The 243793-nt window shown below is 31.8% G+C and overlaps 12 protein-coding genes, 1 long non-coding RNA gene and 2 pseudogenes across 22 annotated transcripts; 3 read left to right on the top strand and 12 right to left on the bottom strand.

Moving 5' to 3' along the window:
* Nucleotides 1-361: 361 nt before the first annotated feature.
* LOC132949598 (uncharacterized) lies at nucleotides 362-10388 on the bottom strand. Its single transcript, XM_061020580.1, has 4 exons — nucleotides 10140-10388; nucleotides 5470-5950; nucleotides 3170-3291; nucleotides 362-866 (listed from the first exon to the last, which is right to left on the bottom strand). The coding sequence occupies exons 2-4, from the start codon at nucleotides 5795-5797 to the stop codon at nucleotides 660-662; spliced, it is 657 nt and encodes a 218-aa protein (XP_060876563.1). The 5' UTR covers nucleotides 5798-5950; nucleotides 10140-10388; the 3' UTR covers nucleotides 362-659.
* Nucleotides 6050-8948, bottom strand: LOC132949597 (uncharacterized). The gene is made up of 2 exons (XM_061020579.1): nucleotides 8838-8948; nucleotides 6050-8633 (listed from the first exon to the last, which is right to left on the bottom strand). The coding sequence occupies exon 2, from the start codon at nucleotides 8621-8623 to the stop codon at nucleotides 6740-6742; it is 1884 nt and encodes a 627-aa protein (XP_060876562.1). The 5' UTR covers nucleotides 8624-8633; nucleotides 8838-8948; the 3' UTR covers nucleotides 6050-6739.
* A 3969-nt stretch (nucleotides 10389-14357) lies between the features above and the next one.
* On the bottom strand, nucleotides 14358-53426 carry LOC132948239 (uncharacterized). Its single transcript, XM_061018629.1, has 11 exons — nucleotides 52951-53426; nucleotides 29055-30671; nucleotides 27452-27625; nucleotides 26075-26252; nucleotides 23998-24266; nucleotides 23059-23186; nucleotides 22481-22748; nucleotides 21588-21804; nucleotides 18220-18520; nucleotides 17254-17466; nucleotides 14358-15951 (listed from the first exon to the last, which is right to left on the bottom strand). Exons 1-11 carry the CDS (start codon nucleotides 53006-53008, stop codon nucleotides 15829-15831), a joined length of 3546 nt encoding a protein of 1181 aa, XP_060874612.1. The 5' UTR covers nucleotides 53009-53426; the 3' UTR covers nucleotides 14358-15828.
* An 827-nt stretch (nucleotides 53427-54253) lies between these two features.
* Nucleotides 54254-55057, bottom strand: LOC132948305 (uncharacterized; annotated as a pseudogene).
* Nucleotides 55058-62896: 7839 nt separating this feature from the next.
* On the bottom strand, nucleotides 62897-104124 carry LOC132949738 (C-Maf-inducing protein-like). Of its 6 annotated transcripts, none has more exons than XM_061020778.1 (15): nucleotides 103298-104124; nucleotides 78714-79386; nucleotides 69539-69667; nucleotides 69348-69398; nucleotides 69202-69273; nucleotides 69016-69105; nucleotides 68717-68908; nucleotides 68499-68602; nucleotides 68113-68289; nucleotides 67802-67894; nucleotides 66048-66204; nucleotides 65215-65475; nucleotides 64591-64785; nucleotides 64407-64512; nucleotides 62897-64331 (listed from the first exon to the last, which is right to left on the bottom strand). In XM_061020778.1, the coding sequence occupies exons 2-15, from the start codon at nucleotides 79338-79340 to the stop codon at nucleotides 64207-64209; spliced, it is 2379 nt and encodes a 792-aa protein (XP_060876761.1). In that variant the 5' UTR covers nucleotides 79341-79386; nucleotides 103298-104124; the 3' UTR covers nucleotides 62897-64206. The 6 variants fall into 6 exon arrangements, with proteins under 6 accessions (XP_060876761.1, XP_060876759.1, XP_060876762.1 ...); XM_061020776.1 differs by lacking the exon at nucleotides 103298-104124 and adding an exon at nucleotides 84505-84677 and having other exon boundaries at nucleotides 78714-79413; XM_061020779.1 differs by lacking the exon at nucleotides 103298-104124 and adding an exon at nucleotides 84505-84676.
* LOC132949201 (uncharacterized) lies at nucleotides 71407-72765 on the bottom strand (annotated as a pseudogene).
* LOC132949740 (UDP-glucosyltransferase 2-like) lies at nucleotides 74469-112469 on the top strand. 4 transcript variants are annotated; one of them, XM_061020781.1, is made up of 6 exons: nucleotides 74469-74869; nucleotides 107415-107546; nucleotides 108996-109877; nucleotides 110210-110423; nucleotides 110970-111189; nucleotides 111862-112469. In XM_061020781.1, the coding sequence occupies exons 2-6, from the start codon at nucleotides 107451-107453 to the stop codon at nucleotides 112100-112102; spliced, it is 1653 nt and encodes a 550-aa protein (XP_060876764.1). In that variant the 5' UTR covers nucleotides 74469-74869; nucleotides 107415-107450; the 3' UTR covers nucleotides 112103-112469. The 4 variants fall into 4 exon arrangements, with proteins under 4 accessions (XP_060876764.1, XP_060876765.1, XP_060876767.1 ...); XM_061020782.1 differs by having other exon boundaries at nucleotides 107343-107546; XM_061020784.1 differs by lacking the exon at nucleotides 107415-107546 and having other exon boundaries at nucleotides 74470-74869.
* LOC132949742 (xaa-Pro dipeptidase) lies at nucleotides 112355-141302 on the bottom strand. Its single transcript, XM_061020789.1, has 11 exons — nucleotides 141074-141302; nucleotides 140803-140986; nucleotides 134168-134359; nucleotides 130862-130909; nucleotides 126668-126729; nucleotides 126324-126368; nucleotides 119569-119838; nucleotides 115631-115779; nucleotides 114863-115158; nucleotides 113508-113659; nucleotides 112355-112525 (listed from the first exon to the last, which is right to left on the bottom strand). Exons 1-11 carry the CDS (start codon nucleotides 141085-141087, stop codon nucleotides 112477-112479), a joined length of 1461 nt encoding a protein of 486 aa, XP_060876772.1. The 5' UTR covers nucleotides 141088-141302; the 3' UTR covers nucleotides 112355-112476.
* Nucleotides 141303-160096: 18794 nt separating this feature from the next.
* On the bottom strand, nucleotides 160097-163155 carry LOC132948864 (heterogeneous nuclear ribonucleoprotein L-like). The gene is made up of 2 exons (XM_061019541.1): nucleotides 160975-163155; nucleotides 160097-160660 (listed from the first exon to the last, which is right to left on the bottom strand). Exons 1-2 carry the CDS (start codon nucleotides 161910-161912, stop codon nucleotides 160312-160314), a joined length of 1287 nt encoding a protein of 428 aa, XP_060875524.1. The 5' UTR covers nucleotides 161913-163155; the 3' UTR covers nucleotides 160097-160311.
* A 17698-nt stretch (nucleotides 163156-180853) lies between these two features.
* LOC132949289 (PAT complex subunit CCDC47) lies at nucleotides 180854-184794 on the top strand. The gene is made up of 7 exons (XM_061020102.1): nucleotides 180854-181116; nucleotides 181181-181460; nucleotides 181524-181648; nucleotides 181720-181878; nucleotides 181937-182127; nucleotides 183561-183870; nucleotides 183931-184794. The coding sequence occupies exons 1-7, from the start codon at nucleotides 180934-180936 to the stop codon at nucleotides 184030-184032; spliced, it is 1350 nt and encodes a 449-aa protein (XP_060876085.1). The 5' UTR covers nucleotides 180854-180933; the 3' UTR covers nucleotides 184033-184794.
* Nucleotides 184795-185916: 1122 nt separating this feature from the next.
* On the bottom strand, nucleotides 185917-193850 carry LOC132948509 (putative uncharacterized protein DDB_G0282133). Its single transcript, XM_061019008.1, has 12 exons — nucleotides 193384-193850; nucleotides 192513-192600; nucleotides 192291-192446; nucleotides 192070-192219; nucleotides 191849-191992; nucleotides 191549-191722; nucleotides 191389-191484; nucleotides 191121-191302; nucleotides 187106-191055; nucleotides 186939-187018; nucleotides 186689-186817; nucleotides 185917-186629 (listed from the first exon to the last, which is right to left on the bottom strand). The coding sequence occupies exons 2-12, from the start codon at nucleotides 192576-192578 to the stop codon at nucleotides 186510-186512; spliced, it is 5247 nt and encodes a 1748-aa protein (XP_060874991.1). The 5' UTR covers nucleotides 192579-192600; nucleotides 193384-193850; the 3' UTR covers nucleotides 185917-186509.
* A 935-nt stretch (nucleotides 193851-194785) lies between these two features.
* Nucleotides 194786-199188, top strand: LOC132949359 (ATP-dependent RNA helicase DDX47). Of its 2 annotated transcripts, none has more exons than XM_061020219.1 (9): nucleotides 194786-194926; nucleotides 195015-195143; nucleotides 195241-195499; nucleotides 195558-195724; nucleotides 195786-196022; nucleotides 196103-196326; nucleotides 196401-196533; nucleotides 198731-198859; nucleotides 198925-199188. In XM_061020219.1, exons 2-9 carry the CDS (start codon nucleotides 195072-195074, stop codon nucleotides 199054-199056), a joined length of 1353 nt encoding a protein of 450 aa, XP_060876202.1. In that variant the 5' UTR covers nucleotides 194786-194926; nucleotides 195015-195071; the 3' UTR covers nucleotides 199057-199188. The 2 variants fall into 2 exon arrangements, with proteins under 2 accessions (XP_060876202.1, XP_060876201.1); XM_061020218.1 differs by having other exon boundaries at nucleotides 194834-194942.
* Nucleotides 199189-201226: 2038 nt separating this feature from the next.
* On the bottom strand, nucleotides 201227-203998 carry LOC132949268 (mitochondrial-processing peptidase subunit beta). Its single transcript, XM_061020064.1, has 8 exons — nucleotides 203841-203998; nucleotides 203555-203773; nucleotides 203322-203493; nucleotides 202596-202752; nucleotides 202346-202533; nucleotides 201974-202257; nucleotides 201665-201868; nucleotides 201227-201592 (listed from the first exon to the last, which is right to left on the bottom strand). The coding sequence occupies exons 1-8, from the start codon at nucleotides 203907-203909 to the stop codon at nucleotides 201452-201454; spliced, it is 1434 nt and encodes a 477-aa protein (XP_060876047.1). The 5' UTR covers nucleotides 203910-203998; the 3' UTR covers nucleotides 201227-201451.
* A 1444-nt stretch (nucleotides 203999-205442) lies between these two features.
* On the bottom strand, nucleotides 205443-210323 carry LOC132949531 (centromere/kinetochore protein zw10 homolog). Its single transcript, XM_061020471.1, has 10 exons — nucleotides 210066-210323; nucleotides 209729-209931; nucleotides 208803-209607; nucleotides 208582-208727; nucleotides 208412-208497; nucleotides 206721-206896; nucleotides 206472-206648; nucleotides 206198-206335; nucleotides 205973-206106; nucleotides 205443-205907 (listed from the first exon to the last, which is right to left on the bottom strand). The coding sequence occupies exons 1-10, from the start codon at nucleotides 210097-210099 to the stop codon at nucleotides 205677-205679; spliced, it is 2130 nt and encodes a 709-aa protein (XP_060876454.1). The 5' UTR covers nucleotides 210100-210323; the 3' UTR covers nucleotides 205443-205676.
* A 15074-nt stretch (nucleotides 210324-225397) lies between these two features.
* LOC132949355 (uncharacterized) lies at nucleotides 225398-228125 on the bottom strand. The gene is made up of 2 exons (XR_009665090.1): nucleotides 227189-228125; nucleotides 225398-226288 (listed from the first exon to the last, which is right to left on the bottom strand). It is a non-coding gene; the product is annotated as an uncharacterized LOC132949355 (long non-coding RNA).
* Nucleotides 228126-243793: the final 15668 nt, after the last annotated feature.

Here is a 243793-nt window from a genome sequence, read left to right as displayed (position 1 = left end):
CCGCATCACTCCTCCTCCCATAATCATTACTGAGCTATAATGGAAACAAATTTAAGAGAGTTAGACATTACATTTATAAAAAAAAGTTACTCGGTATTTAATTTGTTAAAAGTAATAGTAGGTAACTTTAACTTTTTAATTTGTTATTGCTCAGCTTTGTATAATTTGCTGTATAACAGTACTTACCTTAGAACATATACAATTGTATAGGATCAAAGGTTTAAAGCAGGTATTTATAGGGTAATGTTGCGTAGAAGGAAGTATAATCCTAATACAGTTTCCCATCCCCTCAATGTTAACAGTATATAAGCAAAAAAAAAAAGGAACTTATATAATACTATTATATAGATAGGTAATGATATTATTGAAACATCAAATAATAAACGTCATATATGTCTATGGTCTACAATGGTCATATTATTAATTATTATAATACATTTTTACTATAGTTATAGTTTACAGCAGTGTTATAGTGGACAGTTAAACCAGGTACCAATTTATTTCTATGAACTATACATATAATTTATATTGTATTTGAAAATATGTAATGAATTATGTATCTTGGAAAATAAAATATAAATCTTCGGGTTTCAACTTATGAAAATCAAACTATGGGATCAGTTACCCAACTGCATGGACTTATAAAATAAGTTTAAAGGTTAGGTGTACCTATACAGAAGTACCAGACTTTTCAATATTCTAAAATACGATTTAAACGTTGTGTTTGTGTCACTAGAAAAAAGTGATCCGAAACGTAACTTTTTAAACATTATTTGATTACAATACAGTTGTAATTCGAGTTGAATTAAAGCGGGTACAAAACAACTAAATTTCTTTAAACAATAATGGAAATCGGACAAATCATTCTGCAACAAAAAATAAAAACATGAATAATTAAAATTACATTATACCCCATAGGAGCAACTAGACCTCTAAAACGTGGGGTGCTATAATATTTCATATCTTAAAAACATAAATTTGATGGTATTCCACTATAATAATCATAGTTAAACCTAAAAAAACAAGGAGTGCTAATGACCCTTTTGCACCCCACTGCATATACCTACCACTATAATATTAGGTAGGTGACTATAATATTACATACCGAAAACGTTTTAAATCCATAAGTATTGTTTTGAATAAAATAATATAGGAGCACAGCCGCACAGGCAATTGATCGTATAAAATTAGGGGCGGGTCCGCATTTTCCTCCAAAAATGTGATACCGTTTTTTCTACTGTCCATTTTACTCCAAGTATCAAAATATTTAGCCGGCACTAGTGTTGTAGTGCTGTCACTGCTGTGTACCGTATTATATAAAGTATAAGTCGATAACAATCTGGTTTTATTAAGCCTACACACACACACACACACACACACACAAACACACACATACATACATACATACATACATACATACATACATACATACATACATACAGACATACATACATACATACATACATACATACATACATACATACATACATACATACATACATACATACATACATACATACATACAGACATACATACATACATACATACATACATACATACATACATACATACATACATACATACATACATACATACATACATACATACATACATACATACATACATACATATATACATACATACATACGAATATACAGAGTGTAACAGCGGAAGACAAAAAAAAAAAATGCTATTTAACGCTTGACAAAATTTGTTAAAATGATATTATGATTAATAAATAATTTCAGAAATATACTCATGTTAGCAAATTCCCAAAAATAATATTTTGAAAAAAGTGATTACGTTCCAAATTAATTTAATCAAAAAAAAAAAAAAAAATTAAAATTAACACTAAATCCAAAAACAATTACGATCGATTTCTAGCAAGCTATTTCTATAGTATGGCCAAATACACCATATTGTATTCCGCTGTAGTATTCCGCCGGTTATAAGTGTCTGTTAACTTTAACCGGCAATTGTATAAGAACAGCTCTTATAGTGGGCTGTAGATTTCACCTTACACAATTATGGTTTCGAAAAATTCAAAGCCTTGGTTTAATTCAAGATTACAAAGATAAAAATTCTGAAATTGGCTCTTGGATTAGAAACACGTTTGTGCTTACAACTTACGAGTTACATTTCTGACTCCAAAAGAAGTATCTTTATGTTTTCTTGGAAATTGTATGCCCATTATGCCTAAAGATAATAGAGTGATTAAGACGTATAGTGACTATTTATTAGATACGTACATTTCAGAAAACGCTACATTTCAACCAGCTATTTGGGCAGAATCTTCGTTATTAGTTATTACGAACTACCAATGCATGTGAGTCGTTTCATTCACATTTTAAAGAAAAACCAAAATATATGTATGTGGATAAATATCGCGAAACAAGTTCGAAACTGATATTTATTGTAAAATAAGAAGCATACATGTTATAAAAAAATCTAAAGATTACCGAGCAAACAATCGGCGTGTAACAATCGACAATGCAATTAGTAAATTATTGCAAAACGAAGAAATTTCTAGATAATACAAAAAGTAAAATAATCATTAATTTGTGTAATATTTATTTTCTTTAAACAGGTACATTCTTGCGGAAACGTCATATAATTATAAAATTATAGATTCCTAGGTATTCAGTAATTGTTAATAATTCAATTCAATTTTCATTTGCAGTAATAACTAATAATACTAGGTACTTAAAAGTTAAAACATAATATGATATATGACTTATAAATAATTATTTATTTGTATTTTTTTTTTTTTATTAATCTTAATTTCTTATTGGAGGGAAACATAATATAATATGACTTAAAAATAAATGTTTATATTTATTTTATTTGTGTTAAACATAAACGTTATTTTTATTCATAATTCCTTATTGGAGTAAAATGGTCAAGATTTTTTTTCAGAGGAAAATGGACAGTGGAGGAAAACGCCATCTCATTTTTGGAGAAAAATGGCTACGGCCAAAATTAGTCGTTCGGTAAATTTAATCGTCTGCGAGTAGGTAAATTCATTAATCGATGACACCTTTATCATTTGAGCATTTGTCCGTGTCTGTATCGTTTTGTTTAATTTAACTCACTAAATATATTAATATATTATAACTAATATCTACTCGTAATATACCTGTATATATATATATATATATTATTATATTACCAATGCAACGCACGATTCTAGTGACATATTGTTGATGATCAAGATGTTTAAATGCAAAAGTTTAATATATGGCAAACATTGGTGTGTCAAATTTGCGTTGAATATCTTTAGAGAAACCAATCCTAAAAATGTAATAAAGACAAGTTTTTACAAGTCGAATAATATGTAATAAAATAATAAAATTATGAAGTTTCAACCATACAAAATACTTTTTAAATGTATTTAAAATAGGTACCCATTTGAATGAAAAAGTATTGTTCACCCACTTTTAAAATATTTAAAATAATATTAAACATTACTTAAGTAACTTAAGACTTACTTAAGTTCTTTTTTGGAATATAAGTATTATTTTCATTGAGTGGGGACAAAGTTAACTATTATAATAATTTAGCATGACAGTACTCCTGCAGTCCTGTTTATTTTTTATGGTTTTTACTATCAAACATAAATTGATAAATAAATTCCCATTTCAAATATAATATTTATTTAGCAATAAATACACTCTAGTTCACAACCTACGCCTACTAGGCACCAAGTCCGAATTAAACCACTCCAATATTATATGCAAGTGCCAAGCACACGGACATATAGGTACTTATAGGTTTAAAAATGTTTAATAATATGTTCTAATAGGAAAAATATAAGACAATATATACTCACACGTCTGTGTTATATTTTTTACTGTAATTTATTTTTTTTGTACAACTGTTGTATCCAGTTTATAAGACCTAATAATATTACTAATATAAGGTTTAAAAAATATTAAAATTTTTTATTGCTTATTAGCTTAAGAGATTATCAATTCTTCATAATATTTGTTGTATTAGTATATTAGTATATTATTTGTGTATTAGTCTATTATATATAGTAATAACTAGATAATGAATAGGTATAGTGTTTTGACTTTTGATAACCAAAAGAAAGTCTGTTGGTAATCAAATGGTAGTAAAAAGTTAAGCTATTCGCATTAGGTTGGACATAAATATGGAAATAAAGGATTTACCGCGTAGGTAGGAAAGTCTGGTTTCGTATAGTCTCGTTAAGGTTGTTGAGAGTTCGTCGTTTTTCGTGCATTTAGACCAATTAGCGGAAGAAAAAAATTTACTTTCAGAAATCCTGTTTTAATTTTGAAAAATATTTGAATTTCTTATTCTCTTTTCTATGTAATGTAAGAACTAATGGATTTAAATTTTGGTGAATTTTGAAAAAAAAAGAAAATTAATTTGTTACTATATACCTACCTACTAATTAAACAATACAATAAATCGAAAATCCATTTACTACATGTCCTACATAACCTTGAAAAGAGAATAATAAATACGAATAGGTTTTCATAATTAAAATCGGGCTTTTGGTACTGGGTGAATTTTTCTTCCGCTTTTTGGGACTATCGTGTTGAAACTCTTTTGATCGCAAAATGTAGTGACGTGTGACTGCGCGTAAGTGCGTTACTGATTTCCAAGAATCTTAGCCGAAGTTTATCTTTAATTACATAAAACGTTTGGGGAACTCACGCACACGGCACACTATATTATAATGATCAGTCATTACACTCACAGTCACACCCCACTCACGGTGGATATAAAAAGTTGCTTAAATCCGACCCTTCGAAAATGGTTTGCTTTCAACAGCCTTAATTCGCGTGCTGATCTCGGGAAGTCGGGACGCTGATATAAGGGTATCCGTCGGATGTCCTTCATAGGTACAGCCACTTTATCTTATTGTTTGCCCCTACTTTCTCAGCATAGGCGCAATTTGGGGCGTGCTTGGGAGTGCTTAGCACCCCCAAAATTCATATTAGCACCACCAAATTTTTGATAGCACCATACAATTTTCATTGACTATAATACTATGTCATAGGTATTTGGATACATTTATGTCTAAGACCTCATCATTTTCATACTAATAATAATACATGGGCGTATTACCTATATGCACACCACCTATCAGAATAATAATATAGAAAAAAGTATATTATGTTTCAGGTAATTGTTTATATTAAGATTAATGCGAAGGTGTAAAAAATTAAGTTGTACGAATGGAGGGGGGTGTCGGGGACAGAGCCCCCCCCCCCCACTGACCATTTTAGTCCACATAAATCTAGCACCCCTATAAATTCAACCCAAATTGCGCCTATGTTTCTCAGGACATCTCACAGTGGCGGTCCGTTTGTTGACTATTAGCGCTGTTACAGGGATGCGACCGCACGGTGTACCTACGTTTAGTGCCTATAATAATAATGTGCTCAATCCGACCTTGCTCAGAAGTATAATCGTTGTATAGTAGTATAGGTTTATTACCTCTGAGGTTAGACACCGGCAAGCCGGACATGATGTCGTCGTCAAGGCAGAAGCAGTTGTCGATCCACAGATGCCTCAGACCGATGAGGTTTTCGAACAACAGTCGCAATCCACCGGCCGACAGGATGTCGCCGTTCCGGATGCGCAAGCTGGACAACCGTTTGCCGGCGCGCAACACGCACAGGCTGCCGTCCAACGAACAGTCCAACGATGTTAGCGATTCGTATGCGCACTCCGGTATCGCGAACGTCTGAAGTACCACGTCGAGTCCGACGTCCGTCGATGTCGCGACCGCTCGGTTTACGGCCAACGTCCTGAGGCGCGTCATGTCACGCAACGATTCCGCGAACTCCCGCAGACATTCCACATCGTCGTGACTAATCGTCAAGTTCAGCGTCAAGTGCCGGAGATCGTGCAGCCTGGACACGGCCCCGAGCAGACGTGCCGGGAGGTGATTGATCTCCAACCACTGCAGCGACACCTGCACGATTGATTTTAATATGTCGTTTACACATCAAAATATAAAAAATATTCTTAACATTTTAATAATTTTTAAAAACATCTAGATAATTTTTAAATTATACGTTTAGTAGGGGAGACCGGGTCTAGTTGTAACACTTTTAATATTTGTGGATGTATCTTAGAAAATAATATTCACAATCAGTTTTTTCTTATACCAATAGATAGAGAATGTTGTCTTGTTTAATAATATGCTTTGCAGGCGCTTAGTAATAAATACATAAATTAATATAAAGTTGAATATCATGATTTTTTTTTGTTACATTTTACCCCGGTAGTGGGGTAAGTTGTAACATGGTGTGGGGTAAGTTGTAACACACACAAAAATATTGTTTAATTTCTATATTTATTCAAAAAAACAAAAACAAATAAAAAAATTCTGTTAAAATAATAATAATAATAATAATAATAGTCATATAAATTATTTAAAATAAAATAATTCTTAGTCATGTGTAATAGTTTTTACACAAAAGTAAGTTGTATTAATAACACTAATAAAAATAAACATATTAAAAATAATGAACAAAATTATTTAAAATAAAATATCTCTTTGTGTCATTTGTAATAGTTTTTATGCATAAGTATAATTAATAACAGCAGTAAAAATAATAATAATAAACAAATTAAAAAATTAATAAACAAACAATTAATTATAATAAAATCACTTTTCAGTATTAAGTTAGAGGAACCTTCATTACTTAATAATAATAAAAAAAACATAGGTAATTAGGTATTTAAATTCTTCAGTCTTTTAGTAGCAGTTATCACACATATAAAACGGACTCTTACATTCCCTTGCACAGTTTACATGAGTCCAGAACTTACACTTACTACACTCAATCCACTGTTCGTTTGCTTTACTTGAACTGAAAGTTTCCATGCACACTAAACAAAATGTCTCACCCTCATCTGAACTATAATTATTTTCCTTAGACATTTTAGCTTTTTTTGGTTTTGTAGTTTTGGCTTTCTGTTTTTTTTTTGATTCAAAAATGTTTCTTTTAACAGCTTTTGCTTTAAATTTTTTTTCTATTTCGTTCTTTTCTGGTGTATCAGTCAACACAGCACTTTTTCCTTTTTGTCTACCTTTTTTATTTAATTTTTGTTCTCTTACTGCCTTGGGATATGGGCGAATACTTTCTGGTGAAATCACATTGGAACTTGTTGAAGGTATTGGATTATCAGCCATTAAAGCTGATGTTGAAGTTGAAGGTATTGGATTATCATTTGACACTTGAATAGCAACATTTGAACTTACATTAATTTGATCAGGACTGATGTGTAATTCTGGTTCAAGAATACTGTGTTCAGGACTGTTCAGGACTTGTTCAAGACTGTTGAATAATTCTTGTTCAGGATGAGTATCTTGATTTATTTGATTTGATTCCAATGCATCTATATCAGTCACTATGGATGGTGCAAATTCGTCTTCTCGAAAAATATTTCTATCAAATGGCCAAATACCAGAAACTTTAAAACCACTCATTATATTTCGAGGTGATACTGCATCAGGCAATGCACCAGCCACAATTTGAGGAATATCATAGATTGTCATTCTAGACCCTGGGTGCATGGTCATCCACTGATCCATTTCCCTATTAACAAATTTTTTAAAAGGACCATACACACTACGGTCAAGTGGTTGGAGCTTATGTGAGCAGTGTGGTGGAAATGATAATAAAACAATGCCATTATCTTTGCAAAAATCAATCACAGGCAGATATAAGTGCGACTCATGATTATCTAAAAGCACCAACACTTTTTTTTCAAGGCTTGGTCGAACATGATTTACAAAATGCTCCATAAATGTTAAGAACTCTGGACCTTGCATCCACCCAGATTTGTTGGCTGTACCAACACATCCAGCAGGTCCTCCCCTTATAAAATGTTGATGATATTTGACTCTTGGAAAAACAAACATTGGTGGTATAGCACAACCAGTTCCATTAACTGCTATACACATAGTAACTAAAACACCCCGTTCAGCTGATGTTATAGCACCTATTTGCTTTTTCCCCTTAGTAGCAACAATTTTGGATGGTGTTTGAACTGTTGTTACACCTGTTTCATCAATGTTGTATATGTGTTGAGCTTCAAATTTATATTTTAATAACACTTGTTGAAACTTATCCATAAATAAATTTACATTAGCTTTATTGAAATTCATGGCCCTGGATAAACTGGTTGCTTCTGGTTGCCTGAGAGAAAGACTAGAATTTCTTTTTAAAAATTTTGTAAACCAATCAGGCCCAGCCATAAGGTTTTTTCCCCATACTTCAGGATACTTCAAGCCCAATTTATGTGCAAATTGGTATGCTAGTTGTTTAATGTCACGGGGGGTGAGTCCAAAATACATATCTGCCGAATTTTTAATATATTGAGATAGTATTTGTTCTTGGTCTACACTGAATACTTGTTTAGGCCCCTTATATCCTACATTTAGTGTACTAACATCACCATTATTCTTACTTGTTTTAAATTTTGCAACATACCGCGACAGACTGACATGACACAAATCATATTTTTTTGCAGTACTTCTAACTGATTTATTCTCAATGATAACTTCATCTGCAGCAGCTTTAATCAACTCTGATGTGAATCCTCTATTAGTTTTCCTTATATAGTGTCTAGGCATATTGAATGTTCTATAAAAGTATAAATGTATAATAACAAATTAATATGTTAATTAAATACTATTCATGTGTGACATAATTACATGTTGAATTTGTTTAAAATAAATACTATGATAAAAAATGTGTTACAACTAGCCCCAAACAGTTTGTTACATTGTACCCCAACATGACTTTTTTTAATATTTATTATAAATAAAAAGGTAATATAATACTTACATTAATGCGTGTTGTTGCAATTAAATCTGCACAACATTTGGATTTAAGTATGACTAAAACTTGTGATTAAGTTTAAAAACTGTGATAACAAACTGAATAGTAAGATATCAAAATATTTTCACTATTTACTGATAAAATCAGTTTTATAATTGTTATCGCTTCAATAATTACAACATGATTCTGATAACAACAAAACATATGATAATATTTATTTATGAATCTAACGCTATCTATTAGAATTCTATAGAAGCAGTCTACAAATACTTTACGCCTATGTTACATCTTACCCCATGTTACAACTAGACCCGGTCTCCCCTACCTACACAATAAATGAGTTAAGAGGGACGGAGTGGCCGACCCGAGTTCGATACCTTGGCCGCGGGTGGTATTTTTCTTCGGGCAAGTCACGGTGTCCGGAGAACAAGTGCCGCCATCCCCCCAGGGCACCACCCAGGGCACGGCAGAAACCTACGGGTGCCCCATTAGAAATTCTGCCAAAACACAACACACACGTGTACTAACCTACCCAATTTAAAAACCTACAGTGCCCTCCCCCACACCCAATGGCCTATGTGGCCGCGGGTTACCCAATAAAAAAAAAAATAAATAAATAAATGAGTTAAAACTTATAACGTAAACAAGTGATTTAATTTAATATAAAATGTTTTTATTTAAATTTTAATGGAATTGTTATTACATAAACATAATTTAATATTGTGATTTTCCTTAATTTGTATATTATCGATACTATTTATATAAATTGTTGTGTAACAGTATATATATTATTTTATACCTAAATATAGTTAAAGAGAATGACGATAAATGATGATTATTTTATTTGAATTATTATCTATATTATTTATTGTATATTATAGACAGGTACCCACCTATATTATGACTAAGGCCTGGATTTAAATGTTGTAAAAAACATCGTAAATTTCTCTAAAAAATTAGGGAGTTGTTATTTTAAACACACTACGCATAAATAATAACGAAGTTTTTAAAAATCAAGTTAAAATTATCTAGATGAAAATATCAAATGACGGTGTTATGATATGTTATAATTACTCGATTGTCGATAGAAATAACATATTAATATTATTGATGGTCAGGGGCGTATTTACAGGGGCAGATATGAGGACACATCCGCCCCCGTGGCCCTTTAAATAAATGTGCATTATTATTTTATAATCATTACGTCGTAATCTGTAAGCTTAAGTTCTTGACATCCGCCCCCTACGAAAAATACTAAGTACGCCACTGTTGCGATGTTCACTGCGCGGCTCGTGCGCAAAACCTCACCTGTAGGGCCAACGCCGATTCAAGTTTTTCGTAATCGATCGTCCGGCGCGTGTTCAGGTATGGTTTGTCGTGGCTCAGCAGCAGGGACTTGAGCCGAAGGGCCTGGGGCCGTATCTCGCCAAACACGTGACAGCACTGATTCAACCGCAGGCTGTCCACTGTGCCGGCCGCGGTGCTCTGTAGGTAGCCGACAATGTTTGCGTCCGACAGCCCGGCGTTGGAAATTCCGGCCACAGCCGCGTCCACAGGATCCAGCCAATCGTACGTCTGGCAGTTGTCGATGCCGACGTCTGTCACGTTCGGGGCGCACGCCATGAGCACGTTGAAACAAGCGTCCGACACGCCCACCCGGTCGAAGCGCACGCTGCGCAACGCTAGCATCGGCCGCCGGGGCTTGTCATCGACGCACAGCCGGCCGATGTTCTCGAGTCGCAGCTCCTCTAGGCTGACGCAGCAACCGGTGATCGCGTCCAGGAACGAGTCGCTCACCCAGCACAGGCTGTCCAGGTGCAGCGACACGATGGACGGCGGCCAACCGCCGCAGTCGCCGAACGCCCTGCCGATGTCCGCGCGGTTCGTGCCGCGGAATTTCAGGCACAACCGTTTTCTCCGGGGCTCGCGCAACGCCCTTTTGAAGTCCTGGAACCGCCGCCGACGGTCGTCCACCCGCAACCGCTGCACCGGTGCGGTGTACACGAACAGCTCTCGTCGCGACAGCGCAGGGTGCAGCGACGCGTCCCGGAACGTCCTGTTGACCAAGGCCATCCGCCGCCGGTCGTCAAACGACAGGTATTCCAGGATTTCCGTGATTATCTGCAAAAGTCACGAGAACTGAAGTACCTAAATTGCTACACCGGGTTCGATCGTATATAATAACGATCAATATATAATACTAATTATCTATTATCAATGATAATAATAGTATATTTAAGTATAATATATAATATTAATCCGTATTTGGACCGATACCCGGGAGGTTTATCGTCCGAGTTATAGATATAGGAACCGGACTAAGACAAATTATAATAAGGAAAATATTAATTTTTTTTTCTGTTAATCACAAGTGTGTGGTATGGAGATCATGTGATCTGTGTACATAATATCATACTATATGCATGACACTAACCCCTTCTACAAGAGGAGACATGTGCGGTCTTCACTCCCAGTGGAGTGGGATCTAGTTGGAAACCGGATGACGCAATCGGACGACATCACGGAAAATTGGTGATCGCGTAGAACCACACAATTTTTTTCACGTCGCTATGAACCGAACCGATGACTGTCACTGCATGACCACTGCGCCACCACTCCGACCCCGAAAATATTAATATTTATCTTTTCTCAATCCTAGCGCTAAAAAAATCGTACCTTCGAAAATAATGTGGCTGCTTACAAGGCTTTATGACTGAAGAATTAATCTATAACTACATATTTATAATTAGGGCTCGGAAGTTGTTTCATTTGCCTGTTTTTCGTTTGTTGTTGGGCTATTATAGATTTATTGTTAAGTAAACTTGAAATTAATTTCGTGACTCTACGAAGAAAACAATTAAAAGTTATACGTTATACCTACTAATTTATATGGCGCATATATTTGCATATTTAATGATTTTATAGTTTTAATAGCATATTTTTCAATTGTATGTTCTTTTAGATGATATTTGATGATAATGTGTTTAATATAATTTAAGAATTATATTCATGATGGTAAAAAAAAAATCTTTATAATGTACCTATATTTATTTTGAGAGTTTTCGCTATAGGTATTATTGTATTGTGTTTTTTAAATGCCTGGTTTTTTTAAATTTTATTTTTACAAGCAATATACAATCTGTGCCTATCATTTGATACAATAAGAATAATATATATCTATGCTAAAAGTAACAAATATGATAGGTTAACATTATTTTGATGAAAGGAGCCACTCATGACACTACTATTCCTATAGTTAGTTAGTTATTATAATATATTTTATACTATTTAAAAAAAAATTTTTTTTATAACAAATCTCAGCAACAACTTGCGCTTTTGACGTCTTGGGGGATTACCAGGAATGGTAGTGGAGGCTACATTTTTGATAAGAGGATTCGAATGAGCACTGAGGTGGTTGTGGAATACTGGAATCTTTTATTGAAAATATATTTAGATTCATCACTTATTGTTTTTAGTTTTTGGTCTGAATGTAGAAAACCAATTGAGACGTAGGGAGGTGCATTTCTTAACTTTCGTAGAGCAATGTTTTGAAGTGCTTGAATTTTGTTAATGTTTGATTTTTCCCCATTACCTCATGGCTCCATCTCGTACGTCTTTAAATGCTTAGTCGACATACAGTTTTCCGTTTTTACTAATAAATATTTATTAGATATAAATTTAAAAATATCAAAATAGTTTTTAGTAAAATATTTGTGTCTATGAAAATTACGAGTAAACAAAAAAAATTAAGTGCGTGTTTGTACTATTTTAAGCGCATCATAATTCATAAGTGCATGCACAATTAGTACTTTTCAAGTGCATTGTGTTCCCCGCCTATATAGCATACCTATTGATGTATTTTATATAATACGATTAATACTACATACCTCGGGCGGTAGCGTTTCCATTGGATAATAATATTGCAGATGTCGTTTCGAACGTAGGTACTATAAATTATAACAATACAATGGTGTTTCGATGCATCGATCTTGTATCGTCGAATGGTTTTCGACTGCCGCTAGTCCTACTGTATGACGCATCAATATGACAGACCATAAAGCACTAAACCACCGAAATCGGATGGCCCGCACGAGTATATTATGGTACTCGGCTGTTTCGACGAAAAGTCGCAAGTTATTATATTATAATAAAAATAGCATACGGTACGGTTTTCTATTCCAACGTATAATATACGACCGAATACAAATAATTATGGAATACCTAAATAGTAATTTTTATTGAATTGTGCCATAGACCGTATACTATAATAATGTTATCATCCATGGAATATTAGAAAAATACATAGACGCGTACGGGGCCTGGTTTAAGGCCATAGGCAAAATAAAAAACGTGGCCGCTTGTCAACAGTGTAGCGTGCCCAGTGCCCACTATGCCCACCCTGCACACACGAGTTGTACAAAACATATTAATAATAAGAATTTACTTCTAAATTTTCACAAACAAAATTACAATGTCATACATTTTTTATCCCTTAAACACCAAACAACTATTGTATTTTATTTATTTGTGATTTACAACAGAAACCCTTTCTCAATTTCTTATTATTTTTATGTTGATATAGGCAGTATAATATTATAACATAAGAATTATATAAATGTATCGTCGTATTGATATAGTGTTATAGATATCCTTCATTTTTAAAAACCAAAAACGTCATTTTAAAAACTAATTTCAATCCTTTTCCTAGTTAGAACGATCATTTTTGAACATTTTTTTTTGGAAAAATTGTTACTCGCCGGTGCCGTAAACTGTCTAGCTTAGTTTTGAAGCTCGTTCGGAAATCCTTCCGCTACCAAATTCACTAAATGTTAAATTAGTATCAAAAAAGGCCATCAACAGGTTTGTTGCCGACGCCTATGTTGGAAAAAATTTAACATTTTCCAAATTTTTTCCTGTCAACGTATAATGTCGCCATTTAAATAAAAAGTGTAGCACAGTTTGAGGCGCAAAATAAGCTCCTTCATTTTCTAAAATCGTATATTAAATGATATCGCTTCAACTGCACATGATTGAATGAATATTGGTAATTTGCATTTTCTAATAAATGTTTTTAGGTGGGTGGGTTCAGGATTTTTCTCAGCATTCAGCAATACATATTTATTTGAGGATAGCCGCCACTGATCCTTATGTTTAGTATCAATGCACTCCAACAATATATTATATAATAATATATGATATAATGACACATAAAAGATTTTTGATTTATTACAAAGTGCTCCTGTTGTAGGGCGAGTGTCTTGTGTTTGACACAGACTTCATTTTTATTTAATTCATAAGACAATGATGACAAATGGTTAAGGATAACCCATTTATTGAGTAAACATAATATATTAATATCTTAGTATTTGATCATTATTCATTGTATAGTCCGGGAGGTTTATGGGCCATTTAGCCTCCCTCTCACCCTTAGTCAACACTCATCGTTTGCATTTTATGAATAGGTAAACCGTGTTTTACATTATAGAATATACAAATATATTTTTTTATTAAACTAAGCAACACGCATAAAATTTATAATAGTTTTATTATAATCTTCCAGTACATAAATAACTATAATCACCTATACAGTTATAAGGTAATAATACAACTTATATGACTCAAGTTGATATTTAGAGCCTTAAACAATAATAATAATAATAATAAAAAAAAAAAATTATACTAAATAATATAGTATGTACACGCGTATAAAGAATGTTGAAAATGTTTATGTTTTAACCCTCGGTCTTATAATATACAGGTACAGTACACGCTGGATTGTGTGCGGTGAAAATAAAAAAACAAACAATTATAAGAGAAGGAAATCCAAAAGTCGAAATTTTCGGTACAATATAGTCGTTAATCGTGTTCATATAGGTACCCATCTGGTACCTACACCTAATCATATAGAGAGGGATATTGTATACTATTATAATAAAATATCATATCATGTTGTCATTTCGAATGCGCGCAAACGTTTATATGGCACAAGTCTATTGATAAACGTTAATGCGTTAATATGACATATTATGTATATTGAGACGGACGATACTATAGGTAGTATATAATATTACTACGTTGAATATCACGATTAAGCTCAAATATTATACAAGTATATGACCGTATACCTGGGCGTATACAATATATGACATTAAATAGATTGGAAGTGTTTACATATTATAATGTTGTACATTACACAGTTTTATAGATGTATCCGACACTTTTCCGCGTTTATTATTTCATATACACACACATCAATAATCTTATATACAGGAATACTATATTTAAAATATTTTACGCGCACACAATTAATATATTACAATATATTATCTATCGTGTAATATGTCGTTGATATCGGTTTGAAGGTAAACATGATAATATCAAAATGATAACGTCTTCGGCCGCTCTCGGGGTGACATCACCAAGTCAACCGGTCAGTGACGTCACGCCAAAAGCACGAAGTGCGACAAGTCCAAAATATAGTATTGCTTTACAATTAACTATTATTATTATATATAGGTACTATATTATATCGTCGTATTTGTTACAAAAACATAATTTTATATTTTATTAAAATATCATAATATACGGCTCGGACGCGCTTATTTTTATGCTAGTCCACGTACAAATATTTAACGCGATATAATGATATAATAATTATACTTAACACGAATATTATTATTACACGATTAGGGGGTTTTTTTTTTTTCATCAATGGCATATATAAATATAATATAATGTTACGTAGGGTGTACAACAATAACAGTGTACAGGTATATTATTATTATTTTATTGGGTTACGCGCAAACGCGTTTTGTGTCCTCAGTCTGTGTCGCTTAAAGTTTAAACGATGATAATAATAATAATAATAATAATAATAATAATAATAATAATAATAATATATAATTTATAGTACACTGGCGATGATCGTCATCGGCCATACAACTGTATCGTGAGATTTTCGTCGTCGTCGTCGGCATAATCTTCGTCATCGTCATCATCATCTGTAGTAGTTTGAGCGGCTGCCAATGGTGTACGTGCTCAGCGGAATGCAACCGGGCGAGAACGTCATTTCGCCCTGCTGTTGTTCGTAATCCACGTCGTAGTAAATTCCGCTCTGATTCTGCGCGTTAAAGGACAAAAAAAAAATTATAATAATATAATAAATAACGATTATGACGATGTAATGCGAGAGAGGACTCGAGACGGGTCGCACACATAATATATGACTTGGGATAAAAGCAAAGTCCGGTGAGAAAAAATTGCAGATTGTACAATGACTGAGTGTATGTCATCTGCAGCCGTGTCTCGCCAAATGTATGGTCGTCCGATATACTCATATATTGAGTGGGAAGAAAAGAAATCGAAACGCGTGAAAGTTCTTACCAATATCGTAATAATATATAATTCGGTTAGGTTAGGTTTTATTTTAAAATTATTTCTATTTAATTTTACCGTATGATACCATTAATGAACGGGGTTAACTTCTTTCAGACTTTTTATTCTTATTTTATCCGTTTTTTTTCCCTTCGTGTTTTCTAACCATTTTCGTACGCGTATAATATAGTAGTATATTATATTATAATATGCAGACCATAGACGGAGGATCTTTTGAATCCCGACTGTAAATCCGGAAGGGTTTTAAGATCTGTGACAGATATTTGGGGAGGGTAGACTCAGTCTCCTAAATTTGTTTTTATTTATTTTATTTCATCAACTGGGGAAATAATTGGGGAAACGTGTATTAATTCATTATTGTTGTTTTAGCCCGACAAAATAAATCACAATAATGTCTGATATTTAATTTACATTTTTTGAAAACTAAGACTTTATAATTTGTCGTTTTTGGTTAGATTTTAAATAAACAAAACTGGGGTTTCCTACAGATTATATTGTCTTGAGTTCTTTCATTTCAATACTATTATCATTATTTCCTAAACGTGTTAAAATCTTCAAAAATCTCCTCGAAACTCTTCAAATTTCAGCTCATGGTTCGGTGACCCTGTCTAAAGACGGCAGGCGGCAGCATATGACGTATATTATGCTATGATTCCGCCCGTCATCTTTCCGGTGGGTAATCTTATGGTCACAAATTACTTTTTTAATACTGTAACAGGGCATCATTAAAGCAACGGGTGGGTGTTTTATAAATCTGTTCCCCGCGACTTTGCTACGGAAAAACTCTTCAATCCCTCATGCCATCAACCGATTAAAATACTCCGCGCCGCGGATGCTCACGATTGCATTCGTCATTATATTGTACAGTGAAACTTCTAAATACCGGACACTCTCGGTCGCCGAAATGTCGACCGTTATTCGGAGATGTCCGTTACGGGAGGGTTGGTTTACACGGGCCGCGCAAATCATACTATTCATATAATTTATAGGTTATTACAACAAACTGCAAAGTACAGTATATACTCACGGCCAACGAAGACCTGCTTTTTGGTCTGGAGGAAGTCTGGAAGTTGCGGCCCAGCAGGTCGGTCCGGTCCTCTTCTTCGCTGGTGCTCGACTCCGGCGTGCGGAATGCGTGCGAAATCGTGCTCGTGCCCGGGGGCCGGAGCCGGGGCAGAGGCATCGGTGCGCCGGCGTACCCGAACATGTTCGACCGCATGGTGCCGTTTACCGGTTCGGGCTGAAAACCAATCAACGGATTATATACGGGCATGAGAATTATTATCGTAATTATTATTCTATAGAAAGAGGACGAGGAACGTATAGTTGCGATATTCACGTCTCTATGTGCGCATCATAAGACAGACGACCGATAAACGATTTATCCTTCGAAGCAATCGCCTGTACAATAATTATAATAATATCCGGTTCTATTACCGATGATAAAGTACGATACATTGCAACTGGAATGTATTTTTGTTTTATTATACGCTGTACGCAACAAAAAGTTTTTAATCCTAACGAAATATAATATTACATAGATTATAGGTCACTAAAAATGGTTAAAAATGGTTCTATTATAGGTATATTGGATATTGAATGGTTATAGTTTTTTTTTTATTATTTATAAACATTTTAAGTCTATAGACAAATGTGAGTGGATTTTATCACAATCATCATTTTCGTTGTCTAAAAATTGGACGGTTATATTGTTTTAATATGGTGCGGGTTAGGATTAGGGGTAGAATGTAAAATTTGAATAATGAATTATGACAAATTATAACTCTTAATTTAGACATTACATGTCAAATCATAAATCCGGTGTTAATTGTTAAGAGTGTATGACATTATATTTTCATTGCAATATTTTTGAATTTTTTGGCATTTTCAACTATAAATGCATTTTGTTTTTTAACAATATTTATTTATAAACGAACACCAATATTGGCAATTACCAACAGATAATGTGGGTAGAGGTAGATATTGTACTCACGGCGTAATGGTTGGCGTGCGCCATGGCGTCGGCGATCTGGGCCCACCTCATGCGGTCCTCGATGGACACCTGGTACGGTGGGCCGCCGATCACGGGCGTTTTCACAGTGCTGCCGCCGGTCGGCATGTACCCGAACACGGGTGAGCCGACTTTCTGCTCCTTGTTCCAGCGGCGGCTCCACGCGCACAGGCACACAAGCGTCAGCACGATGATGGATATGGCGGCCACGGACGAGCCGACCGCCACGCTCAGCACTTCGCCGTCGATCTCGCACTGCGACCCGTAAAACGATCCTGAACACCTGCGACGGAAGAAAAACATTAGCGGTATAAAGATAAAAAAATGTCATCACCATGTTGCATTCGCTTCTGGTTAACGACGCAATGCATTTATTTGTTTACGTAATTTTTTTTTTTAGTAAACATCTGTGTTATTGTTTACCGCGGTGGAATACTGAAATATGATATAGTTTAGCCGCAAAGGTGGGCAAGTTAATAATTAACTTAAGTAGGTAGTAGTTAAGTTATGAGAACACAAAATTGACAAATCATAAATGTAACTCGATAAGTTAAAAATTAATATGGAAAAAAATATTAACTTAAAGAGTTAATCTACTTTTTTAATTAATATTATGTAGATCACATAAGGAGTGACTGCGTTCTTTCTAGTTAAGTACCTAAATTGTAATTAATAATTTTATTTAACTTTTATCATATAATGTACAATGTCTCAAATACAAAAACTATCGTTTGAACGCCATCACACTTTGGTTTTTTATATCTCGACATTTTTAATCACTCGAATTTTTTTTCCTTTTGAATTTTGATTTACTGAGATTCGACTATATTTAATATACTGCACAGTATATTTGGGATTTGAAATATAGTATTTCACATATTTAACCGATTTTATTGACCTAATTTTATTTAGCTGGGTATTTCATATTGGTTTGTTCATATTATATTATTTGAAGGGTTATCACTAATTATACATAAAATGTACTCTAGTTGATAGCGATGCATGGTGTATAATTCAAAATATATTATACTAGGTACTTATAAATGAGTAAATATAATAATAATTGCAATATTTTATATCCGTATTATATTTTAATTTATCCAGTCTTCGGTTACAAATTAATATTTTTTTTTTGTTTATTAAAAACGCAATGTTCGTACATTATTGAAACAAATGTCTACACATTTTATGAACATGTGTCAGGCACTCGTATGTTATTATGTTTGTTAAACTGAGGTTTTTGTTAACGCATAGTTTAATGGTTACAGGGACACGAATACCTACCATTGAAGTATATTATTGCGTACTTGTCTATAATATAATATATAAGTGGGATTAAATTAAACAATAGAACTATACTTCTACATAATATACAGCTTTCGCGGTGCAATTGTGTAGTGTAGTGCAATATATAATGCAGTCGAAAACCATAACAATACAATCATTTGGAACATTTCTATATTCTATCAATCCATCTCGATAGATATAGGTACGGTCCGTATGTTAGAAATGAGATTTCGAACAAATCGTATCTTAAACTGTCCTTAATTCACGAACGTACAACGTACTGTATTATATACAATAGTGTTTAGTCATGTACGCCACTCGTGTCGCTGTTCGGCGGATTGTCGTCGATATTATTATCGATCAAATGGTATTGAATTCAGTGTAAAGTCATGAAAAAATCGATCCAAAAATGTGAGCACACAGAGCTCAGTGAAAACAATACTAAAACAGCGAATTTTCTGCAACCGATAAATTTGATTAATATTTAGATGATAATCATAATAATATATAGGTATTATACAGACGTATCATAAGTATATTGGTATTGTTTACCTACACTCAATATTAGTTTGCAGTGAAATCAAATATATCAAGTATAGATACCTGGCCAAAAAAAACATACATTTTTTGAAAATTTAATACGGCATTGTGATACATCTAATGTACCGTTAACCACACTCACACACACACACACACACACACACACACGTTGTGCCTGCGCGACTGACCGGCTGTCGTAAAGATAATAATAATATTATATCTATGGGTTTTCGTGGGCGTCTGTATAATAATTGACGTCGGCGCGCGGTTTGCATGTGAACAGAAAGGGAAACGCAATGTAATATAATATGTAGATATATGTATAATATGTGCGTGCATTATCATACATCGTCGGCCACGGTCATAACGATGACTAGTGCACGCTGACCTACAAATTTTTTTCCCGTCCTATGCCACGGCCGCCACACGACAGTCTTTATAAATATTATTGTCGTGACGACGATTTGCCGGTGACCCGTGCCCTGCGCCTTATCGTTAGGTACGCTAACCTATTGTATGAACTACGACCGCGCAAAACGGTAGCTTATATAGTTCCGATTTACGAGTGGTGCCTACACTGCCTACGATTATGCGCCGGGCGATACTCTGATATTGTATTGCGAACAATCGTCATTTCGAAAAGTATAAATGTTTTCGAGAAAAAATTTACACGGTAACTTATATTGTATTATGGTCGTTAAAAATCAAAATTTTTCTAAAACGTTTATAGTTCTTAAAAAAAAAAAAACGAGTGTTCAATAATTATTATGATGAAATAATCATCCGGTATACGACGCGTATTATACTCCACGCGTACAAAATGCGTATACAACCATGCGAGTACAATATGTGCCCATCGTATATTGTTGTGCAGACGGCGATCGTATTCATTATTATAGTATTATTTTTTTTATTTTTTTTTATTGATCATTGAGCCCGGCAACTATGGCCATTAGCTGTTTGTTTTTTGTCTGTAGGGGAGGGAACTGTAGGTGTAACACGTGTGTGTAGTTTTTGACAGATTTTCAAGTGGGCACCCGTGGGTATCTGCCATGCCCGGGCGGGGGATGGTGGCACTTGTTCTCCGGACACCGTGACTTGTCCGAAGAAAAATGCCACCCATGGCCGAGGAATCGAACTCGGGTCGGCCGCGTCGCAACCGACGCCTTAGTCCGCTCGGCCACTCCGTCCCCTATAGTATTATTATGTATTGTAGCTGCGAGCATTAACAGCGCTGCAGTATTTTTACATTTTTCGACACGCGCTATAGTCTGGAGTTGTCGGTTTTTTTTTTTTTTTTGGAGGGGAGTAAGGGGCTGTGTGAGAATTTTCGAGGGCTCAGAGAGCGTCTGATCTTATAATGTCATATCACTGGTCATAAATACTAGTATTTATTATCAATGGTCATACCTAAATACCTATTATACTTTTCAGTAATATTGTTCGATGATGAAACACGATCTCCGAAAATCTTTGCGGGGAAGGCGTGTTATGCGCATAGGTACGGTAATAATGGTACTCACTTGCACACCGGCTGTCCGGCCTGGAAGAAGCATTCGCCCCGGAGATTGCACTGGCCCGGGTCGCACGTCTCGCAAGTCCGGCCGCTGCGCTGAGCGTTTCCGATCCACGGGTCCCTGTAACCGTCCGGGCATGCGCACTGGAACGTGCCGAACAAGTTCGTGCACTTGCCCAACGGATGGCAGTCGTTCAGTTCCGGACCGCTGCACTCGTCGAGATCTGTACACGGACAGAACACGTCATTATAATGCTTGGGTCCAAGATAAGGAAAATTATAAGTGTTAAAAATAAACATTTTTGTAATAATATAAGTAGGTACATTTTTGCTGCGACTCCGATATTTCGAAACATAAGTTCATCTTTTTTTTACAGATAATCGTGATTTATTTTACTCGTCCAAACAACAATCTGTATAAGTATGATGTGCATAATATACTTGAAATTCTTGGAAAAATAAAATTATAATATTTGTACCGACTCACTAAATTATCTTTTATAATATTGTTATAGGTACGACGGACTATACTTTTTAAATGAAAAAATTACAGTAATACTAGCTGGAGCGCACAAGTGTATGAATTCTTAAGACGTGATGGAATACTTGTTCATATCATATCAATTATTTTTAGATTTTAAAAATTGAACAATAATTGTTCACAACAAAATACATTTAATTGTGTAAATATCTGTTTGATTTTAAATGCTCATAATAAAACATCTATCTTCGAACACTTTGGTTTCGTTTTCTTACTGTGACCGGTAAAAACGTATAAAGTCCTACTTCGTCCGCAACTCCCCGCTACATTAGTGTTATACAATATATTATATAATGCCCATACACACAGTGCGCGATGTAAGCTCAAGTAAGTATGTGTAAATAATAGCAAGTAAGTACCATGAAGTTGCGATATGGCTCCGGCCGGCGAATCCACCCACAGGCCGCTGGTGCCCACGTTGTTGTTGCGCCTCTGCAGCGCGCCCGTCAGCTGCTTTTGCACGTCCTGCTTGACGGATGACCGCAAGTGTTCCGCGTTCTCCGTCAGCTGCACCGTGGCGTTAACCATGACCGGCATGCCGGGCGTCGTTTTGGACATGTAAACGTTGTTGATCTTGACGCCGACGAACGTGTCCGAAAACGGTGTCATTGAAAACGCCGAATCGATCTGCGAGAAAAACGTTAGGTATAGATTTATGTTGTTGGACAGGCGCTATCAGATATGCGATAATATTATAATATAGCCACGAGGCAGTGGCGTGTTTACGGGGGAGGGGGGGGAATCACGGGGATCAATCCCCAATAGGCTGTATAAAGTCTATGTAATATGCGCAAAAGTTTTCGGAGTTCTAACTCTTAAGACCACTAACTTTAAAAGCGGGGCTACCGAATAAAATCATAATTCCCCCCCCCCCCCATCTGAAAAACCTAAATACACCACTGCCACGAATCACGATAGGTATCTGCTGCACCCTTACCGCTCTAACTGCTTCGTGTTCAAGTTGTTGATATTCTTGGGTCTCGGAATCTTTGTACTTGTCCGACCACGTGATCTTGTTGTCGTACAACCGATCAACGCGTAGCGAAAAAACAATGGACACGATCCCTGAAAAAAATCATTGAATTAATAATTACAAAAGCACACACGGGTAGAATACACGATGACAAAATTAAAACAAACATATTTAGGTGTAACGGGTTTTTTTCTTCGCACTAACTTACAATGACCGTTTTGTTTTACACGAAAAATAAAGTCCAAAAATTGTTCGACACTATATTTTAAAGATATTTTGGAAATAAAAGCCCGCGATTGCTATAATTATTGGTGTGTGCTGTCTGAAATGGTGACGGTCGTGCCATATTATTACGCACTATAGGTACAATATGTAGAAATGTATCGCGTTAATTACTGACAGTATTACAAAAATGTAAAAAATATCGTGTTTATTGGTTTGAGCACAAGACGTATTTTGTTTACGCAAATATTTTACGGAAATGACGGGATTTAAACGCGACAATATTACGTTGTAAAAAGTCGGGACGAACGGAAAATGATGCTTGAAAAAAGGATAATCTCGTTTAAAACGAATATATAATATATATATATACATGTATGTAATAGATATAATATACGTTTTTAGGCACTTATCGCGATACAGTTGTTGTTCGAAAATCTCTGGCACAATTCATAGAGCAACGGATCGTCAAACATTCTGATCCTCGCGTATACAGTGTTTATAATATTCGAAAATGTCGTCGTCTGAATTCGTTTCACACCAGGGACGGATATCGATGTGATAATATGATATTACGGTACACGCGTCAATGTTTCGTATGGAAACAAATTCGAACGTACAAAGTTCGTTCTGTATATTATATACTCGGACAATAACTGGATATTAAAAGCAAATACTCACTGTGACACGGGTCCCGGTGCTTTCGCCTGCTATACCCGGGCCTGCAGAGGCACGAGGACACGCCGAGCTCGGTGCGGCACCTTTCGTGCTGCGCCGCATCGCACGTCGTGTCGTCGCCCACAATGCAAGTGTCGATTCTCACTGGCGGGTGCGTGGGCCGTTTCCAGGCCGGCGCCGACGGTTTGCCTCCGCTCGACGGCGACGGTGGCGGTGGTCCCGGCGGGCTGGACGCGCCGTGCGGCTGCAGCACTTGGCTGACCGAATACGATCTGAAACCAAGAACGCGACCGACCGCAAGCATTAAAATATTTCAATTATTAAATGTACCGTAGCACATTATTAGTGTCTAATATTGAAATGTAACCTAACCGGTAGGAACGTAACGCGGACAAAAAAACGTTTGCTTAAAATTGGAAAAGGTGTTGAATAGAAATGTGGGTAAATGTGCTAAATGACGATGTAGATCAAAAAAATTCTCAGCGGAGAACAAATTTATGTATAGACCTGGATGCCAATGGACCAGTGATACCTAACCTGATACTTTAAAAGTAATACGTTCCTAACCAAGATTTTTTTTTTTTCATTAATATTATTACCTACTTATATTATTTCGGCTTGTTTTGATGATATTTTTGTCGTATGTTTTGCCGATAATGATAGTCTTTGACTGTAAGTTATACTAACTTAACTAAAAGTTTCAACTTGTTTTTAATGTATATTAGATCACATTTTTAAATGTATTTGCAGTACATATCTAAGTGCATATAAAATTGTCTTTTTAGTGCACAAAGTCCCATGCCCTAATTATAACTGCAATGAGGGAATTATATGCTGGAAGTTATAGACCGAACAGGTAATATGCATAATGTACATTTGGGCGATGTATACCTAACAGAATTATGACGGATATCCGAAGTTGTTATATATAATATATTATAATATTATAATATATAGTTATAGGTACCTACTATATCAATATATTGAATATAAATTAAACATTAATACATATAGCAGCGGATATTGTTATTTATTATTTAATAATTTAAATTCATAAAATAATAAGAGGCGATCAAAAGAATCATAGGGATTAAATTGGATAAGTCGTGCGAGGAGTTAGGAGTTTAAGTCCCATCTTCTGCTCTATTTACGTGTATGAACAGTAATTATATACGCAATTATTATAAAGCACTTATATTATATTATTCATTCGATATATATCAATCGTTAATAATAATAATAATAATAATAATAATAATATGTTATTATATCAATTATATGTGGTATTTTATGGCGCCAACGCAATGCGATATTTGGTACGGTCGACTACAAGTTTTGGTCGGAATACTTTTTAAGGACCTCGGAGATTATTTTCAGACCGTCTCGAGAGAAAGTATCCCAACGATCATTATACCGGAAAATAAATTAAAAACAACCGTCGCATCCGTACACGCGCGCGTTAATATACCTAAACGATGTAGGTATAGCACGTTACCTATTCATTTAGTGCGGTCCATATACATTACACATAGTAAAAACTGTATTGTTTATGTGATATTTATGCAGTAATTATTAATTAATTTGCTAATTAGTCGATGATTCGCATTCCGTTATAAGCTTTGCGCGTTTAATTTAGGACTAATGAACAATTCATTTTACAGCCTGTTTACTAGTGAGGCCGATATAGGTATACGTATACAGCGGATTATTTACAATAACCGGGTCAGCGGGGTTCGGGACTTTACGTCCCAAAAAAACTTAAATATATTATATGCACTGTGAAAAAGTTGAAAAATATGATTTTTAATTATTTTCTAGTTATACTCGATTCAATAATATTTGAGAATAGAGAAACTATTTAGGCGTATGGTTTAAAATGTCTAATATGTTACGGAATGTTTTTTATAGTGCGTACTCTGCAGCGGCAGCGACGATTCAGCGCAGATTCAATGGATGGTGCACAACGACGAACAATAATAATTGTATATATAATATTATATATATATTGTTATTAACTTATGAGTTATATATATACTATATGCATATGAGTTATGACTAATATAGAAATTATTACACTCACCCGGAAGCAGCGCTGGTCGGTTTTATGGACTGAGGCGCCACCGCGGTTGGTTCCGCCGATCCGAACAAGTTGATGTACGTTCGTTTACCGTCGATGGACACGAACTGCTGGTTCGGTTCTGCCGACGTTATCACGGACACTTCTCCTTTTCCAACGCCCGACGGAGATATTTCGTCGGCTGAAAAAAATCCGGAAAGCATGTCGATATAAATAATAATAATAATAATAATAATAATGATAATAATGATAATAATATTATTACGATATTATAATTAGAGCGCGGATTTCTATGCAATTGCATATTTGTTTCCTTTTAATATTTTTGGATTTTTGTCAGTATTCTCTACGAATCATCATAATTTGAAGCAAATGATGAAATTTTTTTTTGCATATTTCTGCATATTTCAATGTTATTGCATAATTTTGCATATTTAGGCAAAATTCAAAATGTATTGCATATTTATTGCATATTGAAGCATGTTAACTGATAAACGTCATAGCTTCACTGAAGAAAAACTTGAAATGCATATGATCATTCATTTTAATAGTAAATAAAATTTAAAAAATTTAAAGAGAAATTTGTATAAGTATTTAATATTTTAGTATTTAAGTAATTAATTGTTTTAAGAAGTTTAATTTGTAAAATTTTAAATAAATAAAAAAAATGAATTTCATGATTTTTACTGCATATTTTTGCATATTTTCATGATTTTTACTGCATATTTTTTGCATATTTTCATGATTTTCACTGCATATTATATGGCATATTTTGATACTTTTTAGTGCATAAAAATCCGCGCTCTAATTATAATGTATCCGATTAAATCTACGGAATTGATTGCAAGAGATGACTGAGCTGTCAACTAATCAATGGTCGAAAAAAATACCAAAATCAAAATATGAATCCCAACATATTATGCGGCCACGTGACTATATCATACTACACTATAGCGTTGATATAATAGGCGTCGATCGAAAACAGTGACTACCCGTCTATTTTGTAATTCCGTCGCGAATACTTTGTAGGAATAAACCAATAGTTCGATCAACATTTAATTAACATTGCAGTATTAGTCCGAGTGCACATTTCTAAGGCTTGCATAATTTTTGTGACTTTTACACGTCGGGATGCATAAAAAAATTAGCCAATCCAATGGTTCGTTAAAATATATGAAATGGACCATAACCATAAGCGGCTAAATCGTGTTTAGGCGGGGGACCATTTTAGCTCACTATCAACTCATTAAAATTATACAACCCGGCATTGGACTGCAGTGCGTCGAATTCACAGCTCTGGCAATTAGGTCGTCCGGTTGCATAATAATATAATATAGTTTCATTGCAATAAAAATATTATATTACGAATATTGCGCTTACGACTGAGCAGTGCTGGCTTGTCGCCCGGCCCTTGTATGGCGGACACCATTATGTCGAACACGTCACCTTTGCTGGGCACCTGAACTTGGATGGGACGCCTTTGGCCTCCGATGTGCGGTTTGAATTCCGGATCATCCAGCACGATCCCTGGACGTGAATAGTACGGGAACCCTTCTGCAAAAACATTATTTTCTGATTACAGTCGACGAAGTATACATATTACAATATTATAATGCACCTAATAAAATAACTATATCGGTACGTTTTACGTTATGGATCGTATGAAATGACGAAAAGCGTGTATCTACTCGTGTATTAAGGAGTAAATTTATTTTTTATTAATTTATATTGCTGTAATTAATATTTTGATTAATCGAAGAAACGTCACACACACAATAATATATTATAATGTCGTCTTTAAATAGTTACCATATTTCAATAATATTATTTATGCACAATGTGCGGCCAATGTCTGATTACCTATTGGACAGTATGCGTATCCAATAGTTATATATTGTTAAGAATTTCATAAAATATATTAATAATGTATTCATTTTTCGTCAAAACGCTTTGGATATTTCGAAATTTTGAAAAATAAAATTATATTGAAAATTGGGCGGACCCGATACAGGGTTAATGTAGTCTATATGTACAAAGTACTCCATTTCAGGTGCACATGACATTGTGAGCAAACTTATATTTTGCATATTATATGAATTTTCGACACTTCGCACTGCCGTGCGAACATAGAATTTATCCGTTACATGAATTGAAAAAAAATGATTAACGACATAATATTACACACGAGAAGAAAATTGTATTCTCACGAAAATACTTATATGAAAACAACGATTTTACTAAATAAGAGGCGAATAAGATGTGTATATTTCACGTTGTCACGATGACAAAATAGTTAGAATATTTTATTCTATATGAACTATGAAGGTGTCTTGATTGTTGTATACATATTCTATAATAGGTACATAATATAATGTATATAATATTTTATAATATAATTAGTAATATTAGATTAATTATACATTTATACCGGATGTCATTCAGTAAAGGTATTAGGTATACTACTAATGAGCATAAATATGATATTAATTATAATATAATTACGTTACCTATATATATACCTACAAAAATAACTAACCTTTTCAATAATTTGGATGAAAGTATTTAATATTTAACGTCTATAATTTTTATTCATATTATAACGTATTGTTCAAATTGTAAATATTTTTAATTAGTAAAAAACCATTTACACTCATAAACATATTATTTTATAAAAGTAGGACGTAGGTATACCTATTTGATCGTAAAATTCATATTATTACCACTTAGTTACACACACACACACACAGTAATAAAATGAAAAAACAAAAATTAGCTCTATACACCCATCATATAAAAATTTTATTTTATTCTTCAATGACGATCCGGTACCGGTATTTTATGACAATTTTATGGCTATAGCGTGATCGCTATATTTAGAACAAAATCCGAGCTTAGGCCCAAGGGCGGGAAAGTGACTGCCCTCGCCACATGACTTAAACCCACTCCTTGTGTTAACTTATAAAAGCTGCAGTGTGATAGTTACCGGACTGTTGTGGGGTCTTCTTAACGGGTGCCGTGGGCTTGCTGGGAAGTTTGTTGTCGGTAGGCTTGTGCGCGTCGTCACGATGCGGTTCCTCCGAAGTGGACGGCTCAAGCACCACGACAGCCGAACCGACGCCGGTCACGTGTTCACCGGCTGACGTGGTTTCCGGTCGCGTGGCCGTCGTTGCGGACGTTGATTCAGCGGCAGTGCTGGCGCTAGTGCTAGCGGTGCTGGTTGTCACCGTCGTCGTCGTCGTCGTCGTCGTGGGTGCGGCAGAGGAGGCGGCTGCGGTGGGATCGCTTACCCCGATAGGCGAGGAGGGTACCACCGGTGAGGTCAAGTGGTCGACGAGTTTCGACACTTGGATTCCGATCACACGGGTCGCGTTGATATCGATCGCTGACCATGGTTTGTCTGTCGTGGTCGGTCTCTCGGAGACAGTGACCGCGGCCGGTCTGTCAGAGGGCGGCGGTGACTGAGACGAAGGCACGTCTATCGTGAACTTTTCCGTCGCGTTTTCGACCGGTCTGGGAGCGGCTGGGACCGCGTGGCCGGCGCCGTGCGCGTGGCCGTCCGCAAACAAGTCGTACTCCTGTTGTGGCCTGGCAGTCTGCAGGTGCTGCACCGGTCGTCTGGACGACGACGGCGGATGCGACACGTCGTCTTCGTACTGCAGAGATGGTGGGCCCAGCTCATCTTCGTCATCGTCGCCACCATTAGTGGGCACCAGCTGTTCGGGCAGTGGCACGCCGGTCAAGAACGGCTTGATAAGGTTGGGTGGTTGGGGTGGCAGTGGCCGGACGGGCTGCGGTACGTCGAACGGATACGGCGGCGGGTCCTTCGGCTTGTTCTGGGATGGTGGCTGTTGCTGGTGCTGTTGCTGTTGTTGGTGCTGTTGCTGTTGTTGGTGCTGGTGTTGCGGCATTGGCACGAACGCCGGCGGTTCCAGAACAACCGAGGCGTCCGATATGCGGGGAGGTCCGCGGTTGTTGATGCGCGTCTTGATCGGCTGCCGGTAACCGGCTTGACCGGGCTGACCGTTCAGCAGCTTGACGAACCCGTCCAGTATGTCTTCCATGTCGCTGTTGCCGGCTTTACGGATCTGCTGATGACGGTCCGCCACCGCCGCCGCCACATCCATCTGCTGCTGCTGCTGTCGTGTCTGCGGCGGCTGTTGCGCTGCAGTATCGGGCTCCGTCGGTACGAGTGATCTGCCACGCGACGAAGCCCTCTTGGCTTCCCCCGAACCGATCTTTGTCGGTCCCACGTACTCGTAATAGTATTGCGACTGGGACGTCTGTTCGTCTGCCGTGGACGGCGGGACGGCCGACGAAGGGACGGCAGACGACGCGATCAGTTGAGAGTCGTCGTCGGGCGCCGCCGCCGCCGCAGCCGATTCCGTTTTTGGCATTTCGCCGCACGGACCGCCGCCGCACGACGCCGCGGTCGACTTGAATTCTTCGGCCCGGGTCAGTGACATGTCGGCCCGCCGATGGTGATCGTCGTCGATCTCGTTCGATTCTTGACCCGTCTTGGTCGCCTCGTCCAGATGCCGCCTGCGCACAACTCGCACTACTCCATCCGAACGTCCGCTGTCGTTTTCGCCGCACGCCACGCCTGAAACACAAACCGTACGATAAGTACATAAATATGACGTCATTGACGACTGCAAGGATAGTAATAATCTTGTTGGTAGTAGTGAGGACGGGGATTATATATATTTCTTTTTTTTTTCTATTTTTATTAAAAGAATAATTACAATCTATACAAACATTTTATACGATAAGTAATTTTTTTTTGATGGAGAATAGCGTTGATATAACAGAGAGGGAAGGTACTCGGTATAGTACCACCCGACAGATCAAGCAAGGAAGTCTCTAGGCCAAGATCGTTTGTATATTATACTATAAATTATAATATTATATACATTTATGTATTGATATGCTGTGAGATGTCTCGTTAGAAATAATTATGTTACACTTCACGTCATATTATGATTTTTTCCCCAAACAATTATGCGTTTGTTCATAGACGACTGCACACGTAACATACAATACGTTAATAATAATATTTTGCGATCGTTTAAACTTATACCTATTGGCTATTAGTAAATCGAAAAATCGTTCTTTTACGCGTTAAAGGTACTCAGACCGGATAAGGACCGCAATAACGCGCATTGTATATACTGTACACTTGTTAAACTAACGTTTGGGGAGCTTAGCAATAATTAAATATTATTATGGTACGTTTATAATAAATGTAATACGGTGTTATAATTCGAACAGTATCGAAGTTTATATTATGAATTCATTAAGACGTTGAATTTTTTTACCTGTCTGTACTCTATATCTTTATCACAAGCTGCCCTTAAATAGGAGCTAGATAAATCGACAGTGTTATGTATCGTTGATTGAATTGTGTATTTATTTGTCGATATGAAAAAAAAAATATGAGTAGGTGCAATCTACAAATCTTTAGTGCACTGACGATCTACGTTTTACCGCTCTCTATATATTGTAATGTTATATATCGTAGCTACGATTCGCAGTGCATCTCATAACGATATGCGCGTAAACGAAAATTCCGAACGCAGAAATCGCACGAAACGATGAGTGTTGCAAAATAATAATATACGACGAGAAACCGGCAACAAGTGAGTATATTATTGTGTCATCCACTAGCTCGTCCACCCGCGGTGTGTCATATTATAATATGGGTATGTAATCCACTGCAGTCGTTTTATATGGTAGTTAACATAATAGTGCGCGGCCGTCGATTTCAGATTGCTCTCACGTCCGACTGTCGGAATTGCACAATCAAAATGTACATGTATTATTATACCTATGCACGCGAATTATTATTAATCCGACTTGCGTACTTTGTATTTTGTATGCATATAGTGGGCGTCTCGGAGCGCTTTCACCGTTTTGGAGTGTTTACTCTTTATCTTAAGACATTTTCCCGCCATACATTTCTCGGCACCTACGAACGACACGTACTTTCACATACTGCAGCACGCGACGTCACCGCGACTAAAAAGCGTCATTGTCGTCCGCCGATTGCAGCAACAGGAGGGGCACCTGCGGGATCTCTCTAAATGTATATTATATTATATTATATATTTTTAAATACACAGCGCGATTCACAAACCACGGTCACCCCCTCCCCTATCATTCAATTATGGGTTAATTCGAATTTTGGTTTTTGGAATTTTCGTATAGGTTCTATTAATAAAACCCATATTTTAAAATATTTAGCTTTTCTAGCGGTTTAGAGGTTATACCGTAGTGAAACAATATAATTTTTCAAAATGTCTATACGTAAATCTAAAATAAAATCAACAGTTAGTTTCTGAGTTATAAATCTTTGATATTATTGTCATTTGTAATGGATTTACATATAAGGTATACAATATATGTAATATTTATTCTAGTACTTTTTATATAGGTACTATAGGACAATGTTTACAAAACATACAATATTTTAATTTAGTTCATATTAATAACTAGGGCTAGGGATTTTTCAGCATTTGCATTTTTTCATAGCACTCCAGGTCATAGCTCATCAAATACAAAATCCGATTCATACACCACAGAGTTCAAAGAGTTGAATTGAGTAGTTAAAAAAAAAAGATCTCCTAAATAATTTACAGTCAAAAAATGGCAATTCGCATTGGAAAACAATACGTTTGTATTGCCACGGAACACCATCACTACATGAAAAACATGAAACTATTTGAAAACGTCGTCCTCGCGAGTGTACTTAAAAGTTCAAAAAATCAGAATACCAATAAAGGCACTATCGGAGAAAAATGGTGGGGGGGGGGGGCACCTCGGCGATACCCTGTATATCATTGTGGTATTAATATATACCCACACCGTATGTATACACACGACGTACACGACCGTACGATATATATAAAATATAATCGTGTGTTTAGCGCTTACGTATCCCGGATCTAGATGTTTACACACACGCATAATATATAAACTATTGCCACATAATGGGTGATGTTACACGCTATATAGACGTGTGTATGGAGGCGCGCGCGTTCAATTCACTTTCTCCCGGCCGAGCAATATTATTATAATGTAAATATTATAAATATTATTATTTATTTTTATTTCACTCGGCGGTTTACGCTTTCTTGCTGCGGCGGTACACGGGAAATGCAAATTTAATTATCATAACAATATTTTGAACATAACTTTACACCACGTTAATCCGTTCCGCGGCAAAACTGCGTAATACATCACCGCAGAAATCGGAAGGTATAATATTATAATATGCGATATGCGTATAGTACGAACCACATTACCTACGGTTACTATACATTGATGTGGGATTTTCTACAAGCGCCGTTGAGTTTTCGACAATATTGCAGATCAGCCCTGCTTTTATACGAATAATAGTTTAATGTTAAACGTTTAACTATAATGAATAGATCGTGCAAATACTGAAGGGACTTCAAATGAATAAAGTTACTTGATTTGTCCATAACAAACATAATAATAGTATGTCCACGAAATAATTTATAATTGTAAAATAATATACCTAATATATTACTATGATGATCACTCTATTAGAGTATTACAAACCACTTTTATATACAGAAACTGTTGTAAATTGGTTACCACGGGATTGAAATAGAAAACAGTAAGGTTTTGACAAATTATTAGATACTATTCGAATACAAATGGTAATTGTATTTCATTTTTGAGATTTTTGCATTATTGTATTTATTATATTTAATGCATTTTAATTAGTTTAAATATGAGTTTAATGGTTTTTAAAACCTATATACATATAGGCTTAGGCACTTTAAAATTATTATACTATTAAAATATAAACCAAACGGCTACCTACTTTCCGAGTGGTCAGTAATTGCAATAATGATGATTGCCTAGCAATTTTAGATTTTTCATTTTTATTAACGATTCGTCATATTAATAGTTATGGCATTGGACAAATTTCGAACTCACGGATTTCCAATGTGAAATTATTGCACTAGGCGTAAAGCCGTAATTGCTATATATTTCGTAATTAGCTTAAGTAGAAGGTAAATACTACATTACTACCGTTTATCTTAAATAAAAGTTTATCGTCGATGACTTCACTTTCTCGATATACCAATACCTGGCTATATCACACGATACGGTCTCTATAGTTAGGTACATAATTAACTTTTAGACGAAAAGAAAAAAAAACCAATTGTTTGCGGAACCCCGGAACAAAAGCTTATAGGTACAATAAACACGTAACTGCGACGTCTAAGACATTAAAACAACAACAACAATATAGTCCGTTATGTGGTATCACGAATGCGTTTGTGGTAAACGAAATAGACCCATATTTTTGACCCACTGACAATCTAACTGTCTGTCTACAGGCTATTGGTTGAAAAAAATATGTTTAATAATATTATAACAAAAATATTGTTGTTTTTTTTTTTCAAATAAATTTTGCAACCACGGGTGTCGGATACCCATCGGCCCATCTTTGCGAACAGTCGATTACAATCGTTTTTTTTTTTTTTTGTCTGCGGTAGTACGGATCGTCAGTCATGGCTGTGCTATTATAATATATATAGGTACTGCGCAGGCGCCGCCGGTACCCGCGAAATAATAATAATATTATGTAGTCGTACAATACACTGCACGGGTACGGGAAATGGGTTTTTATTTTTTTTTTAGCAATATTATAATATGATTGTACACATATTATAGAATATTGATATCGTCGCGATGGCGAGACCGCGACGTCATGTACCTATTATTACAATGTATATAATATATTCTCGCCACGAGTACAATAATTTTAAACGCTCCGAACGAACGAAATCGCTCGCGTATAATATAATCATTAACAATCGGTCGGAATATAATTACATCCCGCGTTGACGACGACAACAATGATTAAAGACAAAAGGGATGACGATCGTTTTGTCGGTCTAGACGCCGGCGGCGGTCGATCCGCACGTGCGTAAAGTGTTTTTTTTTTTCCCCTGCGCGGTTCGTTATCGCACGTCGGTTGGCAGTTGATCTCGCACGAGCAGGGTACGGCGAAACACAATTCATTACGCACGGCCGCTGCATTATTCTCAGTACACGTCTCATATGCATTACACGCGACTCCCCCGAGTGTTAATCGACGGCAACTATTATTAATAACGATGCAACGATAAGTTTACGACGAGGATTTCCGGTGATAATATTATATGCACGTCGCGAATAAGTCTTGTGGGAAAATCAAAGTTTCCGACGACGAGTTTTCGTACACGGTCGGATATCCCGCGGTCGGAAACCTAACCTAACCGTTCGCGGCCGCTGCGGAACGTTTCGAAAACGTTCGTTGTATAATCCACGAAGCTCGACGAATGTCTTTTGCAACGGAGACGACGACGGATGACCGACGAGCGCGTACACAATGTGATAATATTATTGTACATAATATATATAATATTACTGTACGGCCAAAACCCGTCAATGACGACCGCGGCGGCCTCGCATACCTACCGAACCGTTACGTTAACCCGTTACACACTGAACTATGCGACGTTGCCGGATGACCCGCAGTCATGCCGGGCACAGCGATCGTGTGGGGGGGGGGGGGGGAGGGAATGCTTCCAAAACCATCATCACTCGTTGTTATTATTTTTTTTCTCCCTCGGGGGCGATTCGTGTCGGTTCGTGTTGTACCTGCATCACAATATACGCGCGCCGTATATAATGTATAATAACTGCCCGGTATCGTGTTATTATTAATAATACGATATATCACGACGGCCGAGTGGGGGCATACATAGGTGCGACGATAAACGATCGCGATTACGGACAAAAACAAAAGGAGAATAACAATATTATTGTAATATTACGAGAAGAATGCCGCGCCGCAGCAGACTACCGCGCGGAGACTCGCAGCCGGTGGTACAAGCGTCGCGGGAGTCGTACAATAAATATTATAATAACCTACACATGCGCTAAAAGGCGCTAAAAGTAGATTTTTCTTATTCTTGCGAGAAATTTTTTTTTATTTCACGCGCTTTCCGCCGGACGTGTTTCTCGGTCTCTTTTTTTTCTCGCACCACTCTACCAATTATTACTGATGCTGCTTCCCTTGGACCGTCTTATCCGCAGGTTTATTGACCGCTAATGTTATAGCTGCTGTCCTCCTCCCGGTTCCGATCTTTTATATATTTCGACGAAATCTATTTCATAGTCCCGGCTTGTCGTTTTCGACGATAATCAATACTATTGTTACCGAGACGACTATTGAGATATGTTTTTGTTGTTTATTTTTTTTTTTATCGCTTCCGTATCACTTATATCATATCAGTCAACGTAATTAATTATTATCTGTACTGCAGATCAAAAGCAGTGCACAATATAATATGTATAACTATATTATGAACTATATTATTATGATACACCTATATAACGGTGAATCGATAAACAAACCAACTCAATTCGTTTTTATCCCGAGTGCAAAAATTTATTGAAAATTACCTCTTGGATTAATTCAATCACAATATGCTGTATAGGTACGCCAATCAAGCGAGCCTACATTATTGTACGATACGTTTATTTTTATCGATTTATATATTATATAATACTATAATTACAATGTTCATTAAACTTACGCATACACATATACATAATATAAGCCGTATTGTCATATTATTATATATTTACAAACATAATGTATAAGTGCCTACGTATCTATACAAGATATTATGTGCGTGCGTGCGTTCGAGTACGCTAATCGCTACACGTATTCGTGTAAAATAATAATATTATCATTGCCGCCAGGCTTCGAGGACCGGTTCCACACCGCAGTTTCCCCGCAGCGAACATGAAAATAATATAATACATCATAATAATATATATATATATATATTATAATGGTACAATATAATAATACACATGGGACGCGCACTCGCATATACGCAGATTTAAAAATTGTATTTCGTGTAAGTACCCACTACCAACGGGATAATGGTGTTAAAGACGTCCAAAAGTCTCGGGTTTCGATTAGCATTCAGCGCGCGCGCTTCGAGTTAAACGCGTCCGCAGACATAACGGAATTTTATGATGCCTGTTGTAGTTACACCGCAGGAGTGAGTTAAGACGGACGATACGTATACACGGTTTTAACTAGGAAACTTGTAGGACGTACGATGTCAATCGTTGGTCAGGTCAGGTTATTTAATATATTGTGTAAATCAATGGTTTTTTTTTTTTTTTTTAATCCAATCGATCGCCAAAACAGTATAATATTTCGTCATAGTATTATTGTTAAGTATGCGCTCGGGAGCCACAATAAGAGAATATTCCGAGCCATTCACTATAAATTAATAATATTGTGCTTGCTGTAATTTAATATCACGTGCCTATTGATATGATATCGACTATCGACTTAAATAAGTTGTAACGAGTGTATAATATATTTTAATATTAAGTTTTAGTTTTAATTTTTTTTACGACTTGGATTATCACAATATCTTCTCGTAATGTATGGTGTATCCTATTTCGATTCAAAATCGAAATGTCTATTAAAATAATGTGATCGGTCTACTTTATGAATTAAATTACTCTGGTTAAAAGTGAATAAATAATGTGTTTTTTTTATTCAATTTTTGACCACGACTTTAAGGGATATTCACCTTTTCCGACAAATTGCGATGGTTTCGGGTCAAGGACTAATAATATATATATTATATGTATTAGGTACTGCAGGTTTAGCGATTTACATAACGATGAGCAAAACAAATTTCCCAGCTAGGTGCCAACATGGCGAGATAAATAACGAGTTTATAAATAGTAGGTACATAACGTGTCTTTACACTGGTTACTGGTATCGCGATTAACCATTTGGTCAGTACAAACACGCAATTATGTACATCTCAGTCACCCGATGAACAATGATTTACAGAGTTAAATGTTGTAACAGCCTACATAAGAGGTCCACCGTCCACGGATTTTACGTGTACCCTAATTAATACATAGCTAAATAGGTTCATCATTTGGAATTCAAATCCTAATTTTTAATTTTAAACATTTTTCTCGTAAGAAAATTAATAAACCACTTGTTTTTAATAACGTGTGATTTAAATTATTACGCTTTATTTGAAATAAAAATTAATTAATGAATGTTTAAAATTGGGTTACATTATACAATAATAATTATTCCTATATTTACTTTATAATGTTAATTTCGAATATAATACTACTATATACTAACTACTAATTACTATACTAATTTTACTAAACTAACCTTATCAAATGGTCCATCATTAGTTAAAATAATAAACAGAAGTAGAGTAAGTAACTAATAGCTTAACTCGTAAGTAGGTAGGTATCTATCTACAAAGCGCGTACTACACAATGTAGACGGTCTGTTCGTTTAACGCGTGGGAGCTGAAAATTTCCGCGATTGTGTATTTTTATTTTTTATGCTAATTAAATTGTCACCTGAACGTACATTATTTGTTGTTAAAACTGTGTCATGAGATAGTGATTATGCTTATCGTTATGAAATAATTTAAACTTCATCAAACATCTGTGTCGATTTTTAACGGGAGATCAATATTTAGACAGACAATAATCAAAATTATTCGTCATCGTCACCGGTGCACCTGCCAGCAACACCGAAAATAGTTTATACATAAAATATAAATAACCTACAAAGTACAACTGTATTATTGTCTAAGATACCGAACAGACTATTAGTATGCAAAATAAACTTTCACATAAACAAAACAAAAAAAAAAAATTGGCTATTATAACGCTCTGAACCCTCTCACCAAATAATATAACATCATTATGTATAAAAACATATATTGTCGAACAATGAAAACATTCGATAAATCTTTGTCACAAACAATAGCAAGAACAATTAATTAATATCCCACGACTACAGCTAATCAAACCGAATAGTGTATTATAGTTTTCCAACAGTCGAATATTAAATAGCTAGACGATTCACAATAATAGCATTACTTATTTTAAACGGTTGGTAAAAAATAAAACTATGAATGAATTCTAGCACATTTGACGTTTGCATAGTTGCATACAAATTTACAGGAAATACGAGAGAAACTTAGGTATAATTATATGTTATGTGTAACAGAGGCTGATAGGTAGAGGTTATCTTAATATGCCATACCATATAGATAAACGAGAACAAATAATTAAACTGTAAAAAAAAATAACATTATTCAATAAACGTTATAATTATGATTACAATCAGATGCGTTCAACGAAATGTACCCACGGCCTAACTACGCCTTGTGAAAAATGGCTTTGTTATTTTGGACAAAAATAAAAAAAGTATATTATCATAAATTATAAAACAAAATAAATTAAAATGTTGATATTGCATTGGAATCAAAATATTATAGTAAAATAGATCTCTGTAAAAAATATAGCTCAGTGCAATACTATTATTTATCAAAATTTAGGTACGTCCTATTCCGCAAATAACCAAAAAAAGTGTATGCACATAATATATGCATATAAGAGACGAAAAGAAGGCATCCTTTTATTTTTCCGAAACAGAACTATATAAAATTATATAAATTATGTATTATTATTTATGAAGATTTTGAGCTGTGACAAATTCTCGTAAAATATCTGATGGATGGACTTAATATTTTATGAGAAACGTATAATTCACGGTAATCATAATTTTGATATAATTTTTATCGCGCGTACGTAACTGTTTAATAATTAATGTTCGGTACGGAAAAAATTGTTAAAAAAACCGTGTCATCACGGTGATGTATTACAAATGATTGTGTTTCGCGGTGTTAAGCCGATCGAACGTCGCAGCGCTACACGTCGTCGTTTTGAATTTCACTGTGTGAATAACGACGCATTATGAGAGGACAATTTTTCACGGCAAATCCGAAAAAATATTCCGATTCATATACAATCCGAAAATATTACAGTTAAACACGCCCGGTGCGGTCATTTCGTATTGTGGATATATTGTAAAACGCCGAAACGAGGACGTAATAAATAGGTACCTACACAAATAGCCATCTATCATCTAATACGTTATTTCTTTTTTCTAGTGTACATTGTTCTGTAAACTATGATCGGCGGCATAACCGAAACGATGGGCCCAAACGTCGGAAGTTCTATAATTCTGAATAATCCGCAGAGAAGTTATAAAGCTGTAGGTACATTCACACACAACAGACGCACGACACATTATTTATCCCTAACATAAAAAAAAAAAAAAAACAATTTCCTATAGCATTTATCTATATATCCGTTATATCAGCTGTGTGGACAGTAAAAATAATAAACTACATAATATTATTATCAATAATACAACAGTTATTTTAACCGATTGAAAAATAACGTTTAAAATTTAAAAATATTTATCTATCTAATCGATGTTTGTATTTATGTTACAGGGTTGTTATGTTTAAATCAAAATGTTTTAAACGTTCTGTTAATTGGTTAAAAACAGTGTAAAATTCAAGTGATTATTGTGTTTTTTTTTTTCAAAAATAAAAAAATTACACCAACTCTGATTATGTACAACAGTACCTACTGATTTTGAACTCTGTGGGGCCATCATATATCTATGCCCTTAACTATACATTATTGAAACAACAAACAATCAGCACGTCGATATATGCCCTAAAAGCCAAATAAATATGGCCATATTATGGGTTATCAATAATTGCACCAACTATCGCGGGTAAAATCAATTATGGGGCACAAAAAGGTTACACATCAACTGCGTTACCACATATAATATAGGTACGTGTCCTGTCTATATGATATTCTATGACAAATTAGTCATTTATGAAAATGGAATAACCACAAACAAAAATCAGATAAGAAGCGAGAAGTCTGAATATAAAACGAAGTTAAACAAATTTGTTTACATTTTTACAAATGATTAGTATGTAGCACAATAACATAAAAAAATATTTTACATATCTGTGGTATGTAGTAATGTTTTGTCGTAAGAATAAGTCTATAAAAACAAAGAATCGAAAAAAATTGGTACCTACCTATTTCTAATATCTTATAGACAGTAAGTATGGGTAATAATATGTAAATTATAGTATATATATATATAATGTGTAAATTAGATTTAACCGGAGCAAAAGATCTATACAATTCTAAAAAACTTGGCGCAATTGACAAACATTGTTAAATATATAGCCATATAGGTAATAATAATTATATTTAATATTACCTAACAATGATTACCAAAATATGCTCTAAACAAACCGCAAAACTACTAAAAATCTAGTTGAAATTATGTTATTTTAATTAGTCCGTGTAGAGTAATACACTAATACCTATAAAATTTGAATCTTTAAAATAAATAATTACAAATATTATGTACCTACATAATTTCAACAAAATATAAATTGTAATAGTGTATATATATTTTTTGATGATGTCAAGTCTTACTTTTCTTTAATCTAAAAATCAAATACACGGTTTGTTATTTTTTAAAATATAAAATCTTCGAAATAGTCTAGAGTATGCATTAAAAATTAGACATAACCTACAATTTGAGTGTTTGCCCTTAATATAATATGTGAATACCAGAATACCTACGACAACTCTAAAATATAAACAATCATATCACAACGTAGTATTCCCGTGTAAGTTTTACGCATGTGCAAATAGAAACGTGGTATACACATTTTTGGAGTTAACCAGCTAGGTACCCATTTTTTTGACCAACCAACGAGGTTAGTATACCTATTTACACAATATTATAATATGTGCGATATTTTAGTATTTGAATTCGACCCGCGCAGTCACGCAATAATATTAGTGATCGACGTGTCTGCTATACGTTTAATATTATCATCATAATATTCTATTTTATGATCACCTCAGTAATGGGTATAGTCGTTGTAAACGGACTATATACCAGACTAGAGCTGCGGCGGCGACGAAGAGCTCCGGGAGTCCCGCGTTACGCTCTCATTACGTCTGTCCGACCACATAATAAAAAGTAAACTGGTCCGACTACGATAATAATAATTAATAATAATAATATAATATGCACTGTGTACGCGGTATATACACCGAATCATATTTTGTGTATAATATTATATACGCTCGCGGTTTCCCGGACACCCGGCCGCCCGCACGGCTGTAATGTACTCACACGATGATATTGTGTGCGTGTACACCACATACATAATATTATTTTTCGGTCGTTAACTAGATCACAGCGGTGCCGAATAACATACGCGTGCCGCGTGAAATTAGGTGACCAACAGGCAAAACCAGCATATATAGGTACCTGTTAGGTGTACTGCAGCTGTCGACGTCCGATCGTCCGTAAACGATGACCCAAATGTTGGTGACAGAATGCTCACCAAACAATATTGTATAGGTGCAGGTACAATAATAATTACAATCGCAGACGAAATAATAACAATATGAGTGTTATTATATTGCGCGGCCCCTCTCGCTGCTGAAATATTCCGCCTTCGACGGCCGATTCGCCACGAACCTGCAGCATCACTTTAAAAAGCGTTACGTGATTTTCGGGCACAATAAATTAATACTCGTCCGGTTGTCGCCTATATTATATATTTTCACAGTAGCGGACTGTGTTGTAGCAAATCGATAAATTATTAGATAATCCGAAGGGTATACCTATTACGACTTGTAGAATATAATAATACGTAGTCGATCATCATGGCGTCGATAGCTGGTAGTAATATTATTATACGTGGTCGAGTTGAATAAATAATATTATTATCATCTATACCAAAACAGAATGCGATCGCGTGTAGACGTGTATAGTTTATTGACGACGAGTATGATAAAAAAAAAAAAAACAAATTGTTGACCATTTTTCCGGATTTTAAATCGTCCGGTTTAATTGTTTGTAACACAATGGAGATTATAGTATTATAATTTAGCTAACAAAGTATTAACACATATGATTAATAAATAATTTAGACTTATAATAAGTGTACATAATAATATAGGAAATCAACCATAATAGCAACGTCGAACGTGTGTGGACGACCATTTGAATTCGTTTTGTGTCGGATATGGGCAATCGTAATTGAGTATTAGACGTAGTAATCGATGGTATTATATTACTATATTAGTGTTGAACAATTTGTAGACATTATAACGTATTACTGATTTTTACGGAGTACAGGAAATGACACCCAATATTGGACCAGGCTGGTAAAGCTGTGTTGCAGTTTAGCAGATATTATTACAATGTCATGTGGCTGCCTGCAGGTCGGACTTTTGTTTAGTTTAACTCCGAGGTATTTGACTGACGGTTGCCAAAGTGCGGACTCAGACATAATGATACAATACGCCATATATCTATCTGCAAATCATCTATTCATCCGACACACTGCAGCTGCAGCGTTCAGAGCAAGACGCCCAGAAACCCATTGGAATTTAAACTGGACGGAATTAGACATGGCACTGAGATAACATAATATTACATTTTTCCGTTGTCCGTTGTGGGTATGATTGTCGTACATATTTACCGAGACAGTCATGCATTCGACGAACAACTGGTAACCACGCCGGCGTATATAAACCTATATAATAATATAATATAATACTATAATAAACGTTATTTGACTATAGGTATTATGTACACAGTATACTAGCCGTATTATAATATAATGGCGGGAAATCGATTTTGTTTTTTCTTTCGTTTTATGCGTTTATTTCGGTTTCCTGTCAAATCACATTGTTTTTTTTTTTTTTTGTTTTTTTACGTTCCAAAACAGTTATTTCGAGGGGTTGTTGTCTTTGACGGTCGTGAATTCAAATCGCCCATCGTTTTTCCAATTAGTTACCATGATCGATTTACATTTCGATCATCGGCGGACGTGTATACCTATACTAATTCTCTTCTTTCTCTGGGAAACATTTCACGGACAAAACAATACTGAACGAAGTAACACAAGGTCGCAATCCGTCTTCCGTCGCATAACGCTGTTTTTTTCCCCTGTTTATAGTTATTGCCACAGTATTACGATGATTTGCATTTGCCGTTTACCAGTGTGTATTTCTTTTGAACGAAAGGGCAAAGAACTTTTGATTTCTCTTCGGCATAATTGATATCAAAGCAGACTATTGTAATAGATGCTTAACAATACCATATATTGTCACTCGTCTTTGTTCTTTGGACACCCACCAAGTGTATAATTAATATAAAAATGCGTAATATATATATACCGTCGTGAAAGTATTCTAAACCGTATATTATATAACCATATTAAAGGTAGGTATAACTGTCGTCTTAAAGGTTAAAATTCCATACGTGGTGAATCTCAACTACATCGGAGTCCATGATTAGAGTCAATATTAGAAATGTAATAATAATAATTCAAGTGTAAAATAGAATGTGGGATATTGACATATTGTTATGACTAAAAAAAACACTAATTCTCTTTCGACGTGTCTTCAAAATGTAAAGTTGTAACTTGCAGTTTTGTTCTGAGTGACTTGTAATCAATAAAACAAGAACCATTTGTTACTTGAACAAGAAATATCAATACGTACTGGAAAATTCTGCACATATTAAAATGGTATGTTTTAATAACCCTTCACCTGTCCAAACTCAGCTATTATAGTACCTACTACCTGTCACCTGCAACTAAAATTAATTTTGTACGGATTTATAATTACTTACTACCAATGCTACCGATGGATACAATTTGTTAGTGCAAAACCTCAAAAATGTTAGTTGTTACAAAATGTTTGCTTATAACAATATTTGTATATTCTATATTTCTATATTCGAAAAATTAGTTATTTTTGTAACAAAATTTCAACCGGTATATTTTCGCAATTAAATATAATTGTTAATATATTAGTATATTAAACAATAGAGTATATAACGATGTTTATGATCTTGGCGATGCTAGTACAGTTATACATACAATTAGTATTCTCGGGATCTTTGTACCTAAGGTGAATACTGCTGTTACATTCACTTTCTGGTTCTAATGAGCATTTAAATGTACAACAAGTGTACCTATATTATAATATTAATCAAAGCATTTAATATTTATTTAAGCATATTGCTGGTTGCTATAATTGCACCCATATAATATATTATATTGATGATTCTGTACAGTTAATATAATAATATATTTTTTCAATGGTAAATTGATATTTAACCCGGTTCATACGAGTAAATATTTTACGCAAATTTGTGACTTTGAATATATTCAGACGTACAGTAAAATATATAAATTTTATTGGCTTATAAAAATTATCTTACGTTTTCAATGGTGTCTAAATAATAATTATATTCATTTATATACTTCCATGTTCTTAATTCAACATAAATGAATATAATATAATAATGTATTAGTGCATTACACATTGACTATAATATAGGTATGTAGTTAAATTCTCTCCGTGTCTTATATTTTCAAAAAAAAATAAATTCAATATAACAACTTATATGAAGTTATCATATACTTATACATACTTAATTCAATGTAAATATAATTGTGTATAATATTATAATATAGTTTAGTTCTCTGTGTATCTTATATTTGTATAATAATTTTCGTGCCCAACGTGAAATGCGCGAGCAACTATGTGTATACTAAACTATAGGTATTTTGCTACGCATAATATTTGCATATATTTCGGACGTTAATATTCGATTTATTGAATTTCATTACATGGATTCGTTTTTGAAAATCCACAATCGTTTCTTGTACAATGATGAGGCATGTCCAATCCGTCGTATTCTGCAAACACGACGTATACAGGGGGTGTCATATACGTTATATGATTTTTGTCGATAATGCAAAGTCAGCGAACTTGCAAACGAATTGCCGTAATGGGTACACCTAATTGTATAAGACGTATTACCCATATTGTCTTCTTTCTGCAGCTACTGCGACTAGAGAATCGTTTTGAACGGTAAACTTCGGCTGTGCGGCGAAAATGTCTAGTAAATATAACAATATTAACAATCATGGCAGATGTTACATCATCATCGCGAGTGCATATACACACACACACACGCACATACAGTTAGACGTGTCCGAAATCACAAATCGTCGTCGACTGAAAATATTATTATACTTGTACCGTAATGTCGTAGTCGTTATTACTACGACAAAGTCACAAAGACGTCGAAAGACATCACTGCGTGAGCGCGTTCCTATATTTTATTATTATTATTATTATTATTATTATTTATTGTATACGGAGCGACGGAGACACGACGCGATGACGGTCATCCTGTACGGACGAATAGTATATTAGTGTATACAATATAATAGTATTATATTGTACAGGTGGGCGACGTGAGAGAATCGCACCGCTGCACTGTTTTACGGCTGTCAGACCGGACACATCGGGTCTCTCCGTCGCCAATATAATGTACAACAATACTTAACGAAAATAATAACAATATAGGTAATATCGGCTTCGTCGCCGCCGTCTCGTCACTCGTCGCACAATAATGTCTACTTGGCCGACGAGTCGTCCGCCGGTTCAACGACACGCGGGTGTCCGCCCGGGCAAACGGGCAAACCTGCCTGTACCCAATACCGTCGCAAAACGAAAATTGTTATTATTATTATTATTATTATTATTATTATTATTGAAGGAAATGCAATTACGGGCGCCACGCAGTATACGGTCATCGCATCATCGTCATCGTTCCGCCGCCTTTTCCGACCATTGTCCGTACTTACACGTGTCGTCTTAGTGTATTATTGTGTGCATAGGTCTACGTCCGAATACAACATATTATCGTGTAAGACGCGCGCAATAGGAATTCCCATGCCGGTCGTAATCTGCCGTGTAATATTATAGCCAATAGGTACACCGGATCATATTATAATATTATAACATAATATTGTCATGCTGGAGCAGTGTCCACACTGTAACCAATCATACGCTGCAGTGGCACATGAATGTCCAAGCACGATGTTTTTGATTTCGAAATACATAAACAAGTTTTTACGCTATCCGAGGTTTAGAGGGTTTGGATACTTCTAAAACACTACGTTTTTGAAAACAAAAAAATGTGATTTTAAGGTTTTTGAGTGGACGGGATATCAAACGAGTAACTTTTTATTTATGATTTTAAGTTTTGATGAGTCGAGTGAATTGACAACGGGCATATATAGGCATATAGCTACCCCATCTGCAAAGACGTGGTCCATTATATTCCACCCACCCCATAACTATTAATAATAATTATGTATAATAATAAAATAAAAACTATTAAAATTGTTCAACCCATTCGATATTCATTTTTAGAACTGTACTCTGACCGTGATAAAAACCTATAAGAATAATACCGCATATTGCTATAAGTTTTTAAAAACGAATAGTTATGACCTATACATAAAAAAAGGACACAAAGTAATTTTGATTACGATATGGTTAATACTATAACGACGGGACGTACAGAATTTTAAATCCCTCAGTGCTGTAGTGCCACGCAATAGAGATTGATTTATGAGATCTCTAGGTTTTCGACGTCCCTGCGAGGGGATATCAGGAATTGTGCGTGAGAATTATTGCGTTATGAAAATATGTATTAGGCGTGTAATTAACATATTATATTTTTTTTCTTTTATAAAAACACACGAAAAATCGGCTGACACGACAATAATCATATGCATCACGCTTTGCAGTTTTGCGCATCGCACGAGGTAGGTAGGCACATCAGAATGGCGTAGGCAGCATATAATATTATTATCGTCGTCGTCGTCGTCGTCGTCGGCCACAATATTATAATATTTTATAATAATATTATACGCACGGCGGCGGCGGCGGCGGAAGCGATTCTTCTTGCACGAACCGCGTCGATATATATATATATATATATATATATATTATATGCGGCCGGATATCGGCAAACACACGAATATCGTACGATGAAATGTATAATATAATATTAGACCGAAGGTATACCCGACGACCGCCGTTATATACAGTTGCGCCCGTCGTGATAATAATATTAAATTATACTGTGCTGTGGTATGTGGCGATAGTCCCGCAACCGCTTCGCGTCGATCATTGCAGTTTGTATAATATTAATATCAACATAATGATATTATTGTCGCCTCGGAGTCGGTTCCAGACGACGACGACGACGACGTTACACGTCTTTTGCAGCCGGCCCGGTGCACGTGTAAACGATTAGTAGATAATAATATAACAGGTGTAGTATGATATTGCGGACATCAGAAATATTATATTCTACGGACTCGAGATCCTAAAAAAAAAAAAAATATCGAGGGAATAATGCAGGCCACCCGAGACGAGTGCCCCTAAAACCTATTCTGTCGAATCTGGCGAGACTGCAGGTAACACACTTACTTGTATTAATGTAACATTAATTAGTCGTTGAAGTTTTTGATATTTTCCTCACTTTGTACTGCAGCGTACGGTTGAGCGACTATTGTTTACTGGTATAATATATGTATACTTATGAACGCAACGCCAAGCTGCAGGGAAAAAGAAAGTATGCTAAAAGTCATAAATTCCTCTTTCTACCTACAGTATAGTATATACTTATACAATAATATTATATATTATTATTATGCGTGACAAGTGCATGGATTTATGACTGTTGACTATATATATATATAAAATATTTTATTTATAAATATAATATAATATACAATACTACCAGGGAGACTGGTGCACTTGGTCAGCGTTGCGCGCTATAAGATCCAATTACGATGAACTATAATTATTTTTCGCATAATAATAATATATTCTTGTTGTTTTTTGAAATGAGGATGAAAGTCACATTTTTTTTTTTTTATTCGGTTGCCATTAAGCCGTTTCACGGTGAATTATGATATAGTCTGTCCATGTTGTTCCGCTTAAAAGTAATTCTATTTAATGACTCTATTTTATACGTAGAAAACGAAAAAAAACCATTGTAGTATATGCCTACCACATATTATATACTGAGTATCGCGCTAACCGATAAAATATAATAATAATATTTATTTATTGGAAATATAGTACTTATTTTGTTTGTGAATAAAAACATAGATATGACGATACTGCAGTTCTTATACTGTATTGTAGAACTGTACAACATACCTACTATTCGTAACACACGCACACACGAACATTTGAATACCGAAAAAAATGCACACGACAGCTAGAAATAACACGAAGATTTTCATTTACATTTTATTCACGGTTATTTTACAATTAACTCGAATATCGATATGTAGATAATAGGTACGTCCCCATTTGTAAAATAAAAAAAAAAATACAAGTATTGTAAAATGATTATGAATGGAATAACGCACGTCATACACAGAAATGTTCATCATTTTGATATTATCGTGTACCGTCTGCCTCATAAATAAAGAAATATACGATTTACGATCACATTTACGATTTACATGATTAAAAATATATCGACCAGACCAACACTGTTCACTGTAAAATACCTTAAGAATTTTTTCTTATCAATTACAACACACTATTAATTAATGTTGTCGTGATAGATACACTGCAAGATGTGCAATAATATACCCCTCCCAGAAGTTTTCGTAAATAGGATACAATACATTAACATGTACAATGCGTAGGTACACTTATTAGTTATTACTTACGTATTTTTATTTTTCAATATTTATATATTTACCTATTTTTATGTGACGGTTGATTTACCATTGAAAGGTCAACGGACGAAATAAACGTTTACTGAATTAATTAATAGGTAGGTACCTATACTATAAAAAAACAGTTTTGTTAGGACTACGGATGACTGTATTTTAAAACTCGTAAAAACGAAAAAAAAAACCGATTGCAGTTATTCAGTGATGATTACTATTTAGTTGAATTGCCGTACGACTGTACAAATACGCTTAAATGTAATAAGTAATTAGTAGATACTAGTACAGTAATTACTTAGTACAGATCCTAAGACAATGAGAATACAGTTATTAATGAAAATATATGTATAATAATATACTATATACAATATACTTTAAGATAGATTAAACTTTTTCTGACGTACGTATAGGTATATTCCTAAAATGTTTGGCTTAGATTAAAGACAACATATATATCAACGTTCTTAAGTTCAAAAATTAATTATCCTATTTGCTGATGTTTAAAGAAAAAATGTAACTGTAAATATACATTTTTTGATTGAATTTCCACGGTATTTTTTCATAGCTTAAAATAATATTATTTTATAATATATTTATGTGTTTTTTTTTTTACTTATACCTACTCAAAATATTTAAAATCATAGTGTATATAATATGGTGTGTATAATATGTATAACAACCAATATTTACGTACCATTATAAACTCACTTTATGTATAATAATTTTAATTTAGTCTATAATTTTTCAGTTTTTTTTTGTCCATATTTATATCAAGTGATCGATTTTTTACCGGAACAATTAATGAAATGAGTTTTTTTTCTACAGAGCCTATACTATTGTACACAAAACCCCATAATTACAACGATTTCGCGATTGATTGCCACGAAAATATTATGGATAATATAACGCACAGTCATTATTATTACATGTTGGCCAATCCATATTTCATATTATAATATATTACGTTGGTTTTCGGTCGATACCGTATAGGTATATACATAATATTTATTATAGACTGCAAGACATTATCCCGTAGTCCCGTCGGCGGCCTATATTATTATAAAGGAACAGACAATTGTGAAAATAAAAAACTTTTCGAATTTCCGATAAAAATCACATTGCTATTACATTATCTCGGTTCGGCCATATTATTTGCCAAATATAGTTAATATAGTTAATATAGTTAATACAAACGTGTTGTTAGATATATTTATTTTATAATTATTCACGAAAAGCGCCTAGTTAGTGACCTAAATATCTTTCATACGTCCTAAGGATTTGCAGTTGTATATTTTTTATTCTCGGCCACTTTAAACCATTCGGTCGATTGGGAATGTTGTACTATATAGTTCAGTTTCTTTGCTAACCACCAAATCTATGACCAATCAGGTAGGTAAACCGTACCTATATGGCTGTATTATACATTCTGATCGCAAACACGACTTCCTGATTTTATAAATCAATATTCGGGTTAAAGTAAAAAACCAAATTCTGATAGTTTTCCCGATTGTTCACACAATTATTGCAATGAAATCATTCGACGAAAGCGATACTGTCGTTCACATTTATTACACGTCATCCAGTGTTCAAGTTTCGTGTGTATGCGATATATATAATATAGAGAGAGAAGTACAGCCACAAGACCTCGACCGAATGACGGAGACGGCGGTCCGTTCTAGACGGCGGCACTCGGTCGGTCGAAGGACGTTACGTAAACGTCGTAAGACAAATAATGCGTCCGTACAAACCCCGCGCTGGAGAGTTCCGTGTGAGCGCATGGAAATTTTGATGACGATCGTTGTACACGCACACGGTGTAATATCATTATTATACCCGACCGAATTCACTTTCTCTTGTGTCGTAGAGAACAAAAGGTACGGGTCACGGTCCTTTTGGTAATATAATAATATTATATTTTATCATACACGTACGAACGACCGTCGTCGTCGTCGTCGTCGGCGGCGGCGGCGGCGGCGGCGGCGGTGCGAGCGGCGGCCATTGGCGTTTTGACCGTAGTAAAACACCGGAAACCGATGTACCGGATTCTGCTGTTCTGCCGCCGCCGCCGCCGCATCGATCGTCGTCGCGTTTTTCATAAAAATTCTCTGCGCGTTCGTTGACACGTCGTCTTCTCACTCGGTGTGTAATTTTTTTCTGTTTTGCACGCATATACACACAGAGATTTAAAAAAACCCAACCACCGAGACACGCCGAAGTGTTTCCGCGAATCCGTGTCTGTGTCGTCAAACGAACCGTTTAAGCCGCTACACATAGTAATATCCTCCTTACGACCGTAACTATGGCATATAGGTAACCGACTATACATATATATATATATATAGGTACATGGGTGGTCAGCTTTTTTGCACGATATAAAGGACGCTCGGTCGCCCAATACTCGCGCGCGTTGTTGTAATAAAAAAATAATATACGTATCGATTTTCTCACGCAGTAACTGTATAGACGTATACTATACATTACATGTATAATATATTATTATCGCATGGCTGTTATAATATATGCGCGTACCTAGGTACATTGTTATGTAACGCGGGTCCAAATCACTGATTATTATTCGGTTTCTCCCGTCACCGCGTGTAATCAATTTCGTCCACCATATAATATTTATATCATACGCATATAAGTAGGTAAATAACAAACAATATAATATACTATAATAATATAATACACAATATTTTGACATATTCTATTATATGCACCTGCTCGGTCTAGCCTGACTAATAATATTATAATCTTTCCTTCGCTTTCGTTTTTAATGTTTTTATTTTATGTGATAAACATATAGTCACTGCTCGTCGCACTAAGGAAGAACTTGGTTAAGGTACTAAGGTATGTTGTATCTACAACCTATTTACATAAATGTATAATATAAACCGGCATACACGAATTAATATTACCCTATGTATGTATAGCATAGTATCCCCACTATTTGAAATTACCACTACGATTCTAATGTCTTCTTGTACACAAATATATAATATAGTTATAAGTTAGCTAACTAAAAGAACATATTAAAAAGATGAATAAATTGTGATATCAAATGAACACAACAGTTATAAGTTATTATAATAGCTACAATATCGTCCATATATTCGTATAATTTTGCGAAAATGTAATATTTAGTATTTGTAGTTTAAAAAGAAAAAGAACAAACCCAAGAATACAGTTATTCAGTACAATCATGAGGTAAAATTCAGATTCTTCAATTTCGATCAAATATCATACAAGATTATAGAAATAATTATAGAAATAAATATAGAAATAATTTACCGATAATGGCGATAACAAGCAGCAGTAGCATGGTCATTTTAAAATTATTTCTCCACATCGTCTTGTAGTGACGTTACAACTAAAATCACATGTTTGTGTCGATCACACCGACAGCGACGTTTTATGCACGTATATTTTTAGACAGATTATACGTTAATCGTACAGCGCACTTGCACATACACATGCACTACACGAACGCTGAATTTAAAAACAAAATTTTAGTATTAGAATTATTAATTTGTTGGTACACAAATGAGAAAAAATATCAACGAAAGAACCGTGCAAGTAAAAAAGTAACTGGGATAATCGGTCGAACTTATATTCTTTCTTATTATCTTTACGAAAATAAAAAATGTATAAACAATTAAAAATCACCGAGATGTTATGAGCGGATAACGGAAACTTAAATGCAAACGCGGTATACCATCATAGAAAGACAGCCAGAAACTGAGCCGGGCATTGAAGTCACTGACACTGTGTGCGCCGCGGTGATGTGAAACTCGAAACGGTTTTCCCCTCCGTTACCCAACTATACACACCGACAACAGTAGTCTATCCATAGACCGTCCGGCAGATGATGGTTATAGCAATATACTAACTGATAAATACGCCTCTCTCTCTCACACTCCCTCGTAAAAAAACGCACAGACATATTCATTTATATATTGTATACATGTATACGTGTGCGTCGTTGGTGTATACGCAAGTATACCAAAAGCATATATATTATATAGTGAATAAGTTATAGGTATACCTACACGCAAAATGACTCTGTTAAATTCCTTGACGCATTTATTATATTGAAGCAAATAATGATAATATCTAGTTATAATATATATATATATATATATATATATATATATATATGTATATATATATAGTTGGTTATGGTTTAGTTGACTTTAAAAATTGATCAAGACCGTCAACACGAAAATAATTTTAAAATATATAATAAATTAATGAACAGGGAACCATTTAGATATCTTTCACTTAAATTCTTCTGAACGTCAACACAGTTATTGAGTTTAATTGTTCCATCGTCAGACGCACTCAGACCTGACTATAAGACCTTATCAAGAAGGGAGATGGTAAACTGCGGCAAAATTAACCTTTTTCTAAAAGTTGATTATGTAAACTGTGGCAAAAAAAAAATTTACATTATACAATCTGCGACAAAACCGATAAGATACATTATACAAACTGCGGCAACTTATTTATAAATAAATAAATATGTCTTGTATATAAGTTTCTGTTAAATAATCACAAAATTGTACTATTTGATTATTAGATGGCATATCCGCAATTAAATCAAAAACAAACGAATCTTCGACTTCATCAGGTTCAAGGAACGGAAGACCAAAAAAAAATTTAAAAATGTTCCTTCATCTATGTCTCCTTCAATATAAAGTTTAGATAGACCCAAATTTTGTAGTTTTCTAAACCACGCTTGGCCGAGATGAAAATTACAACCACGAATAATACTGGTTGGCCATATACTGCGGACCGCTTCGTGTATTCCAATTTCAAAATCAATGTTCCGTCCATAAAAACTTTTTCCATAGAACATAAGCATTTTAAATTTGTGAGACATGTAAATATAATTATATTTGTTTCCTTATCATTTATTAGCAAAAAGTTTTCATTTTTGTTAGTCGTAATATTCATATTTATTAGAACTTCATGTACTTAATTAATATTCTTGGGAAGTGGTGGGTGATATTTGGTTTTTTTATTATATACATTTCTACGAATATATGAAATATCATTAGTCAGTAATTGCGTATCGTTTTTTAAACTAAGAAGTTCTTTTCTTATTATTTTAGATGGCATTTCGTTTATATTGCTTTCAGATATTTTTCGTTTGATATTATTACTTACTGCTTGACGCTCAATTGTAGAATCTGCTTCATGATAATGATCCAAAACTGATTTATCTTGTATTAGAGTTTTTTCCTTGTTGAAGACCAATTTGGCCTTGCATATTTTATTAGCGCATTCCCACGTTTTATTACCACTTAATTTTTGATTCATATTTAAATTTGAATTTAAAATTGTTTAACACTGTTAGTTGTTTGCCATTCTGGCTAAACATTGTTGTAAATTCCATCACGTTGAATAAACTTTTAACTCAACTAACATTTAGCACTTGTAAGTAGATACTAACTAGTATTATCAAAAGTAAAGGAACCAATATTACCGATATGCTTCGTTAAAATTTAAAAATACATTTGGATTTACCTTACCAATTTCTACGCAAGACGCAACATCACATAATAAATTAAATGATAAACGTACATAGGTACACATGGGTAGGTATATATGATTTAGGTACTATAATATAGTATAGGTATATAGAAGGTATATAAAATAAGTTGCTGCAGTTTGTATAATGTATCTTATCGATTTTGTCGCAGATTGTATAATGTAACATATTTTTTTGCCGCAGTTTACATATCAACTTTTAGAAAAAGGTTAATTTTTCCGCAGTTTACATACAGCCATCAAGAAAAGCTTTTTTCGTGTAGATTATGTATCTTTTGATAGGTGCTAATCACCTGTTGTTGACCTCACAACTCACAAGTGTATATAATGTAAAACTTGTTGTACACCTCACAATATAATAAAGTACATACTTACTGCGTATACTCTTTAAGTATTACAAAGTTACAAATTTACAATAGATTAATATTTCATATATTTATTATTATATAATAAGGTTCGATAATATAACGATTTAGAAATAACACCGTGCATAGTGTTAAAATTAGATTTAAGATCTGTACTAGTAACTGAATTTCTTAAAAAATAGTTAAGTAACGATATAATACCTAACTATTATAGTTGAGATGCCAAGATACATAATTTTGTTAAAAATATCAAACTGGCTACCCGTCTGAACATAATATTTTTAGTATAACATGGGCTAACACTTTTCTATGAAATAAATATATTTATTATGTTATCTACTCCATTTTTTTTATTATTATACTATTATCAGTTATTTACTCAATGATTAGACATTTTAATGTTTATCGTGTTTATCAATACTTATTTATAAGTGTTCTATAGGGTTCGTATATCGATTGCGCCGAAATTACCTTTTTACCTGTAAAAAATCTATCAATTGCGCCGTGTATCAACTCCGCCGAACTTTGTTACATATTGATTCCGCCGTGCGTCGACTATCAATTCACTGAATATTTGTAAATTGTTTATTTTAATAATAACAAAATGTAAAAGGCTTATGTTTACATTTATGTAATTCTATTTTATGGTATAAAATATGTTTTATTTCATTAGTAGGTACACACTATAACTTACTGTAATTTGTAATAATATGACGATTTTACTTAATTTTGTAAAAATAATAATCGCTTGGTATTTGAATCATATTATTTTAATAAATATTATCTGTTGTGGACGACAATGTTTAAATTATTGTTTTTTGATATGTTTATATTTAAATAAAACTTACTTTATACTATTATGGCAAACTAAGTGTATTCTAACCTATACTTACTGTTAATTAAAAAAAAATTCTGTATATATTGTTTAATAAACAATCGGCGGAATCAGCATAAATAAATAACCGACGGAATCGATAGTCGGCGGAATCAACATAAACAAAAATTCGGCGGAATTGATACCCCGGAATTCAGACCCCATTCTATAAAGTTGCCAAGTATTTTCATACAAATGTATTATATTGAAATAATGATCATTTTTAATTTGTAGGTAATGTTACCGGAAATAATGATTGTTAGTCACTGTCGAGAATGATTGGGATAGGCAATGTTCTAATAGACGATATATTTAAGTCATTGGCTTACATAATATCTCATAACTCATATTTTCAATCAAATGATAGGTAGGTACACCCAATAGGGATAACCATAATAATTAGTTTATGTACCTAAAGATTTTTATATATTATATATTAATTGAAATTACAAATATATAATATGTACGTTTAATGACAAAAATACATCCTGTTTAAAAAGAAATCCAATCATTCAAATTACATAATTAAGAAAGTATCAATATACTATTATTATAGTGAACTATGAGTCATCATTCAATATTACGTGTGTGCCGTAAACAGGTCACGGTCGCTAAAAAATCAAGTAAGTAAATCAATAAAGTTTTAATTTTAATAATACTGAAATAAGGTCGTAATCCCATTTTCTACTACCTACTTGCAATATCGATAACATTTCGGACAAGTAGGTAGCACAAACTGTTTAATTTTATGATTAAAAAACCCCCATTTAAAAATGTATTCGACAATATAAGGTATACCTGTTATTAAACACAATATGCGACACAATGGAATCCGACACATAGTTTTTTGCAGCGTATAAATCGCACGGAAATTGGATAGAATTCGGTTGCAAATCTAAGATATATATCCTGTACCTATAGGTGCTATACAGCGATACAACCTGTACGATATAATATAATAGCAGTTGGACACATCCAAATCGAATACCGTTAAGTTTATTTATACGCTTTGACGACACATATTTTGAAGATGTCATTTGCCGATTTGTATAATATTGTACATATTTTTGTACCGTTTATATTATTTTGACGGGCCTACCATTGTTGTTTCGGAAATAATTCATAGATATAAAAATATAATATAATAGTACAGATTGTACAATACGGATGAAGCAAATCGTATACGCTATACAATCCCTCTATATACTTCAGTGGACCGAAACATCTGTATAATAATTTAGTATTTTAGTCGCAAATAATATACGTCTGATACGTCCCGATTGGCTTTTAATATAATATAAATCCGTGTGACAAATCGGTAAATAGGTACCGTGTAGTATATTAGGTATCTATTATATATATAGATCACGATGTATACGAATGTGCATGATGAATCGGTGTGTTTACCGATATACATGTCTATATAGGTAATATCATTTACGAAGACTCTACATAGCAAAATAACAACAATACGTACTCGTAATCGTCTTGCAATCTGCTCATAAAGTGAAAATGGTTTTATTCATAATAAATCATGACAAGACAACTATTTTTTTTTTTTTATTTACGTATATACAGCGTGATTCACAAAGTTTATAGGTAAGTTTACCAAAAGTTCACTCACTTTATTTCACAACCAAAATTTGCGTTTACTTAATACTTAAGTTGTCATTGATTTTTTTGACGAATAAAACAGACATAATAAATTATGTAGAAGACCACATTTTGTCCTTGGACCTTGAGTAAACTATTTTGTTATTTTTTAATTCAATATTTACAGTACGTAATTCAACAATATTCCACATATAATAATAATATAATATAATATAATATAATATAGTATTTATAGAAAACTAATTTATATAATTTTAAATTATAAATATTACAATCTAAATTGTAATAAATTGTATATAAATACTAATTTGTTTTATTTAAATAGATATTTTATGTCAGTTAACGGTTTAACTTTTTGAATTTTGAATACAAAACTCAAGTTTTTATTTATAAAATTACTTTAAATATAATTTTACCATACAAGTACATTAAGTACAATATAACTTATAAAGTACCAGTACCACCACCCACTCAAAACATGTTTTGCGGACACAGGCTTCGGCCATCTCTGCTCGACTTTTGGCAAAGTGACTTTCTCCGAAAAACAATTTTTCTTGTTAAATTTGACTATTTAAACATTTTTACTCTATAGTTTTTTTTTTTATTTATTGATCTTTTTTTTGCTTCGGCGGCATGGGCTATTAGCTTTTAACATTTTTACATTAGTACATTAAATTCATTTTTGGAAGACAATTTGGTTACAATTATGGGGGGACTTTGTGACTTATGACTTTAAATGTTACTTCAATTTTGGTGGTACTGAGTAATGACATGACTTTTTCAGGTTGACAGTCGGGACCAATTATTTCATATAGGTTCGTTGGTAAATTGAGTTTTTTCCTTTCTTCCTCGTTTGATCGGAATTCTGTCATCAGGTGTTTTATAGTGAGGGTAACTCCACATGAGTTGCATTCCGTCGGTGGTCGGTTCTTCATGAGGTGTCCGTATGTGAGGTAGTGTGGCCGTTTATTATTATTTCTGTTTTTCTTGTAATTTGGTATTGTGGCCAGGGGTTTATGTTTTGTTTTATTTCACGTAGTTTGGTTTTTTGGTTTAACCAGTAATTTTTCCATGTAGTCTATAGTTTTATAAGTGGGTAGTGGGTACGATAATATCTATAATTTTAATTTGATAATATGTATAATATGTTAATTATAATTTTCAATAAATATAATTATAGTTTGCTATTAGCCCGAACATAGGAACTTATTTATTTATTGTAAACAAAAACAACAACAGTGATTAAATTTAGTAATTTTTTTTTAACATGTGTTTGCTCACCTTTTTTATCAACACTTGTGATGGAGGTGAAGAGTACTTAAGAGAAAACATACATATTAGATGAAATTTACTATTTAGACGTATGTAGAAAATAAAGAGAAAAAAAGAAACATTTCAAATATATGAGATAGAATTTACATTTTACAGGTTTTTATCAACTCTTAAAAATAAGTTTATTCTACTAGTATATTATATTAATTTTAATAATGCTTTTTTTATTGACATATCTCAACTCCTATATTCATACAACTTCTAAGTCTAAAAGACTTTTTACAATTTGTTTTAATAATTATTACATTAATGTTTTTTTTATATCTAGTATTATGTTCATAACTCACAAGTCCGAAGTTAATTTTTATTGTTGTATGCTAAAGCCTAAAAGTAGAACATTTTTTTAAATAATATTTTTTTTTTTTGAATAAGTTAGAAATTAAAATATTTAATAGTTATAAAAGAAGAAGAATAGTTATAAAATAGTTTTGGTAGTTTGAGTATTGTAATATGTTATAACTTATATTATTATATAATATGGCAGGATAACTAACTGTAAATATTTTTTTCATACTGAGTTGTCATATCGGAGTACCTACCAACCTAAAACTTTTTTCAAAATTTGTCCTGTATTTTTATTTTGTATGTTTGAAATCATGCACTCTCTACAACGTAATATTGTTATGGTCAAATATCGATGATAATGAACTTCTGGTTTGAGGTTTGTACCTATAAATTATAAAACTTAAGAATATCCCTCGCAACAATCCCAAAAAAAAACGTATTATTTTTACTTCTAATAATATATCATTTACTACTTTATTTCATACTTAATTTTTTTCTTGTTACTTTTTGACAAACCTGCGCTTGGAGATTTGTTGCCAGTCGCAGTATTGTTGTACGTGGAATGCAACTATAAATGACCTTCGGTGAGGAGGCGACCTGTTGTGGACCGGATGAATACCACGATTCGAGGAATTTGCTGACGATCGAAATATAATCATACAAATAACTGTTCACTCGAGATTAATGTTTTGAAGATTTAGTCTCAGCCTCTGCGATCCACAACGTTGTTCCGATGAATCAGAGCTTCATTATAATGTATAGGTAGGTAATGTTTATTGCGTGTGCATGCGATTGACTTGCAGATAAAACGAGCCAACGTTAACATAAATCCCAATAATACTTTGGCTACATAAATACCATACCTATATATACGACGAAATTGCATAGTAAGTACGGGCTATTTATAAATAAATAAAAAAACTCGCTCTACTGCTGTAAAGAATGTTTTGAGTGCACTTCATCATTTAATAGGTCACTGTAATGAATGATGATTATTGAATTAAATCATTGTTTCCGAAAATTAATTCTAAGCGGAGACAAAGTGTCAACCTCTATTTCTAAGGACATTTTATAATTAATTTATATTAACTATTATTAGTAATTTATTTATTTTTTAGATATAGTGTAATACGGTACCTAGCTTGAACTATTTTTTGCCTAAAATATTCCGTATACCTATATTATACTTATAATTAGTTATTAAAAAGTGTATAACACTATATCCTGTAGCATTGTTACTAACTTCATATCAATTCCAGCGTGCCGTAGAATGGTTGAATAGATTCGTGATACCCATAAATAGCATCAAATTAGTCCAAATATTTCTAAAAGAAGTCATTGTGTAAATAAAATATTAATAAATAAGTAGGTACATAAAGATGAAAATACTTAAGTCTTTACTATTAATATTTTTAAATTTTGAATACATGTGTATATGATATTCATAAAATTAACAGGGATCTCGTTTTAAATTTACAAGCTTTAAGGTATTAAAATTGAAGATCATGTGAATTTTTAATCACTTGTAATTTACAAACTTTTGTTTGAACTTTAAACGCTTGTAAAAAAATAATCGTACAAAATATGTTTTAAACTACTCTATGAACAACTACTTATTGTATTAAATGTTCAAGTTAATCGACTTGAAAAACAAACGTTGCATTATAATAGATCAAAAAACGAAGACAATTTCAAACATTTAGAAACAGCTAAAAAAGAGCCAATGTATCTTAAAACTAGGTATATTATGTTTCAATATAGAAAATGTTTGTATATTATTTTCGATCCTCTAAAATGCTATTGATAAATTATTACTAATTTTCAATGCGGCAATGGGTTGTAATAAATATATATTATATAGTTAAAAGCTTTTAGTTTGAATTAATACCTAGTATAATATGCAAAATAAAACCAATTTATTGATATTAGGCAGGTACTATAATACTATGATAATTAATTAATGACATTTTATCAATTTGTATATTTTTATAATCATATCACATTATAAGTAGATAATATACCCAATAATGATTATTAGACTACAGGTAGGTATACAGTATACACATATCAGTTATCATGTTATATTATAATATTATACTATACGCACTGCAAGTAATTTACTCCATATAGATAATACTAAAACGAAAACCATCGAACAAATATTTTAATTTTTACTTGGATAATTATTATTATTATTATTAAATATTACCTAAATCTAGTTAGTATAGTTAGTTTTGAATTGAACCCGTTTAGCCACTTTTTTTTTATAAATATAGATACATAATAATATAATAGTCTTCAATCTTGAAGAGTTCAAGGACACCAATTTAGTAAATTTTTGTGAATTTGGCCAGTATAATTCATACGCTATTATAGCGTGCAAACGAAAATAATTGACTATCGAAATCACAAAGGTTTCTTTACGACAAAAGTTTTACTTTGATATTTATATTTTATAATATTCATGCGTTGAAAGCCCCTTGTACTTGTGTGAAAGAAAAGTAATTATATACACTTGGTATTCATACTATACTTCATGGTGTATGTATTATATTATACTTATTTGAGTGATACACTGCATAATAATGACACAAACAAAAATCGTTCATGGAATTAAAATGCAATTTACGCCAGTTAACTGCACGGCTGTAAATAAATATTGATACAATATAAAATAGCGGTTATCGTAAAATAATATACATATTTTAAATAGGTTTACGAAAAAGCTATTTATATGTAGAAATATCATTATAAATAAATAACTTAATAATTGAGTCAACCAACATTGTGGAAAAAAAACCAATGCATTTATAGGCCGGATCAATATCAAAATAAGCTGGAAAATGTGTTCGTTTTTCGTCAGTGACTTTAATTTAATTAATTAAATACCCACTTAAATTTTAGTAAAAATAATTTTCAAATCGTCAAAAAGAAAAAAAAAAAGGTATAGTGCGTCACGGGATGATTCTGCTTATGCATTGAGTTGTCATTACTATATTATACATTTATGTCACTTATATCGCATACGTACATAATGTTATGATAGAATCAACGCAATTTTTCTCCTACCTATAGTTGAAATTATTAATTTAAAAAACTATAACATGGATTTATAAACATGACATAAAAAATAGAAAAACACGGTGGTTAATAATAACCGAAATAAAGGCAAACAAAATAATTTCAAAATCAATTAGAAGTTTTTTTTTATATTGATATTATATTTATATAAATTAATTTTGAATGTTTACACTTATATTCTATACGTCGTGGATGATACAAAAAAGTATACATTTAAGAAGAAAAACAACATAGCGATATGTACTAATTAATTTAGCACTATAGAGATTAATCGTAGATTTTACATGATACAAGTTATTTCAACATAATAATGTACGTGAGTTCTACGAATTATATATTACGTAAAATATTTTATGCTTCGATATAGCAGATAATAATAACGATAATAATAATAATAATAATAATAATAATAATAATAATAATAATAATAATAATAATAATAACAATAATAATAAATAATAATAGTAATGGTTATAATATTTTATTATAATATATTATATCATATTATACTGTAGTTAATTTATAATATTTTAGCTAAGTACTTACATTTTATGACACAGGTATTAACCAATTTACCTGGTGTAATCGTTTTAGTTATTCTTTACCCTCACAGTTCGTACCCTTTAGTGTAAAAATGTCGTATTATTTTAACATACACATAATTAATATCCCGTGTATATTAGTTTTAATATAATACTTATGGTACGTAAAAAACGGAATCTAAATACAAACAACCCGTCGTGAAAGTGTTTTGTTTGTCGAAATTCGTCATTACTCATTACACATGTATACGAATATTGTACGATAAAAAAAATTGATTAAAAAAAAAAATTATTAACAAATATTATAACATAATATTCGACTATCTATGAATAGAATAAAATCGTAATGGAAATTGAAATTCTTTGAGCGTTTCTATAAGTAAAATTTGATACGAGAATTATAATAGTATTATATATACTTATACACTATATAATTAGCAATTTAATGAAAAAAGGCACGACTATAGATAATATAACGTTGATGTATCGTCTCTCAAATGCGATGTCACTCAAGCATTATTTACTTAATTATTTTTAACAAAATATTAAATGAACGATTATTATTATTCATCGCCTTAAAGTTTAGTTTACTTATTTGATAACATTATTATAAACAAAGTTAAAAGTATATAATGATATATATATATATATATATATATATACTTATATAAATATAATATATATATAAAAAAAAACACAGGGTCACAGTCTTTTTATACTCGAAGAGTAAAACAGTTATATAATAATATTAAATATATTAATGTTATTTTTTTATTATATTATTATATTTGCATGTAAAATGTGTTTATCAGCAGATTGTCAACAAAAATAAAAAATAATAAGAACCATTTTATGTTGAACACGTCATTATAATATAATATAACAAAAAAAAAAATACCTTTTACCAGGCAAATGAGTATCTGACGTCTACTTCGTGTAAACCTGGTAGTTTTTTTTTCAATACGTCCACGGATCGAACCGTTGCTTTAGTGCTATTTAAATTGAGTTTTTTCAAATTGATGAGACCTGCAGAAATCGAGTTTGTTAAGCAATTTATCGTTAAAAAAAGAAAAATAAACAAATATTAGGCACGTGTCTTACTTATGAGCGATACAATTCCCCTGTCGGTAACTTTGGTCTCACACAAATTCAAAACTTGCAAGTTGGTGAGATGATCCGATATGATTAATAACCCGGAATCACCAAACTAAAATCATTGTTTTTAATTTATACCGTTTTTGTTTTTATTTGTTTCGTAAAACGTTTTTGAGAAGCATGCACATACCTGAGTACCCCACAAATTAAGAACTTTTAAAGATGGTAACTTAATCAGCGTATTGGCACAAGTATCTGTAACATTGGTAAAAGCCAAGTCGACCGACTCTAAATTACCGAACGGGCCACAATCAAACATGGAATTCAGGTCCAAGTCAGTGCCTCGGGCCGGTAATGATAAATTCTGTGGACCTCCTTTTCGTTGCTGTGAATGAAATTAATAAAATGTGTTTATTAGAATGCCTGCGGTGGAAAAGCCAGATTTCCAAAATCTAATTTTTCAAATATAACGTATAAAACCACCCTGAACAAATCGAGTGAAATATATTTCATTTCAATACAATTAAATTCTTCGTTTTTCTAGTTTTCTATATAATATTATATATTATATATAGCCATTATCTCGCGTTTTATAAAACGTACCTAGGTACGTTGTATGCCATGCAATTTTATGGTTAACGATAAACAATAAATATTATTTTGAATCGTACATAAATTTTATTCGTCAATTGGATCGAATGTATTCTTCGATGAAGTTAACACGGTATCCCTGACATTAATTCGGGGCATTCAAACAGTCTAGTGCAAACATCATTAAGAATCAATAATTGTACCTATATTATATTTATCTTACCAGTTCAAGGAGTTGATTCTGCCTTGACATAAACTCATCGTATACATTTCTACCGAATTCCGTGGATTTAAGTGTATCAACAATTTGATTTCTTTGATGCAAGTCTTCCACGACCATCCACTCAAGCATTAAGCACAAAACATCCATCACGATTTTGTTGTTTTTTAACGCTTCCGAAACGCACGTTCCCAAATGCTTTGCTTTCAAGTTTTTCAACAGTTTCTTTTTTTTGCATCGCTCGCAAGCCATCAACGTTTTAAGCTAATTATAACAGATATGATACATATTAAGTGTATACCTACATAATAATATGTGTATTATATTTAGTACACAATATGTATTTACTACATATTTTATATATTTTTTAAACTAAAGACTGTAAGAGTCAAAACAACGGTTGGGGGGGGGGGGCAGCCAAAGAATATTAGGCAGTTTGGAAAAGACCGACAGGTAGACGAAGGAAGTGATGGTTTGCTTAGGTAAGCCAGGACTTTAGGGAGCCGGACTTGGAAGATTGGAGGGAAACTTTGCAAGATGGGGAAATAAAGAATTTGGTGGCGGTGACAGTGAAGACTCTCGGAGAGTTATGAAGCCAGATAAGTGTTCTCTTTTTACAATATTCTGCTGTGAGTCAATCAAATTTCGACCATAATGTAATATATACGTTTAAAAAACCTAAAAAACGATTCGGCGAAACTCCTATTTTATATACTGACTCCGAGACGAGAGTTTTATGTGTCTTATAACGTTATAAATGTTATGTTTTGTTTGGTTTACACATTGTGCTGTTATGCAACGCAAATTATTAATGAATGTATGATTTAGAAACGTACCAGTTGAGTCCAGACTATTGAACTTCCGCAGAACACAGCTTCGATCGGCGAACACAAATCGAACCAGCCGTCTTTTGTCTCACGGACAGCTAACACCTGCTTATGAATTTCACAATCTTCATGCAGTCCTATTTTTAATATCACAGAGGAAATGTCCCTAAAGTGAACAACAAAAAAAAAAAAAAACAATGGTTAATTCGTTACGAAGTGTCACAAATTTAAATTTTCATAAATCGCCGTCCCATAATGTGAAACAATAAATAGCAACCACGTACAATAGAAATCGAGCAGCGGTTCTCATGGGTCCTGATACTCTGGATGAACCCATTATGGTGTCAGAATCAGAATGGTTGTCAAACTCTTTTAGAATATACATTATTTTGTGTCATAAACATGTCGTGTTTAAAAAATCTGTTGTTTGCTACTGTAAAGAATCTAGGACATATCACATGCATATACGATGTTCATCATAGACGGGTCGAATAAGTATATTTTACATATACCTAATAATTTATACAACAATTTATGTTAGATAAAATGTTAAACAACACGTACCACGCAGATAATAAAATTTAAAATAAATACTAGAGGATTATTGTAGCTATACATCTCCAGCCTAGTGAGCCGGAGCGTGCTTGGGGGGGGGGGGGGGGATTTGGGTGTTCAAACTCCACTCTCCCTTCACTGATATTTTAACGAATTTATAAAAAAGTACTACTTTGAAATACGTACTAACAACAATATTCAACCCCATCCCCCCCCCAAAAAAAAATTCTTGGCACGCCCGTGTTAGTGAGCGTATGCATTGTTTAGTAGTCGTATAACAACAAAATCATCGAATTCCGATTTTTATTTTATTTCAAATAATGGTATAGTATAAATTATACTATGGTACAATATATAATATTAAAAAAAACGCTTAAAACTGTATTATTTTTGAAGACATACTATAAAGTTTGTAATTAAAATATTGAAAAACGGAGTTCAATACGGCCTTTAGAATATTACACTCTATTAATTTTAAAAAAAATTATCAAATTTGGTTGATTCTACATTTTCTACAGAACAGGATCATTATTCATGTAGAGCGTATATTTGCGTACAAAATTACATTGGCACTAGGTCCTTAGGAAAACTTTTCGCTAGTTACAACTGACAAATGAAAACAATTATCAATTATTAAGCCATTATGAGAACGCTTGTAACATTTACACAATATTGCAAATACCTTATTTTATATTAAGTAACTCTATGCGAAAACTGAAAACTGCAGAAATCCGATTATGACAACAATAACATTTTCCGTACGCTTATTAAATAATAATGTGTGTATTAGTATACGATATTATTTTTACGCAAATACATTAGACTAGTTTTTGTTAATATTTTGTTTGAATGTCAGGTTATAATATTTTAAACGATGTTACTTTAATGCGGGTACCTACGTTAACGATAGAATCGAGGAAAAATTAAAATCCTCGGAGAGAGGGAAAACGGAACTCAACTGAAACATTTAGGACGGTCACATATTATATTGATTTGGGGAAACTTCTAAGGGTTGTATAAAAACTACTTCTTTAAAGTATTGACTAGGTAATAAAGAAAAGAAAAACATCTCATATTTTAAATCTTATAAATTAGGTATGTATCTAATGTATAGGTATGCTCAAAATCCAAAATACACGGTTGTGTGTATCAGCAGTTCGTTCGGAATCAAAAAAATCTGAATAATAAAACACCAATGATATACTCACTCCATAAAAATTGAACGAATTAACAGCAATGCGGGAAACGGCAGCGGACGCAACAGTTGAGCAAGTCCGTACAGCCAATCGCTGTATTCTGATCTGTTGACATAATATACGATACGTTTTGGCATATTAATAATACTATAGGCCCAATTATGACTACAGTAATGTATATAATTCTATATAATGTGTACGGACAGGTGACGGTGACAAGGTGTCGGTAGAGGAGATGAGACGTATCAGTAAATGTTGTTATATACATAATATACGTGTATAAATCATATATATATATATAGGTAATATAGAGGATGCCTTACATGTTTTGAAGAACAACAATGTAGCATCTCAGGTGATTGGTGTAATAGCAATCGAATTCGGCTTCCGAACAGTTAGCCGGCAACTCCTCCGATGCGGAGTATATGGCAGTAATACAGGTGGACACCATGTTCGGCAGTACCCTGTTATGAGGGCACACAGCGCTGGCACTGTGGACTCTAAACAGGCACGACAACAATTATATTTTTCAATTTACTACGCATTTCGCTTATAGATCGTATATATTTGTATTTTATAGGTATTGTATATTATGTCCCGAACACATTTTTATGACAAACAATAGTATGCGCAGTGTACAGCGATATAAGTATTATAATAATATTATTGTGGCGATACGGAAAAAAATTGAAAACTCGGCTCTGCTCACCTCGATAGAAAATATCTAATTGACTCGCCGCTTCGGTCCTGGATGTAAAGAGCCTTGATATAATCTTGTACTAGTGTGCGAGCCGTCAGTGTTCTCGCAAAGTCCTGGGCAAAGACCGAAAAAAAAATCAGAAAAACGATCGTGAACATAATATTATCCATAATAATATACAGCGTAGACATATTATATTATATTTATTTTATTAACCGTGCACTCACAAAATTATGTTTGAGTATTCTTGTTATGGTGTAAACTAAGGAATCTTTAATGATAGGTAGGCTACTTTGGTCTTTGCAATGATGCGATAAAAACGAACACATTTCGGCGGACGGGGGACAGTCTTCAATCAACGGGCGCAACGTACCGATTAGTGCCTTTTCCCATGATTGTTTGCAATATTTTTCCTGGTCCTAGAAGTCAACACAAATTTTATTAAAATGATTTGGGTATGTAAATACTGTCTGTTCTAAAATCGTAATAATTATTATTTTATTTTAATATACAAATAGAAACATACTCTTGTCATTAGCGTACTCGCAATAAAAGTTGGCATATGAAATATTTCATCATCGACCAATGGAATGTTTTTGGCAAAATCCACTATATTCTGTTTAACACATTACACATTTAAACGTTTTGAAGGGACAACGCAATTAGGTATAGACAACTAGAAAATAATAATATTGCTATTTTTACGCATTACCTGCAATTCTTTTAACATATCGTCTGGATCGGATTGACTTTTCAAAAGTGTTTGGGTTTCCTGAACGTTTTTCTGTGAATGAATATTAAAAAAAATAAATTATCATCGACAAATAGTGTCAACATACAATTGAGTTTGAAACGAACCTTCCATAGGATTGAGTAAAGAATTTGATCCCTCAAATACTGATTGGTAGTCTGCAAACAAATATAAACAGTTAATACGGCGTATTGGTTATGCAAATTAACGTCACGCACGTGTTTTAAAAAAAAGTAATTCGAATATACGTGACGAACAATAATTATTTATATTTTTAGAATGTTTAAAAATCAATCACCTGTAATAAATAAGAGCCATTATTGACGACTACGCGGAGGCAGTATTTGAAATTTGAGTCCCATCTTTTTACTGGATATAAATCTTTTATAGCTTCGTACCCAATAGTCTTACTAAGAAATCCACTTGGCTAAAAGAACAGAATAAAAATAAAATCATCAAATTCGTATTCAAAAAAAAATATTTTTATCCGTGAAAGATATTATATAATAATCAAATTAGTTTTATGCAGTGCGAATTAAAGTATGATCACAATTATTTTTTTTTACTAACCACTAAGAATTTAAACCAATTATATGTTTACAAATAAATTTAACATTCTTAACAAATTTTTTTTGTTTTTTATTAATTAACCCGCGGCAACTTAGGCCATTGGGTGGTTTTTAACTGTGGGGGAGGATACTGTAGGTTTTAAATACGTGTGTTTTAATTTGGCAAAATTTTCAAGTGGGCACCTGTAGGTTTCTGCCATGCCCGGGTGGGGGATGGCGGCCTCTCTCTTCAGACACCGTGATTGCCCGAAGATAAGTGCCACCCGTGGCTGAGGTTCGAACCGGCGACGGTGCACGTCACAACCGATGCCTTAGTACGCTCGGCCACTCCGTCCCGACAAAAATGTTTATTTATCTTAAAATTCAATCAACTCAATAATTTTCATTTATAACATTGTCTTCTTGTCTTTTAGCATAAAATATACTTATTCTTAGTATTCTCGGATTTCATCGTTCGTTGTTACCAGTTTCAAGGTTGATGTCTATACAGACTACAACCGTGGTTACTCACCACTGTATATTCAAATATTAAACGTCATTATTACATAAATATCATGTATAAATGTATAAGCTATAAACACTTCTACACATTTTGTGAACAGTTTTAATATTATAAAAAAAAAAAAATCATTAACTGTAATTTAATACAAAATCGTAAATAAAGTACGGTCCTATGCTTCTGAATTTGAATTACTATGATTTAAAATTTAGTATTCCCAAACTATACTGTAATACATATATTATGTAATTTGACAATTTTAAAATTTAAACACGCGTATAAGAAAAAAAACATTATTACAAAGCTCTATTGAAACGAGTACGAGTCGATTGACAGGAGAAGTGATGGATAACTAACAGTGCGTGACCGTAAAATTATAAATTGTATATTATATATCTATGTTTATTGTGTGTAAGTATTACACTGCAGCATCCAGAGCTGGCCTTAGGTCCCTGCCACGGGCCTCGCACATTAGTATAACATTTTGGGCCTAGCGCTTTAAAAAAATTATATTCTAAAAAAAAATTGCCCGAGGCCTAGCTCCGCCTTAAGACTGGTTCTGGCAGCAGCTGTCTATATATTGCGCGTTATCTATTGGATATTCAAGTAAACACCGCTAACCATATCGCAATGTCTAAAACATGAAATACATCGGAAAAAACACTAGGCATGTTTAAAGATGTACAGTTCGTGCATAGTATATATACGGGTATGTGGTTAATGATAAAAATACGGTACATCAGACTATAATAAAATATAAAAGAAATTAAACAAAAACCGCAGTACCTGCAGTGGTGTAACGAGGTGATCAATTTACAGACCAATACAAATAAATAACAGCACCAAGTCCGAATTAAAGATACATTGGAACCGAAAACACACCGACTGCACTCGGTGGTGGTCCTCTTTCAACTCTGTCAACCTTTTCCTTGTCCTGTGGTGACACAACTTTCTGTTTTTCAAATAAACACCCCCCCCCCCCCATCCCCTTTTTTTACTGTAAATTATTTATCTGAAAATGTTGATATATCAAAATCAAAATTCAATCTGTTGATTTTTGAGTTATTTAACTTTGTGTACTAAGGATAATAATGTGTCCATAATAAAGGGTTCGGAAGATAGGGGGATATATTATAGTACTTAAAAAATGTTAGTAATTTATGTATATGGTTATCGGATAAAAATATGTATTATGAATTTGTCATTTAGAAATTGTTCGTAACATAAATATATTTTATATTTTATACTTTGACATAGTATTTTCTTTGAAATGTTTGCATCGAAAAAATATTTTGTAGAAAGAGCTGGATATCTGTCACACTCGCACGACCCGGGCTTTAACAGCACAGACAAACGTGCCACACGGCATTGACGACGAAATCCGTGACGAATTTTTTCGACCGTCTCCACCAAGTCGACAATGACGCTGATATTTTCGAATCCGGTCGCGATGCGCCGTCCTCCGACCCGCGAGTCGTTTTCCGTTTAACGCCGTCGGCTCCAGCGTGATCGACGTCCACGGTTATGAGGTCGGCATCCGGCGGCTGCGGATAATCGCAATGGCACCGTGGGGGCGGCAAGCAGCTGACCACCGGCAATGCAGGCCTGCGGGTTGGTGTCCCCGTGCAGCTGACGTACCGTGCCGCGTTCGTTGGCGTCCGACCGTGTCCGTACCGGTAACGAAGGTTCTCCTCCGTCCGTAGGTCGGGGAGCCCGCGCGAAGACGACGTTTGCTCCAGCGAACGTCCCGGCGACCGTTTCCGGCGATGCCGCCAAGTCCGGTGCACCGAGTGCAGACCAGCGAGCAGCCCCGCCGAGCTCGTATCGGTGCACCGCGGAACGTTTCATCGGCACGACGGTCCAATATCTTGTTGCGTTACGTCGGTCGTCGGCCATCACGATCGATTGAGATTGGACTGTCCCGAGAGGTTCGTTCGTTATGCTCAGTAGGAAGTGTACTCACGCGTGTCTGCAGGCTGTTCGTATCCGTATAATATAATATGATAACATAATAATATTATAGTGTCCGCACAATCATTTCATAATGTGTTTAAACAGTTTCAAATGAGATGTTTTAGCATTTTGCGGATGAAAAAACATTATCGACGGAGAAAAATATGCGTGCACCATGTCGGGTGACGAAAATCGCATAGGTTCGTAATATCAAAATGACAGATACACCGTTTCGAACGTAGGAATTTCGAGATATGGATTGTAGCTGCTATATAGCAAAATTTACGAACAAACGAAATGATTTTTTTCGAAACTATTAGTCATTTTATATCGGTCACCAGTCGACACAAATACGCAACAGTTTATAATTCTCGTATAACGTTGTGTTATGATTAATAAATAGATTTTTTTATTGAGTTGTGGTGTCGAGAAACCGGATAAATGATAGAAATTAATTTTAAACATTTCTGTAATAAATGCCTACAGTTATAATAATATGTCTCATTCCAGTGTTGCACTGTGATATCAAATTTCTTACTCGCAGGAATTTCCTAAGGACTATTAGGGTTCTATAAATCAATCTTAAGCGACCATCACTTCACATTTTTAAATTTTTATTCCCATGCTGTAGCTGTATTTTATAAATATATGTATATGAGTATATATTATAATATGGTAATATAAAAAATAGAGTTTATTTATTACTACAAAAGTGCATTTTGGATCTTTTTGTTAATAAAACATTTTCATTTTTAAATAGTTTTATTATAAATTCATAAATTTAAATTTAAATATTTTTAACTAAATCAAGATCTATCCTAATATTGTTATCACATTTTTTTTCAACAAGATAAACTCGATACATTTTTGTGCAGTTCACTTTTAACAGATATGTATGATATGAATTATGGTCTCATGCAAATTTTATAACCATACCAGATACCTACCTAAATACATTTTTTCCAACATGTTATTACTTTAATAATATAATGCCATAAAATCATACATTACGTCATGTTCAAAATCGAATTACGCAGGCAAACCACTTGAGCTCTAAAATATACAATTTCACCATAAAAAATTGACTTGTGATATCATTTTAATTGTTCAATATTGCTTATAGGTTTTTAAATCCTGAATAATCATTTTGTATAATTGATGACAAAAAAACAATGATGCATAATTTTTATCGTTTTGAGAAAGGGTGAATATTTGGTTTTTATCACTGACAATTGTAACCTTCTCGATTGTATTCCATACGAGTCTCAACCGACAATGACACACCGTGGAACCGCTTGAAGATATTTTTTTTATTATTTAAAAAATAAAGCATATTTACAATCTGTAATCTTTTTTTTTTGTACACTAAGTAAATAAAATAATTTTTAGCAATAATAATACGTTTAACTATAATAATATGGTAGGTACGATAGTAACATACGATAAAAAAAAAACATAAATAGATAAGATAATTTTAAGTATTTTATTTTATTTTCATTTTTCTTAAAATATCATTAAGATGTTCTACATCAAACCCCCTAAAAAACGGGTGTGACGTATTATCAAATTAATACCTATATAAGTAATTATTGTTAAGATAGAAGTCAACATAATATCATTATATACCTACGAATAACAAAAATATTTACAGATTTCGTACTTATTTATTATAATATTACTAGGTAGGGAATACCTATGTTTGTTTTTATCGCATAAACTATATACATTCATCAACCTTTGAGGAAAACCAAATCACGACCTCGACAAACATCAAATGTCGGATAAGTAATCGTCTCGCGGACCTATAGTTTAATAATGTTATAAAAACCGTCAACTGTCATTATACTGCCACGCGTGTCCGTCGAGTCTTTAAAAATAACGATTCGCGAATGCCTCCTCCTAGTCGTCTTCGCGGTTTTCGACCAGAAACAATAACAATAAAAACAATAATTAAATATCGTCCATTGAATACCGCATGTCCGTTATGAGTTATGACTGCCGCTATAGTACAGTGCCATCAAACCGGGCCGGGCACAATATAATATTTTATTCTGTTTTATCGTTAGCGCAGCGGTGGGCACGACCGTTCGGGACACCATATTGTCTAATAATATGTATAATAATATTATTAGCTCGTTCCGACGCTCGCACGCGATAAATAAAAATAAAACCAGCTGTAACAGAGTGATAAAGTCCAATTATTGCGTCGGGCCCACGTGAATTCGAACTGTAATACTGTATAGTCGTGGAGCGGTGCGTTAAACATTACAACATGACGTCGTTCTCGAAAACGTAGTATAATATTGTCTGTGTGTGTCTCTCTCCACGGTTAAAAAATAAATAAGCAAATATCGTATCGCTATCAATAATACGTTGTGTCCGGTGTCCCGTCATACTCGTACGTCCGTCTGACATTGTTCGGCCGTATGACATGCTAAATACAGTACAGGTTAGGTTAACCTAACCTAACCTACCCGCATAATATTGTGTATACCTCCCTATACGTGCGTGTGCAGACTGCAACTCTACTGCAGCCGATTCGCGCTGCGAGTTGTGACCGTCAAAGTCAACCGGCACATCAACGGAAAAAAAAAACAAAAAACGAGAGGTACGTTGAATGTTTATCGTGGGTCTTACGCGCACGTGTTGTTGTAATGCTAACGCCGGCGGCCCCTGTCGCGGAGACTTAACGAAATACGACGCGTCCTGCTCCCGCAGCAAAATCAATATTATCCAACCCGCAGAGAGAGAACGTTAATTATATTATAATAGTCACGCCGTATCAGTGGGGGTGGTCTCTGACAAGTCCCGCCGGAGGGGGTGAAAATATTTTGCGCATCGTACATATTATTATTGCATACACATTTCGCCTTTTTTTTCGGCTGACGGGTACGCGAGAAATAATTTTTTGCGCTACATCGTTTACACTCGGAATGTATTATGGAACGGTTTTTATTTATATTAAACGTTTCGTGTTTTGATTGCCGTGATGAGTGATGACTACTAGGGTTACTACCTACATATTTACACATTTATCCAGACGAAGGTGACTAACCCAATACCCATCCAACATTGTACCGAATTCATATAGAAAAAAACAAATTAAAGCCTTTCGAGCAGTGCCATACTCATCTATAGTTGTTATAGTTGTCTATATTAATAACCCTACACTTAAATGTAGCGTAAATAATCAACATAATACGCCATAATATTCACTATAAAATTTGGAATTAGAACCTATGTTGAATGTTTTATAACTACCCGGACAAACTAATTTAAAACTCGTGTCGTAAATATTAATTGACATTAATTGTTGCAGAATTTTTTTAAATTTTAAACCCAGTTTTTTTGTATGTTTCATAAAATCATCACTAGATACGGTCATACTGATTTTATACCTGATTAGTTATCATCAATATTTAATTCCAGGTCATGACATAGAGAAGATATCATAATATATATAATATATAAGATGGATAATTATTATGTAATTTTTATAATGTATACTGTGTAAGAAATATTTCCATAATATTTTTCATCAACTAAGTACAGGTGTTTATAGTACTTCCTATAATTCCTACTATAATTTTATAATTTTAACCCCGCTTATAATATCATAATATCATAGTCTAACGATTCTGTACGTGTGCATTGTAGCAACTATGGCAATACAATATGTTGTGAGATGTTTCGAAACGTACACGATATAATAACATTATCATTACAATAGATTAAATAACAGTAGTCAGAAAGCATACATATAAGTGTGTATTGACTATCAATGCGTATAGGGTTACGGGTAGGCCCGGGGGGGGGGGGGGGGCGGTCGTTGCGTTAAATTTGCAAAATTAGTGTCTAATAGACGCTCGATATTATAGAGTGCACATATTATAATATCATGCAAACGCAACGAACAAACGCGCTGTGCACGGAGTTGATTTGGCGGAATTTTACGGCGCGAAACGATTTTGGCGAAACTAAAAATAACACGGCGAAATAGAGATGTGCACATTTTTCTTTCGATCGGCGGCGCGGCGTTTGTCTTGTAATATTAATGCACACGAGTAATATTATTATCGCGCACGTAATAATGTTCACGCACGTATTGCAATACTTGAGTGCACAATATAAGCACACATTATACACGTGTATCTATGTATATATATATATATGTAATATATTCTTGGTCTGTGCCCACTGTGCATGTGTGTGTTCTATGTGTTGTACGGGAGTGACTATTGTGGGAGGCATGCCTGTGACGTGACGCGCTGATAGAGTACATATTTTCATGATAGAATTCCAATTCAGTATCCCACTCCACCCACCCAACACCACCGCGCTGACGGACCACAGATGGGTTTTTACGCGCAAATTCGACACGCCGATAGGTACGACGCGTCGCCTATGACGGTTGGTGGATAAAATGTGATTTTCCACTTTCGGACATGTTGCCTGAATATCATTTAGACCTATATATTCACTATCCAGCACGTCACCGATGAAAGTCGTTATCATTGTATTGAAAATAACGCGATAATATGCCTGTATAATGTTATATTATTATTATAATATGATATTATGTTCGTGCAATCATATTATACGGTATGATTAAATCCTGCAATCAAAACTTTAAATTAAAGCGAGTGACGGTAAATTTCGATTGGCAAAAGGTGTGGGAGTGGTAATAATCATTGTGCAGCAGTAATATTTCTTATTTTCGAAAACTGTGTCAGTAGTCGTGGCCAGGGACGCAATCAAGAAAGTACCTACTATAGCTCCGAGTCCTGACCCCCACTTCCTTGGGAGATTGAATAAATGCAATGAATTAGGTTAATTTGATTTTTTTTTCTTGAATGTTTTATCATATTTAATATTATAAAACGAAGTTACTAATCACGCACAATGCAATCAATTAGACTAGAATAGATTATAAATTATATATTTAAATTAAAATTCCTAACATTTCTATAACATAAAACTCCGATGTAACATTCCAAAGTAAAATCCAGAAGACTATTACAGAAAAGTTTGTTGATCCATTTAATGATTTTACTGTCCAACAGCTAAACGGTGGTCTTAAACAAACGAAGCTTAACCAAGTTGTAAAAAATGTTGATTTATGGCGTCAAAATGTAAACGAAAATAATATTAAATGTAACACGTTGGATGCATTATATAAAAGCAGTTAAGATTTTTACACATTTTAATTGTACATCAATAGACAATAGTTGTTATCTTGTGAAACGGAAACATAGTTTTCATCGTGGAATCAGATTAAAACATATCCTAAGAGAAACAAATTCAGAAAACCGATTAAATGAGTTCCCTAGCTCTTTTTTAACATGCATAGAAATGTGCCGGTAATAGTTAACGACTTTAGCTTTAGAAAAATAGTGGTTGGACCTTGCACTGTTTATATAATATAATGAGGCAAAATAATGTAAAATGTAATAAAAATAAAAAATAAAGAATTTCCGTTCAAAGTTTTCAATTTTTATGAGTATAAAATGTGTTAAATATTACTTTCATATATTTTAATCATTAACACGGTGTTGTTTTTTTTTTTTAACAATCATAGTGTTTGCATACATAGCTTTTTGAAATATTCGTTAGATATATTTATTTTACATTTCGTATTTAGTTGTCTTTCGAAAGAATGTATCACGTATTTGGACAATAAATTGGACCCTACCCTCAAACAAATCCTGGTTGCGTCACTGGTCGTGATGGTTGTTAATTTTGCCCGGGTTTTACCTTATAGTGGTTTGTACCTGAAATATCCGAGCGTATAATATAATGCACCTAAATACATTTCTCGTTACACACTCAAATAGGTGTACTCATACAGGCTCATGATGGGTACGTAGTATTTTCAATAAAATGTAGCATTGTATACTTCAATGGATTTCTCAGTAAGTTCAGGCGTACAAATTAGGAGGCTTCCTGTTATTAAATTGGTTCATCATCATATGATTTACCTGGTATAGCTCAGTAATTATTAATGTTATATCATTTCATAACATCTCCCTATTATTTCAGCTTTTCATGATGTATCATAATGTATGACATATATTTTTGGTTGCATGTTTCAAAGCGAAATATTCTACTGAGAATTGTTACGCGTAATAAACAAGCATCGGACGAGTAATAACTACTAATAACTCATAACTCGTAAATTATAATATAATAGTATTTCAAATATTAGATGAGCCGAGTCTTGTGGGGGGTATGAAAATCAAAATTGCCATTTAAAAAATGATAACGATACAACACACAAAATAGATTTCTGTCATAAAATGTTGTCGAATACGACTTACGGGGAATCTAAACATGTAATAAAAAAAAAAAAAAATATTTTCAAAAACGTTTGGCAATACTTTTCTAGTAAATCAATCGCCCAGTATGATATAGCGTTGCAGGAAATAACAATAGGTTCTATATGCACTACTCACCGTGTTGGAAGTTATGCAATCGTCCTGCAAGCGGATCTGGTGGTTCTCCCACCGTCTCAGATACTTGGAGCTGAGTATCTTGCTGATAATCGTGTTGGTGTGATTTAGGTGGCACACGGCCACGTCTACCTCGCGGATCATGCGCAACTGCTTGCGCGCCACCTTGGTCAGATCGGCGTCCGGCCCGGCGGCGAACGGGTGGTTGGCACACGGCGGCGGGCTGTCGGCCTCGTCAAGACCGAAGTCGTACACGGAACCGGCCCTCTTCAGCCCCGTGGGCGAGTCCGGCCCGTTGCAGCTTTCGTCTGATGAACATTCGTCCCGGTCCGTGTGGATATCTGAACTCGACTCGTCCACGTTGGCCACCGTCGCTCGGGTACGATCGCCGCGACAGCCGACGACGCTCATGGTCGCGACGGCGTCGTCGGTGACGTAGACCACGACGGCCGACGACGGGATGGCCACCGCGGCCACGTCCACGTCCCCGTCCGACGTGGCCACGCTGCCGGCGCTGTTCGTGCTGTTCGTGCTGCTCGTGCTGTTCGTGCTGTTCGTGCTGCTCGTGCTACACTTCCGTGTCGGGGGATCCGTCCGAAGATCGTCCACGGTCGTAATCTCGCAACTCATATCGCCGCAGAGACGTTCACCGTGCACGAAGAACGACCGCCACTGGCTGCAAAAGCATTTTCTCATTTAATTCCTGAAAATATTATGTCGAATAAGTACTTTTAAATTATAATAACGCGCCTCGTAATACAATATGTATGTATTATAGTTGGACCGCATATTATAGGTAACTATGTACTAGGGGAACTGCAGTGTTTCACACTTTGCGTGTCGTGAAATATAGCGAATGACAAACACATAATAGGTTAAAAGTTATATGAAGTATAAAGTTATATGACAACGGATTACGTATATGACCGTGGTGATCATCTGCAGTGATGGTAATTTTTTATTGTTAAATTGATATCTGTAGATCTGCACTGCTGCAGATTGGTTATGATACGGACCACAATCTGTATTCAAAAACGATCACAGTCTTAAAACTAAATTTAACGAGCTCGAGCTAAGTGGATTTTGGATATTTGAAAAAAGCGGAAAAAAAGCGTAACTATAATATACTGTCGACGAGGAGTTACGAGTTTCCATCACCCCACATATAAATAGGTTATATGTTGATGTTTGTCTCAAGTGTCTCATTCAATAATTTACCTTCTTTTATATTAATATTAACACGTCATACTGTCGTAGGAATGTTAGGTATTTTTTTTTCATCTTAATATCTCGTTGCATGGTATAGGTATAACGCCAAGTATGAAATATTTTGTTAGTATGTCGCTGTAAATTGTAATACAAAGGTTGGGAAACACTGTACCACTGTGATACCGTCAACAATTCGACATAATAATATGTAAATTCCTGTTCGTCTTAAGTAAAAACCAATAGCAGTAACATAATGCGCGTATAATTGGGTGTAACGTATTATAATAATATATAGATGATAATATATGATATAACACAATATAATGTATATATTACGATGAAAATAATATTGTTTCCTGTACTTTTGTGAATATACAAACTGAATTAACTTTCCTGAGTTTACAAGAACTGTTTTATATTGTCAAATTAAGTAAATGTCATGCATAGGTGCTTAAAGTATTTAATTTATCATTATTCATTACACCACGGCACCACGCACTTGTACTGCATTTTTTTACCGTAGTATTTTGAAAATGGTTACATTTATTTAATGGTTACTATCTTAAATTTTGTTTAGATTCTGAGTAAGCAGCTGTAGTCAATGTAGTAACTATTTGGTATATGTACCTATTGGCATACAAAGATTGTTTTTGTGTTTGTCATCGAATTTTGAATACTAGAAAAAATGGCTCTAAACTTTGTATTAATTTCTATAGTGCGTTTCACAACAAAACATGTCCCTCGATAGTAACGCGCCGAGTTTTTACTCAGATCAGGGAATATAATTACGATTAATTGGACCAGAAAATAAAGACCATACGCATTTAATTTTAAATTTACCGCCGTATTTAAGTCGAAAAAACGCCACCCAGCGCGTTACTATGGAGGGATATTAGTTGTAAAACGCACTATATAGTAGAAAATTTGATCTAGTTGGTACATTAGGTGGTCTAAAATAAGACTTTTCTAAATAACCAGGAAAACTAAAATAAAACCTGCAATCATGAAAGAAAATTTTATCTTTCATAGACAATTCAACTTACTAGGCATGATTTAATTTGCAAAATATTTTATATTTTTTTTAGTAACTTATAGACATTTGACGTATTGACATTCGGTCAAAAAATTTGAAATGTAAAACAAAATTAATCAAAGTTACTAGTTAATTGTTATAATATAGCAAATTAAAAAAAAAAAAAAATATTTTAACCTACCTATAATCCATTTTACTCTATTATTTTTAAAACTAGAGTGATAAAATGTAAAGGTGAGATTATTATCTATTGCATCTCGGAGGATTTCATTGATATTATTATTTTCAAGTAAAATATGATCAAAAAATGTACAGTTTCAAAAAGTTCATAACTTGCTTCTTAATAAAAAAAAAATCAATAACAGCCTCCGAGATGCCCTAGATAATAATCTTACCATTCTTACCTTTAAATTCTTTAACAGGTCAATTCACTTAAATTTTCGAATTTACAGAGTAAAATGTATTATTGTTAACGTCAAATTTGTCATGTTGTACGTTTGTAAGACGGCGACAACACATATTATGCGGGTGTGGAGTCCTCTTAATATAACTTTAAATGTTGGAACATTTTAATAAAAATCATAATTTTATTGAAAAAAAAATAAAAATCTGTTAAACGTGTAGTGCGTATACCAATTTATGTATTATTACATAGTGTTGCAAATTTGTACATATTATATTGTACATAAACAGCTATGCTATAATACTAACGGTTTCTCCTAACAAACGATTTGAAATAACGAAATAAATTCTTCGTAAAAAGCATAAAAATAATGCGCAACGACACTTAAATACAAAATATGGATTCTAATCTTATAATATTATACCTAAAAATAGTAAATATTTATATTTTCTGGGAAATCACGTCAGCCATAAAATAATATTACTCATATACCTACAATGATCATATTAGGTATTATGTAATACTATTTAAAATATTTATTATTATAACATCACAATACATGGATTTGTGTCATTATAAAATTTCGTTTTACACTTTAACTGCGTATAAACTGCAATCATTATATTTTGTTCTAGATCCTTCAAAAAAAAAAAAATATATATATAAAAAGGTTATATAGGTACCTACATCATACGAGTAATAATAATAATATGTCGATAGAAGTACAAAACATTTGTAAACAACGGGATACGCGCACAGCATATAGGTATATACCTACCTACTATTATCGGACGTCCGCATAAAAACCGTATGGTATAACTGACAGCCAAATAATTTAAACCATTTATATCATAATATGCATACGCTTTGATCTCCAAAATTAATTATTCTTTATTATGCACTATGGCGATGATGGATAACGCAAGGAGTCCTAAAAATGTCAAGTCAAAAGCTAAAATTATCTTATAAACTACGCGAATGCAAAATAAAATACCGTTTGAACGTGCGAACAATAATTATTAATGTTCTGAATCAAAACCTCATGGATAAGACTGTAAATAGTGATATTTTATCATACAGTCAAATACTATATCGTACATATCATTTGATAGATGACTAGACGCGGAAATCGAATCGGTTAAGTTATTTACCACCGCACGATAAAAAAAACATATAATATTCATAAGTAAGTATTGACCGGGGCCCCGCAAAAACTAGGGCCGGCCCCGAGTATTAATATTAATTATAGTCATAAGGAAGCACTATCAAACTTCAATTGCAACGAAAGGTATATTATTTTCAACGCGAATTTTTTATTTCTACTGAAACTAGATAACTCTGTGTGATTCACCAAAGTATGCTCACCCCCATTTATTTTCTTTATTTATTCAAATTCTGATCTGCGGAATTTTTAAGTATACCTACTTAAGTACTTGCCTTGTATTCAATAATTTTGATTTTTATGTAATTAAAGGAGTCTTCTGTGATGATTCAAACATTTTATTTTCAATTGAGCACCAGCCTCTTTTAATGCAAGCTATTATGCAAATCACTTTTTTAAATGTCAATGTACCTATAAATCAAAACTATTATGATATAATTATAAATTCTAAGGAAAATCCAAAATATTCTTTAAAAATAGTAAAACAAAAATATAGCACCGATTAATTTATGTGATATTGGTTCTAGTATTTAGAAATTCTTAAAAATTATGAAATAATGATAGATTGATATTAATCTATCAAGTTTTGAATCATCATTGGGCCAAATTTTCTTCCGAACCCACTATCATAGTATCCTTAGTACCCAAAGTTAAATAACTCAAAAAATACTAATTTTCAAACATCTGTTTAAATAGGTATGTCAACATTTTCAAAAAATGGCAATTTTGAATCGGCCACAGGACACAGCTTAAACGGTATACAAAATCTAAATGATTTAAAATATAGTCTTAAGTATAATTAACTGTTCCAAACCTCATGGTTCGATAAATTCACTGTTAAAGGAAAAAAATGGGAGCGAGCATGGCTTATGAATCACCGTGCGTACATTACCAAACGAAACAAAACTCTGCCTTAGTATAATAGGTAACTTACTAACAATCATCATAGATAATGACGTCATTGGTACAAAACTACAACACATAATATGAGTATTTCGGGGATTAAATTATATTTTCGCTCAGATACGAAAACATAGCGAAAACGAATACCTACGATACGGTAAACGGAGCGAGGGGTGGTGTCGTATCAACCCCCCCCCTTTCCCGCTTCAGTATACTTGCGGCACCACAGAACTTTGCTCACTAAACAATAATATTACATGTACATCGATGCCGTTGCGGGTTTTTTTTTTTCATGGAAACACATAGTATCACAATAATGTTTCATACGCACGACGATTGTACTTTTACGATATTATCGTATAATACCCCATATTATCATAATACACTGCCAGTGGATGTTTGTGAGAATAAAATAAAGTGTGCGCATACACCTGAACGGTAGAACGCGTTCGCGGGCGATCGTGCGCACGTTGAAGATGTACAAAATATGCGTGTATATAGGTACCCACGATAATACAATAATATTACAACGCCCGTACCCACCCAGCTATATTATAATATTATGGCCATCGACGTTGTGCACGTGTAGTATAGATAATATTATAATAATATAATATACGTTACCGCGATCGATGCAGGCGAAACAAAAAAAAAACCAAAAACAAAAAAAACAATAGAACCGAACCACGGTCGGCGCGCCATTATGCGGCGCAGCGTTATAATAATATAATATTTTATTAGGTGAATTATTATTATTATTATTGCGATGACAGTATATTAATAATAATAGCCGTCCAACATTGGATGACGCGTAGGTACCTCTATATACGGTCATTCCGTTTCATGAGCGCGCATAACACTGTTATAACGTTATTATTGTATCGTATTATACGATAAAAAAATTACAATAATATCTATCATCATTCGCGGCGACTCGCAGAGTCGGACTGCAGCGGCAGCAGCAGCACGCGAAGCACGCGCACGCGCACACCGCGCCGACCGCGTGACGACGAAAATGATATAAATTATAACGTTACAAATATGACACAGGGGTATAATAATAGTATTCGCGGCGTAGACTTACAAATAATATAAACATTATAATCTTTTATGGGACTGCGATTCGCGGAAACCGGTACACTATGAAAAATATAAATAACCGCCAAACGTACTGAACGTAGGCATTATTATACACTGCGCTGCGGCCGCCGCACACGAGTCGCACTGAAACGTAAAACTGCACCGTTCGACACGCGACGTACTACAAAACATTGTAATATTATTATTATTATAATAATTGCGTTCGGTCGGCTGCGGTGTGACGTGGGTAGGTAAACGCTCAAACGCAATAGCCACGGAATACTGTTGTACATCGTTATGATAATATTATATTATATTCGTATATATTGTGTTCGCCACATTGTCGTTAGTAATTTTTGTACTACGGTTAGCTGATATTGTTGTCAGTGCTGTGGCACCCAGCCAATCGATGGGGCCAATCGTGTGAGAAGTTGAAATTTTAGGGAAATTTTTTTTTTTAAAAAAACTATGATTACACAATCACCTATTGTGTAGTCACTTGTCCGTTCGAAATTTGTACATGATCGTGCGTATTTATATGTACGGGTAGAATGTAATGTATTCATATTGATTATAATTATTTTTAACAGCCATATATTAATATGTTCCATTTGGGGTTCTATTGATTTGTATGATATTGTACGATGTATTATTAGTAAATCAAAACTATACAACAAAAAAAGGTTTTAAAAATCTTGATAAATATAAAAAAAGTGGTCTAGTGGATGTCGCTCTGCTGTACAGTAGGTTACAAGTGGGTCACTGTAATGGATGGTGTTAAATTTTAACTCAATGATATATGATTGTATGAGAAAAACGATTCTGAGCGAAAACCGACAGTTTGTCACCATTTTAACTTTAAATGCTTATAAAAAAAATCGTGTCTATGTATTTTTAATATTTTTCTACTGCTATTGTAACAATATATCAGGAATTATGTATAAAATGTTCACTCATTTTTACCCACTAAATAAAATTTTACTGACAATTTTAGAAAAAAACTAAAAAAATTTAAAATTTAAAATGTCCGTAAACAGCTCAATATGAGTCAAAATATTTTGAAAATTTTATGGTGTATAGAAAATGAAAATATAAATATTCAGTCAAAATGTCATGTATCTACGGTCATTTGTTTTAGAGTTACAACAAAAACCAAAAATTAAAAGTAAAAATTCCCGTTTTACCTTTATTTTTCTTTTGTTTTTCACGGCGCTTTTAAAAACTACTGGAAAGTTTTTACTTTCCATCCCCCAAAGTACCAACTAAATTCACTTTCCTATCAGAAAAAATACTGTCGAAGAAAATCCAAGCACTTTTACTGTGATGACAGAGTGGAGATGACAGACACAAAAAAAATATTAAAAAAAATAAAAAAAACACATCGTTGTAAAAGCAATACATTTATCGCTCCGTTCAGAATCTAAAATGTAAAATACAGATGACAACTTGTAAGCAATAAACTTCAAAAAAAAAAGAAAGTAGCTCGTAACCACTCTGCTGAACTGTGTGAAATAGATAATATATTCAAATTCTTATGAATTTTTAACTACTTATAACACTTATGAAAAAACTGATATTGTGAAAAACTAGCCGTTTTATTCCTTGTTTTTTTGTTTTTGTTTGTCCTGATTATTTTGTAAATTAATGAGAATTTTCAATTTTGACCATTAACTAGATCCAATTTTCTTTCAGAAACCACCCCCATAGTTAACATCGAAGTATTTTTCTACTACATATTATTGTTTATTACATATAGACATAAAATTGCACCGTTCAGTTTCCACAATTATCAGGTATAGATTTGCTCTGTTTTGTAATTTATTTTTATATACAGTGTTATAGATGAATAAATTGTTTTTGTTTTTAATTTTGAGTTGTGTGGCAAAATTGTTTATAATGCTATATTGTTATCAGTGATGATATATTAGTTATGCATCGTATATTTAATATAGCTGCATGGAGTCTTTCAATATTCAAAATAGTAATATTTGTTAGTTATACCTATGATGTCGTATTTTACGTCGTATATAATTTTTAACAAGCTTCAACTTTGAGATTATTTCACAGAAAATAAATTGGAATACCTATTAATTATAAACTTATAAATATATAACTTGTAAAATTACAATATAAAATATGTAGATCTTGGCTGAAGATGTATTCAACTAAACTTTAAAATATCATTTGTATCAGAAAATCACGTTTTAAATTTAACAACATTAAGTCTTAGGAAAAAACGTACCTGGTGTTTAAATTCAGAAAATACACGGTTTTAAAATTATTAATAGGTAACTAATAGGATCATAAGATGATTTAATTACTAATTCGTATTAAATGGTATTAATAAACTAAAATTCTCATAAATAGATGCCTTTACAAATCACTCTTTGAGCTTTTGTAATGACTAATGATTAATGACTTATGTGGTATCTAGATAGTTACTTTGAAAATTGAAATTGTCTTCAGTTGCTGCGTTAACCAACTATCACTATTCACTGTATTCACTATCGACATCGTCAAAGTGCTTGCTCATTGAAAATAGATGACGCTTTTGAAGAAGTATATTAAATTATATTTGCCACATTGTACGTGTATTCCTAGTATAGAATATTAGCATTCATTGTCCATAAATACATCACTCTTTCCGAAAAATTGTAATTTTTGACTGAGCCAATGTAACACTCTAAAAATGTTGACCAAGATATAACCAAGATAACGACTTAAATATCAAGAATCTTAGTTATCAGCGCGTCCCGTACGATTATTTTCAAATTTCGGATGACTTTAGTATACATAGAGTACGTGAGTTAATCCAAACACCAAGTAAAATTAACAACAAATTATACATAGAGAGATTATTGCAATTTAACATGAGCAACCAATCAGAATCTAAATTAGATTATATGAACCGTATAAGTCATAACATTAATCACAAATGTCATACCTTCAAAGGAAATTTAAAAATTTTTTAGTGACCAACGAACGCCAAATCGTTGAGTCCCCAACATGACTAAAAACATTAGTCTCTTGAACATGCAGTCCCCTCTTAAGTGCGCGTGTATGACTTATACGTGTATGACCAGCAGAGTGTGCCAGCTAAGCGTTTCTTTTCGAACGAGTGGGCGATGGACCTTATGGACTTACATGGCCCCGGAACATCCCTCACTTCGATCTCTCTCGATCACTTTAACTGTCACTCTCTCTCTCTCGCGTACGCGCACGAGAGTTGGCCCGCGACGTGGTTATAAAATTGGACGACGGCCGTTGGCGAAAAATGATTTACATAACATATTATACATTTATACATACTGCATTGTTCCGTCACTCCCACCCCGCCGCCGGAGCTGGGTCTAAACATCTGTTTTGGTGAGAGCCCAATGTCCCTGCTAAGCCTGTCCGAAAAGAAAAATTACGGAAATACATCTACCCACCGACGTATTATATTAATACCGTTTTATGCCTAATCAAAAAAAGAACAAAGACAATAATATTATAACAACGCCGTCTTGCGGGGTACGTATAGTATACACGAATGTCGTACCTACCCCAAGTACGGATTTGACTCGATGAACGACACGGGCCTACAAGGTTTCATTTGGTAAAAAAAAAAAATGATATATTATAGAGTTTTATGGATATCAGTATAAAACATAAATTATGTAATTCTCATTTTATATTATGAACGGTGTGATAAATGTATTGATTTTACAATGATTTGTGTATTTGGTTTTGTATTTCATCAACTTTTGAGGTAGTAAAAATGCTTCAGTTTTCAACTTTGAGGGATGTTTCTGGTATAGGAAATTGATCTAGTTGGTACTTTCAGCGGTAAAAATGTCCAAGTATTTTTCTAAATAACCGGAAAAAAAACAAAACAACAAATAAGTAAAAACGGGAAATTTTACTCAACATTTTTGACAAGATATGTTTTAATTTGCGTTTTTTATTCAAGGTTTAATTTTAAAAGTATTTTAAATCTCTTCGAGTTTTTATAAACGTTGAACATTTTACATTTTTAGATTCTGAGCGAAGAAGCTAGTGGTTTTACAATGATTTTTATTTTTTTTTATCCTGTTAACAAAATTCCTACCAAAAGGAGTGCTAATATTTCAACATATTGTATCTTATCTTTTATTTTACGATACTTACCCACTTTTTTAGTATTTTTTCTATAAATGTCAATAAAAAAAATTTTGCTCGTAGAAAAACCTTGAAATTAAAACCAATACAAGGTTTTTATAAATTATTCATGTATACCGATAAAAAATATCAAAAATACAAAGTCACATAACATTCATATTTAGGTTTAAAAAATGTAATACAAAATTTCTCTTAAGTTGTTATTAGCGGTATTAAAAAATAAAGTTGAGCGTGATTCCACATATGCTTTTTATGAGCATTAAAAATTTAACAAAAATCTAACGTCAAAAATTTAATTTTTTCGCTCAAAATTGATTTTCATATTGAATTCGAATTTAATGTCTTACTTTTTTATCGTCATTACTATATTTTTATGATAGTATAATTTTATTTTTATTCTATATTATCTAAATTAAATAGAAACCGCTTACTTCAATCACATTTAGTGTCATCTGCAGTCGTATTTTGTTGTCAGAAGTATATTAATATACTAATATGTAAATTATCTCAATTCCAGTAATCGGAGCACCGCACCATGCCACCGTGTCATCGGTTTCGCGGATATATTTTTGTTTTATATTAAAAATTAGAAAATTAGTCAACATTTAGGCTTTAAATGATTAATTTTTTTTTTTACTTCAATGCGGACTGGCCGATTGTGTAATAGTCGATTACACATTTACACTATGTATGCATTTTATGTTTTGTCACGCCTGCACCGGAAGTTTGGTTTTCGATAGCGGTTGAAGCGTTGGAAAGCGTCCTTTTTCCGTCCAGTGGGCGGTAAAGTGGGAATCCCGAACAGTGCCGGGTGGTAAAATGGAAATCCCCAAAAGTGCTGGGCGCGCATATCCCCTCACAACCAGACATTGAAATCTATACCACCAAAACATACACTTTTGGTTACATCTTATATTCATATTATCATTTATAACCTCCATGCGTGACGCTTAAAATAAATCGTTAAATAAATATTAAGACCAAATCGTTTCTCTCGTGAAATGTTGTTCTCGCAGAATTATGGTCCAGTTGTTGCATAGATCCCTGCATCACTTTTGCCATGATCGATGAATGCAGAGGCGTGACGAAAAATAGTATGTGCGGCTCGTGCGGGAAGGTAATTTCAGTCTTGTGCGAATTGCGGCCTCGCACGAGTCGCCCGCAAGGTAAATAGCTCACTTTCCGGCCTTGCCACACAATACACTTTGTTGTACACTAATATATAAAGACCGGATTTATATTTTCTTAAAATGCCTAAAATATGATGCTAATATTCTCTAAAAAACCTTCAAATATTCTCATTATATTCTCTTAAAAATTTCAAAAATATGCAAAAATAATCAATAAACATCATTATTTGCCTAAATATGCATTTTTAAATTATTTTTTTTTCAATATTGTTTTAATAGTGAAGTGTTAATTAGGTATTAAAAGTTGCGTATTGTAATTGAATACTATTGCACTCTTATAAGAGTTGGAAATGATAAAAAAAAAAATTGTCAATGTTCAAAAAATTTTTTCTGGGTACCGTAATATTAAAATTCAAAATAAATACAAATTTTTTCTCACAATTTACGAAATATTCTAAAATATGCTAAATGGGTTAAATATTCTCTAACCCATGAAATATTCTCAAATATGCAAAAAAAAAAACATTTTTTCTACGCATTCGGAATCGAACGAATCGTCCACATTTTTTACTCTCATAAGACTGCATATTATAGACCCAGTAACGATATGTAAAAACATATAAATCCGGTCTTTACTAATATGCGTTCCAAATTATGATTTTCTATCGATAAATTGTCATTGGCCACGTAATAATATTATAATCCCATAGTATTTTTAGTTAAACCCGTAAAGAGATATTATACCTTATACTTAATCCCTATTAATTATTTCTTGAAATTCGTCTATACACTTTATGAATACGCTAGTTATGCATTATATTTTGTTGTACACTAATACCTTCCAAATCCTTATTTTCTATCGATAAATGTTCTATAGCTAAGTAATAATATTACAATCCCATGGTATTCTTAGTTAAAACCCCAAAGAGATATACCTAATGGTTAATACCTACTAATTATTTCTTAAAATTCGTCTATACACTTCATGAATTCTGTGTTTGATTTTGATGTGTACAATAAGTTAGACCAGCTATACCTACATTTTTAGGCTTCATAGTGATCTATTTATACATTATATAAGTAAGTATTTTTTCAGTTGTAGTAAAGAGGTTAAGTAGTACATAGTTACATTACGAATTTATTAAAAAAAAACGGACAAATTTCATAATCCGAATATTAAAATTTTACCAGCGATTCCACCAGTTTCCATCCGGTTTTCATTCACGCTGCAGATAACAGTTGTGCAAACAGCTTCAAAAATATATATTTTTTCGATAACGAAAAATATATAACTGATCTAAATCCATAAATGTTAAAATTGTATATTTTTTTTCAATTATAGGACTTTATTACATTCTTTGGAAAATGTTCTTAAAGACTAAGGTAGGATAAGTGCAGAAATTAAAAGTAGGTATATCTTTCTAGAATCTAATCTTAGAGTCTAATCTTTCTAGAATATCCCATCAACACTCGATTTCAATCAATAAATTATACCATTTACAAAAATACTAGAGGCCATCGCCTCTAAAAATTAGGAACCTTATTTCAAAATCAAATAAATATATAATATTTATATGGAAGCCAGGATATTGAAACATAAAGAGAAATGAGGATGCAGATAAAGCTGCAACTAGAAATGCAATTAACAATCTCAACAGTGATATACTTTCTTTTTCTTCACTCGTAGACATACGAAGAAATATGAACAAAATATGCTGCATGGATCTGTGGAACACAGAAAGACACACAACCATTGAAAATAAATTGAGAGAAATCAAACAGCTTAACTCTGGCCGAAATACATAGATGAAAATAGAAAAAAAAGAGATAATTCTCAATCGACTGAGAATATTGGCCACATTAAATTCACACATGGACACCTTATGACAAAGACTGCTTACATCCTTATGCCGAACATGCAACACAAACAACTCCATTAGGCACACAATCGTCTACTGCCCAAACTTCAACGAAGCCAGAAATTAATTTAACATTCTGGACAATTTAAATGAAGCAATTTGTCAATTTTCAAACCCCACAACATACATTCTTACCTTACAAAATTAAAATGTACAGTGTTATATTATGTACAAATTTAAATATTTATGTAAGCTAATAACCTTTGTAGTTGCGTAGTTGATGCTTAAAAAATAAAAAAAACCTTATATAACTTTTAAAACACTTCTTCTGCCCTTCTACTATAAAATGTATAAGTAAATAATAATATATAATATTATATGATTCCTGTAAATGCGTCACAAGAAAAGTTCATGAAAAAGTTTAGCGTATTTAGTATATAGTAGCCAGTAGGGTACAGAAGACAAGACTCAAATTGATCACTTGTTGATTGTTTTTAATCAATACCATTGGCGTATAAAATGCGTACTATTATTTTAAAACTATGTACGAATTATTATCGAAGACTGGTCTTACATAAAGTGTTATAAAAAAAGAATAAAAATATAATGATGCAGCGAGTGTACATATTTATCTACAATCTACAGGTATCTCGATATCCGTGTATATAGGATCTCCGTGTCATTAAATGCTATGTACCTATCCAGTCGATGTAGCACAAAGGGATTGTCTATATTTATAATAGGTTATCGATAATGCAATATTATATTATGAATTATGAATTATGATGATGATAAAAATTATAATAATAACACGTCATGCGATATATAGCCATAAATTATCATATTTTTCACCTAGCACGGCTAGCACAGTAGTTTTATACGCTTCTTGCAGCGTTGGACGATTATAGACTTATTATATTAATCGTAAACTGAAGTCTGAAAGTAGAATAATATTATGTTTTAACTGTTCGTGTGTTAAGATTTGCCTCAAAATGTTACCTTTGACTTATGATAACACCAAGCGCAACAATTGTTAACCTTACATTCATAAACAAAAAGATTCTCATAAAGCGTAACCGGACAGTCGATGTAATTTATCATAAATTATAATATTATCTTTTATAATAATAACATACAAAGCACAATTCACAAAATATTCATAACGCATTCTATATATAAATGATCAATTATATGTGATGAACGTTTTTGTTATTCACTTTTATATAAAAGGCCTGTGATTGTGGTAGGTGCAGACGCATTAGTTCAAGAATATAAAATATATTATTATATCAAATACGCATGTCTAACGCAATTGGTCTACTTCATTCGGTTGTTGACGATATTTTTTTTTATAAAAGTCAAACATTTCTTTTTTTATTACAACACCCCGGGCGTATAAGACACAACTAAGTGTACCTATACACAATATACGCACCAAACAAAACAAACTGAAAAAAATAATTAGGTACATATAGTTACGTCACGTAGAAATGTAATACACTGCAATTACGCACTTATGTGTAATGCGCGAAGGTGATTAAAAAGCTTAACTATAGAAAAACTACGGGAACGGGCTCGGAAACAAATACTCGACATTTCAAAAATGTACCATCGGATTAGTCACTGGAATATCAAAATACCAAACATGGATTACCCACTGAATGTTTTTATGATGATTAAATATTCAAATAATTGTCGGATGGTGTCAGAAATCGGTTAAAATGTGCAGTCTAAACAATTACTACCTATAATCACAGAATAGATGAAATTCCATCTATTCTGTGCTCTATAACTTACGATGACAATATTTAACACAATTGACGTAATTTGAACATTTGATACGGGATTACAAAATGCACGATTTATTTTAGAGCCTATAAGCCTAACCTTTGCGTTATAAATAAAAAAATGCCTGTAGGTATACCGTTATAATTAGATACACATAGGAGTGTACAAGTTTCACAATATCTATGCAAGTACGACTTAACATCGTAAAAATTCGACTAACACGACGTTTTACAACGAATTGCAATCATTACTACTGTGGAATACAATGCATTTTTATCAAACACTATAACATAATGCTGTCGTCTTATAGTTTAAAGTTGACAGCAGCTGATTACCGGAGCTAAAAGATTAAACAAGTTGATGACCTCAACACGATTAGGTACCCACCTAATACAAAAATAAGTAAAAACTCTATCAATGAAACATACAGTACTAAACGCATTTTTAATTTTGATAAATTTAAGTGTGTTACATTTAAAAAAAACTTTAACTATCAAAATGTTCTTTATAGATAAGTACTAAGATAACTATTAGGTAGGTAAAAAATAATTAATAAATAATACTTAAGTAATAACCAATAACACATGTGTAGGTAGTAGATAATATATACAATATTTAATATAATACCTATTGGCTATTGCCTATTATGAATCTAGGAAAATAATCCCCAAAGCTATACCTAACCATACTGTTGGGTACAGCTGTCAAAAATAATAGTTAATAATAATAAAAATATACAACATAATTTGAATGATAATTTTTATATTATTTTAATATTGATAAATAGGTGCATATTATTTTATATGATATTGCTATATAAATATTTATTTATTCATAAACGGATAGGTATACCCTTTGATAATAGAAATTAAAAGTATAGTAAGTTGAATACCATTTGACAATTAATATTAAACTGAAATTAAATAATATTATATTATAAATAAGTTAATATTTTTAAAATTGACCGATAACCTAACCTAACCTATGAATCCTATAACATCTTAAATGATTTTTTAACTAAAGTATTAATATGTAATATACTACAATTATCAATTTTATATTAAAAGTCATAACTAATAACATTATCTAGACAAAAAAAAAGTAATAACACTGCAATTACTTATATTTCGTGGGAGGTAATTTTGACGACTATATAATTGACGAATTTGTTTAGATTTCACTGTAAAATTAAAGTATCATTTAATAGTCAATCATATTATATAGCCCACCTCGAAAATGATATCTATATATACGCCACTGGACCTACTTTACGTCTTAACTAACATTGTGACATCTATACATTCAAATCATCTCCACATTCCGTAATTGATATATTATATTATGTACGTTGTACGTTGTACACAATTTTAATATTATATTATAATTTATCGTGTACCTAGTTATACTTTTAGTATTTACCCCGTCACAATATTCAAAGTGCAAAACAGAAATATTTACACTAATTATTAATTAACGCTAGTCAAAACTATATAAATCATGTTTATTTATACATGTACACAAACTATAATGATATTTCATAATACAGTTTAGAACTATATTGTTGACGTTACTGTTTTAAATTTAAAAAAAAAAATGTTTGTTCCGTCTGACCATATTATATACATATATTCACATGAACTCGTAAAGGTACACTTATGGATATAAAATATGCATATTACATATATAGACTCGTACTGAGTCGTACACGTCATATACATTAACTATATTTCTTTTTATTGCTTATTATCAATGAAGTTCAATGTTCACCCCGTACAATAATATATTCATACATAATAATATGTTTATAATCGATCACTGTCAAATACACACGTCCAACGATTCGTCCATTATATTTAATTTTTACCGACATTTCTTCATAAAAGTCGAACATCTTTTTTTTTTAAAGCCATCATGTTTCTTTGTTAAACTGCAAAACAGAATTAACCTAAATTAAACCTTATTAAATTAATATTTTTAGTCTTTAATTAGGCAGTATTATTACTATAATTTATTTAATGTTTTGCAGTTATTCATTTTCCATTCGATCACAGATTAACAATAAAGTGATAATAGAACTGAACTTTTAACTTTCGCACTATACCTATAAGACTATAACGTGTAAAAAGAGTACGCAGATTATATAATGTTGTCTAGAAAAAAAGTCTAGACAAAATTACGTCTTAGACGTATATAAATTTATTCGATGCTATGTATAATGTATGCACCTATAGAGTATAATTATAAATAGGCTATAACCTATTTGTAAGTCCTATTTGCATTTTATTTATAACAACATATTTTTTTTAAATATATAGGCACATACAATTTTTTTTTTTCCATTGGTCTTAAGCCCGGCAACTGAGGCCATTAGCTGTGAGATGGTACTTTAGGGTGTTTGGTACGGTGGGGAACGGTTGGAGGAACATGTTTTTTTGTGTTTGGCAGAATTTTCTAGTGGGCACCCGTAGGTACATGCCATGCCCGGGTGGGGGGTGGGGGCCTCTCTTTCCGGACACCGTGACTGTCCGAAGAAAAATGCCGCCCGTGGCCGGGATCGAACCGGCGTCGGTGCGCGTCGCAACCGACGCCTTAGCCACTCCGTCCCCCGCACATATGATTTGTACCTTTTACAAAATATAGTCAACAGTAATTCGTACATTTATTGTTTATCGTAATAATTAATAAGTAATATTTACGGTTACTCGTTGAGTCACAACTCGACAACATTGTAAAAACATTAAGTACTTATGTTTATACAATTATTTACCTATACATATAAATGAAAAAACATAAATACATAATCCGTCTAATAGCCAATAGGATATTGATGTACACTATGCCACTAATAAGCCTACACAGCAATACATCATTATAATATTATATACAAATTAAACGAAAATATTGTTGCCCGTCCAGTTGGTAATTCTGAACAGAATTTCATGAGTTTATAAATAATGTATTATTTGGTTGTATAATTGACTTTTAGTTCACAACATCTGTTTACCGTTTTCAACAAAACAATTTAAATCTATAATGCCGATATATACAGGGCGTTCAAAATAATGTATACCGAGTATTCTAAATGATTCTACATTAGGTATACAGACACATTCGCCAAATAAATGGCCGCAAATGAATAGAGTTACTCGTGTAAGACAATTGTTAGTTGCAATAATTAGTGGGTCACCGTTGCGCAATTATTATAATATCATATTTGTAATTCGTCCACACTGGCGCACTGCTATAATACCTACACATGTTTTCCCTGACGTTTAACATAATAATAGTATGCCATTGTGATCACTAACCATACTATATAGTAATATGTGATCGAATAATATGGCACGATAAAAGGCTCAATATGATAGTCTATATCAGTGCCGCAATTATATGATTCTCTGGGCCCCGGACAAAGTCAATGTATGAGGTCTAAGTATACAATTTTTTTTTTATAGGTTACCTATACGAAAATAAATAATGATGGTAATCTTTTTTTAAAAAGCCTAAACATATAGTGTGAAGACCATTATTATAGATAAATTATAAATATAGATATTATTGTGGATAAATAGGGTTCTTGACATCAAATTAGATAGCACGATAAAAATTATAAAAATAAATATTTTTATTTGATATATTTGATTTGGTTTAAACGTTGGAGTACAATGCAATTATTTAAAAATTTTAAATAAACTCGGGACCCCCTGAGCCAACGATTAGGGGCCCTCTACAGGGGCATTGCCCCGGCTGCCCCTGCGGTTATTGCGGCACTGGTCTATATAACCTGCATGACTGTATCTTTATATAATATATTATATCCTCGTGAGTTGTACCCCCCACATTCATCAAACCTTACGGGCTTCTAATAATATGATGTCTGGTTCACACATCTGGAATTTTATTAAAATATATTATTAATTATTATCATACACCACATACTTACTGCAAATCATACTTGCATACTTATTATAAAAAAATATTACCATTTTATCTTGTAACAATGCACTCGTTTAATTCTATCTATATAGGTACATGACTAGAGATCATATTTACAAATCCTTAAATTCTTTTATGAAATTCGATGAGTATCATGAGGTGATACAAACTTTTTTTTTCAAATGAGAACTTCTATTTTTTATTGCAAATCGTTAAACAGACGATTTTGATGAAATTGTAATTCAAACGAGTAGTTTTTTTGTGTTATAATTGTTCTGACCAAGGGTAATATTATATTTGTGACACTGAAAGGTGTACCTACAGTACCTATGCATACAACATAAAACAAATGTGATATTTAGTCAAACAATTTTTATAAATTAAGAAATGCTAATAAACCATAGCGTTAATAAAATCGTGTGATTAACAATTTAATGTAAAAAAGGGAGGTTCTCATTTGAGGAAAAAGAAAGGTGATCGTATCACCAAAAAAAAAAAAAACTCCTTAAACGCCTTAAAGGACCTAGGTATTTTAAAATATTTCGTTTAGCCTATGCTTAAGTACATATTCTAAAAACAGAATTTGAATAAATACATAAACAAAGGATGATGTAACGGGAGTGAACCTGCTTGGTTTAAGTACCCTGTATATATACTGTATACCTAATATATACTACTGTAGTACTGTGTATTGTGTACACTATATATAAATATATATACACCGTGGCCGTTTATTTTGTGCGGCAAAACAAAGTATTATGATGAAGGACATACGTATTATTTTAATTTTATCCATACACACACGCGCGCAAAAATACATAAAACGTACTTCGTCGGAACGATTCGAATAATATGACGCACACGATGTTTTATTTTTGCAGCACAATTTATCACTCGCAAAACACTCTAGATTCGTGTTTCTTTTTTTTTTGTTTTGTAACTGGATAACCCTCTTTGATATCTACTACGCTAGTGTATGTGTGTGTGAGTGTGTGTGTGAGTGTGTGTGTGTGTGCGTATTGACGCCACTTTGTTCAAAATTGTCGATACACAAACGAATATTTTGTGAAATTTAAGAACAACTTGCACAGGCAAAATAAATGTATATAAACACTCGATGTACTACGAATTTGTGTAATGTGCGATTCATATATATATATATATACGAGTACGTGGACATGGCTGATACCGTAAATAGTATATGTAGGCGGATAGTGAAAACTAACTAGGTGTACGCACACACATACATATTATATATTATACATGTACGGTTCGTGCACTCCCATAGTCGTGTGTAAGAAAAACACATTTTACACCCACCTTGGGGATAGCGTCGCATGTATAGATGCGCTGTACATATAGTGCCATCGCTAGTAATACTCAAGGTATCCCGAAATTCGTCTCTGGAGACTTTGAATTAGACCGTTGTGGTTTTTATATAGGTAGGTACCCAAATTTATAAGTGTACAGGGAGTAACAGAAATAACTGGCAAATGTACCTAATTAACTAACTCTGCAATAACTTGCTTTCGTTCTTATAATCAGTGTTGAATAGTTTTTTTTTTTTTTTTTTAATAATATAAATTAATAATTGAGTTGAGATATTATTAGAATAAAATTCATTACATAGTTCCTTAATCGCAATGTCAATTCATCATTTCTGTTGCATCCTGTATATTGTAGATATAAGTGCTTGCGTGTGCGTTTGATTGTACTGTTGTTAATTTATAGTCCTGAATGGAAAAGACAAATAGAGCGTGGTGGTCTGACTCGCAAAGGTCGCGTGTAAAAGTAATTGCATCTTAATAACGTAATATGTTTACATACATGATACATAACTGTGTAGTGTGTACACGTTGCGCAGTACACATAATATAGAAGGGGTACAGAGGAGAACCTTCACCCCCTCCCCGGTATTGCTCTGGAAAGTATAAATGTGCCTCTCCGCTAATATTACAAATTTCACATTTTTAAATCAGATGTTTTTTGGTTGTATTTTATTATTTTACATTTGGAGGCATTATATGAGTTATGTGTGCAAAGTGCAAACGATATTATTATTACCTATCGAGTTCTTGCCAGGGGCGGTTCCAGGGGGGGGCCCTAAGGGCCACGGCTCCCCCCTCCAAGGCCAAAACCCGTATTTCTAAGAAATTATATATTGGTAACAAAAAATTACAAACAAAAAAACATATTATAGTATCGACTATTGTAGACACGTAAAAGTATGTAATTATTGGAGGTACGTCGGTTTATGACTTGTAGCATGTATCTGTTATATACTAATTAAGTAAAAAAGACTTGATTGTGTTGTAAAAATTGTTGTTTTGTATTTGTAACTATAAGCTTTGTGAATATTATAACTATTAGGCCCCCCAACCAAGTCTCTGGAACCGCCCCTTGTTCTTGCTAAGTCGTTTATTAGTATCATAACATTATTTAATATTATCCAATCATTAAGAAATCAGACATTTCTACTTGTCTAGTGCTCCTGTAATGGTTACGGATTTCTAAATCTAGAACCATCTATAAACACAACCAACATTATTTTTCAGTACATTTAGTAGTTATATAATTAGTAATTACACTCTATAGGGGTTGTCGCCACATTGTCTTAATTTATCTTTGGTACAACGCCGTTAGTCCGTCTAAGTAATGAAATAAGACTTAATTATTAGATTAACTATTTTTTACTTTTTAGTAATTGAAACTACCTAATTAATATATTATTTCAATAAAAATATTACTTTTTATTTTGTACTAACTTTATTGTTCTCTATGTAAACAGGTACATACATAATTATTGTTATTATAACAATATTATATATTATTATAACATTAATTAATATATAGAAGTGTAAAGTATACAACACTATACATTTGTATGGGATTTTCCATTTTCAAATCCACCAATAAAAAATAATGTAATCATAATATTGTGGTTACACTCTTTATATTTTTACCCTCCCACGTGAAAATAGGTGAAATATAACAGAAAATCTATCAATTGAAACGATGAAATTTAAAATGCGCGAGCAATATACCTATACCAGAATTTACAGAACGAAAAATCGAACAAACAATCCGGTTGTAATTTATCGCTGCAGCTGCAGGTGGTGTTTTATATAGAGATGAACTATACATGAATGTACAGTACATCCCAAAACGACATTATAAGCCTGAGTATATCTCTATAAGGCCGTGACAAATAAATTAATTTAAATGCTGTTTTTTCAAAAGTAATTGATAAGAAAATTCCAATTTGGTGGCATACTCCTATGAGTAACTGTTGAAAAAATCTCATTTAGACATATTGCAGATTTGTGAGCCATCGGTGAAAGGAGAGGGTGTTTAAGTGGTCACAACTGCCCCAACCCCGAAATGTCTCCCTTCGTCTTATTTCTACGAAATTCCCCTCACCTCTAGTATTAGTATAGTATAATTTCGGAATAAATGATAATTATTGTTATAGCACAAACCCCTTCGAAACTCTTTGCGAGCTACCGGACATAGGTATGGGACTTTGGAACACACTATATATTATTATATTAGGCAATACAGATTTCACGCAAATAACGAAGTCGTCAGCACTTAGTTTCAAGATCAGCAACTCATACACGGATAATGTGGAGCACACAATCCCATTAATACATTTAATTGATCCAACGTCGAGATTCTAAAATTTTTATTTTTTATACGAGTCGGTCGCATATATAATATGTATGTACTATATCAGTTGTGTTGGAGGCTTTGAATTCGCATATTGATTTAGAGCAAAAATGTACGAGTACTCGTATATACACGTTTCCATTTGATCTGCGCACAACACTATTAAAAAACGGCTATTTAATTTCAAACGCATTATTATACAAACTCATTTCCACCGAGTGAACCCGTCACTAAAGCCGTCTGTAAATCGGCCGAGTTGTGATAGCTAAATACACTGCACCATGTGTGTATACACCGTATTATTATTTTATACACACATCTCTAGACGGCCGACGCAGGTCGACTCGTGCGCATAATATTATTATATATGATATTATTAAAGTCGATGGCGCCAAATCCATTATCGAGTTATATCGCTACAGAAAATAAATATACGAACGGCAAACATCGCGAATACCCGCGCGCCCCGTACATCTACGCCGCGACAAATGTCTGTCGGAAAACACGAAGAAGAAATCGCGACGAATGCTTTCCGCGCGGAGAAAAAGGCGTCGTGTGTTTGCTCATAAAATATATTATGTTGTACGGGCGTATCGCGCGGGTGCAACCGACTGGCTGCGCAATTCGGTGAGCGGATAAAAATAAATATACGACACGAGATACAATAATGTATACATAATAATATATCGTACGCCATGGTACTTGTGGTGCGTTCACTGTTCAGTGTTGCTTGCAGTCTACACCGATATAGGTGCAATGCGTGCGTATGCCATTTATATAGTATGCGACCCGAACCCAACGTCGAGGTCAGCCGCGTACCTCCCTCGGAACGGCGGCGGCGGCGGCTGGGAGACTCTGTATGGTCGTCTGCTCGCTCGAGGGCCCCGGGACCTCCGTCGCTGCTTCCGCGTAGCCCTCGCCCCCCCCCCCCCCCGCAAACGAAATCACTGCGTGTCACAAATCATATAATATGATCGACGGTAACGACACGTAATGCGACCGGTTCATCGTCGTATACATAACAACGAGCCCTTCTTACGCGCAGTGCTCGATACGGGTGTGGGGAGGCGCAGGGGGGGGGAGCGTCTCAGCTATAATGTAATGTATATTATTGGTAGATGTTTAATGATTTAATATTTCATTTACCCCCGATTTGTTTCGAACTAACTCCCGTAATACGATACTTTGTTTACGAATCGTTACGAAATGACTGTTATTATTTTTTTACATAACGTATTGATATCATATTATATGTGTAGTGACACGTGATAATTACGTTTAATGTAATATGTGTGTACGGTGATATAGAAACCACGAATGATAAGACGACAAAACTAAGAATGTTTGTTCTGAAGGACAAGAAGGCAACGTTTTAAATGAAAAATATTCTCATTTATGCGGAATTTATCAAATGAAGATTAATAACAAATGTTTGTTTACAATATAATATATGTGGTTTGTTAGTTCCGTTGAAAGGCTATAGTCAATCGCTGTGGTGTCAGCTTGTCAGTCCTTACACGTTTGTTTCTATAGTTAGAATTTGGAGCTGGTATTTGATATTTTAGACAAAATACATATTTTAAATAACCGACTAAGTTAAATTATTGATAGTCTATTTAAAAAATTTTCTAGTATTTCCTGAATTGCCTGCAAAATGCTACCACCTATGCACACTTATGATTCAAACGTTTAAAGTACCTAAGTATAACGAGCTACACCTACAATATTTGTTGGTTAGTACGACCTAGTAATATGTTTGAGGGTATAATAAAGCTATAAAGGTGATGATGTATTGGAGGGCAACCCCCCTATGGCTTTTTTAGTTTTAGCTAGGGAATAAGTTTTTTTTCCTTGATACCAGAGTATCTATATTTCCTATCCAAGTCACGCACTGCTTATGTTATAATAAAATATAAAATTGTTTTAAAAATGTATTTTTATAAGACATATTCCTAGCTCTTGCCATAATGTATATCGAACGATGATAAAATGTCATGGTGGGTGTACATTTCTCGGTACTAATAACTGCGACGAAAGAAAAGTTAATATTAAATTATGATACTAGTATAACCTAGAAATTATTAATTTTAATAATTTTAATTATTAGCTTAAGACCATAAATCGTAATGCGGCGTCATTATAAGCAATGAAATAGTGACGGGGGGGGGGTCATCGTATACGGTCTATTTACGTTCTAATATACATAGCATTTCAACCCACATACATAATAATAATATTACACGGAGGTCGCTATTATACAATGAGGAATACGTACTTGCGACGTCGGCGGCAGCCGTGGCAGCGATGATGTCGTCCACGTCTATTCGTCAGGTCACGGCGGAAGCGTTTACCTGCGCCCGGACTGGTCGCCGGCCATTGTTTACCATTTATACTTGTTACGCGTGCCTCGTATTATATACCATGTTTGGCGCCGACACACGTACTCTGAGCCGCAGGGGTGCCGGGGTGGTCGTGGGTGGGTTGCTAAGTGTGCGGCGAAGAGGGGGCGCGCGCGCGCGCGCGCGCGTTTACTGCGTGCGCTGTCGCCGGCGAGATGCGCGCGCGCCCTCGCTCGCTCGCGTTCGAGACCGAAGCGAGCACGCACGCCGCCAGACGCGCGACCGCGGACTCTCCTCGCTGCAGTCCGACCGATAGTCTTCGAGGCCCCACGTCGACGACCGATATAATTAAACGCTCTATCAGCTGTATATTATATACCTATAACAATATGTCGTAAGTATGTCGGCTTGCGGAGGCGAAACGAACGCTCGAGGAAGCCGAACGGAGCACCGAAAACTGTTGCCGACGACTCGTCGTTTGGTCCGCGAAAATATATTATTATAATATCTTATATACGGCAGCAGCGGCGGCTGTTGAAAAACGATGCGATGTGAGCGTGGCCGTACGGCGCGCGGATCTGCTACGTTGGCGGCGTTCTGGCGCCGTGTGCGTGCGTGCGCGCGGCTCCGTCGGCGGGACTGCGAAAGTTTGCGGCGGTGGCGGCGTTGGCGACGGCGGTCCCCGTGCTCGTGACGATGGTGCACGCGCGCCTCTGCCGCCGCTGCCGGTCGCGCCGCGAGCATCGACCCGCGCCGTACGCCGGCTCGAGAACGAAAATCGATCGGACGGGAGCGCCGCGCGCGCCCGCTCGCCAGCGGTCTCCCCGGGGTGACGGGCAGAGACGCGCACATGCTGCTTTGGCGAGCAGATGGCGTTCCCAGCTTTGACCGAATGACCTCGCGGCGGCGGCGCGGGCACCTCGGCATCCGCCGACGCCGTAATTGCAGGCCCAGCATCGCTTCCGCCCCTCCCCTTTCCGCGTATATATTATAATATACTCGCCCGCCGAATGCTGCAGCAGCGATCGCACCCGCCACCCGTCCACGGCCCGCAGCAGATGAGTCCCCTTTGATGTGGATCCGTATATAATAATAATTTATATATAAGTGTGTGTATGTCGTTCCAGCCACGCGACGACTGCACCCACCCCTAGGCGAGACCCCGTCGTCATGTTGTACCTATACTATATGTGTGTGCGTTATACGCTGTTCGCGGTGCTCCGGAGGCGGTGTGATGTGGGTCGCGTGCAGGTTTTTCGACTTTACAGCTGGATAGGTATCGAAGTCATCGCCGGCGATCGGCCGACGTTTTTTCCAATATAATAATATTATTATCATTCTATTATTATGCGCAATTATTATACTATTACGAGTCATCTTCATTCCGGTGGACGCTGCAATTTGATACACCGCGCACCACTGCACTGCGCCGGAACGTTCATATTTCATAACGTGTACTGCAGTTTGCACCCTACCCCGTCGGCGGTCCGCCAACCACCCACCAACACTAGATAGTTATATAATATATTATTTACCACATAAATACCCTACGGTTATTGTTTTACCATAACTGAAAACGGCTATCATCTATTCATCTATACCTATACTAAAGAATTGGATTTGATAGATACAGATCGGAGTATAGATAGTAGTCGAAATAGCCATGTAACTGGCCAACGATAGTATGCAAGTTTTTGTTTGATTAGTTACCGGTAACATTTATTTTAGATTCTGAGCAGAGCGTGTTTTTGTTTTATTATTCATATCTATTTCTATTTTTTGAGGGTGGTCTCTGATTCCTATTAAATTGAAACTGTATAGTTTGTTCTATGGGGGCACGAATTAAACAAATGTTCAGTACAATACTACAACAATTTGTGGGCTGGGGAGGGAAACATGAATATTTACGGAACGCCAGTTTTTGACAGACATTTCTTTTGTTATTCAAATAAAATAAATAAATATACAAAATACAATAACCTTTAGACGCTAGAAATATTCACCAAATGTTAATGTTACTGCTCTCTACTTCTCTAATTATTATTTCCAAATATTTCGGCATTTTTTTACTTTTTTGATTTCTTTTTTTTCGTGTTTTTTAAGATTTACTTCTTTTGATATTATAAATTATATTTACAATCAATGTTATCATATAAACAGGTGGGCAAGTGGGTGTAGTGTGAAGCACTGTAATGTATGTGTTAAATTATTTAAATTTGAATTCAATGATAAAAAATCATTGCATACGAAAAATGATTCTGAGCGACGACTGTCTGTTAGCCTATATATTACTATAATTGTATGATATTATTGCTATTAAAGTAGTTTATTTTAATATTAGTAAAACAGTCGGTTGAATTATTTTTCAACGAAAATATTTCATTTGGTATACTCTAAACGTTTCAAGTATCCTCGAATAATATTTTTAAACTACAAAAAAATATCGAAAATTGTAAATTTATTCTCCGTTTAAATACCGATCTAATTTCGTCCAAATTTGAACATTTAATGCTCATAAAACAAGTCATGTCTGTTTACCTTTAATATTTTTCAACTGCTATCATAACGACTCATGCGGAACCTTGTTTTACATTTTCAAGCAAAAAATTTACCATAGATATTTATAAAAAAAAAAATCATTAATTTCTTATATTTATAAATAGAACACAAAAAAAAATACACATAATTGTATTACTCCACTCAGAATAATATATTAATTGGGTACATATCTTGATTTTGAATTATTTAACACTAGGTATGATTACTTTTCTATAATTTCAATGTAAAGACTGATTAAAAACAACTATCGTTGTTCGTTGAATCGATGCCAGAGAGAAAACTATAATCGTCCGTCGACTGAAGCAGCAAGAAGTTTCACGCGTACAAATGTACAATAATACACAATTCCCTATTCGTTAATCGTCATGTAATAGACAGATAGGTAGGATTTTATATAATATAACATAGTCTTTGGGCAGCGACCGAGTCTATAAAGATGATATTTTGTTATAAACTCTACATCTTTGCCCCGTCCAATTTTCACCGTAACCTACCCAATTACACCGTTCTCGGCTACATAATAGGATATTACACCACTCTGTATCTCTCTCTCTATATATATATATCTATCTATTGAATATTTAAATGTGGTACATGTAATGTAGTGTATAATACGAAGCTACAATACAATGTGCAATAACGCTTCATAAACGTATATGTAAAATACACTTATATAGTAGTTATACTAAAAATCGTGATACACGACTAATATAGTATGTTTTACCATGACTTGGATTTACTTGGATCTTATAAACCTATATGCACACATTGCACACGTTATCAGGACTGATTTTAGGGAGGAAACGAGATCCTGGCCTTTAGGTTACAACCAGATAGGTGGCTACCAACATTTTTTTTAGAAAATAAACAAAATTATTCATCTTGATTCTTGATATATATTTTTATACACAGCATCAAGGTCGTATTTAAGGGGGCACAACCCCCCCCACCATACACCGTAGTTGTACTTTTTTTATTGAGAGTAGATGTCCTTAATAATGAGCAATTATAGAGGACGGCATACCCGCATGCGTTTCACCGTCTTACAAACGCATGACATTCTGAATAATTAATTTGACTCTGTTATGTTTAATTTTAGAGTGAATTGATCTATTACCAAATTAAATTAAAGTCAATGACATAGGTATTTTTATATTTTTATTTTAATGTGAGTTATGAGCATTTTAAATGAACCGACAATCTACTATTTTAACATGCTCATAAGCCCTAAATTATAAATCTGGCCCCGGAAATTAAGGGCTAAAACTTAAAACCATATATTAACACTGTGTACCTTATCACAATATTTATCATATTAAAACTAGGTCAAACATGTTTTTACACATGAACTGGTACAGCGGACAGTCGCAGTACAACCGGACGGGCGATCTCGTTAAACTAAAACACTGTTTACACTTGCAGTGTGCGTTTGTTGTTGATATCGTGAAAGAGACTGCACCGCTAATGATATAATATAGAGACACACTGTTGCAGAGGTAATATTTCGCACGGCCTTCCATTCTATAATGCATGCTCCATCCGGGTGAATCAGAATTTCCGCGAGGATCATTCCCAAGTTACAGGGATGACTCATTTTTCGATAATCAACGAGGGCATGAGGAAAAAGTACGTGCGTTTTCTAACTATAGATATTTTTGTTGTAAATAATATATTATATAAATAGTCTTGGACCAGAATTTTATATTGTTCATTACCATCCCACCACTATCTTTTCCACAGTACAAAATTAAATATTTAAATTACCATATATTAAGAAAGAACTGTGTGTATTCTAATTTCTAACCATAAAAGAATGAAAAAAAAACACCCGTCGAGCTATTGTCAAAAACTAGTTCCGATTTTATTGATAGAACAATTCTCACATTATCATTATTATATTTGATAATATTTAATAGCACAGAAAATAATAAAGTTTGAGAAGTTGATATTATATTATTCGAGTTGTATAATTTGAACTTTTGTTCGAGATAATATAAACGATTAAAATTACATAGTGAGTTTTTATATTAGAGCTTTGTGTAATCAGAGATAAGTTTTACACTGGGCAGTTTACCCGTTGAGGCAAATTTTTAATAACAAAAATTGGAGTGAAAAAACTGAATTTTATTAAAACATGTTGGATATTTATTCCAAGTGAAATCCATGGATACAAATAGTACATGTGATAATCCTAAAAAAAACTAGTGGGTAGAACTATATATTCAGAAAATACTACATTATTGTAGTAGAAACGGTGCAATTCAAGCAATTTCTCAACGTTTTTTTATAAGAGGAAAAGTTATTTTGCATTAAATTTATTAAATGTCTCATATACTTTCCCTACTCTAAGTAGAAATTCACTAAGCTAGACTAGTTAAAAAATATCCCACATTATCCCGCACCGGGATAATAAATCATGTAAATGATATGGTCTGAACATCCCGGTGCATTATTTTTCACACCAGTTCAGCCTAGCGAATTTCGGGCATTGAGAACATTCCCTAATGTTTAAACTGAACTGTAGGTATTTTGTTGTATTGCTTCATCTAATGCAATAAGTAGGTTGTAGCCTTGTAAGGCCTATAAAGTAAGAACGTTTTCTTTGTTGAAACAAATAAAAAAATATCTAAGATCCACTTTTATAAACGAAAAGATGTCATCGGTTTCTATGATCTCTTAAAACAAATTGATTGGTCAGAGATTATTCAATTTTTCATTTAAAAAATGAAAGATCTGCTGGGAAAGAGTGGTTGGCAGTGTGTAGTCACTTTCCATTTCTCTATAATGATATTTAATAGGGCGGTACATAGTATTTGCCCCTGGGCGGCTGGGCGGTTAATACAGCTCTAAGTGCTATTATAATTATACTATATACGCATATAGGTACATCTACTTTTGTAAAACTGAAATAAATATTTCTCTCCCCGCTTAACTCCGAAACCATTCGTCCAATTAATAGGCGGTCTTTCTACTGAGTGCTACATGTAATATCATACATGTATTATGTATGTCACCAGATTCGATTTTATCATAACGTTATAAATTTATATAATATTATTAATATAATTTCTACAGATGACGGCTCTAGTTGTAGAACCAACTGGGCTGCAGGTGACCATGTTGGCGGTTATGGTGTTGTCACTGGCGTGGACGTCCGCAACAAGTGGCGCCAGGATTTTGGCCGTGTTCCCGTACAACGGCCACAGTCACTTCGCCATGGTCGAACCGCTGATGGTCGCGCTATCCGAACGCGGTCACCATGTTACCGTGATCAGCCCGTTCCCGCGACGCAAAGATAGCGACGGCGGAGGCCGGTACGTGGACGTGGACGTGTCGGACTCGCTTCCGCCAGTCATCAGCCAGCTGAACGTGACCAAGGAGTTAGGGCACCGCGTCGACCCGGTTACCGGGCTTCGGGACCTGTGCCAAATGAATCACCGGGTGTGCGAAGCCACATTCGAACACCCACTAGTCCGTGCGCTGATCCACGAGCCCCACACGTTTGACGTGGTGTTCACCGAAGCATTCGCCACAGACTGTTTCTCGGCGTTTGCGCATGCGTACGACGCACCTCTGGTGTCCATCCGGACGTCCAACTACTCGCCGCAGCTCAACCGGCGCGTGGCCAACCCGCAGAACCCAGCGTACCTGGTCAACCACCTACTCACGTACACCGGCCACGGCATGTCGTTCGCCCAACGGCTGATCAACGCGCTGGCCACGCACTTCGGCGCGGTCGGCTACCATGCCTTCTCCGACGGCCCGTCCACCGAACTGGTCCGGCGGCACTTCGGTCCCGATACACCACCAGTTCCTGAAATCACGCTCCGACGCACCGCACTTGTACTGGTCAACGCTCATCACAGCTTAACTCAGCCCAGGCCAACGGTTCCCAACGCGGTAGAGGTGGGTGGCTTGCACATCACACAGCCTGAGGAACTTGAAAACGCGGCCAACGTAAGTATTATACATTCAGGCGTAGGAAGTCTCGGCAGCGCTCCTAACAAACTATAAATAGTGCGCGATTACAATGAAAAATACACAACCATACTTCCAAACCACCAAATTGGAAAACAATAGTTGAACAATTCATCAATTTTTAAAATGCATACACACAAAACAAATTTTTTTTATCGTAATGAATAAATTCAATTAAATATGTAGGTAAACGCACTTAAATCACTGTCATATAATTATATCCACAAACCATATTATTAATCATTTATCATTAGCATTATTATTTACATTTTGATAATATCTTTGTGTTTCTTGTACTGGTGATGCAATAGGAATGGACAGATTACTGCGATTTGTGCAACCAGGGTGTCATTTACGTGTCTTTTGGTTCGTTGTTGAAAGGATCGTCGTTTCCGGTACAGTTCACGACGGCATTCGTACGGGCTTTCGAAGCGCTACCGTATTGCGTGCTGTGGAAATACGAGGGCGAAATGATATCCAGACGAATTAAAGTGTCCAAATGGATGCCTCAACAGCAGATCCTGAGTAAGGTCCACGACGAAAATGTAGTCGTTAGGCTGATAATTAATTATTATAACGACGACCAATGATTAAATTGTGACTATTCTTTGAACAAAATCACACAATAGTCGAATAAGTCCCACGGCCTCATCATTACATTAAAGAAATTCATAACCATATTATGTAGATATTATACAAAATTAATTGAATACAACTTATAACTCCATTTTTTACATTTTCAATCCTATATCATTAAGATCACCGCTTTAGTGTTATTTATTTGATTGAAGAGGGACTGGTTAAAATGTCTATCTCCGTAAACTGAGAGGGCCTAGCCGCTAGCTCACCCAAACAAACGTCTGAAATATCGAGAAAATAACTAAAAATGTTTTGTCTTAATAATTTCTGGTATGCGCCACTTGGAATAATATTAAAATATCTTATTCATATTATATTCAAATAATACGGCGTTGTAGATAGGCTATTTTTAGTACACAACTTGTAATATACACGTAACACATATAGTCTATACAATATATTATATATAATATTATTATCGTGCTTTCACAGGCCATAAGAACGTCAAGGCATTCATAACGCATGGTGGCCTTATGGGCATTATGGAGGCTGTGCACTTTGCAGTGCCGATGATCGGCATACCTGTGTTCGGCGATCAGCAGTCGAACGTCGCCGACTGTGTCGCAAAAGGCATAGCCATCGGACTAGACCATCAACAGATAACCGTAGAAAAACTAATCAAAAGCATACAATCTGTCATCACGGATAGCAAGTAAGACTAAGTCTGATATTATTATCTATATATTTAATAGAATGTCTCATGAAAGAACCTCCTATAAAAAAAACACGATGAAGTCACTCTGCTGTGTATTAAAGGTATCGAGGAATCACTGTTATGAATGTGTTAAATTTAAATTTTATCTGATAAATCATTGACGAATTTAGTACAAATTTGAACATAAAAATTAATATGTATTTTCGATCATTCTAATTTTGTAGTCATAAATCACAACAAATTATAATTATACACTTTATAAATTATAATTATACTACCTACCTTGTATTCAATTTTAAAGCTATTTAACTAAGAAACAAAGAATGTATCATAAATAAGTCGAATAAGAATTAAGAAAGTCGATAAGTAGCTTAAAAGAGCTAAAATATTTATAAGTCTAAAAAATGAAAATATAAATATTTGATGAAAAATTCAAGACTCTATTTTTGAATAAAAACAAAATTGATTTTACATACCTACATAATTGACGATATTATATTATAAATTATAACTACAGTGTGTGCAGCGAGAATAATAGGTATTGTGTTTAAATGCCTTAAATTTAAGATAACCCACAAAACACTAAATACATACCTCTCGAGTTTTTTTTTTGCACTTGTACATTACACAATATACACAATATTAAAACGTTCATAAAATGTATTTAAGATACAAGTCAAAGGCATCCAAGTTGTCAGCAAGATTCAGGGACAGGCCGTCAAGTGCACTGGAAACGGCCGTATTTTGGACCGAGTACGTGATCAGGCACGGGAATTTGACCAACACTGCATCTCTGGCGATGGATTTTGATTTTTATCAATATTTTTTGTTAGACGTGGTCAGCGTCGGGCTGTCGATTTTGTTATTTTTATTTTACATAGCGTTTCGAGTAAAAAAATGTATACGATAAAAATATTATAACAGTATGTTACTCGTGACGCGATTAAAAAAATCCGTAAATATCCAAAGCCGAAATCCACACTAATTATTATAATAAACGAATTAACACGTTTTGTTATGTTATCTACCATACTATACCATATTTATAAACCATATATAAAATTAAGTTACTAAGTTTATAATCACTGCAGCTAAATCTATTTTTTACAATATTATACATAATAATATGATAAACTGTATATAAAATAAACAAATTGAGCAATAATTCTGAAAATAAGTATAATTTGTTTTTAAACATTTCCCATTTAGTTATTAAAATAAGTAATATTGTTGATCAATTAATACAAATAAATGGTGCAACGTATCATATTCGATGACATTGATCTAAGCGACTGTTTCTTTTTTACTCATCCACTCTTCAATTTCTTCGACACTAACACAAAATAAAGAATTAACACACACATTAACATTATCGCAGTTAGTAGTTACATAGTAAATGTTACACCGATGTTTGCCATCCCTCTTACGTATTTCCCCAAGAAGCAATAGTACGATACTAAAAATCTAAGCTCTGTCATTAACCACCATCAAAGACATTGTATTATAGGCCAGAATATTGGAACACAAATATTTTTAATTTGTCAAAAAATCCAAAAAAATTAACTAATGATAATAAATCTGAGGCTAGGATTTATAGTATGCAATATAAAATAGTAAAATATGCATTTAATTTTATTGGAATATGCAATGAAATTATAATATTAATTTACCAATAATCTCCCCACCATCATTAAATGAAAGAGTACAGCATCTAATAATTTTAAAATAAATGTAATACATTTATTTTTTATGTAAGCAAAATTAATGTTTGTCGGTTTTACTTTTAAATAAATCTATAGTATTTTCAATACATTTTTACATTATTTTTCGTCAGTCAAGAAAATTACTGATTATATGAAAATTAAATTAGGACCGTATACGTCATGGTATCTACACTACTTTTACACTACTTTCATTTATATATAACATAAGACATGCATTTTTCTTGTTTAAAGTTAAAGTATGCAATAATATGCTATATAGTATGTGCATGGTTCTTAAAATAAACAAAATAAAAAAATAAATCATTTGTATCAATATTAGGTGATTCATAGACATAACTAAACAAATTTTAAAAAGACGTTGGAAAAAACATACTTATGCTTATAAATCCTAGCCCTAGTTATCATTATTTATGGTTTAACTCGACAACTGCAGGAGTTTTTTACTCAAGTAATATTGGCTCAAAACCCACTGGGATATAATTTATAGATCGCGTGGTCTTTTTCAATACTGATAAGCAGAAATGGCAAACATACCCGTCGATATCCCATCGAAAAAAGTATAATACTCAATACTTTAAACTTTGAACTTACGTCCTTGGTACTGGGGTGTAGTTTTCGATTCCACGTTCCGTAACAAAAATGTTGTCTTCTATACGCACGCCACCAAACTTCCAAAACCGTTTCAGCACTTTTTCGTTTAAGAACCTGGACAGTACCGGATCACTGAGAGCCCGCTTTAACAGCTGAAACATTCGCACGATAAAGTTTGAAATCGCGATTAGTTTAGTATCTAGATCTACTGAGACGTATATTTAGAGGGGTTAGTATAGAAATTGGGTGACCTTCGCTAACAAAAAACGATTGCCAAGTCAGGGATCGGCATGTAAACTTTTTGATTTTTAATTTTTAGAAATGTATTAACTGATAATAACACCCAAGGTATAACAATTTAAATCCAGAAAAATGTCGGTGTGAACAGCCCCACAAAAATCATTTTCATTTTCATTTAGTGAGATAGATCTCCAAAACCAGAGAGCGGATTTCGTTGTTTGGGGTCTTGTTACATTAACATTGGTTAGGAGAAGTGCAGTGAAGATTTTCAAAACTTTATCTTTAATAGTTAATTCACTGCAGAACATTAAAAAAAATTAAAACAAATTTTATTGGGCGTTTTTTGATGTTTTTCAGCTTTACAGCTTTGTAGTAAATTAACGATTGGAGATAAAGTTCTGAAAATCTTCACTGCACTTGTCCTAGCCAATGTGAATCTAACAAGACCCCAAACAACAAAATCCGTTCTCCAGTTTTGGAAATCTACCTCGCTAAATGAAAATCTAGCGAAAAATAACTCTTTTTTTATCTGTGAAAAAAAATTTTTAGAAAAAAAAATAATTCCACATTTAGTATCTACTTGATAATTGTTTTTTATTGAGTTATCAACCAACCTTCTAGCTATCATAGTTTATGAGAAAAGTTAAAAAATAGAAATGTTGGGACTGTTTATGCCGACGTTTTTATGGAATCAAGTGGTTATACCGCTTGGGTGTGATATATTATCTCTCTCATTAATATTTTATATTAAAGCTAGCTAAATTACACACCTACTTATCATAACTGAGTTACATTTTTATTATTTTTCTATTTAACACAAATTCTTGAAGTTTTCAAAGTTCAGACTTTTTTCATTTCAATTGCCATTTACCATACTTAATTGATTAAAAATCAAGAAAGTAAAAGGCATTTCAAAATAAATTGCCTAATCTAGAAAATTTTGGGACAGGGGTTAATCTCAACTTCCCTGCCTGCTTAGCCACCGTTCGGCATACATTACATACGAATAAACGACCTAAAAGACGCCAGGGGCGCAACATCACACTCCACATTACAATAAACAAATTCAAAAACATCAAATCAAATAAAATTTAAAAAAAAATATATTGTTATACCGGTTCGATGAAATAACACCCCGGCTCAACAGTGAGTGCCATGCCCGCTTCCAAGTTTCTAGCCGTTCTCAGGGCCTTGACGCCTGGCTTTAGCGGCCTGTCCGGATGTCCTTCCAAGTAACCACCGACATCGTGCACATCAATTCCCAGTAGATGCCCAAGCCCGTGTGGTTGAAATATGGCGGCAAGACCGGCTTCGTACATTTCGTCGACGTCACCGCGAAGTAAATCAATTTCGCGCAGCTCTTTAAGCGTAACTTTGTTGGCCAGTATGTGCATATCCACCCAGGAAACACCTAAAACAACTTTACTTTAATATCGGGCTCAGACAATGATGGTTGTGTGGATACTTGCGTGTTTGGAGAAACAGGGTGAAAAGTGGTAATTTTTTGATAGCTACTATTATTTAACCAGTTATAATGTGCAACCATATAGGTAGGTCCGCTAATGTATTACCTACATAAATCTACGTTTATAGATAAATAGCATAAGCAGCTAAAGCCAATTAAAAAAATATACTTTATAAACCGTCCTGCTTATTACAAAAAAAGAATATCATATTACTACAAAAAATCAAATAAAACTCAATTATATTACCTAACCTATAACATTATTTTTGTCATGATAACGAAACTACGATTGATAAAAAAACAATATTTGACAGTTAAAATTGCATTGATTTGAAAATCGTGGGAGGGGTATCTGAATTCTGAGGGTCAACAGGAGGAATTCAAGTGAGCCCATATTAACAGCCTAGCAAATGTATACCTGGTTTTATGGCGTTCATAACGGCACGGCTGGCCGCAAGCACGGCATTATAAATCGCGCGTTGATCATCGGTGAACTTTCCATTAGCTGGAAACGATACGGTCACGTCTGCCGTATAGCCGCTGTACGATGCTCCCATGTCAAACAGACTGCAAACCAACAAACACATGTTCAATACATTTATTTTGACAACTAATTTAATATTAAATCAGATAACCGTAATAACTAATAACTCATCAACTATTGTATTATACCTAATCAATATAAGTCATTTACCTATTACTTATTACTAGGGAACGGATTTTATTGTAAATACATATTTTTATTGAAATGAGATATTTTTAATCTGATAAAAATGTGTACGATTAAGATCATTTCAATTAAAATAAGCCCAAATTTACTTTAAATATTTTGGTAATTTTTGATTTTTTCATTAATTTTCGATTACTAAACATTATCTGCTTCGACTAAATTAACAAGATTAGCAATTTTGGCATTTACCTAGGTACTTTTTTCCGGCACGTGGCATGCCACTATATACATTAGAACTATTTCAGTTATTGTTGATCTTGGTAATGCCGGACGATAAAAATATAAAATAAGGAAGTGGTAGTTAAAAATATAATTTCAAATCTAAATATTGAAACTGCCACCGTTATCGATGCTAATAATTTGATGGAAAATAATAATTTAACATATATTTCTGCTAATTTTGGTTTTTTGATTTGTACTATAAAACAACTGGAAACTTGAAATTTGAAATATAAAAATGTGATAGAAAAAAATCAAGGACTGAAAAATTTAAAAAATATTTAGAGATATATACTCCAAGGACTAAATCCAACAGAATTATTGGATGTCGAACTTACACCACTTTATATAGTTAATATGAAGTATGCTATCATTACGTCAGTCGATGTGGAACGTTCATTCAGTCAATATAAAAACATTTTACGACCAAATCGCCGCCATTTTACATTTTTAAATCTTAGACAACATGTAGTTTCAGATTGTTTTAATAATTAGATAAGAGATAAGATTTTAATATTTTTATATTTGTTAAGCGGTTGTTACATATTTTGATTGTTTTTTACATATTTCAATAAAAATAAGTACATATTTATGTACATATTTTGATTTTTTTTATTACAATAAGATCCGTTTCCTACTTATTACTTATTATTCGCATAGTTCCATAAGCGCAGTGCATAATTATAATACTATGAGGCTATGCTACATAAGATCTGTGATTTTGGATGCAGCTGCTAGCGAGTATAGGTACATTTAAGGTAGAAATGGCTTGATATAAAATGTTGTAGGTACTTAAAGAGTTTAGAACAAATTCCGTCGAGAAATCGAGGTGATATATGGGCGTTAGCTAGGTGGCTTTTTCTTTTAGTACTATAAAAATGTAATATTTTCTTTGCCATTGTCCATCATACCAGATAGTACGATGACAAAGTCTATAAAAACGGAAATCAAGAGATTATTCACACGGGTCATACAACAAAAAAAAAATACCTATAGGTATACTACGTCTAATGTCTATATTATAGATAATTTACAATTATGAAAAAAAAATCAAAATATGTACGCGCTACAACGAATGCCTGTAAACTATTATTTCCTACCTATACAACGGATAGAGTTAATGTTTATCATCCATCGTATCGACATAATCAAAATATACATAATATTAATACATTACTGAACGACTTACTTTTTTAAAGAAGCCACACGTGTGTTCTACTATAAAAAAATAAATACAAATTCAGGTATACAGGATGATTCACCAAGCATGCACAACCCCATTTTTTCCTTACATACAAAATATAATTAATTTATTAAAATTATAATTTTTGGAAATTTTAAGCACTATATTTTTAAATACTTAGATATTTTATACCATTTAATAAGTGTTCTGGGGTGTTACAAACTACTTATTTTCAAATGAGAACCAACTTTTTTACTGTAAATTGTTAAGCAATTGATTTTTTTCAAAATGTTGATATTACTAAATCAAAATTTGAACGAGTAGTTTCTGAGTAATTAAGATCTATTTTTTAATGACAATAGTTCTAAAAAATAGTTGTATAAAAATATTAAATTGATGTAATACCTATTTATAATTGTATACTGATTATACACTCAGAAATATTTTACAAATTATAAAATGTTAAATTATTAATATTAATTACTATAATTTTCAATTTGGCTAGTCACCCATTCCTTCCAAACTTATTATCACGGACCTATAATATTATATTATGTCCGTAAACAGCTCAAGACGAGTCAAAATATTTTGAAAATTTTATGATGTACCTAGAAATCGCGAATACAAACATTCAGTAAAAATTTCATCTATCTACGGTTATTTGTTTTTAAGTTACACCAAAAACCAAAATCGAGTATAATAATTGAAAAAATAAACATAATGCTGTAAATTTCAAGTATCTACAGTTATTCGTTTTTTAATTACAACAAAATAAGAAAATCGCTACATGAGAAATCGAAGGAATATCCAATGTTGTAAGAATTTGAATTTCAAACGCTCATAAAAATTTTATTTGACATTCCGGTAAACATTTTTTTTGATAAAGCTGAACAAACTTATGACATGAGGAATCATCTTGTATTCAATTTTTAAATCTTAGATTTAAAAAAAAAAAATATAAATTTCTAATACAAAATAATTTGCACATTTTCGTGATTTTTACGTTTTTTGTCAAAATTCAAACTTTAAATGCTTATAAAAAAAATTGTGACTAAATATTTTAAATATTTTTTAACTAACTCTCATTGTAACAATATATTAAATTGTCAACCTTTTTGACCCAACAAATACAAATGTATTGACAATTTTTAAAAAAAAAACTAAAAAAGATGGAAACTGAAAATATCTGTAAACAGCAAACCAAATCAAAATATTTTGAAAATTGTATGATAACCTAACCTAACCTATAGAAAATGCTAATATAAACATTCAGTACCTAATAGTTTCATCTATCTACAGTAATTTGTTTTTAAGTTACACTAAAAACCAAAATCGTTTTTGTCAAAAACCTTTTCCATTACTATGACACTTTTGAAAACTACTGGGAACTTAATCTAAATTTTGACCTACCGAATGCACCAACTAGATTAACTTTCCCATCAAACAAGATACTAAAGTTGAAAATCGAAGCATTATTTCGACTACTTATCGTGTAAACAGACACAAAACATAAAAAGTAAATAAGTAAAAATAATACATCATTGTAAAATCAATACATTCATATCGCTCCGTTCAGAATCTAAAAGAAGTCAGTATTGGCGTATAGCCCATTGCTTAAGAGCATTCCTCAAATAATATAAAAATTGAAGTATCTGAAAATATGGTCCTTAAGTATATATCTATTAGTTAAAAATTCTAAAACACAAACTTTCAATAATTCATTATTGAAGGAAAACGGGGTGAACATACCTACAATATGGTAAATTATCCTGTACCTATGTATCATACGAGCATTTTTTGGAGACACGAGACACTGCACACAATAGGTATAAGAAGAAAAATTGAGATTTACATATTTATTAAATTTAAACTGTATCGATCTCGTGCTGTGTTCTTTGTTTCCTATACAAAATCGCGGCGCTGATGTCAAAAACTAAATGTTTTATTCAATTTTGACGCATGCCTACATTATATGGCATATGCTAATTCTTTATGATTTGGTACCTATATTATGGAAAGTAGGTAAATTATAGTATAGTTCAACAACGACGATGAACGATAAGAATCACCATTTTTTTTTTCCGAACATTGAATTCTTTGTCATCGCGATATATTGGTACTCAACTAATATTTAATAGGTACAGATATAGTTTTAAATAAATTTACATGTGTCAACACCTATAAACGAAATCTTGTATTATATTTTATTATTTTAATATTATACCACATGTCGCCGTCATGGATCTCTTTAGAGTTTGGTTCGGTAGCGTGTCCGTAGTGCAGGACGGCGCCGTTCATGCCTGAACAACATATATTGTTATAGCCCACATGCCTGCACCCTCCGACGTAATAAGCGTAATGCAAGAAGTTAGCTTCGCATTGATATTCGTACATGTCCGGCTTACACTTTGCCATCACGGACTTGTGAGCATTGCAAGTGACTTTCGTCGCGTACCTCATGACTTCTTTTTCGTAATCAGTTTTGATAACGCGGCTGAAACATAAAAATAACATACAAGTATTTATGGGCTATGATAATGTTTAGATGATAATTCACAATTGAAACAATAAAATGTAATACGATCCCCTAAACTGACCTAAACTGGTAAACTGTAGGTAGTTCTGACACTCATTGTAAATGAGAAAAAATCGAAAAAAATAGATATAACTGAAATTATAGTTCTAGTATTTGTACCACTGATGTAATTATAATATTCAACGTTATAACTTATAACATAATATTCAGGGCGCATGTCGGCTTAAAAAGTATAGGCAACCAAATTCACAAGTCATTATGATGTTCAATAAATCGGTCACTACAAAGTACAGGATACTACGGTACCTATATTATTATTTAATTTCTATATTCAACAATTTAAAAGAATACAAGTTACTATATTTTATTAGGTAATTTAAAACAAAATATAATGTCACTAACACTATTCAGTATTCGATATCATTAAATAAATATAAAATGCATCATAAACGATAAAACATTTTATAAACACGTTTAATAATAGTACTACGTGTATGAAATGTTTGTGAGTGACATAAATAATTTAAAATTAATAATAAAAAGTAATTATTACTATTGATATTGAATTTATAATATAGATACAACTATAATAAAAGTAATATGCTATTACATAGATATTATTAATCACATGTTTGTATTTTTATTTTTTACTTTGAAATAGTTGCTGTATTATTTATACTCGCACGCATTTTAATAAGATTTTTTTAACAAAGTAGTTTATGGTTATAATCAATAAATCAATGGATTCGAAAAAGAAACGTTTGAGATTTTAAAACTAATAGGTATAATTATTTTATGATAAAGCTATTGGCGTCATTCAACTAAATTATTTTGCGATTATATTATACATATATATACTTTTTAATAATGAATAATGATAATATGATGAATCATTATAATTTCTATTCTAATGAAAAACCACTTCTATTATTTCATATTCTATTGTACATTTGTACATACATAATAAATAATTTTAAAACAGCGGATACACGTTTCCAAATATTTTCCCTATGTCAATGAACCAACGATCAAGTACCTACATATTATACTTACACAAAACAAAAAAATTAAAACTCAGGAGTTTTGTGGGCCAGTTAGAATATAGCTGTAAACATTGATAAATTATGACGTTTGAAAAATGTTTCTAAACAGAGCTCGATTCGCCTAGGTTAAGATTTTAGTGTGTATTTTCAAATTTTCTTGATAAGGTAGGTACTGCTATCAAATTTGAATAAATTTATCTCAAGTGTACAATTTGTATTTTAATCATAATCTAAATGTTGTTTAATAAACCGTATTATACCTATTATACGTATCATTTCGTGTTTCAAGTATTCGGTAAAAACGATTAATTTATGTTGTGTAAATTGTAGATTTCGTAGCATGAAAAAGAATAAATAAAAAAGAGTACTTTGAGTATTCAAAGGTTCTGGGTAAACTTTGAAAATAATAGAAAATGACCCGGTCGCCCAGATATAACAACTCATGAAAATACATCTAAAATCAAAATCTGCGTTCGCTAATGATCTGAAATCTGAACGAATTTTCAGTAGTTACATTTTTTATATAGTTAATAAACAAACTTAATCATTAACCTTAACTTATTTAATAAGGGCATAATAATAATACAAATCCATCAGTCCTAAAGGCTAAAATATAAAGTAGCGAAGCCCCCATCATATTATTAATTGACTGACATCATAGAAAAAATATAGACAATAAAATGGTAACATATAGAATTAAATTGTATATTTATTTTAAATAAATTTGTTACCTATAACTTATAACTTATAAGCACAACTAGGGGGGGGGGGGACTTACCCACCTAAAACTTGTAATAGCCCTCTAAAAAAATTATTCAATTATTTCCTAAAATAATAATAAACCTTTAAAAATTCAACCGTATTTCTTGTTTTTTTTTTTTTTTGGAAAAAAATTTAATTATTTAATTTATATTTAAAGTTTATAGTTATTTTATATTGCCTATCTATGATAAATATGGTAAATATCAATAGCTGTATGCCTGTACTTATTAGTTTTAAGGAAACAATTTATGTTGGTATATTGATTAGATTACTATACATAATTGTACAGTATAATTTTACACTGAACTATAGTTAGGTTTACAAACAGTGAATTGCAGAATAAAAATTCCCGAAAAAAAACCCCCAACGAAAATCCCGGAAAAATTCTCAACTCTAGGAATAATAATCAACAGACTACAATATTAATCACAACCACATGAAATTGATTGATCAAATATTTTTCAAAAGCTAATTAGTATAATTACTATATTATTAATATTTAATTACAAATATATACTTATAATATGGGTAACTTTTCATTAAAACAATTTATATATAATAAATAATATTGAAACATTAACAATAATATTATTTTGTTTTATATCACGAGTTGAAACAACATATTATGTGAATGGTTCTTTTAAAAGAATAGGTAACTACCTACATTCATTAACTATTGTTTGATAATTATTTGTATTATTTAACGACGTATCGATCATTCGAAATATTTTAATTTTTAATTTTATATTATCTTTTAAATATATAAAATATCTATCTACAAGTTAAACTTGTAAAAACGACTCTATAAACTAGGTATTAACATGTACCTACATTATTATCGACAAAATACAGGAAACATTATATTTTATTTCGGGGATTTAATTTTTGCAAAATATACATAATATTAAACAAAATAATTTTATAAATGTTTGAAAATTATAATATAAAAGAAAGTTAAATTGTATTCAATAGGTATATATTATATTAAACTTTAAACATGGATTGGTTTATTTTTAAATTTAATATCTATTATTATAAGTACCTTCTTGATTTTTAATTTGTTTTAATGATATAATACATTTTCAATTAAATATTAATAATGTGGTAATTCCAGTAATTGGCGTTAAAAATATTTGTTCAATCATTTTCATGTGGTTGTGAGTAATATTATTGTAGTCTGGAGATTTTTATTCCGATTACCACAGACGGTATATATAATTATTGTGAAAAATTAATTTTGAGTAAATAAATTTTTTTTTGTATGATTTTTAAGTGAATTTTATGGGAGGTGTGGAGGCATCGCCACCACGGGTTACTTTTGACAAAATATCAGATGGGGGCTACAGCCCCCCCCCCAACATTTTAGCCCTAGTTGCGCCACTGGTTATAAATAAAGAATAAACGTGATATCTTTTCAACTCGTGTCACGAAATTATATCTATATAATATTGGTATTAAATCGTATAGATATATAGAAATATCGTTCATTATCAGATTATAAAATAAAATAAAAATACAATCATATTATAATCAACTCAATTTTTATTTTTATTTTCTTATGTATACGGTATGTATGTTATTGGTAGTATAAAATGTTAAAAGTTTTAGACTTTAGTTTATAATTTACCGGTGCTAAGTCCCAGTGGGTACCCCTTCCCCAATTGCGCTAAAAATTTAATATTTTTAAATGGGTAGTCCTATTATAAGGGCTGTCCATGAATCTATTATACTCCTATAGGAATTCAGGAAAAAACACTAATATCAGTATACTGCAGCAAACCAAGAAATAAGCACCATCGCACCTATCAGATTTTTTTCGATTTCAATGATGTATCCTAGCTGTCTTATGTTTATTCCGGCAGTTTTCCTATTCGAAACGTTTGAATAAATTCGTAAACACTAACATTGGGCAAGACGAACAACAATCGTTGGCCACTCTACCGGAATTTAATAGATATTTATTAATAGAATGGACGTCAGAAGACAAATATTGTACACACGAACGACAATATGGCATGTTATTTCTCGCAAACGTGTATTGAAACATAAGACACACGACAGTTATTGTACATTATGGCGTGTTCAATATACAACAATATTTTTAGAACGTTCATCACGAACGGTTCGAGACGTACGAGTCAAAAAATAAAGATTCGTGCACAAAATTTTATTTAAAATGACATAGGTAGAAAGGTGGTGATATCTAGCGGTGAAATTGTAATCACAGCACTGAATTTTCAACCAAACCTGTCAATATCACTGTCTAATACCATCACTAACCGCGATTGGTAACAATATTTAGTCTGTGCTATAACCATATCATCCTATTATCAATTTTCAGTTCCAGGTTTATGATTTACATTTTGCAGTCAAAAATCAGAACTCAGTTCTCAGTTTCTCACAAATAATAATATACTTTTTAATAATTATTTATATACCTGCATAATATTTTCAACATATTAAGAAGCATAGCGTTAATTTAAATTTAACTTAATTTTAATAAAATCTAAAATAGTCTTATAATAATGTTTATTTTTCTGTTATTTATTTATTTAGTTCTATGAATATTGAATTTTGTGAAATATATCAAATATGTCAAGAATTGTAATCCAGCAATTATTTATTAACAGAGTGAACTATTTAAATGCGTTAAAAGCTATAAATATCACACAATACAGGTATAAAGCTGACAGATTTGGACATACATTTGCGTTCATTCAAGAAGGAGCTGAAATAAGGGAACTACCACTGATTGTACGTAATGTATGTAGTAATGAAATTTGCTGTGATGAAGAATGTACAGGAACTGGAGAAACGGAAATTAATAATGATGAACTAGTCAATAAATTAAATAATCTAAAGAATGAAACAGATCGCAAAAAAGCTGATGAAGAAATCGTAGATGTTATTCGAGGCTTTAAAAAATGTTCCTCGGTAAAATCCCTAGTGGATCTACTAGAAATAGTAATGCTTGATGAGATAACTCCAGCGGTAGCGTTATGTGCTCTGAAAAAAATAGTAGAACTAGAGAACTTTAAATTTCATGTAGCAACAAATAAACTATCATCAATCTTAGATACCAAACCAAACATAGATTATACCAAAACACCAATATTAGAAAAACTGCTGGAAATTATTATGAAAGGAGATAATAACTCTGCTGTTGTTGGAACACTAGAATTAATACCTATCGATCGTGTTCGAGTATTGCCATTAGACACATTTAAAAATAAAATATCTGAAGACATTTTATGCCGAGTGACCGAAAATAAACTGAATATAGATAATTTATGCAGATCAATCGATGCATTTTCCAAACTAAATGAAGTCAAGACCGCAGACCAACTTTGGATTGGAATAATGGAAAAATCTGATCAAATCAATGAAAAAAATGTAATTCAAGTTTTCAGAATTTTACACCTGTTAAAGAAAAGTAGAAAAACCATTATGAACCTGTTAGAGAGACGTTTAAAACACTTTTGGCATCATCTTTGTACTGATGACTTAATAGAAATGTTGTATATAATACGATTAACAAAGTCCAGTTCAAATATTATCTTAAAGACAACATCCAGGTGGATTAATACAAACATACACACGATGAGTGAAAATAATCTAACTTCAATTGTAAATGAGTTAAATAATTCTAACTATGTAGATATTGGTATTGTAAGAGCATTAGAACGCTATATAAAAGCCAAACACAGTACCATAAACAGTCCTTTATTAATGGTAGAAATTATGAACTACTGTTCAAAATTTAATGTACGTTCAGAAAATATTTTTGAAGGATGTGCCAAATACATAATTCAGTTCGGTTCCAATATTACTCCTTCTCAATTTAGAGATTTGTTTTGGCCATTTGGCCAGCTCAACTACAAACCTAAATCAGCTTTAGAGTTTTGGATAAAAGTGGAAAATATAATGAATAAAGAGTTTCATAACTTTAAGACACAAGAAACAATAGATATATTATTGTCTTGTGTTTTTTTAGAGAAACAGCCACTGAACTTTGTCCACAGAGTATTTAATACTTCTTTTTTGCATAATTTATACAGCGAAGGAGGTAATAATGACTACACAAAAATAAAATTAAAAATTATCGACCAGTGTATGACATTAGAGTGTGATCACTATCGAGGGCCAGTGTTACCCAGAGATAAATTTGCAAAGAGCCTTTGGTGCGACTTTAGAATAAAACGACTCTTAAAAGAAATCAATAGTACTCTTGAAAATACTTTCCAAGGCTACAAAATTTCTTATTCGACCATTTTAAGCCAACTGCCACTTATGAGTATTTACATAATTGATGCTTTAGTACACCCAGTTAAATTTGAACTTAACAGTAGATACATTAATTTCAAGAAACATGCTGGTCTATGCACTGTGATTTTAGTTCATTTGCCTGAACACTATTGCTGGGAAAAAGAACACTTAACTGGTATTGAAACCACTAGAATAAGACATTTTCGAAAAATTGGATTAAATGTAATGTCCATCAATTACAAAAAAATATTAGAACTCAAGTATCCTGCTGAACTGACCGAATATATTAACAATAGTTATAAAAGTATGTTAGCTCCTTGTTAATTTAATAAAGAAACTGTGTATACGATATAATAATTTTCATTTACTTACCAATCTGCAATGATTTTATGTAATATTTTGTTGTCCAATGTAAACCTTAATTTAAAAAAAATATTATAATTAGTATGTATATTATAATGTTTTATTTTTAAGCCTGGTGTGGCTCGGTGGTTGGCCTCAGTCACTAACGTGTTCTGAGATCAAGCATTGGACGACGTCACTAATTCTTGGATGGATGACCATCCGGGATTTTAGTGACGAGGAGCCTTGCCCTAAATAAACGTGTTCCTCAACCAACTGTAACCACCCTACAAAATGCTAGTAACCATGGTTGCCTTGCTTAAGATCAATAAAAAAAAAAAAAAAAAATGTTTTATTTACTGAATTTATTTTACCTGTCTATTCCTTCAAAATGTGCTTCTTTACAGGTCATGTCGCTATCAGTGTTTTTTCCAAACTAAAAAAAAAAACAAATATTGTTAAACATTAACTTTATAAAATTAGGTATTGCTTTGCTATATATGAGATTCAGAGATGGTCATTGTAATGGACATATGAAATTTGAATTCAATCATATTTATAATCATTGTATATGAAAATCAATTCTGAGTAAAGACAGTTTGATAGATTATATTACCAAGTATATAATTTTATTATTTATAATACAGTAAGTTGCATTTATTTTTTTGAAGACATTGTATTTAAGAATATCACTCACTGTGTGTATAAAGTATAACAATATACTTTAAAAGTTTCAAGTATCCATGAATAATATTTTTAAATTATAAAAAAATAACTAACTACATTGCTTTTTGTTAAAATACCCAATTTTGTCTAAATTTTAACTTAAAATGTCTATTATAAAAAACTATATTTATATCATTTTTAAATCAGTATTAAATACTTAAGTGAATCCTCGTTAACATTTTAAATTCTTAACTATAAAAATTACAAATTTTATACGTTTTTAACTATAAAAGAATTTGCAAATTTTAATTTATGAAAGTATAATAAAAAGTAAAAATAATTTTTAATTTGAATTTTGAAATTGTTTAAATTATGGAAAGTTATAAAATAAACATTCGGTATAAATTAAATTGCAAGTACGGTCATTCTTTTTAAATTACAACAAAATAAAAAAATTGTTCCATGAGAAATTGGGTGGATATCCAATGTAAAAATTCAAACGCTCATAATACATTTACTTGACTTTCTGGTGACTTTTTTTTATTAAAGGTAGGTCTAAGAGAAATCTTATATTACATTTTAAAATCTTAGATTTAAATAGAAAAATGTTTATGAATTTCCAACTAAGTATATTAGTGAAGCTTACTAAATAGTTAGGTATATACCTCATAACACACATATCTTCAGACCTCTAAGTAGACAAAAGTATAATATTTTTTAAGTTTTAAAAGTTTCTATTTGTAAAAAAGCCCGAGATAGGTATATTTTATTTTATGCAATGTTATACGTAGGTACTCGTACTAGTCGTACTTAATAAAATAAATGTATATGACGTGTTACTTTATTAAGAAATTAATATTATATAACTTCTAAAGAAATTATTAATTAATAATATATTAATTCTAGAGAACTTTTTTATAACTTATAGGTAAGTATAAAATATTATCCAAATAGCAAATTGATGGTAATGTATATATAATATATTATACAATATACCTAAACCTATTTAAGTTTTTTTTATTAAGTAGGTACGAATACTTAGAAAAGCAAATTTGTCAATATTTGTATTTCGGTACACCTCAAAATAATCATTGTAAAAAAATTAGGTTAATAAAAATAATAATTTGTTATAATAATTCATTTAAGGGGATAATTGTTTGTCCCAAAACTGAACTTAGTTGCGACAAATTTATAATTGGTAGGTACAAGACACAAAGTAGACGATAACGATGAAATCGAAATTCGAAGACGATGTTGTAATTTCTCTACATCGTATTATAAGGGTTAAAAAGTTTAAGCAGCTAATAGTCATACACTAATATTAGATAGCCGTACCTATATTTACGACGTACATTTTACGTGTAACATATAGCCACATTTGATGAAATACCGAGATTATATTATAGGTACGCATAAAACCCACTCTTGACGTTTTCAATTCAGAAATATATTTTATCCATTTGGTTAGTAAATTAGAAAAACTAAGGAGTACTAGAAGTGCTTTAAAAATTGTATACAATCATACTATGAATTAATTTAAACTCTTGAGTTTTTTTAATACAGAGGTATGTATATTTTTTATTGATTTTCACTACCGTAAATTAAAACTATAGAATGATTCGGTAAATCAATTAAATTTATGGTTGCCACACATTTTAATGATGTCAATTTTGGTGATTTTATTGTAATTCTGCAAAATATAAATGTATTTCCTGATATCCCCTCCAAATTATTTTCTTTAATATAAATAAAATGTAGAAAATAAATAATATTTTTAAATTGTAAATAGATTATTTTTTATCGAACCATTAAGTACATATGAAATGTATATCGCTTAAGAGTTAAGGTTTAATATATACCATGATTAATACAATAAATAGGTAATACTATTTACAAAACATTAAAATCTAATACAAATCTCAAAAATTATATTTAAGCTTACGATTTTTAATATTTTTTTAGTGATATAGTTATAATTAAACATTTCTTACAACTTAATAATTGTAAGCTAAAATATAACTATTATGATTTAAGGATTCAATAAAGCAATTTTTATTATCATTTGTAGCTGTAGGTTTGATGATAGTATACATATTTTAATGTAGTATAATATTCATTATTCACATTTCATGGAATCTATTTATCTATAACCAGTACAACACTTCATAGTGCATTCAATAACTGTTCAAAATTGTTTAACTTGTTTATCACTGACTTACAGTTTTTGAACGCAATACGTCAATTATAAATATCTAAGAATGACATTTAATTATTAGAGTTAACTCTAAACTAATTATTTGAGTACGCATTATTGATTAAATTTATAACGATAGATCATTAAAACACATTCAACAAATATTGCATACACACAGTCGCACAGATCTTGGATTGTGAAAGAAATCGAAATTAGGACGTATAAATCGTTAGTCCCGGGGTAAATAAACGAACAATGTAAATAAATTGTTTATCGTTAACGCCACTTTTGTAACTCGTGTGTTGTTGTTACATTGTTATTATATTAAAGCCAATGGGGAAAAGGTGATAATGATTGTGTCATACATACTTCTATATTGGTAAACAGTTATGGCAGAAATATTAGTAAACAATTTATATTTAATCGCCAAATAACATAATGTATGCTATGCGCAGCGAGCATGACACATTAAAAATAAAACGATAATTTAGTTAAGGCAATAAAGAAAACTGGCACTAAGGTCTAAAACTATATCATCAATACTGAAGCCTATGTTAAATATATTTATACAAATTACGAGTAGTACCCATATAAAATAAATAGCACCTACAGGTTACTCAGTAAATATTTCAAATATTTATATAGTAACCATAATATAGGTTCATATTATTATATGGCATATTATACTTGTCAATCGTATTGGACAATATTATCGTTCATAACTATACCCTACCTACTTGGTATTTTAGTAATTTGAAATTTCCTGTCATATCACTAATAATAATATGATATACTGACTTATTGTAACAGAACCTATTCACAATTTATTTGTGGCGCTTGATTTACCAAGAAATAGGTTGGTACTCTACATGAATAATAATTTGGAAACAATGCTGAATGGTGAATGCGTTATGTTATATTATTATGCAAATATAGATACCATTTATTATTATTTGTTTTCAATGTTTTAATTTTATTATAATACAATATTACAAACTACCAATACAATTAATTGAAGACACCTATACGGCTATATAGTATATTATTGTAAATAGGCATAATGCAGTAGTGGTCAAACGGTGGGAAGGGGATGAGAGAGATAGAACAAAACCAATTTTATTAACAATAAACAATATTTTTAAATGAAAAAAAACCAAATTTAAAATTTCTATAAATAACTCAAAAAGAGTAAAAATATTTTTAACATCTTTTGATACATAGAAAATAATAAAATAAACATTTGTTGAAAATGTAAAGTATTTTTGAGTTAAGCTAAAAAAACAAAATAAATATTGCGAAAAATTGGTTTTGCGTAGGTATAAACTTCCAATGTTCCTTAATTTTTTTTCGAATTATTTTTAAAAATACTGGGAATTTTCAATTTTGAACTCTCAAAAGTACAAACTAGATTCAATTTCCATCAAAAACTAACCTCAACATTGAAAATCAAAGAATTTTTTTTACTATTTTTCGTGTATATAAACATGTGTTTTTTTTTAAACACATTACTGTAAAATCAAATACATTCATCGCTCCGCTCAGAATCTAAAATCAGTCACCAACCATTCACCGTGTCAAAATCATTTGACCCCCACTAGTATATAGGAACACATGATTATATATTATGAATTGTGATGCATAAATATTAAAAATACACATATATAAATCGTGTTCTATGGAAAGGTTAAATTTAAATTGTATTACTTACCAAAGTCAATATCAGTGAAGGTTTCAATGCATTCAGTGTTTCACCAAGCTAATAAAACATATCAGACAAGCAATTATTATAATTATAAACAACCATACAAATATATGTGTGTGCTTAAAATGTTTAAAAAAATAATCAGTATATAACGAAATTATAAGCGCAAACAATATTTTATTTTTTTTATCATTGAATTATAATTGTCTTTAAAATTATTTAATCACATTCTATTACAGTAAGTAATATAAATTATATTAGTTAATAGTTTGTATTACTGTGTTATACCGATTATTGATCAAATAATCAATACGTTAATTAAATATTTATAAGTAAACCATTTCAATTTCTATTAAAATGTATTAATACTTCAATAAACTTTAATTTCTTAAAAATGTTTCATATTCATAAGATTATAATTATAAATGCTTAGTTTTTAAGGATAACTTTATGTCATTATACGTCAATAGTAAGCATATCGAACATCAAAGCATATATTATAATATTATTATTGAAATATGGAATTGATTTGGATCAGGAATATTGTTAAACATGAATATAGTTAAATCTTATTATAGGAACGAGATATTTAAAAATACTTAGATACATTATACGTCATTAAGTTGTAGAATTGTAACAACTAAATTATTTTTTACATTCGGAATATTATCTCACGTTACTATATTATTGATTTAAAATTTTTGGGATTATATTATTATAATATTACTAGATGATCCCGATCACTTCGTTGACGGTAAAAAAAATGTGATTGATCCTTTTGCGTGCAACTCAGCCTTCCTGGTAGGCAATCCGACTACTCCGGATCGCGGACAATATACGACAGCATACCAAGTAGGTAATGTGCGAACATTTGATTTGATGCATGCTTGCACCTGATCTAACCGATTAACCAATAAAAACCAAATAATAAATACTAATTTATTAATATTTATTTATTTCTCCTATAACCAATATGGGAAAATGTCCACCATAAATCCTAAATTCCTGTTTGAGCACCTCTCCTGGTGGTGATAAGAGGGTGAAAAATACTTTACCACCTATTCTCATACATAACAAATATAAAAAACATTTCATTAAAATCTGTCTAGCCGTTACGGAGGAGTTCGTACATTAACACCGTGAAACAAGATTTTTTTATATTAGATTTTATAATTATGTGGTATTACTGTTGATCTCCTATTATTACCTAATTATTATTTACTTAACGTGTCTATACAATGTCAACAATTGACTACAATTTAAAAATAGTATAAATCATATTTAGAAACAATAATCTAAACAACTTCACTAATCTCGGAAAGTTTAAAATATGTATTTCATAAAAAATACTTCAGATTAAATAGTTTATAACACGAACTCATATATAATTTCTAAAGTAACAATTTATATAATGTTTTACTTTTTTTCTTTTTAGATAATTTTCTATAGTAACAAATTCTACAACGAAACAATAATGCAATAAAAAAACGGCTCATATGGCCATGTATAGGTTATAAGTTATAACATATTGTATAGGAAAAGCAGGGGTGTATCTATAATGTTGGCACTTGCAACTTGCCTGATATGACGTAATATTTTAAATAACGATAATAGGTATTCCCCTTTTTAATTAGTGTACCTATAGAACCATACAAACTAAACTTAGCGGAAATATATTTGTTTTAAATTTATTTTGTAATAATAATAATTTCAGGGTTAAAAAACACGAAAATGTTTTGTGTATAATTTAATGTAGCACACATTAATTTTAGGGGGAAGCCTCAAGCCTGCACATTTCTTGGAGAGGTTAGGCACTTTAGTATCCCTGATATAATGACCCAAACAGTGGCTTTTTTTAGCCTACCTATACACGCGCCAAAATGGTAAGTGCACGGCTGAAGCAAAGCACACCTGCCTAATGCCTATAATACGTAGGTATACCAAAATATGTGATTTAAAAGCCTACTCCAATTCTCCGTAGCTACCATTGATCATATTATTATAATATTTTTTGTCAATGTCACTCAGCGTTGCTTGTCGGACAGTACGTTAAAAACACGACACAGTTGGGCATCCGTCCTAGAAAATAACATTAGCATTATGCCATGATATATATCTATACTGTATAGAGGTGCTATTTTCGTATGTCGATCGTCAATGCGTTTCTGACGGAGCTATCGTATAAAAGCCAATGCATACAATTTAACCACAAATCACAACAAATACATTAACCTCAAACTCTGTCTAAAAAATATTCAAATTACAGTAATACTAGGTAGGAATAACATTCGATAATATATTAAATTGGATTACACATCTAAAAAGAAATGTAAGCTGCACCTGTCAGACTAAAATTTATATCATCAAAACTCTCATGCTAAGCAATAACTTCAAAAATATGAATGTTAAATTTAAACCAACAATTTGAATTTTATTGTTGATACTGCAGACTGCTCTAAATGTAAATACAATAATTACTTGAAATAAAAGCAGTAACTCCAGATGACCAGATCACTTACTGCTTTTTGTTCTAGTATTTGGACATACTACTTATTTGATTCGGATCTTCATGCATTTATGTACATATCGCCTTCTTTGTTATTTTCTTATCTGTTTATATACATTTCTAATGAGAAATCCCTTATTAATGGACCGATAGGGAATTAAAATATTTATCGATAGACACCAAAAAAATCGATTTTGACAAGAACGGACTACGGAGTTACTGCTTAGTGGCTTATGACGGCAAATCTACACCACACATGTGGAAAATTAACGTTAAATATATATAAATCTTTAATTTGAATCCTTAATCAACTTTGGATCACAAAATGGCAGACATCTCAAATCTTTATACCCAATACAACATATAGGTATTTTCCCATCAATAGGGCTTCAAAACAAGCCCCAAAAAAAGAGTTGTATGGTATGCATAAGAAATACCATATCAGGACAAAAATACACTGTATATGGCATAACGAAAATCCGTTAGAAAAAAAAAGTTGTAACTAGTCTAAAAAGTAAAAACATATCTAAGTTAAAAAAAATTAAAGTAGGTACTGATAAAAATATACAGACATCGAGTATTAGAGTAAAATATTTAAGCTTAATGTTTTTCACGTTTAACTGTAGACATTTTTATATTTTTCCCATAATAGAATGTCTTGACGATCATAATATAATGGTATTTCGCGCAAGTGTTTTGAGGCTACCAATAGTTTATTAATTCAGCCAGAAGACGATTCAGTTGACGTACCTACTTTCGATAAAAATAAAGAAACTTATAGTTTTATAACTGTTATTATATATTACCGTGTCTGCGTACGACGCGTAGTTGACCTTATACCGACATTTGTATTCATCTAAGCTCAACGGTTTGCCCAACCACACTGTGTGCGCCTCTTCGACTCTCGGGAAAAACAAATGGGCTTCGCCGCTGGATACTTGTATTAGACCGTAACAATCAGGTTCGCTGACTCCGAAAGTCCAATGGAAATAGGGCTCCTAAAATAAACATAAAGTTGTATAACGCCATGGACAGCGACAATAATAATAAATTATTATATAAGTATAATTTCTTATTCAAGGTATACTAGGGTTGGCATGAAAAAGCCCAGTTTTTGAATTACAAGTTACAACAGAAAACAAAATTTAGTTCGTTCAAAACTAATTTTACATAAAAATTCTTATTTTCCAAATTATTTTATTTTGTTTTTTTCTGATAATTTTGAAAAGTACTTGGTATTTTAGATTCTGAGCAGAGAAATGTATGTATTGATTTGTTTTTTATATTTATTTTTTGTGTCTGTGATTTTCGACAAAATCGATTTAACATTTTCTATATATAGGTACTATACAATTTTCAAAATATTTTGACTCGTCATGAGCGGTTTACGGACATTTTAAATTAAAATTTTTTTTTGTTTTTGTTTCTATAAATGTCAATAATATTTTATTTGTTGGGTCAAAATGCATGAAAATTCAACACAAGGCTCCTAATGTATTATTAGTTATTACTATAGCAGTTGAAAAATATTTAAAATACATAGGTACAATTTTTTTTGCAAGCATTTAAAGTTCGAATTTTGACAACATTCATCAAATTGAAAAATAATTTTATAGTTAAAAATGTATAAAATGTCAACTTTTATGGCTAAGGATTGAAAATTTAAAACAAATTTCCACGTAAATAGGTTATATACAAATTATTTTTTTCACAATAATATCATCAATTTATTATACTTAATAATACCATAGGCTGACCGCTGACGCTCAGAATCGTTTTTCTTATACAATGATAATACATCATTGAATTAAAATGTAACACCATCCATTACAGTGACCCACTTGTAACCTACTGTACATCAGAGTGACACCCACTTGCCCACCTTTTTTACTTTTTATGAGCCAAAGTGACAATTCGATTAGATTCAACTCACTACCAGAAACCACAATTTTTAGAATTTAAACGCATATTATGGATTTTTAATCGCATAATAGCTCAATGTTATGTATATTTAGTATACAATTGGAGCGTTAAGTTATAGCCCTATATATATTGAGTTATGATACATATTACCTATAGTATTGTTTTCGACAAATTATAAATAGGCGTCATTGCCTATTTAAAAAAATAATAAACAGTGTCTTATAGTATATTAATATATTATAATATGCATTAATGCATTATACACGTTTTCAATGTGCGTCAGCAAACGTAGTTATTGTGTAACACTGAAATATAATTAATGCATTATACAAACATTATGTTTTTTTAAATAAGTATTGAAACGATATTACCTATATCAATTAGTCTCAAATCCCGCCCATCTCTACACGTTTTTAGGCTGATAGCGGTTTATACTGACGTAAACAAAAATTATATATAATATATAAAACCTTGAATTTCCACACGTAGACAACTTATAATTCAGCCAATTCATAAACGTTTGTATACATTCTAGCTACCACATATATAATCATAATCATCACCGAATAGACTTTAGTGATTTGTTGTTGTTGTTGTTGTTGTTGTGTTTAGATTGTTTATATAACAGGTATTTGAGTCATTAAATATTGTATGTATGATACATGTATTTATCGCATAAAACATATAGAATTTACAACAGTTAATATTGTTGGTATGAAAACACATTAGGTACCTATTTCCTATATTTTTCATATACATTACGTTACTTACGCAGCGTAAGCCGTAAGGGTATTTAAAGTATTGTCAAGCTCTAAGCAGAGTGGAGTGGTAGAGGGATAGTATCTACCCCTCCAATCATACCCACAAACAAAAATAAAAATATTGGGCTTCTACTCCACTCACCAAAACTTAAAGTACTAATGAGTAATGACTAATTACGTACTTTTTCGAAATTTAATACAAACTATACAGTAAACATAAAACTTAAAAAATACATAAAAATAAAACTTCAGACTTATCAAGATAACGAGTGTTTACTGTTAAAAAAAATCATCTAGGTACCTATATGAAATAATTAACATAAATGTTATTATTCATAAATCATAATTATAAAATTTAGCGATTTCCTAGATTCTAAAATCTACAATAGCTAAAGCAAATTGTATAATTAATGACCCTCACACCTGACACATGCTTTATTAAAGTGATTAAACATTTAAGTTGCCTACCAGTCTTGTCATTTATTTTACTTCAAGATACTTTTAGTATTTATATTTAAGACTATAAAATACAAATTGTTTTTATATTTTTATATCTCTTTTATATACTTTTTTAAAAAATAAAATAACGTAATAATATACAATAATACAAATATCATTGATTAACAGCAAGAAGGGAAGCTAACCAATAATAGAACATTCAGAACCATAAGTTGCGGTTATTTGGGTTAAAGCACAAGAGCAAGAATATGCTAAGACCAATTTTTTTGAGACGGGAGAAGGGTTACCTGAAATTTTAATGGAATATTATAATAGTAAAATAGTATAATATTAATTTTTGTTAGTATTAACTATTTAACTATTAAACACGTATTCAATGGTAGTATTTCTTATTTTTTTACAGTTTTGATATTTAAAATTTGTTCTATTTTTATATAATCAACAAACTTCTATATAATTGTTCAAGAGTTAACATTTTAAGCATTTTGAATAGGTCCATCTAATCAAAAATTATTTTAATAATGTTTCAGCATAATTTATTATAATATTATCTGTACTGCATTAAGAGTACATTTTGTAAGCTGACCCCACACAATTAGACTATAATATTTCAATATAGATTGTACTATAATATAGATATATTATTCTTATGCTATCAGTATCTAAAATATTTCAGAATTTCTTGAATATATAAAAGCACTTTCTGGTAACTATTATTACACTTTTAATATGTTCAAATATGGAACTCATTTTAGATGTTGGTAGAATATTATTCCGAAATATTTATTGGGGTTATGTGTGATTATAGAATAATTTCCTTTAGAAAATGTATATTAGTTAAGAAAAATGCAATAAATACAGATTTATTATTATTTATGACAAACTATTTTTTGTATACCAATTATTTACTGTTGCTAATTTTAAATTCTGAGTGGAGCGATGGATGTATTGATTTTACAATGTGAGTTTTTTATTTTTTTTTGTGTCTGTCATCACCTTTTAGGACAGTAAAAGTGCTTAGATTTTCTTTAACAGTATCTTTTATGATAGGAAAGTGAATCTAGTTGGTACTTTGGGGGGTCAGAAGTAAAATTTTCCCAAAGTTTTCAAAAGCGCCGTGAAAAAAACAAAGGTAAAACGGTAATTTTTACGCAACTCTAAAACAAAACCATAATACGTGAAAATAAGATTGACTGAATATTTATAATCGCATTTTCTATACATGATAACATTTTTTTAAATATTTTGACTTATTTTGAACTGTTAACGGACATTTTCAGTTTTCAATATTTTTAGTTTTTTACTCTATAAATATCAATTAAGTTTTATTTGTTGGGAAAAAAAGCTTGACAATTCAATAGAAGGCTCCTAATATATTGTTTCAAAGACAGATGAAAAATATAAAAAATCTAGTCACGATTTTTTTTTATAAGCATTTAAAGTTCAACTATTGACAAAATACGTAAAATTCACGAAAATGTGCAAATTATATTGAGTTAGAAATTATTTTCTATTATTTTCTATTTAAATCTAAGATTTGAAAATGTAATACAAGATTTCTCATAAGTTGTCTACCTTTATCAAAAAAAAAAAATGTCTACAAGCAAATCAAATTTAATTATTATAAGTGTTTGAAGTTCATATTTTAAAATTGGATATTCACTTGATTTTTCATGTAGCGATTTGGTTATTTTGTTGTACTTACCTAATTCAAAAACGAATAACTGTAGATACATGAAAATTTCACTGAATGTTTATATTTTTATTTTCTATACGCCATACAATTTTTTTAGTTTTTTTTTCTATATATTTTTTTCTAACATTTTATTTGTTGGGTAAAAATGCATTAAAATGTAATACAAGGCTCCTGATAGATTGTTACAATAGTAGTTGAAAAGTATTAAATATATATGAGCACAATGGAAGTTTATACTTTAAAATGAATTGAAGAGTATAATTCTAATATTTAATATCTCTTTTAATTTTTAAATGGGAACCCAGAGTAGGCAAGTTTTTTATTTAATATGGGCTTAGATTTTAGCCAAGATACGACTTGGCTTGGTGTAGATTGAGTAATGGAGTGAAATCAACATGTACAGACATAATTATTATCTGAATTTGTTTATTTTCATATCTATATTTTTAGGAACTTTTTCACTTTACAGGAAACCTCTTTTTTTGCCCATTTTTAGGAGGTTTAAAATGTTGGTTGAATCAGCATTTGGCGGTCAAACTTAGTTTCAAAGTTATAGCTATTTGAAATTTTAAAGTATGACAAAGTAGTCACTCCTTATGCCTACCAGCAATCGTCGACAAACTCTAGGTCTTAGATACCTTAGATTTATACTCTTATTATATTAGTAGTCTCAAATTAAAACTAAACTATAGTTTTATTTTTATACATACAACTTGCAGATTGCAATATGCAGACAATCTCAAATGTTACTTTATGTGACTTGAGGCAATTAAAACTTTGTTCTTAATTCTCAAAGTACTAATTGCTACTATACTATAGAAAATATTTAATGTTGTAACTCCACAAAGAAATTAATAATTAGCTACATATTTAAAATTAGATATGGCCATAAATGCTGCCACTGTAAATCAAGATTTAAATAATCTAAAAGAATTTTAAAATTATAGATTAATATTATTTGATTAAGAAAAGATAAAACAAATTTTAACATTTAACCTTAAATATAATTTTAGATTCTGAGCGAAGCGATGAATGTATTGATTTTACAATGATGTGTGTTTTTCTTTTTTTTCTTTTTGTGTCTGTCATCACCTTTAGGACAGTAAAAGTGCTTGGATTTTCTTCAACAGTAACTTTTCTGATAGGAAAGTGAATCTAGTTGGTACTTTGGGGGGTCAAAAGTAAAAATTTCCCAGTAGTTTTCAAAAGCGACGTGAAAAACAAAAGAAAAATTAAGGAAAAACGGGAATTTTTGTTTTCGAGAAAATCGATTTTGGTTTTTGGCGTAACTCTAAAACAAAAGACCGTAGGGACATGAAATTTTGACTGAATGTTTATAATAGGATTTTCTATACACCATAAAATTTTGAAAATATTTTAACTCTTTTTAAGCTGTCAACGGACATTGTCAGTTTTCAATTTTTTTTTTCTATAAATATCAATAAAATTTTATCTGTTGAGTAAAAAAGCTTGAAAATTTAATAGAAGGCTCCTAGGTTATTGTTTCAAAGGCAAATGAAAAAAATTAAAAATCCTTAGTCACAGTTTTTATTTATAAGCATTTAAAGTTCAAATGTTGACAAAATACATAAAAATCACGAAAATTAGCAAATTATTTTGCGTTGAGAATTCTATCTAAGATTTGAAAATGTAATATAAGATTACTCATAAGTTTGTCTACCTTTATCAAAAAAAAAATGTCTACAAGAAACTTAAATTAAATTTTTATGAGTGTCTGAAATTTATATTTTTACAATTTGATATTCACTCGATTTCTCATGTAACAATTTTCTTATTTTATTGTAATTAAAAAACGAATGACTGTAGATACTTGAAAATTTCCTGTTTACGGTCATTGTCAATTTTCAATTTTTTTAATTTTTTTTTATAAATATCAATAAAATATTATTTGTTGGGTAAAAAAGCGTGAATATTTAATATAAGGATCCTGATATATTGTTCTAATAACAGTTGAAAAATATTAAAAATACGTAGGCACAATTTTTTTTTATAAGCATTTAAAGTTCAAATTTTGACAACATTTATCAAATTTATAATTTATTAATTATTTTGTAGTTAAAAATGTGTAAAATGTTTAACTTTTATGGCTAAGGATTGAAAATTTAAAACAAGGCTCCACGTAAATAGGTTATATATAAATTACTTTATTCACAATATTATCATCAAATATACTTGGTAATATCATAGGCTGACTGACCGTTTTCGCTCAGAATCGTTTTTCTTATACAATGATATTATATCATTGAATTCAAATTTAACACCATCCATTACAGTGACCCACTTGTAACCTACTGTACAGCAGAGCGACATCCACTTATCCACCTTTTTTAATAGCTTATTTGAAATTGTACAACCTTTTTTTTTTTAACCAATTTCTATATAATTAATATTATACACTCAAATTAAGATTAATCAGTTGTATTAAATCAAAAAATTAAACACAGGTATATTACAAAATATAATAACAGTATTAGTACCTATAGTTATTATACTCTGATTGAAATATTATTTTTATACTGTTAATATGATCCCATGGAAAAAAATTAAAAAATTAATTATATGTCAAACAATATTAACTTGCCTGCCTAAATATATAATCCACATCAGTACAATAATGGGATATATGTGATCCACCTTGTAATAGTACATAAGCATCCTTGTCCACAACTTCTGATAGACGTTTACAAAGTCTTTCTCGATTAAGTTTATATAGTTCCATAGGCACTGCCAATGTATGTTCTCCCAAACTGAATTTTCCATCTTGACTAATGTTATAATAATGAATATCAAAATGTTAATTCCTTTATACATGTTTATTCAGTTGTTGAAATAAAAAGAATTACAATAACTACCTGATACATGTCATTGTATTGTTCTTCGAAACTGGTGCAGTAAATGAAACCTATTTTTTACCTTTTAAACTATCAAATCAGTTTTATGTAATGCAGGTACTCATTAACTATTACCAATTGTCAATTAGCAATTATAAACAACAAAATATAAATTATAATAGGTAGGTAATTACTAATAAAGTGTTTACACTTTACAAATCATAATGGTAACAATTTAATATTTAGTATTTATTTAAATGTTTACACGATGATAAGTGATAACAGAAGTATTGTGCCATCGTCACTGATAAATGATAACAATAAAAAGATATGAACAAAACACAAATGATAATAAAATGTAATATATTATTATTATTATATTTTCAATTTTGCAATAATTATATAAATAAAAAAGAATAATACAATAATACTAATAATACTATATTAATGGTATCAAAAATGATACATTTGTTTTTATAATTAAAAAAATTAAATATTTAAAATAAATTAAATTGAATGAAACATAAATCAAATCCAATACTGATATAAAAATATGTAGCTACTCATCTTTCATTACTTTCACTTATAATTTATAGACTTAATATGTGTTGAAAATAGTGACTATAAACTAATAATTAGATATATCACATATGACAAATAATTCAATATTGCAATTTGATTTTTGAACAAACCTACTTGTCTTATGTCAATTATTCTCTTAAGAATTTGTTTAGGTACACTTCATTCAGATCCTTTGGAAAATGGAAATAAAATTGTTGTAATGTTCAGAAATTAATTTCTGTGCACATCAGTAATGAATGTTTTTATTTTACTGGACTTTGAACTTAACTCTCAATATTCAATTATAATATAATGAGAACATATTTTAATAATAAAAATCTTAAATCAGATAATAGTTTTAAGATTTAATTAGGTACCTTTAACCTGAATTAAGTGATATTAATTTAACACCTTTTTGACGTCATAATACCTAATTTTTTTATTTATTTTTTTATAACGCCATACAGCTTTTAATAGTAATAAACAATACAATTAAATATTTAAGTCAGCCTCGGTGCAAATCAATCTTACTTGTAAAAACATAATTTAAATATACCTTTATTGGCCATTAATTTTTTATCTTTTGAAAAAATGAATCCCTTTGTAAAGAACAATTTAAATTATAACTATGTATGTTTCAAGTTATGAAAACAGAAATTATACTTAATACAGTAGCCATGATAGTTTATATGGTTATACCTAGTACTTTATTGCAATACCCATTTAAATAAATATACAATATAGGTACCAGTACAAACTATATGAAAATATATGATTTATTTTTTTAACAGATTAAGGCTTTGACGACTGAGGTCATTAGCCTATAAGGTTGGTTAGCAACACGTTTATGTGTGGCAAGGTTTTTGCTACAATGAACCAGGGTGGTAACCCATCTGGGAATTAGTGGCAGCAAACGTTAATTACTCTCAACGACGTTGCGTGATTAATTGTAGCCACTGTGCCGTGCCACATAAGATATATTTATTTTCATATTACAGTGTGTGGTACTATATAAACAGAGCCGTGCTAAGGGGATGGCAAATGGGGCAAGTGCCCTGGGCGGCCAAACTTGTAACATTTTAAAGGGCGGCAAATGTTTAGATATGTATGTTTATAATTTAAATATTATTGCCTGGGGCACGTTTACAGTTAGTACGGCACTGTATGTAAACATAGGAAAATATTAATATATTTTTAATACAATATGTATTTGTTTTTGGTGACAATCTTCAGATCAATTTGTTTGGGTAAACATTTTTAAATTTAGGGGCCAGCCAGAAAATATTCATGGGAGGTCAATTTTTATTGGAAATAAATACTAATATACATAGGTACATTACTTATACTAACAGTTTAAGATAGTCGTGCTATACTACATATTATTTTATTCCCCAATCTGTAATTTGTATAATTATAAATCAAGTTAGTGAAGAAAAAATTATAAATAATGACTTAAAATCAAATAGATCTGTAGATGTGATTTTTTTAAAACAGTACAAATATTACACAAAGTATTTTGCTATAACTATTCTTCAACTCAATTATGCCAGTTATTAAGATGATCCAACGGACAGTATAAAGTATAAACACTATATATAGTCAATACCTTAGAAACGGTTTAGCAATGATAAGCATGCTATTCAACCTATAAACTCCAGTGCTATTTCTTAGATCCCCAAGTAGTAAATAGGTGTTGTATTTTTTAAGTTTAAAACTTAACCACTGCATTACAGTTTACAGAAGAAATGCAAATATTAAACTATAATATGATATTTAATTTGTAATACAGCTGATATCAAAAATAAATTAAATAAAAAAACTTTTACATGGTAAACAAAAATGAATATAAAAATTCAGATTTTAGAATTATGAAAAAGCCTCGGGAAAGAGTGTCGAATCCCTAAACCTTCCTGGCTATATGCCTACCTACATCATTGTTAAAATTATTACAATTTTAAAAATATTTAGGAATATTTATTAGGATACTTGTTTTAGCATTATTACTCAAAATAACGAAACTACAGATACGTGGACAAGCCTGTAGGAAATAATTATATTAAGTAGGAGTATTATAAAAAATTAAAAAACTTTTTCAATATATTTTCCCTTATATTGTTAATCTAAAAATACAATTAAAACAACAAAAAAAAACAGTCTCCATTCATAACTAAATTTATACAAAAAATACCTATTTTAAATCACCATTTAATAAAATTATTATACTTTACAAGGTTTTGTACACAATCATTATAAAAGCTATTCTCTATATTAACTATGATATAAATAGATAAATTACCAAAATAATTAATATACATGAACAAGAGAAGGTGAATTATTTGGCATTTGATAAATTAAATAGGTATATTATTAATAAAAAAAAATCACAACATCGTTTAAGTTATTTTATAACATTTTTTAAGCATGTACTAATGTTGTTGGATAAAGAAAATAATGATACTTTCACTTACTGTAAATAACAGTTTAGGTTAATGGTATTGGTCCATTCACTTGAGTTATGCACACTTTATTTACAAATTACAATATATAAACTTAAATGTCTTAAATAGATCTTAATAACAATATGAGGTTTAAATAACATTTATCAAATTAGTCATGATAAAAAAAAATTGTACATATTATCATTTTTTGTAAGACTTATAACAAAATAATTTAATTATCTCATTGCTGAATGCTGACTAAATAAAACAAGCAATCCATAATACATTTGCAATAAGAATTTGTTAAAAAAAAAAAAAAACATACAAAATATATATACACGTGAATACAACCATATTAACACTACTACCCAACATTAACTTGCACAGAAATAAAGTTTTGAAAAATATTTACATCATTTTAGGTATTATAATAAGGTAACTTTACAAATCTATGGCCAACTAGGCTCTACGTTTAGTATTCAGAAAGACATTGAGCGGATTGAAAGTTTTATTTTAAATAATAACATTGATAAATGTAATTTTTAATAATTAATAAAATAATAACAAAAGTTTGATACCACGTTTAAACAATAATTTTGTATTAGAATGGGTCAAAAATGTTTATCTCAATACTTTATAAGAAAAACAAACTTCAAATACCTATTTATTTCAAAATGTGATGCAAAATTTTTTTGTTGGTTAAACATATACAACGAATCAATGATTGGTACGCTTTCAGTTTATATTAATATGAAAAAGTTTATTTGTTGTTGAATAAACTAGAAATTAAATACATTAGTATTAATAACGTTGATCATGTTTGTTTCATCTACAAAAATGAACTATTCATATTTTATTCATTAAATGTAAGTCAGACTGGAAATTTATACGTTGGACTAGATGTACAATATAGGTTTGCTAATTGAGTTACCAAAACAATTTTGTGGAAAATGTTAAATTTCAAGAATTAAACTTTGTTCTGAAATTGCAATTAATCATCAGTTACCTACTATGAGACAATTGTAAACAATACATCAGTATTTATCTGAACAACTTATAAACAGCCTAATAACAATTTTATAAAAAGGAACCAAATATTTTATATTTTTTATTTTGACAGAGCGTGAACGAAAAGTAACCATTTCAACACAATCTAAACTTGGGGCTCCTGGAAGACTCTTCGTCTGATTCATAATAGTACCTTTGTTTGGGAGAAAGTCCAATCTGCAGTCGGCGAACTGCTTCTTTGATGAGACTGCCCTCCCGCAACAAGGCTTGCAGCATTTCATACGGGTCGTCGTTGGCCTGGTCGTCATCGTCGTCGTCGTCGCACCGACATGGTCGTCTGGAAGCACACGATTCGCAAGCCGCCGGCCTGGTCGTGTAGGGTTTCACCCGGGCAAAATGGGAGGTGCGATTACGCCTAGACTTGAACCCCGATAGCCGCAGGTTCTCTTTGATCTCGGACACAAGGTGCTCTACGTCCAACGACAACAACTTGGGCTTCTCGGCGGCGGCGGCGGCGGCGGCGGCTGCTGCTGCAGACGTCATCACGTCCCTGCTGGGCATCATGTCACACATACTTATGGGGAACGTCGTGTCGTCGTGAGCCAATCAATCGACGAAGCGCATCAAATCGACGTCAAAGTATATTTCGTCGTTACGGATTTGGAAACAATTTTTTTATCGACAAACAGACGTGCGCGATGATAACCGCAGCGGCGGAAACGAACGCAACAAGGGCGTGTGTTGGTCGTCGTAAAGGAGCGTACCTAGGTACGTGATACGACGTGTGTAGTGTTGTTGTTAATTATTACAATGCACAACAATATAATATGTATAATATAGTTCTGTTTCTGTTTCAGTACGGGTGACCACCGCGGAGGAAAATAGTACGGATCGCGGACTAACCGGCACCGACGTCAGTTTGTGTGTATGTGTGTGACGTACTGCCGTGTGTGTGTGTCTTTCTCGGAATGGATTGCGGCGACACACGTCCGCGGGGTAGGGGTAAAGGCACGCACGCACGCACGTACGCCCGCAGACGAGGCGGCAACAACTCTCGTGTTATTGTTTTGGTGCCAATGCTCGCAGACAAAACATCAAACGCACGACGTTGCGTGCGGGGCGGGCGTTGCGGTGACCGACGAAAATATTATTATGTGTATATAGAAAATAGGTACGCCGTACGCGGTGACCGCGCGTTTTCTGCAATTACCTACGTTTTTTTTTTCCGGCGAATCACTGCAATATATTATATTATTATACCGTTGGCCGTTTTCACGAACGAAACAATATTGATGAAACGACGATGATATTCTCAATTGACTATTGCGTTCGTTCGGCAGACGAGATTTTAATATTTTATTAGTTTTCTATGCGTCGCACGACGGGTCTCCACTCTCCGGGTCTGCCGCTGAGTGCTGGTCGTCGAGAGACGGTGAACGGTGCAGTGGAGCCTGGTGGTGGTGCCGCTGGTAGTCTGGTGCTGCACTGCTGCTGTTGCGGTGCGGGCCAAGACGACGGACACGCCGGGTGGCGGCGGGTACACGTATGGGGCCAAGGTTATTTCGTCAGCCGACAAACACCACCGGCGGCGGGAGAAACGTAAACATGACGGCGGGTGCCGAACGGTAATATTCGGCGTACGTTGTAAAACGTTGTTTATAAACACCGCGAACGATCCGGCAACGCTGCGGTCGTCGCGCCGTTCGGTACGTGCCGTGTTGCCGGTCTTCAGCCACCGGTTATGTTAATATATCCTTCAGTCTTCTGCTTACGTTACAATAATAATAATATTATATTTCCACCAATGTGATAGTCGTTGGCCGCGCCCCGCCCCGCCACTATATTATCGTTATTGTTAATAATTATTGTTATTATTGTTTTGTTGTTGTTATTACTACTATTCTTATTTATTTTCTTTATCGTTTTTGTTCAATGCGCGAACAACACCGGCGCACGAGACGTATTACAACGACACTAAAATAATGGGGGGGCCTCTGTAGACCGACTATAGGGTATAGATGCGGCGACGTATTGACACGGACAAAAATGATTTGATGTAACACAGTACGCCGTACGCGAATTAATACGTATTAAAATGACGTGTCAAAAATAATTGAGATTACGAACGATTTTTAACTTTAAAAAAATTATGAGTACTGTCGCATGTAATGCTGTTGAAAAAATCTAAAAAAATTACTGTACAACACGTTTTATTATATTGGTAAAATCAGTCACTACACACCCAGACATTTGGATAAGACTTAAAATATTATGCACTGTCGCGTAAAATACAAATATTTGGGCCCACATATTAAAATTTACATTGCATATTTTGTACAATATTATTACATTTGTATATTATTTTTTGGTATACACTTGAACAATATATTCATTAACATTATAGTGTAAATAGTATGATAAATGTATTATAATAATATGTTGTAGTAATGGTGTCGTGTACACTGTACACACAATTCTGATGATAGTGATTGGTTATTAACGTATTTTTGTATTACATAATAATTTGAATGGCAAACTTGTAAGGTCTGTAGGTAGTAGGTACCTATTTTTTTTTAATAATGAAAAAGGGCTACTTTTTTATTCATTTGTTTTATATGTATAAATTCCATCTGCTATTATTCATAGATAAGATAACGTTCCGTTAGCCATTATACAGTATTACACCTCTATTATACTTATACGCATAAATGCATAATATTGACGTATTAATGATATCATATGTATATTATTATAAAAATAATAATTTATAGTAAAAACAGTGATTTTTGACTGAATAAAATATGATAGTATATTCTTTCGACAGGACTAGCGTCTAGTGTTGTCATGTTCGAAAAACGAACGTCTAATATTCTAATCCAATACCGTATACCAGACACCTAATATGAACAGTTCAAAATAAAAATTATTGACAACATTAAAATTAAAATTAATTATTAAGCTTGGTAAATAATTTGATAAAAACGTCAAAAATATTTACCAAACATTTATTAATATTAAATATTTACATTTAACAACAACAATAAACCGATGAGTTATGAGTACCTACTGATATAGATATATTGAGTACAATAGTTGGCAATTTTAAATAAGTCTTGAGTTATTGTTGAAGTTGTAACCTGTTGCCTGTATATAATATTTATAGGTACCTAGTATTTGTATTGTATAGAATATAGATTATTGTACGATAGTGTTTATGTACACATAATAATTAGGTAATACAATTGGTACTTTAGTTATAATTATTGATAATTGTAGTAAATCCATATTATTTAAAATACTTGAGTTCTTTTTAAACAATCATAAATAAATTGATAACTTATCTAAATCAAATTCATTCATTGGGCACCTAATCCAAACAAACGATAATATTGCTCTTAAATATGATAACTTATATAGTTACATATTATATATATATGACATAAGTAAAAAGTATACATCAAATAGTAAACACTCGATTCTAAATTATTTTAAACAGCATTAATGTACATACGCGCATAGGAAAGACATTAAAACATAGTATGATATTACTATAAAGACCGGATTTATATTCTCTTAAAATTAGGGATGGGCCGATACCACTTTTTACCGATATCCGATACTCCGATATATGCTGCCGATACAAAACCGATACCAGATAATATATGAAAATATTAAAACAATAATTTTGACAAAATAACATGAGCCGATAGCACCAAAAAACCGATACCATCAACCGATAAAATATTATAATAAAACCTATAACACCGATAACACAAATATTACCAAGAAAAGTGAAAACATTGATTATTATTAATTAATAGTTATCACATGTTTGTTGTTTATTTTTCAGTCTTTAATATTAATTTTATTATTAATATGCTGATCTATGGGTTTTTTTTGGTATCGGTTAAAAATGTTTTTCCCGACGTTATTTTAATAATGAGGTATTAACACGGAATAGATTAAATGGTATTAATTAGGTATTAAAAGTTGCGTATTCCAATGGATTACTATTGCACCTTAGTAAAAGTTGGAAATGATAATATGTAAATATTTACAATTTTTTTTTTTTTATGTTCATACATTTTTTTTCTGGGTACCGCAATATTAAAATTAAAAATAAATACAAATTTTTTCTCACAATTTGCGGAATATTCCAAAATATGCTAAATGGGATAAATATTATTTATAATATTCTCTAACCCACGAAATATTCTCAAATATGCAAAAAAAAATTTTTCCACGCATTCAGAATTGAACGACGAATCGTCCACATTTTTTACTCTCATAAGACTGCATATAGACCCAGTAACGATATGTAAAATCATATAAATCCGGTCTTTAGATATACATAATATTTTGTATTTTATGTTACGGTAAATTGAGTTTTATCGGAGTATAAGTAGCCAAGTAGGACGTATATACGTTATTCACTTACAAATATGGGGATTATCATCGTGACTTCTTAAAGAATCATGTTACGAGGACGCTACACCCACACGCGTTGTCCCCGTCTTACAAAATAATACTGAAATGTACAACATAGCATAAGCTGTTTTGCGCGGGACAACTGTAATGCTCTCTCAGTATACTTATAGTAGAAATACCAAAATTCCACAACGCATAGGAGGGATGAACTTTATCCGTGTCGTAGCGCTTTTATTATTTGAATAACATGAATACGATTCTATGACGTTCCCGGCACCCGGGGCAAACTTCCAAATGCCCATAAATATACGATTAAAGTTATCGGTTTGAGAACATTAGGTTTTTGTTTGCTTTTTTCGTTTAATTATTATAAACCATTGGTAAGTGCTATCAAAAAACAAAAAAAACCAACGACATAGATAAAATTCTTGTCTATGCGTTGTGGAATTTATGTAATTCTACTATAAATACAGCATAGTTGTCCCGCGCAAAACTATTTTCGCTATGTTGTACATTTGTAAGACGGCGAAAACACATGCGGGTGTAGCGTCATCTTAATAACCGTAAGAAATGGGAAATGTTGATAATAATCAGATACGGGATATTTATGAATTATGATTAATGCTGTTTTTCAATGACTGAAAGAGTGAGGTTCAGATAAAACCAAAAATTAAGATAGATTAATAATAGACGACCAAAAAGTTGTGATGTTGGTGTATATAGTTAGCAGTACATTCAATTAAAATTAAAAATTGAATATAGTGCTTCGAATTATTGGTCATCGTTAGAGCACATGCCCAATTTTCGTTGGTAGAACTTTTTTCTTTAGAAACTTCAATCCAACATCTCAACTGTTGGGTTGTAATTTTTTTTCACGAGTACAAATTTTGATCTAGATTTATTGGACATTATTGAAGCATCTCCAATAACGATAACCGTCCATGCATATTTTGTCAATATCGATAATAATCAGTGAATAACGTTTAATTCTTCCATTTAATTTAATGTAATTTATCGTAACATAGATATTTTTAAACTGACTTAAAGGCTAGAGCGGTTAAGTTTTAGGGTGTAGGGATAGTCATTTAATCATAGTAATTGAGAAATCAATTTTATTTTAACCTATATAATACATTCTACTGTGTAATGTACCATTGTAAATTTATTTAAAATTTAATATTAAGTTAGAAAGTAATTTTTTTTTACTGTCTTAGTGTGTTATTCAATGTTTTCGAAGGAACACGAAAGCAGCGACATTAAAGGGGTTCAGTATAGGCAAAACTAACTACATCTCACGATAAATATTGAAAAGTTTGTGTTCAGTGACGGTCAAACGGGGGCGATCGTCGATGAGGAGGATAGATCCCCCCGTGCATTTTTTTTCAATATTTATAACAATTTATAGTTAAGTATATTTGTATATTCTATAATGCATAACATTTTGTTCCATATTTTTTCTATAAAACAAATTACCAAATATTGTAAATGTCGACAGAATGTCAGAATATGTTTATACGTGTTTATATGACATGACTATACTATTATCTAGACTCATATCTAGGAACTAGGATATAATTATTATTATTATTAATATTTAGTTGTTTACACAAAATATAATATGTTAATTATTATCCCACTCGATGATCGAGAATTTTGATGAAATTTGCTCTACTTTTAAACATTAGGTGGATGAAAAAATAAGTAAGATCACTAATATCGTTACAGAAAATCAAGTTGTGGACTTAGCAGTAATATTTTGGCTATACATTACTATGGCTGTTCGTCGTGGAGTTATAAATATAACATCCAACGAAGTACTGGACAAATTAGCAAAAGACAACAAATAAATAGATTTACTAATATAATAAAAATATTGTTAATACTATGATATATTTATAAAGTCTGTATACCTAAGTTGTAAATAATGTTTGTATTTACCATAATTTTATAAATTAATATTAGACATAACCATAAATTATATTTTTAATGATAAAATAATGCGTGCTGAAAAATCAGCCATATCTTCCCCCCCCCCCACTATTACAAAATCATTTGACCGCCACTGCACCTGTTCAGGGATATTCTGTTATATACTCTGTCCACTGTCCAGCAAGAGAACGCGGCGCGGGTTGACCAAATTCGGTTTTTCTATGTATATCATGATATGTATTTTTAATATTTTTCAACTGTCATTGTAACAATATATCAGAAGACTTGTATTAAACGTTCAAGCTATTTTACCCAACGAATAAAATTGTATTAACATTTACAAGTTGAAAAATGAAAATGTTCGTAAACAAATTAAAAAAAGTCAAAATATTTTGAAAATCGTATGGTGTATAGAAAATACTAATATAAACATTCAGGGAAAATTGTATGTATCTACGGTAATTTATTTTAGAGTTACACCAAAAACCAAAATCTATTTCGTCAAAAACCAATTTTACGTAAAAATTCCTGTTTTTCCTTAATTTTTTTTTTTGTTTTTCCCGCTGCTTTTGATAACTACTAGGAATTTTAAATTTTTACCAAACTAGATTCACTTTCTGATCGAACAAGATAATGTTGAAGAATATCTAGGCATTTTTAATGTTTTTAACTCGAGTTATGCCCTCCTTCTCTGGGCGCACGCCGGCATGCCGTCGGGCGCCCAGTGCCGGATTGGTTTCGTGGTGGCTGTAGCAGGAGCTACTGTGCTGGCAGGGGTAGGTCTCCAGTGAACGGCTGCACCATCAGGGGGGGGGGGGGGTGCGAACCTCTTCGGCGTTGTAGTTTTTCCTGAGCACACATCCGGTTTACCGCTGGATAAAATCAGCGGAGGTTGCCAGTAACCAAAAACAGGAAATGATTGGATAGGTCACGACCTCACCAGAGGTGGCATATGGTGGCTCCAGACCTGTGCCGTCTGGTACGGGGCATCCGCCCCGGTGCTGGTGGTCCTTAGACGACACTCCCGCGCGGGTGAACCTCTATGGCTCGTAACTAGGACACAGCGCTAATACACGGTCCATAATTGTAGCCACGAGGCATCAAACCAAGGATAATCATGTCCTAAAAGGTGATGACAGACACAAATATATTTATATATTCAAAATATAAGATATTAAATTTGTAATCTTCCCTTCTATTAGTGAATAGACCTATATACCCTGCACACAAGTCTGGTGAACTGTCCAATGTTTCCAACTATCATCCGATTTCAATCCAGTCACATATTTCCAAAATTTTTGAATTGCTGGTCTTGCATTGTATTCAACCATCGATCAATAGAATTCTTATGGAGGAATATCATGGCTTTCCACCATTACCTGTAATTTAGTCTTTAACAACCATGTATACCAATCTTTTAGTTTGAAAACACAAGTAGATGCCTATTACACTGATTTCAATAAGGCATTTGATGCAGTTACTCTTGCCGCTACCAACGGGTTAAATTGTTTGGAGTAAAATCTAATGTCTATCTTGCTACGTCTAGTGTTCCTCAAGGAGGTCATCTATCTCCGCTCCTATTCTCTCTATTCATTAATAGTGTATCAAGTGTTCTTTCCAATAGCCAGATTTTATGTTTTGCAGATGACATTAAGCTCTACTCTCGTATATATCCTCGACTATATTTTGTTACAGAGTGATTTTAATCGGTTTACTGAATGGTTTAATTTACTAGGATTATCCCTTAATTTTTCTAAAGGGAAGACCATGACTTTTGCCAGGATTCAGTACCCTGTCATATATGCTTATCATCTCGGACCTACTGCTATTTCATGATCTAATGGCTGTGTAACTGATCTTAGCAGTGATCTTGATCCGAGACCCCGCATTGAGCATATTTGTTGTAAGACTTTTAAAACTCTAGGGTTTGTATTAAGATTATGTAGGGACTTTCGGTGAGGCTTATCTTATAATGTGCTTTATTGTGCACTTGTTCGCCTTATTGTTGAGTATAGTGCCGTTATTTGGGATCCTCGTGACCTCAACGACTCTTTTAGGCTTGAAAGGGTTCAGCGTAAATTTATGACGTATGCTAGTTTTAGATTGAATATCCCCTGTAAACCCTATAACTATGGACCGGTTGCCTCTCAACTTGGGTTGATTTCGCTGGTTGAGTGTAGACGGATATCGGGCATTAAGTTCCTGAAAAGCTTATTGCAGGGTAATATTGACTCTCACGATTTGCTTTCCTTAATTTGTTTTAGAGTTCCTCAACGTCATTCCCGATCTGTTGCTCCTTTTTATGTTCCTCTCGCCTCCTCTAATTATCCTAAAAATGAACCTATTGGACGTATGTTGTCAAGTGCCAATGTTGGCCCTTCGTGTTTTCTATACCCATAAATGACTGCCTAGCTATTAATTTTAATATAATTATATCATAAACTGTACAATTAATGTGTATACTATATATGTATAATGTGTATATATGTTCAAAGGGGTTTTCCCGTATATTTGATGAAATAAAAATAAAATAAAAGAATTTCTTTCTGTTGTAGAAATGCTCAGATGACGGACACGTCAGACCCCTACATATTGAGGCCTTTCGGGGTGAAATATTGTAGATAACATACGACGCGAGCTCCTTTTTTTCTATGATAAACATCTATCAACTTTTTTTTAAGAACTTTTGCGTTTAAATTTTTTATTTCTATTCAATTGTTTTCAAGATGTAACCATGTCAAAACAAAATTATGGGTGAAGCTATTTGTGTATGTCTACAGTTCAACAGTTGACCTTATTATTATCATGGTCAATCACATTGATATCAGGTTGATATTATATACAAGCTTATTGCATACATTATACTCCTCCTCAAACAAATATTTGATGATAAAAACAAGAATGGCAGCGTAAAGGGGGCCAATAATAATCAAGTATATATTCGTGGGATTTTGAATCTTGTAAGCAAGGTGGATTTATGAATCCACCTTGCTTGTAAGCTTTTGTCAGCGTATTTTTGATGATAAGAAAAATTGATATCTGTTGTGATACCCCTTTACGCAGCCATTTTGTTTCTAATGATAATAATCCGATGATGATGATAATAATAACCTCCTATATTTCAACCACAAACTAAGATATAATTTATTAATTTATTATATCTTAGTCCGTGATTTCAACCAAGCCAATCATTCAAATCGAAAATCAGACGGCTTGTAAGCTAATTGGTACACGAACCGAGATAAAAAAAATATATAATATAATCTATCTCAGTGGGTACACAGAACATCTATAGTGGATGTTGTGGGTGGGTGGGCGAGTGCGATCAAGTGCTGCAGTATGACAATATTTCTTGTGACTAAAAATATTTGTTCTTATAACATAATTATCACAAGACTATAATAGAGGAAATATGGAATACAAAATTTGACGTTTTACAAAAAGCTTTTACTCGTGTAAAACACTCAAATCACATTAAATCGTCACACGTACCTACAAATTAATTGCCCCTAGTGACCACGGCTCTGAATACAAATTTTACTCGTACCGCTAAAACATTTTTCAGCGTTGACTTTTATTTAGTACCTATAGTACCTACCTATACAGGCTATATTATTTAGTTCCCATTTATTTGTAGATTCAGTATTGGCCTCATCAGTACTATACCTACGACGTGTGCATAATAATATATAATACCGACGTGAGACACATAAAACAAAATAGTAGATAGATACGACTGTACGTCTTAGTACGTGATGATATTTTTTATTTTTTTATTGGTTAGCTTGACTGCAAAGGCCATATTTATAGTTACAGCTGTATACTTGATTTCTAGTTAAACTTAATTTTAGTACCTATTTACAAAATGTTATATCATAATATTATCCTATTAGATTATAATATTGAATAATTATAATTATATGAATAAATCGGTCGATTTAAAAAAGTTCTGAATTGTCTCGTTCTGTTCGGGCCGTTCAGGGTTATTGGGTCCAAGTGTAGTGTCAAGGCTTTCCGTCGTATTGAGAGTTCGTCGACCCTATTCATATCGCTGACATTCCGTTAATAAGTATTTTACTGTGAGCATCATACGGATTTTGAGAACGCAGTTAACAAATTTTAAAATACTCACAATTTGCTTCAGAATTAAAACTAGTAATTAGAAATAGAATCTCGGAAAAAAAAACCACAAATTTATTGTAAAATACTTATTTTAATTCATGAAAAAAAAAAACTAAAACTAAATCGAAATAATAATCCTTCTATAATAAAAATTAATTCGACGTTAAAACATCATACAATTATTTATATAATTATTCTGTCCAATTTATTACAAAGGTTTTTTTATTTTTCTGATTAATATAAGTGGGTACCTACTATAGGCTTTATAATATGACGGTAATAATTATTTTAAATTAAGTGTTTGAAAAAATATAGGTAGGTATGTGGGTATAATACATATTATATATTATTAATGATACAAACAAATTGTTGTTAACTACAGTTATAATCACTGTATATAAAAAGTAGTGTAGGTACCTATAATTTGCTATAACATGAATTTTAGTTTTAGAAATTCCTTGAAAAAATACTATTGAATTAAAAAATTAAAAATAACTCAACTATATAATCAGACAAGTTAATCCATAAAAATAATATATAGGGGAATTATGAAAACCATATTATAAAAATACACCGTTGAACATTGTGCTGACTTGGCTTTATTGTGCAGTTCCAATAGTCTTTTAACTTCTATTTAATATTGTAAACTATGGACATTAGGTATGAAAATTATAAAATCTAATAAAAGTACAGAGAAGATTTTGTATGGTTATACCTTATACCACTTATACGTAGGTGTACCTACTTTAAAAGTTTAAAACGTCCTGGAAAACATAACTACCTAGTACATATACCTGGAGATGTACAAAAAAAAAATGTTCTCAATAATTGTCAGGCTATTTTTAGAACTTCAATTTTTATAACCGATTACCGAACCTATGATTACAACTCTTTATGACCATCCAGCCAAACCATCTCAAGTAGAAGTGTTCAATGGTATTGCTAAAATCAAACTTAAATAGCTGAACATTCGAGTGCAAACTAATCTTAGATTGAAATATTTATCGAGTTTCAACTGCCGTCAACTAGTAAGCAAAGACGTAAATTGTTATAGGTAGGTATACAATATTACATATTTAATTTCAACAGAATTAAGTTGATTTAATATAATTTGGTGTTATTTTAACATCAAATAATATTTAACTGACATTATTAGGTACATAATATGTAAGATTTAATTATGAATATATGTTAAGTCAACGACAAAACCGCAAATGTGTATAACAATGACACTTATTGTTGTTAAAATAACTACAGATTTCTATGCGTGTAGGTACGTCTTACCGGATTAGCCATAGCCTCTAGCCAATAACTAATAATAACCTATAGGTACCTAGGTTGAATTCATTTTTGCAAACAAATTGTATTTGAATACCAATTTTCCTTAAATGATCAGTAATTTTTTGGTTAAAGTATAAACTACTTGTACGAAAGACCTTGTATTAAATTTTCAAGCCTTAGCTATATAACAATTTTCAAATATCTCACCTAAGCAGTAATTTATTTTTAACCCTCCCCCCAAATTGAAAAATCCTGTGTACTTCACTGCCTGTGGCTATAATTAAGTAGGCACCTACTTATTAGATGAATATAAGAAAAGTCTCCTTCACGATAGTTGTTGGTATATGATGTATTATGTAACATATGTATCTACCGACTATACCGACTACATGGCGTGTTCATTATTCACAATTCAAAATAGAGAAGTAAATATAAATTTCGTAAAATGTTACAGAAAACAATTTATTTTTGGTAGGTACCTATCATAAAATATTTTAATTTTTAATTTTTAAAAATTGTTTAATTGTGTATAGTGTAATACTGTAATATAGGTACAGTACACTATTTATACTACATTAGTGACATTACTACCTAGTACCTATAAATTATAATCTATTTATTTTTTTACTCTTATTTATTAGTACACACTTCTCAAATCTGTAGTGCACACTTTCAATTTCGGATTACACATTTTGTGCGGGATTCACTAACCAGCCCCTGCCCCTTGGTTACCTGTAGTACAACAATGTTAATATTGTCGACTGTTGTATATAGTTAACTATAACTAGTAATATCATTTACATTTTAACCTACTATAGGTACCTATCTAAGTCAGTGCCGCAATTAGGATTGTCGCGGACAAAGTCAATGTATGGGGCCCTGAGGTCTAAGTATATTATATTTTTTTATATGTTACCTACCCATACAAAAATAAATAATGATGGTGATTTTTTTTCAAAAGCCTAAAAATATAATGTGAAGGCCAACTACCCAGTTACCAGTGATCATTTGTAGATAAATATAGATATTATTATGGATAAATAGGGGCCCCCATCTTTCTTCGACAACAAATTAGATAGCATAATAAATTATAATTATATGATATATTATATATTTATTTGATTTAAACATTAGATTACAATGCAATTATTTAAAAATTTAAAATAGAAGCGGGAGCCCTCTAAGCCAACGATTAGTGGCCCTTTACAGGGGCATTGGCCCGGCTGCCCCTACGGTTGTAGCGGCACTGATCTTAAGATCTAGTGCTGTACTACTGAACGATTTGTTCATATTATATTATAATATTATGTGATATATTATGGAATAGCTACGGATATTGGATTATGTTTTACCAACATGTTAATCAGTGGCGGATATATCCTAGTTCTAAGGGGGAGGGGGAGATTTCAAATCCACAGGGGTGAAGACGTTCAAGGTTCAACCCCTCCCATTAATTTATATTGTAATAATGTATAGTGGTGGTGAAAATCCCAGTCAACCAATTAACCCCCTCCCCACCACTGACATTAATTGTATTTAGAAAAGGAAACCCATCACAAAATATGTAGGCATTAGTTGGCTAATTATATTTTGTTTTACTACTTACTAATTACTATGTTATTTCATTATTTAAAGTTACCTACCTAATAACTTAATTGTTAAAACTTTTATAAAGTATAAATGAGGGTGGTAAATAAGTATACTACCTTAGTATAGGTAAAAATTAAACTTTTAACTTGCATCTATAATTTTGAATTTAATGTAAGTAAAACTTTGTTTTGAATTGTAGCTTGTAGTTACCTAGTTGAAAATTAAGATTGTTTATAAAAATAATATAATATTAAAAATTATTAGATAGTACATGTCATAAATTAAATCTAATAATTCAACTCGCTGAAAAATATATTGAATGAAATTTTGTTATATAATAATTTTATTATTTTAAATATAAAAATATTACATTATTACCTACCTAACACAAAGCAATAGTACTGATTAGTGATTACTTAAGACATAAGACACATAATAATTTACCAAACTAATTAAATATTCAATTTAACAATTTTGAAAATACATATTGTATATAAATTAGGTACTTTTTCCCTGTCTTATATACTTACCTTTAAATAGATAATTGAATATTGTTTGGTATTAACAAAGATAAAAATAACACAAGGCCATTGAATCTGTAAAAGCCGTTTAAATTTTGTTTCATTAAGGTATATATTTTGTATAAAGTACTACAATACGTCAATACCATTACGATTATGATTCAAGTATATATTATAACTGCAGCTAGCAGAGGCAAACTGCAAATAATAGAATACTAGCTGCTTAATTATTTTATGCTTAAAAACAAACTCATAATTAGAATTAAAATAACAAATATGGTATTAATTTAGTGTGAAAAAATAAATACCTATCAATTAAATAATACTATACTGTAATTTGTGATGTATAGTTTTAAAATAATTATTTAGAATTGAACAGGATTGAACACAATAATTTCAAAAATATTTTTAAGAGAATGTAATGAAAAATAAAATGAATACTACAATATAACTTATTCAAATACATAAACTTTTGTTGTTTATTCAAAACAATATGAAAGGAGTTCACTACCTGGTAGGTATTGAAGTAACTACATTCAATGATTCAAGTTACTAGGAAACTAAAAACAGTGGTAACTTATATAATTTTTTTTTTAATCATAAAATTTTTATTCTAAAATTAAAAATAAAATAAATACAACCTAATAATTTATTATAACTAGTCTAATATACATTTTAAACTTTCAACTAAATCTTTATAATTGTTGCAAAATAAAGAAAACATAAAACAACTATGATGGATCTATTACTATTAAAACAAAACTAAAACGAATTGTCTTTACTTACAAGTATTAACAAATTTAAAAACAATCTACTATCAAGCTAAATATCTCTGGGAAAAATATTCCTCCTAAAACAAATAGTACCAGTACCATAATCAATAATAATATTAATAATAGGAATCATATATTTCAGTATCATATTAAGTGTGCACGCATCATTAGCATTTTGTGACAAAAAAATATGTTTCAAATTCTTTATTAGGACAGTTTATTGGCAAGATTATGGTTTTGGTCCCACCACTTATCCCTAATTTCGGTATATTCTGAAATTAACTTTATCAGAAATATTTTACACAAAAGTATAAATTAAAAACAGAAACAAAAATAGTGAAGATATGGTTTGATTTTCATAATTGACAAGTCTACATTATATAATAATACAAATACAGAAAAAAAACAATTATTATATTTAATAATAATAAACATACGAAAACATTTTAAGGGGGTGGCAGACATTAACCATAGTCCTTTTAACTTATTAATAGGAAATGTGAAACATAGTCGATTTCTCTTTAAAAAATAAAAATAACCCAATATTATGCACTAAAAAGTAATAATTGACAAACATGAGATACGGTAGTTCATTAAGCAGCGCAGTGTCACTGTGCCATCTCGGCATTCGCTATTCCTTTGGGTAGCGATGAAAAACATAGTCTGAGTAAGTACGGAAACTTAGATGATTCACATTTTATCGGCCAGTGGTTGACGGCCATTATCACTTCAACAGCTATAGCCATATCTGTAAACTCAACAAGTCCAGAAGAGCTACGTGCTTCTGTACCTTTTGGAGGAAACATCTTAATGATAATTTTTGGATCAACATCTTTTACAGCTTTGCTTATTGTCTGAGATAAATCAGCTTCTGATATGTTTGGTGGAGCATTAAAAAAATGCAACACACTGGATGGGGTCTGACGCCGATTTTTTCCGTTAGAATTTGAATGGTATCTGAAAATATAATCATACATTAGTATTTAATAAATATAATAAGATACTTGTAATTAATAAGTAATGGGATAATGAAGAACTATTTGGAAATAAATTCAATTATAAACGTGTATTGGAAATTACCTACCAAAGTACTTGATTTAATTAAAATTTATTGTATATATAATATCTATACACAATTTATAGGTACAATCTTATTTAAATTTAGAAAAGAAACATTTTCTAAATATGTACAATCCCTACCAACCCAAACTATATTTATAACCTAAAGTGACATTCAATATTAATATGAAGATTCGCCAAATAAATATTACCTGTTATTTTTTGAGTTGGAATAATCTTTGAACGATGGAGTGCCATCAGGTAGATCATATGGTACCATAATATCAGACAAATACATTTGCTTTGATACTTGCAGCTGTAACACATTACCACTAATAAGTGTCAGCTTATTCAAATTGTCCATACAACGATCTACAGACATTTCATTGTCCATCTGTACCATCGCACAGCCCTCCTTGCTTTTTAAAAATTTAATTTTAACCACGTTTCCGTACAGACAAAACAAATTAAATAGCCGATTACAATTTGCTTTGTCGGGATCCAGACCGTAGACCATCAGTACACAACGTCCAGGCGTGGCCGGATAGCTGTCACCATAATTATTATTAGGTAAATCATGAGGTGTGGATAACAGTCCGCCTCGACATTCAAAATCAAATCGAGGGAATGTAGGTCGAGTGGATATCAGAGGAGCTCTTGGAGGGTCCGGTAACAGTGGTGCAGTTTTCTTCTCCCCAGGATTTGGCGTGGTGTAGTCCCACGTTTCGGAGTCGTTTTTGTAGACATTTAGCTTGGACGGCTTGGCGTACTCCACTCGCAGTGTACAACACCCCTGGTAAATGTCGGCGCCGTCCATCAGTTGCTTGGCCCGTATGGCCTGTTCCACTTCTTCATATTCCACCATGGCTTGTACACCGCGTTTCCTAAATATAACTATGCGCAGAACGTTACCATGATCTTTGGAAATGGTGTGGATGACGTCTGTGTTTATCGGGTACGTCACTTTGGTGATGGTCAGCAGAAGTATGTGGTTGGGCTGCGTTTCGGCGTTCTTGCGGCGGCCGTCCTCGTACGACGACACGGAACTGTTGGTGGTCCGTGACTCCCGGTCGTAGTCGGCAGTTCTCAGCCGCTTGTTGGTCTGGTCGTTTTTCAAACTGTTGTAACCGTAATGGTTAAATGACATCATTATCTTCGAGGAAAACCTCGAGGGGAACACGTCCCGGGTTCTAAGAAAAAGTTATTTATTGATCACCGGCCGGACGACGGACGACATGGTCCGGACGCAGTACGGATGCCGGGTGCGAGACAAAGACAGAGAAAGACAGAGGAATAGAGAAATAGAATAGAGAAAAGAGACGAGGAAGCGGATTTCAGAGGACTACATGGCACTTTGGGCGGACGATTCCGTTACTGACCGGGCCGAGAAAGATTGATCGCGTCAAAACAGTGCGGACGACGACGATGGTGTGACGGTCGTCGATCGGGACCATTTTGTCAACATCGTCTCACATACCCGCGGCGCCGATCACGATTCACGATATTATAAAAACGGCGTTTGAGTTTCGAGTATTAATTTACAATATTAAAAACGATAGTATTACAGCATAATGCACATAATATCGTGCACCACAGACCAGCGCTATCATAAGAGCGACGCCATTTTGTCTCGATATCTCTCGCGGAGGCGCGCACGCACGCAACTTTACTACTAACCGCGAACTTGCCCGCACGCACTAACACGCGGCAAAGGCGCGCGCACACGGGATGGTGTTTAGTAATAATAATAATAATAATAATAATAATAATAATTACTATTATAAATAATTGTTATTATTGTATTATATTATCGAATCGAACCCGACGGATCAGAACGTAGCAACAACAACAAAAACATCAACGACGACGACGACGACGATAAAAATAATAACCTGTCTCGGTGATCGAGCGGACTGTGGCGCCGTGGCGGATGCGTTCAGAATTTGAACGCGCACTGATCAGCGATCGCCGATCGGATGATTCGGGTTCGTAAATAATGACGACGTCGACGATAAGGCAGGCGCGCGCGAGTGGCGCGTTATTCGGTCGGCACTCGGCGTGTGTGCATGTCGCGCGACAAGTGAGCGGAAAAATAGGGGGGGGGGGGGAGACACGCTCACGGAGAAACGTTTTGAGAACCCCTCGGCGTCGTCCACACGTAAGCTTGCTGCTGCCGCCTGCCCGCCTGCTGCTGCGGCCACCAGCAGCTGATAAACGCGGGCCATTTAGGGACGACGCGCGCCGACACTTTCGCACGGGACCCCGCCGCCCACCAACCGCAGGCCGCGGACCAGAACACAAAAGACTTTAATTATGTTATCGTAATTTAGCGCGAAGCCGGCCGCCGGTGCTCCGAGGGGAATTCCTTGGACGAGAGCCATCGCCGCGGCGGCGGAAACGGACAGAGCGGCTTAGACCGCTTCGCGCACGTGAACGTGCCGTATTATAATAATGTGTATAGAGGTACTGCGGCACTTTGGCTTTCGACTTTCGGACGGTCGTTACGTCCGCGGCGGGAGGGTGTGCGGTTGGCAGGGCGATGGGTGGAGGGATGACTCGCGTTTATTTATAGGACTATTACAATGCGGCGAGCTACGGTAACGCGCACATCTCGAAGACGTGTTTTATTTTATTGTGTATAATATGTACGTACGATCCTACTAGTATGGCGATCGGCGGTCGAGGGTACCCATATAGCGAAGGGCATCTCCATATACGTGTGCGGGTGGGTGGGTAGGCACCCCCGAGTACCTAGGATTATCGTGTCGCATCGATTTGAAATGTACAGGATTCGTGGAACTTTTCACGAAATACGCGCGCATTGTCCCATAATCTGTCGCAAGGTAGACGGTCCACAGATAAGTACCGAGTATATTATATACGTTTAAACAAAAATGTTTATATACACGTCCGGGACAGTCGTGATTCTGTCGAATGGTACTGAAGTATTGACGATACAAAAAAATTAATAAAATAATAGCAACTTTGAAAATTCGAGTTTGAAAAAAAACATGTCATATATTATTTACAATATAATCTATTTAGTATAGGTTTGTTGGGACCCCATAGAGGTAGAATCGTGGATTTTATTTAGATTAAAAAAGCATATCCGTTTTTTGTTTAATAATTCCCGCTATACATACAATGTTACAATCATAAAAAAACCCTTAACCATGATGTGGCTGCTCTGGAAGATATTAAAAAAAATGATCTCATGTCATGTGCGATATACTCATGCAGATCACGGAGCATGTTCCGTATTCAAAATTTCGTGTTGAGTTGTCCACATTGTGAAGTATAGAAAGTATTTTTTTTTTAACTAAACTATTAACTAGGTACCATATTTATTTAACGAAAAACAAAAATTTAACAGATTATTGGCTTACAACAATGGTTAAAATTATAATCCAACAATTGTATATTATAGTTTTTCATTATGACTAGTTTACGCGGTTATGTAATTTAAGTGCATCGATTATAATTTTAAAGTACGTATCAGAATATTTCCGTAAGTTTTTAAGAAAATATGATATTATACCTATAATCATAGGATAAACAAATTTTGTGAAACTTTTTAAAACAATAATGATTAATGATATTTTAATTATTTAGGGACAACTATAATATTAAACAAGCCATAGTAGGTACTAGGTAGTTATATTATAGGTACTAGGTAGTTACGAGTATATTATAAAGTTAAACAAACAATAGTTTTTGAGTTTATTGATTCATACAATGTCAATTTTTTTTTTTCAATCTATACTAAAAAATACAATAGGTAAATTGGATAAAATAAATATGAGTTTGACATGGGGTTCACATATCCAATGATATGACTCTACAGTCTATACAGTTTTATATAATAAGTAAAAATTGCATTAACCAGTTAGTGATCAGAGGTTTATCGATTTATATGTTATTTTCTTCATAATAATATACAATATGTTCATTTTTATATTATTGTTTCTATGTGATAGTATTTATGGTTGGTTTACGTTGGGATGTTGCCCTGGTGGATTAATGTAACATTAAAATTAATAAGAACAAAAATGTGTGTATTTTGATTTATGAATAATAATATTGTATCACATCGTTTGTATATTTTGAATTTATTAGAAATGGGTGGTGGGGGGGGGGGTAAAAGAATACTAACCAGTGGCGTTGTAAAAGCATGAGGGGAACGCTTTTAATTTGAATATTTAACATGGGACTTGTATATAACACTACAGCAATACACAAATTACACGTATTGACGTAGGAAATGTTTAGAAGTTACGATTTATGTAATAATGTTACTGTACGAGTCACTGTTTGATTTGAAAGACTATTTGTGCCCCCCATTACACTTCCATTATAGGCTAGCACGTACTACGGGGAAAAAAAATAGTTTACCGGAACCTTCTCCTCCCCACCATTGATCGATACAATAGTTACGCGGTCTATCCTATTATACAACACCCGACATTGCTGTGTTAAAGTGTGCCTCAAATATAATATTATATTGTGAAAAACTGAAAACATAATATATAGAGGTACAATACATAGGACCTAGTGTATAAGTATATATAGACATATAGTATACTTTATTATTATATCATTGTATTATACAAGTCGTCTATACATTCCGAAGGACGAACTATACCCTTTTTCCTGATTTGCCCGGTATCGAGGATATTTTTACCGTTAAACTAAATTACTATTTTATTTTGACAAACAAAATTCGCGCATCAAGTATCGTATTTAGGAGGACGTTGATCTTATTGATGGGATACGTTTTCATTAAATAATTATTTGCAACAGATAATGTTTGTTGCATAAATTGTATGGTGCACTGATCGATCTGCTTAAAATAAAAAGTAAAACTAAAATGCAGTAACAAAAATTATCTATAAATATTGTCTGATGGTGTATAAACTGAGGTCTTCGGTGCGTATTCAGCGTTCATCACCGGGAAGCCGTTAAAAATAACCAATATATTTATACAATACCACGCAATTAGGCACAGACTGGGCAATATATTGAGCTTATATTCTGAAGTGCAGTTAAATATTATATAATATGCATTAAACGCATACAATTAAAGTACCTATTTGAATCCGTAAAGCAAAACACATATTATTATGAACAATAGGCATATAGGTAGGACCTACAACCTATAATAGTATCTACTTAAAAATCAATTTGTGCACAGTTAAAATGCTTTAATGATGTTAAGCGCTTTGACTACGTTGTAATTATAATATTAACATTTTTAAAAATGTTCGCATTTCTTTTGTAATTACGATTATTTCCAATTATTTTTGAGAGTATTTAAAATTTTCAATTTTTACCTCCTAAAAGTGCCAACTAGATAAAGTTAGCCTAACCTAACCTAACCAGAAACCTCCCTTAAAGTTTATGATGGGAGAATTTTTTGCACTATAGTCTCCGACACACAAATAAATTTAAAAAACACGCTTTGTAAAATTAATAAATTGACAGCTTCTCTTAGAATTTAAAATTAAAAATATAGGTACCTATACGACCTACCTACCTAATATAATATATGAATGAATGTTTCTTTCTTTTTATCTTTGTCCGCTATATAGACTCAACTACTGGACTATTTGCAATAAAAATTAAATATCAATAGATTCTTTGAGACTCGGAGGAAGTTTGAGCTTCGTATTTCAACCCCTATAGGTCCTATAGGATGATTCATTCATGAATTTTGTTTCTCACGAAAATTCGATTTTTTTAGTTTTAGATTCTGAGCGAAGTTTCGTTTTAGGTTGTAACTCAAAAATGAATAACTGTAAGAAGTTGACGTTTTCAACATGTATTCATTTACTTGACACAAAATAATTTTCATATCGTAAAATTATTTCAAGTTAAAACTTTATGATTTAAAATTTAAACAGGTACAACATATTTAAATTATTATACTGATTATTTATTGAACACTGAACTTATGTTAATACACGCAAAACATGTAAATAATCCCTTGCATAAGTTCAAAAATAAGTACGCATACCTGTAATAATTTTCCCAATAATTTTATACACACATATAGTCATAATATAATAATAACTAATAATACTTGACCGACAGAACTCGTATACCACACACATACTGAATGAACCCCATCGTATTAACTCGTTTTCGTGTGTTATGGATTCACAGGAAAACGCGGCGATGAACCATTCGATATAAATAGAGGTGATGTACGCCTGTTTTGTATTATAAACTTTTAAAGGTATATTATATGATCTGCACACATATTATACGGTAAACTTTTTTTTTAATAATTTGATCTACTATATAGTATTCTAGTGGGTACCTACTACACTAATACGACACTACTACTTTCATCCCAAGCGATGTAAATGTGCAAACGACAGCTGAAAAGTTTTGTTTTTAATGACATTTACGAGATTTAAAATATATAAACACATAACTCATAAGACATAAAACGCATATCATTCTGTTCTAACCTCGTTAAATAAAATATAATATATTGCTTGTATACCTAATGGTATATATGATATGTGCTTAAGACGTTTTTTAGACATCTTTACACATCCCTTCATGTTATAATTTAAAATGTACGAAACTATAATTATTGCATATATATGATACAATTATGTAGGATTAATGAATATCATATAAAGTATTCGTATATATATATATATATCATACCGAACTTATATATCTACGACCTACCTACTTTTTTTTCTGATAAACGATAAATAACAACACAAGTGTTAACGCTGTGAACATTTTTGGGCTCGTTCCAAATGTTCTTTGTAATTTGTTCTTTATCCAATATCATTAGAACATCATAATTGATATTTCAAAGTCACACGTGGTCAGTATATAGTTGAAAATAATAATTAAATCATATACATCAGACAACCCACATGTGAGTAATCATGTTTAATTCATACAGGCTTCCAAACAATTTAAGTGAATTAATATCAAACGTACCAAATAATATTATAATTTATAATATATCGGGAGTACTTAGGTATAACTTTTATAGCAGTTTTTACATATAAAAATATTTCCTTTATATATTTCATTTAACATCCACTATAGTTTGTATCAAAACGTAATATTATTTGGAAATGTTATTAATCATTAAAAGGTAAAGTTATAATAGCATTGATAACCTACAATAATTTAAATACCCATGTAGATTGTAGGTGTATTTTTCAGTTAGTACAATTATTAATGTACAATCTAAATTCTTAAGTCATTAAAAGCAATCCCGTGTTAATTACTATTATATAATACAGGCAATTTATCATCCAATCCGTTTCGATTCATTAGAATTGCTTGTGATTACTGATTACTGATTTATATGTTAATTTAATAAGACAATAAAATATATATATATATTATTATTATAGTCTAATAAAAACAATGGTCATGTGTGTATTTGTTGTATTTTCATGTACTGATTACATATTTATCAAAAGGATAATAATTACTAAAATGGATGATAAAAATTTTATTTTGAAACATATGAGTGATCTTCAAATTGTTTTATCGTTTTAAGTTTTTTTTTAGAGCTTAAACGAGTAATAACGATTATTCGGTCTCATTATTGACTTATATACATATATTTTATAAGTCACATTTAAAAATACAATACCTACGTGGCTGCGCGTTTTTGTATTAATAATAATATAGTGAGCTGCCTAAATTGTGGATGGCCAATACACCATAAAATACAAAAACGTATTATAACGTACACTAAATACTATTATAGGTTATAGTATTGTAACTGTAAACAGTACAAACACTACCTAATTATCTTTAAAAGTATAAACGCTTTTGAAAATATTTTTTTAAATAACTTTAATTTATTATAAAACCACATAATTTTTTGAAAATTAACTATATTTTGTAAGAACTTAATAATTGTTTGAGTTTTTATTTTTTGAATGAAAACATACATTTAGGTACATTATATTCCGAAGCAGAATATTTTTCATAGAATTTTTAATTTTTATGTGTAAAAATTGGATTTTTAAATGAATAGTTATATTATAATTACCAACTATAGTTCCATAATATTATATATTATGCCGTCATTCAAAACATTAAAACTATATAATGATTAAAATAATGAATATTTTATTTTTTTTTAATGTTGTTTCTTAATGAATTCAAAATATTTAAAAATATATATTTTCAAAGGAGTGAATAATTTTTGAAATAATGAGTTTTTAGCACTAGTATTTACTGTTAGAAGTATCATACTGTTATCATACTCTTCGCAGGGTATCTAGTGTTTTATTGTTTGTTTGTCCTTGTATTCACTATTCGTATATAAAATTGGTATTATAATTTATAGTATATTATTACTCTGACCTATTGGCTATTAATATAATAATATAGATACATAGGTACTCTTATACCCATCTCCTTACACACTTTAAAACTTGCAGTACCTAGGTACTATTTTAAGACTCAATATAAATTAGTAAGTCAACTTTTGAAATATTCACATAAATCAACTAAAAAACAATTTTGAGTAACGATAAACAAGAAAATCATTTTGATTATTATACCTACCTACTTATAAATGCAATATTTGTGAATACTCAATATAATATTTAAATAAATAATTTTAAAATTAATATTTAATCGACTTATTCAATTGGTAAACAAAAAAATAAAAAATATAAAAAAAAATATATTTATATATATATATAGACAGATGTTAGGTACTTATATAAAAAGAATACTTTCTGAAAACAATAAATAAAGGAAAAATCTAAAGACGCTATTACATAGTTGGCACTTGGCAGACATCGTGTATAAGTAAATGTACTGAATCGATGCAATAATAGGTCTAGCAAAAATACTTTATAAAATCTAAATAATGTACTGTGACGTAAAAATACGTAGATGGGTATTTATAAATTTATAATAATCTTAGAGAATGTTTAAGTGAATGTAACACATTTTATTTTAATAATAAATTATACTTGAAAGTATAATATTATTTGTAAATAAATTTATCATTTTAGTACCTATACGATTTTTTAGTCTATTATAAATATTTTTTTAATCAGTATTTATGGACTGTCTCTATTGATAATCAATTAAACATGAACACGGTTGTGTGGATTTTGACATATACCTACTTCTTACTATACACCATGCATGCTAAAATGATGACAGACATTTTATGTCATGCGTGCTTACAGTATAAATTTATAGAACGAAGTATTCAAATGAGCATATACTTTATGTAAAACGCAAGCACATATTATGCAATTAAATTTAATTATTACATTTTAATATCCAAGATCAAAATTTGACGTAGTTAAGAATCCGACTGGGATGAAGAGGAAACGCCGAAACGGCTAGTTTGATAATAATTATGTTTTTCTTAAAATACACTTTTAAACTAAAGAAAATCTTCCCATAGTTTTATAATATAGCATAGTACATATTATATTCATGTTATTTATTTAAAACTGAATAAATGTATTATATTTTAGAATCTGCGAAGAGCGATGATAGAGCGATGTATATTGGTTTTTTTTTGTGAATGTCTGTTATGGTTAAGTAGGTACCATACTACCATGTTTTGAAAAAGTTTATTTAAAAAACGACAATACAATCGAGAAAATCAAAAAAAAATTGATGAAAAACTGGAATGTTTACACAACAAAAGTTAAACACATAATAAAAGATTTCTCTTAAGTTCTTCATACAGCAACTGCTAATTACTGAAAATACATGTATTATGCATGTAGACAAATTATTTTTTTAATCGTTAGAAGTTCAATTTTTGACGAAACTATTTGTTTAGTACAAACTACTAAAATAACAATTCCTCTCTAATCTTTAATGTATTATGTTATAATTGCATTTATGTATGTGCTATATATGTATTATATAAAAATACATTTTTTTAATACTGAAAATAAAAATGTTTAAATCTTATTTAATTTTTTTTTGAAAAATTCAAATAACTTATCTGTAAATCAATTTTTTAAAACATTTATCTTAGTCAAGTAGTTTATTTTTTATGATTTTTTTAAAAGTCAACATTTTTATAACAAGACTCAATAATTATCAAGTAAGTACCCATTTATTCAAAAATTCTCATAAAATATTTTTAAAAAGGTTTATATTTTTCAAATTTTAAATGTTTAACTACGTTAACTGGATCAATATTACTTAATAAAAATAATGAGATTCAAAAACTGTATAAAAGAAACTACATGTCTTAAATAAAGGTTTTTACAATCAACATATTTCTAATAACCAGATTTACCAATTGGCTATTTAGAATTTAAAAAAAAAATTTAAATCAGCTCTAATTAAAATAAAAATTTGATTATAACAAAAGTTATTTTATTTGTCAGGTCTTTCTGTTACACCCTGTATATTTGACTGTGAGAGGTTAATGGAAAAATTTGTTTGACCTCCATGTGTCCATATCATTAATAGTAATATAAAAAAAATTATAAAAAATATCATTAGATTCGTTTTTCGTATGTAAAACGAAAATGATTAACATTGAATTATTGAATCCAAATATTTTAACACATTCACATTAGAATAACCTACCAGAGACGAGGTGCCTACATTCGAAACCTATACTAAAACTTAGAAGGGGATCGTGGCTAATGGCTATACTTTATTTCTTAAAGACTTAAAAGATTCTATGTCTGAGAAAAAGTTAAGAACCCCTAGTGGCTGGTTTAGACAATGTTAAAATTAGAAAAATATTTGTTTTGCACGGGGTAAAAAAGTGCTTACAATAATAAACTAAATAGAAAATTCTATTTCACTTTTATATATTTGAACAATAATAACTTATAAATCATATTATAAGGGTTCAAGGGTCAAGGACTGTTAGATACCTGTGACGTTCGTGGTATTATGGTTTATACATAAGACATAAGTCATAACTTATATTGCTACTATATAATTTTATTTGAATAGCTAATAATACATAGTATATACTATACAATTTAGAATAAAGATAGATCATAGATATCTTATGATCATCGATCATTATTTTATGATTCTACGTATTTCCAAATACACGTGTTTTTGTTCATGAATCATGATTCACGTGGACGACGGTTGAGAACTATAATAGCTGGAATATGTTGCTATAATATGTACGTTATACTGTGCTATGCGTATGTTACATAAAATAGATATTATAACACTTAAAATCTGGCAAGAAGCCAACCAAAAGATAATTTGTGGATGTCATGCTTTCTTACCAAGGTACCACACTACTACACTGCTACTAGGAAATTCATGATTTATAATTTAATTAAGGTGCCTAGTTCTGATTTTCCTGATTGTCCGTAAAAACACAATATTTGAAAATTACATTTTAATTACCATTTTAATATTATAATAATATTTCACATTAATCTATTACTGTTACCTTATATGGTGGGGGGGGGGGGGGGGGTATGATGTATGATGTATCATCTTAACAAAAATTACTTCGCAGGAAAAATTATCAGGCTTAGTAAAATTGTCAGATATTGATGACTGTTATTTTATGTGAAAGAAGACTTTCTACAACCTACACTGAACTCCAGTTTTTATTTTATTTTATAATGGTATAAAATAATTTATAAAAAAAAAGCTGAAAATTGCATTTTTTTTAAGACATATTATAAATAAGTTTGACATTAAAATATTGAAGAATGAAGTTCAATGCGGGCTGTAGAATGTTTCTCTCTAATAATTAAAAGGAAAATAATCAAATTTGTTTGGTTCTACAGGACAGGATTATTATTTCCGTCAAATATATTTTTGAAGATAAAATGACACCTGCACCAGGCACCTTAATTTATATTTAATGATAGCTGTTATTTGTTATTTTGTTGAACAATTTTAATCTTCAGCTGACGGATATGAATTTGATAATAATGATGATTGAATCATTTCAAAAATCTTATTCGTAAAAATAGGTAGTTTCTAATAAGATGATGCTAAAAAACCTAAAATCTAATGTTGATATGGTATTCAGTGTCCTATTATTTCAAAACTTTTATTTCGTTAACGTTAAAACTCTACAGGTTAGATCAATAGATTTAAATTATTTTTTAGCTATAAGCATGTAAAGCACATAATATTATTATAGTTTATAAACAAATAAAAAAAAAGATTGTCGATAGACCACCAATTTGTTTAAACGTTTTCATATATACCTACATTTTAACTACTCTGTAGGTAGATAATAAAAACTACGGAGGATAAATCCCCATTATTTCAATTTCCTGTAGCGTCTATATGTGGTAAGTAGCCATGTTGCATGCGTAAATAATCTGTTTTTTAAATTATTTTTCAATGTTTTCAATCTTAATTTATCTATGTTCTGGATGCATGATCCTTCAACATACTGTTTCGTAATGGTTAGATAATAATTATAGTTAAATGGTTACAGCTAATCATTTATATTTAATTATGCTTTTAAATAATGAGATAAGTATATAACGTAGGTTGGAATTAATTAGCTTTGACGAAAACTCATAAAAAGTAAAATACAAGTGTTTTATAATAATAATGATATAATAATAATAATAATATATATAGGTACCTAATATACAAGTAAATTACTTATATATATATATTTTTTTTATCGATCTAAATAAACTTCAGTAGTTATAAGGTCATTAGTTTTTCCACATTTTTGTTCTTTTTTTTATATATTTGTATAATATTATGTATAATATGTTGGTACATTGGAAGAATATTATTCAAATATATAATATTATTATTTCCTTTGATTATCGAAATCACGTACCTAATAATTTACTTATTAGTTATTATATTTTAATATGAATCGTAATATACAAATGGTAATATAAAAAAGTATCATACTATCATAGTGTTAGTAGCCATAGTATATTATAGGTAATAAACTAATAACTATTAACTAATAGGTAATAATATTGTTTATTGTTGTTGTAAATGCTTTGCTAGAAACATAAGATACAACAATGAGTCAATATCTATAAATATACGGAGTCAGCAAGTCATGATGTCTGTAGATATACCAGAATAAACATTTTTACATCAATGATGTACCAATAAAATTCCTATTAAAATAAAACTATTATTAATTGAATTCCGTATTTTACTTATTACTGTGTATTTTTCCAAATGTACAGTATGTTTTATGCAACTGCCCACTCTCTATTATTATTATTTTATTAATCATATTATCGTTACCACACGAACCACTGAATCTTATATATACTAACGACCCTATGGCAGTACCTACCTTAAAATGTATATCATATATTATGTACTATGGTGTGAACTACCAACAAAAGTGTAATTCATGATTAATCAATAATCTACCAAATGTTTAGAATGTGTCACAGAATATTCAAATCAGAAACCTTAATATCATTAATCACGCATTCATACTGTCTTAAAGATCTAACTTATGACCTCTAAAGTAAAAACCCAGAGCGTTGAGAGCTATTGAGAGCAAGAGTTTAAGTAAGAGTAAAATTCTAAAATATGAATTCCAGCAGGTATATAAGTAGGTATTTAGGAAAAAATTATAAACTATAAGTGGATCTGTGTAGTGTATGTTGTGCATGAATTTCATTTTAGATTCTGAGCGGAACGATATGGAAAATCGAAAATGATATGTTTTTTTATTTGTTTATTTATTTTATGTTTTGTGTCTGTGTACACGAGTACAGTAGAGTAAGTAGTCAAAATAATGCATCGATTTTCAACTTCAGTATCTTTTACGATGGAAAAGTGAATCTAGTTGGTGCAATTGGGAGATAAAAATTTAAAATATCCAATAGTTTTCAAATACGCCGGTAAAAACAAAAAAAAAAAAATAAGGAAAACGGGATTTTATACAAAAAATCGGATTTCAACAAATCTTTTCTTTTTGGTGTAACACCACTCTAAAAAAAAATTAGCGTAGATAAATGCAATTTTCACTGAATGTTGATATTAGCATTGTATATACACCATAACATTTTCAAAATATTTTGACCCACATTGAACTATTTATAGGCAAATTAAATTTTAAATTTATATTAGTTTTTTCTTAAATTAATGTCGATAAAAACATTTTGATTTTTTTACCAAAAAACTTTAAAATGTAGTACTAGGTTTCTCATAAGTTTGACTACCTTTATCAACAAAAAAATTGTCCACCGGAAATTTTTAAAATTTTTTATGAGCGTTTGAAGTTCAAATTTTTATAACAATATTTATTCGATTTCTCATGGAATGGTTTTTTTATTTTGTTGTAATTCAGAAACCAATAACCGTAGACACTTGACATTTAGGTACACTAAATGTTTATTTTATTATTTTAAATATTTTATTAAATTGTCAACATATTTTGACTCGTTTTGAACTATTTACAGATATTTTTAATTTTATATTTTTTTAGTTTTTCTATATTATGTAATTTATTGGTTCGGTAAAAAAGCTTGAAAATTGAATACAAGGCTCCACCACATTGTTACAGTATCAGTTTAAAAATATTAAAAATACATTGGCATAGATTTTTCTTATAATCATTTAAAGTTTAAATTTGGTTTTTGATGGACGAAATTACATATTAAAACCAAGAATAACGATTTTAGTTATATTGATGTATTTAAAAATATTTTTCGCGAGTACCTACTTGTAATTTTTAGCTTGTATTATTATAGTTTATACACATTACACACAATGACATTTTCAAATGTAATTTTTTCGACAAAAATGAATTAAACTTACTAAAGTAGGTACTATTGTGCTAATGCCTAGTAATAAAATAAATTACTTTAATCACAATAATATCATAAAATATACCTATACTTAGTAATATTATAGGCGGACAGCCTATAGCAGAGACTACGGTCTTCGCTCAGAATTGTAAATTAAATTCAAATTTAACACTCTATTACACTTATTACAATGACTCTCTAAACACCTAATGTACAGCAGATACTCGATTTACCACTTACTCGATTTTTATATATTAATTTTATTCATTAATACTTCAAGAAGACAATAAATTAATTACATTTTGTTTGCAATTATTCAACATTGATTCACTAATGATCATCTTCGATAACGACTAATATCCACAACTATTGTAGGCTTAATAGTTCTTAACTTATAACATTATTCACATAGCGTATTATATAGTTATAAGGTTATAGGTACAAATGTATAGATTGTAATATTTAATTTTTTATCTAAATAGTTTATAGTCAACTTATCTAATTATGTTTCAAAGTCAGCTGCACATTTAATTTTATTTATTACCCAATTATAACATTTTATTTCAACAAGTAAATAGTAATAACATACTTTATGATTATTGTTTGAAAATGTTTTACATCGCCCACTTTTTGAGTTGAAAAGAGATAGGATCATACCCAATATGATCGATGGTAATATCGCAATATCGACAATAGTTATAATATAGCGAGGTACCTACCTAGGTACATAACATTCCATACTGCTGATAGACTTAGAGCTCTTATATCTATATGGACATATTATCAAGGCCCTACTGGGATTAGGTTGAAGCGTTTTAGTACAGATATATAGTAGCTTACAAAAGTGAAGTAAAGATTTAAAATAGGTACGAATATTGTTTGTGACATGCATATTTGATAAATTACAAATGCCTTCATACAATTTAAATTAAGCATTTGTCTCAAAATAAATATAAATAATGCCTTATCGTCATGTATAATCTGAAATATTTATTCAAAAAAGTATATTTAAATTGTTTTATATTAATTTTTAAGTATAGGTATGATTTGAATTCTTTGTGAAACTGCAGTGGTAGGTATTATACCTACGTTGGATAATATAGTTAATAAAGTTAAAGTATCTATATATTATGTTACCGTCAAAGATGTAAATTTATAAGTCATTAAAGAATTAATATTCATAATACTAGTCGATAACAACATTTCCGATCAAATTCGTCAGTATACGATACTGACTATAGGAATTATTTTCAGGTCATGATGCATTTACCAATATTACCTAATGGATTTTTTCAGCCATAACTAGCCGTCTATCGGATTTATGTATAATATAGTTGCAGGTAAGTATCAATATAAATATTACGATATTGGACAACTTATTTGATATTTTTGTGCACTGTGCAGTGTCATTTTAAATTTCTAACCAAATTTAAATAATGATATCAACATTGTCTACCTGTAGAATAGACATTAAAGTGCCTAATTAAGTAATAATTGTAAATTATTTAACAAAATATTTGATTATTACAACATTGACTGTAATGTCCGATAATGCCTAGGGCATTGACGATATCGTCTACTAATGTTATTAGGTATTGGCCACGCATTTAATATTAATATTTTAACAATACCGAAATAAATTACATCAATGACGGTGACATGTATGTACATAAATTTACTCAGACGTTTCGGTAACATTACGATAATTCACTGAATAATATTTTTAGGTAGGTAGCGGCAGCCGGTTGTTTGGTTGTAAATTATAATCGTTTTACCGAAACATACGTATTTTTACTGCGCCGTGCTGCCGTCCAATTATGCATCGACAATTTTTGTGTGTTGGGTCCCGTATTTTAATTCATTGCGGCGAGACACGTGCCATTTTAAAGCACTGCAAAAGCTGAAAATAATTTAAACAAACTATTTACCCGCTGCGGCGTGACAAATCTATAGGTTATCTCACCAAACGGGATCTTCGATTTTTTGTATTTATGAAAAGAACAGTGGAAAAATCATACCATTTGACGGACGTAGGTAGGTATAGGTACTAAGTTTGTGTGTTATAGTCTTATAGAGATCTTTGACGTTTGTCTAAAACCTTCAAGTCTGTCGTGGTGTATCTGACGCTCTGTGCTCTGTTAATACTTATTTAAAATAATTGTATTATTAAAGTTACAAATATACTTGTATATCTACAGTTTCATAAATTATTATATCTACTATATATACTATAGTATTCAATATTTATAATCAATAATTTTACAGACATCCATAAATTATCAGTTCTAGCTTCTAGGAATCTAGGAAAAAAAGCCCCTTACCAGCAAATACTAATTATTCAAAGATTATGCTGTACCTAATTATTGATATTATTTATTATTTATTTTTACATTTAACAAAATTTAAAAATAGGGTTTCGCACGTAAATAGTTCATTCTGTAACCAAAAAATCTGAAAAATATATAAACTCATATTTTTATAATTATTTTAAGTATTTAGTAATTTAAAAATATTATTTGTGGGTACACAAAACTTATTTATTTTTTTTATTATTATTATTAAAGTTTTCCTGATTTATATCAGCTAAACTTAGGTATATAGAATTACAATTTTTGACTTTTGTACATCAAATCACAATATCTCAAAAGTCAAAACTTCCAAAGTATATTATTAGTTTATTATATTATAGATATATTACAATAATACAATCTACAAAATATAATATTACTTTTTTTTCCTCGTTTTTGAATCGTCAGCAGAGGAGGGTCTGTTTGCACAATACTACTCCTCTGCTGTCATCGTTTATTGGTGAATAACAATTATCATACACAATAATTCACTATTCACATACATATAATATACATATCACTAATAATTATCTGGAAAATGGTCAACTGATTTTTCGCTCCTATCCTCGGCCCGGTGTCGCACGCACCCGCCGGCCTGGACAAATAATATTACTTCAACTTACCGGTTACCATATTATTAACAATAACAATATAAATATAATTATATAAAATATTTATAATTTTTTATTAAGTATATTTTTTAAATTTGCCTTTTTAAATTTCATATTTACATCTAGAATTATTTTGTATAATTTTAATATTATTTAATAACAATATGTAAGTATATTGAACATTGTTTTTAATTAAGTAATCATATAATATGTAATTGTATATAATAATATTGTCAAAACTTTTGAAAACCATATGAAATAGAAATAAAATTGAAAAATATAGAATACCTAAGTTAAACTTACTTAGATAGGGTAATATAGAAAATTAAAAATCGAAAAATCTAGAAAAAAAATTACATCTAGTTTAATAGGCATTCAAAAATAATTAGTTATATCACAAACCAAATTCTAAAAAAAGTGGGCAAGTGGGTGTTACTCTGATATACAGTAGATTACAAGTAGGTCACTGTAATGGATGGTGTTAAATTTTAATTCAATGATATAATATCATTGTATAAGAAAAACGATTCCGAGCGAAAACAGTCAGTCAGCCTATGATATTACTAAGTATATTTGATGATATTACTGTGAATAATGTAATTTATATATTTACCTATTTACGTGGAGCCTTGTTTTAAATTTTCAATCCTTAGCTATAAAAGTTGAACATTTTATAAATTTTTAGTCAAGTCAAGTCGAGTTTCAATTATTTCGAGCCGAGTCGAGTTCAAAATACAAGTAGGTACTCGACGTCGACAAATGCCGAGTATTAAAAAAAATCGAGTACTCGACAAATGCCGAGTATGAAAATAATTTGAGAACTCGACAAATGTCAAGTATTCAAAAAAAGTGTCGCGCAATGGGAATTGCTCGAGTATTTTAAATTTTACTATAAATAGATTTTCCAAAAATTTTAAATTTTCTTTCATACAAACCTCCCCTGACAATTACTGACGTGAACAAAATTTGAACTAACCATCATTTATCATGTGTCACCTTATACTGGTATTCTTATCGGAAATATTTGTGTTCTTTCAGTTATTTATAGTTTTAACATTTATTTTACAATAATTTTTTAATTTTAAAAATATCATAAAAAGTCTTGAATCGAGTACTCGACTTAAGGCGAGTGCCCGTAATTACAAGTAGATATAACAACATTTTTGTCGAACATTTTTCCAAAGTCAAGTACTCGACAAACAAAAATAAATTTTAATTCAATGACACACAAAAATTCTATACGAAAAATGATTCTGAAAAACGATTTTGAGCGAAGACTGTCTGTCAGCCAATATAACCACAGATTATATTAAAGTCTTGAGTGTTACAAATTGTTTGTGCATTTTAAAATACTCAAAACATGCTTTAAAATTAAAAGTTTTTAAAAAAAACCTACGAGGTTCACTTGATAATATTCTTACTTCTAAGTTTTATAAGAGTTCAATATTCACTCTAATTCTTAAACTAATAAGTGTAATCTGCTACAGTTGGCTATGTTATTTGTTTGTAAGACAGAGAGAACGCATGCGCCCTCTTACGTAACGCAGTGTCCTAGCTGATTTGCACGCATGCAGGGGAAACCAAGCTGAAACCATCGTAAAAATAATAATGTTTTGAAAAACACCAATATAAATCGATAAGAGTTGTAAATAGTTTTAAGGGGGATGTAATATTTTCGACAAAATAAGTGGATGGATGGGAAATGTAAATTGTAAAAGTGGAGGAGTACAAAAGTGAGGGGGGAGGGCACTTCGACAAATGCAGACGAAGGTTAATATTAAATAATACATTTTTGATCGTTCCGAGTAGATCGGTACCTAATTGAAAATACTTTTTACAATTATGACAATTGCCAACTATAAGATACTTACCTATTTAAGAATTTTTAAATATTGTAAGAACCGAGGTCAGGGGGGGGGGACTATAGGTGCTTAAAAATTAAGAAGGGTGATAGTCCCCTCAAGATCCCACACCATATGATTTCAGCCCATGCCCCTAAGTTCCTAACATCCCAATAATATTTTTTATTTTCATCCTACTCCAGTACTCCTTCATACACTTTAATAAAACCACTATAGCGCTATACAGGGCATAGATTAATAGACAATAGACAAACACAGTGAAACACTATGTGGTTTCGTTTTCAAAACAACTAATAATATTTTATACTTTATAAATATTAGTCTTTAATCTTTACTCTTTAGCCATAATATGCCCATATACCTATTATTATTTTATATTGCTACTTAGTAAGTAGTACTTACACGATTTATTTTTGTAGGTACCCATTAAATATTTTTCTAGGGCGTATATTGTATCATGGAAGCATATAATATAGACGCTATTTGTTCTTCCATGAAAACCTGTCATTTCTAGTCGCGAGATAAGATAAGTGCCGAATCCGTTTAATAATTTTTTTTATACCTACTCTATAGTCAACATTTTTTCAGAAATTTAAATTTTTCAATAACTTGTACATAATGAAGTATTTTCTAGTCATATCACTATCGATTCTGATATGTTTAGCTCACTGTAAGTTTGAAATTGAAGAAGTGGACGAGTTTGAGGAGTTTGAGGAGTTGCCTAGAACTGAACCTGACCTGAAACTGAAGGATGACTCCTCTCCCATTTTGGAAAAAGCCGAGGCTGAAGTCACTGTCGAAGTATACACAAATCATCGACTGTTTGAAACAAGTTTAATGGTTTTTAACTTGTGTTTTTTTATAGGATGATGACGAATTTGAACATTTTAACGATGAAGAGGAATTTGAAGGTTTTGACACTGAAAGACTACATGTCGATGACAAGGATCCTAAAATTACCATTGCTTCTGTACCAGTACCTTTTCATACAAAGTGGTCGAATTATATAATGGAAACTCTATTAATTGTTGGTATTGTTGCATATTTTGCTAATTTTTTCTATGGCCGGTCAAAAAATGCTCAGTTGGCAGATATATGGTTTAAGACGCACAAATCTTTATTAGAAGATAATTTTTCTTTAGTTGGTTTGTATATCAATAGTATAAAAAGTATTTTACAATGAAAATATATTAAATTTCTTAATCCAGGTGACGATGGTAAAATTGAAATAGAGAATAGTGGCTTGATCAAAGAAACTGAAAGTACATATACATTATGGTGCAGTGGTCGCACTTGCTGTGAAGGAATGTTGGTTGAATTAAAATTCATTAAGGTAATAAAGTAAATTGAATATCACAACTTTTTAGTGACCAACATCAAAATACTAAACCGCACATATTTTAGAGACAAGATTTAGCTTCGATGTTGAATCAATTCTTGCGACCTGTGAAGGACGAAGTACAAATTAAAGTTGATATGAACAAAGAAGATATGGATACATTTGTGTTTTGTGTGGCATCTAAAAAAACAGCAGCTCGGTGTTCAAAAGAAATGGCTGACCTTGTTAGAAGTTATTGAAATGTTTAAACTTTATTTATTTCTAATTTTTTTTTATGTTTAGAGTGTGTTTTGTCCGGAACGTAAGCCTGGAGCCAATTATGGTTTGACTGATAGTTTTACTGTACACAGCGAATTAGCCGAGGTATCTTCATCTATATTGGATACAAAGACTGTCAACTATATTAATAAATACTCAGATGTTATAGACTGTTTACATTTTTCTGATAGATATTCAGGACTTAAATTAACGGAGTAAGTTTTTTTTTTATAAGACCAAATATGGTGAACAGAGGAGGTCTGGAACTATAAAACGGCACCAGAAAACTGGCATAATTGGCACTGTTATTTAGTTATTTAGTAAATATCAGCATATTCATTATATGAAATTGGTCTCTTATTGTTTGTAAGATACTAAGATACATTGAGTGTGTATGTGTGATAAACATACTTTTCTCACTTAAGGACAAAAATAATAAATGTAAAATTTTCTAAATATTTAAGACTGTTGAAAGCAAACCATTTTTAAGGGGTCGGATTTAGGCAATATTCTATGATTGTTGAGTGCTGCGTGACTGTATGTGTAGTTACTGATTATTACGCGTGCTTGGGTTACCTGAAAACTTTATGTAATTAAAGACAAACTAAAGCTAAGATTCTTGGAAATCAGTAACGTACATCCGTGCAGTCACACGTCACTATATTTTGCGATCAAAAATTGTTTCAACATGAAAGTCCCAAAAAGCAGAAGAAAAATAACCCTGTTACAAAAGCCTGATTTTGATTTTGTAAATATTTGAATTTCTTATTCTATTATCTAGGTTATGTATGGATTTTGAATTATTTGTATTATTTAATTAATATAGTACTAAATGAATTTCTTTTTTTTTTTTTAATTCACTATTACTTTAGTGTAACCTAAAAAAAAAAAAATCGAAAATCCATAACCTAAAAAAAGAGAATAAGAAATTCAAAATTAAAATTGGACTTCTAAAAATATGTATTTTTTCTTCCACTTATTGGTTTATATGCACGAAAGAACAACCCGCTTTCAACAGCCGTAAATAATATAGACTTAGCCGGGCAATGAATGTATTGGTTTTACAGTGATGTGTTTTTTTTGTGTCTATCATAACTTTTTACAGTAGTAAAAATGCTTTGATTTTCTACACCATTATCTTTTCTGGTAGGAAAGTGAATCATACGTTGTTATAATAGCTGTTCAATAATATTAATGATAAATATTATTACGTAGGCCCAATTAAGCATTTAAAGTTCACATTTTTACAAAGTTCATCAAAATTTATAAAATTATATGTTTAATACTATGTTTTAAAGTAAAATAAATTACTTTAATGGCAATAATATCATAAAATAATCTTGATTTATTTTATATCATTGAATTCTAATTTAAGGCATCTATTACAATAATCTACTCAACACCTAATGTACAGCAAAGAGGCACTTGCCTACCTTTTTTTAAAATGATTATTATTTTTAAATGATTAATAGCAATCTATTGAAAATGTAAACAATTATTAACTACTTACTATGATTGCATAATGCATATAATATATTATACTATAACAATACAAATTATAAATTGGGGAAACAACCGTTAGTACCACTGTTCAATATCTATATCAATAAAACCAATACAAATATATATTTTTATTTCTTTATTCTAGTGAAACTGCAGTTCCCACTAAGTTACCAGCAGTAAAAAAAGTATTGTTATTCACATTTACCATTCCTACTGATAAATATGCTGATCCTCAGGAAGCTATTAATACTATATACCCGCTAATGTCATTTATATTCCAATGTATGGAACGTATTAAACGGTTGAGAATCAGCAAAGAGGCCAAAATTAAAGCAGAAAAAAATAGACTGCGTGTTGAGGAAGCATTTTTAAAAACTACTCATGCTGCTCGGGCTGAAGCAGCTGCCGCCAGAAAAGAAGAAAAGAAAAAGCTGGAAAAAGAACGAATTTTAAAAGTAAAGTTGATTTATATTTTTATGAAAATAATTATTCATTATTAAAATTGTTCTATTTAGGAGGATCCTGAGAAGCAACGAAAGTGGGAGGAGAAAGAGATGAAACGTCAACAGAGGAAAAAGGCACCAAGAATGAAACAATTAAAAGTAAAGTCTATGTAAAAGATAAGACTTTTTTTTTTAGTTTTTCGTGTTTTTAATTGTTGGTTTTTGGTTACATCAATGAGTAGTTGAATTTTTTTAGTATTAATTTAAATGTTTATTTTATTAATATTTTCATTTTAATAATTTATTAAATTATATGTGTTTAGTGTAACTTTTTTTGGTATGTTATCTTTATGACGTGCCTTTGAAATGTATTAATATTATCACAAACTAAATAATATGTTTCTTTTCTTTTTCATTACATTTAAAAACAAGTTACCTATGTGTAAAAATTAGGTGTATTTATAAACAAACTGCCATTCATTTTAAAAAGTATATACTTACATTTTATAACTCATAAGCTATGGCATAACATGTATTTAATAAGCTAAGTATATTAAATTGATGTCCAAAAAAAAAAAAAAAAAATTAAATCAATTGAAATAACATAAGGTGTGCTAATGTTTAACGTATGAAAATATTATGTTTCATGAATTATTTTTCATGTTCCTTATTATTATTTTTGTATTACATTGTTTACATTTTCATATTATAATGGAAAGATACCACTTCGAATTTCGATCATTTAAAAAACACCTTTGTTCTTTGAATAAAGTTAATAGCAAATCACAATCAATACATGAACGTTCATATGTTCACATAAAAAAAAATAATCATGATGGCTAGTGTAAGTTATTAGTTATTATTATCTGTGATGGCTCATGGATAATACAATTGATGAGTTAAATTAGTTAAATAAAACTTTTTCAACCTGAACAATTTTTTTTTTTTATTTGAAATTGAAATATATAATAATTATATTTCATTTTTATTACTTTTTTCATTTGTCTAGTTGAAACCTGAGATGTGTTTCAAGTTGCAACTAGCAATCAACCTTTATGTACATGCGATACATTTCGATAATGATCGATGTCGGTTAGGCGGGTCAAGGTTTTCTAGTTGCAGTTCTAATGACAAAACACTTGCAGTTCTATTGGGAAATCGTAGTTGCTTGTCAGGTCTTCAGACACATTAAAAACTTTTCCATTTTATAGATGTTTCTAGTCAGGGGCATACCAAGGGATGGTTTTCAGATCTGGACCCCCCCCCCCACCCCCATTTATTGACAGAATTTAAAATTCTTAAGGTGCAAAAACTGATAGTATACTTTTTACATGTTTAAAAAATATGAACCCCCCTTTGAAAAATTCCTGGGTACGCCCCTATTTTTAGTGGACAAAATGAATCACATTATTTCTGCTGTTAATAATTGTTTTGAAAATGTAAGTAATAATATGAATAGCCATTAGGTACATTAAATATTGTTGCTCAACCTTATGACCGTGCCAGCTTCAAATCTGAACATCTTGGACGACTTTCTTATTTTGTTATAATTTAAGGACGAAAAACAATACTAAGAGGAAGTTTTTTTTTATAGATATTTTAAGTTTAAATTTGGACAAAATTAGACATTTAATATAAGTTATAATAATAATTTATTCACAGAGATTTGGACATAATAGTACTGGAGCCTGAAGCAGTGAAAGGGTTAATATGGATTTTTTATTACTTCAAGACTATTACTGGTAATGTGTTTGTGTAGGTTCTTGATAAGAATAAAACAAAACATCGCTATAGTATAGACACGTCTTGTCTACATTCTATTCAAAATAAGACCGTGACCAGGCGGTGACCAGTTTTCGTCGGGCGGCAGTCAGACATATGGCCAGATGCCGTCCCCACTACGGCGACTGCCACGGAACAAAGCCACACCCATGCGCACAACTCGGCCGCCTGGTCACGGTCTTATTTTGAATAGAGTATAGGTATTATTAAAAATAACCAAGAAATAGGAAACAATTTGAATGTAGTAAAGAAAAAATAACTACAAGTGTGTTTGGTAAATAATAAATATAAATATATTTTTTTTTAATCGGGCTAAATTAAATAAATCTAAAATTTCAAAATTTTACCCAACTAATTTAAAATTTTTCACTATATGTATGACTAAAAAGTTTTGAATATAAAACGATTAACTATAAGGTATTCAGTTAAATAAATAAATAGGTATTGTTATTGAATATACAAATTAGATTAAAGATATTTACAATACAGTACAATAATAAAAGTAATATAATAATATATATTATATTCCCTATCATAATGATGTAGTAAAAAAAATTATAACACAATAAATAAATATACAATTAATATGTTGTTATTTTACAAATAATAAAATTGAAAGTCAAAGAGACAAACCGGGTCAAAAACAACGCTGGCTTTTTTTTTATACCTATCAAAAATGATGAATAATAAGAATACATTAATACTAATACACAATGGTAAGAACACAAAGTATAAATAAAAATCTTTTTTTGCTATAACTTTGTAACAATGAGTTTGAGCTTTCAGCTTAAATTTATTTGTGATTAGAAATAAGCTACGCTGTATGTAGTATGTTATACACAATTATGTAAATAAATTTAAAAAACAATTCACTTGTTTGGGATCCGTTGTACTTGTTTTCTGTGGGAGTGTCTATATTTGATCACATACAATTCAATAAGACTATGTATTTTCTGTGGATTGATCTCACCACTCTTGTTGTGACAGATCTACACACACAACACAACATTAATAATAATAAATTATTTTTCTACTACATTTGACTTACTTTAGGTACAGCTTTCCTCATAATATCTTTGTACTGTTCTTTTGTTATATGTTTTTTGTTGTAGTGAGGTTTTAACACTAGTTTCACTTCCTCAATAACACGTTCTTGTCGATTAAGCTTTTCCAAGAACTACACACATGTATCAAAAATTAGCGATTAATATTTTAATTAAGATTTAAAATTTTTTGAAAATCAATAGCTAAAAATACAGTAGTAATACTCTACGATACAAATAATCAAGAAATATCACCTTATTTTTTGATTCCAATTCAACTGCTGATCCAGGTAAATCATCAACACTGTCCTCATTAGAGGTATTATGTTTAGAATCTAAAGTGAATAACAATGTCAAGAAAAATACACTATAATTATTGAACAATTAATAACACAGGTTAAGTGTTATTATCATATACTTACATTTTGATTTGGAAGAAAATTTAAGAGGTTGTAAGTTCTTAATTTTCATTATGTTATCAAAAACATTTGTAGGTTTAGATTGAGGTAGTATACTGAGCAAAGTGTCCAATTTACTTCTTACTTCACCTTTGTTTTGGTTCTGTGACGTAGATACAACATTCTTTGTTTGAGGAACAGGACTGTCCGGTGATGAACCTTTCATTTCATCCACAAACCCTTCACCAGGGGAGTAAGGTGAATCAGCACCGTTATCAAATGCTGACGTTTGACTGTCCTCATTGTCATCCAAATCGATTATTTCATCTGGGTTAGTGGCAGTAGGTGTGGGTTGAACTGGACTAGGAGTTTTGGCCGCTACTGGACTAGAAGTAAAGAGCGTATTTGTAGTGGTTGTGGCAAGTTTTTCTGGAGATTTATCTGTTTGAGTTGAACTTTGGGATTCTAAAAACGGTGGCGTTATAGTTTTAGCTACTATCTGGGGTGAAATAGAAGATTGGCTATCAGTAGTTTTGTTTTCCTCTAAAGGTTGTGCAGACGTGTCATTATGGTTGTCATCATCATCATCTTCAAACATATCAATTCTTGGCGGTGGGCTTGGTGAATTTGATTTTGTTGGTTCAAAAGGATCGTACGCCGTCTCGCTAACAACGGTATCTATAGACCGAGGAGGTTCTGGAGGTGTATTAGGTCCTCGGCCCCGTACATCATGAGGTTCAGTGTGATCTTCATCTTGACTATTGAATTCACAACTGTTAGTAGATATGTTATCTGGTTTAGAAATGGTGATTACTGGTTCAGGAGGAGTTTTTGGACCACCGCTCATGATTGTTGATATTGTTTGGGTACTGTTTTCATTTTTCTCCACAGGCTTTTGTTGTTCAACAATGACAGTTTCTTTAGACTTTTCAGGACTACTGTCCTTCTTAGCCTCAGATTTTGTCACTTGTTTGTCTTCATCACTGTCTGTTAAAACAATAACGGACTTTGGAGACATCTCTATTTCTCTAAATGGAGAAGTATTTAAATCTATGATTGCAACTGGTTTAGCATTGATCACTTCAATTGTCCTAGAAACTCTCTTACGATTTAACCATTTTGGGTTTTGGGCTCTTTTTGTGGATGTTTTTTGATTCGTCGAAGTAGTGTCAGGTACTGCCGCAGCATTGGTATTTTTTGATTTTTTGGCGTTTAATATTGGTAAGGTTTCTTGCCGTTTACGTTTCAATGGCTCTTGGGAATTTTGTTTGGATGTTGCATCTTTGTTGAAATTAACACTTACTAATATATTGTCCCCAGAAGCAAATACTTCTTTGACAGGTGGAGCGGCTATTTGACGAGTGGTATGTCGTTTAGAGAGCTTAGATTTTTTTGAGGTATCATTTTTTACTATAACTGTTAAATTATTTAATGCTATGTTGTCATTATACTCTGAAAATTCTTGATCTCTATTTGTATAATTTACATCTATATCTGCTGTATGACGTGTGTAAGCAGGTGATGGTGTACGAGAAATATCTGTATGTGACCATGGACTCATGTGGTCTCTTGGTGATTGCCACACTGGCATACCAGGTGACAATGATCTTGGGGATGGAGATGAAAACTGATAATCTTTGGATTTTTTCTTGAGCTTTTTTTTAGAAATTTTATCATTTTTTAATAGTTTTCTCTCATAGTCTTTTTCTATTTTAGAGTAAATACTTGCTATTTCTTTTGATTTTTTTGCTTGACGTTTTGATAATGGAGACACTTCACGCTGTTCATATAAAGCCGGAGAACGATAACGTTCTTTTGCAATTGTTTGATTCTTTTCATATTTTCCCATATGTTTTAGGCTTCTTGATCGATGCCTGCTCCTAGAACGATGTCTACTTTTAGAACGATGTCTACTTTTAGAACGATGTCTATTTTTAGATTCACTACGATAACGACTCCTAGAATGTTTGCGACTTTTAGGCTTACTAGATGAAATAGACCGTTTTCGCTGCTTAGAACGACTTCTTTTACGTTTCTTCCGTCGACTTCGGTCAATAGAGTCTGAATCACTGTGACTAGATTTAGATAAATCTCTTCCAAATTTATCTTTTTTACGTCTAGGTCTATCTTCAAGTACTTTTCGAACATCATACAATTCTATTTCTTTTCTTTTCTGTTTTTTCTCTTTTCGATTGGTTTCTTCACCTAATTTTTCTTTTCCTTTTCCATAACGATAGTTTCTATCTTTGGAATTTTTTGATAGTTTTTTCCATGGCACAGATTCTTTCTCAGACTCTTTTTCTTTTACCTTGTTTTTGTTATCTTTATCTTTGTTTCCTTTGGGTGCACAAGTTGCCACCTCATTTTTACCATTTGACAGTTTATCTTTTGTTTGACTACTATTAGACCTATCTAATTGACTCTTAGTTTTTTTCTTTTCTTCTTCGGAATCTGATATTGGATCAAAATTTAAGTTACTAGCTTCTATTTGCTGCTGATCAGTATCTAAACTATTTAATGTTGTACACGATACATCAGATGTAGCATCTCCAGTTAAATTTATGTTTTCTTGATCTATGGCTGTGTCATCATTTAAAGGTTCAATAGTATCGTCGTGTTCGAGGTCTATTATATCTGGTTCTTGATTCATTTCTAATGATTTAGATGTTTTACTCTCACGTTCCATGTCTGAATGAATTTCATTAATGACATCAATCACGTCATCGCCAGAGTTGGATTTATTTTCATCTTCATCAGAGTTGTCAATATTTTCACATTTATTATCTGTTTTTGGCGAAGATAATTTTGTATCATCATCAACTTCAATGCTTTCCAAACATTCATCTTCATCAGATTTTGGACTAGTTTCTCCTTGTTCAGATAGCAAGTCTATTTCTGGACTAACAGGTGGCATAGGAATAAACTGTAATTCTGCATCTCCGCTTAATTTATCATTTTTGACCTTTTCATGTTCCAAAAAAGGTCCATATTCTTTGGGTGAATTAGATATTTTAAGACTTGTAGAAGAATATAATGATATATTAGGACAGTCATCATTAGTTTCTTTTTCATCTTCTTCAGAAGACATTCCTTCATCATCTGGACGTAACATATTATTACTATTGGAAATAGGTATATGTGGTATAGATCTATTCTCTACTTGTTCCATGTAACCACCGTATGTTGGTGATTGCATATAAGCAGTTCCAGTTTGTCTGCCTATCTCTGTTTCATCATCATTATCACTAGGATTTTCAGGATCATAATAATCTTTATCGTCAATTATAAGATTATCAGCATCATCGTCGTCCAAATTGATACCTAACAATAAAGCTGGTGGATCAGGTGGGGGTTCAAGTGCTTTAAAAGTTTCTTCTACCTGAGTACTAGGGCCACTTTCTTCTTCTACATTGTATTCAGTAGTGACTGCCTTAGGAGGAGTCCGAGGTTGCTTCCTCTCACCCATTTTTGTAACGTTCATACGAAACTTGATAGGACCAGAGTTTCTGAAAGGAAAAGGATTGACTGGTTGATTTTCACTAAAATTTGGTTCATTAGTCAATTGAGATTCTTCATATGAACTTGAATTTCCAGCATTATTGTATGATTGATCAGTGTTTCTAGGATAGTTTCTATTATTATTGCGATTTGATGAATAATTACCAACATTATCAGAGTTCCTGTCAGTTCTATGATCTGAATACATTGGAGCTTGAGTGATGTGTTTATCAACATTCTGCATTTCATTTTCAATAGTTTTTTTTTTAAACTGTTTTTCTTGTACATTCAATATAGTGTCCAAAATATTGATCGAATCAGTATTATGTGATATGTTAATATTTCTACGTACAGGCCGACGTAAAATTTCACTAATTTCTTTCCGAGAGATCAAATCTGTTGTTGAAATACGTATTCGAGACATTACTGACATATTTAAAGGTCCATCACCACCTATGTCACGTTCTTCATCAGACCTAAAATGTAATAAACAATAGAAAATAATTTGATTTTTGAAAATGTCTAAGTTTTAATTACGTACTCTACAGAAACATAGTCAAATTCGTGAGGATTTCCAAATATACTTAATGATGTATGATCTACGAAACTTGACGAAGTGCCCAATGAGTTATTATCGCCAAAAGAGTTTCTACTCGATCTCGATGAACACATCCCTAATCTTTCAGTTAGTTGAGTATTCTTTTTTCTTACAGGTTTATTACCCTTTAAACAAAAAAAAAAATATAATGTTAATAAAATAATTTGATTCTATTAACTACAAAAAGAAACCAAACAAATATTTTAGTTACTTTTTTATTCCACTTTTTAACCCTGACTTTTCTTTTTGAATATTTCTTTGTCCTTTTCCCTTTAGAAGCTGTTTGTAATATACCTCCTTCAGTAGCCTACACATGTTATAATTATTTTAATATTCTTTTTATTGTAATGCTTGATAATATAAACCATTACATTTTGTCGCAGCCGTTGAGTATTCATTCGTACTCTTTCACTAGCTCTTGTTCGTGGCACCAAACGTTGTTGTAATCGTATTCTTGTCTGCCTTGGTCTAGGTAATTGCTCATCATCATTTAAATCATTTAATAGATCAATTACTTCTTCGCGATCTATATCATTATCACTTTGCTATTGGATAAAATATAAATATTGCAATTTAATAAGTAAAAACTATATTATACCTATATGTTATAAGTATCATAAATAATCTTATTAACATCTGTTGGATCAGTGTTATTTAAATTTAAAGCTAACCTGTTCTCTTGCTTCACACTGAGGACAGTACCATTCTTCTAATGGCACTGTATAAATAGGTGGATTAAGGCAGTCCATGTGATACCCACAGTCACAAATATCACACAAAAGCATTTCATCTTCCCGGTGGCTTAAATGGCAAACCTTAAAATATTTATGTATTTTCAATATGAATGATAATTACTGTATGAAGTGCAATTATATAAAAGTTTAAGACTCACCTCACAGTAAGTTAAGTCTTCAAAATTTGTGGTAAGGTTCTCTACTTCATTTTTAAGGCTTATATCAATTTTTTGTAATAACTGTCCATCAACACTTCGTACAATGATGAATTTGAAATCCAAACGATCTATGGGACACGTCTTTGCATTCTATTAAAACAGAAAATAGAGAATAATAAATAGTTAACTATTGTTTTATTATTCCAATGAATATATTTTACTTTTGCCCATTCAGTTAAACAGTTTAAACAAAATGTATGTAAACAAGAATTTGGAGAAGCTAAATCTTGTTGTCCTAGTCGGGTGAGACATATTGGACATTTATCAGATTCGCCATCAGAACTACTGGATGAAATTTCTTCATCACTTTCAATGATCTAAAAAGAATACATATTGTATAATTAAAAACATAAAATTATGAATATCACTTTGATAATACTAACGTTTGATTTCTGAGGCTTATACACTTGTATATCCGTATCACTATCACTGTCTCCAGTATCTGCCATATTTGTGATTTGTTAATTAATTCTGTAAATAATATTAAACAAATTGTATAGTGATAAACAAGAATAAAAATATAATACACTATGAGTATTGACTATCGAGTAATGAAATTATTAATTTTACATAGCTAAAATTAACACATAGGTAGGTAGGTCCTAAAATAAAGAAAGAACTGATAACTACATTTTAAATATACCTACTATTGCAAGTTACCAAACCTATTTATGGGGCAAAAAATTTAGTCTACAGAATTAACTAAATTCACTTATATTTTAATTTACTGTTTCAGACTAAACAGGTGTCAACAATATAAGCTTGAAAAATGTCAATTATGACTACTTAATGCATTAATTTCTTTAAGAAACAAAATAAAACATTATATTTATTGTATTGATTATTATAGTACCTAACCTACCGCTGCCGACATGCACTCATGTGTAATAAATTGATTACTAGTAGTTTATTAATGGTAGGCTTAATTATAAAAAAAATACCCTATACATCTAGAACCAGCGAGTTTTCAAAGACAATAATTAAAGTTGTGAGCAACACATATGTCATGTATTATGTTTAATAAACACACAATAAATTAGGTAAATGATTTAATGCACTCTAAGTAACATTGTCAACCCCAGAATGTAAATTTAACTTGACTGTTTCAACACTGGCATAACAAGACAACATCACTATCGGCAGACAGAGTATATACGCAGACAGTGGACAATCATTGGATAGCAACACAAGACTAGTGATTAGACGGCCGAAAGCCGTAGGTGACATGAGTGAACTGGAACACTGTCTACATACGTTGAGTCTGCTTCAAATGGATACGAAGTCTGGGATGGAACGGTGTCGTCCTACGATTTGTGTCCCTTGATAGATAAACGAGGACATTCCTCAGCCGACTATGTCTCTCCGTGAAGGGCACTGTGGCAGGCCGTCAGGCTATCTTCTCTCGGAACAGTGTGGTCCGGCCAGAAATACCTGTCCTGGACACCCTTCACTCCTGTTGCAGACTTCGGTGTTCGGCCTTCGGCGATTTGGCGACGGACACGGTGGCGGCGGCGGCGAGCTATGATCGGACGAATTCGTTGCGGCTGCTGCTAACGCGGCGTGCTTTCGGAACCTTCCGGAAGGCGCATAACGGCACACTTTCCACGTTACAATAGTAGTATACTCGCCAGAGGTGAACGCGATCGGACCTCGGAGCACGATAACAATAATAAAAATTTCGACAAATACAAATGATTTTAATATGATACACAAAATAATCAAAATTTACAACAAAATACAAATCACTCATGTCCGACGGACAATGTGACAGGTTAGCCAACGTGATACGCCGAGTTCAAGGACGCCAACGGTCAGTGTGCCCATGACGTAGCCGCGGCGATGGGGCAATTCTTCCCCTGATAACAATTATACCTAATATAGTGTAATCATGTGGTCAAAACCATAGACATATTAACTCAAAACCTTAGATCCAAGGTGTATTGATAATTGATATGTATCATATACAATTGTATATTATGATCTAAGGGTCAAAACTATGATAAGTATAGACGTCAAGTAAACATTGCATGCTGTCTATAGAATATGGAATGAACTAAGTGAATTTTTAAATTTTCTTAAACATGAATTTATTTATAAATATCGATATGGACGAATCTGTGATCGAAAATAAATCACTCGCGGCAACATAGATCATTGGGTGTTTTCTCAAATGTGTGGAAGGGTACTGTAGGAAGGGCTAACACTTGTGTTTAGTTTTGGCAGAATTTCGAATTGGGACGAATTGGGCACCCGTAGGTTTCTGCCATGCCCGGCCACTTCGTCCCCCAGGTATATTATTATAGACTTATTATAAGGTTCTATGTTATAAGTATGAGTTATGAGTCTTGAACCAGATCTCCACATTCGCAGTCCAAAAAAAAAAAATGATTTTATCAATTATTAATATTTTGAAATTATGATAACCACGGACTAGGGGATATAATGGACTGGAAACGACATGGTCGGCGGCGGTCGGAGGACGGCCACGAAAAGGTGTCACTTAGCTGATAAGAACTCTGTTCTTGAAGTTTTCAGCGCTACCGGTGGTTTTATTTGGCTACACAATTTGTATCTTAGTCCGTGTTAAATGCAGAGCGCGTGAACTCCAGGAACACATCGCGACCCCCCGCACTTTGCCTCTTGTACATACATTTGTGGCCGTGATAAGCTGCTCGTTTCCAGTCCATTCCATAGTTCTATGATTATATCTTAGTCCGTGATGATAACGAATTATTAAGTGTTGTTCTGTGGTATAACCATGGTTTGGTTTGTAAGAGGTTACCACTTTTAATTTCAGGCATGTGATAATTAAGGTTATGTATTTAATATTTTAAATTGTTTTTAAATGTTTATTATTATTTAATATTTATTTACGTAAATTATAGGTACGCCATCTCACTGATTTACAAGACAAACACTGATCATAGAATAATATTATAAGTATGAGTTCCGAAGAATCCAAAAAACTCGACGACGATGAAGACGACCAGACCTTGGTCACTTTCAAAGATTTGGTAGGTACAAATTATGTCTTTCAGTAATCAGTATATACGAGGTATTAAATCACAACCATAAAATAAAATGTTTATTTTTTTATTGTCACTGTTGTAGGGTGTGACTGACGTGTTGTGTGAAACTTGCGAAACATTAAAATGGAAAACGCCTACAAAAATACAAAAAGAAGCTATTCCGGTAGCATTGCAGGGCAAAGACATTATCGGACTGGCCGAGACGGGGTCTGGAAAAACAGGCGCCTTTGCCATTCCTATTTTGCAAGCACTATTAGAAAACCCTCAACGATATTTTGCTCTCATTTTAACGCCAACGAGAGAACTTGCCTTCCAAATATCTGAGCAAATAGAAGCCCTAGGTAAATACTGACAAATAATATTAATTGTGCTGTTAATAATTGTTTCTTTTTAAATTAGGATCGAGTATTGGTGTTAAATGTGCCGTTATTGTTGGTGGCATGGATATGATGGCTCAATCGTTGATGTTGGCTAAAAAACCACATATTATTATAGCAACACCCGGTCGCCTTGTAGATCATCTCGAAAACACCAAAGGATTTGGCTTGCGAAATTTAAAAGTGCTTGTAAGTAACCATTTATGATACTCTGATTGAAACATTTTTATTTATCATTTACATTGAATAGGTTATGGATGAAGCTGATCGAATTTTAAACATGGATTTCGAAGAAGAAGTAGACAAAATTTTAAAAGTCATTCCCCGAGAAAGGCGAACATTTTTATTTTCTGCTACAATGACTAAAAAAGTACAAAAGCTGCATCGGGCGTCTTTGGTTGATCCTGTGAGGGTGGAAGTGTCTACTAAATTCCAAACAGTTGAACAGCTGCAACAATATTACATTTTCATTCCTGTAAAATACAAAGTAAACATTTATAATTATTAATTTTACTTACTGTACCTATTTGTTTGTTATTTTGGTTCTTATGCAATGTTTATTTACAGGACGTATATTTAGTACACATATTAAATGAAATGGCTGGCAATTCGTTTATGGTATTTATGGCCACTTGCAATGGAACTGTTCGTGTAGCTCTTTTACTCAGAAATTTGGGTTTGGACGCCATACCATTGCATGGTCAGATGACACAAAATAAGCGATTGGCCTCTCTAAATAAATTTAAATCAAAATCTAGATCAATACTTATATCAACTGATGTTTCCAGTAGGTTAGTATCTGCCTTATATATTTATTGAAAGATTTTTATTCTAAATTTTTATTTTTTAAATTGCAATAATTCAGAGGTTTGGATATTCCACATGTTGATGTTGTAATCAATTTTGACATGCCTACTCACAGTAAAGATTACATTCACAGAGTTGGACGAACTGCCAGAGCTGGAAGATCAGGAAAAGCTATTACACTTGTGACTCAGGTACGTTATTGATTATAAAATTGTTAATATCATACAGATTATAACAGATAAAGCTAGTAATTGAAGCTTTTAAAAATAATCAAAAATTATAGATTTGAGGAAAAGAATTAAAACTTCATATCAAAAATACTATATTAAACAGTAACAGTATATTTTATACCTTTTCGTATTAAGTTCACTTTTTACTTAAAAAATGTTTATAACTAAAATAATACTGATTTAGAATGTTCCTTTCTGAATTTTTTTTTCTATTAATGCATTGCATTATTTAGAGGATGTTACACTGACATTTCCTTTCTCCGTCTTACAAGTTTGTAACATAGCAAATTGTATACTCAGCAGAACACGTTTAGCTCCATTAGAAAATTAGAGTGAATTAACCTCTTATAAAATTTAAAGGTCAGATTATTATCTAGGCAATTTTGTAGGCTTTTTTTTTTATTATTTAAGAAAATTTACAATCTATATACAAATTTATATAATAAGTAAATATGATGAAATGAATGTTACAGGACATGAAAATCTTGAGGGAAGGGAGTGTCCAGTGACACTACTTCCAATTTAAACTTAGTGGGGAGGTAACTTTAGCACTAGGCATTATTTAATAAATCACGCGGCTATTTGCGTTTGAGGCGACGAGGGGGGTTATCAGGTATTGTGCAAGAAGAAAGTTTAGATATGAGTGGGTTTGGATGGTTAAAGGTATTTTTATGAAATTTGTTATAATGATAAGAGGCAAGAGTGGATATTGATGGTATGTTAAGATCATGATGTAGGGTGCGGTTGCTAACGTACCAAGGAGCATTAGAGAGGACACGCAGAGATATTGATTGGAACGCTTGGAATTTGATTAGGTTTGAATTTTTAGTGGTACCCCACAGTTGAATTCCGTAAGTCATTGCTGGACGTAATATTTGTTTATATATTAGTGTTTTGTTATTTAAAGAGATTTTGGATCGAAGAAGTGGTCTTAATTTGTGAAGCCTGAGGTTAAGGGAAGTTCTTTTAGCTTTGATGTGATTAGCCCAAGTTAGTCTTTTGTCGAGAAGGAGTCCTAGGTATTTAACGGAATCGACAATGGGAATTGTTTGGTTATTTATGTAAACTAGAGGAATTGTTGTAGGCCTGAGGGTAAAAGTGATGTGACAGGATTTATTTTCATTCACTTTAATTTTCCATAAGCTGAACCAATCTTGTAGTTGGGTGGTCTTGGAGGTTGTTTGTAGTGGTGGCTATTTCGGAGTTGGTTGATATTATGGCTGTATCATCGGCGAAGATAGCTAGAGTAGTGTTGATAGATTGTGGTAGATCTGCTGTATATATATTATAGAGAGTCGGGGAAAGAATACTGCCTTGAGGGACGCCTGCTTTAATAGGATGTGGGTCAGAAGTTTCGTCTTTACATCTTACTGAAAAAGTACGGTTTAATAGGAAGGATTTGAGTAAGAGGAATAACGGAGTGGCTTAAAGCAAGGTATTAGTATTTTAATAAATAGTAAATTGTTTCTGCATTTTTAAATACTCGTAACTGGCTTTAAAATTAAATATAAAATAAACTCTACGAGGTTCACTAGATAATATTCTAACCTTTAAATCTTATAAGAGGTCAGTTAACTCTAATTTTTAAACCAACGAAGCTGAACGTACAATTTGTTATGTTACGCACTTGTAAGACGGAGACAATAAATGTTGGTGTAACGTCCTCTTAAATATAATAAATAATAATTACAGAGACCACTGTAAATATTAGTTCTACGATACAATATCTGTAGATATATTTCTTTTGGAATGATATAAATTCTCTTACTATGTTTTCGGAACGCTTTTCTATAATAATGATAAAATATTTCTATTAACATTATTTTTATTAATGAAGTATATTTGTATTTATATTTATATTAAGTCTTTTATTGTTATTAATTTGAGTTCATTGAGACAATGATTATCACAAGTGGGGGAAAGTAGGGTGATAATTTGATTTTTCTCTTTACTATATGCATGGAACGACTTTTTAAAAAAGTGGCTGCATTAAATCACTGATTCTTTTAGTTTTATTATGAATAATGACTACATGGTGTCGTTATCAATTAAATAACTACTGCACGAATAGCTAGCTTTCCCAAAAAAAAAAAATTAGTTCTGTCCTATAATTATTGATTTTTTATATTGAATCTTAAAATTATTTAATTGGTTTTAGTACGACATTGAATTGTATCAAAGGATAGAACAACTTATTAGCAAAAAATTGCCATTATATCAAGTTGAGGACGATGAAGTAATGTGTTTACAAGAACGTGTATCTGAGGCTCAAAGACTGGCCAAAATGGTTAATATTGCTAATCTCAGAGTTTTATACCTATTTTAAAAAATAAATTGTTTTTAAAATTACAGAATATGAAAGATATGGGAGATAAAAAAGGTAAGAGAGACCTTGACGATGATGAAGAAGGCGCAATGGGTGTAAGAAAGAAGAATATCGGTAGACATAAATCTAATAAATCAAAAAAGTTTAAAAAAAAGTAAAACTTAACACAAATATATTATATTGCTGTGATTATTAAAAATGTTTTTCCTTGGTTATTAAATTTATTGTACTGTCCAAAATAATGTTTTTGATTATTGACATAGTAAATTAAATGAATATTTTATATTATACTTTTTATTTAGTATTGATCAAAATAGGTTTTATTTTTATTGTTGAAATTAATTTATTCTTGTTGTGATTAATAAGATGATTAACACTTATTGAATATGAAGTTTTAACACCTGCACATTGTCTTAGATCATTCAATATTGCATAAATAAATAAATTAAGTTAAATTGATCTAAAAATTTAATATTTTTTTGATTATCTTATTAAGATTATTTAATATGCAGTATTCAATAGCATCATATTACATTCGATTTATGTTTTATGCAGTCTTCTATAAATACTTTTCAGTTTTAGTATATTTTATTGAAATATTAATCTACTTAACTTACTTATATATTTTGATTTAGGAATTAGAAGATACTGTTAGATATTCAAAAACACTTAAGCAAAGAATTTTAATTTTTAAACTTGAGAGTATCTTTAATGTTTAAAGAAACAAATTGAGAATTCATTAGATTTAAAATAGTTTTTTTGGGCGAATAATTAAAAGCCACATTTAAAGTTTTTATAAAAAAAAGATTTGAAGGTAGTTTTACCTAATTTTAATATTTGTCATTTATAACCTCAGATATACAGTACATATCAATACATATCAATTATAAGCGAATTTGATTCTTCAAAATATTTATGTAAAAAATTCGTAAATTATAATATATTTATATTATAATAATCAATATTATACGGTTTTCGTTATAAACTAAATAATGATGATATTGATTTTAGTTACTTTAAAAATAATCTTTATTTATATCACAACAAAAATACTTTTTCAAACTCCCTGTAAAAAACAGCCAAGTAAAAAAATTATTAAATAAGATCCTTTAGGTATCTAGGTATAATGTATATTAACAAGACACAAATAAGTGTAGTCTCCTTTTTACTAAGGAATTTATATACAATTTTAATTCATTTTTAAATAATTATAACTTGTTTAATTACCACGTAGTGATGTAATTGCAGGATATAGTGGTTTACTTAATAAATAATAAGGGTGAAAAATATTTAAAAGTTATACAATTCTAGAACTGTCTAATTCTAAAATTTTGAACAAATTAATACTTTTTGAAATAATGAAAGTAAAGTTGATCTAAATGATGAAAAACTAAATACATAAATCTTAGCCAAAACAATAGAGATTCTCCAATGAGAGAAGCTAGAAGTAAATTATCATATTTTAATAGTGCCACAATTCAAATGTTTCGGAGTGAGGCAATTGTATATTTATATGGCCCGTAGAAAAACACTCAAAGCAAATGAAGAACTCCAACAACCATGTGCTACAAATTAATCATCACTGAAAAGGTTAATCGGGGCCAGACATGCTTGTAGAAATATTATAAATACAGTAGTTTAAGGAAGGCCCCATAGAAAAACCCTAAATTTAAGATAGAAGTATTGTGTCATGAACTATAAACTAATGGACATCGCTTAGAGAGACGGGTGAGATATAGTGTGGTAGAGAAGAAACAAAGTAGTAAAATGTATACAGATGACAGATCCTTTAGTGGCCTTCACTACTTAATGTTCTCTCTCTCTCTCTCTCAGTTATATGGTTTTATAATCACCTAGCAGGGCGGAGTGGAATGCACTGTCAATTAGTTAATAGGTCTATGGATTGTGTGAAGAGATTTTAGTTCACAGTGGCACCTATAACAAATGTCATAGTTGGGTAATTCAGTGGTATCTACATAAAATTATATAAGTATATACTTATAAAATACGATACTTTGAAATATATCATTTGGTGAGGAGGTATGTATAGAATATTTTTGAGCTTTCTGTACATAAAAGAAGGTGGAGGCAGTTTAATAAGTCCTCATAGTTTTCAATAATTCATATAGATAAACCGTTATTTACTTATGGCGACGACAGCGCTTCATAACGGCCACATCCATTTTTCGTGCCGTGTAAATACGGGCCAGTGAGCGATCTATAGAATTTATAATCAATGATATTACTAGTCAATGTTTACTAGTAAGTGACTAACTGCTACAAGGTATGAAAATGAGAGGAAAAAAACAAAATTAAAAAAAAAACAAATAATATATATTTGTATTTAATATTGTCCTAATCAACAGAAATACAATTAACACCGTCTCTAAATACAATTGTACAGAATTATATGGATATAAAAATGTTTGATAATTTTGTACATCGATAAATCGAAAATAGGTTTAACAGATTGGTTGAATAGAGCAAAATTTTACTGCAGAAACGGCATAATAAGTGGTATGAATGAAAACAAAAGAATTTATTCTGACAAAATTACAAAACTACCCAACGCATAGCAGCTCTCAACCTATTGTAATCAACCAATTGTTCAACTGGACCAACAGCAGCCACAGCTGGACACCTATCAAACAGATATTTCATTGCGATGTCGTGAATGTTCTTGGCACTAACATCCTAGATAAAAAAAAAATATATTTGAATAATGTGTTATTAACAGTGATTTTTATAAAACAATAATATATTTACATTGATACGAGCTTCCAACTCATGAGGGGGTATACGTCTGTTATAGCATAACAATTGACGACCAATATCTTCGCATACTTGAGTAGATGTGTCCAACTGTAATAACATGTTTGTTTTCAAAACGTTCTTGGCGCGTTCAACCTCTGCATCAGTCACAGAAGCACATAATCTCATCCATTCTTCTTGTAAATGGAAAGTAAATTCCTAACAAAACAAATAAATAAAAAATATGACTTTTACTAAATAGTAAATATATTTAAGTTGTACAATCTCGTTTTTAAGTGATGTTTAAACAGTATGTTAACTTACCGCAATCTTCATTTTATCACATACAAAGTATGCTCCCCACAAACCGGTATCTTTGTAACATGTGTTGAATGACTGGAAAGAGTGGCATAGGTCTAATGAATCAGCAAAGCGGGCTAAACGATTGGCATTGTTGTTACCACCTCCTTGAGAACGATCCCAAGATCCAATTATGGTATTGGCTACCATTAAAGGTATGTTATCAGCATCAGCCCATCCACAGCTTTCAACTGCAATTGCAACATGTGCCAAGGGTATGGAATCATCGCGGGCTTTGATTTCTGAGCCTGGATTGAAATAATTTTAAAACTAAGTTAATCATATAAGAACATATTTATACATTTCAAATAACTCTAAAATTGGGAGTATTTGTACCAGTGAATCTGCACTTAGAGTAATGAGGTACATCAGCATCCATGTTCAAATTTGTTGGGTTTTTAAATAATGATTTGGCAAGACAAACCAATTCTTCGTGGTCTACTCCGCCAGCACCAGCCAATACAAGACGAGATGGTCTGTAGAACAAGTCTACATATTCTTTAAGTTCTTTACGTTTCAAGGAACTGAAATTGATAAATACAAAATTATCCCAAATTATTTTTAATAAAAACAATTTTTATTTTACTTTATGTTTTCAGTTGGTCCTAGAATTGTTTGACCTAAAGGTGTTCCTTGGTAAGCAGTGGCATGCAAGTAATCAAATACAACTTCTTGTAAATTAGTTTCAACTTCTTGCATTTCCCTAAGAATCACTCCGCGTTCTCTATCAATTTCATTTTCACCTATTAATTACAAAATTAAACATGTCAAACAATTATTTTGTTTATAATAAAGTTTATTGCTATCAACATATCAAATTATATCACTACTTTTTAATTTAAATTGAATTAAAAATTTTAATATAAATTCATACTATTAGAATTAAATTGCCATTTTATAAATCTGATTTAATAAAAAATATTTCAATTTAGTTTTTATACAATATCAATATTTTATTCTTTCAGTTAATTTTTGAAAGAAATGTTGTATCCTATCTGGTTTATGAATGAAAATAATATTACTTTTTTACTTGTTATTTAAACACAACAAATAACTGGAAAAATTAACAATTTCAAAATATAACATTAAAATTATAGATTTAAATTTAAAGTAACTTAAAAAAAAAAAAAACAGGTCATTTAAATAGAAAATTATTTAAAAGATACCTACATAATTATGAAATATTACAGACATTGATTATTGATGTACTAGGAAAGTGCAATATTGATAAAAATTGTATTTAATAATTGTTGTAGTGACTTCATTATGAAAACACATCTATTATATATTATAACTAAATATTTTAACTTACCAAAATTAGAGTTTTGAAGAATGTCGGACAAAATTTCAACGGCTTTAGGTACATCGCTTTTTAAGGATTTGGCATAAAAGACAGTTTGTTCCCTAGAAGTGTATGCGTTTAAATGAGCACCAATGTTTTCAATTTCCAATTCAAGGGCGGTCTGTGATCTTGTTGGTGTGCCCTATAGAAATTACACTACATGTTAGAAACCGCAATATATATATTTATATGAGTGTACTTGCCTTAAATAGCATATGTTCAACGAAATGGGCAACACCATTATTGCTTGCCGTTTCCCACCTTGAGCCGGCATCTATCCACAACCCAACGGTCGCCGTTTGAGAACCGTTGTCTTCCGTGGCCACTCGCATACCATTTTCTAGTGTGGTGACCTTTGTCTCTGGTACGTTCACGCGGGGAGAGACACACGATGCCACAGTAGACTTCCAGCAATTGGGTACCTGTGCAAAACTTTGTGAGTTCCTAGACGAGAATTTTCCTTATCTGTGCGCCGTATTCAGCACTTACCTGAGTGACTCCCGATTTCAATGTGAAGGCCTTCAAAGGCGTTTGGATGGTTAATAATCGAGATGCCATTTTGAAAAGTCCCTACAACCTTTACGTAGTCGATGAAAAATTTAGAGTGCACGCTCCAAGGACTGTAAGTACATAGGAAAATTGGAAAAATCGTTATCAACGCCTAAAACATATGATTATCAATTCAACGCCGTTGACAGTGTGTCCCTGTAAGTGACAACGGAATTCACGTTTACGCGCGGCAGGCTGCACTGTAAGAACGATTACAAAATGGAGATAATATTGCTGACATTTTTAAAAATTAAATATTTGGTAATTTGGTTATATTATATTATTATCTTGAATTAATTATTATTATTATAATTAAATTATTAAGGACTCTGATTATTATAGAGGTTCTAATTTATGACTGGTCCGTCCCCGGATATTTTGTGTCAATAACGCGACTGCACCAATTACCCATGTTCCTAATAAATGGCTTCTACTGTATTTTTTTTTAAATACGTATAGAAATCCGTAAGCACGCTTGTGCACGATCTTTGAAATATAAACTTTACGTTTATATTAATTTTCGCACTTTGGGTATTGATAGTCGCGCTGATGTAATAATATATAGGTACTAACTTGAATCTGTTAAATGTTAATAGATACCTGCAGTCTGCGATCAACACAATTTTATCGATAAAAATGTAATCATAAAATGTATATATTTGTATTTTTGATTTTTAAGTAAAATAATATTTAAGTAAGAAAAGGGTTACAACAAGTTTTTTAACAGCTATAACGTATTACATAGGTACCTATTATAAGTAGGTACTAAACGATATTTGTGATTTAATATTATTGTTATGACTCATGATTATTTACCTATTTATATTTTTGATATTTTAATTTATAAACTTGATAATTAACTTTGAATTTTTGTGTTTTTTAAGGAAAATGCATTTGAAATTTTTTTAAATTTGTCGTTTTTTTACTTGACTCTTTGTTTTTTAGATTTGAAGTGCTTATCCATTGATAGACTCCTACATTTTTATTCGTAATAACATTAAATTACATTTTTTTTTTGTTAATCAGAGCAACAAATTTTATACTGTAGAATATAGTTTATATTATTAAGTAATAATAATACAAGTCAGGTTTTTATTATTAAAATGTATAGTTTAACCATTGCCCCTTTGCCCCTTATTATGTATCTAACGACACTCTACATAGAGATCTAGCCATTTCAACAGTCCAAAACGTAGCAAAAACCCTTTTGACAAACGCACACACTCCAAATTCCACAACCATTGTAATCCCTTGATATCCGAACTATCCACCAACGCTATTCCTGGTGATCCCAAAAGGCGACTCAAACGTACCTGGTGTCGTGACCTACTTAACTAAAATATGTATGTATCTCTACTTCCCTTTTGCTTTGTATACAGTCTCATTCTCTCATACTAGCACATTTAAAATAAACTCCTAACCTTAAGTGACTCCAATGAGAGGCTTCTTATCTCCTGTTCATTCAAGCCATGTATCCTCCATCACACACGCTTATTGTAAAATAATAATTACAGATCGTGTATTTAATAATAAATGTTAAAAAAATAAAACAGTTAAAATTTTTTAATTAATTTCTACTTTGTTATATTATATGGTACAGTTAGTAATAATATATAACTTGTATATTTTTAAACAGAGTATTTTCTTCAACAATATTTTTAATTTTCAAATGTTATGATTATCAATGTAACATTTTATAAAAAATATTTTCATAATAGTATAATATTCAAGTAAAATTGGTAATGACGTAATTATATAATATTTATTTTTAGTTCACTACGATTGTGCAGTAGCCAAAATATGTTTGAGTAATGCTGCTCTTCTATCAGTGTTTTGAAATAGAGCTTTCAGCAAGCATTTTATTTGATCAACCTTTAATTCATTAGCCAATGGACCTTTCCCATCCGCCCAGCGATTTTCAATATCTTTCATACTCGAACTCAATATATATACTAATTCATTTAATTGCCACCATTTAGGAACGTATCTATGAACTTCTTTGGGCTCCTAAAATCAATCATACAAAATATATATAATTATACCATATTATGTTTGCATTCTATTTAAAATACCGGAAAAAAGGATGGAATATCTTTGATGATTTTGTTGAAAATGGATGAGTACTGTTCGGCTGAAGTAGCTGATATGTCTTCTAAGGTGAACAGTTTATTAACAACACACTCAAATAATCCATTACATGAATAACCTAAAAATAAAATAAATATATTAAGAGCTTTATTTTTAGACCAATTTAATATTAGTATTATTAATATTATAATATAATTTTGTGTATTTACCTATAAATTTACAGTAAACAGTTGACGGCAAAATATCTCTCCACAAATCACTCAGGATTGATAAAAGATCATAACACTGTGACATACTTTTTTCAACAGAATAACCTAAATTTGCATTTACAGCCATCAAAATAATATCTGAAAAAGATGTATGTATTAGTCTAATATACAAGTTTTATATATTTTATTAAATTATAATCATATATAAAAAATGTAATAGATTCCAATAGATTTAAATCAACATAAATCAATAATTTTTAATGACAATTCTTACCAGATTGATTGACAATTTTTTCAATTTGTGTAATTTGCTGTTTGCATTGAGAGTGGAGTATTTCACTAGCTAAATTTTTTAGCTTTTCAAGCAAGTGAACAATAAGCAAGTTCTTGTAAGTTGGACTTAATTCAGCCAATTTTCGAGTAAAATACATAATGTTATTGTAAAGAACAGCTGAAAGTGTATAAAAAAAATTATAAAATTAAATTATATAGAGAATTGTACAATAATGAATAATTTATATACCAGATTGCTGAGGATGAAATTCTAGCACTTTGCAATGCTGAAGCGGTATCACATCACAATACATAATTGTTATGTTATTTAAAATATCATGATATCTCCAAGTATTATTTTCTGGTATGGTAGACATTTCTGAGGCCACTGTATCAATAAGATCTAGAAATTCTAATAATGATTTACTGAAAATAATAATTATTTATATTAGATTAATTAGATTCATAATCCATCTACATACATGAAAATAAATGTATCTTAGTTTGTCTTCTTAAGGCTTAAAAACTACTGGACCGTTTTCAATAAGAGTTATATCAATAGATTCTTTAAGACTCTGCAGATATTTATTGCTTAATTTTTTAGTTACTAAAGGTTGTTATAAGGTGGCTCACACCAGAGAAATATCTATGGTTGAATCTAATATGGGGGTCATATCCCAACAAAATTTTAACACATCATGTATATAATAATGCGAATATATATGCATACTGACTAAGTCTACTAAAATCTTTATATGACACCCCCCCTCCCCCCCAAGTTAGTAAGAATAGTTACGTACTGATATTGTATCAAAGTCTGAGTCCAATATTGTGATTGTTATTAGTATACTGAACGTTTCAACTTCTTGAACACTCAAAATTGATCCAATACGTATCGAAACACTCAAATTTCTTCCTTGAAAATCTTGTTTGTATTAAATATTTTAATTGATGCAAAACAGTTGTATATTTAGGAATTTTTCATGGAGGGGGCCCATTTAATTTTCCAAACACATTTAAATGGGGGGCTCCACTACAGAATATATTAGATATTTAGATAGGTATTTATGGGTCCAATGGGGGTCCGGACCCCATGAATCCCCCCAACTCCTGTAAATACACTACTAATTCAAAAAGAAAAACAATAGAAAGGTAGATTAGTTTTAACTCGGGCAAAGTCAGGTAATACGGCTAGCTTAGTACCTATACAATAATCTCTAAAGAGTTAACTTGAAATACAAAAAAAATATTTTAGTAACAACAAAAATAACTAAAAAATAAAAACAAATAATTGAAAATCTTCTTGTATTTAACATATTTAACAATATTGTTGCATACATTTTTTTTTTTTATTATTATTTTAAATAAGTAATATACAATCTGTATCAGTTGATACAATAAGCATATTAGGCTAAGAGTAAAAACTAACATGAGTATATTTGAAGAAAGATGGCGCCTAAAGGTGACACTTTTAATTGAGGAGCTTAGTGTGCATGTTAGTTACGCAAAATATCTCGACACTTTAGTCGCATTGGATGATTGCCGGGAATGGTAAAAGACGCTAGATTTTAAATTTGAGGATTTTTGATATAAAAATTGAATTAAATACTGAAAAACAAATTATTTTTAAACTAGGTATATACGTGCATACAATATCATATTAGTATACAATTTAAATGTTAATACCATTATAATTTACAACCAATATATTGGAAAACTTGAATTTTTATTACAATTTAAATATTTATTAAATTGTGTATAAAGAGAATGTTTTGATTTAAAGAATGTATCATTTCAAGGAGTGTGCTGCTCGCTGTGGAAACAAACTTCTTTATGTTTGTTCCGGGGTTTAAGCACCCATTAAGGTTGTATGACGTAAATTAATGTTATTTACTATGATGTAAGATAAGTAATAATTTAAATAATTAACTATCAATTTACCTCACTTTACTTTGAGGATAAGCAAAAATTTTTTGGCAAAACCCGTTATCATCTAAAACATCTTCATCAGAAGACCATCTGTTTTCCTATAAGAAAAAAAATTACTAGATATAATAATACATTAATAAACCTCATACTACATAGGTTGTTTTAAAACTAAAATATCTTACATTGTTCACTTCGACTAAATCATGGAGATCTTTCTTTATAATAGTTCTTGCTCTATCATAGTATAATTGACTTATTTTTGTGAAAAATAAATTATCAATATTTTCAATATAATTTATCAATTCATCATTTGATTCTTCAAAAAATCCTAAAAAATCAACACGTTATACATGAATGCAAGGGTATTTTTTATAATATAAAATAAAATATATAATTTTATTACCTAATTCACTTAAATATTGGTTGAATTCATGAACTTCAATCAATTCTTCTCTAAAATTATTAAGATTATGATATTTAACTGGTATGGCATTAAATATTACTATGTCTTTAAAATGTTTACAAAATTGCTGACTTGCATAAGATCCTAAATAAGACATAATTTTGATTTCATTAATGTCAGCAGGAAGAGTTGAATTCAAAAATTCAAATACATCCTTGAGTTTTTTTATAATTGCTGACAGAAATTCATCTTCAGTATTGGAAACTTTAAGAGTCAATGTTGAAACATTCACAAATTTTACAATATCAACTTGTAAGTTTTGATCAATAATTGGTTTCACAATTAAATTTATTAGTTTATCTGAAAATTTTTTGACTTCAATATTCAGACAGTCAAAATGTTGCAATGCGAACACAGTATCACAAATATCATCCTGACAGCCAGATATTTTTAAAATAACTCTCCAAGAGTCTTGGCTTTCCTTATCATTCTCCGACCATACTATTTTTTTCCCCCAGGCTGCTACACAGTTTGAGTGAAGGACATCTGTTAGTCTCTGGTGTTCTCGCATTAACGGTTTATACACATCTAATTTTGTTAAATGTTCATTGTTTAATAAAATGTGTTGAGCAGTTTGCAACTTGTTTATTTTATCAGCTAATGATAGTTTAGTTTGACTATCACTTGTTAGATTCATGCTTGCTTCCAAAACTTGTTCTATAATAATCAAACTATTTTTGTTTTCTTCCAATGTAGATTTAAACATTTTCAGATCAGACATAGCGTCTACGACTTCTCTTTTAGTCTAGAAATGGAAAGACACATTTTTAATAACCTAACCTATGTGATTTAAAGCCCATGACCAAAGCTAGATAAAGTAGATATACTATACGGTAAGCAAAATAATATTTATGTTTCTAATTTACCTGACTGTCGATTCGTGATATTAGGTTGTTGATTTGATTTGAATATGACTGGGCCGTATCTAGCAACGATGCAGCGTCCCTGGACACCACTGCGAATTTCATGTAACGTTGTTCCATCGCTTCCTTGATGTCATATTCGAGGTTTGTGATTTTGTGTTTGAGTTCAGATACATTTTTGTCCAAGTCCGTCATTTCTACCTCGCCTGCAGCAACAAACCCAACAACAACGACAACAACAAACACAACGATTATTAAAAGAAACAAAACAAATGTTTAAAACGGTCTGTGTGTGTGCATAAATGCGATACCAAAAAAAAAAAACCAGACGACGACGTACCTGCGGAGGCCAATACGGCAGCCAGAAAGCTCATAATTAGGATTTTCCCCGCTGATGTTTATAAAAACATGAAAAAGTCAATTTATATATAAAATATTAAAATAGTCAGTTGGGTCTTGAATCGTCCACTCAAACACACGTCACACACACATTGTCATAAAGCAATATTATTATTATATATACACACTTACACATACGCGGGTCGTGATAACGTCAACGTATTTCGCGGCGTTTTAAAAGTACAATAACATTGTCATACATTGTATATGTTTATGTCTATGGTATGTGGTCAGAACAGCACTAGATAACGGTTATCAGTCGTATATTCTTAAGGGGCCGATGAGTAGCGGCAATTTCTGTCTTTGTCTAACCACACGTGGAACATAGGAATTCAGACGTGTTTTCGTTCCAACAAACCGATTGATCATCTAGTGAAGCGATGAGAATTTTAAAAAAAAATGAGAGAGTGTGTGAGCCCACCATATTATACTCTGGGGAAGAGTTACTAAAACTTCTTTCATAAGTAATTGGGCCCGTGAAATTATAAGTGAATTAGGGAGAGAGTGAGAAAAGTCAATACAATGAAAAAATATGTAATTTACGATGGACATTTTTGTTTATTAAATTATTTATAATTTAATTATTTTGGCCATATATAAATGAATAAACAAACGTGTCGTTTCATTTTTCACAACGATTTTTTTTCTACCCACACCTCAAGAAAGAAGTTTTACTTCAAAACAAATTTGAATTTTTCGTCAAGTCTACTTAAGATCGACTTTCTCAGATTTTAATTTTGAAGTAAAACTTCTTTCTTGAGGTGTGGGTGGAAAAACATCGTAACGAAAAATGAAACGACACGTTTGTTTATTTATTTATATATGTCCATAGCAACCATTAATAAACAAAAATGCGTATCGTAAATCACATATTAAATCAATTACATTGCATATATTATATTAGTGGTTACGATTACTGAGTAAAAAGAAAGCGGAGGAATGTGAATATGGAGTTACAAAAAAAGCAAAACAAAATCGAGATGAATCTCGACCTTTACCTGTAACGAATGTAGTATATAGCCAACCCTATTGGGCACGACTAAGATCGTCAAAACAATTTCACTAAAGATGGAAATTCACTCAAATTTTTAAACTAACATAACTAAACGTGATCTGCTAAGCGTACAATTTGAAATGTTATGCGTTTGTAAGACAGAGAGAACGCATGCGGGTGTAGCGCACTAATAATATAATAATTAATAACTAATAACTATTGCAAAATTGAGCACCAAACGAAATTACTCTAAAATTGTAGGCACCATGAATTTTTGTTTGCCCTGGGGCCCGCTGGTCCTAATAACATACTTACAAAGTGGAGGGCTACCTACTTGGTATTAATTTTTAGTATCGTGTGTTGGCCACAAACATAATATAAATCGTACGCAAACAAGTTATTCATATTTAATCTTTTTATTTAATTTATTTAAGCATATTTTAATCTTATAATAAAATATCAACAATAGATATGCTGGCTAAATAGTATGTTTGTTATTAATTTTCTTATTAATGTTATTACCGTTTTAATTTTGTTCAAAATACATTTTTATAATATACATCAATTTTTACTTTCGTGAATATTATTTATATTGTTCTAATTTTTAATACCTAAAAGTTTTCCGATATTCTTTTTAACTTTCTTTAGTTTCTTTTCGTTCGTGAAGTATAAGTTCTTCTTATTTCCAACATTAATTATTAAACCATTTAAATCAGAACACCTTTTTTAGATTCATAGACGCACACATCAACAATGAATGCAATTGTTAACGAAGGATTTTACCTATCTCTCAAAGCACAGATCTGAAATAGTTATATGAAGCTCAATGTTTCAACACTGTTGAGCTTTTTAGAAAAGTTGTTGAGTTGAAGTGACTATGGTAAGGAATTATTTTGATATAAGTCTTGGCGCAGTTAAGCTTTACTAGTGATTGATGCCTAAACTAAGCTATTAATATGATTTTATGTATTTAGATTTATTAGGTATATATCATATAAGTACAATGTATATACTTATTGAGTAATGAGTATTTTTATTTTAGATTCTGAGTGGAGCGAGGAAGCTAGTGGTTTTACAATGGTGTTTTTTTTTTTATATCCTGTATACAAAATTTCTACCAGAAAGAGTGCTTCGATTTCAACATATACTATATAGTATCATATCTTTTAGCAAATTGGATCAAGATGGTACTTTAAAGAGGTAATTTTTCGATTTTATCAATAGTTATTTAGTACTATGGGAAAAACAACCAAAAAATTACGAAAAACCGCTAAAAATGGAATTTTAATTCCTAACTCTTTGTTTATCACCATACAAACGAATATTATAATATTAATTCAACCTACATGATATAATAAATAATAACAATATAAAGTATAAAATATCCACTTAAAATAGTTTTTCTTGTACAATGATATTATATCATTGAATTCAAATTTAATACAATCCATTATACAATGAGCCACTTGTAATGTACTGTACAGCAGAGTGACATCCATTTACCCGCTTTTTAAGTATATTCATTGCTATAGTATAGTATATATAATGTTATATAAGTACTATACATTTAAAATTATTTTATAGACTCACGCTTAGGAGAGATCCACTTGTGAATCATATACTCACTGCAGGCTCTGATAGATGATATTAATCCGGTGTCTATGGAGGATTTCGGCGATTTGTTATATTATGTGAACGAAATGTCTCCGTATTGTTCGTGTCACGTATAATTATTATTTTATTTAATATTGTTGACCCTCACCAGTCACCATTCATCTCCACACCAAACATATTATCACCCACTATCGCCGGCTGGCGTCACACACACAGGACCGTAAAAAAATGTTTATGAATGAGTTTTGCGACATTTATAAGACAAGTTGAATAGCGATAGGTCCAATAGAAATAGTGAGTGGTTGGAGAGACTTAGAAGTAGGACTTTGGTGATCTCTAAATGATAATAAATATAATATTATAATATATTATATAGTAAAAATATGATAATCTTATATATAAAAATCCCGTGTCACGTCTTTGTCCGGAATAAACTCCGAAACTACTGGACCGATCTTGAAGAAATTTTTACAATGTGTGTCATTTGGCCGAACTTAAAAGATAGGCTAATTTTAAAAGGGAGAGAATCCACCTCGGGAGGTGCTAAAACGGGAATTTTGAGATTTCAGATGGAAATTTTTGTTTTTAAATGATCGCCATGGGTTTTTAATAATAATAATAATAAATAAAAAAAAACTATTTGCTTTACTTTTTAAATATAAATTATAATATAATATCAAACTATAAAAACGTGAAATGAAAATCTCTGTACAGACTGAACTCTGGAACTACTTATCAGATGTTCTTGATTTTTTTTTAAACGAAAGAGTATTTCACGGAGAAGGTTTATATGAAAGAAAATTTTAGGTTGCTATTAATAATAATCGAGCATGTTTGTTGATTTGTATTATTTTATTTTGTCAGTATACATATATTTTTATATATAAATGTAAAATTGAAAACCTTTTAGGCCTATGTTCTCGGAAACTACTGAATCGATCGTTATGGTTTTTTTTTAAATTGAAGAGCTCATTGCGGAGAAGGTTTATGGCATTTGATCGATTCTCTAACTAAACTATAACTATAACTTTACAGACTAAATTCTGGAACTACTTATCAGATCTTATATGTATATTGACAAAAGACAATAATACAAATCAACAAATTATGCCCGATTAACCAATAGCAACCAATATATTATACACTAGTCGATTTTCCTAAAATTTTCTTTTATATAAACCTTCTCCGTGAAATACTCTTTCGTTTAAAAAAAAAAATCCAAGACATTTATAATATATAAAAGAAGATCTGATAAGTAGTTCCAGAGTTTAGTCTGTTTAGTTATAGTCTGTGTATTTATATAGTTAGATGGTAGATATTAGACCTCTGGGAAGAAGATAGGTTAATATTTACAAAGGGTTAAATTTGTTTTTTATTTCATTCATTGAATTTTAGTACGGTTAGGTTAGAATAGGATTTTGTATAAATTGATTATATTAATCCACTGTAGGTGGAATTAAGTAAAAACGACAAACTTGGTATAACTTTAATATTAATACATACACTTAAACTATAATCATACACTTACGCACAAACAGCACGGCGGGGTCCGTGATCTACCGCAGGTAGATTGGCTACCTGATAATGTACTGCTGCGAATCAGAATTTTTATGCCGGGCAACGGAAAAGTTAAGATAAATTTTGAACACCATACACTTAATATTAAATAACGAATTGAACAAAGTTTGAGTCATATTGAATTGATACATTTAACGGTCAACAAAGTGCACGGGATCAGCTAGTATAATAATAATAATATAGTTATAACTACAATATTAGGAAAGTGTTAAATTTTAAATAAATACCCGAGGGATATCGATCCTTTAAATAATTTAAAACTATTGTTATTGTTATACCCAACTATTACACATGGATTATTTTAATTTATATACCAAGTAGTGTAGGTAATATTTTACCCGGTTTTCAAGGCAAAACCCTTAACCCATATAAATTGACGCACTCTTACCCGTAACCCGCAAAACAATATTGTACCCGGTTTCGGACGCGAAACCTCCAAACAATTTTACCCAGTTTTTAACGCAAAACCCATAACTCGCGTAGAATTGTACCCTTATTTCAGTCATAGATGTATAAAACGCATAATATTTTATACGTGAACGTGAGAAGTGCATTTTTCGCTTTGCCGATCTAAGTAAATTGCAATATTATTGTAGTCGACCGGCGTTTGCGTGTTTTCGCTTACGATGTGGATTAGGCCAACAGAGTACACCACAATGAAAAAAAAACGCGCCACCTGTTTTTATGCCATCATGCTTTTAAACAACATGGGCGATGGGACATTATGTCGTTTAACAAGCAAAGGTGGTGCGGAAACTTACGCGATCGCGACATCCTACTCAAGACTCTACTACTCAAGTAATATAGTCAACATAAATAACAATAAGATAAAAAACCTGTATAACATAAGACTATGATAGAGATTAAAGAAATATAATTTTAGAGCGATATAGATACACATGCGATATTTTTCAGATTACAGTTAGGTTAAACGCACACTTACGAAACCTCGGGGGCTGGAGAAATGTTCGCACGCTTCCTTTCATGAAAAAAATCATAAATTTTTTTTTCTAAACATCAGTGCGCAGTTTGTAAAACGCGCAGGTATCTATTAAAATATAATTTTTTTTTGGGTTGAGGCTTCGACAACTGAGGTCATTAGCCTGTGGAACTGTGGGGGAGGGTACTGTAGGTTTTGAACACGTGTGTGTTTGTTTTGGTAGCATTTTCAAGTGAGCACCTGTATAATATATCTACCATGCCCAGGTGGGGGATGGCGGCCTCTCTCTCTCTCCAGGCACCGTGACTGCCTGAAGAGAAGTACCGCCCGTGGCCGAGGTTCGAACCGGCGACGGTGCGCGTCACAACCGACGTCACAATCGACTTAGTCCACTCAGCCACTCCGTCCCCCAAATTAATTTTTGTCTATTGCTTTAACTCAAAAACAAATAACGGTAAATAATGATACTTCACCGAATATTTATATTATATAGCATTGTCTATACATGGTACAATTTTCAAAATACTTATTGGTTATTACTTATTAACAAACTTACCTATCCTTACCTATACAAACTTATTGCACACCCTTTCTGATGACTAAATTACGCCCACGACGACAGCTTTTAAAAAAAAAAACTATTTTGATTTTTCGTATTGTTAAAAACTAATGATTATAATTAACTGGAATTCGTTCGTACCAGCTGCTCTGGCCTCTGGTTTTACTCTAATATAACCTATCAATTATCATTAACTATTAGATATAACATAGTTAAAATGCTATATCAGTTGACATAATAATATATTATAGTTGGGTGGGCCACTAGAGTGGGTGTATCGTATTTGTGCTGTGATTTTGGATTTGAAAACAACGATAAATCATTATACATTTAAAAAAACCATAAATCATCACATTTGAACAACGATATTAAGTGCAGCTCAGATTAATATACTTCTTTATAACGAAAAACCTACATCAGTTTTGATAAAATATTAAATTATTTAAAAAAAAAAGAAATGTTTGCAATTTGGTTAGTTAAGAAAATTTAAATTTAACACTCAAAGTAGTCCAGTGGAGACCACCAGGATTATTAAGGGGGGGGGGCGAGGTAAGTTTATTTGAAACTAAGTTTTTACAGTTTTCGTATAAAAATAATACATTTATTATGGAGAGGGGGGGGGGGGGGGTAAACACATAAAACCCACCTGGCTACGCCACTGCAAAGTACCAACTACCATCTTTCTCCTCTGTTCATTTAAAAAAAAATGTCAAACAATAGTTGGAAATGTATGTATTTTACTCGATATTCGTATGTTTAATTATTTTATCAGGTACAGTCTGCTGATGTATACTGCAGTCGGCAATTTGTGCAATTTTGAGTATTATTGATTGCCTACAATTTTAATAACAATGCACTTGTCTCATATTATAATATTAGTATACATTCAATCAGTAAGCTTGTAAATATCTTTACTCGTAAATTATTTTATGAGCACTTAAAATTGTTTAAACGTTCTACAAACACCTGCGTACTAAATCAGGCTCTGCTCAGAATCGTTTTTTCGAACGCGGTGATTTATCGCAGTGCTTTAAAATGTATAATAATAAAATATTGGCTTGGGCCGAGGTGAGTGAAGCGAGACGAGTGTCCAACAACCAGGTATCTATTATATTATAATATATTAATTTATATATGTATATATAAAATATATCCTGTGGGTAGTCTGTATACACTTTTAAATTACATCATACTACTATAATACTATAGTAGTATAGTACCTATGTATAAACTAAAAGTACGCTATGCGTACAATATGTAATATTATAATAATATACTGATCATGAAATCCTTCATACAAGGTCATATCTAGCATTCATCACACATCATATTTAATGTTGTACATATAGGTATACCTATATTATATCTACTATAGTTCTATAGAACTATCTGTACAATATATACGATACAGGGTGATTCTTTTAATTTAAACACTAGTTTTCTTGAAAATGTTTATTATTTTTTTATCGTTATCTATCATAGTTCAAGCATTCATTTTTAATTTCTTATTACAAAGCAGAATGATTTTTCTGAGAATTTCAATACATAATATTATTAATTATTATGATAATTTAAATTTAAATGAATACCTAGTTATTTAGTTATAACTTTTAACTTTTAAGTAGGTACCTAGGTGGCTAGGTATATTATTAATTGAAGTTTGGATAAGTGGAATAGTGCACCAACATTTTGTGAGATAGGAACTTCTGCACCGTTTGCCGACCCCACTTTTCCGAACTGCAAATACTTATAAGTTATAACTCATTATAACTAATCCCTAAAAATATGATAGTACGTATTGAAATTCTCGGAAAATCATTCTGATTTGAAATACATTATTATAAATACTTGCAGCTGCACTCTAGAGTGATTTTAAAAAGTGAAAATTCAAACTATAACCAAAAAAAAATGGTTTTATAATGGCTTCAGATTATCAAACAAAACATTTTTCCAAAAACGCTAAAACTCTTCGAGAGAACGAGTGTTTAAGTATAACCCTATGCATACATATTATAGGTACCTGCTGCAGAAGTTCAGAAGGTATACTATTACAGTCGAGTCGCGATAACTCGAAGTTGAAGGGGGATACAGATTCACTTCGAGATATATAACTAATTTATAGGGGAAACATTTTCTAGGGGAATAAAACACAATTCGAGTTGTCAAGTTTTTCGAGTTATCCGGACTCGCCTGTATACATAATATACCTACATAGTGTACATATACAACAATAACACAATATTATGTGCAATTAATAATATATTAATGGCAGTTTTCAATAATAAATTATATATTATGATTTGACATTTTGACGAATTCAATTTACTTCCCAACATTTAATTTAATATAATTAATTATTTTGTTAACACATACAATTTAAGTAATATTTTATTACTGATACCTACATATAAATTATAATTGTTTTTGATTAAATTATAATTAAAAAAAATTTGTATTGTATTTAAATCTCGAAAATCTTTATACTTTTGATCACGTTGATATATTCAATATTGTGATATGCATATATTTATTTTATACGAGAATTTATAGAATTATCGTAGTTAAATTCTACAAAATATTGTAAAAATTATCGGGCAGTTATCGCTTGGTTTATTTTTTTATCGGCGTAAAAGACATTTAATTATAATTTAATTAAAACAGTTAGTACAAAACAAAAATTCACAGTAATGGTAATTGTTAGTATAATATTATTGTCAATCTAATGTGGCGAATTGCAGTGACGATGATGTACGTGGCGAATAATTGTGACACGTCTCTGATCGTTAATTTAAATGAATTATTTATGATTGTTTAAAAAAAAATCTTTTGCAATATATAATTTATAATTATGTACCATATACCATATATTTGTTTTAATTTTACACGTCTTCGTTAATAGCCTTATTGGATTGGTTATGGCTTAATAATTAGTTGAAATATGTTCTGTGTGTCATGCGGCAGTAAATACCAAAATAGTGATTCTCAACAATTTTTAGATGGAGTATTTTAAATCTAAGCTATATTATACTAAATTTGGGCTACCCTATGTGGCTATAATATATACTATGTATTATATATGTATATGTATTACAAACCAATAATATCGATTTTACTCAGAAATAATAAAATAAAATAACCATACTATTACTATACACTATATAGTGTGCACTGTGTGTGTACTTTGTTTTTAAATATTAATGCATAATTTAATAGTAAAAAAAACACACAAAATTATAAAACCAATAGGAATGTATTTATGAATGTAATTCATGGGCCATCGCTCTACTCAGAATTAAAAATGTAAATCAAATACGAATTATTGCGATTACTACACCAAATTAAATTATTATAACTTTTAATTACTACTAATATAGAGTATTATAAAATGTTCATATACAGATATAAGTACTTATATAACTTTCAACTTAAAACTGTCTGAGCCACTATATAAAGAAATGTAATAATTAATAAAAATGTATAGTACTTACATAAATAGGTAGATACATTAAAATATAATTTGTAGAATTAAGATTAAGATATTATAGATTCTAATCGGCGAGGAATCCTTTTAATATATTTTATTCTTTCTAAGGCTAAAAAGTATTATTATTTTAATTTTAATCAATACAATTTATGTTCACATAAAAATAAATTACATTTTTAAACCATTCTGCTGGCCGCTAATAAAATTAAAATAAACATATTTTAAGGATAACTTCCTTCGATATACCCACGCACTATCTATTAAATCCAACTTGATCAGGGGCTTATTATGGCTTGATCTGGACATTCATATGAATAAATAGATATTGATATACCTATATTGGGCAGTAAACTCTCCCTAAACACTCTCGGGTTAACTTCTAATCCCGTATATCAACTTTGTGTCCTCACAAAAGTTATATGGGGCTCATTTTGTCCCGATTTTTCAAATCTGTCCCGTATAAATCCAGTTGTTTTTCTTACTGTTAATTAATAACTTTTGAGATTTATTTTATAATAAAATCGTTTTATTTTCGATTTTTTTGCATCACATTATTCAATAGAATATTAGAATCTATAGGTACTTTATAGTGGTATTTTTGGATTCTCGTTTTGACCTTTTCAGCAGGTATACAATATAAAATTAACAATGTCACATTGTTGTCGGTGACGAAAAAAGTACATACCCACATCATAATATTATATTTTTGTATGTTTTGAAAATTACAAATACAATCCCACCGACTAGTTCGTTGTGAAATGTGTGCGTGTTGCGGACTATGATATATTAATATTTATTTATATTTTATAATATCTATTATATCTATGTAAAATATTTTTAATGTTATTCGTCGTTACTATTAATTGTAAACGACAGATATTCAGTATGTACTATGTAGGTAGTCAGTAGTGGCGTAGCTGGGGTACCCCGTAGTGGGCTGGTATGAATAAACAGTACAATTCGATAAAAATATTTACCCATCTGTTTTAAAAATACCTTATGTCCAAAAGAGTAGATGCATTTTCACTCACAATTTAAAATCGGAATTTTTTTGCTGATGAATTCGAAAAATGTTCTGTACAATATGTTAATCAGTATTTTCTACATAACATGGTGGACTTCTATATGATGGCAGTCAGCAGATATAAAACAGCATAGGTATTAGGACTCAGTGGCGCAACTGAATAATAAGGGGCCCATGTGAACATTTCTAGACCAGGGCCCTTACCTGCTAGCAAGAATGAAGTGCAGTCATACCTTATTGTAACTCTAAAAAATATTGTTTTCTCACATGTTATAGTTAATAATATTATTAGTTATACTATAATATACCTAATTTCACACAGGTTTCTCGCATGGGTACTCGTAATTCATATTCTACAAATTTAAAAGAGTAAATACATTATTATTTAGTGTTATTATTTGTATTATACTATTATAATATAATAGCTATCCCACCCGACATTATCCAGGCCAAAGATTTGAATTTTCATAAATATATTTGTACAAAATGTACATAACATATTTCATCTAATTATAATATTAATATAATATGAAACGAACTGCAAGTGTCTGCAATCATTTACGTAGATTGACAAAAATATTTCTTTTTTCTTATGCTCAAAAAAAATCATATGTGAGCACCCTTACCTGTCTACACTCTACAGCCTATATATATGAGTTGAAAAATCATGCTATATACACCCTCCAAGTTTCAAGTAATAATCTATTGAAATAACTTTTATTGAACACTGTCATTTTTTGAGGCTATTAGTTTCGGATAAACCAACATCCAATTTTAGTTGTACCTATAACCCGGTTTCGCCCGTAAAAAAATGAAAAAATACAAAATTTAGATTATATAAGTGTATTTTAGTTTTGGTTAACCTAGGTACCTCAGTTCACAGATAAATTTGGGTAGCTTTGCGAACTAAATCGACCAAGATGGACATTTATCTGTGGTGGATTGGGTATAGCACTTGGTATAAATCGAACGTGGTTCAAACTACTCTTTAAACTTTCCTGATATCTCCAAGAACAATTTGAAATTTTCACGAAATCAGTCAAGTTGTTTTTGGGAACCTATATAATAGCTACAAATATACATTTAACTCTTATATTTGTTTTAACTTTTAAGATATAATTTCTTTACTCGAAATCATAAGCGTGCGACGATTTGATGGATTCTTTTACATAATCTGTTAGAGTAACTAATGGCAAACATTTAAAATACTAATTTTTACTAATTATTTCTCCTATAACCAATAGCAACCATTTATAAACATAAATTTGTAACGTAAATCTCAAAATACTTGTTTGAGCACCTCTCCGGGTTGAACCGTTGAACCAACTGCGGGTCTAATTGTGAATCTAAACCATTCATGGACTCACTCAAAAACACACAAAAAATGTTCAGTGGCTTAGGAGGAGATCAATGACACATAGACAAACATTTATTTTTATATATATAGACATAGATTGTTATTATGTTCGGCCACCCAATTAATTTTACCAAGGAAAATTATTATACTTTAAAACCTTTCCCGTGACTCAACCGATGTATTAGTGAAAACCGTATCAAAATAAATAGAGTTATTTTCGAGATATGCTCGTACATACAAAAAAGTGAAAAGGGATTTCTATTTTATAATGATCCCGCTGATCTCACGCACTTTGTTGCCCGTAAAAATGGCAACTCTTAACAAAACTGTGATTGTTATCAACTCTTTTTGGGTGTAACTCGTTGCAGACTGCAATAAGTGCAACTCAGACATCCAGGTTGTCCAATGTGCGAAAATTCGATTTTTGCATGATTGTACCTGATCTGCTCGATAACCAATGCCAACCATTAAAATAATAATTACTAATTTCTACTAATTATTTCTCCTATAACCAATAACAACCATTTATAAACAAACATTTCTATCATAAATCTCAAAATTCCTGTTTGAGCACCTCCTCGGGTTGGACCTACCGGGTCCAATTGTGAATCTAAACCTTCCTCTTTCACTCTATCAGTTAAAAAAACCACATTAAAATCCGTTGCTTAGTTTTAAAGATCCAAGCATAAAGACAGACAGTGGGACTTTGTTTTATACTATGTTAAGATATAGATATAGATTATATTATACTAATTATACTAAGTGTATTAATATTTAATTATTATTATATTATTTTGCATATTACACATTATAGTAGGAATATCGTATATGAGATCTCGGAGCCCCCAAAAACCGGGGGCCCCTGTGAATTGCACACCCAACACTCCCGATAATTGCGCCATTGTATTAGGTACAACAATTAATGTAGAATGAAAAAATCATTTATTGGCAATTGACATTATCGGCTGGCGGCTGCATTGCCTGCATTGTACATCACTACATAGCAGCATTTAATTTGTTTGTTTTTTTTTTTTATTGATCGTGAAGCCCGCGGGCAACTATGACTATTAGCTGTTTGTTTTTTGTTTGTAGGGGAGGGACTGTATAGGTGTAACACGTGTGTGTAGTTTTGGCAGATTTTTTAGGGGGCACCCGTGGGCCGTGGGTATCTGCCATGCCCGGATGTGGGATATCTCGCGGCACTTCTCCCCAGACACCGTGACTTGCCCGAAGAAAAATGCCACCCGCGAACCGAGGTTTGAACCAGCGCCGGTGTGCGTCACAACCGACGCCTTAGTCCGCTCGGCCACTCCGTCCCCCTTAATTTGTTTTATTATATAATATTTTGTTAGGTAACTTATATATATAAATATATGCATAATCTTAATTAATCCACCATCAGTATAACAATGAAATTTATTTTGATTACCAGGTACTGGCTACTATTATAGTACTATGTATTTAAAAACAATATTATACATCACATGTATTTTGTTTTTTAAAGTATCGCGTATTTTTATTTTATTTTTATGGTCACCCTAGTCCCTGGGGCCTAGGTTAACATTATGTTTATCTAAGCATTTATTATAAATAGTATTTATAATCAATGATCTATGGTATTATTATTTTATTTTTATTAGGAAAAAGACTAGATCACTAGGGACATTTCCCTACCAAGTTTTATATGGTATTTTATATTATAAAATACTATATAGTTTCACATATAGATGTAATTTACATAAAAATTTTTTATTATTTATTTGAATTTATATACTTACTTGAATTTTTTTAATGTTTATGTTCATATTATAATCATATATATCATTCATATTACATTATATATTTTAATGATACAATTATTGAATTGTAATGTACAAACGAAGCTGTTATAGACTCGGGAGAGTTTACAATCACCCAGAATATTTGATACCGATACATAATTATTCATAAAGAGAATATAAAATAAATTAAACTTTCAAACTACGATCAAAAATAAAATGTTTACTTAAGGTTTTCGATAATCTTAAATGTAAAATTAATCGTATAGGTACTCCAACATAATTACCTTTTCATGCTCACGAAAAAAAATACCTTGTACAGAAAAATCCTACACCTACAAATATACGATATTACCTATGCACATTACACATCGGATCTTGTTAAATAAATCTATATTGTACGTGTGCCATTATCATTTATTTTTTAAAATTGTAAGAATTTTAATATATATATTTTATTGTACCTACCTAGTGATTTCATCTCGACCGTGTACCTATATGATTTATTCGGAAATTATCTATGTCGAACACGGTCGATCTATATATCCTACTTCCATATTATAGAAACCAACTAGTGGTATTTTTATTAATTTATCACGACGAATTATAATTAACCTTTCTTCCCCTTTCTCTTTCCTCGGGCACTGTTTTCTATGTGTGTGCGACGTGTGTATATAAGAACCGTGTAATTATGTCGTTTATGTTATTTTTATTCACCAACGACAGTATATATAAATAAATATATTTACCTACATCCTTATAAGTTTTAATATAATACATACATTAAATAACACGTGTATTTTTGTGCAAATTTGACAAAGAAACGACAATATTATTATTATTATACATTACATTTTTTTCGGGGGGGGGGGGGGGGGGGGGGTGACGAGTCAACCACAGCTCCGCCAAACGTACAGCCTTTTCCTCTTCCCATCGGTGACCTGCGAGAGCTGCTGCACTGTTGCGGGGATGCCGTTCTTACAAATGACGAATGTTGACGTTATTATACTTATACTATAATTACGTACATAAAATATGTAATACATGACGTGTTGAATGTTATTATCATGTCATACAATACCTGACGCCTACCGGTTGATACGAGCAGCATGCACGATTAACAAAGTAGCAACAGAATAATTCTGTTATTCTGTGGTATAGGCATAATACCTCCTCCGATTTCGTATTTCGATTAATAATGTGTCTATTGCGTCGTGTAAATAGGTTACAAATTACAATGTAACATATGGTACACAAACGCGACGTCTTAATATAAAAAAAATCCTATAAGCGTTCAAAAGATCCGCAGAGGAAAATATTCACGCATACATGTGTATTGTGTTTATTATACATATATTATTATCCGGAACACAATGTCCCGCCAGCGATGTGTAGAATACTATAATAACAAGCTATTTTGATAAACCTAATATTATTTTGATGCGTTTTACTATGTGCAGTCAACGTAAATTATTGTGAGCAGATTAAATAACAATTAATAAGCGTATTTGCAGTACTTGGATACATATTGCATATAATATTGTATTGTTTACGAACCGAGACCATTTTCTAAACTTAAGTGTATAGCTATACGAAGTGTAAAAAAAAATACCAGTATTATGCGTTTATCGGTGTATAAATGGCTATAAGAACACTGGAATACTTACTGCAGCTATTGAGCCACCTACTTGCGGTCCCCCTGCAAGTTGTTAAACTCAATTGTACACACACTATGTCTTAAGCTTAATTATTTCGATGATAACACAATATTTTATACTATAGAAAACCGTGTAATGTTTTTATTATACGTTTTCGTCGGTTATTCCGTTATAGGCGTTCTCGAAACGCAACACAACGTTCACTTGCGGACGTATTGGAATTGTATCGACCAAGGTGTAAGTCGTAATAATAATATTATGATGAATAATAATGGTTGTACACAAAATAATTTTTCAAACACTTTTATTTCATGTTTTTATGTACAAAAATAAATAAATACGGAGAAGATTAATATTATAAAAATAGAAAAAACATTGTTCCTGAGACTATACATTATTAGAATAATTGGAAAACAAACACTTTATTTTATAGAAGTCCAGAGTTAAGTCAGTCTTTTAAGCCTACGTATTAATACACGTGATTTTTTTTTTTTTTTTTTGTTACAAAGTGTTCTAATGTTTGTTGTTAATCATTTTGATGAATACAATATAAGTTCAATTCCATTATAAAAAAAAAAAATAATAATAATAGCTAGTATAATAATAAAAATAATAATAATTATCGTTCAAAAATAACATAAGACTGAAATTAATTTATTGTTAATTTTTAAATAGTTAACAATAAACAACATTACTTTAATTAAAATCCAATGTGATTTAAGAAAGAAAAATATTTTTCAAGCTTGGAACGTATTTATAATAATAATAAAAATAAATAAATAAATACACAAACCCTATTCCACGGGGACTATGATCAGCTAACTAATACAGATGTCCATATTCCCAATGAAACTACATGTGAACCCAGATGATAATAATAAAAAAAAAAGCGAGGAGGAAACGAAAATCTTAAAAACAGACAAATTTAACAATAAAACTATTTTGAGATTTTAAATAGTCAAAAAATAATAATAATAATAATATTCTGTTGTGAATATCATCATCCATCGTCCTCCTCGAGTCTTATATGAGGAAATTGAACAGAACTTATTGTCTTCATACAAAATCTTGACTCCAACGAACTGTTGTTTGAGGCCAATACAGATGCCTAATTGTGCCGTGGTAGAAGGTGCTGACTTTTGGGGCCATCATCTTGGAATTCGTGTTTTTTCGTAAACCTGTAACCAAAAATGAAAAGATATTCATTAGTTATTTTGTTACAAAAATACGTCTTGTAAATAGGTAAAACGGTCGATTTGTGCCGTGTGCACGACTATTTTGTTACTATAAAATATTATTAGTATCACACTACTCTATTTTTAAATTTGATCGTTCAAGCTTTGTCGAAATTATTATTAATATCACGTATTCTACTCGTACCTATTATTTCGTATTTGTAAATATTATTACGATTAACCGCAGAAACGCAGATTTGTTTGTTTTTATAATAATCAGTAGGTATTCAAATTACTTATTCGTTTTCAATTCACTTTGCAATTCATCTCGAAAAGATAAACATATTTTTTTTCGGTGGACTCGCCTACGCTGGCCGATTATTTGTCGGCCCACAGACTTCCTGCAAGAATATATCTAAAACACACCTTTCAGGTCCCCACGGTTCAGAGTAAATTACGGAACGTGAGATTTTTTTTTTTTATCATTCAATTGCGATTTTCCAGGTTAAAGAACCCTACGGCTGCTGCTTTCCGGTGCGAGAATATTAACCTACTCCAGGAACCTGTGGTCAGGCCCGTGACCTTCGGGATATCCTCGGCGTGAAACGTGTTTGATACTATCGCCTACCATTTAAGTACATTTTTTATTAATTTAAATTTTAAAACTTTGGATAAAGTAAAAAAGTTGTCAAATAATAAAAATAATAATTTTACGTTTTCGTGTATGTGTAGATAATATATTTTGGTTTACGAACTTATTTTAAATCACTTGAGAAAAAAATAAATAATTTACGAAAAACGCGTTTTAGAACCAACGAGCTCATTGCTCGTATATAATAACAATAATTAAAAATAATTGTGTACACCGTCGGAGGTATGGTAATAATGATAAATAACGCTTACCTGATTTAAACATAATGTTGAATTGTGTGTGTGTGTTGGTTGTTTGATGCATCTACGCTGGTTAGTAGAGGCCAGTTGGGTCGAGTTTCGGTCCTCCTCCGCACATGATGATTATTTTTGTCGTGGATTCGGTTCGATATACGAAGAAAGTCGAGATTGAATTTTTGGAAAAATTCGCGGTTGGTTTATATGGGCTTTGCGCAAAATCGTTGGGGCGATTTGACGGATCGGTTGAGGTGTAGTCGTCGAGTGTACACTCAGTACAGTCCAGTCGGATCCAAACCCATCGTTGCTGCGGCGGTGTAGAAAATTTTCAAAAATTTTCAAAAAAAATTAAAAAATTTTTTTTTATAAAAACGTCAAACACTTCGGCGGCGGCGATATCTTTCGGAAATATCGGATTATACGCGAGCTGCTGTAGAGTGGCCGGGTATAAATTGATAATAGAAAAAAGCAAAGAGCCGCTGAAGTGTCGTCGGACGAAAAGCCGGTCGGATACTGAATGCTGTTGAGCGCGTGCACCCCGTATTTATAATGGCCCGGTTTAAAAGCCCGGGAAAAAATACACACACACACACACACACGAGAGCGCGGACTGAAGAGTGCACCGACGACGGAAGATGATAATATAATAATGATAATGTTTAGGTGTATGTATATATATATATGTGTGTATCGATGTTTATAATAATAATAATAATAACTGCTGCAGGGACGACACTGATCGCGGCCGGTCAAGGAACTAAAAAAGGAGAAGATATGAGAGAGAGACGAAAAACCGAACACGACCGATGACTCGAGCCGCCGCCGTGTGTGTGCTTTTCGTCGGTGCGTCTGCCGCGATTTTAAAAGAAGGTGTATCTGTCGACTGATACACTCTCTCACACACACGCATACACACACGCACACACACATACACACACGCACACACACGCGCGCGCGCACACGCATACACACACACTTGCGCGAGCGCGGCGGCGCTCCCACAGGGCTTTTTACCGGCACGCATGCGCAATGACCAGATTTCCTCCCCCCCTAACCATCAGAACTACGGACGGACCGCCCGACCGCCCGCCCGCCAGCGTATACAGGGTGTTCCGCGTGTAAATGTGACAAGAGCTGCTTGCCGTGTTACAATAATATCATTATATAATCATCAAACGTCGAAAATGGACATTTTTTAATATTTCGAAAACCAATTCAGTTTTAGATGGGTATTACAGTATAATAATGTCACATGGAATCTTATTCTCCGTCTACCTAAATAATAATATGATGTTATACTGTTTGAAATCGGTTTTGTTCGTCCCCCGAATCGTGTTTTGTGCATGTTAAATACGAATTACGATACGATAGTGAATTCGCGTCCATATTTCATTGTATGCAAATTTCGAAATCTCATGTTTGTATGGTTTGAAAAAAAAAAATAATAGTTTTGGTATCAAATATAATTCGTCGGCATTTTACGACGGAGTTGCTGTGTACGACTTTGAATGTTATTATAATCGCTCGATCGAATACAACGGGTATTTACTTTAAAATAATATTAACAATTTTACGTAATTTTCACTACAGTCGCGTCGTTTAGTTCGGATGTAAGTATGTTCGAAAACGTATATTATAGTCGCAGCGATTTTAGAAGACAACAGCGTGATAACATTGTACACATATAGATGATGATTATTATAGTGTATTTTTTAATCGTATATTTCGACTTCACGACTTGCAGACGAGGTGCGGCGGCATTGTCGGCGGCAGCGTATATCGACGTATCGTCGTCGTTTTATAGTATATTGGCAATTATTTTTTGTAGTCATTTCGATTCACGTATATACCTACATAATATATTATAATGATATATACGTGCGAGTATACATACAGCATAATCCCGACCAAACCGTGCACGGGAACAATATTTTCGCCGACTACTCGCATAATAATATTATATAGTCTTATATTATATTTTCAGTGCTTCATCTGGAGGGATACGTGGAAGGACAGAATAACCCTATTTTTAAAAATATTTATGAGTACCCGTTCTTTTTACATGCTATAATCAAAAAGAAATTTAAATATTTGGGTACGCAATTTTTTTTAAATATTTTTGCATCTCCCATCAATTTTTTTTCCTATTCGAGTTCTGATATTATTAGCTATACAATAATAAGAATAACGGAACACAAATCAGCAGTTACCATATGAACAGAAAATATGCGTTTACTATTTTAATGCCCTTTGTGGCTTGTACGAGTATATCAAGCACCTATACTTGTACTGTCGATGACTTACGACGGTAAATGATGACGATCGCTATTATACTATCAGAGGTTTTCAATATATTATATTAATATTATCGCGAGACGTGCGACACACCCTGTATATAATGTAATATATACCTTATATACTATTACTATATAATGCACTACTATTATTATTATTATTATTATTATTATATAGGTACCGCGGGAACACACACGCACTGTACGCCGGCTGTGCGGCTTAGCAATGGACTCTGGTCGGGTACTCGTGTCTAGGAAGGCGGGCGGCTGTCGGGGGGGAACATAATCGAGTCAGCTGTTCGTCAGCAAAGTCGTTAACCTACGTCAACGCGGAACACTGCAACTGACCCCTTCCGTCGTCGGCGGCGGCGGCGGCGGCGGCCGTGTGGCGGCAGCTCTACACTCGCGGCGCGGGATTTGCGCCGCCGCCTCCGATTCACGCTCCCCGATCGACGTATATCCTATACCTATTAAAATGTAGGTATAATATTATAATATTATTTATACGCAATATTAAATACATTCGAGTATTACCGGATATAAGTGTTTTTCGTCGTTACCGTACAAAATATTTTCGTAAACGAGCACTATATTATGACCGGTTACCGGGTATCCGCGCCATTCCGCGGTCATAGTCTTGCGCACCATGTCGATTTAGGCGCATCCCCGAGCGTGATTAATATATTATTATAATCGCTAAGCCATTCAAAGGCACGTAATTTCAGTTTTTTTAACTGTTGGTGCCAGAATGATGTATACCATTGTGCCATGTAAAATTAATGATAATATTTTAAATATTATTTTTTAATTTTTTATTGGTTTTTTAGAATATATATCCTATTGCTCTTATTGACTTACTCGTGGTAGTTTGTTAATTGTTGGACCATAGAAAAAATTTACTTGAAAAGTATAAAAAAAGAGGTACAAAATAGTAAATATTGACTGAATCGTCTGAATCTCAGATTTAATATACACGTATAATCGGCACTTACATTTTTTTATTTTTTGTCAATGAAGGTGTTTGATAAAAAAAAATAGGTGCGCGTCCCCTGCACCCCCTGAAATGACGCGTCCGCTTTCACTTACGGTCAGAAAACCCTCGCGGATTCCGACGGTGGTTGTGCAACAGCCGGATCTGCGTCCGCGGTAACTCCCTGGCGGACGATGACGCCGCGCCGCGAGAATCGGGTTACTTGTGCAATGTTTTTCGAACTATTATAATTATTATTCCTCTCCCACGTGTTGCTCGCTCATCGCTGCAGTTCGTAGTAAATGTTTTTTTTATTCGTTCGATTACTTACACGTTACAAGTACCTAAACTTATTTGGGCAAGGAACTATTATAAGGCGATGATTTACTTTACACCACACCGGGGCCTCGTTATTATGTTATAATATTATAATATGATCCAATATAGACACATTAGACAGTCGTGCCGACGACATGTCGAACGGCGATCGCTCCGAATTTCTAAACGATAGTCGACTCTACGATATGCGACTGAAAAATTGCATAACCTCCTAGGACACACGCAAATACTTAATGACTAATTTTTATTTTTATCCATGACGATTATTAAATATTTCTACATAATTTGTGTTCTTATATTGTTATATATATATAATATAAATCCATATAGTGCATATTATACCAGATAAATACAATTAATAAAAAATATCTTCCGAATTTTGTACGTTCCATCCAATTATTATTCAACAAAATATAGACTTCTATTCTATTTGTCCATCGAAAGTCTAAACTATAGTATTGACGTATCGGTATAGTATTTTAATATATTATGTACATAATATACAATTATACAAATCGAACACGCGATGCGATCATATTTCGTCTTAACGTTGCTTGCTTTAGATACCTACACACAAAAATCAACCCAGAACACGCAATATAATATTATATCGAATTAGCTGAATTTATACACTCATTCAATTATATGACACACTATACGGATGGCTTCATTAATATTTTGTTTTTATAAAAATCTCGATATTAAAAAATATGATTAGGCGAAATAGTTATGACAATAATGTAATTTGTGTTACAACGTGTTAGTAAATGGCCTCGGCGTTGTGGACTTGTGGTTATTCGTTTGTGTGTCGAGATGAATGTAGTATGTTCGTTGTTCACAAATATTAGTAAAACGACGTGTTGAATGATATTTTAACGAATTTAACGGTTTAAAGTTATAAAATAATTGTAGCACCTCAGGATTAATTAAAAGTTAAAACCCTATTATTAAATACGAAATGTGTTAACCCGTTTTTTACCCTGTACCTAATGTCCTGATACCTATAGGGATATATAAATATAGTATATATGACTGAATAAGTATAATAAAGATATTAACTAAGAAATAAATATATACCTTGTACAATAATAATATATAATTAGCTGCAATTAACGGTATTTACTTAATTAAATGAAGTTAAATGTCTTTACAGTATTTTCCATGGCAATTTAAAAATATCAGACCATGTTTTATTAATTTGACTAAAATGCATTTTCCAATATTTAATTTGTTTGAATTATTTTAATTTTATATTTAACTGTGGTTGGCTGTATGTTGATTACAAAATATATTTGTTGTTATTAAACTAAGTAGGTTTTTTGAATTTAAATTTAACCGAAGAGAAAATAATAATTTATTAAATATTTCAAACTATTATAATTGTCTAGGAGCTTGTAATTTGCACCACCATAGCCCGTAGGGGTAGTTGAAAATGGTAATCTAAAAACAAAAGTCCCGAAAAAAATTTATTTAGTAATTGTTAATTGACAAATAGTTAATTTATTTTTCCTAGTGTGTGACCTTTTTTAGCCGTAAGTCATGACATAAAAAATAGGAGTGATTAAAATATTATATTGTTAATTTCATTATTATAATAATTATATAGGTACCTACTATTGTATTTATTATTTTATTACATTTTATTATTTTGGACTTTTTCAATTAATTGACTTTTCCTAGTGTGTGACTTTTTTACCGGGTCTAAAAAGGTTTTTAGCCTACTTTAACTTTAAATATAAGTACTTAAAATCACGATCTTATTAAAGTTAAACATAATCTTCTTCATCAGTTACTGGTTGACCAAATATTTTATGGTGTTCTAAAATACTATAGAGGCAATCAATTTAAACGTATATATCAATTTCCAGTATGACAGTTTTGGCCAGCTAAAATAATTATTGTTATTTTTACAATATTATACCACAGTGTGGTCGAGACTCGAAAGTCTCAAATGACAATACTCATTTTTTGGAATTTCTTACTATCCACCGCCTTATATGGCAATCATTACAAAGTTATTTTTTTTTATTAACTTTATTTATAATACTAACTAATAAGACTTTTTATTTGTAGCACAAAAATACATACTAAATTATATTTTTGCCAACATTAATGCAATTATTATAATATTTTATGGTATGTTTGTCATATAGTATTGTTATAACTTTATAAGGTAGCTTTTAAGTACGTACCGTTGAACGGTGTAAACATAGGTAAATGAAATAGCCACTCAAAATCTATAAACGGAATATTCTGTGTCTTTAGCTACTCATATACCTCAATATTTTATACTCTTCTATCGAAACTTGTAAGTAGGTACTAAGGTACTATATCGAATGAATAACCAATTAGATACTTGGTGAAAATTACAATTCCTTTTTTTTACTACCTGTGATGGTGCAAATTATGTTAGTGTTATCTTTATTTTGGTGAAAATATTATACAAACGCTGTTTAAAAATGTTGGTGCAAATTACACACGTTGTATATAATATTTAGGGTCAATTTTGTTGAAAATTGACTACACACAAATTTCATTACTATAATGATTTACTAATGACATAACTAATTGAATAATATGTACCTGACAATGCATTATTGTCCTACAAACTAATAGACTCATTGATGGTTTATATAGGCATATACCGACTGGTAACGACTTAGTACCTACTTTTAACTAGATTTTAACAACTATTGTAACTTCATCGATCATAGACCAACTTATTCTGTGTACATCCGTCTTACTTTGTATAAATATTATGTTTTTAATATTAAGACAAAAGTAAGTTCACTATTAATAAGTATGTTTCTTTAATTTTTTTTTAAAGTACACCTTCTACATAATAGGTACGTATAATATAAACAGAAAACCCAATCATTTCATGTATGCCTTTATCAAATATTTATAAATACATAATAATATAATTTTGTCTGTCAAATACTAAATTTTATAAAAATTTACCTATGTATACAATGCAGGTAAATAATTATCTACATAAAAATGGGTAGCAAATTAGTGAGATGGACCTGTTTAAAAAGGGCAAATGAATAAATTAAATATTGATTTGAATAATTTTCTATAATATTAATTACCTATATAATTTATGCAGATTTCCTATATTGGTATTGAAAATATTGTTGGGCACCAGCTATAGAATATTTATACAAAAAAAAATAATATATTTATTATGCAATGCTTTATCGTGTTTTATAATATACCTGCAGCGTATCATAAATAATAATTTACTTAATCGACTTTAATATTTTGTTATAATTATTTATTATTATTCATTCGCATTATTAAATATAATATAATATAATCTTGGAACAAATATGTAAGAAAAATCGAAATTTTCTTTAGATATATTATATTAACCTATAGTATTAATTACCTATCGATAAGCGTCCACAAAGAAGGAAGCAGCTATGCTGTGATAAGACTGTGATAAAAGAAGTTGAAAATATTAGGGATAAATTAAAAATAATATATGTTTGTAGTAGGTATCTGGTATAGTGTCAATAACCGAAAATCGATTGAAAAAAAACCTTAATTATAATTATTTATGTTTTGTAACTCGAAGCAAGCGCGCATAAAATATTATACATTTATACAAATTATCGAATTAAATTTCTCGGAAACTATAGGTTTATTATACAATTTTTGCTTTGAATAATAAATGCAATGATTTATTCCCTATTGCAATAAAAAAAAAAAAATATTTCCAGGAATACTTAAATATTGTTGCCGAATTATTATTAATATTATTCAAATGTGTAGTTATTATGCTTCTTGTATCATTTTTGCATATAAATGGTTTAATATATTTTTTTTATTGTAACAATATTTGATACATTTTTTTTTTATTTATTTTTTTTTATTTATTTATTAATACGGACAAAAGTCCAATTCACAATATATTATTTGTAGATAAAAATAATGTAATATAATTTAAAATAATTTACAATCTGTTAATACATGTTATAATATAATAAGCAAATTTGATGAGATTTGATTGGCGGGAAGGGGAAGTTGCCCCATAGTGGCACCCCAGTTGTATAATATTACAATATTTTTAAACCGAATGTCAATAAATAAACGTATAGAAATTGGTACTTGTATTTTGTATAGAACAGTAGAACACGTATCAAGTGTTTCAGAGTTAAATCAGACATTTAACGTAATCGATTTTTTTTTTTAATGTTAACAACGCACATACCTACTTTACGTATATAGATACATATTATAGTAAGTATAATATAATAACTGTTTATAATAGGTGGCATATTTATGCAGCGTCACCCTTAAAGTGCTTGATAATTGATATTTATTTTGAATAGGTCAATAACACAACATCCTATGGTTACCTACATTCGACATGAATGTTATGACTAATATATTATGTCCTACGATTGAAATTTATTTTTTATTGTGACCTGCAGTATGTTGTATTATAGCGGGTATAATATATACTGCAGATTGCAGTGAGATCCATTGCTGCAGTGTCTACACTCATTATTTTGAAGTGTTAACTTTTCATAAATTTTACATAATACGGTGTCATAAGTCATTGCAAAACGACATGTTTTTGAAACGTTTATAAATTTATAATATTGTATAACACGATTAAATGCAATTAAGAATATGAATATGTTATTGGTCGGATAAGTAAAAATGTTTAAAAAAAATGCCGAATTTTTTTTTTTCAAAAATGTTATTTTTCAATGACCATCTTTAATTGTGTAAAATAATTGTTTCGAAATAATGAGTGTAGACACTTAAATGGATCACCTTGTATACGTATATATTCAACGTGTGATACACTATATTACCGAGAAAAATGAACGCCCTATAAGCGGAAAAAATGCTTTGGTAAAAATATATGTCATCGCCACACGAGTTTGTGTTATAAATATAAATTATGCAAATGTATGTAGAAGCCAAATTAGCAATCGGCGAGTGCCAAGTATACACCGCGTGTATAGCAAATATCGCATGTATATTATATATATATATTATATATATATATATATACCTACGTATATAGGTATACACTATAATATCAAATCTTTCACCCGCAGACGTATAGAAGCGAAAAAAATTAAAATTTGCATAGAAATCTCAGACCTAATTATGACAATGGTTACCGACACCATTGTGCGCAAAACCTCACTATAGTACATGCGCACATATATATCATTGTAATATGCATTGTCGGCGCGGCGGCGCGAAAAACATTGTTGCGAAAATTAATTCGTTGCTCGATTTTAAACGGCACAATGCGCGTGCCGATGTAATAATAATATTATTATTGTAATAAACCACCACGGTGTATAATAATAATATAACATACCCACGTCATACACGTATTTATTATATTTTATCGGCGTACTGCCGTATGTATGTACGCGTTACATTGTTATATGTTATACTATATTAATATTATTATTACCTATAAAACGATTGCACGATATGGCATACGGGCCCGGCAGAGGACTAGAGGCGACTTTTGTCGGCGTCTCTGTAAGTATAAAATAATGGCGAGGCCCGACCTAAACCGAGTGTATTGTATAAAGTGTCAGTCCGAGGAAAAACAGACGCCGCCGCCGCCGCCGCCAGAGTTTACAAGCCTCTTATATTATTCTAGGATTATTTTCCGTATTCGGACGGCGGTTTCCGAGAAGTTGGGAAAGCGTGTTTTGTGGACGGATACACACCACTACACAGAACTTACGGGCTGCGCAGATCTACACGGAAACGGTCCTTATAATCTGTAATTTAGCCATTTCGGGCACACGCCATTATTCGCCGGGCCTTTGACGCACGCCGCTCGTTACGCCGTATAGGTAATCCTCGGTTCCGGGTCCACGCCGCCGCCGCGTCACATATTTCAACCCTCGTTTGAGTCTTTTTGTTCTTCTTATAATATATTTTTTCCATTATAAGCCCATATAATAATACACGATCCGATCACGTAACGGGATGTCGGCGAAACTTGGGTTTCCCAAGGGCGCAGTGCGCAGAGGTGTTTTCATTGTATCCATGTAATATTTGAGATAGGTATTCGCCGGACGTGAATATAACGCGAAGCGCCTTTGATCTCTGCGGGTTAGGAGTGAGGACGGACGGCGGTCGCACGGAGATCCGTATTATAGCGCCTTTTCTCCTTATTCTCAAATAAAATTCCTGGTCCGTTGTGTATCGTGTATTATTATGGTACTCCACAATAATAATATAGACGACACATTTATCACGATCGTGGTGCCCTGGACGCCGGACGCCGGATAACATACGAAATATACGTATTGTAAATTATGACACCATACAGAGGTCAGTAATAATAAAAAAAAAATAATAATAATATCATACAAATAGAAAACCCGATACGGCACAACATGCGACGCAGTGAGTTATATCATTGTGATCCGGGGTGAAATTTCTCCATAAAGGACAATAATATAATATAATATAATATAATAATGTGGGTACACTATCGAAAACCGACTTATATATGCATTATGCGGACGACAGGGCACAACAGGATTTAGACTTATCGGTTTCGGGGTAAAAATGTGGGACGTTACGCGTGTACGTATGACACAATGTATGTTTATTGTACGCGGCCGATAAATCTAGCCATTGTGCGCGCACACTTGCGGCGTTTTTTCTCCTCACGTAATACACGTATCGTGACGTAGTCCTTTCTTCCGAACGGTCGTCGCGCGTTACAACACACCACACCATTTTATTCCGTGTTATTTATATACAAACATTTGATTTGCACCACCGCCGTGATATCACGTTATGTGTTATACCTGTGCGTTTGTGAAAACACACGCAGTGTACAACTCGGCCCGTTGATTTATGATGATCCCGCAGCACCCACAGTCACTCTAATTTGTGGTCGATTCAGAAACTGCACGTGTCGTCCTTTTTCACGTTATTTTCCTTTTTTTTCTTTTCTCTCTCTCTCTCTCTCTCTCCCTTCGCCTTTCGTCCCTTCGCGGCGACGACGACGACGACGCCGGTTTCCCGAAATCCGTTACTTTTACCTGGGCGGCTACGGTCGGGGCGGCGTGTGTTTATGTCTGCGTTACTCCGCAGGTCCCGCCGGGTCGTCGGGTGCTGCGGGAGGGCGGCGTGTCGAGGGCGGATGCGCGTGTATTATGTGTAACATATTATGTAAGGATGTGCTGCGGGTACTGTGATTTTTTTCTCCACCCATTGATGATAATTTATATGAAGTTTATTTCTTCGTGTGCGTTTTCGTTTTGAGTGAAATGGCCCTCCATACACGTTTTTATGGCCGTTCGATAAAACGATAATGGCCATTGTGCGACATACTTTACACCGAAAAAGTCAATAAATAATAGACTTACATTTTGACAACCCCGCACCACAATATATTGTTATTATGTGATCTTACAAGTACGCACTCGTGTACTTGAATTATTGTATCGAACGGAATTAAATTCCGTAACAACCGTAACGTCTTATACGTTCCCTTTTATTTATATGTTTACATTTTTTTTTTCTTTTTAAATAAAAATCGAATATATTACCATTCAATTTACGAGCGCCATCTTATTCGAACAAATTAGACTAAAACAAATGTATAAAGTACCTATTGACATAATTAATGTATACAAATGTGAATCAAAAAATCAGAAAATGCGCTGATCCTATCAAACGTTTGTGGAAACAACAAAAAATGTTTATAATATCCAATTACGATGATTAAAAATATATTATCTAAGATATACGAATATCAATGTGTGGGCTTAACGGATAACGGCTGTACTCAAGACTGGGCCATAACGAGTTAAAAAGTTAAAGTTAAGTTAAAAAGTTAATTTTATTTAAACTTTTTAACTTAACTAGTTACTTTTGGCTTTTCATTAACTTAACTGTTAACTTACTAAATTTCTTTCTTAATTAACGTGAAATTAACGAGTTAATTTTTCATTTTAAGAAGTAAGTTAAGTTAATTTATTTTGTTTTTAATTTTATAATATTTCACTATTTCAGTCTATTTCGTTATTATGTCAAAAAATATGTATCGTAAATTGTTTTAAGTTAAAAATCGAATCTAGGTTATATGGAAATACTGTATGAAGTATAAACACTAGGTATATCATATAATTTAGTTTTGGAAAAAAATTAAGTACGCTAGCGTTGTATAAACAAATTAACTTTTTCTTAACTTAATAAAAAGTGTGTATTAACTTTTAACTTAACTGAGTTAACCTATAGTTAAATTAACTTTTAACTTTTAACTTTTTGTTATTGGTGCATATTAACTTAACTTAACTGAGTTAAAAAAAAGTCATTAACTTGCCCAGCCTTGGGCCTGTACTACGTGATAAGTAGAAATACAGTAACCGCTAGTTCAGGATATAGTGCAAACATCATATTCACATGTTTATGTAGTTTTTTAATGCGTAATACATGACTAATAGCGTATTCTCTTTTATGATGATATGATATAATATCACATATTATGTTACATTCAACAAAAATATTCGTACTACCTTATACATCATGAACTAAGGTTAATAACTTTCCAATTAATCAACATACTATATACTATGCGTAGTATACTGTGCCATATTTTGACAGGTTTTCTGGAAGGGGATCGACAAGAATTGTTTTTTCGATAAAATCCCTCGTAATTGATGATTCGCGCTATATATTTTGTGACGTCAGTGTTGTGAAGCACATAACTGCAGTTATAGAATTATCTATCATAATATTATATGTACACCTATTTTATTTACTCAAAACGGATGGAAATGCATGCGGGGGGACCTTCCTAGATTGACACTATCGCATACAGACACAAACTGGGAGCACTGCCACCACTGCAGTCTGCAGACATCAAGCCTAATTGTCGATAATTTTAACTAAAAAAAAATTTTATTCTAAATAAATACACAATAGATATTATACGTACGAGTATTGTTGTTAATTAAAATACATACTATTCGTTTATAATTTTATATACGTGCTTTGCAGACTGCAGCCAGCTAAAATTATATGTGGTAGGTATGGACGTGATGTGCTGCAGATTATATTATGATGTAACTTCGACGTTGATAAGATAAACGAATCGCAGACATTTCCCCCCCCCCCCCCCCCCCCGATATATTTTTGATGCTGCAGGCATTTCCCCCCCATTTTTTTTAAAGTTTACTGTTTAATATTATTGTCTTATTATTTAATATGAAATTATTTTTTTGCCTATTGTCTAATATTTTCATAAATATAATAAATTATAGATGTATATTTTTGATCAACTGAACTACTTGAATCAAATTCAAAAGCAATTATATTAAACTGTTAATTATCCAAACTGGTACATTTTAATAAAAAAAATAAATAAATATGAACAAAGCCTAAAAAATATGTGTTTAGAAATAACAAAAGAATCAGTAATCAAATGTTTTTACAAAATGTTTGGCCATTTTTATTAATTCTTAATTATATTTTATTTTATAGTTATTTTTTTAAAAATTGTTATTGTTTCAAGTAGTTGAGTGGTTCAAACATAATATACATTTATAATCTATTTTATTTATGAAAATAAAAAAAATGTTTATATATTTCATATTTTATTTAAAAAAAATAATTTCATATTAAATAATGAATAATATTGTATTATTAAATTCAATAATATTAATTAATAATAAACTTTAAAAAAATGGGGGGTAGAAATGTTAGCATCAAAAATATATCGGGGGGAAAATGTCCTACTAGACCGAAAACAGTCGGGAGGGAATGTCCATTTACCAAAATAAACCTTGTTCTATCTCGTTAAAAATAAATCTAGTTCATAAATAACAGGTATAAAATTAATAAACCACAAAAATGCGTAAATTGTAATAATACAAAATTATAACTATTAAATACATATTCGTTTGCATTTAAGTGTTAATTTTGAATACATTTTTTTTACCGGGACCTGAAGGGTGCGTATACTGTACAGACTACAGCAGCGTTACTCAACCACTGTGGCGCACTAAGAAAATGTTAAAAAAAAAATGGAATGGATCATTATTCATATTAAACATTATTTGGTTTATTTGATATTAATAATAGTATAAATAATTAATAATTAATAACTGTACATATTTAATGTTCTTTTTATGCATTAAATGCTTACATTATCATAATTTTGTAGTTCCTAATAAAATACAATTCCATGCATATATAAAATAAGTAATAACGTATACATTTTTGATAAGCAAAAAAATGATGTTATTTTGGTAGATGAAAATGATACGGTACGTGGATATAAAAAGGTTGAGTACCGCTGATCTATAGACATTACGGACTCCTCGGACACCACCACCACCACCCCCCCCCCTCCAAAGAAAAAAAAACAAACTAGGCCGTGTGTATAATAATATTATTATATTAAAATAGAAAACTTATCAAATTACGCAATGTGACAAATTTATTTAATATTTTTTGTCTTCAGTTATCTCTTATCACATATCAGATTTAATTTAAACAGTTTTCAGTATACGTGTTCACCTGTCATGTATATTATAATATATGATGTATGATATATGTAGGTATCTATTATTGGTATATCTATTATTTATTCACTCGTTTAGTACTTGAGGTTAGTTTAAATAAAATATGGCAATCGATTTTCCGAAATGTCAAAAGACATAAATATATAATACATCAATAGAGCTATATCCACGCATTTGTTGTCTCCGTCTTACACACGTCGTATATACGACATAGCAAATTGCCGTTCATTAGTTTCAATAGTGTGATGTTAGTTTTGATATCGGAGCGAATTGACTGCTTGTAAAAATTTTAGGTAAGAACATTATCTGTGCCTAAGCGTTGGCGATTTTTCAATATTTTTATTTTCAAGCAAGATACGGGTATGTGAAATAGTACAAATCAAAAATGCTCATACATGGCTCGGAAATCAAACATCGAAAAATCACCGACGTCTAAGCACAGATAATGTTCTCACCCAAATGTTTGTTTTATAGCGTCCTCTTAATATTTAATACCAATACGAATTAGGAATATATATGATATGGGAATCGCATGTATATGTACGGTATATACGTTTCCTGAACTATAGTGCCATTCGAATCGCTAGCTGGAATTGTTGATTGAAAATGATGGGTTAATGAGGGCAATATTACTCAACTTATATTATAATATAGTGAATAGTCATGAAATGCAATAATATACTCGGGATTACAACATGTAAGAAAACCCGAATAGGTAATACAAACTATATTTTATAACTGTTCACATATTAAAAATATTATTATTGCTATTTACTACATTGTTTTCTGTATTGCATTATTTATTTAATTGGCAATCGTTTAAAAAAAATAACAATAATATTTTCATATGGAATAAAATATTATTTACGCAATAAACTTAAATAAGCAAATATTAAATACAAAATATTGTGTATATTTTATCTAGGCCTATAATATAGATTAGATATTACAAAATGTTTGATTATAATATTTATTATTTCAATAATAATATATAGTTATACACAAAAAATATGTACAAATCAACTAAAATTGTAAATTACAAAACAAATACAATTGTTTTTAGTTGTACCTAATGAATGCATATTTTTACTAGTTTATTATACTGAATTGCAATCGCTAAAAAATGTAATGTATTTAATAATAATTTACATAGTTTTTAATAACAAATTAATTCCATATTTTTCCAAAATACTTATAAATTAGTGTTGTCGTTTATATAAAATAAAATATTCTTTATATTTTTAACGTAATTAATGTACTATACATATAAAACATTTAAAATTATAATATGCCTACCTCAAATAGGCATACAATAATATGCGTATTACCTACAACCTAGACAATAATATGTTACCGCACACTTGATGATGTTTTTCGTTTAATATAATGAACAATGATATGGTATAGTGTACGCTTTTAAAGTTATCGCCATCAGACGTCATCATGGCTTACGGAGTAATATATGTACCGTGCGCGTTAGCCAAATCAATCAAAATTTGCGATCGTAAGTGCACTGACTCACAAGTCACAAGTACAATACGAGAGACGGGAAGACGGAAGACATTCTCTTGTAGGTCGGTCAGTCACCGCACGAGATACCAACATCATAAACGCAATACATTCTTTTTTTCTACTCCTTAGTCCTTTGTACGAACCAATTATGTATTTATGTGACGTGTTTCGTATTATAACGTTATGTTATATCGTTTATTGGGACTTCCGATTTGATTTTGTACAGCGTTCAAATATTTTTTACTAGGTTTCTATAACACATGGATGTAACTATATAGGTATGCAATATATACTATATTATCAATTATTATATGTAGCGTAAATGCACGTGCCTTATATTAAATTGCATTAAATGGTGTTAGATCTTAGATGACAGTATAACTATATTATATACTAAAACAATAATTATTATTTTTTAGGTATATGTTTTAGGAATTAACATTAACGTATTATACACACGAAGCTAAATATTATAATTCTTTACTCCGCATGAGATTAAAAACAGTTTTGTGTATAATTTAATTTTAATAGAACACTCGTTTGGATGTATAATAATGCGTGCGTACAAGCTTTTAACCCGCAGACCGCAATGTTATACTGTTTAAATTATTTTCCTTGGCAATTTTATCTTTTGTTGGTAAATTAATTGACTCCAGATCATACGCATTGTATTAAATCCATAAAATAATTTTCGCGAAATGCGTGTGTATAGACTTTATTATTTACATAATAATAATTTTATGTTATATATTATATCAGAGGCGCAACCAGAATTTATTCAAGGGGGAGGGTACAAAAAAAAATGTATTAAATGTATTTAACTGCTGTTTTTCTGTTCCTTCCCTGAGTGTACACATACATTTTATTGCACAATATTATTTAATACATAAGATATCAATAAGTTTTGATAAAATACAAATAATACTATGATATTAGCCAAGGGGGATGGGTCAACCCCCTAAGTGTA

Source organism: Metopolophium dirhodum, chromosome 7 (genome assembly GCF_019925205.1).
Source record: "Metopolophium dirhodum isolate CAU chromosome 7, ASM1992520v1, whole genome shotgun sequence".
NCBI classification, from domain to species: domain Eukaryota; kingdom Metazoa; phylum Arthropoda; class Insecta; order Hemiptera; family Aphididae; genus Metopolophium; species Metopolophium dirhodum.
This window is presented reverse-complemented; position numbering and strand designations above follow the sequence as displayed.

Coding starts and splice junctions, on each gene's coding strand:
- LOC132949740 (XM_061020781.1), top strand. CDS start 107,451: ATGCTCCATCCGGGTGAATCAGAATTTCCGCGAGGATCATTCCCAAGT. Junction 109,878..110,209: donor AACTTGAAAACGCGGCCAAC/GTAAGTATTATA, acceptor GTGATGCAATAG/GAATGGACAGATTACTGCGA. Junction 110,424..110,969: donor GCCTCAACAGCAGATCCTGA/GTAAGGTCCACG, acceptor GTGCTTTCACAG/GCCATAAGAACGTCAAGGCA.
- LOC132949531 (XM_061020471.1), bottom strand. CDS start 210,099: ATGAGCTTTCTGGCTGCCGTATTGGCCTCCGCAG. Junction 209,608..209,728: donor TATCACGAATCGACAGTCAG/GTAAATTAGAAA, acceptor TTCCATTTCTAG/ACTAAAAGAGAAGTCGTAGA. Junction 206,649..206,720: donor ATTTCATCCTCAGCAATCTG/GTATATAAATTA, acceptor ATACACTTTCAG/CTGTTCTTTACAATAACATT.
- LOC132949359 (XM_061020219.1), top strand. CDS start 195,072: ATGAGTTCCGAAGAATCCAAAAAACTCGACGACGATGAAGACGACCAG. Junction 195,725..195,785: donor TGCGAAATTTAAAAGTGCTT/GTAAGTAACCAT, acceptor TACATTGAATAG/GTTATGGATGAAGCTGATCG. Junction 196,023..196,102: donor TCATTCCTGTAAAATACAAA/GTAAACATTTAT, acceptor GTTTATTTACAG/GACGTATATTTAGTACACAT.
- LOC132949598 (XM_061020580.1), bottom strand. CDS start 5,797: ATGACGCGCCTCAGGACGTTGGCCGTAAACCGAGCGGTCGCGACATCG. Junction 3,292..5,469: donor GCCGGTGTCTAACCTCAGAG/GTAATAAACCTA, acceptor TTACATTTTTAG/GATTGGTTTCTCTAAAGATA. Junction 867..3,169: donor TAGAATCGTGCGTTGCATTG/GTAATATAATAA, acceptor TTTTTGTTGCAG/AATGATTTGTCCGATTTCCA.
- LOC132949289 (XM_061020102.1), top strand. CDS start 180,934: ATGAAGTATTTTCTAGTCATATCACTATCGATTCTGATATGTTTAGCT. Junction 181,879..181,936: donor CAAAAGAAATGGCTGACCTT/GTTAGAAGTTAT, acceptor TTTTATGTTTAG/AGTGTGTTTTGTCCGGAACG. Junction 183,871..183,930: donor AAAAAGAACGAATTTTAAAA/GTAAAGTTGATT, acceptor TGTTCTATTTAG/GAGGATCCTGAGAAGCAACG.
- LOC132948239 (XM_061018629.1), bottom strand. CDS start 53,008: ATGTGGAGAAATAATTTTAAAATGACCATGCTACTGCTGCTTGTTATC. Junction 26,253..27,451: donor CAAGCCAGCACTGCTCAGTC/GTAAGCGCAATA, acceptor GATTTTTTTCAG/CCGACGAAATATCTCCGTCG. Junction 24,267..26,074: donor CCGACCAGCGCTGCTTCCGG/GTGAGTGTAATA, acceptor TCTTGGTTTCAG/ATCGTATTCGGTCAGCCAAG.
- LOC132949268 (XM_061020064.1), bottom strand. CDS start 203,909: ATGGCATCTCGATTATTAACCATCCAAACGCCTTTGAAGGCCTTCACA. Junction 202,753..203,321: donor TCTTCAAAACTCTAATTTTG/GTAAGTTAAAAT, acceptor TGTAATTAATAG/GTGAAAATGAAATTGATAGA. Junction 202,258..202,345: donor CTCTAAGTGCAGATTCACTG/GTACAAATACTC, acceptor ATTTCAATCCAG/GCTCAGAAATCAAAGCCCGC.
- LOC132949738 (XM_061020775.1), bottom strand. CDS start 79,406: ATGAGAAAATGCTTTTGCAGCCAGTGGCGGTCGTTCTTCGTGCACGGT. Junction 68,290..68,498: donor ATTAGATATTTTCTATCGAG/GTGAGCAGAGCC, acceptor GTGCCTGTTTAG/AGTCCACAGTGCCAGCGCTG. Junction 64,332..64,406: donor GGGAATTGTATCGCTCATAA/GTAAGACACGTG, acceptor CGATTTCTGCAG/GTCTCATCAATTTGAAAAAA.
- LOC132949597 (XM_061020579.1), bottom strand. CDS start 8,623: ATGCCTAGACACTATATAAGGAAAACTAATAGAGGATTCACATCAGAG.
- LOC132948509 (XM_061019008.1), bottom strand. CDS start 192,578: ATGGCAGATACTGGAGACAGTGATAGTGATACGGATATACAAGTGTAT. Junction 191,056..191,120: donor TTTGACTATGTTTCTGTAGA/GTACGTAATTAA, acceptor ATTACATTTTAG/GTCTGATGAAGAACGTGACA. Junction 187,019..187,105: donor ATTTTCTTCCAAATCAAAAT/GTAAGTATATGA, acceptor TATTCACTTTAG/ATTCTAAACATAATACCTCT.
- LOC132948864 (XM_061019541.1), bottom strand. CDS start 161,912: ATGATGTCATTTAACCATTACGGTTACAACAGTTTGAAAAACGACCAG. Junction 160,661..160,974: donor TCCAACTCAAAAAATAACAG/GTAATATTTATT, acceptor TTATATTTTCAG/ATACCATTCAAATTCTAACG.
- LOC132949742 (XM_061020789.1), bottom strand. Junction 134,360..140,802: donor TGGATTATATATTTAGGCAG/GCAAGTTAATAT, acceptor TGTTTATTTTAG/GAGCCCTATTTCCATTGGAC. Junction 115,159..115,630: donor TATGAACGCCATAAAACCAG/GTATACATTTGC, acceptor AAGTTGTTTTAG/GTGTTTCCTGGGTGGATATG.